Source organism: Vanessa cardui, chromosome 2, assembly GCF_905220365.1.
Source record: "Vanessa cardui chromosome 2, ilVanCard2.1, whole genome shotgun sequence".
Taxonomy (NCBI): Eukaryota; Metazoa; Arthropoda; class Insecta; order Lepidoptera; family Nymphalidae; genus Vanessa; species Vanessa cardui.
This window is the reverse complement of record NC_061124.1, coordinates 3,366,906-3,655,263: the sequence shown is the minus strand read 5'-3', so window position 1 is coordinate 3,655,263 and position 288,358 is coordinate 3,366,906. Positions and strand designations below refer to the sequence as shown.

General features: G+C 32.8%; 13 protein-coding genes across 20 annotated transcripts in view; 6 read left to right on the top strand and 7 right to left on the bottom strand.

The window, feature by feature from the left end:
• The window catches only part of LOC124537057 (protein obstructor-E), a 10,329-nt gene extending 2,152 nt beyond the window's left edge, over positions 1 to 8,177 (bottom strand). For both annotated transcript variants that reach the window (XM_047113781.1, XM_047113773.1), the window contains exons 1-4: positions 8,019 to 8,177; positions 1,694 to 1,903; positions 786 to 974; positions 490 to 700 (exon numbers count right to left, since the gene is read on the bottom strand). In XM_047113781.1, the coding sequence (XP_046969737.1) occupies positions 490 to 700; positions 786 to 974; positions 1,694 to 1,903; positions 8,019 to 8,064 (656 nt within the window). In that variant the 5' untranslated portion in view covers positions 8,065 to 8,177. The remainder of the gene's footprint in view (positions 1 to 489; positions 701 to 785; positions 975 to 1,693; positions 1,904 to 8,018) is intronic.
• A 12,448-nt stretch (positions 8,178 to 20,625) lies between these two features.
• LOC124541406 (lipase 1-like) lies at positions 20,626 to 22,141 on the top strand. Its single transcript, XM_047119263.1, has one exon. It carries the CDS (start codon positions 20,663 to 20,665, stop codon positions 21,845 to 21,847), a length of 1,185 nt encoding a protein of 394 aa, XP_046975219.1. The 5' UTR covers positions 20,626 to 20,662; the 3' UTR covers positions 21,848 to 22,141.
• A 31,196-nt stretch (positions 22,142 to 53,337) lies between these two features.
• LOC124540452 lies at positions 53,338 to 56,324 on the bottom strand. The gene is made up of 6 exons (XM_047118040.1): positions 56,033 to 56,324; positions 55,467 to 55,622; positions 54,590 to 54,763; positions 54,379 to 54,508; positions 54,021 to 54,181; positions 53,338 to 53,736 (listed from the first exon to the last, which is right to left on the bottom strand). Exons 1-6 carry the CDS (start codon positions 56,271 to 56,273, stop codon positions 53,474 to 53,476), a joined length of 1,125 nt encoding a protein of 374 aa, XP_046973996.1. The 5' UTR covers positions 56,274 to 56,324; the 3' UTR covers positions 53,338 to 53,473.
• Positions 56,325 to 59,907: 3,583 nt separating this feature from the next.
• LOC124537659 (thioredoxin-like protein 1) lies at positions 59,908 to 62,248 on the top strand. The gene is made up of 6 exons (XM_047114569.1): positions 59,908 to 60,101; positions 60,175 to 60,331; positions 60,451 to 60,561; positions 60,859 to 61,008; positions 61,163 to 61,296; positions 61,613 to 62,248. The coding sequence occupies exons 1-6, from the start codon at positions 60,004 to 60,006 to the stop codon at positions 61,821 to 61,823; spliced, it is 861 nt and encodes a 286-aa protein (XP_046970525.1). The 5' UTR covers positions 59,908 to 60,003; the 3' UTR covers positions 61,824 to 62,248.
• LOC124537654 (U4/U6.U5 tri-snRNP-associated protein 2) lies at positions 62,241 to 65,782 on the bottom strand. Its single transcript, XM_047114555.1, has 10 exons — positions 65,578 to 65,782; positions 65,341 to 65,495; positions 64,850 to 64,964; positions 64,330 to 64,505; positions 63,955 to 64,180; positions 63,604 to 63,727; positions 63,299 to 63,458; positions 63,028 to 63,218; positions 62,781 to 62,933; positions 62,241 to 62,367 (listed from the first exon to the last, which is right to left on the bottom strand). Exons 1-10 carry the CDS (start codon positions 65,642 to 65,644, stop codon positions 62,271 to 62,273), a joined length of 1,464 nt encoding a protein of 487 aa, XP_046970511.1. The 5' UTR covers positions 65,645 to 65,782; the 3' UTR covers positions 62,241 to 62,270.
• A 1,342-nt stretch (positions 65,783 to 67,124) lies between these two features.
• LOC124536374 (E3 ubiquitin-protein ligase UBR4) lies at positions 67,125 to 111,610 on the top strand. The gene is made up of 97 exons (XM_047112907.1): positions 67,125 to 67,302; positions 67,566 to 67,663; positions 68,325 to 68,461; positions 68,708 to 68,828; positions 68,908 to 69,173; positions 69,329 to 69,492; positions 69,729 to 69,867; positions 69,976 to 70,098; positions 70,176 to 70,312; positions 70,758 to 70,962; positions 71,412 to 71,571; positions 72,200 to 72,366; positions 73,047 to 73,212; positions 73,339 to 73,490; positions 73,818 to 73,974; positions 74,418 to 74,521; positions 74,608 to 74,751; positions 75,065 to 75,280; positions 75,465 to 75,652; positions 75,812 to 75,992; positions 76,078 to 76,183; positions 76,377 to 76,530; positions 77,057 to 77,285; positions 77,539 to 77,757; positions 77,876 to 78,046; positions 78,200 to 78,345; positions 78,615 to 78,754; positions 79,223 to 79,424; positions 79,603 to 79,655; positions 79,764 to 79,902; positions 80,575 to 80,736; positions 80,859 to 81,007; positions 81,125 to 81,231; positions 81,370 to 81,584; positions 81,694 to 81,863; positions 81,949 to 82,161; positions 82,522 to 82,686; positions 82,779 to 82,973; positions 83,417 to 83,601; positions 83,909 to 84,070; positions 84,206 to 84,338; positions 84,829 to 85,025; positions 85,138 to 85,371; positions 85,470 to 85,620; positions 85,702 to 85,835; positions 85,916 to 86,071; positions 86,155 to 86,241; positions 86,352 to 86,591; positions 86,886 to 87,066; positions 87,812 to 88,035; positions 88,168 to 88,315; positions 88,461 to 88,622; positions 88,858 to 89,047; positions 89,262 to 89,407; positions 89,792 to 89,857; positions 90,023 to 90,192; positions 90,339 to 90,615; positions 90,777 to 90,971; positions 91,318 to 91,416; positions 91,567 to 91,726; positions 91,875 to 92,037; positions 92,414 to 92,641; positions 94,453 to 94,569; positions 94,689 to 94,792; positions 94,881 to 95,025; positions 95,514 to 95,705; positions 96,261 to 96,435; positions 97,341 to 97,475; positions 97,562 to 97,661; positions 97,748 to 97,967; positions 98,159 to 98,349; positions 98,434 to 98,540; positions 98,854 to 99,017; positions 99,448 to 99,588; positions 99,674 to 99,774; positions 99,850 to 99,959; positions 100,190 to 100,317; positions 100,873 to 101,085; positions 101,589 to 101,738; positions 102,145 to 102,226; positions 102,313 to 102,450; positions 102,791 to 102,988; positions 103,512 to 103,702; positions 103,903 to 104,091; positions 104,489 to 104,657; positions 105,187 to 105,422; positions 105,540 to 105,660; positions 105,743 to 106,017; positions 106,307 to 106,441; positions 106,578 to 106,736; positions 106,967 to 107,149; positions 108,682 to 108,830; positions 108,956 to 109,085; positions 109,402 to 109,577; positions 109,724 to 109,864; positions 110,536 to 110,725; positions 111,139 to 111,610. The coding sequence occupies exons 1-97, from the start codon at positions 67,181 to 67,183 to the stop codon at positions 111,361 to 111,363; spliced, it is 15,750 nt and encodes a 5,249-aa protein (XP_046968863.1). The 5' UTR covers positions 67,125 to 67,180; the 3' UTR covers positions 111,364 to 111,610.
• Positions 111,611 to 116,272: 4,662 nt separating this feature from the next.
• On the bottom strand, positions 116,273 to 116,766 carry LOC124539394. Its single transcript, XM_047116787.1, has one exon. The coding sequence runs from the start codon at positions 116,764 to 116,766 to the stop codon at positions 116,275 to 116,277; it is 492 nt and encodes a 163-aa protein (XP_046972743.1). The 3' UTR covers positions 116,273 to 116,274.
• Positions 116,767 to 122,907: 6,141 nt separating this feature from the next.
• On the bottom strand, positions 122,908 to 198,861 carry LOC124536302 (aquaporin AQPAe.a-like). Of its 3 annotated transcripts, XM_047112823.1 has the most exons (8): positions 198,558 to 198,861; positions 190,699 to 190,773; positions 167,223 to 167,419; positions 130,199 to 130,342; positions 128,451 to 128,522; positions 128,078 to 128,215; positions 127,029 to 127,109; positions 122,908 to 123,752 (listed from the first exon to the last, which is right to left on the bottom strand). In XM_047112823.1, exons 1-8 carry the CDS (start codon positions 198,577 to 198,579, stop codon positions 123,648 to 123,650), a joined length of 834 nt encoding a protein of 277 aa, XP_046968779.1. In that variant the 5' UTR covers positions 198,580 to 198,861; the 3' UTR covers positions 122,908 to 123,647. The 3 variants fall into 3 exon arrangements, with proteins under 3 accessions (XP_046968779.1, XP_046968795.1, XP_046968787.1); XM_047112839.1 differs by lacking the exon at positions 190,699 to 190,773 and having other exon boundaries at positions 198,558 to 198,809; XM_047112831.1 differs by lacking the exons at positions 190,699 to 190,773; positions 198,558 to 198,861 and adding an exon at positions 169,915 to 170,170.
• A 26,461-nt stretch (positions 198,862 to 225,322) lies between these two features.
• LOC124536393 (SET and MYND domain-containing protein 4) lies at positions 225,323 to 233,606 on the top strand. Its single transcript, XM_047112926.1, has 7 exons — positions 225,323 to 225,804; positions 225,997 to 226,192; positions 226,263 to 226,622; positions 226,703 to 227,344; positions 227,424 to 227,639; positions 227,723 to 227,846; positions 233,323 to 233,606. The coding sequence occupies exons 1-7, from the start codon at positions 225,480 to 225,482 to the stop codon at positions 233,512 to 233,514; spliced, it is 2,055 nt and encodes a 684-aa protein (XP_046968882.1). The 5' UTR covers positions 225,323 to 225,479; the 3' UTR covers positions 233,515 to 233,606.
• Positions 229,809 to 234,135, bottom strand: LOC124536416 (dynein light chain Tctex-type protein 2B-like). The gene is made up of 5 exons (XM_047112959.1): positions 233,987 to 234,135; positions 233,059 to 233,114; positions 232,839 to 232,965; positions 232,171 to 232,320; positions 229,809 to 230,612 (listed from the first exon to the last, which is right to left on the bottom strand). The coding sequence occupies exons 2-5, from the start codon at positions 233,075 to 233,077 to the stop codon at positions 230,447 to 230,449; spliced, it is 462 nt and encodes a 153-aa protein (XP_046968915.1). The 5' UTR covers positions 233,078 to 233,114; positions 233,987 to 234,135; the 3' UTR covers positions 229,809 to 230,446.
• A 179-nt stretch (positions 234,136 to 234,314) lies between these two features.
• On the top strand, positions 234,315 to 238,368 carry LOC124536400 (stress-activated map kinase-interacting protein 1). The gene is made up of 6 exons (XM_047112935.1): positions 234,315 to 234,764; positions 235,040 to 235,429; positions 235,538 to 235,863; positions 236,161 to 236,324; positions 236,476 to 236,614; positions 236,933 to 238,368. The coding sequence occupies exons 1-6, from the start codon at positions 234,439 to 234,441 to the stop codon at positions 237,127 to 237,129; spliced, it is 1,542 nt and encodes a 513-aa protein (XP_046968891.1). The 5' UTR covers positions 234,315 to 234,438; the 3' UTR covers positions 237,130 to 238,368.
• A 244-nt stretch (positions 238,369 to 238,612) lies between these two features.
• LOC124536408 lies at positions 238,613 to 240,594 on the bottom strand. Its single transcript, XM_047112947.1, has 4 exons — positions 240,321 to 240,594; positions 240,117 to 240,204; positions 239,945 to 240,028; positions 238,613 to 239,858 (listed from the first exon to the last, which is right to left on the bottom strand). The coding sequence occupies exons 1-4, from the start codon at positions 240,415 to 240,417 to the stop codon at positions 239,588 to 239,590; spliced, it is 540 nt and encodes a 179-aa protein (XP_046968903.1). The 5' UTR covers positions 240,418 to 240,594; the 3' UTR covers positions 238,613 to 239,587.
• Positions 240,595 to 241,458: 864 nt separating this feature from the next.
• Positions 241,459 to 275,072, top strand: LOC124538160 (rab GTPase-activating protein 1-like). Of its 5 annotated transcripts, XM_047115142.1 has the most exons (26): positions 241,468 to 241,637; positions 241,731 to 241,880; positions 242,335 to 242,544; positions 250,453 to 250,579; positions 251,664 to 251,850; positions 254,520 to 254,719; positions 260,384 to 260,565; positions 261,224 to 261,349; positions 261,822 to 261,920; positions 262,741 to 262,901; positions 263,475 to 263,577; positions 263,900 to 264,062; positions 264,716 to 264,806; positions 265,266 to 265,410; positions 266,078 to 266,266; positions 266,573 to 266,698; positions 267,081 to 267,191; positions 267,375 to 267,505; positions 267,965 to 268,086; positions 268,201 to 268,304; positions 268,684 to 268,794; positions 269,561 to 269,621; positions 270,043 to 270,176; positions 270,751 to 270,844; positions 272,414 to 272,444; positions 273,465 to 273,710. In XM_047115142.1, exons 2-25 carry the CDS (start codon positions 241,740 to 241,742, stop codon positions 272,419 to 272,421), a joined length of 3,126 nt encoding a protein of 1,041 aa, XP_046971098.1. In that variant the 5' UTR covers positions 241,468 to 241,637; positions 241,731 to 241,739; the 3' UTR covers positions 272,422 to 272,444; positions 273,465 to 273,710. The 5 variants fall into 5 exon arrangements, with proteins under 5 accessions (XP_046971079.1, XP_046971098.1, XP_046971089.1 ...); XM_047115123.1 differs by lacking the exon at positions 272,414 to 272,444 and having other exon boundaries at positions 241,459 to 241,517; positions 273,465 to 275,071; XM_047115133.1 differs by lacking the exon at positions 272,414 to 272,444 and having other exon boundaries at positions 251,670 to 251,850; positions 273,465 to 275,071.
• The last annotated feature ends 13,286 nt before the right edge of the window (positions 275,073 to 288,358 follow it).

Below are 288,358 nucleotides of genomic sequence, written 5' to 3'. Positions count from 1 at the left end.
AGCTTAGTTTCAGACGTCATCATAAATGTTACGTTAGATTAAATAAGCCCTCTTTATCATTCTCCGTTACATACAAGTCGGCATTGACCACGAGCTCTACGTGACTAAACCATAATTTTTCAGTCTTCTTCATCCCTGTAAACTTCACACATGACCTAAATATTTTACGTCATCTAACAAAGGCGTATCGCATATTCATACTCCTGTATTCAGATGGGCGTGCTTTTATTTTACTTAACATTATCATTTTTCTTCAGACGCTTAATATGTACCGACCGCAGTAGAGAGTGCAGATGTATGGTTAGTCACAGGGAAGACAATGGGTTACAGGGACAAAATTAAAGTTGTTATTTGACTTTTAAAACACGACCAGTGGAATCCAACTAGTGAGTTTAGAAGTAAATAGAGTTCAAGTTTGTTTAGTCAAAACTGTTTTACTTGAACGAGAAGGTAAGTTCACGAGATTAGTTTAAGTGTTATAAAGCTTACCATCCGGGAACATCTTCGGGGTCTTCGCAGTTACCAGTGCCATCAGCATCACCGATTTTGAAGACGGTTCCGATCGGGCAACCGTATTCACGGGCTACTCCCTCAAGACAGATGTAATATTTACGGCAATCTTCGGGGTGGGCATGACGACTGAAAGATCCAGCGTTGGAAACCTCACCAGGGGCGGGGCAATTGAAACCGTTTGCTACTTCTGAGAAACATGAAGATGTAACGTTATTATTTGGTCAAGAAGATAACCAAATCACGTCGTGATCGATAGCTGTCCTGTAGCTTACCTTCGTTCTTGCACTCAGGGACCTGGTCAGCCCACATGCACACACGGGCTTCTCTGTCGTAAGCGAGTCCAGGACTGCACTGGTAGCGGGAAGCTTCACCGTTCCAGCAGTTCCAGAAGACGTCACATTTGGCGTTGTCAGCGAAGATACCGTACAACCGCGTGCAGTGGGGAGTTGAGATTGGGGGCTCTGTAGACACAAGGCAAAGTTAAACCTTTGTTAGTAACAATATAATACATGCTAACCAATAATCAATATTATTGGGCCTAACATAAGTATCTAAATAATAAACTTGGAAGCATTTTCGACTCAATAAAATACCTTAGTCACCTATTGATTCAAATCATAATATTTAAATGACACATAATTGTTAATATTTAAAGATGTTTTTCTAATTCGTTTTTAAATACAGTTACGTAGATCAATTTGAATAAATTTCACCAGTTCAAGGCTATTAATATAGAACGTATTATGGAATTTATGCAAACGTAAATGTCAAATCTTCGTATTCACCTGTAGGCATTAACCAAGTGACCTTCAGTTACATCCTGGTAGGACTTGTTACACATTATTATCATATATTCTCTAACCTTGACCATTCATCGCTATTAGTATTATTTTAATGTATGATTAATAAATATATTGATCCTTAAAATGAAATTGTTTCGGTGTATTTCCGCATTGCTTACAAGGTCAGAATAATATTTTACCTTAATTTTTCAAGTAATTGTCGTTGAGTCACAAAATTATTGTGAAAAACCTTGTCGTATAGTTTTCTTTTGAAAAGTTCGAAACTAATTTTACAAAACTTTATATGTAAGCCTTTTTCACGCTTATTTTTTGTATGAATATTATCGTTTGTATCTTCGTAATGTAGGTAAATAATGCATGAACTTTTTATAACTCACCAAGTTGTGTCCTCTCGCCGCACTCAACGTTGTGGAGGTAGTCACAGTTTTCAGTCAAATATTTGGAGTCGGTAGCATCGAAGGCGAGTCCGTTACCGCAGGTCTTCAGTTCAGCGACGCCGTTGTCACACTTCCAGTATTTGTCGCAAGAGATGTGATGAGGGTAGAAGCCGAAGTCATCGGGACATTTGAAGGATTCTTGGGCAACAGCTAAACAAAAGAAAATAACATTAAATATATTTCTACACTAAAAAAACTACTTTGTTAATCATTGATATTTAAAATAAATGAGTATTTTATTAACTATATAAATAGACCCAGATAATCTTATATCGTCTTCTTAAATTTATAATGTAGTTTCGAAACAAGTCACCTCCAGGCTTTACTCAGCTGTGATTAAAGCACGCAACAGATTTTGCAACATACCGGTCGCGGGCAGGGCCGCTCTTTCTCCGCGGAATGCAACACGACAAACTCGTGTTGAGCAATGTACTAGTCACTAACCTACTCATTGTTACTCATACCAATTTTCGATTTATCAGAAAACCGCCACGGGATGTAAGTTATTAACATCCTAAAATAAATCTCAAACTAATAATCTAAGTTTCACCAACACAAAGAGCCCAATTATTATATGATCATTTAGTCACGTTTTATAATAATTATATTTAATTACATAGCATGTTTGTACCTAAAAATGTAATGTAATTTAACTGGAAACAATTATACTTCGGCTCCTTCTAGATTTCTTTTAGATATTTCCAAGTATTTAATTTGTAAGAAATCTGTTAAATATCAAATAGTATCGTTAAAGTAATTACGTATTCCTGTGTATCTTATGTCATGCTTCACCGGTTATGTACAAGTTGACATTTGCGATGAAGAAGAACGTCTAAGGTATTTCGAAATACAATATGACATTTATAACTACAAACATGACATTATGTAATGTAAAAATAAGTAATTCAATGATGAATATATTTTTGACGTTTGAAATTTTAATATTCAATAAATTAACATTCTTAATAAATTAGATGTAAACATTTTCGAACGAAACGATAATATATCACTATTTAATATTGTTTTAGAATAGACGAGGAATACTTAAAATAATTATGGACGTTCTCTTTATTTGATGCATACATTAACAAGTATTGGTAAATTTTCTCATGTAAAATTAATTTTCTATTCAAAAGTTGCCATAAGCTCATCTACATAAGCGAAGGCAGCCGGTCTCGTTTATTGAAATTTAACGGAAGCGAGGTTAACAACTAACACATTCCACAAGATTAAAACTTAATAACTCTGTGCAGTTTGAAATAAATCAATTACGAATTCCGGTCAATGTATAAAATTGTCACTTATAAGCAGCGCTTATAAAAATATAACATTACAATCTTATCATTGAATACGATATAAAATACTGCGAATGAATTGTCTTGAGACAATTCAAAATTATTTATCACACTGTTTCATCCTATCAAAACGTTGTATAATTGAATATTTCGTTTTAAGAGAAAGCATGTCATAACCTATATTTTCAAGGCAATATATGATGTGTGTAATTAGCACTGCGTATGCACAGTGGAGCTTTACGCAAGCGACACCCGAGCCCTGTGGGTCGAGCGCACGCGCAGTTTGCGGAATGACATAATTACTGATCTATGTCGAGTACATTGTATAACAGTGGCAGGTTGTATTATTTGCATGTTTCCGTGACACAAATAGCTTAGCTTTGATGTGGTTTGACGATTGTCTATAATATTCTTGCTGTTCGTAATTAATTCGACCTTTGAAATGAGCTGGGTATAAACGCCATTACGATTTCGGAAATTCGAATCGAACACAATTTTTTAAGTTAAAAAATAAATATGCACACAATTTTGTATTTTAGCTCAAGGCAACATATTACCAAATATATAAATACGAATTACATAAAACCGATCATGATTATGTAAATATTTATCGTAAAGGTCATAAAGTGTTAAGTGGTACAGTGAAAGTCGAACAATTGACGCGAAACCAGCTTAATGTGGGTGTAACTTTCGATTTCCTTAACATCTCGGCTCATCTCGACACGACTACGATTGACCTTTAGCCGAATTTTTAACAAACTCGATTGATTACATAAAATGTCATCTATTTACATATATTTATGTTAATTTCTTTTTATTTGCATAATTAATTTTGTTCGATATTTTAAAACTTTGAATATATTTGTCTAACTATGTCAGTTACGAAACAAATGAATAGTATTTATATATCAGAGCAGCCTCTCTCTTGGTAATTGAATGATTGAATCATTAAATTGTATATTTTATAAACCGTTAGAATTTTTTATGCAACTTCTATAGATATTTATTTGATCGCATTGTAAAAAGATGTCTGTCTGAAGTTAAACAAAATATATAAGTAATATAAAACCAGACCTGAATCTTATGGCTTTATGTAACATTTAAAATATGATTAGATAACAGTTATTGTCGAGTATGTAGTGAAAGGAGTTGGATTTCTCTCAGCACAATTACATTGAATTTTAAATTAAATTAAAACATAATTAGAACACACTCAAAATTCTTTATTTATAATAAAAATTTTCCTCGTTGAAATTTTTTATGATAAGTTATTGTAAGATAAAAACTAAGATGCCATAGCAGTTATTTTAACCGATGATTACGAGTTAAAATTCGGGTCAGACGTTCTTATGAATTTAACATTTAATCTTTGTTTTTTATCTCAAATGTTTCTAAAATGCATGAATCCGATGATAATCTATCATATCACATATTATCTACTATGTATGTATATCCACTATCACTCTCTTTAAACGAGGATTGTCATATTTAAAAGCTAGTTAGTTTACTAATACATTTCAAAAAATATATTATTACAAATATTTTGTTTCAAGTTCCAAATTCGAAATAGATTACATGTTTTTTTTTTGAATAAACACGAAAACAAATAAACAGTACTGAGTATTTGCGGTAATCATTTAACACGTCTTAGTTGTCTCGTAACGGTTACATCATTTTAAATTTAATTTTTCGCACGACTTGCTCACTGAGACCACACTATAAACTTTTTATTCAACTACAAATAATGATATAAACGTGCTCTGTGAAAAGTCGCGTTTATACATAATAATTTTGAATACGATACGATACGACGTGGTCAATTTATAATGATAACATGTTTTATTTATTAAATACATATTAAATGAAGTATTTAAATAAATACTTGTTTAATTTCCATGATGAATTTCATTGATTCGCATGGATTTCCATACAAAAGATTGCAATGTGTGTACCTCAAGAATAAAAACAATACAATACAAGGGCCGCGTGAGTCTATTTATATCATCGGTTCGAAGGACAGACAATCTCCGACGAATATTACCAGTATAAGCTCGAGATGCTTTGCGATTGAATGTAACACTATTTATAAAACGTGACATATACTATTTACACGGTAATGTGTCCGCTTCATGTATCTGAAGCCTTGCATTATTATCGTTAATAGGCATCGCGAATTCTTTAAATTCCCGATATCACATTAGTATCCTTAGAACTTCATCAATATATACAACAACAACAACAACCTGTGAATTTCCCACAATTAGTTAAAACCTCTTCTCCCTTTGAGGAGAAGGTTTGGAATATATTCCACCATGTTGATGAACCCGTATTGGGGTTGGTGGTACACATGCAGGTTTCCTCACGATGTTTTCCTTCACCGACGAGCACGAGATGAATTATAACACACAAATTAAACACAATACTCTTGTGTTCAGTGGTGCTTGCCTGGGTTTGAACCCGCAATCATTGGTAAGATGTACGCGTTCTAACCACTATATTTTCAAAGTATTTTAATATAAATTAAAATGAGCACCGGATATGCATGCCATTGAAGGACGTACTGAGTTGGAATGATTGTCGCTCGGCCTCAATGTCCTATTTGACAAATCATAACTGTAAAGTCACTTACGGAAATGCACAGCTACAGTATCGTTTCATTACGTATAGTGTCTAACTCACAACCTTCATACTAGAATGAACAGAATTACAGTGCATTGTTAGCTATGGGTATCATTGTTGAAAAAAAAGAATTTTTGTGCACAAAACAATTAAACTTCCGTTGCATTGTTTCGTTTAGAATCACTAATTAATCATTATAGTTTTTTTTTAATTCACATTCGGCAAACCTCTTGATAATAAGGTCGTAACCGCCAATATACATGCATGGAACAAAATATAAATATTTCGTATACCGTTAATGCATCGCCAATAATGAGAACTAAAATGTTTCTTTCCTGTTCTAATAAGACTGGCTCTCTCGCCTATTAATGACTGTATAATTTTAATAGCAAGATTATGTTCGAAATCTAATAATAGATCTAAGATAAATATATCGTTTAAACGATGGCCTCGTGCGTCTGCGCAGTCAACCAGCATGATCATTTTCACCGAGTTTTCTTTATTCTTGAGAAATTCAAACACGCACAGCGAGACTGGATAATTGAATACCTTCACGCAATAATAACTTTATGAATATTTAATTTTAATGACCATAAAATTTCGCGATCGATTATTTTGTGAACGTAAAACCGTAATTATCTTTACATGTCTTTAAAATATACTTTTCAACGTATTTGTTGCGAATTCGCCACGTAAAATTATTTCGATACGATCTATTTACGAACTATTTAAGAACTTTAGCAATGATTGCTTTATAAAATATAACTTAAAAAGTATCTTACGCAAATCATACGTAGCAATTTCGTGAGAACTGGGTACGTGCCAGAAATAACGAGCGATTGTAAAACTCCATAATCGAATCAATGAAAGGAACAACGTCCTGCTAGGATGAGTAACAATTTAAATTCTATTACTGTGTCGTAATAACTTTTGCATAATAAATGTACACTTCAATGATACAACTTATGCACATTGTGCCATATTCAGTAACAAAAAGTAATAAAACAATGATATTGACAAATATATTAAACTGTTTCAAAAATATTTATGAAATATGTCATTGAACTATTATACGGTATGTAGCAATTTCAAAACGAATAAAATATTCAAATATTAATTAATATATATTTTTTTAAATATATGATAATATAAGCACTCATTTTTAAATGAAATAATTTAAAAATAACGTTTTTACAATTGAAATATTAAGAACTGTATATTTCTAATGTGTCAACTGTTCACTAATTTTAATATATGTAAGAAAAATAATTTCATAAAATAAACAAATATTTTTTTTGTATCGATAACGATATATTTTTATTTGTGATCGATCTAATTATTATAATTATTATTAGTTAATAGACTCGAAAGTGTTCAGTATTGCTTTACGTTACTTAACGATTTGTGTTGCAAATTATATAAAATATGAATATAAATATATTTGCATAATTTACTATTAATTATTATTACAAATGCCACGATATTTTCTTTATACATTGATTTATTTATTATCTTAAATTTAAAGTATATCTTTTTTAACTCGATTAAAGATTTTATGATGTATGTATGACATGTGTGTTTTATATTTGTATTTTGGTACTCAGCATTATGCAATTAAATGCGTTAGTTAGAAAGTTAATGGGGCCGTTAGCATTAATTGCTCAGATTACGTCGCTTTAAGATAAATTATGTTTTAGTATAAATAATAAACGTAGTGACTATTTTATAAATTATCTGGACTATTATTATAGTATGAAAAAATACTCTCAATGAATACATATGAATTTAATAATCTAAATTTTGAGATTAAAGGAATATATCATTCAATCTCAGATTTGCTCAAATGATATAAAATAAAGTTGTTTTTTTTACTTTATAAACTATTGGAATATATTTTCATCAAAAGTTTCATAATTAAAAGCTACTGAAGAAGCGGAAAAGCGGCAGAGAATGTGGATAGTTCATTTTTGTTTACAAAGATTTTCTCAATTTTATTGTTTTTTTTAATTGTTCACGTCAATATGATTACGAAAACTCATCTTCAAAGTATTGAATATTTATTTTCTATTTGAATGAACGAAGAAAGTTTTTTCATGTGATGTTATCTCCACAGCAACATTGACCACCCAAAGGGACACGTAATGTCTGTCCATAGAGCGAAATGACAGCAAATTCTATTCCCAGCACTTTCTGCTGCAACGCAAGCAGTGTGGAAACCAATATCGATAACACTAACAGCTTTCGCGTTCGCAATTATAGGCTGCGATCGCATATTGACACAATATCGATCCTTCTTAACACACACTATCCGCTCGCTTCGCCGCACCCTAAATATTTCAAATTCTACGTACCCACGCCGAGGGCGGCTGCTAGCACTAATAAACACCGTGAATTCATGGTTAAACAATAAGTCCTTGCACGGGAGTAGTGGTCACTGTAACGTTCTAGCACACACTGCGGGCGGGTGAATGGGCGGTGGAGGCTTTTATATCGGGAAGCCGAACGCCGCGTACGCGCCGCCGCCGCGTCGTAGAAAAGCGACGTCACACTCCGGGCGCCCGCGCCGGCCCCGCGTTCCCTACACCATCGGACTCTAACGCTCCTGTAGACTAAGCTACACTTCCATTTTTGACGCTTAACTTGTGACATTTGTCTAATATCCATACACTATCATTCAAAATTATGCATGCTATGATGATATGCATTTTCATTATTATTTAACATTTTTGATTATGCTTGTACAAAAAAAAAATTAAAATAAACCCGGTAGTTATTTGATTATTAAAATCATGTTTCAACAAATATTGCATTTACTTTAACAAATACATTTTTATAGGTTTGCTTATATGAAGTTTATTTTAAAGTTTAATACCTATGCGTAATATAAAATTCTCAGCTTTAAAATAATACGTATTATATGTAAACATTTACTTTTTCATATTCATGAATTGTTTGATTTTGAAAGAACGTCGTCAATATTATACAGCGTGTTTCATAAAGGGCATCACTTGATCAGTGAAGGTGAAAGTTTTTATATCATCGAGATTAATCTCGTACGCCGTAAGTACAATCATTGACCCTCAGATAATAAGCCTTGAATAAAATATGGTAACTTGGTCTTAAAAGGAAGAACTTCTAGGGTTGAATACGATCAACATTCTTAATAAGCATACGTTCTCGCTTTTTTTTCTAAGCAGAGCAATCAATTATCAGTCGTTGTTAAAGAAACCTTTTGTAATAAAAACTTTAATTTAATCTTTGTACCAAAATGAATACATTCGAAATGAAAAAAATAATAATTTTGTGTAGTTATTTTATTGTCACTGTTCCAAAGGTATGTAAAAAATCAAGCGCAAGATGTTACCCACCCTTTAACATTAATAAGTGAAATTAAATAAAAGCTTATAAAAATAATTATTATTGCAATTATATTTTTAGTGGTATCTGTATATTATTGTTATATTCCTCTCAAAATGATTGACGGCATTTTCTCTTGGTATTAAAGCTCTATGCAAGATTGGGTATGGTGTGCCTGGTTACCCATCATCATACATTCCACCGCAAAACAACAATAGTTACCTACTATAGTCGTATTTCGATTCAAAGTGTGAACGAGAAAAAAAGGGTCATGAAATCTTAGTCCTAAATTTGGTGGCGCATTGGTGATATGATAACTGAAGAAGATTTCTTACACCACCAATGTCAATGAGTAGTGATGACCAGTCATCATCAGGCGGCTCATTTTAATACGCATTCCACATAAAAGTAATAAAAATCAGGAATACAGTAAAACCCTGGTGAGTTATTATTCATCATCATATCATTTTATGTTTAGGATGTAATTATATTAATTTAAATTATTATAATAAAATTGAAATAAGGATATTTTCTAAAATAATCCCATATCAGCCAAAATAAAAAGGAAGATCATTTGTTACATTTAAATAAATTTAAGAATTAAAATATATTTATAATTCAAAAATGATAATCTTATCCGACAATAAAGTTTCACAAGTTACTAAAATGCCAAATTATTACGGATCGCAAGACACGCGTGTGTTCATCTAAATTGCAAAGTTCATGACCTCGATTACGGATTCTCCGACTGTTAAAAAGTGCATTATGCATACGTTTGTGAGACAAGAAGTGCCGACAAGTGTATTTATAAGCTGTTGATAATTTTGGACAGTCACTTTTCAGACTATAAATTTTATTGAAAAAGCAACAATAATTGAACTATTGATAAAATCAATTACATTTTAATCATATTTATTATGTTTACTATATTTAAATTGTATGCATAATTAACATCTAAATAAATACATATACTTATAATAAAGATTATTAATATAGCAACCTTTACTACCCATCCTAAGCTATATTTAAAATTTTCAGACTCTAACTTACCAAAAAGTTCATTAAATATCAAGTATCAAAGTTGTACACATTTAATTTTTTAAGTAAGGAAGTCAGTTCTAGACGCACATATATAAACTTTAAATAAAAACATAATATTTTAACACATTCTAAAATATATGCATTTTATTATTTTGTCATATTGCAAAAACAAAACAAATATAAAAGATTTGTGAAATAGACATATCATTGTTATTTTTATATAACAGATAAACTAAGCCCACTGTCTTATGTAACAATGTTTACCTCTTAAACTTTGTCTCTTTATACATATTCTATTATAATAATACAAGATCTCACACGGATAGGTTACACAATCGGAACAAAAGCCTCACAAAATACGGAAGAAGATGATAAAATAAAGATTTATTATCAATGTGAGATGGAAGGCTATAAACATTTTGACACAAAATTGTAGTTGTTACTATATAGTAACAACTACAATTTGTTTCTACTCATTATAATCATCTTAATATCATCTAAGAAAGTCTTATAAATTAAACACACGTACAAAAATTACCTAAATATTAAAATGTAGGACCACAGTAGGTTGGGTGTTTACTCTGTATGCTTTTACGTGAACTTCGAGGCATAGACGCGTAAACAATTATAAAATATTCGAAGAGATCTCTAGACAGAAACCTAACTCTTTACTGACCCTACAAAATAATTGAACACAGAACCTTGAGTACCTTCAGTCGGCTATTATGCGAGTAAACAAATCTACATTACTATTTTTTAAAACAGCTCACAGCTCTCAGCATAAAGCTATTTTTTAAAGAATAAATATTTCTTTAATCAAAGCATTGTCCTATAATTATCTAAGAAATAATACTAGTGTTTCTACATGACGTGCTGTTTTAGAGAAATCTGTCACTTACTGAATGACTTAATAATTAAAGTAATCACGACACTCAACGATTCATTCAAGGAATGCGATAATTTCATAATCATACTACGGACGATAAAGATTAATATATTTTTTAAATATAGTAGGTACAATAAAATAATAGTATTTTTTTCTATGACTTCCGATAATAGCAGCCAACGAAAAAATCTATAACTTTACAAACACATTATATTTACTGCATTCTAAATAAATTCCATCATTGGGGCATATTTTAAGCATTTTTTCACAACTAATCAGTTGCGTACTGGAAAGTTGTCGGCTTACTTGCTATATCGATTGTTTTTATATTTAAGAAGTTATCACTCGATATCTCCGTTTATACAATGTAAAACAGTATTTGTTTAGAAACAATGAGAATGTTTCACGAAAGTGAGAAATGAAAATCATCTCTAATGAATAATTCAGATTTGTTAACAAATACCAATCTTTCATTTGTAACAAAACATTATGTTCTAGTAAATTCATAAAAGGAGCAAATAATCTTTAAGGTAATTAGTAACAAGTTCTTGAATAATTCTATCGAAGGTATTTGGGACAGGGTCCGAATGAATCGGAGTCGTCAAACGTCCGCGCCCGGCCTGAAGGCCTGCAGGTTTCACGGTAGAAGCAAAGAATATTCGCGCAGATGTAACTGTTTGCTTTTAAATAATTCATAATAAATGAACGTACACATAAAACTCATTTCATTTCAAATATCGTACTATATACTTTGTATAGATATCATTAATCCAGAGTAGAATATTCGAAATCAAATTACAAAGCAATTACGTTTAAATCGATAAAAAATATTACTATTAGAAAGAGAATTTTTAATACATTCGAAAGACAATAAAATAGATATATCGTCACGAACTAAAAGGAAAAGGCGCACGTTTTATATTGTATATATTACGGTTTTTAGGATGTATGCAATATGTATAAATATGAAATTGCATGAACTTAAATTATTGTTACATATGCTTGCAATTACATATGCTATGTAAATAATGTTTTCTAATTTTTTTTTATGGAATACGTTGGCGGACGAGCATATGGGCCACCTGATGGTAAGTGGTCACCATCACCCATAGACAATGACGCTGTAAGAAATATTAACTATTCCTTACATCGTCAATGTGCCACCAACCTTGGGAACTTAGATGTTATTTCCCTTGTGCCTGTAGTTACACTGGCTCACTCACCCTTCCAACCAGAATACAACAATACTAAGTATTGTTATTTGGCGGTAGAATAACTGATGAGTGGTGGTACCTACCCAGACAGGCTTGCACAAAGCCCTACCACCAATCTAATTTATTAATGAAACAGTACAAGCACTAGCAGTGCTTGTAAAGTGTTTTATTTAGCAACAAAGTTATTCTTTCAAAATAACTAAAAGTAATCTCAGACAGTTTTAAATAGTCTATGAGAATATTGTCACCGCGAAGTTTGCCTCAATGCGGCGACACAGGTATTCGCAGTATGCGGAAGACCGGCTACAACTCGCAATGTTTAACTATTAAATATATTTATCAACCGTCGACCTGAAAAGAGAAGGGTTATGCGTTTGACCTGCAAAGTCTCTTTGTTGATAGTAAGTAGAAATCTATTACTGCGCAATTCGGAAGCGAGCTGTTCTAAATAAACAAGAAAAAATATAAAACAGGTATCTGTAATCTTTTTTTGATTAGGAATCACTTATACGTGTAATGAATCGAAAGACTTGAATGATATAGAACTAATAGAAAATGTAATTAAATAAATCTAGATTTGTTAGGTTCTATTAATGCAATGCTGCAATGTTATCACAATGCAAAGTTATCTTGAGCAATGAAAACAACAATCTGAATTTCACTTAGAGCTATACTTTAAGGAAATTACAGCATCTTTTTTTTCAACACGCTGATAAATTAATTGTCTAGTCCGCATGTTGAAAATGGAAATCGTATTGCACTCTGACAGGAAAATGTTATGAGGACGGTGACTTTAATATCGTTCAGATCTAAAATTTATAAAGTTGATTAGACACTTTTGGTATTCATATAAACCAGATTTTAATTAAAAGGTTGCAACCTTACTTATAGCTTTATTTTTTACAATATAAACCAAATATAAAACCTTTTATTTTTTCAGATTAAAAATATTACATTTTTAGGGCAAGTAACACATTACTTTATAAGATTCAAAAATATATATTATATACCACAAACATACATACATTTACATGCATATAGTATGTTAATTTTTTTCAGACAGCGTCCAATCACAACCTTTATTGCTATAAATGTTAATTCTTAGACAACCTTGCAACTATTTAATTCTACTTCTTATATATGAGTATGTTCAGGTCATATAGATATGTCTTGTCTAAGTTATATTTATAATTTAATCTATATAAAAAATAAAATTAAAATGAAATAAAACCTAATATGAATCAAGATGTATTTTTTGTATTATATTATAAGATTATAATAAAAAATATAAATGCTATGCAGTCAACCCACACATGACTTGGTCAAATATTTAGCCATTCTTCAGTAAAAACGACGAAATAAATTGAGTTGTTAATATAATTTGTTGCTTTTAGGGCTTCGTGTAGGCACGTTTATTTAAAAATTCATAATAAGTCTATGTAACAGAATGTGTTTTATATTATATTTCTCCAGTATCAATTTCCATTAATTTATCATTTATGTTAAAAAATACAGCCTTATTTTTTTGCTAAACTTATTATTACCCCAAACTTTATTCCCATTCCTGACATGATAAAATTTGAGATTAATAATGAATTTAACTAATAGCTAATCGATTTGATTCATTACTTAAATTAGTAGCAAATCAAAATACAATAAATATATTTTTACCGGTTTCATCTATTTTGTATATACTAAACTAAATAAGCAATCAATAAGCTAACAAACTGTATCAACAATACCAAACGGTACTTAATATTTAGTATGCAAGAAGTTATCGACTCGGGCGCATGTATCGCCTCTTACTTCCTATCGACACGGTGTGAGTTGGTTTGAACTTTGTGCTTTGAAACTTTGAATATAAGTAACACAGTTCAATTTATTATGAAAATAATGAATTTAGTTACAATATTTTTTAATTAAGTGAAGTATTGTATTCAATAATAATAATCTTTATTGAAAAGTTTATTAATACTGTCCACAAATATCATATTGGTATTTGTGGTTGTATGTGTTGTATTGGTTTATTGCTCACCATTATATGTACAAAATAAGAAATATATTAGAGATAAATGTTACATATGTAATTTACATAAATGTTTAACAAAATGTGGTCTGATCGCTTACATAGCAATAGCGTTCAGATTACCTTTGGGAAAGGAGAGGATTTGAAATTAAAGTTGCAGTGAAAATGTATAAGAACAGCCTGTTAATTTCCCTCTGCTGTGTTAAGGCTTCCTTTCCCTTTGAGGAGAAGGTTTGGAACAAATTCCACCACGTTGTTCCAATGCGGGTTGGTGGAATACAAATGTGGCAGAATTTTTATGAAATAAGCCGCATGCAGGTTCATGATGTTTTCCTTCACCGCCGAGTACGAAATGAATTATAAACAGAAATTAAGCACATGAATGTGGTGCTTGCCTGGGTTTGAACCCGCTCAAAAATGTACACAAGAGATTAATTAAAATAAATATATCACTATAATTTTACCTATACATACACTACTGGCATAAATATTTAAAAAATAGTGATATAATTTAGTTAGAATAAAATACATAGGAGATAAATACATAATCAATGACATGCTTAGTAAAAAATCAGGTTAATTTAAGGAGTTACACATTGTATAAAGTATCTATGATATACATTACATATAATTAGTATATACGTTTTTAGAAATATTAGCAAACAGTGGTGAAACAGCTAAATGCTTACGCTAAAATAATTACTTAATTATCACGCTGACATTTTCTGAAGACGAACTCAAAAGGTCATGCGGTGTCAAACGAGTATGTGTGTAAGCAGCCACTGACCATAACGTGATCTCAAAATTATCTAGAAATGATATAAGAACCGATGTCTTAAAAATGTTTGCTGGGATAACAAATTTGCAAACATAATAATAATATCGTTTTTTTTTCGTCTAACTAATAATATTCTTGACTTACTTTGTAATCTATCAGCGGGTTCATTGCCATCTTATTTGTTTTTTTAAAGCTATTTATTCGAGCCATAGTAAAGCTCAATATTGATAAATGTAAATCCTCGGGTATCTTAATTGGAAAATTTATATTGGAAGTATTGGCACAACTAACAGCGGTTAAAGAATAAAAGGCCAATATTTTTTTAATAAGAGAATTATTTCGTCGTTTTGCAAAGTTTTTTTTTGTTAAAAACTAAAGCGACATCTTGAAATGTATCGTATTATTTACTGATATGATAAATATTTGTTTATTAGTAATACAAAATATTTAGAGAGATATAGAATGTTAAATTAAATTATATAATAAATAATAATATGAGTATAATAAGTTAAGAGTTTAACTTTATAACGGCGTACGCGAACGAATACATTAATTCTCATACAATACAGAGGGACGAATGCGTTTGTATTTTAAGATGAATTATCTACTTACAGCAATAGCTTAAAATGGACCTAGATCTCTTTTTTTTGAGTTTTTTTCAACACTTTTATTCAATTAAAATAGAAATGAATTAAGGATTTTATAATTTGATAACACTTGTCCCATTTTGAACCCGCCACTGTCGATCATGATTATACTTTAAACAAAATCAAAAAATCAAAATAAACTCTACTCAAGTGAGCTTTTACAAGCACTTTTGAATCGACATTTAACAATTAAGTGAAACTACCACCGGTTCGGAAAGTAGATTCTACCGAGAAGAACCGGCAAGAAACTCAGTAGTTACTCTTTTTCAACATTTAAAAAAATACCGTCATGTTAGTTTAATATAATTATTTAAATTAATATATCCTGCCTGGAAGTCAACAGGTAACACTAGGTAGCCTTGACTCTTACTGAGTTTGCCTAATCATTTGCATATCTAAAAACTTTAAATAATATATTTTTATAATCTTTGTGTAATTTTTAGGTTTGTGTCATTTTCACAAAAGTCTCAATTCAAAGGTTAGATATACTGGTATTATTAAATTACCTATATATATTTTTAGTAATATTAATTATATAAAATGAACAGTTGTATAAATTCCATAAAATTTTCATATAAAACTAACAGTCCGTAATATTATTGGAACTTTTATTGACAAGGTATCCTTGTAATTATTGAACTACTGACCTTTATTTTTTTAGACAGGTAAAGTCTGTCAAAGATTCTGGTTTTTTATGTATAATAAACATTATATTTAAATAAATGGCTTCACACGCGTTGATGTCTTTAACAGTTACATAATTACACTATAGCGATGATCTCATTAATTATAGTAAAATTATATTTAATATTATTATTAACGTTCCTTTTTATATCAATTCTCGTACTGGATTTCATACAAATTAAACAAATGCTTCATATAATTTGTACATAATTTTTTTAAACGTAACTAGTATGGCGCTGTTTTGGTTTGAAGGGCAAATACGTTAGTGTAATTATATGCACATTAGAACTGATCTAAGAGAAACATTTTTAGTAGTAATATGATTGTAGAAGACGATTAAGATCAGGGCTAAGATGACTACTTTCACTGACACTACAAGCCTATTCGCATCTCATAATACATTTAAAAAATTGAATAATACACTAATTATATCTGACGAACAATGACATAGTACATTCATAGAGCTCACGACCATACTAGAAATACTTTTTTCTACAACAATATAAAATAGCTTTTAAACATTCAACGCATAATACCATTATTATCGATAAAAATCAAGCTAGGTGTACTTTTTTATTAAATTGATATCCACACGCAATTTTTGAAATATTAGGATTACCAACGATGCTGTCATTAGTTAGACAATTTTTATAAGAACATTTTATTCTCTTATAGATATGTAGGATATGTACGAGTGGGCACAATAATAACCCGATAATAAATAATAAGTCCGAGCTGTGAGCTGTGTTATCACATCGCTGAAAGGCTCTATACCGTTACCGTTTGCCGTTATAAAAGACTTGATGGTCCAGTAGATAGAACACGTAATCTCAATAGAAATTGGCGATTACAAATCTGAGCACCTATATACTCAATTTACATTTTCATTGATTTTGTAATTTCACGATCAAAATCCTGCCACATAGACGATCCGTTCTGAAATCAAAATCCAGGTTAAGTTTTTTATGTGATTTTCATTCGAAATTTAACGTAAGTTTTAGAATCCCAAACTCAGAATGCTAGTCATCGCATTTACGGGCTGTTATTAGCACTTTCTTCTTCTTCTATGCTTCACGCTTCTTCGGCTATGATATTATGTACTCTCTGCTACACTCCACTAGATTAAACTAATATTAATTTTCTTATTCGATATATTTTTTTAATAAATTTGATAAAAAAATGACCCGTTTCTTGCCGGTTTTTCTCAAGTCGGGATGTTCCCTTTTCCGAACAGGTGGTAGTGTTTAATTTGACTATCAACAGCAAGTTTAATGCTTCCATATTGAAAAAAGGAATTTGAGTTTGAGTTTAAATTAGAAGAATTTAAATATATAATGTCCAACTTCAGTATCTTTAGTAAGCTAAGTGCCAAATGTACTCGTTACTCGTAATTTAATCATATCACTTGATGACGTCATGGGGAGCCTCAAGTGCAATACAGTGTCTCCAATTCATAAAACATCTTGTATGCAATTAAGATATCTGATAACTATCAACAAAATGCTCTTCAGAATGTATTCCAGGTATCAATTAATTACCAAATTGAAATTGACTCGGATTATTAATGGGCTTAGAATTACAGAGCTGAGACTAATTTGAGTTAAAGGTTTTTGTTACTTGAGCATCATTATGTTTTTATGACAGTTACTATGTATTTTACGGCATATTATGTAGCGTATGGATTATTATGTTTCTGTTACTATATTGTAACAAAATTATATACCTTGATAGAGGATACGATAATGTTAATCGCTGACCCCATTAATTCACCTTGAAAGGTGTCTCTTAGGTATTTGGTATTCTAGCAGTCGTTTTGAAAATTATGCTCATATAACCGTTAGTAAATATCGTCATATATAATTAATTGAAAAATGGTTTTGCAAAGATCGATCATTGATCTGCAAATTAATGTACGCAGACACGACATTGACGTGTTCAGCTTAAGTTATTCGAAGTGACCGTGGGCGGGTCGATCTGAACACATATAATTATAAATAAATAAATTTGAGACAACATCACATACATTACTCTGATCCCAATGTAAGTAGCTAAAGCACTTGTGTTATGGAAAATCAGAAGTAACGAAGGTACCACAAACACCCAGACCCAAGACAATATAAAAAACTAATGGTAATCTATATCGACTCGGCCGGGAATCAAACCCGGGACCTCGGAGTGGCGTACCCTTGAAAACCGGTGTACACACCACTCGACCACGGAGGTCGTCCTACAATTACGAAAACACGTTGTTGACTAGAAAGTCCTGCTTGATAATTGAACAGGTCGATACATATATTTTTAACTATCCTGAAACTCGGAAACATTTTACATACAGGAACTAAAATATGTATATGAATCTATGTATTTTTATACCTTAATCTACTTTTTTACACCTTTTCTTATTGGCATTAACAACTTTGTTTATTTAATAGCTCATTAAGCTGCAGACTACGAGTTCTTGGGTTCAAAGCCAGGGTCGAGTCGATAAAAGTATTGGATTTCAAGGTATAAGATATTGTTGCTGATAAAGTTTTACGCTGTAAGTAGAAAATAACCCGTGAACAATGTTGAAAAATTCATAGATGCCTACTATAAACAGCGCGTAACGACCCAGAAATATTGATTATATTGTTTAAATAGAAAATAAACGTGAATTAATGTATGATATTACTTATAGGATGAAATATTCTATTTTATATAAGTATGTATATTCTATATAGAAGGTCTATTAAAATTATTTTAATACATGCAAAAATTATACCGGTTTGGATTGCGGTGCAAATTATACTGAGTTTGTGCAGGGTCAGAATTTGTCGTCAGTCGAGTTGTTTTCGTTTATTCGTAGCATTGATTTGAAACTGATATCATTTTAAATATGAATCTGCTAATATAAAACCTTTGTCTTAATTTAAAACTATATGAAACATTTAATATGTAATTTGATATAGTTATATTTAAAACATTTATGTATTTATCGAGTAAGAGTCGAGATGGCCCAGTGGTTAGAACGCGTGCGTCTCAACCGATGATTGCGGGTTCAAACCCAGGCAAGCACCGCTGATTCATGTGCTTAATTTGTCTTAATAATTCATCTCGTGCTCAGCGGTGAAGGAAAACATCGTAAGGAAACCTGCATGTAAAAAAATTCATAGAAATTCTGCCATATGTGTATTCCGTCCACCCGCATTGGAACAGCGTGGTGGAATATGTTCCAAAACCTTCTCCTCAAAGGGAGAGGAGGCCTTTGGGCCAGCTATGGGAATTTTCAGGCTGTTGTTGTTGTTGTATGTATTTATCACACCCTTAACTCTGTATATCAATGTTCGGCATAGTATGAAAGCGGCGTTAATAAAAGAGAACAAGCACAAGTAGGAGTGACCAATCTCTAAGGAGATCAGCAAACGACGCAGGACTAACTATAGGGTATAAGTGACTTACTTATTTTTGTTAAATGAAATTGAATAGTTTTATATATGGATCTGTAGTTTTCTAGCCACTAGACCAATGAGACGGTCAAGTAGGAGTAACAGTATGTTGAGCTCCTTATTATACCTACAAATTGAGATGCGGTGTTAAAATCAATGAAATATCTACTTCTTAATGACCTCTTGTTTTCAAGTTTATTTATAAACTGTTATATAACAAAAGAGGATTTTATGATAATTTCAATAAACCGATTGATACTAACATACAAAACAATATTATAATGAATCATAACCTTTAAATCTGGCTTCGGCATTGAATCCATTTATTTATTAACACATGTAAACTGTTTTAAACAACAATATACGTAGAATAATTCTAACTAGAAGTGGTACGTGCTTGTTTGGATAAGAATTACAATTTTATAAATATTAGGATATATATTTACTAACCAAATTATTTTTTACATTTTTATTTTTTTTTTTTTTTCGTGAGTCATACACCACACTTGGTAGTTTTCTATATAGTATTTTTAAATATGTTTCAGTTTGATAAGTGTCTGTAAGTGATAGATTTGACTAAGGTCACGAAGGTCACACATGCAGGTGGCTCGTAAGCATTTTTACAATGTTTTTGTTTTACATATGTAGCTGTTATGCTAACTGTTACAATGTATGATCTAAAATGATGATAGCACCTTTAACAAAATAACAAAATTAATATTATTTAATTAGCATTTATTAAGGAAATATGAGTATATTTACCGTGAATTCATTAAGACCTTAACACTGAGGTCACGTAAATATTATAAAGCTGAGTAACAATATACAAATAAAACATAAGTTACTCGAACTTTATTGTGTTAAGAATAAGTGTATTAAAATGTTTAAGTATATAGTGATTATAATATGTTTCCAACGATTTACAGTCTCAGCTGGAATGCAACCAAACAAGCTGATTTCCTACGCTCTCCCCGACAACAGACAATTGAAGATAGCGTTGGGATTTTATGAAGACACTTACTTAAATTTCACTGAACTAGCTAATAAATACGGATACAGGTCAGAGGAACACACAGTGGTCACAGAAGACGGCTATCTGTTGACCGTTTTCAGGATACTCCCGCAATGTAATCAAAGACAAAGATTTCCTGTTATTCTTGCACATGGCGTATATGATAGTTCTGATGCGTGGATAGTCACCGGTCCAAAAACAGGACTTGGTTATATTTTGTCAAACAATTGTTACGACGTTTGGGCTGCTAATCTCAGGGGTAACGTTTACTCTCGTAAGCACGTACGACTAGACCCAAATAAGGATTCAGACTATTGGGAATTTTCATTCGATGAAATTGGCCGTTTCGATTTACCAGCTATAATTGACTACGTATTAGGTGTAACAGAGCAATCGAAGACCTACTACATCGGCCACTCTCAAGGTACGACTGACTTTTTCGTGATGGGATCTCTGAGACCTGAATATAATAACAAAATAAGACTCTCTGTTCAATTAGCTCCGGTCGCATGGATGAAAAACTTGAGGAGTGTGTTACCAAAAATAATCGCTCGCCAAACCAAGAACATTAAAGATTTTCTTTATGCTGTAGGATTCAGAGAGGTGTTTGCCAAACAACAGCTGATACATGCCGTGTCAGAAATACTATGTCAATATTTTCCCCAAGAAGTCTGCGGTACGGCATTAGCTTTGACAACGGGATATGTTCGAGGAAGCATCACTTCGAAGAATTTGGCAGTCGTTATTGGTCATCTTCTAGTCGGTGTGTCAGTTAAAACGCTAGCTCATTTCGGACAACTGATTTTTTCCGAAAAATTCCAACGTTTCGATGAAGGTAAAGATATCAATATTAAAACGTATGGCACAATAACACCTCCGCTATATAACGTATCTCTAATCACATCTCCTGTTGTACTGGTTTGTGCTAAAAATGATTGGTTATCGAGTCTAAAAGATATCAATATTTTGAGTTCAAGATTGCCCAACTTGGTTGAGAAATATATAGTTCCTGAACCTACATGGAGTCATAATAATCATGTGTGGGGCATTAATGCGACGGAATACGTGTTTAACAGGATATTAAATTACTTTGAAAAATTTAACACCTGATGTGTATGTGTAGCTATCATTTTTTCAAATAAAATTTTAGTAAGATACACAGAGAGAGAGAGAAAGAGAGACATAGTTTCGTTACTGACGAACGAGCACTAAAGCTTAGAAAATAAAATTTTCTATGAAAACCGGGTGAAAAAGCACGGGAAGAACGATTTTAGTTCATTAATATTTAAGAAATACTATTAGTTACTGTGAAAAAGTTAAACTACAAGACCGTATGCTTTCCAATGCATAGGGATTTGAAGCAAGGACATTGGGATTAACGACCTCAAATCTATTTAATAGACCTAAAAGGCAGTCATGAAAAAAACAGTTAAGTAAATTAACTAAGTAATCAAATTAAATAGTAATAGAAAAATTAATAAATAATGTTTTATAAATATCATAGGAAATGTATACGAAAAAAAAACATTTATATAAACTATATTCCGTAATCTGCACCTAATGCAAGCTAAGCTGTATACCCACCGGATGTGCCATGTGTTACATGTTTATGACCTATTATATACACTATATATATAATTATAAAATTACCCTTCATATAAACAGACGTTTTATTTTATTTTATAGTTGTCCAAATAAGGCTTCTAAAAAAGAGTACTAAAAAGATTTATTTAGTTCAATAATTCGATTCTCTTATGTTTCTTAAAATTGACATTATAAAAGATGGTTTTAATATGACGTTATACGTCTTAAGCTAAAAAAATATTTGATACTAACTAAAATTAAAAAAAATGACAATGCAAGATGATGTTTGCCTTGTGAAGAGAATTACAAACATTTAAATTAATAATCTAACAACAGGTGCAAATATATTACTTATATCATTTTGCATACCGAAAAATAATAATTGAGCATGTCCTCGAATATTTTATTTTTAAACCTATTAATATTTTAGATTGCGTAACTTGATTATATGTATATTATTTAAAGCATTTTAAGAAGGCTTAATTTCCGCTTATATAATCTTAAGATTACGCATCGAAAGATACACTTAAAAGTTATAACTATCAAAATATAAATTAACTTAGAACGAATATAATTGGATTTACGAACGTCTTACTGATTCTTCTGCATTTAATTTGTATAATAATCTATAAAACGATAAAAGAAAATCATTTACTTTCAATGCATTAAGAAACATAAATGGGTAACACTTTCCTTTAAGATATTAATTGACCTTAAAATAAAATAAAGTTTATATTCGTTATCTGCATTTTATTTTTTACTTCATTTCCGTTAAAAAAATCAAAGAGTCAAGGAGAATTATATAACAAAGGTTATCAAGTAATATTTAATTTTCAATGATTCGTTTTATCATAGAAAACAGACGTACTCGTAATATGTCGGTCATCGGGTTGCGGTCGGTCATTAAAACCACAGTACTAAAACCGAGAGACGTGACCTTCACGGTACTAATGTGTCCAAATGATAAACACGAACGCATATAATATTACGATTATAAATCAGAGTATTTCAAATGCTCTAACCTATTCTTTATATATAGCCATTAATATTGTTAATGCGATAGTAGCTTTGCTTGTCCCTTTGCCAAACTATTGAAACATCAACAACAACAACGGCCTATAAATTTTCTTAAAGCTCTTAATTTGAGGAGAAGGTTTGGAACATATTCAAACACGCTGCTCCAATGCACGTTGATGGATTCACATGTTGCAGAATTATGTTGAAGAAGACAATGCAAGTTTCCTCGTGCCCATCGAGCATGAGATGAATAACAAACATAAACAAGAAGCATATGAAAATCTGTGGTGCTTTCCTGGGTTTGAACCCGCAATTATCGGTTAAGATGTGAGCGTTATGTGTTCAACAATTACTATATAACGCTGCAAAATCAGCTCTGATTTGAAAAAGCTTTCAATCCATATTCTATTATACCATATGTGTATATTATTGATTATTTTATCGTATTTTTTCTTATTAAAATATCAAATATATAAGATCTTAATATATTTTATGACGTGTAAGATACTTTTTTCAAACGATATTAAATATATCTCTTTAAATTATCTGACCTTCTATAAATCCTCGACAGCAACCGTGGCCAACAAATTATTTTTATAATTATTTTTAAATTTTTGATTATCAGATTAAAATCGGTAGTAATGCCTTTTTATGCATCGCCATACGGAAAACTCTTTAAACATCAACATAATTCGAGGAACTAAGATTCCTTTGAGATTAATCTTAAATTTAGCACAGAACAATAAATAATCGGTTATTTCCGGCTTATGATATGTACTTTATATAAAGGTAAAATATAAGTAAAAAATAAAATAAAAAAGTAAATATCCCAGTAGTTATACCTACTTTCTTATGGAGCAAAACGCTTGGAGATCATACCAACAAGCTACTTCACTACGGTTTGGTAGGTCCTTGAAATTATAATCTAATACTGAACATGTAAATACTTCATAATGGTTGCCCAGAGTCGACCCCGCGGTCTAAACAAATAGTACTTATATGTAAGCTACATCATTGTACATTACGTATCGTTTCATTTATAATCAATATTTGCCTTTTGATAAATATGATTTCAATAAAGCACCAATAAAATATGTTATTTATCATAAAATGTTGCAAACGGATGTCTGCGTAAATTCATCATTAACAAACCAGAGTTGACTTCGCAACTTATTAAATGCCATCAGAATATTTTCGATGAGCTAACGGCGTCGAGTAGCACATATTGAATCAAATTACCGTGGCACCTTTGTGAAATTCGAAGCGGGTTCTTAAATATTTATGCACCGTTCAAGGTCCCATAAATTTGTTCTACATTCAGCCAATGAAAAAATTTATATGGACGGCGGACACTTTTGATGTTACCGATTTTACCTACATATATTTTTGTATAGGACATTCATTAAGTCGCCTAGTTTTTATTGAACATTGACATTGAAAGTAGTAATTTTGTCATGTCATGTTTATGTGTGTTATGCCTTCTCATATCACTTACTAACAAGCCTTCACTACCTATGTATTTATTGCTCATAAATATATGAATCAAATTATATTCTAAATCCTGTACACTTTGCAAATACTGACCTCAATATTAATTGCTATTAAATATGTAATTGGAAAAGTCCAAGGCTCATAATTTCGACTAGGTAAGACTACTTCGGTATGTTTCTGGACCTATTCCGATTTTACCGTTTACATTATACAATTATTTTCACCAACAAGCGTGATGATAACTTGACACTCGGTAACATTGTACACTCAGAAATGCAACTTTTGAAGCAAATAGTGAAATGGCTCATTTTGGTGAACTTAATCTTTCATGTTTACCGAAATGTGCGATTCACATGAGTTGATTTAACCTGACCAGCTCTTACCTTGTCTTGTGATTTGGCTTGTAATTTTAATAAAAATTAAGAAAGAAATATAGAAATTAATTTGTCGATTCAATTTTATGTTTGAATATTTTATTTCAACAACTACAAATAAAAAAAACCATTGGCAGTTGACTCAATACTTATAATTTTACAACATTCGTAATATTATTTGTTTACTTTCTGCAAAGCCTGTATCTTTCTAGTCGATAAACTTGTATCTAGCCCACTTACTAGAACTTGAAATAACGGTATAAACAACTAATATCAGTAAATGCGTTTGATATTCTGTTCTATATATAGATCTAAGAATCATGGTTATAGAATCAGATTTGTTTTCCTATTTTGTAATAGCTAATGATAACGTTAATATACACAAAAAAAGGATAATTAAATAGGCATTTTAATTACTAACTCCAGGAAAAATCACCAGAGAAGGCAAATACATATATTAAAAATAAATTGCACTTAAATTAGAACTAAAACAAACTATTCACATTTATTATCTTTGTGTTTTACAGCTACATACTACTTTAACAGTAGATATTCTAGAATAATAGTCTAGTCCAATTATTTTGTAACTAATTTTGAATACGAAAATCATTAATTTATTGACTAAACGGATATTTTCAAAATTATTTAAAGTTATATTTGGTAATCTGACTAAATATTTAACGCTTATTGGTCGTTGGTCGCTGTTATTGCGTCATTGGATGTCAACGACAAATGAGAATTCAATGAAAGTTTAATTAATCGGACTTTGATTAGCGTTTCAAGAAATAAACAGAAATTATAAAGAATTACATATATGTATATTAAATGTATTTAGACACATTTATATTGGCCAAGTACGTTGGATTTTTTCGGTAGTTCAAGACTAATTTTCAAAAGACGTCAAATATAAAACCGTCGACTTAATATTTTTCAAATGTTTTCAATTTATGACGCCCATTGTCTATCCATAGTTATCGTGTCCGTGTTAGCTGTCCCACTTTATATCCCGATGGGCAAAATGTCACACATATCAGACCAGTGTAACGGAAGCACGCGCGTGCTCTGCTAGCCTGATTACTTCAGACCGCGTTTGACCCGCAACTCAATAATTAACCCTATTCGATTTGTGGATTTTTTATGATACATAACAGTGATAATAAATACTTTACTATACAATAAAAATATAAAATATAAAAGATTTTATTTAATGGAAAAACAATATATTTTATCCTTATAAAGTAATCTTTGACGATTTACGCAAGACAGCAGACAGGAGCTGGATGCGAGTAGCCGGAGTTTGTCCAGCAGTGGACAAAATCAGGCTGATGATGAGAGTAATCTATTCCTGATCACCTGTGGATGTTAACAATAACAATATGTGCATAGAAGGTATTGCATATAAACACAACTCCCTTTCTTCTTTCCGTTCTTTCTTCTACTCATCTGAGACAAAAGATTCTTAATACTTTAGCAGTTATATTAAACATATGCAAACCACAGTTAATAAATCATTTTTATTCAAATATAATAATAAGCTATTAGAAATGTAAAAAAGCTATGACATTTATTATTAATCAAGTAAAAAGTGATGTTAAAAGTCGTGTATTAATTACATAAATTTTCAGTAAAATAAAATTTATTCAAGTACTAATAAATACATTTACATAAACAAACATACAAATGACTGTGTGGCTCTCTAGCTATCTACAAAAATTGCAACTACGCGTAATGTATATTACATCAAAATCTTGTGATATTAATGGATAAACAAACGCACTTTCACTCCATGTAATAATAATTCAGAACTGACGAGAAAGTTCAAATACTGTTACTTAATCCGCTCATTAGAGGCGTGGCTCTTATTCAATGAAACATTTTTTATGATACACTTTTTTTTGTAATAATAACTACTGCATGGCAAAAGTTACCCGATCACCCACCTAACAGCATACAGCATATATTACACCTAAAAAATTATCTGTATAAAGAAAACGTTTAAAGATTTTTTCACAACGCACTTGAAATTGATTGAACAAAAAAGCAACTATTATAATCTTAATATTGGTGACTAATATTTTATCATTCATAAAAAATGAATCATGATCACCATTGTAACATAAAACATCAATAGTTTTATTACTTAAACTTTAATGACCACATTATATTTTTTGTTTTATACATGTATATAAAAATAATGATAGTAAATAGAAGTGAACTGCCCTTTACAGTATCTCCACATCGAAAAAGGCACTTCCTGAGACTGCACAATAGAACTACAGAATATTTCTTGCGGGGTGTCTCGTCTCCCTGGAATAATGCTCTGAGACAGAAATCGGTTAGAAGAACTATGATAGGGTAACTACATCCTTAATAACTATTCCAATCATATAATTTGATATTTTAGTAACATTTTTATTAAAATTTATGTCATCAAATGAGATCGTTTATCTTGTCTCGTCTCGACCGAATTCACTATGTCTCTATTAAATGAATATTTATATAATATACAAATTGAGACACGCCCACAACAAAATTACTCGATATTTAAATAAATAAGAATAAAATTATATCGTTTATTTTTATATATGTTACGACATATTCAGGAGAGCCTTTTTAAGTTATAAAGTAAACATGTGTTAAGAGTACTCCTTCACATATAAAGTCTTCAAACACACTTTACGATATCACTCATGCTGTTAACAGTTAAATACTTAACTTGATATAAATCTCTTAATCGATACAATATATACGCTCTATAATCTTCTGAAGTGTGCTGATAGAAAATATTATAAATAAAATGTATAATACCGAGTTGTCTGTGAGATAATTTGCTACGCTCAATGTCAAACTCAAAACATTTACTGAATAATCTCTAAGTAAAGTAAAGTAAAGTATCAGCCTGTACATTCCCACTGCTGCGATAAGGCTTCCTCTTCCATTAAGGAAAGGGTTTGGAACATATTCCACCACGCTGTTCCAATGCGGATTGGTGGAATGCACATGTGGGATAATTTCGATGAAATTAGACACATGCAGGTTTCCTCACGATGTTTTCCTTCACCGACGAGCACGAGATGAATTATTAACACACATATATATGTAGTCATGCTTGCCTGGGTTTGAACCCGCAATCATAGGTTAAGATGCACGCGTTTTAATCACTAGGCCATCTCAGCTCTATCTGGGCTATCTCTGTGTAGCGAGATATATTTTATCTGTGAATATATGTTTTAAAAAAGTCTTACACGAATGTTCGAAAATAAGATTTTAAATTAAGAACATTATTCGAAATCCTGTTACTGTTGTATTATTATCAACCAATATTACTTTACATTACTTGGAACTGGCGTTATCATCGCTTAAATGGTAATATACAACATGTTATGAATCACAAAATTTTGTGATTGCCAACTATTAACTATGCTAGTAGTAAGCATTGGTATCTTGTGTCACCGATTCTTGGAACTAGTTGTAATACTTTTCCATACTAGTTACGGCCAGCGGAATCATCTATTGCAATGGATAGGTATTGCATTACTGATATAAACAGCAATACGAGTGTTTACAATATTTTATTAAGTAAATATAAAAGAAGATTTATCATAACCTTATCTTAATAGTACTTTTCATATCAAGAAATAGCAATTTAAGAAGATTTTGATCTAAATATTAAGGAAATATTAGAGATTAATAAATAATTATCATTGTATTATAATCAAACAGTAAAGATGATAATCAAAGTCTCAATTCTATAAATTTACATACGTCGAAAAAAGCTGAGTCGGCCCAGTGGGTAAAAGACATGAATACGTGATTAGGAGTTCAAACCCCACTGTATTTATCTGTTTTATTTGCTTTTATATATCATCTTATGTTTGATTGTGAGAGAAAACATCGTGAGGAAGTCTATAAGTGGTGGATAATAATCTGGCGCGTGTATCCACTGATCCGAAATGGAACAGTGCGGTGAAGTACGTTCCAATTCTATAGAAGAGAAGAAGCTTTTGCTTAGCATTATAACTTAACGTTTAAGTTGAATACCATATTGTATGTTAATTGTATTTGCTTGTTATTAATAAAAAGTTATTATTAATATTATTTGCAACAACACATTTTCACATTATTGAATTCCTAATTTATTTCTAATTAATTTTTTACTCTTTAATATCTTTTTTATTACAGAAACATATCATAATAACGAAGTTTCTAACATATCATTTTATTATGCTACATTTTAAGATTTTATTTTATTACATTACAGTTCGGCGTAATGCATTTATTACATTTTTGCGCGTATCTTGAAGCGGATATTAGATAAAATTCACTTTCTCGTTTCTTTGTAATTTAAATAAAAATCTCGTAAAAATTCTCTGGGCGTCTAAATTTAGTACGACTCTTGGTTGTCTAAATGTTATCTGCTCAATATATCAGTCAGATTTCATTCCATTCTAATAGAAAAACAATTTCCAGAGAAATCATACTTAGAGGTTTCATCCATTCAAATACCAATGTCAGAGTGCAACGGTTCTAAAAATTAATTAAAATAACTGAGTAAATAATTATATTTATTATACACTTAATTTGGAATAAATATAACTGCAGGCTGCGACTACTCAATAGTATGCATGTTAGTTTAATATTTATAGTGTTTAGGTAATTTATGTATTTCTAGCGATATGCCCCTTTCATCGCAAAGGTGCATGTGCAGGATTTATACTCTGTAACACTCAAAAACAATACGGATTTTTTCCAGTAAAATAAATACTTAAAATTGATTATTAGTGCCGGGGATAACCCCCCTACATACAAAGAAACAAACAACATCTCTTTAAAATATTTGTAAACATAACTAAAGCGAGTCTGTATTTTTAGGCGATTGTTAACATCAACACGAAAATATAAATACACATAAAGATAAATATGATAATGTTCATTTGTGACCTATGTATATTTGGTATATACTTAAATTTCTCTATTTATATATTTTTTAAACTATTTTCGCTGTACATTCCCTTGAAAAACAAATATTAAAACCTCTTATAAAACTGGTAACCAATTGGCACACGCAAAATTGTATAATCATTTACCTGTTTGGGATTCCACAATCCGAAGAAGCATCGTTATGCAATAGAGGTCGTATTTAGATTCAGGGGACAGGCGAATTGGCATCGTATCGAACATAAGCAATGTGATGGAGTGGATACCATCTCGCCCACGGAAACTATAATCGTATACAACATTGTGTTTTTTATATTACTGAGACGAATTCGACACGATATCGCTGATTGACTTTCATCTCCTCATTTAAACACAAAGATTACAAACTTCACTTGATTTATACAAATTTTAATTAGGTATATATTATATTAAATAGAGTATTCTCTTCTGGCTTTTTCGAGTCTAATTCCATTGGATTTAACTATGTTATGAGATATCAGAACTTATGTATAAAAACGGTCTCTCTAATAACAAAATTTGAGTGCAATTTAATTAAAAGTATACTTCTAACTGAAAAAAAAACAGATAAAATTAAAAAAAGGATAAACCTGACTCTGCACGAGTCATCCACTTCCCTACATCAACCTTTATTGTATAAAAATAAAAACTATTTTTATATAGAACAACAAAATTCCAGAAAATTTGATATTATAATCTAGTACCGTATCTGAAACCATATTATCAATTAGTCACTATTATTTACTATTTCTATGCATAGGCATGGTCAATCTGCCACAAGTGTTAGATACGCGCATTGGAGCAACACGATGGATTGATGTCCACAACCTCTCCTCAAAAGAAGTGTCTAGGTTCTCCATCTATCTTAAAATAGCTGATCACATTTACAATTTTAATTAATGTTTAAATATTGTCCTAAGAATAATATTAAAGATATACCTGGCGAACATTAACTGTTCTAACTTATTTATAACTTATTATACTTATTTATATAAGTCGCAATAATAAGTCGTACTTAGTAAACGAGACCCATTGAAATCGCCAAAATGCGAGGTCGGCGACCGCTCGGACTCCGCGTCCCCGTAACACCACACTTACATAACACTGTATGTTGGCATACATTCATGCTATCGCGTTTAAGAGTTTTGTTAGACATATATTTTAATGTATTAGCGTAATTTTATCAACTAATATAAATTATATATTTACAACAACCTTAAAATATATACCGGAAATATTGCTATAAAACCTAATTATAAAAAATAAAAATCAATTTATTGGATCTTATGTCATTAAGATATGCTTATTTTTTTAATTATCTTAGGGAGGCAGTTAAAGGAAGTAATTGTTGACCTAGGCATATTAATTACTGGCACTCCATGAAATAAAAAAAAATAAACTATTAATATGATGAATGCGGTATCAGCTATTTAATCTAGGATGTTCCTTTGCAGTGGTTATTTATTGACTGCGTACTTGATCTATTGGCTAGATTTAAGGTCTCAGATTACGACATCCTAGGTTCAAACTCCAACGTTATATATTACATCGAATAAGTAAGCCCAACGAGGTATCAATAAACTCAATATGGCAGTTGGAAGAGTGTACACTCCTGTACTTCTGAATTCGTGAAAAGCCGTTTGTTTTACGCCTGATCTCTTTCCGGACGTGTATTATTTGTTGTCATTGAAATTACAATTAATAATTGTTATACTTATTAACAAAGAGAACTACTACGTCACTATAGAATTCAAATTAAATTTGACCTCATTGATAGGATATCAAAGTATGGAACTGTATTCAATACATGTATGTATTTAATTTTCAGAAACATAAACTGATCAGAAACATGAAACATCGATGTGATATCGAATGAGCACACTTTGATTGCAAATGATTAGATGATTACCCTGTTCACCTTAATTTACGACTCTATTTAAAATTAAATAACTTGACATTAAGAAGGTCTAATATAAGGTAGAGCAGCATATTTATGTAATAGACATTATTGCTTCCGCTTTAAAACAACCTACTATAATAATCAAGTTACAAGCTCATATTAAGTAAGTACATTGACCTACATACATAATTTTTTTTTGAGTAACGACCTTATTGATATACTTTCTGTAATCAATAAATTTAAATTAAAAAAAATGATCGTAAATATATTTCATTTTCTTATTAAATCCAATTAGTACAATATAAAATTTTAACAAAAAGAAAAACCGACTTCAAACAAAACACTATTTTAAAACAAATGAATATGCACGAAAAAGTAATAAAAATAATTGCGTATTCAACATATTTTTTAGAGTCTTCCTAAGTTAAATGAAATGAAAAATATTAGACTACTTAAAAGTCGATTAACGATTATATCATGTAGTTATAGTTATTGGTATATTTGGAGCCGGTGTCAGCCACGGTGCCCTTGCCCCAACAATCAAAAGAAAGAAGCGATACGAGCCCCTTGATTGATCCAGTATATTATTGTGTAAAAGGTAATTTGTAAAAAACATATTTGTTAAAGTATTCTCGTATTGTTTTTTTGATAGATATACTGTAGGGTTTTATTGGCTGACACCGACTCCAAATATAACAATAATTATAACTACATGATATAATCGTTAATCGACTTTTAAGTAGTCTAATATTTTTCATTTCATTTAACTTAGGAAGACTCTAAAAATATGTTGAATACGCAATTATTTTTATTACTTTTTCGTGCATATTCATTTGTTTTAAAATAGTGTTTTGTTTGAAGTCGGTTTTTCTTTTTGTTAAAATTTTATTTATTTTTTGATTTTAAGTGAAGCTGATGTTGACTAATTTTTTTTTAATATGGATAGATTAAGCGTTCCGTTTATATGAGTCAGAAACTACTTCGAGGACAATTTCAAAGGAAACTTGCGAATAAAGCAAAAATAGACTTTCGAAAATGCGGATTTAATACGTCACGCGGCGTAAACTACAAGGATCCCTCGAAAGAGCTGTAATCGAACTCAGCAAAAAAACTTTGAAAAAGACCAACTACATTTCGTACATCATATGACATCACATCATATACACAAAATTTGATTAAAGATAGTAAGAAATTCTGCCCCATATCGCACCCTAACTGCGAGCCGTATAGGAGTTCCATCACTACATAGTACATAGTATAAAACAAAGTCGCTTTCTCTGTCCCTATATCTTTAAATCTACGCAACGGATTTTGATGCGGTTTTTTTTAAAAGACAGTGTGATTCAAGGGGAAGGTTTGTGTATATAATACATGAACAATATAGTAAAGAAACACTGATAATTTTAGAAGTTTGCGATGTGATGTCGTATATAAACAAATTCTGTAGTATATTTAGTATCAGTATTGCACCCGTGCGAAGCCGGGGTGGGTAGCTAGTTGATTATAATATTCGACTATGATAATTACATAAACATAACCACATTACGGAAGGTGACTCAAATATCCAAATAACCTATAAATAAAAGATTCGACCGAGTATCGCTAACGTGCTCCTCAGAATTGTTCCGTTCCCTTCCGTTCCGTCACTTTGTCATGGATCCTGTGCTCAGAACCTTACCAAACATTCACCAAATTACCCTTGAAGTATATATTTTATAATAAAAAAAGAATCATCAACATTGGTTAACGTGATTTTCAGTTATTCACCTATTTGTCGCGCATATACATAATGCAAATTTAAGACTTATGTCGTTTTCACATGGATACCATCGTCGGAAAAAAAAATAAAAAAAATGGGACCCCACGGGAAGCACTACCTTGCAAACAAAAAAAAAATTATCAAAATCGGTCCACCCAGTGAAAAGTTATGAGGTAACAAACATTAAAAAAAAAAAAAAAAAAAAAAATACAGACGAATTGATAACCTCCTCCTTTTGGAAGTCGGTTGAAAAGAATCGCGCTCAAGAATCCCTCTTTCTTTTTGGACGAATACAAGTAATTTTAATTTTATGCACATATCGCCAACTTTACGTATGGTTTAAATAGTTTTTAACTATTTCTTTGTGTTTACAACTATACTGGGAGGGTAATTTTTGTATTGAATAACGTACCTACATTAATTTCGCAAAAGAATACAACTTCTATCTTAAATAGATTTTATATAATATAGATAAAAAAAAAATCATACTTATTTGGTCCCACAACATTTAGAACTATTTTATAATTAGATTGTATTCGAATTTCGAAGATAATATGTCAAACAGTTTTCAATTGACAATATGATTTTAAAATTGGTTTCATTTTTGTGTTTCATCAAAATTTATACTTATGTATGTTTTCTGATCCCACGAATATTAATCCTTTGAATATTACGGACTTTGCTTCACGAAATAAACGGCAATTAAAAATAATAATATTTTATAAAGCAACAAAAGTAAAACTGTTAAAAGGTACATTCAAAATTAGTAAAAACAATTTAAGCCTCAAAACCGTTACAAAGCAACCGAATTGTAGGAAACAAACTCAAACGGTATCAAAACTCGGTTACGTCTTTTTCGATTCGTCACCCGCGTTACGGTGATGTGACAAACAGAGGCGGATTTCACGGCCCTCTTCGCTTGGCAAGAAACAAATGCATGCGGGTGCTTCTTCGAATACGTTCGAACGAGAAAGCTCTGACAGCATGCTAAAATGCCTTTACGCAACGCATCTGCACGTTGCGTCACCGCAGGCAGCGCAGACAAGCTAGTTGTATAGGCGGTGAATTATAATATTATATTTAAACATTTGCTATGTATATTATGATTTTTGTGTATAACATATGTTTGAAAAATTTTTAAGCGTCTCAGAGAACTTTTGATTGATTGGAGTCGTACCTATTATGAATTTAATTTTGAAATTTACAAATTTTGGTGCTACCCTGGTATTGATTAAATATTTCAAAGATAATAATATAAAATAGTGTTCCTTAGTAACATTTATGTATATATAGCATAGTTTGAAGTAAAAGAAAGTTCAAATAATGATTAAGCAAATAGCAAGTTATTTATATTTAAAATTATAATTTAATTGTATATTTAAAAAATGTTACAGCCGAAAGTATAGATTATTTGAAAGCTTTGTATCAACCGTATTTTTCTATCACTGTATATGAAGCCCTACAGTAAGGCTTGAACCAATGAATTGGTTGCATCAATAATAAGAATAAGATGGATAAAATATTAATCGAATAAATAATTAACACAAATTGTAAACAGTTGCACTAATTTCCTTCCTCTCCCAACCCTACCCAAGTTGGCAACAGACAATGATTATTTTTCCTGGTATTTAGGTTCATCATGACATCTGTAATAAAGCGGTAACTTTAACAATTGCTGTACATCAACTCCTGCACGACGCAGGGATTTCGTCAAACGCTTAAAACAAATTGTTAACGTAATTGCGGAATATTTTAATAGTCCTCAAAATTAACAAATACCTTTCTATTTCAACTTTCATATACATATATATTTTTCATGAAATATTTCACTGATTTTTTTTTCGACAATAAAGATACAAAAATGTTTTAATGATTTGGTTTTACAAGAACTGACCTTGCCTAAACAAATTAGTTATAACTTGGAAACTAAAAGTATCCAGTTTGAAAATAACTTGAATTAATATTAAAACAGTAATCTAAATAAAATTGTAAACGCTATGTTATAAATATTTATTGAAAATGAACTTAAACTAAATCTAAAAGTATTTTAAAGTAAGTATTTAAAATGTTATTAAATGACCTCTTACATAAAAACATTTCCACAGAGACCGTGGCTTTCATTAATTATCATACAAATATAAAACAAAGAAAACATCAAACAATAGAAAATATTTAGGCAACAGATGTGGGATCTGTAACCCAATAGTTATGCTGTCAACACCTAAACAGATGACTAAGGAATCCTTGAATTGGATGCAAGTCTAGCATACATTAAGTTGTATTCGATCTTGCGACATGAAATCCTAGCAATTACTCTTTATGTGCAAGTAATTCTCCCCTCTACGCTTGAGTAATAGAAATCAAATTCACGTGCACAATTTTTGCTATTTTTATGCACAGCTATGTTTCTCGTTACAGTGATATTGCATAGATGGCACCATTGTTGTATCGAACAATGCATTTGGACACCCACAGACACTCTCTGTAAGCTAAGCGATCGGTACGCCCTTGTGAACTCCTCTACGCGATTTCGTGACTGATGACGTTCCTTTCTTACTATAAAGTATTAAACAAAATGAATATTGCATTATCCTTATAAAAAAAAACAATAAAAATAATATAGATTAATTTCGTTGATAACAAATGAAAACATTTAGCGTGTAATTTCGTTTTTTTAGTTTTATTTGTTTAAATTTATAATAATAAAAAAAAATACATTTAAGCAGTCACAAATTATCTAGACCAAAAAGTAACGACTAATGTATAATATTGTTTGATTTTAAGGTGGGATATGTAATAATAATAAATACATAATACGTAAAATGTAGTAAATATACAAATCCGTATTATAGTAACTAATGAATTTGTCATTGATTTTTTTCGGTTGAATCTACATTCAGAAGTGATGGTATGGTTGATTTTAATTGGTATGTAATATATAAGCTTCTTAACAATTTTATTTTATTTTATTATAATTAATAGGGATCTAAAACATGCTCTTTGTTTATCTCTGTAGAGTCTAGACTCTCTCACTCAGAGATAGTGTACAAATTGTGGTAATAATAACGAGGAATTAAATTTGATTTTTTTAAAACTAATATTATTGATCAAGATTAATAATTTCAGCCAATGTTAAATATGTTATGTTCAAAAAATTTTATGTGTAAAGGTTACTAAAATGTAATTAAACAACTTATTTTTCAACCGACTTCCAAAAGGAGGAGGTTATCAATTCGTCTGTATTTTTTTTTTCTTTTTTTTTCATGTTTGTTACCTCATAACTTTTCACTGGGTGGACCGATTTTGATAATTTTTTTTTGTTTGAAAGGTAGTGCTTCCCGTGGGGTCCCATTTTTTTTTTATTTTTTTTCCGATGATGGTATCCATATGAAAACGACATAAGTCTTAAATTTGCATTATGTATATGCGCGACAAATAGGTGAATAACTGAAAATCACGTTAACCAATTTTGATAATTCTTTTTTTATTATAAAATATATACTTCAAGGGTAATTTGGTGCAAGTTTGGTAAGGTTCTGAGCACAGGATCCATGACAAAGTAACGGAACGGAAGGGAACGGAACAATTCTGAGGAGCACGTTAGCGATACTCAGTCGAATCTTTTATTTATAGGTTATTTGGATATTTGAGTCACCTTCCGTAATGTGGTTATGTTTATGTAATTATCATAGTCGAATATTATAATTAACTAGCTACCCACCCCGGCTTCGCACGGGTGCAATACTGATACTAAATATACTACAGAATTTGTTTATTTACGACATCACATCGCAAACTTCTAAAATTATCAGTGTTTCTTTACTATATTGTTCATGTATTATATACACAAACCTTCCCCTTGAATCACACTATCTTTTAAAAAAAACCGCATCAAAATCCTTTGCGTAGATTTAAAGATATAGGGACAGAGAAAGCGACTTTGTTTTATACTATGTAGTGATGGAACTCCTATACGGCTCGCAGTTAGGGTGCGATATGAGGCAGAATTTCTTACTATCTTTAATCAAATTTTGTGTATGTGATGTGATGTCATATGATGTACGACATATATTAGCTCTTTTTCAAATATTTTTTGCTGAGGTCGATTACAGCTCTTTCGAGGGATCCTTGTAATTTACGCCACATGACATATTAAAGTCGCATTTTCGAAAGTCTATTTTTGCTTTATTCGCAAGTTTCCTTTGAAATTGTCCTCGAAGTAGTTTCTGACTCATATAAACGGAACGCTTAATCTATCCATATTAAGAAAAATTAGTTAGTCAAATTCACAAGCTTCACTTAAAATCAAAAAATAAATAAAAATTTTAACAAAAAGAAAAACCGACTTCAAACAAAACATTTTTTTAAAACAAATGAATATGCACGAAAAAATAATAAAAATAATTGCGTATTCAACATATTTTTAGAGTCTTCCTAAGTTAAATGAAATGAAAAATATTAGACTACTTAAAAGTCGATTAACGATTATATCATGTAGTTATAATTATTGTTATATTTGGAGTCGGTGTCAGCCAATAAAACCCTACAGTATATCTATCAAAAAACAATACGAGAATACTTTAACAAATATGTTTTTTACAAATTACCTTTTACACAATAATATACTGGATCAATCAAGGGGCTCGTATCGCTTTTTTCTTTTGATTGTTGGGGCAAGGGCACCGTGGCTGACACCGGCTCCAAATATACCAATAACTATAAATACATGATATAATCGTTAATCGACTTTTAAGTAGTCTAATATTTTTCATTTCATTTAACTTAGGAAGACTCTAAAAAATATGTTGAATACGCAATTATTTTTATTACTTCTTCGTGCATATTCATTTGTTTTAAAAAAATGTTTTGTTTGAAGTCGGTTTTTCTTTTTGTTAAAATTTTTATTAAAGTTTTAAGTAAATATATTTTATTTTCTATGTAAGCAGTTAATTGTATGTATTTTTTGTAGTTATGCCTTAAAAATCACCAGTTCATCAAAACCGTGAAAAAAGACCGTTAATACGTTTATTCTTTTTTCGAATTGAATTGTATTCACCTGTCACTAGATTCTTATAGTACAACAGAATTTGTATTGTAATTAGATGAAATTGTTATGCATTAGTAACAGCTATAGTGTTTTATTGGTAAGGACAGTCGTAAATAATTTGGTTCGAATAAGGCACGTCTAGACATCAAACTGAAATCTGTGTCAGTGCGGAGTCATTGCACCTGAACACTACTGGAATATTGACAAGGTTGTTGATTATTGACACAACTTATAAAAACAGAACGGCTGTATCACTTTTTATTTAAATTTTATTTTTTTTCATTTTACAATCTCATAGAGGGTTTTCGAATCCATTATCACTTATTCTTTATACACGTTATTAATCGGCTGCTTTCGATTTATAACTAATAAAATCAATTAATCTGACTTTAATCAAAGTTAAAGAAACTAGGAGTAAATCATTGTTAAACGATAGCTATAATTCAGACAGCAAAAATTGTTGGCTTGAATTTATATTTTCGAATAAAATTGTACCAACTTTGAGAAGGCTGTTATGAGACTGTATAATTCACAAATAATCCGTGATCACATTTATGATGGATTATTCATATATATTATAGGTTATTTCAAATACTAAAAGAAAACCGGTAAAATTTTTGTTCAGTTTAAAAATTGTTACTTTTTATTTAATATTTATTGACCAGCTTTATTGTTATCAATAAAAAATTAAATAACATTTAATATGTCGGAGCCTCCAAATTTATAAATATTTTTCTCAAATTTTCAATAACGACAATTAATGTTCAAATTATGACCATTTGTCGAACTCAAGTTATTATTTGTTTATATTGGGTTTGTACGGGATAAAAATCAATGATGTTACAACAAATCTAGCCATTATAACCAGTATACATATGAAAAAGAAAATCTTATAAATGAAGATTGAATGAATGAATTTTTCATTCATTTCATTCTATTCGATTTCGTTTCTCCTGAAAAGTCTCTAAGAGACCACCCTGGTTAGTTTTCTAAGAATACTGCAAATAAAAATACATGAAATTTGAATTTCAAACAAAAAACAATATTATTTATCACATAAAAAAATATCTAAAATCACTATGATAGCAACTAGTATTTATTCAAATTTTCACCTAATCGTATTCAAAAACTTACATTAATTCGCAACAATCCAACCTGGTACTTGATATTTGCTACACCGTCATTTCTACCCTTATAGATGATCATTTCTACTGACAAGAATACCAATAACGTACTTACTTCAAAAGTATAATTAACATAACGGTAACAATGAAAAACCAGGAATGGAATATGTTAATCTTAGTCTTGAGACCGTAACCTTGCAACTATCTCTGAACTGGTAGATTTATTTACAATATACATATCTTCTAGTTGAACACATTATTAACACAGCCCATATATGTACGTCGGTTCTCATTGGAGCTGCAGTATATAAGCAACGAATACCTTAATCAGGAGAGGTATTTGTCACTTGAATATTAATCGGCTACTTACCGTGAATCTTTATACTATATAACAAAAAATGCTGTTTTATAATTAGACGCGCTTATCTATAAATATAATTAAAATTGGATTGTCTGTTTGTAATATTAAAATAATCGCTTTTTATTAAATGCATATTTATGTATATACGGTACATACAGCAATGTATATTTTTTTACTAATTTTGTCCGTCTGTCTGTTTATACTGGCTAATCTCTGGAACGGCTGGACCGATTATGACGGGACTTTTACAGGCGGAAAACTAGTGCAATAAGGAGTAACTTAGTTACAACGATAACTTTTTTGTTAAATTCAAACGCGCACGATGTCGCGGATACTGCTAGTTATAAAATATAGTTAGTTTCATTAACAATGTTAATGTCATACAATAAGAATTATTTTCTCTATAATATTGTACATATATATTTTTATATGTTATAACTGTATAAATGGTATTAATAGAGACATAAAAACCTTATGAGACATAAAAGTAATAAATTATTAAAAACTAAAAAAAATATTAAGTACTAAATAATTAGAAAAATATACAAGTCCGTAGATACATAACAACACCAAAAAGATATTGTCATTACATACACGAACAATGTAATAAAGAACTACATGTATTGCAACTAACTATTTTGGTTGTATGATGCTTTAAAGTCTAGATTTCTCTCGTAAAGTAATAAGGAAGATAATAAAAACGTTTCAGCGTCTGTTTTTAACTCATCATCGTTACCGGGAAAATATGGCACAGAGTAAAAAAGTCAGCATTCACGGATGTAGATAAATAATGGTTTAAGATAGCTTACCTTCGTTTGTAAAAAACATTAAACTTATAAATTGAACATATTTCTTTATTGCTGATGTCAGATAAACTGGTAAATTGCTATTGCATTATGGATGGATAAAAAAAGGAATGCATGATCGATCGTGCACAATTTAATTAATTGTGTAATTTTAATTGCATATCGTTTTGAGAGTCAGAACAGAGTCTAAAAGTAATTATTTCAAAACAAACTAAAAATACTCGATTTATGTTATTTTGTATGTTTAAAAAAAAGTCCAAACTTTCTTGATAAACTACTCATTACGAATAATTAAATAAATTTAGTACAATGTTAACAGTTTAAGTACCATAATTATTTATTTGAAACATTTTTTAATCATGGCAATAAATCCATATTGTTATATATAATTTCAAGGTGACTCCACTTCGTTGTACAGGACCTTCGTAAGACTAAATTACATGTACGCCATGAAAAAAGACCCATCGTTATAATTGCGATGAAATATAAGTACGAAATGCTATACATCGTATCGAATTCCCATTAAAAGGTCGACTGGTCAGAGGCGCCGGCGTGATTTATCATTTTCAATTGGTACCCAGGTATACAGCCTCCTTGGTACCTACATACTTTGTAGTAACCAAAAATATACATAAAAACTTTAGAAAATAATAATAATAAAGAAAAATCATTATCATAGTAATCAGTGAGAATCTTCTGTAATTAATAGGTTCTTGATGTTTAACGAATCATTTTTCCGATGACATAAACATATATGTCATTTTTTTAAATCGTATACTATCCCATAAATGAGTGTAATAAGCAATAAAAAACTTATGGCATTCCGTCTTATTGCATTTAATGAAGCCATACTAACAGACTATTTCACTATAAAAAATCCTAGTTCTAATAATTATATTTCTGAATAGTATTCCATGAAGAATTTATAATATTTATTGAGTCGTTTGTTTTAAAACTTGAAAAACAAAATGTATTTTTAATTATATGTAACATGATGGATGCCTTGTCTCGGAAAACAATGAACAATCCAAAGATGTACTTGTAAACAACGCTGTCTTCCGGGATGTTATCTTTATTAAAACCTCAAAAACAAATTGTTTCTTGTATGAGATTGACCATCAAAATAATTTTATAAAAACATTAGTGGAATTAAGATTTATTAACTTGAATTAATAGTGACCGCGGTGAGAGTTTTCCACGATCATCATTAATTAATGAGAAAGTATTTGTAACAAACAACTATCATTAAATTCTATTAACACAGGTTGTGTTATGTATTTCTTATATGTCGTTTGTTCTAATTTTGGAACGCAGAATAGTATTCCAAGCAGGTTGCGTTTATTTTGGGTTAATCATATTGCATCCAATGGCGTATTAATAAATCTAAATATTGATATATTTTTTAAATACTAACGGACCTGGCGGTTGAAAAAATACAAAATATTAAAATAATACAAAACTGCGGCGCTAAGATTAATTGTTTTTTTTTTTTCGTAACTTAAAAAACATCTTAAGTGCTACCTACCGGTGATTCTTAAACATTTAACCTTAATACATCTCTACAAATACATGATAATGAAATATTAAAATAATACTAAACTGCGGCGCTAACATTAAATATTTATTTGTTAACCTTCTGCAGGTACTGTTTTAGATTTAAAATGCTAGTTGATTTTAAACAATTGTTTCAACGAAATTGGGCTTACTTCGGCTCATTAGACAGTGGTTGTGGTAATGGGAATATTATAATTCGTGACAGTTTGCCACGAGTGGTGGTACCGTTACCTGGACAATGAGGATCCTAAGGGACTCAAACCGAATTTTAATTCGACTGACAAATTAGACTCTACGTGGTCAGTGGCTCATAGACTGGTATGTCATAGTCGTGGTATTGTTACACTTTGTTCTTAATTATTGATTTTTCTTATCATTATATAAATATTGTAACAAAAACCGACCATAATGAGTTTCTATCAGTGTCCCTATTGATAATTTTAAAATTTAAAAATATTTGTAAACTAACAGTTTGGAAAGATTAAATATTTCATATAAATTATTTTTTAACATTAATAATGTAATATATTTAGATGAATAATTAATATGAATGCCATAATAACCTATTAAGAACGCAATGTGCTTGAATTGCAAAAACATTTTTAAAAATATATACTGTAAGCTTTGCACAAGCCACTTATTCATATTAACATTATTCTGCTTAAACTTCAACAAAAGACTATTTTTACATTCTGCCATCGATACCGAAACAATGGCATTGTATTACAGACATTACATTATTTTAATATTGATTAAAATCAGAACAAAAACCGGAGCTTTAAATCTTTAAAAGTACACGCACCTTCGTGTTCTTACATACGTAAGTTTTACGTTATTTTTTATATCATTTATTCGTAGCTCAAGTATGATGGTCAACTAAAAATTACTTATATTCAATATATTACACTGTAATAAGTAAAAATACGTTTAATTATTCTTAACAATATACCCACCGAATAAGTTAATTCCTTGTGGCGTAGTATAAAAAAAAAAAAACCCGCGATGGTCAGAGGTTGTCTCATTTTTGGTGCGAAATTTGCGTATTCGATCACATAATTACTGTGTCATAGACTATTTATCGTTTTATTTGGTTTTTGTTAAATTTATAATTCATTTAACGTATTTAATAGTTTTCTTTATATAAATACTACAGTATTTGATAATGTAAAGCTAATTTGAAAACATCTGGCTTACTAGTTCAAAGACTTTAAGATGGTGCTGCTGGAAATATACAAGACGCAGAGACTATGACAGTATTTTTCAAAGTACAAAATATCTATTTTCATTTATTTGACCCTATAAGTAACATCTATCTTGTCATATAATTTGTAATTATCCCCTTTTAAAGTGTTATTGAACTCGAAATCACGTGCACACACACGAAGTATTGCGTGTTATTTGTATTAATGACTAAATTAGTCTCATCACGTAATCAGATTTCGATCAGCATTAAGTGAAGTAATTTTATGTATATTAACGATAGACTGTTGGATTTTATATTTAATGGGAATTTAACAATAATAAATGTTATACACGAACAACGTCACGTGAGTGCGCTTGGTCGCTCTCCCTATCATTATCATCATTATTATTTCATTACATAGTAGAAAACAAAGTCACATACCGATGTTTGTCCCTATGTATGCTTACCTATATATTTATTACCTATATTTTGGTACAGTTTTTTTAATAGATAGAATGATACGACAGAAAGGTTTTTTATATAACATGGACTATAAAATTAGGAAACACTGGTAATTGTAGAAGTTTCTGATGTGATGTCATAAATAAACAAATTTTGTCGTATATTTAGTATCAGTATTGCACCCGTGCGAAGCTGGGCGGGTCGCTTGTTCTCCTATATAACTCGATGTCATTATTAATACTAAGCTAATTGTTATTGTATCATTATTTTTATTCTAAAAATTTGCATGGAAATTATCACCAAATAAAAACCCAATAAAACAAACGATTTTGCTTCCTTTCTCAAATTGTTTTATAATGCTATTTTGTTTTTGCTCAGCTTCAATCAACTTGGTCGTACGTCAGTCATATTAAGAAGTTTACTTTGACCTGCTATACATAAATGCTGTAATTAACCTTCCCACCATAAGACGACATACAACTTTTTTCACTACTATGAATATTTATTCATTGTTCATTCGAAACTTAAAAACATCTTAAGTGCTACCGGTGATTCTTAAACATTTAACCTTAAAAACACTTTACAAGATAATAATATTTAAAAAAAAAAAAGAATTATTTATAGTATTGCAAAAAAGAAAGATTTATTTTATATGTAGTACCTATGTAAGTAATCACTGCCACTACTAACCTTGGGAGCTACGATCATATGTAACTTGTGCCTGTAGTTACACTGGCTTCCTAACCCTTCAAACCGGGTCTTAACACAATATTGATGCGTAGCAGTTATATATATATATATTACGGGGATGGTACCTACCACGGGGGACTTGCATAAAATCCTACTGCTAAGTACCAGTGTTAACTATCTTAACATTTGTTTATAACATAATATTTGTTACTTTTATACAGATATTATTCCATAGACAAATATATATATATATATATATATATATATATATATATATATATATATATATATATTTACAATTTATGTCTCTTTGTCTATGGAATAATATCTGGAATAACTAATAGACCGGTGTTCACAAGACTTACTTTTATTTTTGAATTATATGTAAAATAATAATAGAAAACGCTGTTATGTCCAAATATTGTCCAAACCCGCGCACAACCCTCGCATTTGCCACCACTCCTTTCAATTCGAATTCCTCCCACCAACGACTTAATACCACAAAATCTACCTAATACAGAATTACAAAGTTATAGTAAAATTTGCGAACTGTACAACATTTTGTTTTTAATTCAAACGCGCACGAAGTCGGGCTATGTGACGAGTCTTACCAATACAAACAACTAGTGATTCTAATAAGTTATACTTTTTACATTAGAATTAATACTTGGTAAAGGTTTTTGTGATTCTTCACACAACACAGCTTTCGCAAAGTGCTAAACATTAGCAGTTAAGTATGGAGAGGCTTTCCCGCTTACAACGGATGCTCATAATTCTATTCCATAATAAAATACATTCTTTCCGTAACATAATAAATCTTTCCTAAAATGATTTAGCTATTTAACATTAAACAATACGCTCTGAATAGGTTATATATACGTACATACTGTGTCCATATTGATTAGGTTGTTTAAATATAAATTAGTCACTTAATTCAAAAAATAATCAGAATAAGAATATTCAAATACTGTCATTGAAAAAAAGCAATCGAATCGAAGTGTTAAAAAAATGATATATAATGTGATTTTCCAATTTCTCAATTTAATTAAAATCATTAAAGAGAAAGTCTTTGCCAGCATACATCAAACTATATAAATAAACGCAAATTTAATATTTAAAAAGATTTTTTCTTAATAATTAATCTTTAAAACAATTGAATAACGTAAAAAGAATGATTGTGCTCTATCATAATATAAATCAAATACGTTAAAATGACGTTTTTAAAAGGCAGTATTATAATATAAAGCATGTCACTTCACTTCCAAACCCCCGATATGTCCAAGCATCACTTCAGGATTCCAAGACCCTCGGACATAGGAAGTGCGTGATGCAATCATACAATTTCCGGTCGGCATTGGCTCCACACTTCATTTATAGCGAGGTCGATCAGACGGGTTGTCACTTTCAACGTTCACCGTGAAATAGGCCTTACACAAGGAACATACATGGCGTCCGTGTATCTTAATTGACTGACTTAATCAGCGATCATTAATAAAACATCCTGTGTATTATAAAAAGTCACTTATGTAGAAATTTCAAGTATTCCAACTTCATATCGTTAATACTATCACTATTTCTAAGTAGAATTTTATTATTATCTGTGGAATGGAATGTTGTTTTTAAACTGTCTGCAAAAAATATTCTCTTTATATTTTACGTATGTGTATGTTCATAATTATTTTAATTGTATTTTTGTTGGTAACGAATTACGAGATTGTCAAATACGAGAAACATATAACTGAAAAGGTTAAAATCGACGTTTTATATCTAAACTAAGAGATTTATTGAAATCCATTTAAATTTCAGTAACGTACAAAACAGGATACTACATTTAAGACGAGGAAGTGGTCTTGTACAAATTGCGATACAGTTGCATCTCGCTGTACTGAATATTAATGCAAAATAACGCTTTTTGCAAACGTGAAAGTACGTGTAGATATTGTTATGAAAGCCAAGTCTTCTTTCGTATAAATTTCGTAGATGGACGAGAAAATTGGTCACCCAATGGTAAGTGACCACCAAAGACATTGGCGCCTTAAGAAACATTATCTATTTCCTACAATACTAATGCACCACCAACCTTGGGAACCAAGATTTTATCTACCAAATGCCTGTTGTTACACTGGCGCACTCGAATCGAAATAATAGAGTATTTGGAAGCAGAATATGTGATGAGTTGGAGGACTAACCTAAAGCCCTACCGTCATATAATTTACTTACATAATATGTCTACTCTGGTATTACCAACATACACTACAATAAAAATTTATAGTTAAAATTGTTAATATCGTCATTTTTTTTTTATTTTCATGTAATTCTTTGCTGTATGTAAAAGATATATCATGTACTCTTAAATCAGGAAATTAGTTATAAATCAAGTACAAAATTTTACCTTCAGTGACATTGCCCAAAGCGAGTTCATAAAATCATATTGTAATTAATATTAAAATGCTTGAGACTTATTCTATTTGAGACTTCAACGATGTTTGTCTGATCTCCTATTGGATACCTGTTGACTTCCAGGCAGGATATATTAATTTAAATAATTGTATTAACTAACATGACTCTATTTTTTTAAATGTTGAAAAAGAGTAACTACTGAGTTTCTTGCCGGTTCTTCTCGGTAAAATCTACTTTCCGAACTGGTGGTAGCTTCACTTAATTGTTTAAATGACGATTCAAAAGTGCTTGTAAAAGCCCACTTGAATAAAGTTTATTTTGATTTAGATTTTTGATTTTTTTGGAGAGTCCGCAGTTACTATAAAACTTTTGGTATGAATAGCATTTTCGTTGATGTCCAAACGTCGTTTTTTTGCAAATCCATACCGAATATCTTACAATCATTAAACTGTCGATCAATTATATCGCGTCAATTTTCTGTCTAATATTGTATATATGACTTTTTTCTTTGTGCACGTCACCTGAAAACTACTAAAAGGTATGAAATTGACTAATCGACGCAAAATCGTCCGTAGGCGGTTGTTGGCTATTATTTTTTATATTCCCTTGAACCTTACCCCTTTTTTATTTCATGGCCATGAAACGTCAAGTAAGTCAGATAAGATGACACCTTTATAATATACTAGCTGTGCACGAGACCTTGTACGCGTTTGAATTTAACCAAAAAAATATTATTGTAACCTAAGTTACACCTTATTACATCAGTTATCTGCCAGTGAAAGTCCGGTCAAAATGGTCCAGCCGTTCCAGAGATTAGCCGGAACAAACAGACAAACAGACAAAAATTGTTATTTTGGTATATGTACCGTGTACATACATATGCATTGAGAAAAAAAGGGATATTACAAACAGACACTCCAATTTTATTATATGTATAGATAAATGTTATAGTCCATAAATTTTCTCTTTATTTATATATTTAGGAAAATTTACATTCGATTTACGAAAGTAAAAACTGTTTTATTGTCCTAATTTGATACAAATTATTGTACATATTGTAATACTTCTGAGTAAATATTTATTATTTATTAGTCACGATGACTATTGCAAAGATATTGGGAAACACTCCAAATGTTTGGTGCAATAAATTATAAAATACATTTAAGCGATGCATATTTTTTACATGCATTTTTTATATGAAGTTATTATTATTTAGCAACTCAATCTTCGATTAATTAATAATCTACTTGTTATATTTTTTATACTAACAACTAGATAGGTACATTTGTACATCTGCGGTTACGGTACGAACCTTAGAGGAAAATTGCCTTCCAGCCGTTACCCTAAGCCTTATATTTGAATATATCAACTTTGTCGTTTTTTAAACTCACCTCATCATATATTATACAGTGATACAACAATAATTAGTATTGTTTTATTCTGGTTTAAAGAATTAGAGATCCAACACTACTACATGCACAAGAGATGTAATATCTTTTGTCCCAACGTTGGTAGAGCTTTGGCGATGTAATTAATGTTTAGTTATTCTTACAGTGAAAATGTCTATGTTCGGTGGTGACATATTTGACAAGTTGTTTGCCTAATTTGAACAAAGAAAATATTAAGCGTATTATAGCTTAAAGCTTGATTTATGGAACTACAATGTTTCAAATTATTTCCTCGATAATTTTATCATTTGGACATATCCATGATTCACTTCCAGAACAGCGCAACATTAGACAAGGACAATAAAATCTTACTTCATTACATATAATTGCCATTTGTATACCTAGCCATTACTCATAGGTACATTAGTCACTATATAGTCCAAAGATTTACTTTAATATCAAGATTTTTTTTTAAATTTATGTAATAAGATCATATTTAAGAACAAGTTCTCGATTACATTAATAAATTAAATTTATGGCTGTAATAACTAAACACATTATAAACTTAATGTAACGACAGTAACAATACGTCATACCTACTTACATTAAGAGTTTCTATTTTTAAAATAATGTATTATTTTAACTTTCACATTATATAAATAGTATATGTACCTACACATGTTGCGTTTTTAATACAGATACATAATTAAAAGAAAATATCCACAGAAAGGAAAGAAGTTACGAATGTGGTTCCACCATTTGCAAGATGACCCAACATGCAAGGTCATCTGAATACCAAATTAAATCAATTATCAAAGAAAATAAGACAAGAACATCTCATCTATGGACATTTATAAGTTACAGCATTACAAAAATATAGGTCCATCTCTCGAGTATCGCTTACCTTCCCTTTTTGGCCCGTAACTACTGGGATTAATCTAATATGAATAAAGTAAAAAGTAAGTAAAGTAACAGCCTGTACATCTCCCACTGTTGAGATAAGGCCTCCTCTCCCATTAAGGAGAGGGTTTGGAACATATTCCACCAAACTGTTCCAATGCGGGTTGTTGGAATGCACATGTGGCATTCAATTTCGATGAAATTAGACACATGCAGGTTTCCACACGATGTTTTCCTTCACCGTCGTGCATGAGATGAATTATATAAACAAATTAAGCACATATATATATAGTGGTGCTTGCCTGGGTTTGAACCCGCAATCATCTCAGCTCTCAATATGAATAATTAAAAGTTACCCTTAGTCCTATTTCACGACATCTCGCGTCACTTCAACCACTATTAAACAACATCCAAAGATATTCTGTAAAGGCTTTCTTTAATTAATTAATGTTCGTTTATTATATTTTGAAATTATGAAAAAAATCTGGGGTGATTAATTTGTTCTTAAATAATTTTAGTTGCGAGTTAGAAATCAGTAGAAAACTTTATGTTGACAAAATTGAAAGCTAATTCATTCGGATATTGGATCCAATAGGTATCCAATGATATTAACATTGGGCACAAATATACACAAAGTAACTGATTATACTTTGCCAATAATTTGTCCCGTATCTGAAATAGACTTAAATAGAAGTTATCTGAAGTGTGCTTACTACAGACCGTGGTATAATAATCGTCCATATAATAAAGCAAAGTTGTTATGAACTTGTCAAAAACAAGTGACATAAAGAATTAATGCGTGGAATTAATACTTATTGATTTCAGGCTAGATATATTACATACAAATATAATTGTATTTAACTAACATGACTGCATTTTTAAACGTTTAAAAATAGTAACTACTGAGTTTCTTGCCGGTAGTTCTTCTCGGTAGAAACTACTTCCCGAACCGGTGCGGTGATAGCTTCGTTTAATATAGTTGTTAAATAAAGATTCAAAATGCTCGTAAAAGCCTACTTTAATTAAGTACATATATTGAGTATGATTTAAATTTTTATTTTTATTTATGTAAATTATATGTAAGAAACTGATGTTTCATAGAGGATACCATGTAAATTTTGATATGAAACAATGATTTAAGCTCCGATCATAATGATTACTCTAACTTATATTACGAATACGTCGACAATTACTTAAAATATTAAAAAGTCAGCGCCACCTAGAGAATAATATAAGCAACATAATAAAATAACTTAAGAGTGTCATCTAGTGTCTAGATTAAAAACTATTTGAACTAAAGTTAATTTCATTGACATTTTAAAATACGTTTAAAATCTATTTAATATCAAGCAAAGCATAAAATTAATATTTAGAAGAACCTTCTTTGTATTTATAAAAACTCTATTCACCCCAAGCTGGATGCAAATGATGATGCATCTAGGCGTTATCTGGTAGCCTTTATGCTAAAGAATCGTTCATAATGGCGGCGTTTTGTTTGTCATTTTGTCTATTTTAATTTGGTATCTTATATTTGGATTTTCCTGTTATCTTAGTATTTTGAAGATACTTTATTCCCTAAGATACTTTTACTAAAACAAACTTTGCAGTTTTTATTTCCGTACGAACTTTAAAAAACATTGAAGGTGATAAAAAAAAACAAAAGATGAATCTTATTATATGTTTCTAGAGGACTCAGATTCCTCTATTGCTAGTGGCGAAAATAGAAGCAGTACCAATGATTTGGAGACATTACAGTACCTCGTCAATAAAGATGCAAACTTCAAGAGCTTGAATGCTTATCTAACAATAAAAAAAATATTTCTAAAATATAACACCTGTTTGCCTAGCTCTGCCTCTGTGGAGCGACTCTTCTCCTTCGGGGGAGACGAAGATGAGCGACAGTATGTTTGAGGAATTAGTTTTACTCAAATCTCAACTAAAACATAATGATTAAGTCTCAATTTTAATACCTTATTAAAATTGAGACTGAATCATTATCCTTTATCCATATTTTGTCTAATAATTGTTTTCTCGAATAAATAAACTGAATTTTGTTTCCTTATAAAAGTATTTTAGCATTAAAAAGTATTTTAAAGATAGGTTTTTTTTTAAATCTTGTATTTCAAATACCTTTCAATATTTATTTTCAAAATAATTTTCCATTTTAACAAAAAGCTTTTAAAACGCATTTGAACAAGATTACTGTGCTATTTTGTAAGTACTTATTGGGCGTTTTCGTCCATAAAGTGGTTGTGCAAGCCAACTTATGCAAGCCGATAAATGATTTGTGAAACCTCAAGAGCCTACGCATTCCTTAAATGAAGCATCTTCAAAATCGGGGGTTTGGAGGTGCCAAATCCCCCGGTTTTGAAGGTGTCCATGGGCGGAGGTAGTTACTGTCCAAAAGGTAGCCCGTTTGCTACGAATAACGTAAAAAATAATAATTGAAAAGTTATTTCAGGATATTTAGTGGGTTGTATTTATTGGTTTTACTCGCCGGATACATATTTATAAAACATAACAATTGTCAAAATAATAAAGCATTTTTAAATAATTCTAAGCATCTAGTTGTTGGGACAAGTATTATTTAGGAATAGCTAATCCATTGGTTAAAGTGTATGAAAATTCGTCCGACAGTTTATTAATTTATCGCGTTAAAATAGACAAACGGAACTTTGCTTTATTATGTTACATTTGTTACATTATGACTTGATTAAACTCAGAAAGAATTTGTGCATTATATTCTCATTAAAAGCATTTTCTGCTGAGACCAATTTGAGTTTTACGATAATATCGATTTAAATACCAAAAACATAATTTTACACTATTAATCGATTAATTTCAGATTATTCTTATCTTTCATTTACAATTGTCGTTTTTAAGCTTGAATATACGTATATAAGTGTTCATAGAACTAGTAAGAATACTCAAGTGTTAAAAACAGTTGCTAATTTACATTACATTATAATCGTGTTGGTAGATGAACATAGAATATTACACAAGAATCAAGAATTCGGCAAGCAAAAAGCCAAGATGACTTAGTGAATAGAATATGTATATTTCAATCGAAGATTACTGGTTTATCGTCATCTTAAACTCAATTTGTGTTTACAAGTGATATCGTGCTTTGTGTGTTGGTTCTTAAACATCGGGAATATGGAACGCGAAAATACAACATATGCTACAGTTCGTTTTCGATATTAATTAAATTTTCACTTATACCTAACTTCATTTTCACAAAATGATTTTCGAAAGAATAAACGTCTATTCATGCTGAGAATGAGAGCTTCGTTTAAAAAATGAACCCGGATAATTTCGTTATGGTTTTAAAAATCGTTTTGTAAGAGTCTAAGTATTGTTGATAATTATAATAATTAATCATAATACACTAGTAGCTAAACATTTTTTATGTAATTTAAAAAAATATATATCCTAAAATTGAAATCCATAGCAATAATAAGAATTTCTTAACATTTCAATTAAATTTTGTTGAAAGAAAAATCGATACTCATTACGGGAATAAGGGATCAAAAGCAATAACACATTTTATTGTTAACATTTATTTACGTACGATTAAACATTATTTTAAACATATCGTCAAAGTTATTTTAAAAATTCTTACATAGTGAAATGAAGCTTACTCTACTTTTAATACTTTTATACAAATTGTAATATGTAATGTAATGCGAACAGTACCAAATTAACTAAGCATTTTTCATTAAATATACTTTTATTTTGTTTTAATAGTATTCTTGAATAATATACCTAATAGCAACCGAAAAGACTCCGGAAGCGACAGCTGTTGTGTGAATATTACATTCTTCTTGCAATGCATTCTGATATTTTGTATTAAAACCAAATTTCCGCCCGTCAAATGAATTCACTACTTCTGGACTATTGAGTTTAGTACCAAAGCATCCTATAGGTTTTTGGAAGTATAACAAATGTCGAAGCCAGTTACGGCGTAGGAATTGAGCGTGCCCTTCCATCGAGCAAAGACACACTGAAATTTAATTTTAGTAGTTAGTACTCAGTACTCATTAGATTATAATGCTACAGATCTAGCGGTTAAGATAAAATAATTGCTAGCCCGTCTGTGTAGGAACCAATGACTCTTAAGATATTCTAATGCAAAACAGGACACTAGGTACCAATGTAACTATAGGCATAAGGTACATAATATCTCGGCTCCCAGGATTAGTGGCACATTGGTCATATAAGGAATGGATAATATATCCTACAAAGCCGCTGTCTATGGGTGGTGGTGAAAACATTAAGAATACTCACTACTTTCCATCATCAAATCGGCGATTTCATATTTATTCATCGCGATATATTCGACTTCAGCGTATGCCATTGAACAGTATTTGTACTTCAGAGCTCTATCCTGTTTTGGAGAGAATATAGAACAGCCACGACCTAAGTCAGCCACAAGTAATAACAACAACCTGAAATCAAAATGAGATAAATATTTCAGATTATACTTATCTAGTTATATTTTTCACGTTTAAAATCCGTGTTTCATATAATCTGTTTTATTGAACTCAAAATAATTTTATATTATGTTAATATTAATACATGAACTATCTAGCATTGTATAACTAAGTTTAGTATAATTAGTGTACTTGCAATGAAAATTGCTTACCTATGAGTTAAAGCGTAACCGAAATTGTCTCCTTCAGTCAACATTTCGTAGCAAGAATCTCTTAAGGAACACCATGATTGAGAGCCTTTTTTAACGACGTCACTTGAAAACAGCGCCACCAAACATGAGTCTAATAAACATAAATAAGACATATAATACAGACATGTTTTCTGCCATACACGTCTGATATATCTGTTAACTTATCAATTACCTGAAAGTTTTGGGTTTGGAGTCCATTTTTCTTTATTCTTGACATCTTGTAAATAATACTTCCATGATGGGTATATATCTTTTAATTCATCGAAATTATAAGATTTTAGATTAGTTATTACCAAATTATTTAAACGATCAACCCAATGGGAAGTATTTGTAAGTAGTTTAAGTACTAAAAGAAAAAAGACACAAATTATAACGACATTAATATTCCATATAAACATTTATGCAATGCAAAAAAAAATCTAAACTTATGTTTTATGATGAAACATCTATATGCGCAAATATCTACGTAAATGCATAATAAAACATCAAATCTCTCAAACCCTTCACCAGAAACAAGAAATTTAGGTAAAAAGGACCTTTTTGTTTTATTTTTTCAAAATATATCAAGGTTTAAACTGTTTTCTACTAATAAAGTGTTTTTAAAATATAATATATAAATTTGAAAAGATGATGCATTAAATACTAGCGCTACGGCCTACGCTACCAAAATCTTGGTATCAAATTTGAATATCACATTACGTTCGAATGGAAGTTTAATCACACTTAAGTTTATATTTTTTATTTAACTATATGGACATATAATAAAATTGGAGTGTCTGTTTGTAATATTAAAAGGAGCACTTTTTACTAAATACATGTACATACACATACATGCATACACATACACGGTATACATAACAAATTAACGTTTTTTAAAAGTTTTATCTGTCTATCTGTTTATTCTGACTAATCTCTATTACGCCTGAACTAATTTTGTCACTGGCAGAAAGCTGATGTACTAAAGAATAACTTACGCTACAACGATAACTTTTTTGTTAAATTTAAACGCGTATGATGTCGCGGACACAGCTTTTATTTTATATATTTACCTTTCTGAAATTCCTCCGTCTTATATGTAGTATTATACTTCGTTGATTTCTGAAATTCTTTAAAATTTTTATCATTTATCCTTATAATCTTTTTTAGCTTTGTTTTTATAATGTATGGGAGATCTCCTTTTTCCCTGAGAATACTTTTGAAATTCACTGAAAATATACGAAAATTAAAAATCAATTTTTGTAAATACTGTTTTATCGTTAAAACGTTTAGAACCTTAAAATTTGAATGGAAGTTTTGGTGTGTACAGCAATACACCAAAGAATTTTTATTTTGTATATGGAATTAAAAAAAAAATATTCCGTTAACAAAATTACCTACCTACATAACTTGCTGTACCATGCTACGCATTCGTAGCAAATCAAACCAAGTTTTTTTCGTAATATTAAAATAGTTATGCCTTTAAAAATGTATATAAAATATAAACCATTCACTTACTATCAATTGGCTTATTACGTTTCTTTTTGTTTAAAAAATAAATTGGATGTACTGCGAATTTAAAGCTATTGTAATCAGTTATTTTTTTCACTACTTAGTTTTATTTTAAAGAAATTCTTACCGTTGACCAAAAATATACCAAAAGCGTAATTAATATCGATTTTGTTTACATTTTCAGAAGAATAAATAGTCATAAATTCTATTGTTTTTAAGTATTTCAATAAGTCTTTTCCTACAGGTAATTCATAAGACCTCAAACTTAATACATCATCATTTACTTTATGATATTTGGCAATTGAATAAAATAAATTTTGATAAGTAAACAGACACAAAAATATTTGAATACACTGAAAACGTAACATTATACTTTATAATCAAGCAAGGCTTATAGATAAGACGACAACTGGTCGTACGAAGAGCAAATGTCGACTGGCTATTTTTACAAATTGTCTGGGCTTTTATTTATCAACAGCGAGAAAATACTTAATGCGATTTGATACAGGTTAAATTAGTACAGCGATTGAAATGCACTTAATTTTACAAGTCCATAACTATTCCAAAAAGAAAAACTTTACCTGTTAACTACCAATACTGCATAATATTATAATTTAAGACCTTTCCTTCCAAGTTCTGTTTGAAATCAGTTTAAATACTACAAAAACTACGAATGTTTTACAAAAATAAAGTAAATTAAATCGATTGTTGTTGTAGTTAAAAGTACTAACATTTGAAGTTCAATCATAGGTTAACATTAATAAATAAAGCATATTAATCAAGATATATATCATATATATGATTAAAAAGAAGTTAGCAATATGTGGTTTCCACACAGAATATATTAGGAGAAACCAGTTGCACTTTTGACAGTTTTTCCTATTTCCTAAATTTTGTAATGGATAATAAACAGGTCATTCTTAGTTGCAACTAGGCATATTCAAATATCTTTTACCATATCTACTATAATTTATTGACATAATGTTACCATTACTTTTTTAAATGACTATGTTTAATGTTGTAATCTGTCTCAGGCACAATAGGTTTCTTTATATCTTATTTTAAATTCACTTAGGTATATAGTTTAAAAAGAGTATAACATACAGGCGACTGAGTAACTAATCTGCTTTTTTGGTAGAGTCTACATTTCTAGGAGATTTTGTTTACTGTAATATGAAGCTCCACATTTCTTGCAAGAACCTGAAAAAGACATAAATCCCAAACATAATCATATCATCATCATACATGGAATATTACTATTATATAGATTTATCGTGTTAATTGTAGTATTTGTAATTATTACATGTATAGTATAATAATATATAATTTTTTAGAAAACTATAAAATCAACCTAGTCAAAAACGGCAGTCTTTTTGCATAGGTCCTATAAATACAAAAGGACCTTATGTCCCAGAGCTCATCAATTATAAAAGTGTTCCTGAGATGTTTCGAAAATATTTCTTAACGGCTTGCTTGGAAGCTTATGATGTTATGACATGGTGGAGTTTCTTAATGTATATCTATATCATTAAAAAACCCTACTAGGCAGACGAGCAAATGTCAAATGTGCCACCTGATGATGAGTGGTCACAACTGTTCTCCATGGGCGGGGTGTGATATTAACCATTCTTTACGTTTTCAATTTGCCACCAACCGTCGGAACTAAGATATTACGTCCCTTGTGCCTGAAATTTTATTGAGATAATTATGAATGATCAACGATTGATGCATTGGAGGTGTGCAACAGGAAGCCGAGCTGATATTTGAATTGACCAAAAGAACTGGTTCTATTTCAGTTTTGTAAAATTTGACCTACACAAACTTATTTACTCTAGTACTACTACTAGAGTATCAAAATTAAAAAAGCTTACGTGAATTTATGCAATGAAATTGATTAACTGGGAATATTACAGTAAAGAAATGCTGGTATAAAAAATATTTAAAAAAAAACTGACGTAAATCGAAAACAAATCATAGCCTAGGAATTGTTTCGAATAAAAATAGTAAGTAATACTGTAAATCAAGCTTATGTAGAAAAATAGACGTAATTTGCGTGGCTCAACATAAATAATTGCGGGCTTATACTTCGCCACAGGCGCTTTGCGATTGCCTACGTAGGTTTCAATTCGAAAATTTCTTCGAATTGTAATGGATGAAGTGGTTTTATAACAACAAAATAGTTTATAATTTATTTATTTCTATACATTTACTAATCATGTAATAAATACAACGAAAAATAAAAACTAGGTATATTTTAATAAACCAATAAGAAAATAGGTATCTATCCACAACTATTTTCGGTACGTATTTATATTGTTTCAAAACAATATTATTTTGTGTACATATGTTTACGAAGTAACTAAGAGTCGAGATGGCCCAGTGGTTAGAACGCGTGCATCTTAACCGATGATTGCGGGTTCAAACCCGGGCAAGCACCGCTGATTCATGTGCTTAATTTGTCTTTATAATTCATCTCGTGCTCAGCGGTGAAGGAAAACATCGTGAGGAAACCTGCATGTGACAAATTTCATAGAAATTCTGCCACATGTGTATTCCACCAACCCGCATTGGAACAGCGTGGTGGAATATGTTCCAAACCTTCTCCTCAAAGGGAAAGGAGGCCTTTAGCCCAGCAGTGGGAATTTACAGGCTGTTGCTGCATGTTTACACAAATATTGCATTATCTTTTCGTGTGGACACTTTGATATAAGTGGTGGAAGCAAATCTGGAATTCATTCCGATTACGATCACGACCGACCACTAATGTCAAGGGAAAACAGACAAGCAAAATATATTTCAGTGAACAGTCGTGCAATAAAACAGGTGCACTCTCTCATTCCTCATTCTCATAATCTGACGGGACGGCAACAGGATCGGAAAGAGTTCAGGCGCAGGACGGCTTATTGTGTTTTCCGAAGCAGACTTGGTTGGTACACTCAACTTTCATACTTTGTGTTGTAACCAAGTTATTTCAACGAAATACCCAGTAATTTTAAATCGACTGATTTGGGACTTAAACTCATAACCTTAAGATATGTGGTATCAGGTCAAGCTATTAGGTTAACGAGACAGTCATCACTAATTCTACCGCCAATCAGCTGTATTCAGTATTGTTGTGTTCTGCTTATAAAATATGCGTGAACCAGTGTTACTGCAGGCTCAAGGGACATAACATTTTAATTTCCAAGGTACATAGCGAATTGGCGATGTGAGGAATAGTTAATATTTCTTATTTCCATTAGCAGTTTTCACGCTTCTCTATTATATTCTATTACCATCAGGTAACCCATATGCTCGTCCACATTCTTATACCATAAAAAAATGGTTGTCAACAAAAGCTCTCTTATCTAACATCATATAGAGAGTAGCTAAAGTAGAAATAAAATCGTTCACCATTAGGAAAAAAAAACAAGAAACACCTTTCTTGTATGTACTTTTGTCTTACTTATGGTAACCCATAGGTCACTAATTTGGTGAAGCTAAAGTGACGCTGATTAAGCATGGCGAATGTTTAATGCCCGTTGGAGCAAATGAGCCCTAGAAGTCCTCAATTCTAAAACGAAGTGTAGTGTGCTCTTCGGCTAAATCGATGTTTGACCTGAAGAATGTGATGAAATTAATAACCTGAATGTGAAAGCAAACGAAGGAGGCGGTGGAGCTTTGACTCACATGGGCAAGGGCCTATAATATTAATGTATTCCTTGCACGCTCATTTGTAAAAATAATTAAGTCCAATGTTAATTTATCGGGTGCTAAAACTATTCAATTTTTATTTTCTTGTTACCTACCACTAATACCAGTGACTACCAGTTATATTTTTAATTAAAGTTAAAACTGCAGTAATATTATAACTTTAATATCGTTATTAAAAATATATATTATTCTTACTGCCACAAGCATAATTAATATTTACTTTAGCGATAGTTCTGTCAATTGTCTATTAATCATCGAAGTCGAAGTTTTGTTTGCTCTTTGGTTAACAGTCTTATAATTATTGTTTATTATCTATGGTCAATGTTCGGGTTGACAACCATTTTGAAGTATCATCGTCTGATTGTTGTCGTTACTTTCATATTTTATTATCTAGTGTAAATAATAATGGGTTTAGCTACTGTAATAGAGAATGAAGCGCATTTTCAATCCGAAATGGCTAATGCCGGAACTAAGCTGGTTGTTGTAGATTTCACAGCGACTTGGTAAGTATAACCTGACTTTACAAAATTCTTCTAGTCATTGTTCAAAGTATATTTTATGTTCAAACTGTTTCAGGTGTCCACCATGTCAAAGAATTGCGCCATTTTTCGAACAGCTTCCAGCTAAATTTCCCAGAGCAGTCTTTCTGAAAGTGGACGTAGATAGGTGCGCTGAAACAGCGAGTGCACAGGGTATCAGTGCAATGCCTACCTTCATATTTTACAGAAACCGAGTGAGTTTATCTTTTGTAGCGACATTAAAGTATAATTTTTAAATTATAAAACTTAAAATTTATTGTTAATTTTATACATGCATTACTGTAACATATTTTTAAAATTTTGTTTTTTACAGACACGGATTGATAGACTGCAAGGTGCGGATGTTGCAAGCTTAGAGAATAAAGTGAGACAGTACTACGGCACTGAAGACTCTGGAGATGATGACAATGCTGTTGCAGGACATGTTAGTTTCTTAGCAATCTTACAAAACTAAAACAAAAACAAATATTCACTGATTCAAGATAGATTACTTTCATTCACAATAAAAATTCTTCTTTAATTTTTTCTTTGCTATCGAAATTAGCCAGAACATGATGAAAAAATTTGAAATTACTGTGTCAATTTTCATGGTATATACCATCTATCATATTAATATGACAAATGCAAATTTTAGATGTTAGTTATTCAATCTTGACTTAATAGATTAGTAGTCTGAACCATTGTTTAAAAGTTTACACTTTAAAATAATTTGTTTTTTTAGATGGACTTAGGAACATTCATCGTCAAAAATGAATGTGAATGTCTGAATGAAGCTGATGACCACCCCTTGGCACATTGTCTGACCAGTGGGGGAGGATACCTGGCTAGTGACTGTGATGAACAACTTATCATTAACATCTCATTTAATCAGGTAATTTTATTTAACTAAATGTTACAAATAATCATTGAATCTATTTTTGCCTATTAGTTTCATATGAATTATAAGTAAATTATAGTCATGATATATTTTTAATATAAATACATTTAAATAATACAAATATTATAATTTTGGTTACATATTTAAGGTGGTGAAACTTCATTCACTAAAAATGAAAGGTCCCAGTGACAAAGGTCCAAAGTTTGTGAAAATCTTTATTAATCAGCCAAGGACACTTGATTTTGATCAAGCAGCTGGAAATGCATCAATACAAGATTTGGAGTGAGTAATAAAATGTTTTTATGTTTATTGTTTTTCATATTACTATTAGTTACTATTGGTAACAGTTGGAGAGCTGGTAGATATTTATTGGAGGTATTTGAGGGATTTTATCTTTCAACTTTTATACTATAAACTCATAATACTACTAACTTACATGAAACATATTTGCTCATTTGGCATTCTGGAATATAATTTTTTAGTTCCTCAATTACCTACCGAATGATATCTACTTCTTAGATTTTTCTTCATTAAATCTTAGAAAAATGTAAGGTATAATTTGGCTACTAATGTAATACTCAACTGTAATTTTTTGCAGATTAACTCCAAGTGATTTAGAGGGAAATCCGATTCCTCTAAAATTCGTGAAATTCCAGAGTGTTCAAAACATTCAATTATTCATAAAAGATAACCAGTCAGGTGGGGAAGTAACTCAGATTGATCATCTCGCTTTCTATGGATCACCCATTTCAACAACTAACATGGGCGAATTTAAACGAGTTGCGGGGAAGAAGGGAGAAAGTCACTAGCCCAGACTTTTGCAGTGTTGTCGTTAGTTTATTTCCTTGAAGCAAAAGATGCATTTTATTTAATTAAAAATATGTATTTAGAAAAATATTATTTCTAATCTATTAATTTTTGCTTTACTCTTATTATGGCTTCAGAGGGAAAAAACTAAGATGACATATTGCAAGTTATGTGAAAGACTACTTCAAGTGTGGTAGTTATATTTAAGGCTAAGTGGACAAATAATAATGTGTTTAGATTTAAAAATATTCTTGGTAATATAATTATTGTTCGTACTGTGTCAAATATATAGCAGTCCTAATATATTGTCATATATTTATCTGGTAGTTGTGGTACATTCTAATATAATAATGGTTACACTAAATTTGAATGAACTCTGAAATACAACAATTTGTATATTCAATAAATAAAACATATAATGTCTTAATACTATTTTATTTATTTATACATTAGTCCTGCTTTAATTCATATATTTGTATATAAGCTTCAGTGAGAGTGATCATTTGTGGTAAAATACTTGTTACATGAAGATCTTGCATTTCATACCTGTAACAGAATTCACACTTATAATGACATTAGAAAACATTTTTTTTTTTTCGGATTTTAATCATATTCATCACTTTTCTACTACAATTTTAACAGAGTTTGTCGTAGAAAATAAAAATGATTTTATTATGGAAAACAATGTGCTATGTGATAAATTTAAAGTGAATATAAATAAAGAGTAAAAAATTATTATTTGGTTTAAATAAACTGTTATCCCCTAAATATCCATTAATAACCTTTTATTGCATCACATAAATGTAGTTCATACATCTCATTATTAACTTTTTTTTTCATTCATTATTTTACCATAAACAACTATAATCATATGTTGTGTAATTTGTTTATAGTCAGTCTGAAGCTGTCAGATAATTTTTAACATTAATATCCATTACAAAATTAAGACAATAACATACCATTGTTGTGTAGGCGTGTGTAGAACGTGAGCCCTATATGTTCCTTTTTCTGGAGTACCATCATGCACTATGTTGCCAACTAACTCATATGTTGTTTTTCCATTATGCTTCTCCTTTATTTCTGGTGTTAGAATATCACCAAAATCAACATTTCTGGGAATATGATAAATATTAGAAAATACATTTTTATGAAAGCAGATTTTACTTCTACTAGGAGGTAATTACAGTTCATATAGTAGGTACTTACTTGACAGGAAAATTCACAACAGTTGGATTCTTTTCAACAAAAAATGTATTCTTAGTAAACCGCTTGATATACAGTATCAAATAGGGTGGAAGTTGAGTAATTTCAAATCTCTTCAAAAAGTTTTCTTTATAAGTTTTATACTCCTTGGATGTTTGTCCATTAAACTTGGACAGAAGTTGATACAAATTAACCTGTTGTGAAAAACAATAAAACAACTGTATTATCAATGAACAAAAAAAAAAAATATTTTATCTAAATTTTTATTACATACCTGAGGAATAATATTTTCTCTGAATTCATCAGTAAACAGTGGAGTTGGTGGTAAGTCACAAGTCAAATAAAGGAATGGAGATTCAGTTATCATCTCTGAGTACTCTTCACTATTAAGATCTACCTTAGCTGCATCATCTGCATCTGGAGGTGGCAACTTCCTAAAAATTAAAAATAATATAATATTCAGTTCTGTAATGCTTCAATTACCTTCTTTTTAAATTATAATATCGCTTAATAGCAATGTGCATCGCTCATAGCATTTAAAAATTATTAAAATTATATTGTAATTTTTGTATTTCTTACCTTGTATATATTCTCATATGACCAAGAAATGACTTGTATATTATTGAACTATTTGGTTTCTTCGTTCCATTAAGAGCAATGTGTAAGGAATTGAGAAACCATGAAAGAAAATCGATTGGATCACCTGTAAATTTAAGTACAATATATTTCTATCCATTGTTTAATTTATTTATAAAGGATTTCATTTCCATAAACAGTCTAAGCAATGGTTACTAGTAAAAAATGGAAAAGTTATTCCGATTGTTATCCTTTAAAAACTGAAATCAACCAATCAAGGGTACAGAATAGCATAAAATATGCTTTAAACATGTTCAGTCCTCACATATGGGCCAAGAAAAAAAGTGAACTTACTTTGTTTAATAAACTGAAATTTTTTCTTGGACCAAAGCACTACAGCTTGTAACATTTCATGAGGAGAAACATGTGCTTTGAATGCTCTAGGATTCCAAAGTTTTCGTAAGAGCTCCCCAAATCTCTGCACTAACAAAAATGATGAATCTCCTGGTGGTCTCTTTACACCAGCATAGTTCTCTTCTCGCAAAAAATAATTACGAAGCGGCCGGACTTGTGACAAACACTAAAATATAAAATTCATTTATTTTTATTGTATTTATAAAACATATGTTTATCAATCAATGCTATACTCATTTATAACTACTTGTTTTCCAAATATGGTGTAAAAATTTTACTTACTTAATAAAATCAAGACTAATATTCTATAAATACCTGTAATATAACATTGCAGTAATCATTAGCCTTGATATTGTTTAGACCAACAATACCTGGCATGTACATTGTACCATCTATTGCTCTAGACATTTTTGTGCTCTGATCCAACTGCTTTATCTGGTCTGGTGTGAAAATTGGATTCAACACATACTTGATATCATTTAGAGAAGAATCTGTAATAATTATTTTGTTATTTTTACTAAAATAATAAATTTATATATTTTTGTAGACTAATTAAGTGATATATTTTAATTTAGTTTTTATTAAAATGACTACTTTTTGCATACCACACTATTGCCAATAAATAAGTAAAAAAAAAGCAATACTAAATCTTGGATATAAAATGGTCATACGGGCTTGGGCCAAGAACCTACTATCAAACTCATATATACATATGCATATGCATAAGCTTCCGTCTAAAGAGCAAAAATAAGTTGTGTCAAATTTGAAACTCCCAATTTGCTTCCAGCAAAGGAAAGGAAACATAAAAATTTTGCACTATGGCATTTATAATTACCTATAACTTCATAATTGTCTGGCAAGCAGTAAAATTTTAAAGTATGCAAATTAAGAAAGACATGATGACTTTCGGCCACTGAATGTGTATATGCATGTGTGTTTGTACCTCTACCCTGAAATGTTAAACAATCAATATTATATGCCTCATTTTAGATATAAAAATAATATTTGATTGGAATTATATTGTGTTTCGCATCCATAGAGTGGTTAATACCACTCTCTGCTCTTTGATCATAGTAATACTATGATCACAGACCAAACCCATACCATAATTGATACTAGGTTTTCTCAAATCTGCAGTTGAACATTGAAGTTTTTGGGGTATGTTTTAGGTTTATGAAAATTTGAAATAAAATTTTATTTTCCCGAACAATAAAAACCAACTAAATCCACAAAAACTTTTTATATATTCATTTCTGCAATATCTAATTAAAATTCATTAAATTAAATTTGGCCATCTTGGCCAGCAATATCATGTTTAAGACATACCTGGAAGTATTTACCACACACCAGACACGCATACACATTTATTCTGGTAAGAGATACTGAACATAGTTTCTCAAAATCAAAGTCCAATACATGCCGGTTTATTGTATCCAAATACGGGCATTGAATAGATGTTATTGAGTTTTTAATGGGCAGCTCTGAAAAAAAAGTATGTTCAAGGGTTTTAAAATCAATTTATTATTGTATTAACTTTAAAAATTTAAAGGTTAGTTTGTTTACCTGAAGAGTCTATACCATTTTCATCATCGCTCAATTTCCGTTTTTTTGCTCTCTCTTCATTCATCATAAAGAAAAAACAATATTATTTGTTTCAGTTAAGTAGATGTGATATTTAAAATGGCGAAATTAAACTTATAAGTCTTATAACAATAAATCGCTACTTTTTAAATGTTCAAATTCGACTAGACTGTCACTTTGTCAAAATAAAATGTCATTTGTCACATAGAATAGCCATTTTGGCAATTGGCTTGCTATGATATTAGTCACAGATATAATATTGGGCTACACGGTCAATAACCACAGACCAACTACCAAACCCCACAGGGCCTACCGGTAACTACCATACTGAGGTAAAACGGATAGTCGGCGCTCTTTACCGAATAGTCGCCGACGTCGAAAGCAGCCGAACTCTTGGCAGGCTACTTTGGTACATCCCATCCCAACCGCCCAGACCCGTCCAATTATAGTCCAATAGGCATCACTTCCTTGTTTCGTTTCGACTGGCTTCCCGGCAAATTATGCAATTGGATCAACAACTTTTTGGCAGATTTAAAATGCGTTAATGCTGGTGTTGCACAAGGCTGCGTTCTATGACCCAGTTTGTTTCTTTTGCATATCAATGACTTGTTGCAAACCTGTAACATTCACTGCTATGCAGACGACATTACTGTAGACACCTTATACACCGGCTGGGTTAATATTTCTCGGGAAAACATCGGAGAAAACCGGAACAAACTTGTGTCTGAAATCTAGTCTTCATTAAACAAAGTCTCGAACTGGGGCCAGCTAAAGTTAGTCCATATATAATTGCTATTTTGCTATTAAAATATCTGATGGCGGGGAAGTACTCCTTTAGTAGTCCCTTAGGTTAACTTTTAGCTTGGGACCCCCCGCCTAAAATTACTTCAACCCCAAAAACGGGCAAGTAAGTAGGCTAAAAAAATTACCCATTTCTCGTATCTCCACTATTTTATAAGATAACCAATAGCCGCCACAGCTAGTGTAGAAATACTTGGCGTGGATATTAAAACCTCGTTCAGTTCCGATATCAATTTGAACGCAAAGCCAAATTGGCATTAAAAAAGTTCGGTGTGCTCAGCAAGCCAAGCCAGTATTTCATGGCGGCCCATCGCATATAACTATACAGTAACAGAAGCTTACTTTCTTTTCCATATATTATCAATCAGGAGATTGCTCTCTATCAATTTGTAATGTTTATTTAAGCGATTTTGAAAGTTCGCACTTTTTTGGCAAATTTACAATTATTTTGCCAATGACCCATAAAAAAATTAAACGTGATCATCGTGACACGACTTTTAGCTGTCGAGAAATTCATGGACCAACATATACTTACGAAATTAAGCACACGTGCTTAGAAGACTAAATGGATCATCATGACCAAATATTATTAAATTCTAACAATATTACATACACACATGTCGCATTGACAATCTCTCTTTTTTTAAGTTGGTTAAAAATACGGTAACCTGCACTGTCTTTTATAGTCTCCACCTTGGTAGTCTTTGGACTGTGGTCTCTAGTCTGTGATCGACACAGTGACAACAGAAAATTTGTGACATTTCGCGAATGGTCATTCTCAAAAATGGCTGCTTCGGGAGGAAATATAGAATGGTCTACAGCAGTTAAACCGATTTTAACAGCACTTTACGGCCCATTTTTCGATAAAAATGATGCCGTAGAAATAATTCAAGCTATTATTAAAAGGTCGGTAAACGATTTTCAATTGTTTAGATCGTAACGTCGTTACAGTTAGTCATCTTTCATTATTCAGCAATCAGCATTTATTTATTTATATTTCATTGATTGTATGATATGTTTGAAAATAAGCATTTGTTTTATATACGAATATTAAAATAGGTCACATATTTTTTTTTAATTATATGCAGTTATAAATCTAAGTTTATTTTTCGAATACGAAGGTAAAATCATAATAATTATTATACTTTTTCAATTTGTTTTTCTTTTAGCGAAAACGAATTTGAAAATCATGAGGACGTCTACGATCTCTTCTACACCTGCTTTGCTTGTCTTTCAGCGCATTTTATCAGCATCAATGCAAATAACTGTAAGTTCAATTATTGTTATAAATAATTTTTCAAGGAATTTCAAATGTTGATGATTTATTCAAATAAAAAAAAATCGCCCGTGATATAGTTGGTCAAGATAGGTTTCTTGTAGTTATATAAAAGTAGCATGCAATGCCCATCTTTTGGGTTCAAGTTTGCTTTGTACCAAATTTTATCATGCTCAACTATTAAAATTGGTTCTGTGACAGTGTAACAAACAGTTACTTTAGCATTTATAATTTTAGTATAGAAATCTATACAAAATATTTCTCAAATTTTATCATAACTGAAACAAAAATTGTACACTAAATGTTATAAAAAATATAAAAATAATAATTATCAAGTGTGAAGTATATAACTTCACAATGTAATGGATTAATTATTGATATAACACTTGAAATAAACCATAGATATAAGTCAGAGATAGATTGTTATGTACTTCAGAGTATGACACATAGGGTATTAACAGACATAAATGTATTGATATATATATTATTTAAAATAGCAAAAACATACTTCAGTATATAAATTTTATAAGTTTACAAGCTAAAATAATGTATTTTTAAGCTTTCTCGTAAATCTTTCATAATCTTATGCAATTGTACCACCAAACTATATTTTAAAGTAAATAATGCATCTTGCATGTGTTTACTCAAATAGTACCAGCTGATCAGCTCAGCACAGCTCATGATGCCTTCAGAATTATGCTACGACATATTCTCAAGAAGATTTCTCAAGCCGTCTTGACTTATGATGACTCCATTAACATGGCTGCACCCAAAGTGACATTTAAACAGGTAATGGTTTAATGTAAACATATATGCTGCAAAAAAAATTATATGAATTATTATGTGACATTACTTTTCTTAATTATTATTATTTCTTTATACAAGAATTGAGTTGAATAAATCCAAGTATTTAAAATAAAGTAAAAATATATATTTATTCTTATTAGAATCCATCCATCATTGAGTTAACTAAGTTTTAGTTTATAATGTTTTTATTAAAAGCTTCCTATTAGAATTTTTATTGCCTTATTACAGCTGCTTCTGCCAATTCTTGGTCTGTGCGGCATTGATGGCGGGGGTCTCCCACAATCAGAACTTGCGATATTGACTTCTCTTCTCAAGTCATCCAAGCTTCCTGCACATGTTAATGCACCAGGTAATGAGGATTATTATTGTGCATATTTTGATGCTATCAACTTGGTATATAAACTAAAACATATACATATTTATTTCAGAAACTCAAACAACAAAGTCATCAGTAATACCAAGCCCTATCACATCTCTTGCGTCTCAATCAGCAACAACAGAGAAGCAGCCTCCATCCAATGCTCAACGTAGGTCAGATGCATTGCTGGAGCAACTGACCCTGCCATTAAGAAATACAATGACTTGTCTAACCCAAAATCAGCCAGCAACAGGGGTTGTGTCACCCGGAAGTAAAGATAGTTTGGAAAGCACCAAAGATGGGAATGCTTCTCAGCAGGCATCAGTAGATATAAAGGTAGAGTTATATTTTATTTGTCGAAGTCGGCAAATTCTGGGTCATATGAGTTTAATTTAATCGATTGTTACAAAAGAGTATTTTTAGAGCAATTAATATTTGAATGAGAAGAATTAATTAACATAATAGAAATTATTTGTTTTACTACTTTGTAGAAGTGGATGTATGCAACTTGTGCATCCCTTTTAATGGAGCTCCGAGCTGGGCCCATGTTACTGAAGGTTTGCTCGTCGCTGCCCTGTCTTTACCGCTACTTGACTCGTTGGCGAGACGCTAAGGAAAGCGCCGTACCACCACAATTTAACTCCGAAGTCAAACTGTAAGTACAATAATAGCTTCATTAATTGTACAGAGAGCATGAAAAACATTGTTTGTTTTTCATTCGGTAGTAACAAAGAAACTGCAAAGTAGGTTAATGTAATTTGTAATGTAAACATAAAACTGAATTTGATCTGAATAAATAATTGTAAATTTTTTACTTTGCTATTCAAAAATTGCCAATAATTGTATATATATTATTATTGTAACATCAATTTAATGATATATTTTCGATAGCCTCAACTTCTTGATGAATGAAGCTTACGTGTGTCGAATGGCATTATCTCTGCCATGCCTCGAGCCTTTGACGCCAGAGCGCATTGCTCTGCTCAGCGACCTCGCCACAGCCTGGCTCGTGTGCGCAGTTACCGCTCAGGTATTTAATGTGTCCATATTATAACTAACTGTACATATGATTTAATGACTAGAGTGAAAAGTATAAACTGTGACCTTAGTTTTTCATTTATTTTTTATTTTCCCTAAGGCAACTCTTCATCCAAGAGATGATGAAAACGAGGAAATGACAGCCACTTTAGTTGAGAGAGCCCTTGGTCTCTACAACACAATTGGTGAAACTTTCAAGCAGTCCACTCGGGCCGGTGGCTATGTAAGTAATATAAAGTTTTTGTACAATTAACGATATCAATAAAAAATTAAATTGTTAATCAATTATTCTTACACTAGGTTTATCAAAACCATCTGATGATCGGCGCTTGGGTTCTGCTGTGCGGCTTTCACCACGCGCTTGGTGGAGCACCTGGAACAACTGCGCCGCGAAGTCCTGCGAAGGCACCCTCGCGACCCTACAATCTCACTAAAATGTATGTGAAATGAAACATCATCTGTATTATGTTTTATGTTATAATCAATTTGTAGAAATTTTTTTTTTTGTATTATTCAAGGATTTTGAACTATTAAGTGATTTAATTTTTTAAGTCGAGATGGCCCAGTGTTTAGAACACGTGCATCTTAACCGATGATTGCGGGTTCAAACCCAGGCAAGCACTGCTGATTCATGTGCTTAATTTGTCTTTATAATTCATCTCGTGCTCAGCGGTGAAGGAAAACATCGTGAGGAAACCTGCATGTGACAAATTTCATTGAAATTCTGCCACATGTGTATTCCACCGACCCGCATTGGAACAGCGTGGTGGAATATGTTCCAAACCTTCTCCTCAAAAGGAGAGGAGGCCTTTAGCCCAGCAGTGGGAATTTACAGGCTGTTACTTTACTTTTTTTTTTATGTTTTTTATTTTTTACAAACAGGCAACAAAGCCTCAGCGTGGTGTGGGTGGCGCTGGGGGACCGCTGCCTGGCGTGGACGGGCGCGCTGCTGTCGGACGCGCGGCTGGAGGCGCTGAGCGCGGCCAGCGCGCCCGCCGCCGACACGCCCGCGCCGCTGCAGATCCTGGCGCACCACACGGCGCACCAGAGAGAGCTGCGGCTCGCTTCCGCTGCACCCTTGCACCAGGTACGTTTTATTTTTCATTTTTTAAAAAGAACTTGGTTTGGTGTCATGTCGGTGACATCTAAAGAACCATCTTATTTTAAAAATAAGAAATTGTAGGCACTCTCTACTAAAAGAATTTTTGATCTTGTATAAGTATTAGTTTCATGTAAACAATCAACTTTACTTACTAGCAAAATGTCCTGTCACAATATTATGTCTTGTATTTTATATATTTATATAAATGATCAAAAATTTGAATTGATCACTCTTTTGCTTATATACTAGCAGCTACCCTAAACACTAATTTCCAAATTCCAGCTTCTTTCATTCAATGTTTTATGCTTTAAATTTTAAAATACATATATAGACCCAAGCATACCTGCATCTTTAATTAAAGGAGTAATAAACCTCTATAAATTTGCTTTTTCCATTTATTTCATAATCAAATTAAAGGAATGTTTTTTATTCAGTTGCTGGTATCGCTGGCAGTGGTTTGTTATCGCAAAGCGACGAACTTGAAGCGAGCGGTTGTACAGAAACAGAACCAAGACGCCGATCCCGACAGATCCGATTCTACTGTTTACTTCCAGGACATGATACTCTGCTCTGAAGACTCTGAGACTGACGATGGTAAGATTTGCAAAAAATCAACAAGTATAAAATTGTAATGCCCTTAGTCTTTTCTTTCAATCCCGGTAAATTTAGCCACTTACTGCTATTAATAAAATGATAATAGAAATAATAACAGTAAAGAGTTTAACCATTTTTTTATATAAAGGAACAATGCAAGATGCAATGGCATATGATGATGATATTGTGCCGTATATGCACACATGTATTAAAGTAAACAGTTAGTAAAGTTACATATTCTATGACTAAAATATTTCACATCTGTGTATCTGATATTCTTTGGCATATATCATGTATAAAAGTCGAAGCATTGCATATGTAAAACCGAGTGTCTATCAAGTGCGTCACAGTCCGTATAATTGTACCGTCTCGTTAATAAATCGTGAACCATTTAGTGACTTTCATTATCCTCAACATCAGCCCAGCAACAATATTATTCAATATTGTTTCTGTGGATATTTACACATTATTTTTAAAGTTTTTGAATGTTATAAAGATAGTAGATTTTTGAGACTTGATAGTTAAATGCTATTTTATAAAATATAATTATGTTGATTACAAGACGCAGCTTTATCGTAATGACTGTTATAATGAACCCTGGCACTGTTAACTGTATCCTGGCTCCCAGAAGACAGCGAGCCGCTGTTCGGGCTGTGGTTCGAGTCGACGCTGGTGGCGCCCGACGCGCTGGAGAGCGGCCTCACGCGCGCCGGCGCGCCCGACAGCGACGACGTGCCCGACGACAACGCCGCCGCGCAGCAGGCCTTCATGCTCGACAAGGCCGAGCCCTACTCGGTGACTCCTTATATATTACTCATTAATAGTATAAACAACTTAATTAGGTAACTTGAGTTAACGAAGTTAGTTAGCAAAAACTAAATCTAGATATAGTAAGACACAAATTAGATGTAGCATCGGAAAATGCAATGGAATGAAAATAAAACCGATTACTGCCGATTTACACAACCAATAGAAATAGCTCCCTATCGCGCCATTCGACGCTATTCGTCGCTATAGATTCACGCGTTAGACAAAGCAAGTGCATGTAAATCGACGCGTCAAATTGACGAATATATTAGGTCATATGATATTATAAGTTATTACGTTTGTGCAAAGATCATATTCGCATGAGCAATAAATATTGATAATTTGGGATAGCGTACTTAATTCGGATTTAATCGGTTTTACGAATTTTGCCGATGCGTCATCTAAGTTGTGTCGTACTATACATTTCTATAGAAGCAGTAACAATCAGCAGTAACCGAATATTTTGTAGTTTGTTTATTTACGCATCATAAGAAGCGGGGTGCAATTTTAAATGCTTGCATGCGTATAACCGACCATTATCCGTAAATTCTATTGACCAGCAATCGATCGCAAAAAATTCTTTTTGACATACTTGAATAATAACTGATCAAAGGGACATAGCGCAACCATAAAAAACTAAAAAACTAATTACTTTAAATTTTTTACAGTACATAACACTGGCAACAGAAATATTCAATCTATTAACTGAAGAAATAATCGGCGAAGGAGTAGAACGACTGGGAGCTTCATCGCAGCAATTGCACGAAGCACACCAGGCATTGTTGGCTGCACTTGCAAAGGATCTCGACAGAGAAACTGCTAGGACTGACACTGGTATAACATCTTTTTACTATTGATTATTGAAACTGACATGTACAATTTGTTTGACTTTCTAAATAATGAGCTTAATTTAAATGTATTGTGGGGACTTAATATTTAAATATAATTGTTATACCACAGGGACGATATCGCCATGTTTCGGAGCACGTCTCGGGGCGCTGTACGCCTCGTTCAGCTCCGCGCTCGTGCGTTACTTGCACAACTTACAGCCGCTGTTGCAGCAACAACTCATCTCCACGGGCTCCGATAGGAACAATATGACCCCACTTCAGGTAAAAAGATATCTGTGTTTAATGTAACCCATTTATTAATGAAGGTTATGATAAAATGTAAAAGGAGTATTCGCAGGTTGCACAGCTAGTTGTAATATATAGAGTAGTTATATTAAACATTAAATAATAAATCCAATGTCTATACAGCCATTCTTTAGTACATAGTAGTATGTAGGACTAGTGTGCATAGCAAGTTTTGTAATTACTTACATAAATTTAAATAAATATAATGAAATCTTCAAAAGGGCTAATAATTGCAATGCAATGACAGTGATTTTTGACGTTTATAAAGATAGTCAAATGAATGAAATATCTTTTTCACTTTAGGTGGGTCCCAGAGTAGCGAAGCTGCTCGGTGGTATGGTCCTGAGTAAAGTAGCAGCGGACCGTGAGAACAGCATTCTTGTCATATGGCACAAGATCATCAACACTCTTCAGGAGTGTGCTTTACAAAGCCAACCCAGCCAAGACCACGATTATGAAGGTAATTAGTTGCCTGTGAAGGCATTTGTTAATATGAAATTGTCATAGTTGGGCAGTTACAAATTGTAACAAATATATCAATTAACAAAAAAAATATTGTAATTACTGAATATCTGGGTTGTTCTTGGTAGAATTTATTCCGAATGACGAACTGTAGTACACTGGTAACTTTATATCTAGTACAGTTCTGTAAAATAAAGATTCAAAAGTGCTTGTAAAAGTCTACTTGACTAAATTACTTATTTAGAATTAGTGTAAGTGAAGATAGATTCTTTAGACAAATTAACTAAAATAATTTTTTTTCAACAGAATTTTGTCCGTACATAATGTACCTCTACATCTCTTAAATGAATAGAAGCTTTTAATAAATTAATTGTGAATATTTTTTTTCGAAACGAAATAATTAATGGTGACTTGATTTTAAATTACAAAAACTTGTTTCAGATTTGAATGTTGAACATGCACAGCTCCTCGTGTACTTATTCCATTCTTTGACACTGATGCAGAAGAAATCTGTTTTGCTAATGACGTCAAATGCGATTATTAAAGTAAATATTATATTACAATAAGAAAAATAATTTTTGTTTATTATTAAAACGAAGAATATTATTGAATTTGTATTTTTTCCATTTAGGTCGTCGAAACTCTCGGTATAAGTGATAGAAAACGAGCTATGAATCTGGCGCCTCATCAGCTTATGCTGACAACTAGACTGATGCTTCTATTGGAATATCTAATGAAACACCTCTATGATGCACCCCAGACCTTGTTACAGCAGGTAAATTAACTACTTACTACAAAACTGAATTTTGGTATTGGCTCAACTACAGTTTTGGTAGTCTTTTATCTTTTTTTTATATTCTATTTTATCTTTTTTTATATTTCTTTGTTTTTAATAAATTTTCGTGACTATATTACATTCGAAATCTTATATACTTAATACAAACAATGCGTTTGTATTTTATAAGCTTAAAAAAATAAATATACTGATTATATGAGATTCTTAATCACAATTGAATCATATGATTCGATTAAAGTGTAATTCAATTTTGAACTGAGCATATGAATGAATATATAAAAATTGTTTTTAGATCGAATGGAATCTCGTAATAGCGCCCGGCCTAGCTCAGCGTTCGTCAGATACGACTACTACGGGCGTGAAGACTACCACAGATAACGGCCAGCTTAAAACTCGCATATACTGCGAAGTTCCATTCATTGAACTCGCTTATAGGACACCGACGCAAGACGATACTTCCATGAGACCTAGGTTCTACGCACTCACTAACGCGGAGATTAATAACCAGGTATTTCATTTATTGTATGAAGTAACAATAGACTTAAGTGATCATAAGTGTGTTATAATTACTTTTATATTTAAGACCCTTACTATATTGCTTAGGAAACTCTTAAAATATACGTTTCATAAAACAAAAGTTTGCAAAATAGTTTGAGGATTAATATTATTACTATAATTCATTATTTTTGCAGGAAAATCCGAAATTAGACGGTCTGGCGTGCAACTTCGTCTTGGGAACTCCCCACAAATTGAAATATCCATTGTTGTTAGACGCATTGTTGTCCTTGTTGAACTCTGCCTGTCTCTGTGACAACCCGCAGTACCACAACTCGCCGGCTGCGCTCGCCGCGGCGCATTACTGCTTCCAAACTGCTTGGAGGTATGTTCAATAAACCAAGAGCTTTAAAAAAATAAAATTCTAAATTCAAATTGAAAATTACGAATTAAACTGTTATTTATAAATTTATTGTATACACTCAGCGGTTATATTTATCAAATCAAATCAAACAAATACTGACTTCACTATCTGGTACCCCAGACTGGTGATCAGCATGCCGCCGGCCACGCCGCACATGGACAAGCTGCAGGCCGGCATCGCGGCCGAGCTGCCGTCGCCGCTGCCGCTGCACGCGCTGGTGTGGGCGCCGCGCGCGGACAACAAGAAGGTCTTCAACCCCTGGCTCAAGGACGCGCTCGTCAAGCAGGGCATGTACACGCAGGTGCGAACGTCAATAAAATAACAGATTATGCTGCTTCGAAATTAATGTCATGTACATATGTTTTACATTTATTTTAATGTTGCAGTATGCGGAAAATTTACTGGCCGGTGTGAGTGCGTCGTGTGACAATATCAAATACACAGCGTGGCTCGCTTCTGAGACTATGAAACACCTGAAACAAAACCTAACATGTAAGTTATCTTCGCTAAGCCTCAGGTTAAAATATATTTAATTTAGTGTTTTGTTATTTAAATGTAAACTATAAATATTGCTTTTTTGACTTAAACGAAATTATTCATACTTCACAAATATAAGTTCAAATGAAGATTTTATTAGTCAGTGGCGATTTTTGGGTGTGCTCTAATTTAACTTTTTTATTTGTAGCTGATGGTCTGCCCTCACTCCTTGATGTAATATCATGCGACGCAGCTCTAATGAGATTGAAGGTCTGTCTCGTCGATTCTGCAACTGCGTCGGAGGCACATCAGTTCATGCCTGACTTGCTGGATTTGCTCGAGACTATTCTTGAGTGCTGCCGGTCAGTCAAGTTTTCTCTATACGTCACTTAAATACAACATATATAGTAAATAGACAACGTGAAAAATAAATTGTAAATTATTGTAATCAGTGTATATTATGAGTTTAAAAATGGTTATTTACTAACGAAAGTTGAAAATATTACTTAATTTTTATTCAAAAATCAAAAAATAAAAATGCATTTTTTCAAACAATTGTCACGTGACATAAAACGCTCCTGATTGGCCGGGCTTATAATGAAGTCACTTTTTTGTAAACTTTGCTTTTCTACTATATGTACCACAGATTAAAATACAGCAAAGTGACATCACCGACCCCATTGCAGCGCCATATTGTCCAAGTAGCGTTTTCGCGCGTTATCTAAATATGGAATTTTTAATGTGATATTTTTCGACAAATATGTACTAGAAATAAAAAAAAAACTTTTAAAGGGTTTCTTAACCTCTACTAAATAATATAAAATGGATTTTAAAAACCAGCCAAATAGTCAATTAAATGACATGCTAATCTGCCAACCGCTTCTGTAGACTGAGCGTGGGTATCGAGATCGAAGGCTCGTCGGAGAGCGCGAGCAACGCGTCGGACGCGGCCGTGTCGTCCGTGCGCCTGCAGGTGTGCGGCGCGGCGGGCGTGGCGCGCGCGGCGGGCGCGGCCGGCCCGCCCGCGCTCGGCACGTGGCTCAAGGCGCAGCTGCCGCCCAACGTGGCCGCGGCCGTCGAGGCCTGCGCCGTGCCGCCGCCGCTGGCCGTCAACGCTGTTAGTGTCATATGATCTGTGTCATTATAACCATGTTATGTTTAAAATTTTCAAATATTTAAAGAAATAGCCAAACAAAACACCAAAAGTAAAGGAAAAGAACAAAAGCAATGTACATTGCTTTTGTTCTTTTCCTTCCTTTTTTCAGTCATAAACTAGCACTTAATTAAGGTATACCTTATTGTATAATCTATGCCATATGATATATGCTATATTCAATTGAAATTTGAATTATTTTTTCATCTTTGTCTAGACCTTGTATGAGTCCCACATCATACCATCCGAAAGCGCCGTTCTACAACTTGTGTCGTCACACAGCGAGCTAATGATTGTCGGTGGGAAATACTCCATCGGGGCGTCGTTGACGATGCTGGCCTATTCCGCGGCAAAGCTTCTAGAAATCGGATCTAGCAAGCTAGCTGAGAATACAAATCTTACTAAAAAGACCTTGGAATTAATTGTTCCTGCCTTGGTGAGTAGATATTCTAATATAAAAAAACATATTTAAAGTAAAAATAAATATAAAAAAGGTTTTAAATTTAAAGTGCAATTTTTATGATAGTAATTATTGTATTTTTTTTCTTATACAGACTGATGGCAGACTTCAATTCTTAGCAGAACCATTAGCAGCAACATTGAATGCATTAGTCCCACAAGTCAATAAAGCGGAGCAGCTCATTCACGAGCATATTTTGAAGACGACATACTCTGTGCTTGTTGATCACTTACAGCCTTCCACAGAGAATACTTTAAGGCACATGGTGAGAACACTTAATTAATCAACTTAAAATTTGTATCTTTATCCGAATATCAAAATTATTTGTAATTTATAGAAATTAACTATTGCTTTTTTTTCATTAATATTTTAGTTAGTTTATGTAATAGCTAAATTTTTTCCAATTTCATTTATGCAGGTCATATACTGGGAGAAGATTCTAGACCGACCAGCAGGTAGAGTCGCTTACGAGAATGTATTCGCGGATAACTCTGGTTACTCCCTCGGTAAAATACTCCTAGCTGCACCAAATGGAAAGAGTGCATTTACTGAAAGGGTCATAAAGTAAGTTTAAATAATTTTTTTAAATAATTTATTTATTGTTTATGTATTGTTGTGTCCTTTTATGTATTGTTTTAACTTTGAATTAAAACAACACTCAGTAAAAAAAACTGTGTGTTCTACAAAATATAAATAATAGTGATAATTTTATTTTAAATTACTTAGAAGTAATATTTTTATTACACAGTTAACCCAGGCTTCTACTTATATATATTTCAAGTAGGCTGAAAGTACCTACTTTTTACTTTTACTTAACGTTAAATATTTTTCAGACTTTTCATCAAGATATTTAATGGTTGTGACAACTCTGAACTGAACAGCGCTTTATGCGTATCAGTTTGCAAGTTCATCGGTGTCGCGGATCAACAAAAACTCCTCAGCCTGCTCTCTCACATATGCTTAGTCACACCAGGTAAGTACATTTTATAAAGTTAAGTTGACTCAATATTTTTTTTTATTTCATACACTAGTTCTTAGGAATAATGGTCTGCGTCTTATACGTTGACGAAGCAAACATATCCACAAAGTATAAGTACATTACAAGAGCTGAGATGGCCCAGTGGTTAGAACGCGTGCATCTTAACTGATGATTGCGGGTTCAAAACCAGGCAAGCACCGCTGATTCATGTGCTTAATTTGTCTTAATAATTCTTCTCTTGCTCATCGGTGAAGGAAAACATCGTGAGGAAACCTGCATGTGACAAATTTCATAGAAGTTCTGTCACATGTGTATTCCACCAACCCGCATTGGAACAGCGTGGTGGAATATGTTCCAAACCCTTTCCTTAATGGAAGAGGAGGCCTTATCTCAGCAGTGGGAAATGTACAGGCTGTTACTTTACTTTTTTTACTTTAACATAAGTACATGTCGAACGCGCAGCCCCCACGAACGGCAACGCGGGCACCGCGAACGCGTCACCGACGGAGACGGAGCTGCCCACACCCACGTCGTCGGCGCCCGACGGCAACCCCGCGTCCGTGGCGCTGCGCAACGCGCTGCGCTCCGTGTTCCGCACCGACGACGCGCCGCGCAGCGACAACGCCAACCGCAACGACCAGGACCTGCCCGTCTTTGACGCCCCGTTAGTGTGCCAGAATATCGATATCGATAAACTATTCAAATCCGTTGTTCATAGTTTTTTGAATTAGCCTCATCTATTAAAGTTTTAAAGACCTTACTTGTTTAATATGAGGAAAAGCTATTTATTATTTGATAACTATTTTAACAATATTTTTATTTATTGTGTCAATTTTCTACAGTATACCTGCGCCTCGACCTCCGCTAGAGACTGTACAACAATCTAGTAACTCAGGTGAGGGCAATATCTATTTACTTATAAAATATGTTTGTTTATACCCTACTACTATTACTTGTCAAAATAATGAAAATATAACAATAATGAATTTTTATTTGTATATAGAAAATGGAAGCTGGCCTGAAGGTAGCAAGGAGAATTCAAACGCTGTAGTCGTCAGCAGCGAAGCCGGCAACCCCTTTGATTCCTCTAATGATAATGCTACATTACTTTCTTTGCTTTGTAAACACATCGTCCATCACGGGTAAGTATCGATTTCTTAAGAAGTTCTATGTAATGTATTCAATCTCTTGAAATTTGCGATCATATCACAAGACAACTCCAATATCTAATATCGTGTTTGTATTACGTATAAAATGACCTTTTTGACTTAAATATTCAATAGGCTATTTGACAATGCGAAAAATAAATTGTGAATTTACTGTAATCAGTGTATATTATGAATTTAAAAATGGTTATTTACTAATGAAAGTTGAAAATAATACTTAATTTATTCAAAAATCCATCAATAAAAATGCATTATTTCAAACGTTCACGTCACGTGACACAAAACGTTCCTGATTGGTCGGGCTCATGATGAAGTCACTTTCTTGTAAACCTTGCTTTTCTACTATATGTACCACGGATTAAAATACAAGAAAGTGACGTCACCGCCCCATTGCAGCTCCATATTGTCCAAGTAGCGTTTTTGCGTGCTATTTAAATATGGAATTTTTAATATGATATTTTTCGGCAAATATGTACTAGAAATGGTTCCTTAACTTCTAGTAAATAATTTTAAAAACTAGTCATATAGCCTATTACTTGATACGCTAGTCTCGGAATCAAGACATTAATCTCAAACCCATTTTTATATATTATCATAAATATAAATGCAACAGTGGTGTGGATTTTATTGAACGACCTTTGTCCGTAGCGGCGAGAAGGTGTGCGAGCGCATGGTGGGCGCGCTCATCAGCGTGAGCGGCACGACGTGCGCGCCGGTGCTGCTGCGCGAGCTGTGCCGCCTGGCCGACGCGCACGCGGGCGCCGACCACCGACACCTGTTCCCCGCCGCACTCGGCTGGCTATCCACCTGGTATACCATACAATCACAGACAATTACGATTTTAATTGTTTTTGTTTTTAAATAATCATCTTAAGTCTTTCCAATACGATAGAATTTAACAAATATTAATAATAATTTGAATTCTGCAATAGTGTGGAGAACCTCAGCAGTTCTGAGGTGTTAGAGAAGTTGGAAGAAGGCCAAACAGACGCTAATATAACGTCGCAGATAGAATCAGCTTGTGTCCTCCTATCTTATCTGACCGACGCATTGCATACTATTGGTTCCTCTCAGCCTCATAGTAAGTATATGGTCTTTCCTAATTAATCTTTCTTTAAGTGTTATATATACAAAGTGTATAGTGTAAGTGTATCAACTAACAAGTAAAATGTATTTATAAAAATAAATATTATTGCAGCTTGGCGATCTGTTAGTCCCACGTGGGAATCTCCATCAGATCTTGGATTTGACTTAGATTACGCAGACGAACAACAAGACGAAGATGATACGAGTGCTGATGATTCCGTATGTACCTTTGAAATTCATAATACTTAAATTAGCGATTAAATCCTACTGATTTAATGCTGAATAGATTTTAAATAAAAAAAAATCAGTATATATTTGAGAGAAAAACACTTTAATTTACTTACCCTTTTCTCGTAGGATGAAGATGCCATGCTGCAGTACAAACTATGCACGTTCACGGTGACGCAGCGCGAGTTTATGAACCAGCATTGGTATCATTGCCACACGTGCAAGATGGTGGACGGCGTGGGAGTGTGCACGGTGTGCGCGCGCGTGTGCCATCGCGGACATGACGTTTCCTACGCCAAGTTCGGAAACTTTTTCTGCGACTGTGGTGCTAAACCCGATTCTAGGTACATAACTTTTAATATATACGTCGAATTATTTGTTTTTATATTTTACGTCTATGACTAGTTATTCGAACATTATATAATCTATTTAAACTGAAAAACATCTTTTTAGCTGCCAAGCTCTAGTAAAGCGGTCGGTGACGCTTGGTGGAGCCCGCGGAGCTACCACCGGGATGGAAGAAACCCCACCTGCGCCTTCTATTAGACGTCGGCCTTCTAGCCCTACTCCCCCTGCGCTGCTCGCACCTCCACGTCGACCAGTCCTCGCCCACAACATTCAAGGTAGAATAAATATAATAAGAAATTTAACACTCTCTTACTTGTGTTATAAGATTGAAAATGAATGAACAATGGTACGGTGGTGCAGGTTGCCGCTCGTTCCTGCTGTCGTACAACGGCTGGCCCGGGTGCCTGGAGCGCGTGCGGCGGCTGCTGGGCGCGCTGGCGGGCCCCGTGCGCGCGGCGTGCGAGCGCGGCGCCGCGGTGGGCGCGCACGGCCGCGCGCAGCGTGCGCTCGCGCAGCTGCACCTCGGCGAGAAGCGGTTCACGCACACCGACACGCTCATGCTGCCCACGCTGGGTACGGGTTCACTTTTACTACGATATCTTAAAACAATCTCGATTAACACAAATATATGCAATAAACCTGATGATGATAAATGAATGTTAATAATAACCATTCAAGTATGTGTTCAAGTTAAATACTTCTGAGGTAATATATGAAATGCGTTTAAAATGACCTGTGTATCTCTTTTTTTTATGGTGTAGGTTGGCGGACGAGCATATAGGCCACCTGATGGTAAGTGGTCACCATCGCCCATAGACAATGACGCTGTAAGAAATATTAAGTATTCCTTAAATCGTCAATGCGCCACCAACCTTAGAAACTAAGATGTTATGTCCCTTGTGGCTGTAGTTACACTGGCTTCTTTCGGTGTAGGTTCGCAAGAAGGCGCATTCGAGAACGTGCGCATGTCGTACACGGGTGAGAACGGACAAACGATCCGACAGCTGATGTCGGCGCACAAGCTTCGCCGCGTCGCAATGTGCTGCCTCGCCTCGCCTCATGGACGTCGACAGCATCTCGCTGTATCTCACGAGAAAGGTATATTATAACAGTTGTTTTTTTTTTTTTTTTTAATAATTCCTATTTTGTGACATATCATTCTAAATTGTGTTCGTTAATTCTGTTAATAGGAAAGATTACAGTTCTACAACTGTCAGCTTTATTGAAACAAGCCGACTCATCTAAACACAAGCTGACTCTGACTCGTCTCTCTTCTGCGCCTATACCGTTTACCGTGCTCAGTCTCAGTGGAAACCCTTGGAATGAAGACCTGTTAGCTGTGTGTGGCTTAAAAGAATGCCATGTTCTTACGTTTAACAGTGGGGGTAAGTAATAGTCCTGATTCGTAAAATAATACCTAAACTCATCAAAAGTTTAAACTTATATGCTAATCTAATTACATGTGAGCTACACGTTTGATTTTCAAGGCTCTTATATATTTTCGATAGCCGAAATGGCTTATCCGCAATGATGAAACGATGATTCCGCAATTCAAAACCGGGCAAGCACTACCGAGTGAATGTAAATGAGATTTTTACTAAGTATTGGCTCGACATTGAAGTGAACATCTTGAGGACGTCTGCTTGACGTGTCAAATTATTTTTATGTATCGTTGATATCCATCAAAGAGCATTTGGGCAGTGTGATGGAATTAGGTTTAAAACGTATCCCTAAAGAGGAATCCCTCTTTATGGAGACACTTTGACATTAATCTATTAGTGGGACTGGTACTAATACTTTTCTTCTGATTCTGAATTTATATTCCCAGGTGCTGTAGCTGATCACTTTGTTTTGAATACGGGATTGGAAGCAAACAACTACGTGATCAAAGCGATCTGGTTGCCGGGATCGCAAACGCAGCTGGCGCTCGTCACCTCTGACTTCGTCAAGATATTTGACCTGAGCAAGGATTTAAATAATCCGATGCATCATTTCCTTGTACCGAGCGGAAAGGTGAGCTTTTTATCTATAAACAAACCATTATAGGCCATTATTATTATATATAATTTATTTACCATTAGCGACCCGCCCCAGTGTCGCAAGGGTGTAATACTGATTCTAAAACTATCAGTGTTTCTTTACTATATTGTCTATGTATTATATATAGAAACCTTACTCTTGAATCACGCCATCTATTAAAAAAACCGCATCAAAGTCCGTTGCGTAGTTTTAAAGATTTAAAGCATATAGGTAATAGGGACAGAGAATGCGACTTTGTTTTATACTATGTAGTGTGTTTTAATAATAATATCTATTGTAGGTCCGCGACGTTACCTTTGTCAATCAAGAAGACATTATGCACATGTTGTGTATGAGCTCTGCTGGCCACATTTACTGGCAGCCCATGAGCGAAGAGTCTCGGGCCACTCTGGGAACATTCTATGTTACTAACACCCTTGAAGTATTACATCCTGAAATTCAGGTGAGTTTTAAAAACGTAATTAATATCTTATAACTATAAATTAAAAGGTCGAAATATTTTTTGAAACCTACTGAAAATTACTGAAATATTATTGAACTCAGAGGATATTGATATTTGTACCATTTTTTGATATAGGATGTTGCCGGATTGGTTGGAGGTGGTGGTGTGTCGATATACTACTCGCACATACTGAAGATGCTTTTCTTCTCATACGCTCAAGGAAAGAGCTTCCTTGCACCACTAAACACCGTCGAAGACAGCGTTAAAGGTATAATTGTCTCCTTTTTTTTCGGTTTAAAAATCACTTTATTTCTCAAGATTACAATCACTTCGAGGAGAAATAAATAAACTTAACAAATTAGTTACAATTAATATACAGAGTGCGCAAATAAATAGACGGTATTACAAATTGATTAACAAAAACATTTGTGAATATGTAGGTACATTTCAATAATTGTCTTGTTATTGAGAATAGCATAAAGGCCGGTTTACATGTTGTTAGAAATTTTTAAAAACATTATTTTTGAAATATGATTATTTAATAGCATTACCTTTGAAAATGTGATCTTTAAGTATTTTTTTTATAAATATACATACATATATTGTTTTTGCGTTTTTTGCGTTCACTTATATTTATAAGTTTGTAAAGAAAAGGAAGCTGTTGTGTTACAAATCTTATTTTGAGTATTAATCCAGGTGCTCAATTTTTTTGCCTTTTGGCTTTTAACTGACGAATATATTGTTCGCCGGCGATATAGGAACGGCGATGATAACGCTGTCGTCGTCGTCGGCGCAGAAGGAGGGCGGGCGCGGCAAGCAGGGCGGCGTGCAGTCGCTGTGCCAGTGGGCCGAGGTGCCCGGACACCCCGGCCTCGTGTCCGCCGTCATGCAGGCCTCCAACAACCCCGTCGTGCTCATGCTCACTCCTTCCAACATATACGTCCAGGAGATCAAGGTGAGTACACCACATCCACAATATTTTTTCCTATATTCGTTTAAAGTTTTTATTAAATACCCAGCTTGTATACAGCATACAGCATCTACTTAATTGGCCATTTTCTCCATAGGTGGTACCGGCAAAAGCAAAGATAACAGATATGGTAGCCGTCCGCCATTGGTGCGGAGGCGGTGGAGAACAAAAGAGCACGCTTATATTGCTGTGCGAGGACGGTAGTTTGCGGATGTACGCGGCAAACAACGAACAAACTGGTTATTGGTTGTCACCTGCTATACAACCCGTGCACGCACCCAGACGAAGACCGAGACTGCTTACGCATCACACCAAGGGAAAAACGCAACAGGTAATAACATAAAAAATATATTATTTTACTTACAAGATAGAATATATAAATTGCTTAAGCAGTTTATAACGTTGTGACCTCTGACTATTTACTTCCAGGTTGTGACAAAATCGAACATAAATGGAAGTCCACAATTTCCGATTGACTTTTTCGAGCATTGTGTCGCTATGAGCGACATCGAATTCGGCGGCAATGATCTGCTTCAGGTGTACAACACAGCTCAAATTAAACATCGTCTAAACACTACAGGTAAGAAATGCACCATGACAAATATACATATGTTTCAACATTATTAAAAAAACGTTTATTTCAATATTTTCTTTTGTATAGGTCTATATGTAGTATCAACAAAAATGAGCGGCTTCGTAATGGAAGTTGTCAATTCTGATCCCAACATGGTCATTTGTGGAATACGAGTGTTGCTTGGCAATCAAGACGTTGCCAGGACCCCCGCATATGTCGAGGTATCGAAAATGAATTCTTTGCTTTTACATTTAACAAGTAATATTTAGAACTGCATTAATAATGACGATTGTTTTTTCAGATACATGGGAGGTCGATACAAACAATAGTAGTCAGAAACCGTTGGTTTGATATTCCTTTGACTCGTGAGGAGTCTTTGCAGTCTGATAAGAAACTTGTCATAAACTTTGGTCCCTCTCAAGACCCTGATGGTGTTACAATGGTCGATTCTGTAAAGGTATGTTTTAAATAGTATTTACTTTATAATTATATTCTTTTTTTTAAAGATCTGGTTAAATTAACGTTATGTTTTTACTGTAGGTCTACGGCAAAAATAAAGAACAATTTGGTTGGCCAGAGGAAAACGAAGACCCATCTACTTGTGCTTCGTCAAGTAAGGTTGCACAGGTAAAATTAATTTATTTACTAATAATATTCATAAATTTTCATATAAGTGGTTTTTTAATAATTTTAAGTCGTCATACGACTAATTAACTGTTTCATGTAATTTTATCTAGGAATCAGAAAGCAATAGCGGCTCATGGAAGCCGAGTTCCTTGGAGCGCTTAGCGTGCGCGGCTCTCGAAGCGCTGGAGCTCGGCGCCGGCGCGCCCGCCAGCAGCGGAGCAGCCGCAGGGGCGGAGGCCGGCGCTGAAGCTGCTCGCAAGCTGCTGTGTGCTCCGGCCTCTGCCCATTTACACGCAAGAGCGCAATGCCTGCTGCGAGCCGTTCATCAGTCGCAGTATCATCAATTCAAGGCTAGTGACCAATTCTCTACATTATTAATTTATTTCTTATAAGTATTATTAATGTATTTACGCGCTAGCGAGAAGTCAGACTCTCCCAAACGTTTGCACATCAATAGTATGAAAATAGCGATTATATGTAATCCTTTAATAACATGAGAATAACCTAGCAATATTCGTTTTGAATTTTTGACCTAAACTACCGTTCCTGACTAAATCTCTGATGGGAAAATTACATAGCCTTTTAAAACGAATGCGCATAAATTAATGTAAAAATATATATAATGAAATGTCTATTATTCGCAGGACCAAGCCATACTCAAGTACATATCGGTGTCGCTGCGGGAGCTGCGCGACACGGCGGACGCGCGCAACATCGACCCCGAGGCGTACTTCCGCCTCGTGCTGCTGGCGCGCGGCGTGGCCGTGGCGCGCCCGCAGCACCTCGTCAAGTACAGCGCGCCCACGCCGCCCAAGCCCCAAGACGGTATGCCATGCTTATTCATATTTATTACACAGTCTTGCTCATGTAAATCAGTAATCGCCTCATGTAACGGTTCGTTTGCTAAGTGAAAGTGAAAAGGGTTTGTATAGATCAACTTACTACTTCAGTGTTAAATTTCATTGTCATGTCAATTGACTAGAGTAGGGAGGGAAGTTATACGGAGTTTGACTGGGGCAAGATAGTTATTCAACTCATAGACTGGTACTGTGAGTATGAATAGGCTATTTGACAATGCGAAAAATAAATTGTGAATTACTGTAATCAGTGTATATTATTAATTTAATAGTGGTTATTTACTAACGAAAGTTGAAAATAATACTTAATTTATTCAAAAATCCATAAATAAAAATGCAAATTTTCAAACGTTTGTCACGTGACACAAAACGCTTCTGATTGGCCAGGCTAATGATGAAGTCACTTTCTTGTAAACTTTGCTTTTCTGCTATATTTATCACAGATTAAAATACAGCTAAGTGACGTCACCGACCCCATTACAGCACCATATTGTCCAAGTAGCGTTTTTGCGCGCTATTTAAATATGGAATATTTCATATGATATTTTTCGGCAAATATGTACTAGAAATAAAAAACACAACTTTTACTGGGTTCCTTAACTTCTACACAATAATATAAAATTGATTTTAAAAACCAGTCATATAGCCTATTGTGTATAAATCATGTTATTTTGTCTATATTGCTATTCAACTTAAGTTGTGCTTTGTTTTAGGTGACTGGTCAGTGCTCTGGAAATCCGAAGCGCAAGATGAACCGGATCGAGAGCCGCATCTATGCGCACTTCTGAGTAGTGTGCTGTGGAAGCTAACTGCTTGTCGCAGCCAGACCACGGGCCCGCCCGGCATCCTGTCGTACGGCCTGCGGCACGCCGAGCACACGCTACACGCGCTCGCTGACACCATACACGCATTCCAGCTGCATGGCGATTCTGATTGCGTAAGTATTTTAATATTAATGAAATGTTATTTTTTCTTTAAGATGTGTTTAGAATAAATCATAACAAACTCATAGTTACTGGATATTTATAAATGTCATATCATGTACTCAAGTATTGTGTTTTTTCAACAGATTGACTTCGGAAATCAAATCTACTTATCTTTGCTGTTAGCCGAAGATCAAAGTATAAGCTTCGGTGCCAAGGCTGCTCTCATGCGGGTGCTTCGTCCACGTGTTAAAAGACGTAGAGTCTATATACCGTCACCTCCAAATACTCCAGGTAATTTAAAAAGACATTTATTTGTATACAATTGCAAAACAAAGTCACTACTATGCTAGAAATTATAATTAAAATTATAGGTAAAATCAAAGATATTTAATACACAAAGGGGTTTTTCACACGGTTTTGACGTTATTCACTATAGGTGCTGGTTCTTCGGTCACAACAGCTCAGCCAGCCAGCTCAATTACTGAAGCGGCGGTGTCCGAGTCAGAATTGAGCGCAAACCGCGATGATCAACAGGAAAATCAATATATGGATGTAGATGACTCACTGGAACCCATGGTGCTGCTCGCACCTGATGGAGGTTAGTTAAAATATTTATATATAAATCATTTTGAATTGATAAGTATTTTCGTAGAGGCGTTGATGTTATTATTTTTCTACCACAAAATGGTACACAATGATTTATTTAATGTGTTAATGTATGTAATCATTTTATGTGATGAGTTCTTCCACGTTTTCGTTGAGCTTTCTTTTATAGCATTATTAGTAGAATCGTGATGTACAAAATTAAAATTATTGAATATTTACACACACAGGTCTCGAGGCATTGCTGGATATCCCCACGGACGCGGACGACGAGACGATGGTGGAGCTCGCCATCGCTCTGTCGCTGCAGGAGCAGGGCCGGCGCGCGCCGCCGCCCGCGCCCGCGCAGCCGCCCGCCGCCTCCGCGTCCGCCGCGCCGCACGCGCCCGCCTACAGCGACGCCACCGCGTCTCCCAACGGGTACGGTTCGACTCTTCACTCTCTCTCGGGCCGATAGCGTAACTTCACAATTTCTGTATGTTTTGTGATAACCATATAAGTTTCAATTTTTTATGATGGCCATATAGGTTTCAAGATTGTTCCATCACGCTACATAACTAGCAATTGATCAAAGTGGCAGTTTCAACACATCATCGCTACTTCTGAGTTTGTTTTATGGTCTTAAATTTTTCAGATCTGACGACGAGGGCAGTACGGCCGCAACAGATGGCAGTACATTACGTACATCGCCAGCTGAAGCTGGCGGTTCCGCTGCTTCTGATAGCGGTGGTTCCGCAGCTGATAGCATCGGTGGCGTCTCCGGTCGAAGCAGCGCATATGGTAAAATTAACTTAACAGACTTCATATATAATAAATACATAAAAATGAAACAACGAAAAGTATGCTTAAATTGCATTGCGCCTAGTAGTAATAGTTAAGTCGTGTTTGTCTGTAAATAAAATAATCAAAGCGTAACATAATATGCATTGATTTAATTTAGTTGGAAAGCGCTGAGTAATACTGGGCATGGCTTATGAAGATATGTTGACCATGCCACAATACCTAGTCAAAGTAGTTAATTATTTTTTGTAGGAAATGTCTATAGTTAACGTAATGTTTGTAATATATATAATTTCAAATATAGAATAATGTAGCTATAGCGAATTGCACTTAGCGTGAATGTGATGTGCTTGATATTGTTTGTGAGCGTACCTCGTTTTGTAGGCGAAATGTCGGCGCCCTCCGGACAGCCGTGCTCTACTGTCGTTGAAGTGCCGGCGGCGGTCGCAGGCTAGTAGTAGTTTCCTTAATGCCTACATATTTTTTTTAATTCTAAAATATTAATTTAAGTGTTATTAGCTTTCCTTGGTGACATTGTAAAGCAAGATTAAATGTAACAATAATATAAGACAATAAATAATACGTAAAATTAACCAATAGAATGTATGGTAACAGCAGGTCCATCGAGTTCGTCTCAACCAATGGCTTCAACGTCCCGCGCGGTAGAAGTTGAGAACGAAACGAGAAAATTGCACGCACTACGTCTGTCGCTGCTGTCTGCTGCTTTAGATGCTTTACCAACCCTCAGAACTCTACCTGGAGTGCGCGCCATACCTTTTGTACAGGTACGGGCTGTAATATACGACTTAATATTAATTAATAATCAGCGCTGGAAGTTTATGTAACATAAACCAGCATTATAGAAATATAAAAACTTTACTTTTAAAAGTAATCAGTGTCAATTTAAAAAAAAAAATCAATATTTTTGTAGGTGGTTTTAATGCTGGCTGGTGACTTAGACTCGAGCGCGGAAGGTGACCGAGTAGTCCTTGAACGTTTACTCGAGGTGCTCGTTGGTGAACTTGATATTCAACCCGAAGAGCCCACAAGTGGGGAAGATCGCACGGAGAAACGGGAGCTCCAACTAGCTATCATGAGGCTCGAGTTGCTCGTCTCAGAGTTGGACGCACAGGCGATCGAACATTCACCACCTGTACACGAGCGTACTAATAGGAGGGAACTGCAGCTCATCATAATGAGACTGCTCAGTGAGTAGTTTTTAATAGCACTTTATCCGACACAATTTTTTGCTAACTCTTCTCGATAGGAACTACATCTGGAACCTGTTTGAGTTCTGCATTTAACATAAATCGTAAAATGACAATTCAAATGATCAATAGACATCTCAAGGGACTGAATGTTGTCGTAGGTGTGCTAATGGCTCGCTGGAAGACGTGCGGCGCGGGCGGCGGCGGCAGCGTGTCGCGCGGCGAGGTGTCGGGCGCCGCGTGCGCCGCGCACGTGTCGCGCCTGGCCGCCGCGGCGCTGGTGCGCGCGGGCGCGCCCAAGCACTGCTACAACGTGCTCGCCGCGCTGCTGCCCTACTGGAAGGAAAAGACGTCCGGTGAGTTATTACCTAGTGCCTATATGTTTATAACTTGTTTGATAGGAAATGTATTAAAATTACCCTTGTTCTATCTTATATGAAACATCTAAGTAAAGAGCAAGTGATAGACCAAAAATGTAATATTACAATAATCCATAATAGTGGGTACCACACTACCCACTTCTGTAGATTATTTATAAGCAATATTTACAAATTGCATATATTTTGGATTAAAAAGGACAGTTTTCGAAGATTTTATCTTATTAATATTATAAACTAATAATATTAATTAATTTTCTTTAGTTTATAAAAATATTATAAACTAATCAGATGAATTGTATTTTAGATGTAATTTTTGTTTTAGCTTCTGGCACGACTACTACTGTTCAACAGTTACTCAAACCACAACCACCACAACCTCTACCGGACATGCAACCATTTTTTGTCAAAGAGTATGTTAAGAGTGAGTATCCATATTTATTTCATAACATCGTGATTCCGTTCCATAAAAGTTAGAAATGTATATAATTAATATTAATTGGAGATTATTATCACACACTAAGTACCTTTTATGATTAGTGCATATAATAAATTTGTAAATTAATATTCATAGGCCACGCATTGGAGGTGTTTGACAACTATCCTCAACTGGTGATGGAGATGGCTCTGCGGCTCCCGTGCCAAATTCATAAGCATTGTGATCCGAAGCACTTCGATGCACGTTGGCGCACATTACTCTGCGAGTATATGATGAACCAGCAGACACCGCTTAGGTAAATAAATAATTTAATTATAAAAGATCTATGACGTTTTTTTTTGTTTTTCGGTTTTAATGTTATTTATAAATAAGAAAAAAGTGAGATAAAGCTAGAATATTTTATACTGAATAGATGTAAAACTGTATAATTAATGTTTTAATAGAAAACAAGTCCGTAAGCTGCTGCTCTTGCTGTGCGGAACACGCGAGCGTTACCGGCAGCTTCGCGACGTACACGCGCTCGACACGCACCTTAATGCGGCGCGTGCTCTGCTCGCCACTGATGCGGCCTACGATAAGCTAGTGCGGTTGATGGATCACTTGAAGGTAATATATTTAGGTTCAGAAATGAAAATAAAGAAAAAATAAAAAAAATATTCGAATACCCTACGTAATTACATTTATTTATTCTTACTTGAAACAAAAATAACTTACTCTTATCACTTAATTTACACTTCAAATCACATATATTCATATAAAGACTAATTACAACAATAAAGCACTTTTACGAACAATGAATCAACGCACTTCCTATTTGCCATAACGACCACCGAAATCACAATGCCTCGATGGCGGTAGTGCAGCACATTTTATAGTTAATTAAAACATATATCTTATAATATATTATTTTTCTGTGCACTAAAAGTAGTTGTAAATCTGTTTATAACTAGATAATTTAATTTTTAATCCATCATCGCATCAGGCCTGTGCGGAAATCGTGTCGGCGCGCACGGGCAACTGGCAGCACACGTGCTCGACGGAGAGGCGCGAGACGCTGGGCTGGCTGGTGGGGATCGCGCGGCGCCTGCACCCGCACGTGGCGCCCACCGTGCTGCAGCTGCTGCAGGCGGCGCTGTGCGCGCCCGCGCCGCCCGCGCCCGCCACGCCGCCCGGCCCGCCGCCCACCGCGCCGCGCCCTGGACAAGACAAGGTCTGTTTGTTCATTTAATATATTAATTTTATTTTAGTTCCTTAAGTCAATAATAGATGTCGCTGTATGCCAGTTAAATCGCGCTGTCAAGTTATTTTTCTTAGATCTTATACTCGGAAGCGATTTGTATCAGTGTGTAGTTTCCAAACAGATCACGATACACGAGCAATTCGGCTTCAGAGCCGGACACTCGTGCGTCAACCAGGTCCACCGCTTAACGGAAGACATATTAAAAGGCTTCGCCTACAGTAAAGCTACCTCCACAGGAGCTCTATTCTTCGACGTAGCGAAAGCATTCGACAAAGTCTGGCACAATGGTTTATTATATAAACTACACTTACTAGGGCTGCCAGACAGACTCGTGCTCACCATACGAGACTACTTGACGAATCGCACCTTCCGCTACCGAGTTGAAGGAACCCTGTCCTCACCTCGCCCTATCAGGGCAGGAGTCCCTCAGGGCTCCGCGCTATCTCCCATTCTTTACTGTTTATTCACCAACGACATTCCGAAGGCCACTCCAATGGTCAACCTAGCCCTCTTCGCGGACGACACCGCACTCTATACGACCTCAACCTCGACTAAGGTCATCACAAAGAGACTCCAATCCGCAGCCAACGCACTAGGCAACTGGTTTAGGAAATGGAGAATCGAAGTTAATCCGGAAAAAAGTGTAGCAGTACACTTTAGTAGAAACCCCAGTTACATAAAATGGAATCAGGGCCAACCGGGAGACATTAAAATATTCAATAAACCGATACCGTGGAAACCGGAAGCGAAATACCTGGGGGTCACCCTAGACAGTAGACTAACTTTCAAATCTCACGTAACTAGAGTCCGAAACAAAGCAGCGTTCGTACTAGGAAGACTGTATATGATGTTATGCGGGCGGAGTAAAATGTCCCTTAGAAATAAGACGACACTATACAAAGCCTGCATTCGTCCTATCATGACCTACGCGAGCCCTGTCTTTGCTCATATCAAGGCGACGCAAATCAAAAGATTGCAGACCATTCAAAATAGATTTCTCCGCATTGCCACGGACTCGCCGTGGTACATCCGAAATGTAGATCTCCATAAGGACTTCGACATCGATTCGATCGCGAAGCATCTCAAAATACTATCGACGGCGTATTTTGAGAGAGCTAAAGAACACAGCAATCCGCTGATTGCTCAATCGTGCCAATACACCTCTCGAAGAGGTAATATTCCGAATAGACTCAGGCGACCTATGCACGTCCTGAACGACACAGACGATAGCCTCACTATCGCAAACAAACCATTTGTAGGGAATAACACACTACACACCACACACCCACAGCGTTTCCGCCGGCGGAAACGAGGACCCAGTTATGCGACGTCTCGGAGGCGGCCGAGACGTCAGTAAATTCACTCAGTGCTAGAATCACTCCCCACCGATTTCGTTCTGAGCCGAGGTGCGATCTCATAGGAGACACCCTCAGGACGAACTTTAGTTTTAATTTAGTTTTAATTTAGAGCCCCGCGCTCAACCTCAGGGCAGGGGACATTAGTTCTCGCCCGAAAGTCAGGTGACGCTGTGAAGGCCAGTAGGGCCAACAGCAATACACAACACACAAAAAAAAAAAAGTATCAGTGTGAATAAAATTGAGGAGGATAAAAGGAGTTTACATCAAGTGGTGTTGTGTTCCTTACTTTTTGAGTTCCAAAACAAGGTCCATATTATCATTTCATTTCTTATACAATATACATAACACGTTAAAAGGTTCATACTTCATAGTACATTTTTAAATTCTATTATATCTAATTTATTCCCTTCATTATACATTTAGAATGCATCCGAGTGGCCGGATCGCGAGCGAAGCACCGAGAGTGATGCCTTTGTGTCTGACGGATCTAAATTCCAGGAACAGAGAGTTCCACAACTAGTGCAGCAAATATTGAAACAGGTAAAATATGTTACAAAATTAATTGACGATATTTCAATCGTGTTTTAACTTTAATTTCATTTTACAATTATATTTATGCAAATGTAAAGTCTAACAAACATATTGTTTAATTGTTTCAGGTTAATCAAGACGAACTCAAACTCTTTGTAAAAGCATTCCTTTTGGAAACTAATTCGACAGCGGTCCGTTGGCAAGCTCACGCTTTACTTCTCGCTATTTACAAGTAAGTGAATTGTTATCGATAGTTATTTTCAAAAATAAGTTTAAGTTTTGAAGACATGTTTTATAACATTTCTCATGTGTTTCTTCAGCAATTGCTCGCCAACTGAACAAGCTTCGCTTGTTTCTTTGCTGTGGGGCTTGTGGCCGACATTACCCCAATACGGACGAAAAGCTGTCCAATTCGTCGATCTACTTGGTTACTTCACACTGAAAACTCCCAACGTGGATAATGAGGTGAGTTTCTTACGTTTCTTAGTCTTTTAAATTAACAGCTACCAATATATATGTATGTATAAATATATTTGTTCAATCAAAATCAAAATATACTTTATTCAAGTGGGCTTTTTCAAGCACTTTTGAATCGTCATATAACAATTAAGTTAGCTACCACCGGTTCGGAAAGTAGATTCTACCGAGAAGAACCGGCAAGAAACTCAGTAGTTACTCTTTTTCAACATTTAAAAAAAAGTACAGTCATGTGAGTTAATACATTTTTTTAAATTAATATATCCTGCCTGGAAGTCAACAGGTATTAATTCCACGCTTTTTTATCATCTACAAAATCTTGTGTCGAATAATACTCCTTTTTTTGTTGTAAATACATATGTGTTTTCTTATTACATATTATTATACTAATTACAAATAAACAGTTAATTAAGCTGAATCAAGATTATAAGGAATTTTACGCAAAGTAAACGAATAACAATCATGCTCTCGTACAGAAATACATCGGTAGTGCCGTAGAACTACTCCGCAACCAGAACCAGCTGCTGTCGTCCCACGGCAACTCGGCTCTGTACGCGGCGCTGGGCGCGTACGTGGAGCTCGACGGGTACTACCTGGAGTCCGAGCCTTGCCTCGTCTGCAACAACCCGGAGGTGCCTATGGCGACCATCAAACTGCCAACCATTAAGGTTTGTAAACGATTGCCTTCTTTATCACGATTAATGTACTCAGTTCTCTGATCATGAACTGGTATGTTAATATTAATTTATTCTGGACACTTCTATTTGAATATTCTTTCATCAATAATAAAGATTGTTTAAAGTAATAGGATTATAAATCTGGTTGTACAATAAAACACAAGTATTTAAAAAACTAAATAAATATGTATTTAGAGACCGTTAGAATTGGCTAAATTATTTTTAATTATGTTTGTGAATTAATCAAAATTTTATTTTATTATCTTAATATACGCAATATATTATTATAGTATACTATATTAGTATATCTAATTGGTTGCATGTAATAAATATGCTTATAAATATAAAACAAACATTAGTTCGATTTCTAAATTATGTCACAAAATTTATTGTAATCGTAAATGGTGTAGTTAAAAGTGTATTTTGCGAGCACGCTTAGTGTTGTTTATTTTGCATGATCGATGTCAAGTAGAAGTCGCACGTTACCGCTGTCCTTTGAGTCCTTGCTTCTACCAAATAAGAGCTAATCGCATATAACTGGCGCAGATCGACTCGAAGTTCACGACAACGACGCAGATCGTGAAGCTGGTCAACAGCCACATGATAAGTCGCATCAGCCTGCGCATCGGCGACATCAAACGCAGCAAGATGGTGCGCGTCATCAACTTCTACTACAACAACCGCACCGTGCAGGCCGTGCAGGAGCTCAAGAACAAGCCCAGTAAGTACCTGCTGCGAAATAATCGTCAGTAATAGTAGCTGCATGTAACTTTCCCACAGCTGGGCTCCGCTGCCTTTGAAGAGGTTAGGTCTATTTTCCATCGCGTCCGTTCCATTCCACCAGACAGCATTGGTGATCCAATGCTGTCTGGTGAATTCACATGTGGCAGAATTTCGTTGAAATAAGACACATACAGTACGACACAACTTAGATGTCGCATCGGCAAAATTCGTAAAACCGATCACATCCGAATTGAGTACGCTCTCCCAAATTATCAGTATTTATTTCTCACGCGAATATGATCTTTGCACAAACGTAATAACTTGTAATATGATATGACCTAATATATTCGTCAATTTGACGCGTCGATTTACATGCACTTGTTTCCTCTGCCGCGTGAATCTATAGCGACGAATAGCGTCGAATGGCGCGAGAGGGAGCTATTTCTATTGGTTGTGTAAATCGGCAGTAATCGGTTAATTTCATTCCATTGCACTTTCCGATGCTACATCTAATTTGTGTCCTACTATACATTAATTACTCTCAACCGTATAGGTATTTTTTTAATCCACGATATATAGCGAAAAATCTTTATTCCCACCAGGTACCCCACGATACCTCTCTTTTAGTATAGTTATACTATAATTATAATATAAAAACAGTGAATATTTAATATATTCTTCAAGTGTGTATAGTCGAAGCTTCAGTTGTTTGTGAATGCAGCTTAACAGTACTCCCTACAGTACAGTGCTCCTGTCATTGTTACGAACACTTAGTATCTGTCGGTCAAATTGATTGGACGCTAGTGATTATTCTTGACGATTTTAAATTAAGTATTATAACGTCATTACACGATTTAAAAAAAAATGTAAAAAGTGTTCACAATTTTCTTAATTGATCCGCAGGCATGTGGCACAAAGCGAAGCGTGTTCAGCTTCAGTCTGGTCAGTCGGAAGTGCGTGTTGACTTCCCCCTGCCGATCGTGGCCTGTAATCTCATGATGGAGTATGCTGACTTCTATGAAAATCAACAAGCGACTGGTATGTTATATTTGTTCAAAATATTTTACTTATATAATTTAGATTTTGGATTTGTTATTATAATAATTTTCAATTTTCTATAAAAGGCGAATCCCTGCAATGCCCGCGTTGTTCTCAATCGGTACCGGCGAATCCCGGAGTATGTGCTAATTGCGGTGAAAATGTATTCCAGTGTCACAAATGCCGGTAAGCGTAACAATTAAATAGACTGTCGGTCAATGTTTTAGTGATAGTTGCTAGGATAGGCATTATTAATGAAATGTTATTTTTAGTGCCATAAATTACGACGAGAAAGATCCGTTCCTCTGCCATGCCTGTGGGTTCTGCAAGTACGCAAAGTTCGACTACACACTGACAGCGCGCCCCTGCTGTGCCGTGGACACCATAGAGAATGACGAGGAACGCAAGAAAATGGTACAGACCATTGGCGCTCTGCTCGACAAGGCTGACAGAGTATACCGACAACTTATTGCGAACAAACCCATACTAGAGGTATTTATTTAAATTTGTAAATATTATTAGAATTTTCGTCAATCAAGTAAATTTGTCACAGTACAATTTGTCACAGATCTAATACTTTCTGGTTTATTTGTATACTGATTTATTTTTATCTGTCTATATTTGTGGTAATGAGAAAAATAGTTCCCAACGATTGACTCTGAATTATTGTTTTGCTTCAACAGTCACTGGTTCATAAAATAAGCGAGCACCGCGTGGAGGGCCGCGCCGACGAGAACTGCAACGGCGGCGGCGGCTCCTTCGGCGGCGCGCAGATCAACCGCGTCATCCAGACGCTGGCGCACAAGTACTGCGTCGAGAGCAAGGGACACTTCGAGGACCTCTCCAAGATCATACAGAAAGTGCTCGCCTGCAGGTGCGTGTGCTCATGTCTCTGTTACATAAAATTTAACTCTAAACTGTGGTAATCGGTATGTTAATGAATATTATACATTTGTAGAAAAGAATTGGTAGCCTACGACAGATCACAAAGTGAACAACTTGAAGGAGATACTCTGCCAGTGTACGCCGGTTTGGTACAAAACTACGACGGTGATGTCACAAAAGGTATGATAGTCGAACATAACGATACTACATTTACAACTACTTCTGATCATTTCTCATTATTTTTTATTAATATAAAAACTACCATAAGGCCGTAATCACAGAACAATAAAAAAAATTTCATGACCAATCATTTATAGCACATGTGCGAGTAGCTAAAATATTTTAGTTACATTTTCGAATTTTGAGACAGATATATTATTTTGTAAGTCGTTGGGCTACATAAACGCGATCGCCCATTAAACTGAACACAGACTTATAAGTTCCGAGTAAATATTTGGTTCAAAGCTATATAAGAGTGTATTTGCGGCGGCAGAGTGCGGCGGCGGCGGCTGCTACGGCTGCTCGCTGGCGTGCGCCGAGCAGTGCCTCACGCTGCTGCGCGCGCTGGCCTCGCAGCGCGAGCACCGCGCGCGCCTCGTGCGCTTCGGCCTCGTGCACGAGCTCGTGCACCACAACCTGCACCGCGGCACGCCGCAGGTACCAGCCCCTTCATAATAATTCATAAAGATTTTTGACTTTGACTTGACTTGGTGTTGGAATAATACAAAAACTCTCCTCACAATCAATACTTTATCTCTCCTGAAGTGGTTCACGATCCTTCCAATTCGACGATTAAAGTAAGAATGACCATTTCTAGACTTACTCCTAGTATTTAATGTTTAGACGCCCCTCCTTCGACTGTAGCAACATCCGGTTTCGATCCATTTTAAAAACAATTTAGTTTAGTCAAAACCGGATGTTGACAATCAACGCAAATTGTAACAACTATTTAAATCGAATTATTTATGCTGATAATACTTTAATACATTAAAACAATAAAATATGATCATATTAAAATAAATATGCTAACATTGGAGCTATATGAAGTTTTGACTTTTTAAATAACTGAACATTATCTCTGTTTTAGTGTCAAGACGAAGTTCGCTCGCTCATCTGTCTAGTGACTCGGGATAATCTCCCTGCCACGAAGCAGTTATGCTATTTGCTTTCGCAAAGAATTACTCTGTCATTGATGGGTCATGCTGCCTCGCAAGATCACAACAATTCCGTAAGATAATTATGTTTTAATTTTATATGGATACAATGCTCACCTTGTGTAAAGCTATAACTCATATAAATATTTATTACTTTAGGTACGGCCTTTGGTACTATTGCTGGGTGCATTGGTTAAAGTTCAAGACTCTGTGGAGTGTTGGGAAGTAAGATTGCGTTGTATAGTCAAGCTATGGGTTTGGTAAGTATATATTTATTATATAATATATTATATGTTAACTAAATATCAAAAATATATCCTATATTTTTCGTAAAGGTGCTGTCCTCAACTGACGGAAGTTGTAGGCATCCCACCGGCAGCTACAGCCATATTAAAATCTGAGGCACTATCTGGAATACCAGGAATTAACACGTCTTCACCTAACTGTAAGTATGAGTAGAAGATTTTAGTTGAATATACAGATGAAAGAAGTAAAAAAACAATTTATAGCAGTTGGTACTGCATATTATGCTGAGCTACTAGCAAATCGCACAAAATATGTAAATCTAAGGTTTGTTTATCTTTATTCCTACTTCGATTGGAATAGACTATAGAATGATCATGTGAAGCTAGCTCTGGCACCAGCACGCGTTCTGACCTATTGTTTCGTGCGCAGCGCACCAGTTCGCGCTGCAGCAGGTGGCGCTGCCGTGCCTGCGCTACATGCAGGAGCTCATGGTGCCCGCCGCGCCCGCGCCGCCCGCGCCCGCGCCGCCCGCCGACGACCAGCCCAAGGACGATAAGGTACTCATCACACTAGCCACTACCTCATCACTAGAGGACGGCTCTGTGCAAGCACGTCTGGATAGGATAGTGTGGTATTATATCGCCAAACCGGAATATTTAGTGTTCTTGTTGCCGGAATTGCAAAACAATAACAATATTTTTGGTTCACTAATCTATCTTAAGAGTCAAGATGGCCCAGTGGTTAGAACGGGTGCATCTTAACCTATGATTGCGGTTTCAGACCCAGGCAACCACCGCTGATTCATGTGCTTAATTTGTCTTTATAATTCATCTCGTGCTCAGCGGTGAAGGAAAATATCGTGAGGAAACCTGCATGTGACAAATTTCATAGAAATTCTGCCACATGTGAATTCCACCAAACCCGCATTGGAACAGCGTGGTGGAATATGTTCCAAAACTTCTCCTCAAAGGGAGAGGAGGAGGAGGAGGAGGCCTTTAGCCCAGCAGTGGGAATTTACAGGCTGTTTCGATTCGATTCGAATCTATCTTAACATCTTAGATCACAAAGTTATCAGGAATATATTAAAAGCATTGCTACTATTATTGTAACAGGAATCAAGCCAGCCAACAGCGCCTCCACCTATAGTCCTCCAGGCGAATACTGGCAACTTAGTCGTAGATTTATCTGCATGGCTGGCTGGAAGAGTGCCGCACAACCAATGGAGGAAACTGGTTGCTAAGAACGAAATACCGCCCGCCGATACCACTCTACCGACGCGCGACCTACACCTCGCTCACAAGTATCTCGGCAAATGGAAAGAAAAGGTAATCTGAGCTTTATATAATCTACTAAAAATATGTAATGTTTATAATCATTTTAAAATACAACCGTTAAATTTGTGAATGAATTAGTTGTAACAATTAACTTAATTTCGGAGTTGAAAGATTTTTTTACAAATAATTTATTATTCAGTATTTACATGTAAAGTTGGCAGCAATTGATTTTATTTTCGTTTTAAATTACGACCACAAAATGGCGCATATTGATTTTTCAAACCTCTCTTTTTACATTTGATGCACTCACTCATATCCATTAAGCGTGAGTGAGTGAGTGACGCTCGTGGTGCAAGTTTTAGTGTGCGTGAAACGACAATGAGTAAAACAGCACAAAAATGAATATGGAGCCAACGTATATCGTAAATAAAGTTTAAGAATAAGGGCTTGATATCCAAAGTATTATATAGGTGGTGTTTGCATTGTCTAATGATACTCACTCACTGGTTGTTTCGCGTATAATCTATTACACATTATTTACTGGGTATTTGCAGATGCTGTTGTCGCATGGCATGCGTACCATATCGCTGGATGAGGGCGGCTGGCTGAGACCAGTCATGTTCGACCCCAGTTCACGTATCGCACGTGACACTGCTTGCCAGATGGTCAAGTCGCTGTGTGACTCTTACGACAGGACGAAGGCGGTATGAACATACCTTTATTCAACTTTTAATTATTCTTATATCATAATATCTACATATATAAAGCCCAAAATGAATAGTTAGTGCTTAGTTAACATATGACGACCTCCATGATCGAGTGGTGTGTACACCGGTTTTCACGGGTACGCCACTCTGAGGTCTCGGGTTCGATTCCCGGCCGAGTCGATGTAGATTACCATTAGTTTTCTATGTTGTCTTGGGTCTGGGTGTTTGTGGTACCGTCGTTACTTCTGATTTCCATAACACAAGAAACAAGCTGCAGCTACTTACATTGGGTTCAGAGTAATGTATGTTATGTTGTCTATAAAAAAAACAAAAACAAAAACAAGCTTCGTCATTGTAATTGTTCGAATTTATGGTTTTATTAACTATCTTTAAATATTCACAGGTGCTTATATTATTGACGAGCTTCTTACCAGAAGTAGGATCAGCTGGTGAAGCGAGCGAACAATTTCTGCTTCTATACCAAAGTAAGTATATCACTAATGTGAAGTGGATAAATATAAAATTTTAAACAAGTATAACTCATTGCTTAATATTCGGATTTCGTTTAAAGGCCTAGCGTCGGAAGCTCCGTGGAAACAGTTCCTGGCACTGCGGGGTGTGCTGCAACAGATAGCCGATCTGATGACCAAAGAGATCGAACAATTACACCGTCTCGAAGAAACAACTCTTACATCTGATCTGGCTCAAGGTAATGATACACTTTGCTATTACTATAAGTTTTATTGAATTACACTTAGTATGTATTGTTATGTCATACATGAGGGTCATACCTGTTGACTTCCAAGCAGGATATATTAATTTAAATAATTGTATTTAACATGACTCTGTATTTTTTAAATGTTAAAAAGAGTAACTACTGAGTTTCTTGCCGGTTCTTCTCGGTAGAATCTACTTTCCGAACCGGTGGTAGCTTCACTTAATTGTAAAATGACGATTAAAAGTGCTTGTAAAAGGATACTTAAATAAAGTTTATTTTGATTGTTTGATTGAATTGTAACAGAAATAAATGATGTGCGTCAATAATCCAGGCTACGCGCTGAAGCGGCTGACGGAGCTGCTGGCCATGTTCCTGGAGGAGGCGGGCGCGCGGCGCGCCTACAAGACGCGGCTGGTGGGCGCCGTGCTGGGCGGCTACCTGTCGCTGCGGCGCCTCGTCGTGCAGCGCACGCGCCTCACCGACGACACGCAGGAGAAGCTGCTCGAGCTGCTGGAGGAGATGACCACTGGTAACGCGGAACGCCGACACGTCTGTATATAAATAGGCTATTTGACAATGCGAAGAATAAATTGTGAATTATTGTAATCAGTGTTTAAAAATGGTTATTTACTAACGAAACTTGAAAATAATACTTAATTTATTCAAAAATCAGTAAATAAAAATGCATTTTTTCAAACGTTTGTCACGTGACACAAAACGCTCCTGGATTGGCCGGGCTTATGATGAAGTCACTTTCTTGTAAACCTTGCTTTTCTACTATATGTACCACAGATTAAAATACAGCAAAGTGACGTCACCGACCACATTGCAGCGCCATATTGTCCAAGTAGCGTTTTCGCGCGTTATTTAAATATGGAATTTTTAATATGATATTTTTCGGCAAATATGTACTAGAAATAAAAAAAATCAACTTGTACTGGGTTCCTTAACATCTACTAAATAATATAAAATGGATTTTAAAACCAGTCAAATAGCCTATTGTACTTGCCCGTTGACTACTTGTGAACAAAATTGAATTTGATGTATTCTAGGCACGGAAGCGGAGACGGCAGAGTTCATGACTGTTTGTATTGAGACGGTGCAGAAGTACCCGCTACACGATTACCGAACACCCGTCTTCATATTCGAGCGACTCTGTTCTATCATCTACCCCGAAGAGAACGACGTCGGAGAATTCTTCCTCACGTTAGAGAAAGATCCACAGCAGGAAGACTTTTTGCAGGTTAATTAATACGTGATTATGTTGTTAAACCATTGATACCAAAACTATATTAAGTAACTCATAACAATACTCTGTTAAGTATAGTCTATTCAGAACAGGATATATAACTTTTTTTACCATTTAAGTAGAAATATTCTTAAGATAAATTTAATATATAAAATTCGTTCTCACTGTCCTAATAATATTCGTTTACAATCTAGGGCCGAATGTTAGGCAATCCATACTCATCTCTGGAACCAGGCATGGGCCCACTTATGCGAGATGTAAAGAACAAGATCTGTACGGATTGTGAGCTGGTTGCGTTGCTGGAGGACGACAATGGTATGGAGCTGCTCGTGTGTAACAAGATCATGTCGCTCGATTTGCCGGTTAAGGAAGTATATAAAAAGGTAAGTCCGTTGATTACAGATTTACTATTGTTAAATAAAAACGTGCCGTCAAATAAAAAAGTTATGTTCTTGGAGATTTACTAATGGTTCCAGGTCATTAGTACATATATCAGCCTTTTGGTTGTCGATAAATTATTTAGACATAATTTTCTTTCTCATTTAAAACCAATTTTAAACGCTCATAAAGTATCGTCATTATTATTACGATTTTACTTTGGGTGTATAAATAAATATCAAAAAAGACGAATTACTTATAAAATACAAATAGTATTTCTGCGCCTGAAAGAGAACTTGTGACACAGTCAACATTTTACTGTGAATTTAAGTGGTAAGATTACCGAATAGAGTGACGGCTTTCGACGGCAACTTGTATTTAAATTGTGTTTAAATGCTCTAGGTGTGGTGCACTTCGGGAGAGGGCGTTGACGCGATGCGTGTAGTTTACCGGATGCGCGGTTTGCTCGGAGATGCGACCGAAGAGTTCGTGGAGACCCTCAGCCAAACCAACGCGGAAACAGTCGACGACGAGCAGGTCTATCGCATGGCGAACGTACTCGCCGACTGCGGTAAGCTATGACATGTTGGAAGTATTTAAATTTTATTGATAAATTCTGGTATGTTTATGCCTTTCAGCCAGGATAAAAGTATTTTATTTCTAATAAGTTGACCTATTTACAACAACAACAACAACAACAGCCTGTAAATTCCCACTGCTGGGCTAAAGGCCTCCTCTCCCTTTGAGGAGAAGGTTTTGGAACATATTCCACCACGCTGTTCCAATGCGAGTTGGTGGAATGCACATGTGGCAGAATTTCTATGAAATTTGTCACATGCAGGTTTCCTCACGAGCACGAGATGAATTATAAAGACAAATTAAGCACATGAAACAGCGGTGCTTGCCTGGATTTGTACCCGCAATCATCGGTTAAGATGCACGCGTTCTAAAAACTGGGCCATCTCGACTTATATAGAGTCAAGTCAGGTCGAGTCGATATTTAATAATCATACTATGTTTAGTTCTTAGCTACAAATAAATATAATAATTTTTATTATAGGACAGTGTGGTAATAAATAAGCAATCGTTAATATCCGCAGGAGGGCTGGAAGTGATGCTGCAGCGGCTGGCGGCCATCGGGCGCGTGGGCTGCGCGCGCTCGCTGGTGGGCACGCTGCTGCGGCTGCTGGCGCTGTGCGCGCGCGTGCGGCGCTGCGTGCGCGTGCTGACGCGGCCCGAGGCGCGCGCGCTGCCCGTGCTGCTGCACGCGCTCAGCCTGGCCGCCGCCGACGAGCGCGAGATGCAGCGCGCGCCCCTCGTCTACCAGCTGCTCGAGGTCATTTCTCGTACTACTTTACGAATTATTACTATTTTTAAGGAAACATGAAATTGCTTGCTGTGCCACCTAGAAGTTAAACTATATATACTTTAGCAATATTTTATATTTTTACAGATAATGGAACGCATTCTCTCCGTCGCAGCTAGCGAAAGTCTCGAATCGTTTTTGCAATTCTCACTCACTTTCGGTGGACCGGAGCACGTCCAAGCTCTACTCAATTGCACTGAATGTCCAGGTGAGATATCAGAATATTACCGTAATAGATGTACATAGGTACTTATAAAAACACTATAATTGTAAATATATTTTTTTAACAGGAATTCGAAACAATTCAGTTGCACTCGGACATCTCACACGGGTACTCGCCGCCCTCGTTTACGGCAACGATCTCAAGATGGCAATGTTAGTGGATCACTTCAAACCTGTGCTGGACTTTAACCGACTTGATTCTGAGCAATGGAGCGATGAAGAGTTCCGCATGGAGTTGTTCTGTGTTCTGTGCGCGAATATAGAACGCAATTCCATCGGTGGCACTCTCAAAGATTACTTGATTTCGCTGGGCATAGTTCGTGATGCCTTGGAGTATATTGTGGTTAGTACAATTTTTGCTTTTAACCTGTTAAATGGGCAAACTCAAGATAAAATGTTTACATGTTCATGAATATTTCCTTTCCCCAGCCTTTCCCCTGTCATATCATGTCCAGTACCTAAAACTGAACACAATGTGTTCTGGTTGATATGAAGCTAAGACTTCTTTAGAGAACAAATATTTATTTTATACAAATAACTTTAATTTACTTGATACTAATAATGTTGACTACTATTTTTATTACTGTGGAACCTGTGATTGTTTACATTATACATTCAATGCTTTTATATAGAAACATGCGCCGTGTGTGAAACCGACTCTCGTGTGCACGGACTCGGATGAGCTGAAAGAGTTCATCAGTCGGCCAGCACTGAAATACATCCTGCGCTTCCTCACCGGGCTCGCCGCGGATCATGAACCTACCCAGGTAGCGTCAACTTATTATATCATCGATTACTATTTAACAACTTAATTGAGTAACCTTCTTACGACGTAAAGCAATTAAATGGATTTTACACAGTTCTGAAGATTACAATCAAAATAACATTACAATTTGTTAATAGATGCTAGTGTGCGAGAAAGTTATTCCAATCGTGCATCGCCTAGAGCAAGTCTCGTCCGGAGAACACGTGGGTTCTCTCGCAGAGAACTTACTGGAAGCGCTACGTTCTCAGCCGCAATGCGCCGCCAAAGTCCAACAAGTCCGAGACTTCACTAGACAGGTGAGTTAAATAAATTTGAATAGAGCTCAGTGATCGTATTCCGCCGAGTCAGTTTGAGGTATCATTATTGCTACCATGTTAAATCTCATAATTTTTTTATATAGTTTGGCGGACGAGCTTATTGACCACCTGATGGTAAGTGGTCACCATCACCCATAGACAATGACTGTAAGAAATATTAAGTATTCCTTACATCGTCAATTAATTAATAATTTCCTTTCATCGATCAGGAGAAGAAACGTCTAGCGATGGCGGTGCGCGAGCGGCAGCTGGGCGCGCTGGGCATGCGCAGTAACGAGCGCGGCCAGGTCACGGCGCAGTGCAGCCTCACGCAGCAGGTGGCCGACCTGGCCGAGGAGGCGGGCGCCGTGTGCTGCATCTGCCGCGAGGGCTACAAGTACCAGCCCACCAAGGTTCGTCAACCTTCACTCTATCGTGTTCTATACAAACCTTTTTTCGATTTTCACGTTGTCATAATTACAAGTTATCTTGACAGAGCATTGCTTTTTTTTTAAAAAAAAAACAATGTCTACACACTTTTTATGACGTATTTATATCTGATCTTTCTTTGTGATAAAATTTTTTGAATAGGCTATTTGACAATGTGAATAAATTTTTATAAATTAAAAAAAACCGCCTTCAAAAATGAACTAAAAAGAAAAAAATAATCAGTTACATCCATATCCAATTTACGATTTTTTAATCACCTCTCAAAGTCGGTGCCAACATTGCTATATATGCATATAGGTACATAATACATACATACAAAAACTAAATCTATTTATTGTATAGATGACACCATTAGACAAACCTTACTATCGATACAAATTAAATGATTTCAATATAGTAATTTATTTACTTTGTTGGCACCGCCTTCAAAAGGTGATTAAAAAATCGTAAATTGGATATGGATGTAACTGATTATTTTTTTCTTTTTAGTTCATTTTTGAAGGCGGTTTTTTTTAATTTATAAAAATTTATTTACTGCTTTTCAGTGTTGTTTTGTTATTTATAATTACAATTGGTAGTGTTTGTCATTCACTTTAATGCCGTTAATCATTGAGGAGTTCTCCTGGTAGTCCACCATCAGCTAGACTTCATCATAGGCATGTTTACTAACATCAATTGCTTGACGACTATCTTAAAGAAATAGAACTAAGCCCGTAAAATAGTTACTTACTAATAGGTTCTGATTACTAGTTGTGGTCTTCATCATCACTTCCACCTCATCAAATGTCACTTTTCGTGAGCATATGACCAAGGCACTTTGAATAAAACCGAAATCACTATAGGTGTGCCTATAAAATTTGAGGAGTTCCCTCGATTTCTCTAGGATCACATCATCAGATCCTGATCTCCTGACAATGGGACCACCTGTAAAACATGCCCTTTCAAACAAAAAAAGAATTGTCAAAATCGGCCCAGCCATCTTCGAGTAATTCGGTAACATACATAAAAAATAAAAAAATAAAAAAAAAGGCCCCGACGAATTGAGAACCTCCTCCTTTTTTGAAGTCGGTTAAAAATAAATTGTGAATTATTGTAATCAGTGTAAATAATGAGTTTAAAAATGGTTATTTACTAACGAAACTTGAAAATAATACTTAATTTTTTTTATAAAGTTTGTCACGTGACACAAAACGCTCCTGATTGGCCGGGCTTATGATTAAGTCACTTGCTTTTCTACTATATGTACCACAGATTATAATACAGCAAAGTGACGTCACCGACCCCATTGCAGCGCCATATTGTCCAAGTAGCGTTTTCGCGCGATGTACTAGAATTAAAAAAATTAACTTTTAGTGGGTTCCTTAACCTCTACTAAATAATATAAAATAGATTTTAAAAACCAGTCAAATAGCCTATTAGTAAAAAATCTTAGTAAACATAATATGATAGATTTAAATTTGAGATGTTGTTAATAAAATGCAATTCGTCATCGCAGGTGCTCGGTATCTACACGTTCACGAAGCGCTGCCCGGTGGAGGAGTACGAGGCGCGCGCGCGGAAGACGCTCGGCTACACCACGGTCTCGCACTACAACATCGTGCACGTCGAGTGCCACATGGCCGCCGTCAGGCTTGCACGTGCTAGGTAAGAAACAAGGCAAAGCGCTATGAGGAATCCTTAATATTGATTAAATTTGTAAAGCCAATCAGATCAGCTGATTAATAAACTCATTAAATAATCTTTTAATTTTTTTTTTTTTATTTCTTTAGAGATGAGTGGGAGAGCGCGGCGTTGCAAAACGCTTCGACGAGATGCAACGGCCTCCTGCCTCTATGGGGGCCGTACGTACCCGAGTCGGCGTTTGCCTCTTGCCTCGCTAGACATACTACATATTTACAGGTATTTGTTCAGTTCAGTGTTATATGTTTATTTTTGTACGCGCGAGAGGTTAGTGGACTATATTATGATGACTACAACAGGGAGCTGTTATCTCAACATATGGGCTCTTACTTTAGAAGACCCTTTCTTTTTAGAAACGCTCGAAATTTAGAACACGGCACTCAAGAGTCTAAATAACAGCCTTGCTTCATATCAGATTTTATTAAATTTGGTTTAGTGGGTTGGCCGTACTTACTTTTTTTATTTATAATATTTTTAAAAGTAATGAATATGTTATACGCTTGCATAAGATAATTTATTTTAAATTATTTCATAGGAGTGCACCGGACATCGCGACATTGGACACAGCTGCACAGTTCACGACTTGAAGTTGCTCCTGCTGCGTTTCGCGCGCGGCCTCAGCTTCCACAACGACACAGGAGGCGGCGGCCCGCTCTCCAACATGCAGCTGGTGCCGGCGCTCATGCACATGGCACTCTACGTCATCAACACGTGAGTTGTTACCATTCATTTTATCTCGTTGCTAAAAGAAATAGCCCATACAAAACAATTAAGTGTGCTACTCTGGGTCCAACGCTGTACCAAATTGCAAGTTGTTTTCCCGTCATTTGCGACTTTCTAAAATAAATTGCACTCAGGACCCGCGTGGCCGCTCGTGAGGTGTCCGCGTTGGAGGCGAGCCTGGCGTGGCCGCCGGCGCGCGTGCTGGAGTCGGCGCAGGACGCAGACGGCCCGCTGTACTTCCTCACACTCATGCTGCTGCTGTATCCGCATGCCAAGTATGCCTAATTTAAAACCTATTATCGATGATACCATAATGAATTTACGTCCTTTTATTTAAATCATCATTGTCTACGACTATCTATTCGCTGGGTGCGAAGTATAAGGTGGGGGAACCTCGAAACGATCGCAGCGCGCGTCATGGCCAAAAAAGGAACTTTCTGTGGCGGACGGTGTCATTTTTAGCGAGATTTACGTTTTTAGTAAATAAACATGAGTCACGAAACTTGCATTTCTGATTGTACACACAATCACATTTGGCACTCGTAATATGACGGCTAGAATCAATTTGTAAAAAAAAAATAATTATTTCTTTAACACCTACCATTAGTAGGTGTTAAAGAAATAATTATTTTTTTTTTAGAAATGGTGTAGTACGTAATATATTACACCTACTAATGGTGTAATATATTACGTACTACATGACAGCGCCAACTAGCGCTGTCATCGCGCACCCAGCGAATACAAGTATATATTTGGGCTATGGGGTAAATATTTTTCTTTTCTCAAACAGTTGGTTACCTTTATGACTCACAATATAGAGTTATGAAGTCGAGTTTACCTCGTTTTAACACGAAATTTAATTTAACATACGTCAAATGTATCGCTATTAAATTAAATACAAAGTCAAATGTGTCGGAGCCCGTTGTAAGCGTCCCCGCGTGTGCAGATGGCGCGCGCTGCGGCTGGACATGATCAAGCGCATGCTGCTGCTGGGCCACGTGCGCGACGTGACGCGCGGCGGGCCGGCCGTGCGCGCGCTGGCGCCCGAGCAGCGCGCGCCGTGCGCGTGGCCCGAGTACAAGCCCTACGTCGTGTTCGTCGCGCTCATTGACCAGCTCTACAACGTCATGTTCAAGGTCGGTGGACAAACAGGCGGAATCGGCGACGCGTCGTTTACTTTTAACAATTTTCTATTGTTATTTTTTTATCTATATCTGTTATTTCCACTACAGTAGGTGGTCTAATACTTTCTTATTTTTTATGTATTTTCAAATGTATTTCAAATAACGCTAATATCAGTCTCGTACAAAAGAGTTGACTAGTCTTTCATTAATTTTATTTTGAGGGGTCAACGGTCAACATTGACGCTAACAAATACTGTAGTACAAGTTTTAACCTACTCGTATTTTTAAACCCAAAAATTAGTAAGGGTATTTGTATAGTGATAGTATATCATTTTCAAGGCTAAAAAGGTCATTTATATTAGAGATTATCGACAGCAAAATCAATGACACATTTATGTTGCTAACTACAAATGATGTAACCGTAGAACGTGAACGCGACGACGGTGGAGCAGTGGCCGATAAAGCTGGCCGAGTACATCCGGCACAACGACGAGGCCAACGCCAAGGCGGCGGAGCGCGTGGTGACGACGCTGACGGACGAGCTGCTGCCGTGCGACTCGCTCGCCGAGTTCTGCGACGCGGCCGGCCTGCTCGAGGACATCCCCGACCCGGACGCCTTCCTGCGCGCGCTGCTGGACGAGCAGCCGTGAGGAAGGCCCTTCGCGCCCTACTGCCTCAGCTACAACGGGTGCATGGCCTGTTGAACATAGACGGCGCCGAATTAACACGTGAAACGCGTACACAATTGTTGGACTTTTGACTTATAACAGTATCCGCATATTAAATTTTAGTAATCACTCCCCGTATATTAACCCGTATATTCCTGTTTATCACGATTCTGGCGCTTGAAATGTATTTGCTTGTTTGGCTTCAATAAATAAATAGTTTTCGCTTCTATAATGTTGTTTTATTCATATTTGAAACACCATCATGGTATCAAGGAAATAAACAAAATAAAATGTCTTTAAAAGCAGTGTAACATACAAATACACCCATTTACGTGAGTCCAACTCGCCTCCACGCTAAATGGCAGCCATTTCATTTTTTTTAATAAAATTTCTCTACGTCTGTACATGTACAGGGTATAGGACTTGCTTTAATCATCAAAGAAGTTTGAAAAAAATCATGGATTCTAAACAAACATTATAATGTCACATATACCGTTGCATTTTATTAATATTACTCATAGTAATAGGTATTACGATAAATTATACATGAGTATAACGGTATACTGTATCAGTATGACCCTATACCCTGTTTTTGTTACAAACTCTAATTTTTTTCTTTACTAAACGATTCTATTATTATCTTTCATACCAAGCTATACACATTAAAGTTTCCGAATAAAATCTATAGTAATCTATAGTATATAAAAAGCTTTTAGTATCTGCTGAATAAAACATACCTATATAACGAAACATGAATTAGCCTAGCTAAAATACTGGTTGTACCTGATATTTATTTTGTTTGACAGCTGTGTATATTATGCACATTGACAAAAATTAACTTCTTTTTTTATGTGGCAAACGAAAAGGTCGCTCTCCTGATAGAAAGTGACTACCAGCGCCCACAAACATCTATAACACCGGGGGCTAACGAGTGTGCGTGTGGCCTTTAAGAAATATGTAGACTTCTTAAAGCTTCCCAAATCGTAGTGGTTCGGAAAACAAAGTGTTCGTAAATACTTTAATTAGTAATATTTTATTATATTGTGAATTAACAATATTAATATGAATGGACGAATATAATACTTAGGTATTTCCAATTATATTAGAACGTCAGTTTACACGTGACCATTGAAAATCAGAAATGGTCACTAATATTATTACTGCGAAAGTTTTTAATTATTTGTTTGATACGCATTCATTTTTTACTACTACAAATCCGACCTTCATTTAATTTTGCATACGAAATATAGGTGTATGCGAACGAGAACACCTAGGGGTATATACAGGATAAAATAGATCCGCCTGCCTCCTAACACACACGCACACGTGGACGAAGCTGCGGCTAGAAAGTAGTATATAATATATATTGATTTTATTTCGCCATAACTTTTAGCTAAATTACTTAATGGTAACGATATCATTTTTTTGTTTTTGTACACACTCAAATACGACGTATTGGAGCTAGAGACTGACTTCTGACAGTTTTTAATAAAGCTGGAATCTGCTGCCGGAAACTATTGTTACGAGAGTTACCTTAGTCTTCAATACGATGTTATGACATTTGATTCTATATCATAATTTATATCATATTATTATTGCATATTATGAATATAGCGGCTATTGAATTTACTTTATTATATACAATTATTATTGTATTTAATTGATCAATAATTTGAAAAACTGTAATTAATATTATTTTATATGGCATAGCATTTTATACTGGCAAATAACACTATTTCTTATTTTAAAATATAATTGAGCATTGAGTCATTGGAAAAAAATCATTGAAAAACGATAATATATTGGGTTGGGGAAAAAGTCTTTTCGCATATAGTATGTATGAACTTGTAATAAAATCTCTTTGGCTATACCATTTGTATCTGGCTGGTTTTGGTATAATTAAAAAGTTTTAATTTTAAAGAAGGCACTTCCAAATTCAAATTAGGAATTTGTGTGATTTTCATTTGTTTTTGTTGTTGTTAAAATGAGTGAATCTAAAGAAGAAATTCGATACATTTTAAAATTTTACTATAAAAAAAGTAAAAATGCAACTCAAGCCGCAAAAAAAATTTGTGATGTTTATGGACCTAATGCAGTATCTGTGAGAGTAGCGCAAGTTTGGTTTGAGCGTTTTCAAGCCGGAAATTTTGATATCAAAGATGCATCTCGCTCTGGTCGCCCTGTTACGGACAAAATTGATGCCATTTTTGAAAAAGTGGAGCAAGATCGGCATATTAGTAGTTACGATGTAGCTAAAAAACTGGCAATTGACCACAAAACGGTTTTGACTCATTTGAATAAAGCTGGGTACACAAAAAAGCTCGATATATGGGTGCCTCATGAACTCACTGAAAGAAACCTAATGAAAAACCTAACCTAAACCGTGTACTCATTTGTGATTCTTTATTACGACGTAATGAAACCGAACCATTTTTGAAGAAGCTGATAACTGGTGATGAAAAGTGGATCACATACGACAAGAACGTGTGAAAAAGATCGTGGTCAAAGGCCGGTCAAGCTTCACAGACTGTGACAAAACCCGGATTAACTCGCAACAAGGTTATGCTCTGTGTATGGTGGGATTGGAAGGGCATCATTCATTATGAGCTGTTACCGCCCGGCAGGACCATCGATTCAGAACTGTATTGCGAACAATTGATGAGATTGAAGCAAGAAATTGAGAGAAAGCGGCCAGAATTGATAAACAGAAGGGGTGTGGTTTTTCACCATGACAACGCTAGACCTCACACATCTTTAGCTCAACAAAAATTACGAGAGTTTGGCTGGGAGGTATTAATGCATCCGCCGTATAGTCCTGACCTTGCACCTTCAGATTTTCATCTGTTTCGGTCTCTGCAGTATTCCTTAGGCAGTGTCAGGTTAACATCACGAGAGGACTGCCAAAACCACTTGTCGCAGTTTTTCGATCAGAAGCCCCAAAATTTTTACAGCAATGGGATCATGTCACTACCAACAAGATGGCAAAAAGTTATGGAACAAAATGGCACCTACATACTTTAGTCAAATGTAAATAAACTATAAAAAAAACTTTTTGAATTTTCATATAAAATACGAAGAAACTTTTTCCCCAACCTATTACAAATTTTACCTAAAAAATAAAATTTTTATTATGTTTCCTGGGACGTCTGAAGTCCATTATGAGAGAGTACATTGTACTTGTTCCGCCGTTAGCCGCCAGATGTCTCCGTTTTCCCTCCAAAAATGACTGCTCAGTGGCGCCCTCAACTTTCTTAGCGATGTTTCGTTCCACAAGCCGCCATATTTTTTCGTCATTGGGAGTTCATAATGAGGATGGCTCACCAGGAAGACATCACCTGGACTTCAGACGTCCCAGGAAACATAATAAAAATTTTATTTTTTAGGTAAAATTTGTATATTATGTGTTCCGTTTGACGTCTGAAGTCCATTATGAGAGACTTGTTTGTTATCTCCTGGTGGCTCGTGGATGAAATTTTATTAAAAAATAAACAACGCAACAATGTGATAATGGTTGCTTATATTAAAAATAAATTGTATGATTACAAAGAAAAATTAAATTTACACTCAATTGAACAAAATTAAAGAATTAAGTTAATAATAATCAGTGAATTAGTAAGTGATTAATTAGAAGAGAAAAATCGGGATAAGGATTTTTCTGAATCTACAATCATGGCGGATTGAATTGGTTTACAATAGAATTTTCTAAATGTACTTTCGTGTTGCCAATTAGCTTTATTTAGAATATCATTAATATTATACTTTTCCAGCCAGTTCAAGGATGAAAACGCCGATCTGAAGCTACCTGGTGAAGCTTGGATGCCAGCTTCAGATAAAACTTTCTTTACCCAGCCACCAATTATAGTCGGTGTGGCTGGCTTCACGACGCCTCTAGTAGTAATAAAAAGATTTGATATAGACCCTCTCGAGCTTCCTGATATTTCCTTTAGAGTTCTTACCCAAAATACCGGATCAATATTTCTTTCAGGTGCAGCTAAGAGTATCCAGTCTGATTGACAATGTGATCTGGAATCTGTTTTCGACCCAAACGAAGGTGTTAGAGTGATTGAGTCTGAATTGTCCACGAAATGATTTGCATTACAATGTAAAAGGGTCAGATCGTGCACCCTACGCCCCGATGCTAACAACAAAAGCGTGGCGGTGTGTTTCGAAACCTCGTAAAGGCTAGTAGGATCTGGGTTAACGAGTTTTAGATGCCTGATGACTATTCTTGCATCCCAAATAGGGATCTTGGGCGCAGGAGGTTTTGCTATGGAGATAGCTTTTAGCACGTGCTTGACTATGTGGCTGGAGGAAATCTTCGCGGTGGAGATAGTCTCACAGATTGTTGATATTGCGCTCTTATGCACTAATATGGTACGATAAGCTAAATTATCTTTTATGTGTAGGTGGGCTAAGTAGCGTGCGACCTCGGCTGGCGTGGGCATACGCAGATCGATGCCACTGCTTTTACACCAGCGCGACCACTTCGTCCATATCGGGATGTAAGTTTTAAATGTGGAACCGCGCCAGCAGGATGACAAAAGCTGTCTCTCTTCAACAGACCAGTTGTGGGTCAACGAATCCCACCCAAAATGAGCCAAGCTTCCAGGTTCAGTCTGTCCACTTGAGCCGGTGGACGCCCCGTGGATGTGTCTATGAGATTTGTTTCCAAGTCCTGAATCTTCCTCGGTCGAGTCAGTGATCTGTTTTTGAGGTCTGGGCGCCAAAATGGTTTCTTCCACTTGGGCGTTATTATTATAAATCTGCCTGATGCTGAGTTGAGATGATGGAGCACTCGAGGCAGGAGGCTGGGTGGGCAGAAAATCCAGGCCAGATCGTAATGCCAGTGCCTGCTGAAAGCCTCGTGAAAGCAAGCGTTCGAGTCTGCCAAGTCTAATGAGACATATGTTGGAACAACATGTGCGAGATTTGACGCAAATAGGTCGTTACGAGTGTTCCCCAAACGCCGAAAATCTTTTCTGTAGCCTCGGGCAATAGATGCCACTCGGGAGCGACGCGCTTGCGCGAGAGGTGGTCGGCTTCCGTATTGTAAACTCCCGGGAGGTGGTGTGGGAGGAGTATAATGTTGAGGCTGTCCACTAACCTCAGCAGAACTTTGGTCAGCTCTAAGAGAGGCCCTGACCTGGTTCCGCCTTCGTTTCTTATGAAGGCTATCACAGTCCGGTTGTCGCTCTGCAGGATCACAGTCGAGTCTTTCAAATCCTTTGTTTCGGCTGATATTGCAGCGATAACTGCATACATTTCTTTCATGTTGCAATGCCAACTTTGCTGTTGGCGAGTCCAAGCACCCTGTAATCTCTTGCTGTTGACTAGAGCTCCCCATTGTATATCGGATGCGTCCGTAACGATGTAATTCGTTGTCATCATCTCGGATGATGATGGATTGGAGTCACTTGATGTATGTTGTCCAACCACCTTTCCAAATCTTGATAGACTTCCTCCGAGAACTTCATTGGGGCTCGAGGGTTCAGACGAAGCTTGTTGCTGTGGCGTTGCAGAGTTCGGCAATGCAACCTTCCCCGGTGGGTGATGAAGGTTGCAAAGTTGAGATACCCTAAGAGGCGTTGAGCCTGCTTGAGGGTCCAATTGCCAGTTGCAAGCCGAGCTTGAATGTACTGACCCACTTTTGAGACCTTTTCTTGGGGAAGGGACTTGGTGTTGATTTGTGTGTCCCAATTTATACCCAGAAATTCTATTGACCTCGTCGGAGTGAGGATGGATTTTTCCAAGTTGACATACCATCCGAGACTGGTTAGGAATTTGATAGCAATTTTTACTTGGGCTTCCAGCTGTTCTCTGGACTGATGAGCTAGGAGGTAGTCGTCCAGGTAGACAATTAGACGGAGTCCTTGCTTTCGAAGCATTTCTGCAGTCCAGTTCGTCAGGGATGCGAACATTTTTGGTGCCGCCGCTAAGCCGAACGGGAGGCAGGTCATCTGCCACAATTTGCCTTCGTAGCTGACGCGTAGGTAGCGCCTGTGCTGTACTTTGATAGGCAAGTGGTAATAGGCTTGGCTGAGATCTTGCTTGGCCATCCAGTCTCCTGATTGAAGGAAGTTGGGGGTCTGATGGTGATTTATCAAGTTGAAATGTTTTGGTGTCAGGTATCGATTTAGGGCTTTCAGATTGAAAATTACTCGATTTTTTCCATTGCTCTTTGTTATGATGAACAACGGGGAAATGAAACTTGGGGTAGGGGGTGCAGGCTCTAGAACACGAATTTGAATCATCTTCTGTAACTCGATTGACATTAACGGCGATTTTGGAGTCTGGTATTCCTTCAAAACTTCTTTTGTTGGAAGAATTAATGGTGGCGCTTGGTTGAAAGGAATGCGGGCACCAGATACCATTTTTAATATAGCCTGTGGAGGATTCAAGGCGGCCCACTTCTTTTGAGCCTTAGACACCCCCCCGTAAAACCACTCGAGTCATTTACTTTTAAAGTTTTGTTTACTTTGCTTGTGGCTTTTATGTCCTCCCTTTCGGCTTGAGCTAGAATTGATTTGGTTGCGATGAGCACTGAAGTCTTTTCTATCTTTTTTAAAGGTTGTATTGGTTCCCGGCTTTGCAGGGCGAATACAAAAATTCAAATTGTCTTTAGACGTTGACGGGCTAGGGGACACAGGTCGAGAAACCGTAGAAGTTTTTGATGCGGCATATTGTTTGTGTAGTTTGTCCACCCCCCCCCCCCCTATTTTTTGCACATACGCAGATAAAGCCTGAGGGTTGAACATATATTCGGCCGAGGGAGGTATTTTCTCTATGTCTTCTCGAACGTACGTACCTTTAATAGCCTTGACAATAGCACGACGACGAAGTTCCAACACCTCTGCACGTTTTCCGCAAATTATTTGAAAAATATCGTGTGTTACGCTTTTATAGGGCGAATCGGTTCCGAAAAGTTCTTTCAGTTTCTCATAAATGGATGACGGAGAGAGCTGAGATTGGTTTACCCAATCAATGAGAGATTGTAAAGCTTGATTTACGGACTCATTTTGAGCCATAACAGCATTGGACAACGCTGCAAAACTCCGCTCCATTTGAAACCATCGCAATGGAGCCTTAGGATCATCAAACTTTCGCAATTCCTCGTTCACTTTTAGTTCCATGAAGCCCGGGAACGCGACGTACTTCTTTTGAGTTTCGGTATAGCGCACAGAGTTCCAGTCTTCAGAATCCAAACGTTGTACCGACATCATTTTAGCAACGCGTTCGTTATTGGCTCTTGCAATTGTGGGTTCTTTAATAGTAAGATCCAACTTCGCTATATCACCTACCACTAACTTATTAATATTTGCGGGTAGGTCACCGTCGCGACTGTCAGGAATAGATTTAACGAGAAAAGGTGTCGATCTTTCCTCTAATGCAGGTTGTGAGGGTATTACTGCCCTAGGTGTTTGCGCAGCACCCGGTTGCATAATATTTTGGATGTAACTTACCAGATGTTGCGAGAGGGCCTCAAACCTTTGATGCAATTCGTCGTCTTTCACCGTAGAGCCCGAAACGCAGCTGCGGGAGCCGCGCGAGCAGCGCGAGCGGCGCGTGCGGCGCGAGCGGCGCACGCGCTTCGGTGTAGGCTGTGACTCCTTACTCACAACACTTTTGTCACTATCACTGTCACTAGGGCTCGATGAACGTCTAGAACGAACAGTCAAACGCGTGGTGCCCAGAGCACCTTCCGACATTGTATCGTTAACGATACCGGCGCGAGAATCCGAAATCGAGCTAAGACGACGCTTTTGCGAATTTGCAGACACGTTTTCTTGGTCGTTAGTTTCCATAATAATCACGACCACGAAATAGGAAAAACGAAAACAGAACTTTTTACTTCACTTCTCAAAAGTTCAAAATAATTTTATAGACAAATTTCGATAAGCAGCTTTAGCACGCGGTTCGAAGAACAACGCAACAATGACGAAAAAATATGGCGGCTTGTGGAACGAAACATCGCTAAGAAAGTTGAGGGCGCCACTGAGCAGTCATTTTTGGAGGGAAAACGGAGACATCTGGCGGCTAGCGGCGGAACAAGTACAATGTACTCTCTCATAATGGACTTCAGACGTCAAACGGAACACATAATATTATTTTGGCCATCCCGGACTACTGAAATTACACTATAGTTGCGTTATAATATTTTTACCGATAACTCTATTTATATTCACAATACAGTGATAGAATCAGTGATAATCATTGTAAAGAGATGTTGATTACTTCTTGAGTTCATAATGATATGAAGGGAGGCAAGGCTTACAACGCTTAGATACCGACACCGCAAAGTCAATAACATCTTAGGGCGCGGCATTAGCTTCGATAGTAAAATTCTGCAATTATTTTTAGCTTTGTCGATTCACAAATTATAGCCGTTTGTTTAAAAAAACATTAATAAATAAAGCATATTATTTAAACACCAGATCAAATTGGTGACAAAAGCTTGGACCTGATCTAAAACTTTCTGAAAGAATAATTTTATAAAATATTATCCTATTTAACTGACATAACTTTGGTATTTCAAATATTGGAAACTATTGAGTTGTTTGCTGGTTCTTCTCCATAGAATCTAAAATCCAAACCGGTGTTACCCTTTAATTCAAATCTGTAAATCGTCGATTGAAAAGTCTTAGTAATAGCCTATTTGAATAGGTTAGATTTTGATATGACTTATTAACTAGTTAAAAAAAGTATAAGTATTACAAAAACCCTTTCAAAGATTGCTTGTCGTAACTCTATCTTAGAATTACTTCTCAAACACAAGTGCCACTTCACGTCTCTCTATTTGGATGACATCGTAACCTTGAATTACTCTTTTAATATGTAAGAAGAACATTACAATCGTCATCCCACTTTGCTTGGCGTACACAATGCTTGCCGAGGAAACTGACCTTGACATGAGAACGACACATTTTTAATAGGATCGGTATTGCGCAGGCGCGAGTGATATGTCACGGGTGATTAGAGCGCGGGACTCACGACTCTTGCACAATATATCCAGTGAAGATTGTGAGACGTCGTGATGAGAGATAATAGCCGATAGCTATTCTTATATTAAATAAAATGAATTAGGTCTAGGTAATTGTGTTTGATACTAGTTCTTGATAATGAAGTTATATTCTGACATTAAGACATTTTGGTTTATGAGCGCTTGAGTTTTATTAAGCACTAACTACCAACGCCGGCGCTGCACGCGTTGATAAGGGTCAATCTACATAAAATATTTACAGGGATAAATACAGACTAATAAATCTTTTAAGTTTTGGGGCAGAGCCTTCGCTGGTGTACGAAGAACCCCTAATCAAAGTTCCACTACGGATTATTAACTTAAATTAATATTTAATAATTAATTTAAAGTAAAAATTATTAGGTATTCAATTTAACTTTACGAAATATAAATAAGTAGGTACTTATATTTTATTTATAAGATATATACTTTTAATGAGAAGTTTTAAAAAACGTATGCGTAGAATTAATTTATGTATTTTAATATCATATGTATCAATACGAGTATGCTAAAAAAATTAAAACATGCAGCGACCTTGCGACATACAACCTACTCGCTAAACTCGCCCACGACTGGTATTGTTTTAGAAAAGTTTTTGCAATACAATGTATTTATTGTTTATGTTTATAATACAATTAATCTATATGATTACATACATAAGTTTAAAGCAATGAATAAATAACACCTTATCCCAATTTGAATAATTAAAAGCAATATTTATTTAATACATAACTAATAACATACTAACTAACATCATATTTATTTTCTTGGTCAGAAGAATTATAAGACCAAGATCCACTTCCCTACGGTAGCCTATTTTTTGGTGTGTAGATTGCGCAAAAATTAAAACAATATAGTAATTTAAAAATAACAAAAATAATATAATAATAATTTTTTTATATATCGTAGTTTTACAAACAAAAAGCTCTTAAGTGGTAGCAAAGCCCTGAATTGTATATTTTTTGAAATACGCTTTATTGGAAAAAAATATAGTGTCTCATATAACTATGTAAAAAAAAATTACTAGCATAATCACTAATAGGTTTCATCGGAAATGTTGCAATCAATAACATAAAAAATGCAATACATACGTTAATAAAACATCATAGCGAGCAGATATACCTACGGACACAATAGCGCAAACTGATACTACGTAGTTAATGATTTCTGAATAAATATACATTCTTGATAATAATAATTGTTTATACCCATGCGTTCCTAAGATATCAGATTAAATTAAATGCCGAGAACATTACATGAGTGAACTTTGAGAAATAGTTTAGTACAATAGTAGGCAGTTGCGTACAGACTACGGACTTTAGTCTACATTGACACAAAATAATAGAGACAGTTCATTGAACCTAATGCAATCAAACACGATTACACTTGTAAATGAGACTCGCATTAATTATGGACTTAAATATTTAGGTTAATATTATGTGGGTTGAATGTTATACCGTACATTGCATTATTCGTTGTCATATGTAGCTATTTTTTTTAATTTAAATCAAAAATCTAAATATTCTTTATATTCAACTAGGCTCATAATGCTTTTATGAGCCTAGTTGAATATTCAATTTGTTATTGTTGAATATTATTTTTTCCGAGTAGATCAGGAAAGAAATTCAGTAGTTAATCAACATTAAAATTGTGATAGGTAAGTGATGCTTAGAGTTTAATAGCAAATTTGATTATCTGGCGTAAAATATGAATCAGTCATGTCATCAGAGGTGGCATTAATAGGACGTATTAGTAAAAGATAACATTTTGTTCTCACAACATGTCTTAATATTAAAAGCTTTATAGTACAAGGCTAATTAATGGAAACGACATTTTCAAAGCCTTATTTCTTCAGCGTTTCCTTCTTGTCCTTGAAATTGTCTCTGACTTATAACGGGGGTAGTTGTGTCAACGCATGTGGCGTTGCACTAATGATCCCAGCTCGTTCCTGTTCCCACGAAAGTAGACATTTTTCCATCGTCATGACTAAAGCCTTTAGATTTTTTGTATTCAATGGATTTTATATTTCGGAAGGAGCAAAACCATTACTATTATTTTTTATATGACAGTAATTTCCCTTTTATTTTTTGCACACATTAAAACATCGACAACGAAAACTTATCTCGTTATATTATATAAGTATAACATATGTCTAGTGGCTAGCTTATAAGCTTCTAGAACCTGACCCTTCTGTTTGGTGTTTGACCCCTAAGGCAATGGAGTTATTGAGTTTACGTGTCAATGTTTGCACAACTTGGAAAGTACGTAAAGCCCATCTTCAATATGAGAAGGAGTAGAGTGCAACTGTATTTAGAACACACTTGAGAACTATATATATCTTCTTCGCAGGTGTATCAAACATTATCAAAATCCTATAAAAATAGTCCTATAAAAATTATAAAAATATAATAAATAAAACCTTCTCCTTTTTTGTGACATAACCTCAAATTCTAATAATAAATAATATTAAAAATAACACACTAAAATGGGTTTAGGAAAGAAAATGAAAATACATTTCAGGCATAGTATATATTTCGCAAATAACATTTAGTGAGTGATGTCTGACATATGACATATTGTCCTCACGTCACAAACCACAGACGTTCGAATACAAACACGTTGTATTATACTTAACTTAAATATTCACATAAATAGACTTAATACTTTTGTAATCCCTATCTTATATAAATCTAAATAATATAATTTATCTTATATACGACCGTTGAAGTCTTTGTATTGTATTTGTGTTAACGGAGAATAAGAGGCGCTAAATATATTTAGGAATATGTATGAAATTAAACTGATACTGTTTAAACAAAATCGTTAAACAATATTTCCTTGTACTTGCACCAAAATATTCACCATTCAAATATAATTATAAATTTCGACATTTCGTTTCAATATTGACTTTGGAATTATTATTAATATAGAAAGTAAAGAAAATATAAGCTCATCAATAACACATGACTTGATACTATGATTATATATAACAGTGTATTCAAAAAGTTTCTATTAATGAGCTTATAAAGTAGAAATCTCTCGCATAAATTCCCCAAATAATATCAAGAGTTTATATAAATAAATTGATATTGTGTGTTTATATAATGATTGTAGCTTTATCAGATCTTTTTTGTTATTGATAATTTATTTTAATACAATAAATTATATGAAAAAAAGTTCGCTACCGTAGTGCATGTTTTACGCGAGAGATAGCTAAGGCACAAAGTGTGGATGCGCGTGCGCATATAACTTATAAATCGTATGAACCGCTGTCGCCTGCCTTGCCGATACGTAGGACGTATTTGTAAATGAAGCCTGCGATCACACCCCCGACGATAGGACCCACCCAATATACCTGAAACAAAAACAAAAAATTAGTACATATAATTAAATCTCCGGGAAATGTGAAATCCCTTAAATTCCTGACTTACTAAAATATTTTAATAGCAATATATTGGAAATTAAAATCGTTACTAGAAGAAATAGAGATTAGTTAATTTTAAAGTGATCTTTTTATCATTTACTTAAGAAATTAAAGTACTGATTCATATAATATCATTAAAATGTTTGAAAGCATTAAATTTATACAAAAAAGTTACTTAATACTATATCAATCGTAATACGATAATTCGTGAAATTTTTATTCTTGGACACTGAATAAGCTAAGAAAATGTAATTACGCCTTTCCTTGTACGCAATATGTGTATTGTCGCCAAAGGGATTAAGAAGAAAACCTAGTCTAATGAATACATAAAAAACTTAAGTGTGTGTAACCTATTTTATAGAGCGACGCCAAATATTTAATTTCCGTGGACAATAATTGGTAACATACATGGACGCTAACAAATTTGACCTTTAAAATTATTTGCTAACAAACTAAACTTAATGGGATAAACTAACACACATCTATCAATATATTTGTTAACATCTAACGCTTTATACAAATATTTATTTTGTGGAAAATTCCTGACCTTGCACTAATTTACACTGTGGTGGTATTTACATTTTACACAGCCATAAGGGTACAGGAAAGCAGGTCTTTGCCCAACAGTGGTATACTGGCTGTTACTTTATTCTATGCAAGTAACATTTTATTGAAATCTTATGGTGATTTATGAAATTAAATAAATTTATGTGTTTAATTCTTTTGTAATAAACGCAAAAGGAAATTATCTTTTGAATTAAAAACCGCAAATACTTATCGTTGCAATTTGCAATATATATTTTAAATTGTCTAATTAATTTTGAAATTCTGATGCCGCAACTATAATATATAGGTATTATAAAAACAAATAATATGCCTTTGTATGGAATCTTTATTAAGTAATAACTATACTAGATATTGCGTATTAATTTTCTTAATATTTGATTAGCCGTTTCAAGTTCTAAAACTATCTATTAATCGTAGAATATAAATAAAAGTGTTAAGACATCAATTTATTTTATTCGATATGCGCCTCATTAAAGTCAGTTATTGACCAATTATTTTATAAAATATTTAATTTCTACAATTTTATGCGTATAAATGTATTATTTACGCAATATGCCAATCTATAGCATTAATACTATTAAATATCATTAAAAAGGTTTCACCTCTATAGCACAACGTGTGAGATTATACGATTGAGTCGAGATAGCCCAGTGGTTAGAACGCGTGCATCTTAACCGATGAGTGCGGGTACAAACCCAGGCAAGCACCGCTGATTCATGTGCTTAATTTGTCTTTATAATTCATCTCGTGCTCAGCGGTGAAGGAAATCATCGTGAGGAAACCTGCATGTGACAAATTTCATAGAAATTCTGCCACATGTGTATTCCACCAACCCGCATTGGAACAGCGTGGTGGAATATGTTCTAAACTTTCTCCTCAATGGGAGAGGAGGCCTTTAGCCCAGTGGGAATTTACAGGCTGTTGTTGTTGTGAGATTATGGCTACCATACATTTGATAGTTAGCTAATCATTAATTCGAAGCTAATTATTTATTAGAACGCGGAATATTCTACCGGAGAAAGGTAAGGAGATTACACATTACATAAGATGTTTTATGATGTCATGTGTGTTCATCGGAAACACAGTTTGTACATAGATATCAACATAATGTGGTCGTTTGTTTCACGTGATGCAGTGAAAGTGATGGTCAGTAACAGGATTAGCTAGACCTCTCACGATGCAACTGGGCTTTCATATACTAACTTTTATATCAGATGTAACATGTATCAACAATGATACGTGTAATTCATGTAAATTTGATCCACGGCTTCACACACAATAATAGTGCGTGAAGATAATTTGATTTAATTAAAGATGATGAATGCTTTCACTACGATTTTTGAAGCGGGTAACATTTAAAAAAAAAATCTTTGACGGGAATTTTAAGACTCTTCTGAATACGCCGGAACCGGCAGCATTGTTATAAATGTATCTACGGTTTTATAAATACAATTTGTATTAATTGGTCAATAAACTGGCAACAATTAATTAACAAATATTTTTTTATTCAGATATTTTATTAAAAATCAATATAGAATTCAGTAACGTAACTAATACGGTAAATTAAATTAAAGCTCCAAAAGTATGGAACGCGAAACAAAGTTCTACCGTAAATATATTTAAAATGAGAACCTTACGTAATGATTTTAAATTACACAGATACAGTACATAACGGATCCACTATAAAAAGATAAAATATTACTATAAAACCTTTTATGTATTTAATTTAAAAAAAAAACTTGTTTTAATCTAAGCAACTGATAACTGTGTCGGGAATACAGATATATTAAGAGCAACGGTTAACTGCGCTTTCTTTACTACTTACATAAATGAGCGGAAACGAGTGAAAGGCTTAACAAGCGTAGTAATCGCTGTTCTATAAGCTTTTACGTTTCCTTTTAAAAGTAGCTTCTTTGTGAGTATCTTAAAATGTATGAGACAACATCACATACGTTATTCTGAACCCAATGTAAATAGCTAAAGCACTTGTGTTATGGTAATCAGAAGTAACGACGGTACCACAAACACCCAGACCCAAGACAACATAGAAAACTAATGATTATTTACATTGACTCGGCTGGGAATCGAACCCGGGACCTCGGAGTGGCGTACCCATGAAAACCGGTGTGAACACCACTCAATGTTTAACGCTGCGTTCAATTTGTGTCATTATAATTTTTATTCTGTAATTGAATGATTCCAATATATATCTGATAAACATCTGTGAGTTTCGCAGTTTAGTCCTTGCTAAATATTCTAAAGGCTTCAATAATTGCATTATTAATAATGGCAATGATTGGCAGGCTAACAGACTACCGAGGCTAACACTTACAGTCACAATTAGTATTCATTCGGAAAGCTGAAGCCAATGATCAGTTAAGTAATGATACAAATTGTAAACAACGTCATACTTTCAGTGTTGTCGTAATTAGTTATTCAATTTGAAGACGTGTTTGTGTAAGACAATTGTGTTTGTGTGTGTGTCCTATAAATAGCCTGCGGCTAATTTGCATACAGCCTAATTCAGGTTATTCAAATGTAAATTATAATTTAGTCAAAGTTTTTCTAAGAAATTGATATACAAATATAAATCAGAGATTATTTCTGTATATATTTTTTGTCTTTGTGTAAAATACATACCCAGTGAGAAGTCCAGTTGCCCATGACGAGAGCGGGGCCGAATGAACGCGCTGGGTTCATGCTGGAGCCGGAGAAAGGTATCTGTTGAATAAAACACGCATTGGTAATTACATAGAACAATTGGTAGTAGGGGTTCGTGTAAGTTCGTCTCCTAAGTACATCCACTCATCATATATTCTATCGGCAAGCAGCAATGTTTAGTAGGTATTATTTAGTAGTTTATGTTCTGTTCTGATAAGTGACTCAAACTACAGGCACAAGGGAATGTAACATAACATCTCAATTCGCAAAGATGTCGTATTGGTTATGTACGAAACGGTTAAAATTTTCCTACGGCAACAATGTCTATGGACTGTGGTGATCGCTTACCATCATGTGAACCATTTCATTGCCGACCTGCCTAGAGCATAATCTATAACAATAATTAAAACAAGGAGTTATCTGTATCTGAGCTATTAAGCAATCGGATATTTTATAATTTAAATATTAATAACATTTAAGTATATATTAAGCTCACAACTTCTCTTAATGAGACATTTATTATATTGATAGCTTTTTGAGGTTTCGTATTGACAGACAAAGGAATGGTTAATATTGCTTAAGGTGGTACATTTGCGCGGTGTCAGCGACTTATTATCAGCTATCATATTTAGTCTACTTTTCTGATATGAGTTGAGATGGCCCAGTGGTTAGAACGCGTGCATCTTAACCGATGAATGCGGGTTCAAACCCAGGCAAGCACCGCTGATTCATGTGCTTAATTTGTCTTTATAATTAATCTCGTGCTCGGCGGTGAAGGAAAACATCGTGAGGAAAACTGCATGTGACAAATTTCATAGAAGTTCTGCCATGTGTATTCCACCAAGTCCACCAACCCGCATCGGAACACCGTGGTGGAATATGTTCCAAACCTTCTCCTCAAAGGGATAGGAGGCCTTTAGCCCAGCAATGGGAATTTACAGGCTGTTGTTGTTGTTGTTTCTGATATAACTTTTTTTAAATCCCATAGTATTCAAGAATATAGATATGATATATGTGCTTTAACTCACGCAAGCAGCATGGCAGGCGGTGATGCTGAGTCCAATAGCAAGAGGCGCGGATCCTTTGAGGTCGTTGCGGCGCGCGTCGCACACGCCGTGCACCACAAGCACCAGTACGAAGGTTATCAGAGCTTCTATAAGTAGAGCCTGGACACAAAAAGTAAGTAAGGCATGACATAGACTAAAAAGAAAGAAGTACAATACCATATAGTAAATATAAATGGTATTTAAAACTTTAGTAATATCTTTAAAATTTTCATGTTGCTAAATGTAATTTTTTAATTTAATTAGACTTTAATTTCAATTAAGATTAAAACGTTCGAAGATCTAAGGTCTTAAAGATTTAAAATAAAAGTGAAATTTTATACATAATTTATATTACCTGTGCGTCAGTGACGTTCGTTCCGGGTAGAGTCATTCCGAAAGACATAACTCTATCTTCTGGAACAGCCAACTGTGACAAAATAAAAAAAAAACATTATAGTATATTATTTATTTATTTTAGTTCATCGTTATATCATTGTGTTACATCTAGTGTTTTTATATATGTGTACATGAATGCACCGCCTAAGCATATTGTACACAGTTAATTTGAGCATAAGTTAATTCTTCGTAATAAATGAGATAAATTATATTTAATACGAGTCGTGATCTATTAAGTTGATGGTCTTTACTTGCTCTTTGCGAGTAAAATGTCGCATCTTAAACATTGACGCGAGGTCGGGCTGATATTGCAAATATTAATTGCATCTTGACAATAATTAATGAAACGGCGCAATCGAAACATTGAAAATTAAAATACCTTTCAGTACTGTTAAATGATTAAATGTATTTAAACATTACATTTTACATACAAGCATTTATTATTAATACGTATATCGGTAAGGTTTTTTTTTCAGGTAATTACAAAATTCGTCGCAATTAAAGCTGTGTAATCGATATGAAGGCATAACGATCGTCTTAATTGCTTGCTGTCCATCAATTTTTTTTCATCGGTTTCATATTTATATAGTAAGGCGTGATGACTTATAAATTTGAGGAAAATCATGCTACATAATTGTTAAAAACATTCTTTGTGTATTATATTCAAATTATTATCGAAATTAATAAAGCTCGGTGTTATTTATAGCTTAACAAGCAGAGACCAATTATTGAACTTCAGTTTGAGTTTCATCTTTGCCTATTTATGAGTGTATATTAAATGTGGATTTAATTTTGATATTTGCAATTCCTTTAGGTATGATATTTGATTGTGTTTTAAGTCTTGCTGTTGTAATTTTGTATTCCTAAGCGATTCTAATCAGAGTGGCCACTCTCAAAGGGGTCTAGAAAACAGCGAAGAAAATTATTATTAATTTATGTTGCCCAATTATTTGTGCGGAAATATAACACATGTATGTATTCTTGCAGTATTCATTCAAACAATCAGTTATGCTAGTCGCTAGAGTGCTGTGAATAAATAATAAAAATAATTAAGCCGCTTAAAAGCTACAATTCAATTTAAATTTCGTTTGTCACTTTTCGATCAATTAATTTGTACATAATTTATTCTGCTATCATAAATTTGATTAATCGAAATATTGCAAAGGAAAAAAAAAATAGATCGCCTTAAGTCCATCTTAATATGAATACATCAGGTATATTTTTTCTCACGCGGATTTTTTTGTTAACGATAAGCTAGCGAAGGCCGTTACCGACGTTTCTTTATTCTGAGACCATCAGTGTCACGGCGAGCAGCACTTTTTCACTTTAATACACGATTATGATGCTTTAGAAGGAGATTAGAATGTCGACGAGCGCTTTTGACTGTATTCGGAAAGGTAATTCATAATTGCCTTCTCCAAAAAATTATAATAAAAACGCTATAACTGTAACAATCGCGTCTTGAATCGTAAATTTAAAGTACTTTAGCTATTATTTTGTATTTTTTTCTATTATTGCACATGCACGGTTTTTAATCATAAAAATACAAATCTATACGTTTATTTTCAGTGTGTGCAATTAAATATAACTTTGTATAATAACGCTTTCTTAAAAATATACAAAAATCAACAAAACAAATCTCAAAAATATCTAAACCATGTGTAACCAGTATATGATGAATCTGTATGTTTTAAATTAAATTCTTACCCTGATGAATGCAGCTCCGGCCGTCGCCCCGAGACATTGCACTACGATGTAGAATAACGCTTTCAACAGTTTGATGTCGCCCGCTGCGAACAGGCCGAGTGTCACTGCCGGATTGATGTGCCCACCAGACACGTGTCCTATACCCTGGAACAAGAGAAAATTTAAATTAGACGTGATTACAAGCTATTAAGATATCTTTCATAAATGCGATCTGAAAGACGAAAACGTTCGAACGATGCTACGAGCTAACAGGGATACAGAGGTCTGTGTTTCTAATTCGAAGCCATTACAAACATTTTAAGATGAAAAAAATGCATTTTATAGCAAAGAATAATCCAAAATTAAAAATCAGCGAAATGAGAACCTCATTTTTTAAAGTGATTAAATAAAAAATAGATCTCCAAATTCATAAGCGAAGCCAACCTAAGGAAACGTTAAAAAAACGAATTAATAGTAAAAATCAGAAGCATTAAAACGGGTGGGTTATTGTTTTTTAGATAGTATTTACGAATAAATTAATTTGTCACCTATGTTCGTAATATACCTGATAATTATTTGTGTCCTTTTAATATTGGTAAGCATAACAAACTAAAGATGCAAAAAATATATAATATTGTTTAGATTATGATGTATTTATAATCGTATGAATGAGACTAAGAAAACATCATCAGTGCCCATTTATATTTATTTAAATGCTTTAATAATTGGTCGATTATAATATCGTTTAACATTTCTATAGGTTTTAATTTAAATATTGAGTCAATTGTTAATCGTTATCTTATAAAACCGTCATAAATCACTACATCGACATTTAACCAGCTCTCAGAACCGATTAAATGTCCTGTCAGTTACGAGTTCACATATATATATGATTGCTCGTGTATTGAATCCGTAATGGTGCAGCCAAGTTTGATTGTTATCGAATATTGTAAGCTGTTGCAACATGTATTTATAGTATGTGCATATTTTATAATCAATCATTTATCTATTATAAATAAAAGAGATTCTGTCTTTCTTTAAGTACAAATATTACTAACTAGAACAATGCCAGCAACACTGAAATTCGATGTACTTAATTTGGGTTTATAACTAATCTCGTGCTCGGTGTAGGAAAAAATAATTGGGAAACCTGCACGTGTTTCATTTCAATGAAAATTCTGCTACATGGATATCTACCAATCCGCATTGCGCCTGGTGAAATAAGCTTCAAAAAATCTCATCGAAGAAAAAGGTACTCTGGCCCAGGTTTTTTCAAATCACATAATGTAGGTACAGTCAATACAAAGTAATAATATTATAGTCAAACTTTTAATATAATATTATTCTTATTTAATTGCGTATTCATATGTTAACCTAAAATTTAAATTTTACCGACATAGATTGTTTAAGATTAAAACATAACGTTAATCAAAACGATAGAAAAGCTACACCATAGGTACTGAACCACAAGGAATGATAATTAAAAAAAATAGATACATATGCATATGACTCTTGAAAGTAAGCAACCTTTACGGTTTGTTTATTTTGGTAGTCACGAACTTATATAAAGGGCATAGACGCCCTTAGTGTTCAATTTTACTCGAATTGTTAAAGTCTAGAAATCTATTTACGATGCAATATAAGTATCATTTCATATAACGCAACTACTTTACGATTACGGTGTATGTTATGTACGGAGTATGTAATTTAGCGAGATTATAATGTAGATAAAATCACAGGGAATCTACTACTTACTCGTGACTAACAGTGACCGTATATTAGCTTTAGAAGCACTTATGACTTGTTCCTTAGTCTTAGGTCATGCCGCAATGAACTGTTAACACACGTAAGTAAAGTTTATTGACTTGTTACTTAAATGTATGCCAAATATTTACAAATAATAAATTATTTATGTATAGATGGTTGTGGCTAAAACGCGTGCATCTTAACCGATGATACCGAGTTCAAATCCAGGCTAGCACCACTGCACATTCATATGATTAATTTGTGTTTATAACTCATTTCGTGCTTTTCGGTGAAGGAAGACAATTTCATCGAAATTCTGCCACATGTGCATTCCACCCACCCGCATTGGAACAGCGTGGTGGAATATCTTCCAAATCTTAGCACAGCAGTGGGAATTTATAGGTTGTTAGTGTTACTGTTACTAAAGACGTTTTTTGTCTTGTTCGTGAGAGCTACGTTTGACGACAAAGGTCATACTACTTTACTAATTATTAATAATCTCGAAATTATAAATTAACAAAAATTGGATTTTTTATATGATATGTCTAAAAACTTGTAACTATGTGAATGTTTTGCTCTGGTTACTCCAACTTTGAATTTATTATACAATTTATTTATCTTTTTCATATAATATATATTGACAGCCGATGATTTATTAAAAATATAGGAATTTTACTTTAAATTTACGTTTTCGCTTTTAAAGTAAGTAATATGTTGCATAAAAACAAATTATGTGTCAAAATTATTTATATTTATTATTTTTTTGACATTTAAACATTTTGATACAAATTAAATTAAGCAACTTAATTCTGTTAATGGTATATTTATCGTGCGCTTAATTGCAATCGGAAATAATAAAGAATTTCATATTAGGCAAAATCATCTTGATACAATCATTGAGCTGTCACAAGTAGCAATCGATTAATAAATAATATTATCGTATTACAATAAAAATGAAATAAATCATAGCGTTAATATCGGAAAATGCAGTTTGTGAATAGACTTTGAAAATTGAGCTAATTTTATGGATGATAAGAATTACGGATAACAATGTATAATTTTGACAAATCATTTTTTATAGTACGACTAGCTGGAACTGACGCCTTTATCGTGAGAAATTTATGAAACAAAAACATCCGTTTTACCCCCTTTGGGTGGAATTATGTGTATTATTTGTAATAATGGAATTATATGTATTACTTACTACTTATATTACCTTTAGGTAAATAATAACCTAAATTCAAATTTATAGGTGTTATAATTTCTGAGATTTCGTGATTAATCAGTAAGTGTTATTTCACTTTTATCTTTATAGAATATTGAAAGCTATTGTTAGTTAGTCTAGTCTAGTTTGACCTCAAGATGTAAACCTCTAAACTATACAAGCAAAGTCGCAACAGATGACTAGTTAATAATAAAAGTATTAACGTAATTTGCCCAACGTGAATACATTAAAGATCAATGACATTTCCGAGGTGAACAGTTAGTCTAGCCGTGACACTGTAACGTAGGTTATATAATTTTTTGAATAAATTAACCATTAAGCGAGTTATATTGCTATTTGAATCGTTAGCGATCGTTCAATGAGGTTTTTTTTTAAAGTAAAAAATCTCGTACAGCCTGAGCATCGTCATAATTTATTGGCAAAGGTTAGCCAGTCGATCTCCTCGAGTTTAGAACGACAATTTAATTAATTGTAATACACTTTATACGGTCTAATTATTTGTAAATTAGTAACAAACTGGTAATTACTTATGTTAATCAATAACATTTACAGATATAATAATAGATTTCGTTTTAAAAGGGTTTCAAACGGATGGTTTTCTAGATAAAAAAAAATTTACAACATCCCTTTTGTGTTTAAGGCACAGGTATTGAGATAAGTTTATTTATATATAATTTCATGAAGTTTCTGCAAAAACGCCCCTTAAAGTTGACTTTTACCGTCTAACGTTACAATGCAAGTACAATATTAAAAATATAGTAGTACAGTACAGCCTAGCAGAAACGATTAGTTTTGTTGTGTTCCGCTTACAAGATTTAAGAAGGCAGTAAGTGCCTGCAGGCACAACTGACCAATTCATTCATTCATTCATTCATTCGGTCATCTTATGGCGATGTAAGGAAAGATCACAATTACTTAGAGCGCTAATTACTATGGGTGTGTTCGTCTTTCCCTACCGATGGTATAATAAAAAAATCTGTTCAAATAGATTTCATACATTTGTTTACAGACTGACTTTGTTTTTAAGTAAGTACAATTGAAACATATATTTATTTAACGTTATGAAAATAATGCAATCTAAGCAAAATCTCCACAGCTTAACAGCAAATAAGTTACATATTTTATCAACAATATTTTATTTATAAATTGAAAAAGAAACCATAAATCTCTTTAAACTTAACTACTTATGACTTTTTAATACTGACCTAAATGCATCGATTCATTCGTTTTATTTAATTCCAATATTATTTATGCACTAAGTTGTTATCATATGTTATGTTGCGTGTATCGTAACGGTTCACCCATGTGCCATGCGTACAGCCTGCGGTCACCGTACGATCAAGGGCGCCTACAATCCCTAAGGTGACAGTGGTACAAGTAAAAAGAAATGAAAACAATGATTACAACCTTATCTTAATAACTATGACAGTATTAAAGTATCGTTTACGTATTCTGACACTAACATAATATCCGTGATTGTTGATTTTTTAAGTGTAGTTTAATCGCAAAGTATTGCCACATTGAAAATATTAATATTGAATTAAGATTAATTTAATTCTTAATCTTAAAACACTTTCGTAGTTTTATTTTATTTGATACATATCAGATCATTTTCATGATTTTCTTTAGTTGTAATATCTTTTTTTAAATTTGAAACCAAAGTTTATTATATATTTTTTTAAATGGTCATATTAACTAAACTACATTCAATTAAAATTTAATTTTAAAAAACGCTATAAGTCGATAACTTTCATCAAAAACAACGGTAACACACATTACACACACGATTCGCTCGCTGTATCCGACTGCGCTCGCGCCGGATATATTAATCAGTTTCCAGTAATCTAATAACCATTTAATTCATAATGTTTTGAGAGGGCATTGATTTACGCGGCAATTAAACAAATCGTGCTTCACCTTTGTAATCGATGTTCGTATGATGTCATTCAATTAAAAATCAAATTTCTTATGACATTCAATTGAATAAAATCATAATTATATAAATACTGTAATTGAAAACAAAAAAAGGTGTAATCGTTTCGAACTTAATTTTCGTAGTACACTATACTGTTATAAACCGCATTTTTTTTTTTAAAAGCAAGTTTAATAAAAACAAATGTTGGTAAGTTTGTATAATAATTACTGTTCTTTAAATGGCTCCCATATTGGTCCGGATAATGCTATTATTCTTTATAGCAATTACATGTACCTACAAACTATTAAGTTGACTAATATACTTCCATATAATTAATCAATATTAAAAAGGTAATAATGACATTTCAATCTCAAAGATTAATTAATTCTAGCGAGAAAGCAATCCTGTTGAATCTTAACAAGCTTGTTAAGTTGATTTGTAAGTTTAAAGAAACAAAATATAGCAACACTATACATATATAAAAGAAATGCACAGTAGTGTTTACATATTTAAATATTAGGATTTTGTACTTGCAACCCGAAACAACTTCAAAGATTAAAAAAAATAGCCTTGTATGGTAACCTAGAAGAGTAAATTGTTTTTGCAATTTAAATCTATATTTTTATACTAATAATATACACGTGAAACTCTGTCTGTATGTCGTTCTTTCACTACCAAACCAATGAACCAAATTTGTTGAAATTTAGTATACAGAAAACTTGAACTTCAAGAATAAACATAGGCTACTTTTTTGCTTAACACATGACAATCAAGCCCTAAAACGAGAACGAAGCCGCGGGCGACAGCTAGTATTCTATATTATGTTTTTATATTTATAACGACCTCCGTGGTCGAGTGGTGTGTACACCGGTTTTCATGGGTACGCCACTGCGAGGTCCTGGGTTCGATTCCCGGCCGAGTCAATGTAGATTATCATTAGTTTTCTGTTGTCTTGGGACTGGGTGTTTGTGGTACCGTGGTTATTTCTGATTATCCATAACACAAGTGCTTTAGCTACTTACATTGGGATCAGAGTAATGTATGTGATTTTGTGTCATATATTTAATTGCCGTTGAATAATCTTTGTCATAACAAAATATATTTATAGAGATAAGTTATAAATCCATACAAGGAAAAACATTAAACGTACTACAGTTGTCAGTGTATATATATGTGATAATTCTAGGCATAAGATTTAGGTCACACAAGCCCACATGTCGCGGAGAACGCAATTATCAACTACAAACAGGCGTACGCTACACGGTACGTTAATGATAACAATGCAATCAATTCAATTACCGTTTGACATTCAAGATAATGAACTGATCGGAATCAGTTGTTTTGAACGTAATTTCGCTCATTTGAATTATCTCGTTTACGAAAACCGTAACTTACAATTGATAGATACAATTTTGTGATGGAGTTGCACCAGCTTTGTTAGCTTATTTTGATCAATGTTGATACGACCCTACTGCTACGTACTTAATATAAATAATTCTGCACTGATTTCGAGAAAAAATCATCAATGAGTCTTTATTAAGGCGTTAATGTGCGTGGTTCATTTGAGTATTGATTTCTGAAAAATACCTTTATGTTCTGTCTTCTCCAAACCTAAGTAATGAAAGAAAAATGTAAAAAACCTCTTGAATTTATTTTATTGATATTGTAATATTAAGTAACAGAACACTGAAGCAACCTTATTCTTGAAAAATAATGTTTCTGATTTTTTTTTTCTACGTAATCGATTCACAATATTTTCGATGTAATGCCATGCCCCCCTGCATATGTTATATGACGTTGAAATAATATATGAAGTTGTGAACGGACGCAGGGCACAGGGTATTTACCAGTGACGCCCAATCGAGCTAGGTCAACGACGCATATCGACCTCTTAATATAAAGAATGAAAACTGCCAGCTGGTTTGATTAATTCATGCCGCGTGTGTTTGCGTTAAATACTTATTAAACGGGTGTAACCTGTTTTAGGACACTTTCATACATGCAGTTAATTGCATGTAACTTGACTTCAAAATTGTGATTGATTGATATAACATTTACTCTCGATATTTATATGTATTTTAGATATTAATATATTTTAAATAAAATGTGCCTAAATTATATAAATTTAACGCAATGACTATTTGTATTTTAAATTAACGCTAACCTACATTTTTAAGAATCCGTTGCCTGTCCCCGCTTTTAAAACCAATTGTGTCTAAATTGTAAATACACTTGATGAAATGCTCGCGCATGCGCCCACTGCCAAATTGCATTAAGATACAGTTATATTAAACGTTCTAGATGTTGAACTCTGTGTGGAATAATAAATATTTGTCAGATAACGGGTATTTTTCTAGAGTAAAACGTCTCGATACAAAACATCCATTTTATTACTTCCAAGAAATTTTGAATAGAAAGTGAGGTCAAGCTTAAATAGCCGTTTAAACGTTTTAATAGAATATTCGATTTTATATATAATTAGAATTAGATAGTGTCTAAAAATCTTTTAATATGAAAGCTTCGAATTATAATAAATTTATAAAACCAGGCAACACTTGCTTAAAACAGATAATAGTATCAGCAGGAATAATTAATAACAATCCACAGTCACATTAATTTCATTTTATTATTAGGGGAAAAGAACATTTTAAATGGGAGTTTGATATTATTCTTCGAAATAAACATTAGTTATAAAAATTGTTATTATTTTTTTTGAACATTAAACTATTTTATTAAATATAAACCGATATCATTTGGATTATCAAATACACATAGCAGTTATCTTTGAAAGACATTAAAAAACACTGTTACAGAACAGAAAGAAAACAACAAATCATTATAAGGTATTAGAATTTTACTAATGGCGTGTATTGCTTTAGATTTATTTATTTCAGTGTTAATTCCGTAGTTAATCCTCATCGTAAATTAAAAGCAATTACTGGCCATAAAGTGTGTGCCCTTTAAAAGTGTACAGCCGTCGCCAGGGGATCTTCTACAAACATACTATGATCGTAACTAATGGTTTAAGGTTATCGCGCGCTGTCTGTGCATCGTAAATTCAAAGCTGATTGCTGTTACATCTAACCAAGCGCGTTTACATATTCATCGTAGCCATTTAAAGTCTATGGTAACCCTTATAAACACTTTTTAACAAGCATCAAGACTTAACGATAAATTTAAATTTTATGTGTTGTTTTAAATCTAGTAGCAATTTATGAGACATACTTTTATTATTTATTAAAATAGTTGTATCTAATCTTCTTGTCTATGCCGTTAAGGTAACTTTTTTTTGTTGTTCGCGGCTGTATTTTTTACATCCAGTGTAACAAACCAAATTAAAAAATTACAGATATACTACTTATTACAGTATGAGTGGGTTTTAAATCTTTTTACATTTTGTCGATCTTAGTTCTTAGTGATCTTTATTTAAGCTCGCAATCAAATTAGTTTTTTTTAAATGTAAAATCACAGAAGAGTTTTAATGACCTGACATTTTTTTAATAAACTCATTCACATGATGTTAGTGTAACTTAAAATTTGTAACGGATCTCTTATTATGTAATTGTAATATTTCACTCACGTAATGTATTACCGAGCTTATAAATGTTTAAGTTAACAGTTGTAAAACGATCTTTTTGTGCCTTTCTCGTCTCAAATTTATAAAAAGTTATAAAATAAATATATCCGATGATAAGGAATAAAACGAGTTTATCAAGTTAAGGAAATACATTTCTCTGAACTTGCAATAATAAATGGCCGAAGTGTACTTATTTCTGCAGTTATCGCTATCGTTAAATTAATTTAAGTAAGTCAATGGACACATACTGATTAAACAAGTATATAAAGTTAATAATTGGAATCCAAGACGCTGAAAACAATTTATAACGGTTTTTAACGCCATTTTTAATTCTATCTTAATTATTTGTCGAATGACTCGTTTTATTTTTTATTTTATAAAACATTTTTTATTCAATGTCAGCAATTGGTATCGTACAGCCCAATATTCAATATTTTATTATAAAGAAATTTACGTTTTGTGTATTCACTTTGAAATATTAAAATTATATTAAAACTTATCATATGGATTTTAGAATCTAATTCTTTATTTTGTAATGTTTTAGTCCGTAAGCTTTCTTTACGTACAACATTTTACGACCATTTACACGACTGCCTATTTGTATCCCTTTAAAACGCCTCAGCCGCTGCGAGCCCGTTGAACTCCAATTATGAAGTCCTTAAAAACTCCCTTTTTTGTCATTATATTTAATTATATTAATTCACATAAATACTACAAACAACGGTAATAAAAACATAAACGATAACACCGATATATTATCTTGTAATTAGCATAATTCAAAAATGTTAACCATAATTTACTAGTGATTCTGTAATTTAATATATGATATGCTTAAATTGAACGCAGTTAAAATAATATTAATAACGAAACCGCATAAATATTAAATATATGACGTTCAGACGCCCTCAGCCAGATTGACGCCGTTGAGAAGCAATTTGTATTGAGCAATTATTACTAAGGCTTAATACACATTGTATATTTACTGTTCAAGCGTTTATTAAACAATACGATAAAACTTTAACACTGGCTTCATTTATCTAAAAATCTGTTTTACTTGGTGAATGTATTTTTTAAATATCGAACGAAACAAGAATCGTAGAATTAAAGGTGGTTGGTTTTGTAACTCCAACAATGACTTCCTAATACTTGAGATGCCGCACTCTTACGTAAGACTAGCTCGGAGAATGGAATGTTATAAAAAAATAAGCAATGGTTAATACTTCCAAAGTAAAAGTAAAGTAAAAGCCTACTGTCCTACTATTGGGCCACGGCGTTGCTTCAATGATTGATTGCATTCAACACATGCCTTTCCCTAGGATGATTTGTTACTTAGGGCACGTGATAGTTACACAAATTACTTACACGTGATTTTAAATCTACATCGATCTCTCGAACAGATATACTAATTCTTACATAAATCTATTGTCGAAATCTACAATATTACCGAGTGCAATAGGGTGCAAATCAGTGATTCCCGAAGTGGTCCAGGTGGACCCCCAGGGGTCCACGGGAGACATGATGGGGGTCTACGTAGGCGTGAATAAAAAAATGGAGGTCCATAAGATGTTAAGGGGGGTCCACGAAAATTTATCTGCTTTTGATAGTAAAGAGAAAAATTTTAGGCATAGTTATATTACCTTATTAATTTTTTCTTGTAATTCTATTCTTTTAATAAGTAAAGTGTTAGAAAATGTACTATTCTTCGTTTTTGTTTTACCTATTATAATATTTTTATTTTTTAGCGACAGCGAAATGTAGCAGGAGGGGGGTCCACCGAAACCAATAAAAAAGATGAAAGTGGTCCAAGAGAAAAATAAGTTTGGCAACTACTAGTGTAAATTATATCCATATTATGCGCATCAGTCGAGATCTGACAAGTCTGAAAGAAGTGACCTCAAACAGAATATATCTATACAAAATTACCGATTCCAAATTATGTGTAGAGAAAAAAATCGTTCACTTCGAAATGATTAACAATAAGTAAATAGAGTCGCTAGTAATTTATACTATACAATACATATAAACATAGCATGTCCAAGATCAACTTTATTTATCTAGTTATCTCGTTATGAAGGTAAGTACGTAATATGTATTAAAAGTAGCAATGTATTTTACATAAACAAACCACTAACAAGTGTCTATGCCTTATTAGGGGTAATATATGCTGGTATGAAAATTTAAACTAAATCGACTTAGTGAGTAACATTGCAACGCTTTTGGATATAACGAAGTATTGTGTCGCTTTGTAATACTTTATCAATGTAATTATTTAAAATAAGCAAGCAGTCGATTTACATGTAAACGAAAATGGTAACACTTATCGAACAACAATACTTAGTTTAACTGCGTTCTGGTATTAAGGGTGAGTTAGCCAGTGTACTCTGTTTCAACAGTAACAGGAGAAAAGCCAAATAAACAATATTTGACGGGAATACGACGCGATACCATTGGTCGAAAGCTTGATTAATCTTGATTAAGCTTGATAAAAATGATATTCGCTATGGATATGCGAAATAATTGAGTTTTGAACGTCGACGAAACTGTTATTGCAGTTTATAAGTAAAATTAAAGTGTATATGAGTTGTTCTCTTAGTAGTGCTCAATACATCTGAGTTATTGGCGAATAGCATGAAATACGTATATCTAAGATTTGTTTAACTTTATTCCTTCGATTGCAATAGGTTAAACAGCTTGACAATTGAATGCTTAACTTTTCCCACAACGCCAAAATCTATGTGCGGTGATGACCTCGTACTAACAGATTAATCTGACTGTTCACTTACGTTAAAAAAAAAAACAAGTAAATGCAAAAATAAAGAGCATTGTTTTTCTTTCTACTGAATTTTAAAGTTACGTTTCGTTTATCTGATCGTGCTAGCGGTACGCGACGCCGTTTGCTTATCAATGTCTTTATATTTAAAGGAACCGGTATTAGTACTAAGTATCACACTGACATACAATGTTACTCGATCTGAGTAGATCTTTAGATAGTATCTTTTTATAGTTGACTGACGTTTAATTTTTCTATAATACTAATTGATATTTTGTCTTAATCATTATAGGATCGTAAACCGAAAAGAAAATATAGTGTTACAAGCAAAAGCCAGTTTAAGAGATGTAAAACCTATTTGTAGAAGAAATGGTTTAGATGAGATGGTAAACATAAATTAATTATTTTTTATTGCACTAGTTATTATATAATTTGATGTTTATTTAGTATGTAAATGATAAGCTCAGAAAATAACCGCCAAGCCATTAAATAAAAAAAAATCTTGTTTAAATTAATTATTAAGAATGTTTATATCATCGCCATGACATACCTTACAAGATGTCGGAGAGAGATCGACATTTTTATATTTCAAATAAGTTACACAAAAATATTTAATTTATATTTGCATATATTTAAGGACTTAATTTTTATAATACTTATGTAAAGAAAGCCCTTAATTTAGAGAAAATCTTATTGATTTATTCAACTTCTGCTTTATTCTTTAATTACTGAAAACTGTATGAAATTCCATTAAACCTCTTTTTACGTCTTCTCTGAATGGTTAAAAGTCTTTGCTTAAAATGTTTTTAAACTTATTGTGTTACTTTTCGAACTAATATATACGTAGTATGCAATTACTATCGCCATTATTTAATTCACTTGAAATTTCATCTCGTGCTCCGCGGTGAAGGAAAACATCGTGAGGAAACCTGCATGTGACAAATTTCATTGAAGTTCTGCCACATGTGTCATGTGTATTCCACCAACCCGCATTGGAACAGCGTGGTGGAATATGTTCCAAAACCTTCTCCTCAAAGGGAGAGGAGGCCTTTAGCCCAGCAGTGGGAATTTACAGGCTGTTGTTGTTGTTGTTATAAAATAGGTTGTATATTACTAATTCTTATTAATGAAAAAGCAATTGTTGCATGTCGTGTAGAAATCGAGGAAGCATCTTATAACTTACATTAAATGATAGTTTTTAAAGAGTTTTTATATAACTTTACCTCGATAAAATAGATATTGTGAGCCAGCAAGGCTTGACGATTAGATAGTAGCTGCTGGTAAATATGTGTTTCTTTTTCTATTTAAATTATAATTAACCATGTAGGCACAAATAGACCTTGGAATATATTTCATTTAAACACGATTACTTAGTTTATCGAAATAATCTACAATATAATCGACACATTAATATTAAAATATAAAGGATTATCGTTTATACGATTTAGATTCCGACCTTCACATTCCAGGCCAAATAAATGACAGCTAATATGACAAACGAGATACAATAAAATGTTTAATGTGAGTAGCTGGTAGACAATGGTGTGTGGAGCGATTGTCGATTAATAATAATATTATCATATTAATCTATCGATTGTTTCGACTGCGCTACGAGAGCTGTTATATAATTCGCGGTGACTTGCGGTTTCAACCGCGTTCAGTTTACATTATGCACAGCTGTTTCATCCACATGATGAGTACGTGCATTTCAACCGTCTTTATCTTCAACTAGTTTTCGCTTGCGTCTTCGTTCGCATGTTAGGGAGTATAAAGAGTCTTTACTTTCATATTATTATTCCTCTGCTCGTGAGGGTCGTAATATAAAATGATGTTACCTGTTATCTATCACGACATTTTCTCAATAAACGAGCTATCAAATATTAAGAGAAATTTTCAAAGTAGTCTGAAAGCGACTGAGTTTTGCATTTTCATCCATATAGACTTGGAGAGCTCTTTAATATAAAAATAAGTTTAAATATCGTGAGTATTCATGTTGTATGTGAATAAAATAGGTTCTTATTAACATATTTATGTTAGTTTACGAGTAATGAAGCTTTTTACGAGTTTCAATATGGGCTCGGCCGGGATGCTTTTATCCTTTAATTTATACTGTGTTGTTTATTGTCAATACGTTGATTATTCTTAATTACGAACTACCAATTATTAACTTCTGTATATTTTGATATCTTAGAAATTAAGACAATTTAACAATTAGAAAATGACTAATATTTAAATTTAATATTCAATTACTATTTCAGTGGCGATTATCTGTTCTTTAAGATTAAATATTTAGTTTTAGAAAGGCTGAATTAAGTATATTTCAGGAAAGTCATGAACTTGAAAAACTCCAACTTTCAAATAAAAGCCATAGATAAAAAAGATAAAACGAAATGGACCTGTTTGACGTCAAGAGAAAGTGCATCATATCCTACTATAACATTACTTTCACTGTAATAAAAGTTAAGCGTCTGTCGGGTTTTTGTCTATCGGTAAAAAGTAGGGTCATTTGATGTTTCGAATAGGAAGAGTTCCGTTCGGTTGAATCGTAGACCGGTCGCATGTGGGTCAAGTGTACGCGGTGGTCCGTAATTACATCATACACACACCGCTTTAAATTGATCTATGTACCGTTATAATCAAAATATACTTTATATATATGTCAGCCTGCATCAGGTACGAATATCACAGAAATTCAACGACGGTAAATTCGTATTCAATTCCGGTTATATCTGGATTTTACCGGATTTTTAGGAGATTGAAAAAGCAAGTTACATTCCACAGACTATATCTTACTTTTCGATGAACACGAATATAATTTTGAATTTTAATGTTTTCATTTTTCGAGTTATCTAAATCGGTGTTGCGAATATTAGACTTCAATGAATGATATTTTATGGAAACGAAAAAAACGATCAAAAAAATATATTAATAAAATTGAAATTACTATACCTACTTTCTAAATCATTATATCAAGCACGTAATGAGGTTAGTTTTAATATTTTCTCGCATTTGAGACATGTTATTAATTCTGGTTTTATTTAATAAACTTGTGACTCGATCCGACTTCGCAGAGGTGCAATTTATCTCATATAGCGCTCGGGAATAGTCTTGGTCTCTACTAGCGAAAGATACATATCAATATATTTATTATATATAGACTGTTATATATCTGTATCTTCATATCTCTTTCGTTAACACTAAGTATATACTATTTTACAATTATCTACTTATAAGTCGATTTAATTTTGATGAAAATGTTTTTTCTATTCATCGTTAAGCTTTTCGGTTGCGTCTTAACTTTCAATATCTTCGAAAATGACGAGTATAAATGCTATGTATTAAGGTAAGCAAAGTTAGAATAGAGAAATAATTTAATTTTCTTATTTAAGCTAATAAAATAAGATATTTCCGTATTAATTTCATAACGCTATTTTGTAGTACCTATTATTTTATTGGGGGGCTCTATAAAATGTACAAAAAAAATATATAAACATTAAACTACGAACATGATAGACTAGCAAAACAAATTTGGCAACAGGTTTCACAGACCATTGTCGAACGAGCCCCGAGGCAACTTATAAAGTATATTTCAATATTGCTATTTTTATTAAAATAAACAGTTCAGACAAGGTTACGTCTAATTGCCGAATGTAGTTAATTCATCATTAATTAAACTAGACATTTTCGAGTAATACGAAGATCCTTAGACGTTGCAAGGTATAATGAGTTATGAAATTAATTTTTTTGATCGATTGATCGAGCCTTCACCTATTTTTAATTAAATAAATATGCTTAAATATATAAACCGATGTTAAAATATAACTCTAATAATAATAATTTTATTTCATTATTATATTATATATTGGCTTTAAATATGTTTTTATTTATGATAAAAATAGATTAAAAGAGAGGTAATTGTTTTAAAGGACCAGTGAATACAGCTTCACAGTTACCCCAACTGTACCACACAAGGCTGCGTTCTATCACCCACTCTGTTTCTTCTGCATATCAATGATTTGATGCAAATCGGGAATAATATGCAGACGACAGTACCGTTGACACCTTATACACCGGCCGCGCTAATATTACTCGGGAAAACGTCGAAGAGAACCGGAACAAACTTGTGTCTGAAATCGAGTCTTCGTTAAACGAAATCTAGTACATTTCAACCCTAAAAAGACGCAGGTTTGCGTGTTAACCGCTAAAAAAAAACACCATTTGTCACATAAACGAGGCACATAGACGATTTTTTCAATGTAGTCTTTTAAGAAAATTCTGCAAATGCAAAATATAAATACATGTGAAAAAGCTATTTAGTTACAATAAAATTAAATATACAATTAACTGAAAAAAAAATGGTGTCAAATTTAATTCAGTAAAAAGGTTCGTTTTTTTTATCGTATCTCCGGAACTAATTTTCCAATTCTTTTTTTTCCTGTTATATTGTGGCTTTAAATTAGACGTTTGATTTTTCTAGGAAAGCGTCAATTTAAATCTGTCGGATAAATAAGCGTTTATTTGAGCGACTGAAAATACAATGTCTAGTAATCCTTCTTTTTGATACGCGCGAATTGAAAGTCAGGGTTGTCTCCGACATTCACATAAAGCGAGCTAGCAATTAGCTATAGAGAGCCAACAAAGCGTATAATGTTGATTGATAGCCATTTCGGCATAAACATTTCTGTATATTGATGTTATAGACAGAGCCGAGATGGCCCAGTAGTTAGAACGCGTTCATCTTAATCGATGATTGTGGATTCAAATTTAGGCAAACATCACTAAATATTCATGTGCTTCAATTGTGTTTATAATACATCTAGTTAGACATTCAGGTAAACATCGTGAGGAAACCTGCATGTGTCTAATTTCATAGAAATTCTGCCACATGGGTATTCCACCAACCCGCATTGGAACCGCGTGGTGGAATATGTTTCAAAACATTCTCCTCAATGGGAGAGAAGACCTTACCCCAATAGTGGGAAATTTATAAGCTGTTGTTGATGTCACAGATATAACAATTTTCTTCATTAAAATATCGATTGGAAGGACTCAAACATTATGCATCTACAAGTACAGTAACATTAACGCTACCTACGAATTAAAATAATAATAATAATTCTATTGTATTCTTATGAAACAACAATTCACCTACATTCGATTTCGAATTTTCAATTACAGTAACTTCTAATTTATGCAATGTTCTCCCAACCGACTTTCGGCAACAACTGCCAATCTCAAAGGCGAGACAGGATACATACATATAATGCACTATAATGCATTATATTAGTTATTCTATTTAAACAAAAGGAAATATTATTATTATGTATATCTTGGCTAATTTCAGTAGAAAATGCTTACAAAAACTTCGCTGTATATTAATTACTATTTATTGGCCTGCGGCTTCCTTCGCGTATTAGGGATTGGTTGTCACGTGTGAGACCATAAAAGCCTATGTCCGTCTTTGGAATTCATCATAACAAATTTCATCAAATTCAGTTCATTGGTTAGTGAAAGATCGCCAGACAGACAGACAAACAGAGTTACAAATGTATAATATGAGAATACATTATAGTTGTTTTAGAGGCACTGGAGTGTAAATATAGCCATACTCTCAATTCCAGGCTGAGAATTTCTCGTCAAGAAAAACCCAGTAACTTTTACTTAGACGACTTGATTCAAACTCCATCTCCGGTTTTTCTGTCGTGTGATCTTATTACTAGATCAATAAAACAAAGACCAAACTTAATAAACCCGCTAATATATTATCATAATTGTTACACAACTTAATTTATGTAACTCTTTTCTCCATTGGTCCGAATTCTATATTTATTTAGTATTATTGAATGGATGGCTAGTTTAGGTTAGTTTAGTCAGACGTTACAGGCGTTTGGGAAGTAAATACAATTCTTATTAAGAAGAAGACGTAACGCGACGAAGTATTATGAAAAATGTTATGTTATGTTATATTTAGACTGACATAAATAATTACGAGATTAGCAATTCAATTAAAAAAATTGTTATGGCTCTAGACACTCAAAACTAATATCCATATTATATTACTAGGTTAAGAAAGGCGTAGTCATCTAAAATGTTAATTTTCAAATGTCACTAGGTCACTTACTCCAACCTGAAATCATATGACTAAAAGCAGAATCGTCAAATTAATTCTAATCACACGCGGAAGTACAGTTGCATAAAGAAATAGCGAGATTATAAATATTCAACATCGTTTTGTTATGTTCAATTAAATAAAACATTTTATTAACGTAATACGTTCCATAAAATTATATTCACATAAAAAAGCAATGAAAAAAACCGACTAAAGTGTCAGTTTTGAAATTAATGTACATATTACAAGTATTACAATGTATAAATATATATTTTTATTGAAACCAAGAAATATGGTGAAATAATTGTTAATAATACTTTAACTGCTTTTTAAATAAATAAATTTATATTATATTACATATATATATTTAAATATTTAAATAAATAAATTTATTTAAAAAGCGTTTTCAAGTCTGAGAACAAATGATAGTATATTGACAAACCTATTAATGCAATTTCCACGTCAGACGGGATAAGGATAAAAAAAAAGCCCCGACGAATTGAGAACCTCCTCCTTTTTTTGAAGTCGGTTAAAAAAAATCAGAATTCGAAACACTTCGAACGTCTTCTAATTTTTTACAGCTTTTACGCAAAGGAACCGATTCCAAGCTGTGTGTGATCATAAGTTATTTGTTTTTTATTTGCCGCGAACTAGGTTGCAAAATAAATTGATTAGTTAAGTTAAAGTTCGGAAACGACAATGACTTACCGATCTGGGTTACTCACTCTCGTACAAGCTCGCAAAAAATATCTGTTGTTGCTTTTTATTTAACGTGTTGTATATTGAAAATACGATACTGTAATTGAGTTGCAATGACAAGACGAAAATGAATTAAGGTTTTTTAACTCGATTTACGACACTGTTTTTTAAAGGTCTTATTATTACTAATACCAAATTCAAGAGGAAAATGTCTTAACTAGTTTTCGCGTGTATTTGCCAGCGTACGATTGTATCATGGCTTTTTCAGGAATAACATATAATAAATATCAGGTATAACAGGGGTTATACCGAGACTTCAAAATTCATCGTTTACTTTTTATTCCAAACGTCAATACCGCAACAGTTTTCTGGCCATCTGGCGATGTAAAAAGTCATAGAATCGATCCTGAAGCATTGAGGTACTGTCATAACGACTGCTAAAACAAGTGATAAACAATAATGGTGAAATAATTAGGAATATCATTAATTCCTTACTAATTTTGTGGTATGTCTACTATTCATTAAAAAGTATAATTATGATCGTAGTGGACTATCAAAAAACTATAATATAGATATGTATGCTCTTAATTGCTATTGATATATAATACTACTATACGTATGCTTAATCACTAAGCTGTCATTATAACAGTCCAAGAGGCCAGTTTTTTATTTGTACGAACTCATTACTAGACGATCCTGGCAAACGTATATAAGACTGACATAACGGTATTAGTGCGAATTGCAAATTGCTTACTTTAAGCACGCGGTGATTCTTACCATAATTATGTTTATAACTATTATTTCAATTTTAATTTTTTTATTTCTAAAATATTTTCTATTGAGTTGATATATAAGTAATTATTATTATATATGATATTTTTTCAATTGTAATTTAGTTATTTTATATAAATATAAGTTGTTCATTTATGTACTCGTATGTATAAAACACGGCAAAATTAAGTTACATGATTCAATATTTGAATGCTATGGAAAGACTATTGTCATAAGAATTAAGCGTGTTATTTTAGTAATGTGAAATATATATTTGTAACGATACAAATAAATAAACATATTACACTTTATAAAAGTATAAATTGTCACTGTCATATGAGTTTGTGTTGAATTAATATGGATATGACTTTTAGGACATCTTTACTGACTGCCAACCGGTCTATAGATCAGTCGAGCGGAGCGGACACGTGCGCAACTTTATACTTCATTACCCTTGAATTGACAAATCAAGACATTACCACGAACAAGCTATACTTATTTTCCTCTGCGCTTGTGTTCAATGATTGTGTACGTATATATATACATATAAAAGTCAAAGAATCTATAATTAATACCAATAAGTCCTATATAATTTTTTATTATATTTTAATTGCGATTTGTGTAGGTTTGAATCCCACTAGCTTTGGAACTTGATTATGTGGTATGAATATATTAGAGACTTTTTATTTTTTAAGAAAACGATGGTTGAATTTGTGTTGATATGTATTTGTATATATTGTTCTGATAAAAGAAGCGCATGGGGTAAGCTAATTAATGCCAACAATATTATTTATAATCTTTGAAATATGGATTATAGAGGAAAACAATTCAGACATTTTAAGATAGTTAATGGGCCCGCAGCGATGTCGCAAACATTGATTATTTATCTGAACACGTCAAAAACATTAATTTAAAGAACGCCGGTGAAAAGAGGCCCTGATTTGCAAGTAAGCAATCATTAAGAGGGTGACGAAATCGGAGCGCTATAGGGTTTGTAATAATGCACACCTGATTTTATAAGCTTTACAAGTTTTCGAAGGAATATTGCGAAATAAAAATGTCACGGTCGGGTATCAAAATTATTCGTACGGTACAAAAGGGCATTTAGTATGTACCATGTTAATATGCAAAAATATCTTATCTCAGTTATTACATGAAAGATTTATTATACAAAGTCTGGTTTGAAATACTAATTAATTTCGTATTTAATGGAGTCGCGGTGCGTTCAACGTTGTTCTTTTCTCAATGACGTATGAGGTAAATGATTATTAAATACTCTATATATATAACAAGAAATATAATTTACCTTTTATTTTAAAAATCATTCTTATTTTTTCCATATGGTATCACTGTCGAAATACTGCTTTTACAATGAACTTACAAAAGAGGTCTTTATCCTGTTAATGATAATATTAAGTATGGTAACTTTATATATTAAAGTGTTAATTTTATAAATGTATTGTTTGCAAGTAAAAAATATTGTAGTTATCCGTTTTAAATGTTGAGGTAATCTAATAATATAGGTGCTTAATTGTAATGGTAGGCAGTTTGTTAATGAATAATTAATGGATATTGATTAATGTATTTATTAATGATGTTATGATTATACAAATAACTTTCGAATCCTACTATTAATTGATAAAAACCTTATGACATTATTTTAACCATAGAACTTTTAATCAAAAGGTTGTCTAGTTTGGAATTAAAATAATATTTGACTTTTGTATAATTAAGTCATCATCATTTGTCTTTTATTTGCTAGATATTTCTTCTTATATATTTTAGATTTACTGTTGAACTTTGCTATCAGATTGTCACGCGATTTAATAAATGTATTAAATTTATTTTTAGCGTCTCTATATGCTAAAATGAAAACGTGTAAAGGCTTTAATGGACAGTGATTCATCCGTTTTAAAAAAGTTGTATATAAAAATAATTTTCGATTATAAAATAAAATTATTTGAAAATAATAGTTTAAATAAGTCTCCTTACGAAAATAACAATTGCATATACTTATTTTCATAAGAAACTGTGTCACAATTTAGTAAATTGCAATCGAGAATCCTTTTTATTTGTCTGGGCATCTACGGCTAGTTGTGTTAACCGATGTTTTTAGTGCAACTCGTCGATTATCAGATACGCACTTACGCTATACTTATATTTTATAATATATAAGATTATTTTATAATCTGTGATCGTAAGTGTTTTAGGTACACAATCTACTGTCACGAAATTACATCGTGCTGGGAGTTGTTAAAGACAATAAGAGTCAAGGTCACCATGATCTGTTGTCTTATCTGTTTATCGGTTATAATAATTATGTGTAACAATATTACGAGATGTAAAAAATAACAGTATTTCCACAGACTAAAAATATTTAATTACAATGCCAACTTTTTTTTAAATACACTTAATTCGACTGTGGGTTTTCCTATGGGTATTATTTTTTTGTGTTATTGATTCGTTTTTTTTTTTATAAAAATATTAAGCCTTATTGTTAAAGTTTTCGATTTATTTTTTATTAGATAATCTAAATCAATGAGAATCGTTAAGATTATAGCGCTCGCTTCCTAGTTACACCGCTAACGATGTATTGTGTAAATACAATATAATAAATATAGATTGTTTTTTTGTCCGGGTACATGACCTCTGGTTTATTACGCATGCACTAGTTTAAGAAACTGTTGTATGATTTTTTGTTACGACGAAGATGTAAATAAAACTTTGTTATTCTTAGAATATAGAGAATGTTACAAATTGTACGAATGTCGCAATACTGCCCTAAGTTTGTCCATATTGTGGGAAATATTTGGAACTTACTTCAGCTATAGGATATTGCTGCATCTGCTGTTGGTACTACGTCATGTAGAGTTTCCTCACGATGTTTAGTTCATAACCGAACACAAGAGTTATAAAGACAAATTAAGCACTTGGAATTTTAGTTCCCTGGTTCGAACATAGAGTCATCTAATTAAGATTCACGTCTTCCAATCACCTAGCCATTATGATTACCGGAAATCATAGTTAGTCATATGAAATTCGCAGAGCACTTTTTCTAGTAATAATTTTTTAGCGAAATATTCGTACAGCATTGAAATACGGTTGATGAATATGATTTATGGTATTCGTAGGTGTATATTTAAATGTGATTACAGTCGTGCAACGATATTCCAAATTAAATTTTGTTCTTAAAATTCGATAGGCCAATTTTATAACAGGAAAATTTGAGCGCGACAAAAAAACTTGATAATACACTTTGATGATAACTGTAACCGTCGCCATATACTGCTTATTAACTAACTACTACTAAATAACTTATCTATCAGGCTGCCTACCACTGGTTTAGTATCTGTATTGCTGCTGATCAATCATAGATCCAAACTGGAAGGTCAGAAATAGAGCTTTTTATAGTTTAGGAATTTTTATGCCACGTGCTCTAAAAACCGCGTAAATATTTTTAATCTGCTACTAATGTTCTCCTTTCAAACAAACAGATTTACAATTATTAGTTTTCCTACTACTACTACTACTTGGAACCCAATGGAAAAGTATTCTTTTAATGAATTATAACATTAATTTATTAATTTGGAATTAATATACTTTTGAAATTTTGTAAATGGTAAATTGATTATATTTTAATAGATGGATAGGCCAACAGATGACAAGCGGTCACTTATGACTTTATAATGTCGTCAGATTAAAGGGTTAATGAGTCTGAATAATGCAGGTTCAAGATGTTATAGACTACTACTAAAGTATTGTCAGAATTTTACACTTAACACAGATACCATAATCTTGTTACCATAACAAAAAATGTAATAACGAATATTCGACAATATTTAAAAATAAAAAAAAATGATTAGAAACTTTGATTATTTTATTGACTGATAATTAAATCTTAGCTATGTATATTATTAATAACACAACTATTTTGGAATATATTTGAATATAACACATGAATAATTGTCACTTCCTTTTCAACCAGAGATAAGAGAAATAAATTAGAAAGTTAAGTATATTAATCTCGTGAATTATGAAATCCAGGCTTTAATAGTTTTTATTTACAAATTAATTGACTTTGGACTACATTTTACTTGTCCAAGATTTACTCTAAGGTCATATAAAGATTTAAAATGATAAACTAACATCCAATTACGAAATTATTCCAGTTTTTATTTGACATTAGCGTTTTGCGCATTTTCTTAAGTAAATAATTCATGATATAATTTGCAGTCATGACCACAAATACAAATAGACAAATCCTTTGTATGTTAGTGAAGGGACTTATTACTTTATTAAACCGAATTGATAATATGAATGATTTGTTTTATAACTCCAAATTAATAAATGCTTATCCTTACCTACAATAATAAAGATAAAAGTTTGTATATGTAAATGTTTGTTACTTTTTCATGCAAAGCTAATAAATTTTAATATATCTACAATATAAATAGCTGATATATAAGCTACAATTGATAGTTAAAGACATTTTGTGAATACCTGACAGAGGCAACTAAAATGCGAGCAAAGTTGCGAGTAACTACTAGTACAAAATAAATGTTGTATGTTTAATGTATGTAATAAACCAGACGTTTTTGTATATTGATTTGATCTCACATATTTTACCAACTAGGCCGCAACACAAAGGTTGCATACTATTTATCAATAGGTACATACTTTATATAAAACCGCATTATACCTAGTACAGCATTGTACATTTTGGAATTTCTTATATATTTTACAATCATAATCATAGGGCATCATAGGGCTTTGTGCAAGCCCGTCTGGGTAGCCACCCACTCATCAGTTATTCTACCGCCAAATAACAGTACTCAGTATTGTTGTGTTCCGGTTTGAGGGGTGAGTGAGCCAGTGTAACTACAGGCACAAGGGACATGACATCTTAGTTCCCAAGGTTGGTGGCACATTGACGATGTAAAGAATTGTAACATTTCTTACAGCGTCATTGTCTATGGGCGATGGTGACCACTTACCATCAGGTGGCCTATATGCTCGTCCGCCAAACTATGTCATAAAAAAAAACAATCATAATATATTAATTTTATTGTAGATATAACGATTGTTTGTTGAACGATATGTTAACCTTACGATATCTTTACCTTTAAATATACAAAATATCGTAAATACATTAGTGCGTTGAGCAAATAGTTATTTTTTTAAATATTTGCAAAAGGAAATCGTTTTTCCGTTGTTGACTTTATATTTAAACTAGTATTCCTTAAATGTTTTGTCTTAAGAAAAGAATTACATTAAACTTCAGCACTAAGTGAATCTTATGACATCTATATATAATATCTAATATTATAAATGGGAATGTTTATCCGTCTGTAACCGATTTTAATGAAATTCCGTATGCAGTAAATATATTGCATTTAATGTTATGACATGATACTTACTCAAACGAACCATATTTTTATATAAGCAAAAGTAAAAATAGTTATTACATTTCAAACACATATTTTAAAAGTAATATATTAGCTACGTTAATTAATAAAAAAATATTTAAGATACAAATTTAATGAAAATATATTATAAAATATCAAGTCTTAATATTAAGACATATTTTAGCATTTTGTACTATTTAAAATGAAACCTATATAATTAAAATGTCTTTTCATGTTGCTTACATAAAAAAACAACATATTTTAATTTAAGAACAAGTTGTAAAAACCTAATGGTGAAGTATTCGTTACAGGATGTATGTATGTATATATGAAAATCGAAACTGACGTTTATACATACATCCTGTAGCATCTTGATTGGACTATTGTTATATCTCCTATAGTGTTAGCGGTTAAAGCCTAGACAGTGGTTATTTTTTTTTTACTTAAGTAATTAACTTCAATAAGAATGTACCATTTTGAGATGTATCCGGTTATTTTTTTGCAATTTCTCTAAAAATTGTTTTAAAATACATGTAAGACTATTGGTCTATAATTATTCAAGTAGAATCGGCAAATTAAAAAACGTGTTGCTCTGTAAAAACAAAGAAACGACATTTACAGTTAATTTGTCGATCTGTTTCGAATTTAATAAAATTAATATTTTTCTACATTAATAAAATTAATATTCTGACAAGTCACCATCTTATTCATATTTTAAATACCTCACTTATACATCAATACTGCTTTACCGATCTTCTCTAGATAGCGCCATCTTTAGAGTCAGCGAAGACAACAGTTACCGACCCACTGACGCGCCGCAATTTAAACTCATAAAGGAATCTTAAGTATTCCTTTACATCTCCCCCCCTAGGTGAGAAAATTTCCTCTGAAATTTTCGCTTGAATCTCTACTTGCTTCTTGAGTAGGAACAGGAATAAGTTTAGTAATATGGAATAGATTTGACTCCGATTTTCTATGACCTGTATTTATCCTATATATAGACTGTGATAGCTTTTCCTCGATTTTATAAGGACCAATCCTTAATTCATCTAATTTTCTTCTATTTAGTTTGTGCCCATTTTCAACATATACCATATCACCTGTATTAAAATTATAATGTGTTCTATTTTTATCAAATATCATTTTATTATATTCATGTGATTTAATTGATCTTTCTAGCGCTATTTTTCTATCTTTAATCCAGTCGTCTGCTTCTTTTCCTATTTTAAGTTCATCTGGTATGAATGAAATGTCTGTACCATCTAACAGGTATCTTGGTGTAAAGCCAGTGATTGTATGTTCAGTATTATTATATCTATCTACACAGTTATGAGCAATAGTTGTCCATGCTATTTTATTTGGTTTTTCATTTATTTTGCACCTAATTTTGTTCACAAGTGTTTGGTTTAATCTTTCGTTAAGACCATTTGAGAACGGCGAATTTCCTGCAGTAAATATCAATATAATAGATTTTTCATTCAAAAAAGTTTTAAATTCTTTTGAGTTAATCCCAGGATATTGGTCAGTGAGAACCATGCCAATTTCGTTACAATTTGGTATATTATTTATGAGTTTTATAAAATCCTTTGCATTTTGTGTTTTAGACGTAACTATATATGCATATCGAGTAAAATGATCCACTAACAGATGTAAATATTTTTTTGTTGAACGGGAACTGCCAAAACCTCCAATAGTGTCTATTGAAACAATTTCAAATGGTTTTGAGGCAGGACCTAAGTACGACATTAAACCATATTTTACCTGTCCTCTTGTCTTATTCTTCATACATATTTCACACTTTTTACATAAATCAGCAATATTCTTTGTTAAATTCTTTGCTGTATAAAATTTTCCTATTTTCTTTTGCATTTGTTTTATACCTATATGACACATATTTTCATGTATTTGTTTTATAAATTTTATACTTAATTCTTCTGATAATATAATTTTTTCTTGTTTTTTTACTCTTTTGTAATATACTTTATGTTTGTGTATTAAATTTTTCTTACATTTTTGAATATCCTCATTTTTCTCTTGGTCTTTTAATATGTCATCCAATGTTATTAAATTTATTACTTTTAACTGTTCATCTACATCTGTGTTCGCTTCTAATACCGGATTTCTACTTAAACAATCGGCCTCTAAATTTTCTTTTCCTGGAGCATATTTAATGTTAAAGTCATATTGTGATAGATAATAAGATAATTCTCCCAACTCTTCATCTGTTCTAGATTTAATATTTAAATTTTCCAGTGGTTTATGATCCGAATATACTGTAAAATGTTTACCAATTAGCCAGTACTGCCAGTATTTTATTGCCTCTTTAATAGCTAAGCATTCCAAATATATAGCCTTCTTTTTCTTCTGGACCTCATTTAATTTTTTTGAAAAATATGCTACAGGTTTTTCCTTTCCGTTCGGCTGAATTTGCTTTAATACTGCCCCAATGCCTTCTAATGATGCATCTGTGTATATGTTTATTGGCAATTCTTGATCAAAAATTTCTAAGACAGGTTGTGAGCATAGTAGTTGTTTTATCTTCTCAAAAGCTTCTTGACAGTCCGTTGACCAAATGAATTTTTGGTTTTTCCGTAATAAATTATGAAGTGGTTCTAAAATTGTTGAGCTGTTAGGTATGTATTCACGGTAAAAATTTATTTTGCCTAGAAGTTGTCTAATATGTTTCTGAGTCTTTGGTGTTGGGAAATTCCTTATTGAAATTAAATTATCTGTCACTGGTCTAACTGTATTATCTTGTATTATATGCCCGAGATATTTTACTGAATTTCTGGCAAATTTACATTTTGTGAACTTCAGCCTAAAACCTTCTTTTTCAATCGCTTCTAAAAGTTGTGATAAATGTTTTATATGTTCAGTGTAAGATTTTGAGAAAATCAAGATATCGTCTATAAAATTTACTGTAAAATCTGTTAATTTGTACTTTCTTAATATGTTGCTCAATATTCTTTGAAATATAGCCGGAGAAGTTTTCAAACCAAAAGGTAAACATGTCCATTGGTAATGGCCCTCCTGTGTAATAAAAGCAGTTTTCTTTCTATCTTCGATTCTCAAGGGAATAGACCAGAATGCAGAGTTAATATCTAATGTTGAAAAGTACTTACAATTTCTGGTCTTAGTGACTAAGTCCTCAATCAAAGGAAACGGTTGAGCCTGAGGTACGACTATTTTATTTAAATCTCTAAAATCAATACACAATCTGGTTTTCCTATTATCTTCTTTTTTGAAAGCTAAGGTTACCGGTGCTGCAAATGGACTGTATGACTCTTCTATAAGATTTCGTTCAAGCAATTTTCCTACTTGTTCTTCTATCTCTAACTTGTCCTCTGTTGAACATCTATATGGTCTTTTACTACAGTACTTATCCACAACAAGATCGATACGTGCTTCATAGTTCTTTACTGTCCCAATATCATATTTATCCTTTGCGAAGCTCGATTTATATTTATCGATCAGTTTATTTATTTCAGATTTTTGCTGACAATTTAAATGACTCAGATCCATTGTAAATTTTTCTTCTTTTACATGTTCATTAAAATTTATAAAACTCGTGTTCTTTTTATCATCTATTTTTTGTGTGACTTTCAAATTTTCATCCTGAATCAAATTAAACTCTTTTATTATATCTAGGCCAATTAAGAAATCATATTTAAAGTCTTTTCCATCTACAATATAAACATCAACTTTCTTCTCTATATCAATAATCTTAATCTTTATTGTTGTCAAACCTTTTGTCTTTTTAACACCGTTAATTGTTATTAAATTTGCATTGTTATATTCATAACTACCTTCATTCTTTATTTTTAATAATTTAGAATTGATCAAAGAAACATTAGAACCTGAATCGTATATACCAAATATGTCTAAGTTTTCTTCTAATGTTAGTTTGAGTTTAATTAACGGTGTTATTATTCGTTTTTTTGCTCATCATCACTCAATTCAACTTCTAATAAAGTATTGTTTACTTTCTTACTATAGTGTCTCTTATTCTCATTACCATCATCCTGTTTAAACCAGCATTTTCCTTCTTCATGGTAACGGCTACCTTTATTTAATTTTTCGCATATTTGGCAAGGTTTAGTTTTATCAACTTTTGTTTTATTATAAAATGTGTTTTGCTTGAATTTATAATAACTATTTTTATTTGTCGTTTGCTCATGTTTACCAATTTCATTGTAAAGATTAGCAGTGGATGTTATTAACCCCTTATCCATTTTGTACATTATATAATCTGGTAAACCCATTACTATAAGGTTTATCATTGTCTGTGTGTCAATTTCTTTATTTACCTCCAGTAACAGTCTTTCCTTTTTTGTAGCATATTCCAGTAATGAACCTCCTTGGAATTTAAATTTAAATGCATATTTAACTTGTGACCAACCTTTATTTTCGTATGTCTCACAAAAATTAGCTTTCCATGTTGCCCATCCTGCATTTACTGAACATTTTATTAACATGCTGGTGTACCAATCTAAGCACTGTTTTTCGAGTAAATGTTTTAAAGTTTCAATTTTTTCAGCATCCTTTAGTATCTCGAAACGAATACACTCATTCTCAAATTCATTAATCCATTGGTTAACATTTGATGTTTTCCCCGAAAATTTCTCTACTAAAAATCTCTCTGCTATTTTTCCTAAATTTTTATTCCCAGCTTCCATATTTGTACTATTATTATCCGGCAACTTTGTTTCCTGTGTAATTTCATCGAGATATTGGTCACCAAATTGTACATTTTCGCCTTCATCCAAGTAGATTTTTCTCAATTCTTTGGTTAATGGGATCCATAATTTTCGTGTTTGATGTCTTTTTTTTAGCGAATTCTTGATTTTTGTAAAAACGTCTGTCGCCGTTATACCAGTATGTTTACAAGCAGGTTTTAAATCGTCTGGAATATCAAATACACGTCCATCCGGTGTCTCGATTGAGGTTATGGCAATCACATTAGATTTGCCATCAGAAGCTGCTAATACAGCGAACGTGAATCGTAATTTTTCCATCTTCTTAACCAAAAATGTCGTTTTGTAAGACTATTGGTCTATAATTATTCAAGTAGAATCGGCAAATTAAAAAACGTGTTGCTCTGTAAAAACAAAGAAACGACATTTACAGTTAATTTGTCGATCTGTTTCGAATTTAATAAAATTAATATTTTTCTACATTAATAAAATTAATATTCTGACAAGTCACCATCTTATTCATATTTTAAATACCTCACTTATACATCAATACTGCTTTACCGATCTTCTCTAGATAGCGCCATCTTTAGAGTCAGCGAAGACAACAGTTACCGACCCACTGACGCGCCGCAATTTAAACTCATAAAGGAATCTTAAGTATTCCTTTACATACATATAAATATACAGATTAAATTATATTTTTATCTAGTAGTGTTTCGAACGCTTTAAAACAACAGCCTATCATGAGGCGAGAATAAATTTAACTCAATTGTGTTATGATATTATAATATTAAAACTGTGCCTAATATTATTGTGTGGCACAATAAACTCGTACGAGTGACATTGGCTGCGAGGGCGCAACACGCGCGACAATCGGCATTTGTCCGCACCATTGTGATGTTAATATGTGATTGACAGATCGCCTTACGCAACACTAGAACTGACGCAATTTGATTCGTCTCGGAAATGTATATTAATAAAGTAAAGCGAATTGATAAATGCTTGAAGGTAAGACGGTGACAGTTTCAGAGTCCATCGCGACCCGTTTCCTTGTTTTCCACAATTATTATATAAGTTAACGGTAACACTTACGACGTACGGTATGTAGTGTTAGACTGATTACGGACTTGATAGCGTTGCAACGTATTATTATGTAATAACGTAACAATATTAAATGTTTCGTTTTTGTTATGGTACGAAAACTTTGAAGTTTTATTTATTCATTACACAGTGACAACGTTATTAACGCAAACTTAAAAAGAAAAATAGTCGAAATTACCCTTATGACAAACGCGTTGGAATACTATCCGATAATCTAGGTATATCCTAGGAATCAAATTAGAAATAACAAATATTAACATGATAATTCAGTAGTTGTTTATCGTCGCCAGTTGCTTTTCTTGCGTTTGTCATCCGGTTTTAGGTATAAAAAGCCTTCCTTTGAGTCAGTTTACTTTGTACATGGAAAAGCAACATATAGAGAGACATACAAATGGATAAAAATAATTTCTTGTTATTATTTTTAAACTGAAAAATATTGTTATACATTTTAATTTCTGTACATTTATTTTTAAGAATATAAAAGGAGCCTTTAACAGTGTTTATATATTCTCTAATAGATTTCCTTTAACAATTGCGAGCGATAGTTTCTCAATCGTTCGCTGTCAATCACGATACAAAATCTCCGTAATTAAGCAATAAGTGTTATTAATGATCAAACAAATACAAAGTGACAATCAATATCTCACTATTATCGGCACGGCTCAATGGACCGTAGTCCAATTAATCGTTTCGATCTTATTCTTATCTCTTATCAATGGAACTTATAGCTACTGGACAGTTAAGACACTGCATATTAAATCACATTTAAAACTCGATGGTGATTTGCAAACTAACACGTTTCATTGTTACTACTAATGTGTAAATATTTTTCTTTAATAGAACTTCTTTTAAATCGGCAACGTTCACACTTCCAGCAAACGGTTTGACTACAATTCTCCTTGAAAGTACTCTGGTTCACAAATGAATGTGAGCTGGAGTCATGTGTTGCTTGCAGTTTGTAAAGACACGAATTGAAATAGTATTAATGGGTTAACATTCACATTGCTCGATTCATGATATTATATGTATGTTACATACGTCGAAATTCTGGGTTCAAAATCGGATCGAAAAAGTAACAACATTGGATTATTTTATCAAGGAAATCTCAGTAGGAGCTCAAGGTTTGATATTTTGCAGCTTTGATGTTCAGCACTTGAAGTTAGACAGTTCGCCGCGAACACTTCCGATTGTAACATTAAGTAAGGGAATAGAAAATTAAAAAAGGGAATGTAGTAGACTAGAGCATCAATCTCATATACCAGCTATGTATCTGCATAGATGACTCATGTGAGTGCAGACATTGGTGTGATAGTATCAACAGCTTCACGTGCTTTCCGAGCCTTGAGAATCAATATCGAAATACTCCAAAGCTATCGAAACCAAGGATTCGGCAACGTAATTTGTTATAATGAATTTAACGACACTGAACGCCATTTCCAAAAATTTGTTTTTCTTTATTATTAACAAGCCATTAATGCGACATCTCGCGAAAATAGCTTAAAATCCAGAAGATATAAATTTACATAAAATACGATGGCGATTTGCAAACTAACACGTTTGATTGTTTGTCAACAAATAAAAATTTAAAAAAGATATTTATGTTTAATAGAACTTCTCATTTTAAATCGGCAACGTTCACACTTCCAACAAATAATTTCCAAAAACCCACAAGATATCAATCTACATATAAGCTAGTCGATTGATCAATGAGATATATAATAATATTAAAAGGATAAAAATCGCAACAACACGACACAGGCGGGCGCTAATATCAAGCATTGGCTACGGCTCGTTGATTCATCGCCGGCTTTAAGTAAACTGTTCAATTGCTCCTTTTTAGGCTTGTTGCTTCAATTTAATTCTTTGAAATACGTCAATTCATTAATCTGTTGCTATAAAAACGATTAACTAAAAGCATTTATGTCTGGTTTAAATTTGGCCTTCGAGTATTTTTAGCATTGTTAGTTTTTTCAGTTGCTTAAAAAACTTTGCTAGACTCACCATCAATACACACACAGTTACAGTTTATTTTATAAACGAATGTAAGGAATGAATTGCTAATTTTATTAACCCCTCAAAAATATTATTTCTAAAATGTTAAAAATTTTGCAAGGCTCGGAACTAAAATATTTCTGTGCAGAACAAAAACTTGACTTTGCTAGCTCTTCCAACAAAGTTTTAAAACAGTGCTTTTAAAATACTGCGTCGGATTTTTTGTGTTAAATTTTTTTTAAACTTTTAAGTTGCAGTTTTTCCTATCAATTTTAGTGGGTGTTAATATTATATTTTCAATACATAAATGTGTTTTAGGCACCTAATAAAAATGTCGCTTGATTATGACTTCTGCCGCGCTTATATCTGTGTCTTATTAATAGTATGACTTAACAACTAGCTAAAAGGCTGTTGTTTAATTTATTTCAAGATTTCTATAAAATAAGGTAGCCTACAAAAGTCCCATTGCTGGGCATATTCCATATTCCAAGGTGCTCTAATGCAAGTTGGTAGAGATAAACATCATTTGTCATCGCCAAGCACGAGATGAATTAAGCACATGAAAATTCAGTATTGCTTACCTAGATTTACTTAAGTCATCGAGATTACTATTAAATAGATGTTTTCCATGCAATACGTATTCAATGTTATTTATAAGTAACATTTCTAATCCCTATCATATAAAATATAAATGAATTTTGTAAGCCGACCTTAAATATAATAACATCGTGATAAATATGGAAATGAGTTACGAGATATTACAAAACATTACTTAATTTATCAAAGGTTTATAAATTGTCATCGAACCCTTCATTAAAAGCTCTTGGTCAAGCTCTTGGCCCAATTAAGTATTACTAGTTAGGAAAGTATTCTCCGCGAAGGTCGATTACAGTAAGTTCATAGTCACTGGTCACGAATATACAAAATTACTTTAATAAACAAATACCAAATTAATATTTTAGCGGTAACTTCACCGTTGTCACCTTTTTTATCATTAAACAACTTATTATATGAATGTTAAGGCCATGGAAAACTTACCAAAAACCTTTTTTGTATAGTAGCTAGTAGATATACCACAAAACAAAGTCTAATACGTAAATTGAAATAACTACGTCTATAAAATTAATGATCATATTAATGATAGCGTCGTCGCGGAAACCTGCTGACTTTCCCTTGGGCTCTGCGGACTACAACTTAATGATGGCGATCCATAATAGAAAAACCGTGATTACCTAGTCGTTATAAAACATGAATATTAACCAACGATTCTGGGTTCAAAATCGAACAACATTGTGAATAATAATAAAAACTTGTTAAAAACAGAATACTGATTCAATTTTGAAATTAAATTACGTATGTAAGATTTTCATTCAAATATATAATTATATTCGAATCATTCAATTAAGTAATAAAATTATATGAATTTTTGCACTCGTTGCGCAGTTAGAATACAATTTCGTTGCACTTTAAGGAGGAAAATTACAATCTAAATTATAGAAAATTGTGATGCATAATTCTGCACTTGCAATTCTCAGAACGAAAGGATCGGCAAGCGGCATATGAGATGTCAGATGTCGATTACCTGTATTGAATATGATTAATGCGATTACAAGCGAACGGTCTAATCAAATAGTTAACATTTGCTGTTTAATTTTCACAGACAACTTATGTGTATTGGAGATCACGAGACTGTATTTATTAAACTGCCCTTGTTAGATATAATTACATTTAGTACATTTTTTATCTGTGACGAGTTTTTCTTTCGACTAAAAATTTAAAATAATAAAAAAAAGTATATCTCTAATAAAAGATTAAGAGAAAAAAATTATTGTCTGTTATTAAAAATGAAATTTCCAGTTACTATTTAATTACACATGTTATTTTTTTGGTTTAATTTTGAAGAATGAACTTCACAAATACATTCATCTTTAAAGTTCGACACGGTTAATTTTAGGTTATAAAACAACTAAGTGTAAAAATATCTGTATAACAATTAAATGAAATAACAATTCATCTATAATCTAACAAAATAATTGTTATTCATATTTTGATCGCATAAAATGTCGCAACAACACCTGTCACTGTTGGGAATACATACGCGCTACGAGTTATTTATTTCCCTTGACTTTTAAAAAAAACTACAAACACAGCGGGATCGAAAGTGGAACATGGTGACGCCTTTTATTGCCAAACCGAAGTACATACGAAGATGAAGTACTAAACCATTTGTATATTATGTTATTGTTGATCCACACTCTCGCTTTTAAATATTCAGGGTCAATTATTGTGATTACACGTGCAATCTTAAATCTCGATGTGTGGTCTTTAATTTTAAACGATAAAACGAAAACATATGAATTATTTTGATTCAATATAATTAAAAAAGAAGGCCAGCATTTACTTTAAATTAAAGTATAAAGATTCGATTTATATTCTGTTAAAAATAATCCTTAATATGTTATCCAGAATAAGGATACTTGTTATTGTCTAAAGATGTGATTATTAATTTTGAAAAGATAAAATGTTAAATTTTTTATTAAAGCTCATAATATAATAGTTCACGTATGTAATAGGTATTATCAAAAATTAGATCAGATTGCGCAACGTCCAGGGCTGCACGCGTGACATACAGATGCATTATTCGTGACCATTCAACCCTGACAACATGCTTCGGACCATTTCGTTTTTTTTTTAATATACGTGAAATATGAGAACAATTGTTTAAAAAGCCCCCATGTATAAATAGTGAAATATTTAAAAAATATCCGTATCTTTAATTAAACATACGTTAGCCGTACTAGTTTCCCCCCCGTGTTCGACATATTGGGGGGAGGGGGAGGTTTGGTGTTATCATATATAAACAAATTCATATTCGCGTATATAATAGGATTTATTAATCAATATTTTGTATCTCAAGTTCACCTTCATCTATTCCTTATATAAATAAAATGATAATAGTACCGAATAATTTATATTTTTAATGGCAACATTATTCTGACACGTATAATTACAATGTCAATAAACTTACCATGCCTGTCGATTCTATTCACCTCCATTAGTGAAAAGTGGTACGGAGCTACGATCGTATGTCAAGGTTTACTAATTCATCTATTTTGCATATTGGCCTTTTAATGATATTGAACGGAACATGTGTAATACATTTAACACATGAGCGATTACGGGTCCGCGACCGCGTGGGAAAGGCCGGCCATTGGCCAAATTGTCCTTTTCTACGGTATTGATAGCTGCATTTAACGATGTTCATAATTTATTCTATAATACTTATTATATAGGTCATGTATTACGTAACAGAGGTTACGAATAATGATGATCGAATTAACGAAATAATCTTTAGACAATTTAACCTCGATCAATACTATCTAAATTTTATTAAATATAGTTATAAATTTGCGACTCTAATATAGAAATATGATCATAATAAATATGTACGATAATGACGATAAAAGCCGAGATGGTCAAATGATTAGAACGCGTGCGTCTTAGCCGATGATTACATTTTCAAACCCAAACATGCACCACTGTATTTTTATGACTTTAATTTGTGGTTAAATAATTCATCTCTTACCCGGCGTTGAAGGAAAACATCTTTAGTGAGTCGTGAATATGTCTTATTTTAATGCTACTACAGTCTTGAATATGCCAATCCGGATTAGAGCAGAAAAACCTTAAATATTCTCTTTATATCTATAGAAGCCTTAGACCAGCAGTGGGATACAATTTTACATGGAAAATAAAAACTTACAAGGAAAGACGGATCGATTGTAAATAAATAGTTATGGCCAATAAAATCGTTAACGTTCGTTGACACTGAGAAAAACCTTTCACGCTAGAGAATTACTTGGTCGCTTTCAATGCTTTGTCAAATTATTCTTTTGTCACGTATACTTATATTATAAAAAGGTAAAATTTTGTTTACTGGTATATACGAAGAAATCGCTAGAACTAATGATCCAAGTATACTATTCTATTTTAAGGGGTCTATTAATTTTTTTATTAATATATTACCCGAGTGAAGTCGTTAACAAAAGAAGGAACTCGTATGTAAATTCTGAACAGTGTTATTAAAAAAAGACCTTTTATAAATTCGATCTATGTAAATTTTTATAAATCGGTAATAGTCGAACCGAATGACCCGAAATAAACTAAAATTCTTATAATATCTTAACTTGATAATAATAATATATTACATTATACGTTCGTTCTTAATTTCCTTAAATTTATATATTTCATTTCATTTGCTTCATAAAACAAAATTGTTTATAACGTTTTATGTAATAACGCGCCATTTAACAAGTTAAGCAATGGTATCCATCGACTTAATTCGTATTACAGCTCTTCTTTTTAATTTGTATATAAAAATTCATAACGCATGTCTTCTGTATAAGATTACATCTTAGTTTATTATGAAATACTTTATGCATTCAACTATTTCAATAAATCATGTAACATAAGCTTTTAATATATTTATATTTTAATATACGATTACTAAAAGAAATTCGAAAAGATGTACTTATAAATGAAATGGAATTCGAGTGTACAATTTCAGGTAACAAATTAACGGAGCTAAGAAAAAAATTAAATTAAGTTTAAATTAAGTAAGAAAGAGAAGGTGATATGATTTTAGGGTTTCCTTAATTGTAAATTTTATTGTTTTTTTTTTATATTGTTGATGTGCTTACTACTTTTTATTTCCAGAATCATTACATTCGAATTTTCTGGTTTTTGGTTTTATTTTCGCTACCAACCATACATTGATTATCTAATATTTGTAGTTTATGTATTCACGATTGTCTAAAGAAATTATTTTAGTCACGAATTAATATAATTGCATTTAGATATAAAACCTTAAAAAAATAATATGAACTCTGAATTGAATTGATATTAAAACTATGAATTGATTCACTAGATCAATTCAATCGCTTTAAAATACAATCCTTACGAAATACATATATTTACATCATATAATTTAGCACTCGCGCGAAGCTGGGCGGCTATTACTATATTTATATGTATAACATACCTGAACAATAGATCCGACGAGTAGACCGAAGCAAAGGGCAATACTAGTGACGATTGGCGCATTTGATTCAGTGATCGCGATGCAGGAGGCGACACCGATAGATGTCAGCAGGAACGTGCCCACCAATTCCGCGACCAGCTGTCGCCAGATCAGCTTGTTGTCTGTGATATCGGATAAACCGATTATAGAGCTGGTTCCTGTGAAAACAAATGAATACATTTAAAAAAGGAACATTGGCGCAAACTTTACCATAACGTAGATTGTGTTCGACCAGTAAGTACAATATTTTCAGCTATTTCGATATCATTACGATTTTCTAATCTATCTCGCCTGTTTACTATTAAAGTAAAGTAACAGCCTGTAAATTTCCCACTGCTGAGATAATGCCTCTTCTTTCACTAAGGAGAAGGTTTGGAACATATTCCAGATTTCCTCACGATGTTTTCCTTCACCGCCGAGCACGAGATGAATTATAAACACAAATTGAGCACACATATATAGTTATGCTTGCCTGGGCTTGTTAAAATGCACGCGCTATAACCACTGGGCCATCTCAGCTCACTACTATTGGTAATGTGTAATAATTTAAGGTATATGAAATATATTAACTATATATAAATATTAATTAAGAAAATATATTGCCTTATATCTAGATCTTATCTAACCCAAATTAAGAGAAATATCCAAGTTTACTTATATTATCTATCGGATAATGGATCACATGTTTCGGAAAGACTACAACTACCAGCATCATGAAGCAACGGCCTCGTAAGATATCGCAAATCACAAAACGTAATATAATAAATAACAAAAAAAAATTATATATGTTTGGACACTTTTATAACGTAATCGTTATAACTATTAAATAATTATCCTAATATTATTTTTAAATATTATTTCTTTATATTTTCGCAATATTTTTTCTTTCAATTATTATATCTCAGGGTTGTAAAGCATTGTAAAAATAAATAAGGCTCCTTTTTATGGTCTTAATCATGTTATATGTAACTACGTACATTATAATTATTGTAGTTTATTATTACTTTATATGTAAGTATGTTAAAAAACTCGTATAAAGTGTATGAGAAGTATTTATTATATTGTGAAATTCTTGAAGAAGGCTTACTAAAGTGTACACTTTTATTTCGAAATTAAGATAATAATATTATTTTAACTGTTCAAATATGATACCTAGTTCTGAAACAATGTCAAGCGTTTTATGTAAATAATAAAATATGTTTGTACCGCATTTATATCACGCTAATATACACTTTGAACAATGTTTACATATTTTTTTTATTTTCCACATTTATGTATAAATTTATGAATTTAAAATGTATTTTTCGTTTTCCATATATTTTATATATGTATAACTTTTTAAAGTGGTATTTACTGCAAAATACTTTAATAATAATAATTATTTATAATAATTCTTTTTTTATATTCTTTAAAACTAGAATGATTAAAGTGCTTGACTGATATGTCTCACAAAATAAATTAGTTACACTTCATGTTTAATATAATAAAATTATTATTATTATGCGGTACATAATGCTCTTTGATCTTAATAACATTGTTAATTAAATTTAATATAATAATAACAGGTTATTACATATGCACATATAATTATTACGATAGTCCGTCATAATTAAATGCAAAAACTATTAATAAACACGGTTATCATACAATTAACTCGATTTTATAATAGAATTATAAAATATTTATTAAAGGAGGCAATATTTAAAACAATTGATAAGTTTTTAACGCAGATATTTTTTGTCGATATTAAAAATTCACGTCGATAACCACTGAAAATTAATTTGTAATTATATTAACTATAATGTGATATATCGTTATATTAACTATAACGTAAAATTACTTATAAACATGTTTATTACACAATTAACTCGATATTGTAATTTATTTATGTTATCATTTGAAATTAAAAGTGTATTAAAAGGTTTCTTAGACGGATAATTTCCAACAATTTTACCAAATACTTTTAATTTGGATGATATTTTGTATGCTTATTATTTTTCGTATTTTTTTAATATATATAATATTAATTATTGTTATATATTTCTATGGCTTAACTTTTATAAAATAAATGAATTTATTTATAATACCTACAAGTTCAACTTTGGTTAACTTCCGAATTCGAAATTTGATTTATCTTAATATATAACAAGTCTTCTTGTTATTAAATATTCTAAAAGGACAACGACCAACGAATAAACTTCTAATTTATTAAAAGTTACATAATACCTTATTATATAAACGACTTTATGTAAAACGTATACGATGAGGCGTTTACTCATCTATAGATTTATGATATTAAAAAACTATTATTTTAATGGTAATTTCCGCTATTATAAAAACATTAACAGATAATAAAACATCGATAGCAGCAATTTAAGTGAAGAAAAAAGAAACAATAAATATAATTGAGGATTGTTTAGTCACATATGAAATTAGTATTATGATATGCGCATAATTTACAATAAATTGTGATAATATTAAATAAAACCGCTAAATATAATTGCATGTTTATGTTGCATTTATTCCAATGCGTTATTACTGAATCTTCCTAATATATACGTATATGCGCTTTACTAAGATACAACACGTAATCACGATTATAACAAAAATGCCCTCAACCCTCAGCGGAATTTCCATTAAGCTTAAAACTTACTCTTCTGCATTTCATCCATCGGATAATCCGTCTTCATTTTAAATAATATCACTTTCTAGTCCGATTAGCTAACAAACAGCACCTCACTGTTGCGACAGATAGAAAATACCGCAATTTATATTATTTGTAATTGAAAATTCCTTATAGTTCGGAGGAAATCGTTCGTGAAGAATGTGTACGCTGTGCCGCACTACCTTTCTGTAACGCTTCATACACCTGAGTGTGGCGTGACAGCGGACCAGTCGAATGCAACTGACTTTTTATTCCGAGTGTGTTTCTTGAACGATGTTTATAAATTAATCGGCTATTTGATATTCATCACTATCTCCCATTGCGAGGAAATCTCAAATATTTTGAGGGGATCGCTAAGAAGTTCTCATAATTTGTTGAAATCAAATTACCTGCGCGCTGTTTACGAAAACATTGAATAATTGTCCATCTTTATTAGCATGCCTTTTCATATATATAATTGGTTATACTACAATATATTTCCTTTTTTATTACAATTGTTCCTTGCCAAATTTTGTCCTTTCGGTAAATAAAAAAAAAACAAAAATTAATTAAACCAGTTTATAAATAAAGTCGAGAGAATTATTTTACGACGAAAAAGAGAAAATACGTCGTCGATAACTAGTATTTTAATGACTCTAACTTCGATATAAAGTGACTAATAAAGTCGCGTTCAGGTTAAAAATAACCAAGATAGAAGGGAATTCTATTTGTGGTGGAAATGAATACTATCCTCGGGTTAAAACCCAATGCAATAAAAACTTGACAGGGATTCTTACTACGTAACTGGTTCTAACTGGTTTGTAAAGGACCTGACTATATTGAACTGCTTTTTATTTACATTTTTTCTTACAGAATAATATTAAAACGTAATAGTATTACCTATGTGTATCGGACTTATCAACCATTTAATCGATTATTTAAGATTGTTGAACTGCAGGTACGAATTAGTTATTGTAGTATTTATGTAGCAACTTTAACTTAGTGCACAAGTTTAACACTTTTACATAAATGAAACAAGTTATTTATTATTTAATGATTGACAAAATCTTTCAATTTGCGATTTTGGATTACCTGTATTTTGTAATGTTCATTACAAAATAAATTATAATGTTTTAATGATTTTTTCTTAACGTAAAAATATGATTAATGCTACTATAAAAGAGTTAATAAAGTGTTAAGAAGAAAGTTCCTTCATAATAATATTCGAATTATCTGTAATTTGGCAAATTTTATACTATGTAAATGTTGACAAATACACATATATTAAATAAAAATCGTGATAAAGAACGGATAGTGACTTATTCCTCGGGTATTTCCTATAGGAAACGTAAGTCCATAGAAACAATTAATTACCATATATTGCAAAATGAAAATATTCCATTAAAACTTCGTGGTATATTTAAATTAATATGCAGTTCTTAGGTTGAGTTATTAAACTGACGTCACTGTTTTTATACGTGTTTTTTTTTACTCATAAATGTGTGGATTAAATCTTGCAGCTGAATTTTAAACAGGTTTCATCCGAACGTTTGCGATGAAATTGTACACAATTTTGATGCTTCTCATAATATAATATGTTCAAAATTTTATTTGTTAATTCATTTTGGTAATATTAATAACTAGCGACGTGCCCCGACTTCGCACAGCTGCGATGCTGATACTAAATGTACTACAGAATGTCTTACAATGTTCACAGTATTTCAGTAATTCTCTACAATATTGTGCATATATTTATAAACCTTCCTCTTTAATCAATCTATCAAATTAAAGAGATCGCATCGAAATCCGTTGTGTAATTTTTAAGATCTAAGCATACATTGGGACAGACAGCAGTAAACGATTTTGTTTTATACTATGTAATGATAATGATATACTTGAATTAAAGTTTTGTTATGTACAGAACAATTCAACTTCATACAGATTAAATAATAATGTTATACTTTTGATTTAAAAAGTCTAACTACCCGTTGTCACTTACTGAGTCCGATTCTAGCCACTCATTCAAGCATACACAAAAAAGCAATCAAATCCGTTAAGTCTAAGTCTGTCTAGCAGTTCAGTGACATACACACACATAGAAGAATTATTAGATATATATAAAGATAAGTGTGGAGATAAGCAAAACCTTATAATATGATGTACATATACAAATGTAACCCCATTGGCAAAGTCTCAAATTGTTCTTGCAATGCCAAATGGTTTTCCGGCTTTAAGCCTCAATAACGCGTTGTTAAGTAAACGAGCTTGTTCAAAGAATTTAAAGCAGAGAAAAAGTATAAATGTCACTTTATTTTATTAGAAAGATAATTCCGATTATGCGAAAGTACACAGTATTGCATTTTAACAATAAAAAAAGTCGAAATAAAGTATATAATGAAAGAATTTTAATAAACATTAAACGTGTGATTTTTTATATATATCTTATATATTTTCGTATTGTATTTAGGTATATATGTAGATGTAAAATTATCTTCTAACTGTTCAATATATTTATTATTCATTTTTTCACTTCTTAAGGCTAGTGGAGTATTATTTTAGCATTAAGTTCGACTTTTGTACGGCATAATATGAAATAAAATATTTCAAATGAGTATTCTTTACAATAGCACATTCATTTCTTTCAATAGTATAAATCAATATTTGAACATGACGTAGTAAAACAAACGGCGAGCTCTAACCATACGGTTATCAAGAGAGGTTTTGGTTTGATTACGGACACAGCGAAGGCGTATAAATATTATTCAGGCATGAAGGTTTTATGCATATTTTATGAGCGAGTCGTAAAGCAGTGATATTTATACTGCTGTTATCGGGTGTAAAAATTCAGTAGTTGTGTTAACAAGATAAGCCTCGGGGTATTGTCTCAGCCTCGAGTTAATACTGTTTGTTCGCCACACTTACGGCTCTACGAGGCGTACGAGTGCCTTGCGCTTGGTTAAAATAATAATTTTCTCATCACAAATGTTGCTTAAAGATCAACAAACCATAAAATGGCTTACTAATGGCACGTCCGGTCTCACCTCGGTTTTAATTTAGAAATATCATAAAGGTTATTTGTACAAATAAAATAATAATGTTTCAATGTTTGTTCTCTTTACAATCCTCAATGATGAAAATGTTTGGGGATTGTTCAGCGTACGCATATAAAATCTTCATATATTCGTCCTTCAATAAAAAGAATTATACCCTTTATCCGTCTCATACCGTCCATCGAAGTCGGGACGAGTTACTAGCAGTAAATAAATACTTGATTACTTTTTATAGGCTGTGGAGCTTAAGTGTTAAAAGTTATTGTTTATCAATTTGATTGGATTAACATTCGATGTTTATTATTATTTTTATGATAACAGGATCAGCGGTTATAATATAATAAACAATTTTAATTAAGTCCGGGTGGCGATATTTTGTCGAAAACAAGAGATATTTGCTCTGAAGTGTAAATCTAGTTCATGTTACTATTTATATAATCATCTAGACTTTTTTTAACTAACACTGTTAAGTAAACGTTGGTAAATTGTCTATACCAAGACAAGTTAGAGAACATTTGTATGCTAAAGGGTAAAGTTAAGGACTTCGTAGAAGATAGTAAGTCTAGGCAATGAAACACTTGCCAAACCCTTTCAAAATTTTATAATTCATCATTATTAAAACAAATTCCTGCCAAAAAAATCCTATTGATTGATGATTGTCTTTTGCAAGTACTTCTCAGGTATAAATAGTTCCTATCCAAATTATTTCGGTACAATTTTGACAGTTCAATTTTAAAATAAGAAAGTGCCATACGTCTATGTTGAATCAGAATATTTCAATTATAAAATTTTAAATAAAATACAGAAAGTCTGTAATAATGCGATAACGCTCATTGGAAGAGACGCAAGCGATACTGTTACAGTTACAAGAACAGGTTTCGAATATTCCCGATTCAAACAAGTATCGCAAAAAAATAATCAACAGCGATTATTTTCTTGTTATACGAGTTCCATCACTTACACGAAATCCGTTTTACTTTCTACGTCAAGAGCATTTAATACGCGACTATTTAATAGACTATATACATACATTAAAAATAATATTACGGAGACGCTGTTAGTCTCACCCATGCTTCAAATATAAAACCTTTTTTTACTCGCTGGAATAACGCATTACGCGTTTCCCCTACATGATGTGGGTGGTACGTGGGGTCCGACAGTGCTGAAGGTGTCGGAATACCATCTAAAAAAACAGGTACCCACTAATTCTTTACGGGGGGGATTGAAAAAATAACCTTATATAACTACATGGCAAATTACAGTTAACACTTTTGAGTGGACGGTTTGGCATATTTCACCAAACTGCTCCAATGAGTCTTAGTGAATGGACAATCAGACGTATACAATCACTATATACAGAAACACATTGTTCCGCATTGAACCCGTAATCTTTGGTTACGATGCACGTGTTTGTATTACTGGACCACGTCGATCTATTTATTTAAATATTTTATAGGATTATGTTTATTTAACAATGTAATATATTTCATTTAATGTGGTATAGAAAATGTTCAACTGCAAATGCCACTGAGCTAATCATATGTTGATGTCGTATTTCGAATTAATCTCACGCTCAGTAGTGAAGGTACAAACGTCGAGAAGCCTAGATCATCGGGAGAAATTCAGACTTATATATACAGCAACTCGAGAGCATAATAAAACACTTTCCAAGTAATCTTCATCCAGCAGTTATATTTACGAGCTGCTAATCTATACTTATATTATAAAGAGGTATTATTTGTTTGCATTTAGGGAGCAATATCGTTAGCTATAAAATAAATTAATAATAAAATTTCCTTTGTTCAACACCCGTGTGAAGCTTGGAAGGAGGGTGTCGGTACACCTTATTCGCATAAAATAGCGTTATTATAATCATTTTAATTGTAAATCTACAACAATAAAAACAAACAATAACTATACCAGCCTGTACACTGCTGGGCTAAGACCTCTCCCCTTGAGGAGAAGTTTTGGAACACATTCCACTACGCTGTTCAAATGCAGTTTGGTGGGATATACATGAGGCAAAATTTCTATGAAATTAGACACATGCAGGTTTCCTCACGATGTTTCTTTCACCGCAGAGTTCGAGATGAATTATAAATAAATTAAGCACACGAATATTCAGCGGTGCTTTTCTGGGCTTGAACTCGCAATCATCCGTTAAGATGCACGCTCTCTAACCATTGGGCCATCTCGGCTTCGGCTTCGGCTAGCCATTGTAAAACAATCAGTGGCAATTTAATAACAAATTTAGATTAATTTTATAAACCTCTAGTTTTTGTTCTGTTATTGTTGTTTGTTGTTTTAAAGCACAAAACATAAAGGCTTTATCAATAAATGTATACGTAGTTAACGCTGTATTTTTTTCTCTCGAATATAAAAAGAATAATGGTTGAAAGAGAGACACTGATTGTATTTAGCGTAGGTACATACCGTAAATTTTTTTTATGGCATATGTTGGCGGAAGAGTATAAGGGCCACCTGTTGGTAGGTGGTCACCATCACCCATTGAATTTGACATTGAAAAATATTAACTAATCCTTACATTGTCAATGCTCCACCAACCTTGGGAACTAAGTTGTTATGCCTCTTGTGCCTGTAGTTACACTGGCTCACTCAACCTTTAAACCGGACCAAAACAATACTGAGCTTATTGTTTGGCAGTAGAATAACTGATGAGTGGGTGGTACCAGACGGGCTTGCACTAAGCCCTACCAACAAGTAATGCTATATTACAATTATTACAGCCACACACACATGTCAGTATATTAAATGTGCCCATTATTGACAGCATCCGACTATCGATCCTGCATCATAAAAGCTAGCCCAAAAACCATATAATACCGATACGACTATATTGTAACGGAAACTAACATTGAGAAAACGATATATGTTATGGGATTTTACCATCTGCCTATGTGTGCACGTGCTTAATCTCTCAGAAGTAATAAATGCTAACAATATACAATTTTAAGCTCGTATGATGCACAACTTATCTTAATACCAGTAGTTTATGTGAGTGGTTTTTTTTTAAAATGATGTTTGAGGAAGTCTATTGTTTTTTTTTTTATTCTCACGGCAGTTATTGGCAATTTGAATTGTAAACGAATTAGATTCAATTAAAACCTTTTATCTTTGACTTCCTTGAAATGGTTTCATGATTATTCACGAGTTCTGGTTGATGGTAATCTTTTACACGATTTTCGTTTTTTTACCTTATACACACTTTACCATTAAGAGCTCAAATTGTTTAAACCAATTTTATCAAGTTTTCTGAATGTAATTTTACGCGTTGACTGTTGTACTTTCATGGTACAATACCGGAAACCTAAAAGCGAGTAATAGCAACACCTGTGTCATCTTTAAACTCAATCTACAAAAGGACAAGACAAAGACAATCAATATAATATGTACAAGAGAATCAACTAGTAATTTTTTTTAAAATTAATTATTTTTGTATAACATATAATGAAATTAGTACATCAAGACTACTTATTACCTTAGACGAATCATTTGATTCCTTGGCTAAAATAAAACGGATTGTATCTGTTTTTCACAAACCTTCCGGAGTATCAAGTATACGATTCAACGCGTAAAGAGTCCTATTATGCATTATTGTTTTTACATTCGAAAGAAGATACAGCATTACCTTAATCACGGGGTAATTTATTCATTTATAGATAAAGCTGGTGGTTTATTAAATTCATCAAATTCTATTTTTGAATTACGAATGATTTTGTTGTTTAATGAATGCTACCATGCTACTAGCTCTTTTTAATTTTTATTTAACAATATATATAATTTTATACTTAAGTCCACAACGTAAATATAATGCAAATAAATGTTATGTACATTTATATAAAATAGAATAGCAAAACATAAATATAGCAATATGTTAGGCTGTATTAAAGTGACATTGTTTAAAGCCCATTTCCTAATCTCGAATACCGCCGAAATTGCGTAGGTGTTATCTAAGCCTGTAAAAGGTTGATTGTGATATCAAGTTGAATTTACTACCATTATCGTTAGGCGTTATGGATCGGGTAAACAAGTGTGCCAAGTTTATGAACACATTGTCCCGCATAATGTTCAAACACAAATTAATTATCTCATTGTAGGTAGCGTAAAGCTGTCGACGGCGCACTGGCAACACTAATTAATGCTAATGTTTTTTTTTAATGGCAATAAACCTTATTTGAGAGACCTTTGTTCTAATATCCATATTAAAATGAGTAGTTTTTTTTTCGAATGAGCATTTGCAACTATTAAATCAATAAACATAAAATTTATATGAACACATGCATTGTGTTTTAAAGGTTTTAATATAAGTGTAATATTATATTATTTTTTTAACAGTTGTTGCGCTTTTGACGCGACAAGTGTGAATTTCATGTTCTTGTTTTACAAATTGTTAGGTATATATTGATTTCATTGTTGTTTTTTTAATCGTATTGTTTGTTATTTAATATAACGAATATGTTCTTTTTTCAAATTTGTGTTTCGATCTTGAAAATTTAAATATGGAACGTATTTATCGTATTTTTTTTAATGTAATAATAGGCATTATTATTTTTAATTATAAATTTCATAGTTAGCAGCGCAATGGCAAAGCATGATATAACCAAAGGTTGCCATACCTTGTTGACTTCTAATTGATCGTTGTCAATCTATAAGAGTTGCGCGTTTTGGGATCATTACACGTAAGGACAAACATTAAAAAAAATGTAATAATACTAAAAGTTTTATTACCCTTGTTCGATTAGACCTGGCATCACGTAATATACTTATATAACGTATGTTAGCTTATAAAAGTTTATAGAAAATGTTGCTGGCCATTATGTCTGTTTATGTCTGTCTGTCTGTATGTATTTTTATTGTTCTGTCAAACAATAAAAAGAAAAACGAAGAAAATTCCTATTTTTTTTTAATTTACACGCTTGTCAACAATTCGCAAAAACATCCCAAGGATCCGTCAATTAAAAAAAAAAATTTTACTCTAGAAACGTACAATTACATGTCATAATGTTGTCATGTTTTTCAACGAAATACTAAAAACGAACGTATCGTATGTCCATCTTAACTTCTTCGCAGAAACTTGACATTGCGCGCACCTTGGCCGTGACGACTGACGAGCACAAGAGGTAATAGAACAAATTGCTACCTTTATAAATGCGTCACACGATTGTTTACATGCGAAAATTAACTCGTATTCGACTACGTCTTTACGCATTATAAATAATTTAAGAAAGCTCACGTCCTTTGTTTGTTTAATGTATTCGATGACAGCTGTAATAAATAACACCTTAGGCTTATAAATGATATGTTAATTACTATTAACAAAATATACGAGACACTTTAATTTAATTGAATTATATAAAAACTCGGAACGTTACTGAACCTTATAGCACGTGAACCTTCATCCCAATTTTAACTCCTCGAGGGGTAAAATAAAAAAAAATACCTTAATTCCCCAGAATTCAAACTATCAACATACTTATATAATAACAATAATAAATAAATTTATTTATTTACAACATACTTATATAATAACAATAAATTTATTATTGTTATTATATAAGTATGTTGTATATTTCATACATTATACAACTAAAATATTTACTTAATAAAGCAATAAGATCTTAGTCAAATACGTCTAAAATAAAACTCGTTAATAATTATAACATTTCGTCTGAAAATAAATTGTGTAAAACATATCAGCAAATAAAACGCGGAAAATTATCACCGGCCGTGACAATGGCGTCGCGGGCGAGCGCTAAACAACAAAATTAATATAACATCTTGCCAATTGGAACTGCTCACTATATTTATGATTATATAGCGTAGCTGATTTATTCTAAATTCAAAATTATTTTTTAAATTAACCACAGATATGTATGAAATATTTAATCTGTTGAAATACAAAAAAAATACCCACATGAAACATATTTTTAGGGATATTTAATAGTAGCGACCCGACCCGTCTTCGCACGGGTATCGTTATATTATGACCAAATTACAAAAAATCATTATACATTGTACCCTATGTTACATTCTGATGTGTAACCTATATTTCTGTAAAATTTCATCCAAATACGTTCAATAGTTTTTTCGCGAAAGAGTAACAAACATAAATACATCCTCAGAAGCTTTCGCATTTTCAATATCAATCGGATACGTCCATGTATAATAAATACTCTTTTAAATTTGTATGTGAAAAACACTTACATTTTCTTATTTAGCCTTATCAATGTAATTATATCACACCACATAATGTAAAATCATTACGGCAAAAATAATTGTTTTATAGTATGTAACATTTAGATCAAGTATCAAGGGAAAGGCTCAAGTCTTTTAATAAAACTGTAATGACAAAAGAGTATATATAATAAATGTAACCAAAACCTTCACGGTTAGAGATGGATGTATGAAACACCATTATACGAATGCAGCCTTGAATCGTGCGTCTTTGTACGGTCACAAGATACAAGCACAAACGATTAATTGACGAATTAACCCTTACGACAATCACTGTATAATCTATAGTCTATTTCAACCGCGAAAGGACAAAAGTCAAATAAACATTTGACAGCAAATTGACGCGATACGTTTGACCGAGAGCTTGATTAATGTATGATATTCACTGCGGACTAACGGAGTGGTTTTCTTGCTGGTAGGGCTTTGTGCAAGCCCGTCTGAGTAGGTACCACCCACTCATCAGATATTCTGCCGCCAAACAATAGCACTCAGTATTGTTGTGTTCTGGTTTGAAGGGTGAGTGAGCCAGTGTAACTACAGGCACAAGGGACAAAACATCTTAGTTCCCAAGGTTGGTGGCGCATTGACGATGTAAGGAATAGTTAATATTTACAGCGTCATTGTCTATGCGTGATGGTAAGTCGTCGTAACTCGTCTCGGTAACTCGTCCGCCACCCTATTCTATAAAAAAAGAAGGATAAATGGCGTTTTAAAGTCGATGTAACTATCATCGGAACTTTGAAAGTTAGTAGTGAATATAAGTAGTTAATAATAATAGCGTTAAATTATAAATAAATATATTTTGATCGAATACGCTTAGTAGCGCAAAATATAGATGAATTATTATAAATTCGCGTGAATTTCTACGTCGATTTGTATAGACGATAACGAATGTACTCATATATACATTTCAGTGCTTTTATAGTTATTAAATAAGATATATTAATGTGTTTTTATAATGCATGTAATACTTTTTTTTTTAAATTGTAAACAAAGACTTTCGAAGAAAATTAAGTTTTTTTTTTTTTTAATTTAACATATATTTGTATATCTTTATTCACACTCCTTTCAGCATTATTGCTATAAATAAATTTTATTATATATATATTGTATGATTCAGAGTTATGCCACTGTTACGCAAAGGCATTTTGTCCTTTTCAGGTAATTGTTTTGAACTAATTTTATCACATTGCTGAAATTTTAATTTATAGTTATTTAGAAAATATAAAATAAATTGTTTATTTTATATTTTGAAATCTGGCACCGTTTTAAACTTTGAAATTAAATTTATCTTATTCCCTTTAAAGGTTGCTTTTGTTTGAAATGTGTTCCCGCTATTGCTTAACACTTAGGTCTTTTATATTAATATGCAAATTGTCCGTCAGTGCATGACGTTAGTGAGAAATGCCACAAAATGCGTGAAGACACGTACATTACTTTACAACGTATTTCCTATATGTTTTTAGTTAATAATGTAAAATATACTCAACAAATTTTGCTCGCTCTGAACTCTGTAAAAAGAAGAAGAATATTTAGCAGCCATTATTTTTTTTTTAATTCAGTAAAATTTTGATAAATCTATTAAAATTAGCGAATTATCTTAGTACATTCTGTATCCTGCACTACTTTGATACTGGGTCTATTACTGCTACTAAATTTGCTATACATATATGTGGCTTATCCCCCACAAAATTCAATTTTAATTGGCCGATTTTGTGATTTAGTTTACATCTTGAAAGATATGAAACTTATCTTATAATAAGCTTGTAAGTGTAACATTTGGAATCGTCTACTAAATAAATAATTATACGATATTTTTATTTACAATGTTTTTCCTCATTACTTTTGTATACTTATAATTTAATGAGTGTGAATAATATTTATTACATATAATTAAAATGTAATGCTGTAATTTTACATTTAAACAACTATTAATACCAACACTTCAATGCCGGGTGTCACCGCACAGCGCCGCGCCGCGTTCAACAATTTATTTCGAATAAAAATGGATGTTGGATTAAATTAGTTTCTTAGGCTTGCAGTAACAATGAAGGCTAACTCATAAAGCTATTTTTATATAACGCTAGTAATTTAGTACACAATACAACATCAAATTATAAAGCCGGTGGTCATTTGCATGTGATTACTATTCTTCGCTGCATGTTATCAAACAATGGAACATCGTAACATCTCCCGTGAAAAATAAAACAATGACTTATTCCGGTTGGTAATGATCTTTTGATGGAATGACTTTTAATATTCTGATAAAGAAAATATTTTCTCGATAAGATTTTCATCTAGTATTAGTTTGTACATAGATTATGTAACGCATATACGCAATTTACCTATTCTGTAAGTTAAGAAATCCCGTCTAAATGGTACCGATAAGTACATCCTACATAATATGACCAAGACGAGTTAAACTACGAAGTGACATCAAAGGAAATGCTGCTAAGGATCTGACTAATATTAATCATTTAACAAAATGGCTCAAGCGTTTATTTTGTAAATGGTAATGTATGTAATTACATAAGGTAAGTAGTATATACTGCTACTATAGTATAGGTATCTAAAACATTTGTTAACCCAATCTTTTGCTGTGAGGTAATTTTGTATATAGTTCCATTTGATTATCTTGGTGTGTGTGACGTCTATGTTTCAGACTTGCTATACTATTCTACTGGTATGCGTGTACCAGTATTAGTGACCACATTTGGCTACTATTTTTTTCGAAAAAAATGTCGAGAAACCTACCTGTATCAGATTTAGTCACACGTATCCCGCAAGGGATCGTGGTGAAATAGGCTCCAAGACGAGACATAAGGCTATGTGCACAGATATACTTTATTTATACTTATCATGTCTTTGCTTTTTGATTTGTTAAAGAGTATAAGAACCTACATCAATGTATATAAAACTGTTCCGTTACTGAGTGACTGAGTGACTGACAGGCAACGCACAGCCTCGTAAACCACTGCACCTAGAAACTTGAAATATGGCACACGTGTGTCTTGAGTGTCCTAGAGGTGCACTAAGAACAGATTTTTCAAAATTCCCACGGGATAGGGAATAAATTGGATTTATATTTTCGAACCAATGTAGCTCTATCTCCGTAACTATAATCATTAGAGGCTTCAAATTAAGCATGTAAGTAGGTTATAACAACAACTAAAAACTGTTTGTAGGATATTTCAGAATTCCTAAGGGATAGGGAATAAACGGGACTTGTTTAGTATAAGCATTGTACCTGTGCGAAGCCGGGGCGGATCGCTAGTTCATATATATAGGGAAAAAGGCATATCTGATTCCGAGTACTAATTTATAAAAGCAATTTGACACGCGAGATTTAAAGAATAAGTCCTACAAACGCACAGCAAGTTGCCAATAGAAGGTACTTCTGAGAAGACGATTGACGTCTACCCACGTAAATTAAAAACTTTTGAAAAGCAATAGGTTTTGACGTATGTTATTATGTGAGGCATAAGGTTCAAATTGCAACGAAATATATTTTAATATTCACGTATTTCTTAATGATTTGAACTCGAGATAAATCTTGGCACGAATTTGTGGCCGTCCATTAAACATATGTGAGTCATAGGAAAGGCCATACAAAATGGAAAGCTTAACTAATAGTATAGAAAATAATAAGGATATTTTTGTTATTTGTACGAAAATCTGTTTACGAGGAACTATGAACACACATCGGAGCCTAACGCATAAATAACAAATAAGGTTATATGACTATATTACAATGATAACGTTACGAAATACCATAGAAGTAGATATGGTCTTATAATTTGCTACTATTGGACAAGACGTACTACGCATTGGCCTTAGTCAAAAGGCCGTGAAGAGCCGAGAGGGCCCAATGGTTAGAATGCATTTCAATTGCGGGTTCAAACCCAGGCAAACACCACTGAATATTCATGTGCTTAATTTGTGTTTGTAATTCATCTCGTGCTCGGCGGTGAAGGACAAAGTCGTGGAAAGACCTGCAATTTACTAATTACAACGCCATATTGTCACACGCGTATCCACCAATCCGCATTGGAGCAGCGTGGTGGAATATGTTCCAAATCTTTCATCGACGGGAGAGGAGGCCTTAATTGCTTGAGAAGACTTCCTTTCCCGATCTAGTTCGGATCTTATTCGACAACATTGGTCTTTTGTGGAATGGTGGATATATACACGTGGTAATCACATTAAAAAACATCATAGCACACACTGTCTTAATTCGCCAGTAAGCACAGTTACAAAAATAACTTAAGGACGTAATTTAATAATTCAGAAATCTCAATCAAAATAAAAAAAGCCCGATCAAATCAAATATACGCTCACAGACCTCAATACACACACGCAACGTACCTATAATTAAATAAATAATTTGCCTAAAATATCATTTATTGTTTTTAAGTGTAGTTGTAGTTGTAGGTATAAGTTTTTTAAATAAATAAATAAAATCTAACCTGACCTAAATTGGCCAATTCACAGATATTTTTTGTTACTGTGGCGTTAATACTTAAGTATCGCTATTTGAATAACTATTAAATTAAAACGATTAATGTAACTCCTTGTAAATATCAAATTGAAGAAACGTCAAGATAAAACCGTACCGTGTAACCGTTAATATAACATTCACGTTTAATCTAATACGTTATTATCTCGAAGTCAATAAATAGAATCGCGTAAAAGGATCGCTCAAATAGATTCTGAATGGGATGCGAGTCATACACCCACGTGAGGGCATTGCCACAGTTTTTGCACTACATAAGTAATGGTGGGTATGACTTGCGCTTGCTTTACAAACGCCGACCCATCTCTTGACGGCCATTTTAATAAATTGCGGTTCTTAAGGTTATTGACATGATTGAAACTTATGCAACGAATGTAATCATACGATTATTTTTTGCTATTTAATAAATAAGTACATTTGTACATTATACCGATGAATAGTTATGTTATTAATATTTAAAAATGAATCATATTATATAAGAACTCTTTTCTTTATTTAGCGTAATATTTAATAATTAATTGTTTTTACCTACATAGAATAAAATTACTATCCGCTACATAATCCGAGTCATTGTGCAATTTGCACAGATAGAATTTGCCACTTGACACAGAGGATGTTGATAAAATAAACACACACAAGTAGGTCACAATTGGTCAGAATTGTTTTCAACTCGCGTGGGTAACTCTTCTGTCCAGCGCTTCCTCTATTTCGAGAGACATGATCTAACTGGACAATTTGACTGATTGTGGTTGACTAAAATAGCCGGTTATTTTCATAACAAGTCTAAAACTGAGCTGAATTATATCAATTTAGTTAAGCGATCGTCTGAAAGCCATTGAACGTAGTCTGAGATACTCAAGAGATATATATTATAAAGGCTCATTAAGGGTTATTGAGCATGTACAATATAATACGTTGGCAATCTATACTGTAACGTCTTACATACTTACTTTATTTATATCGAGTGGATATTTTCGAAAGGCTAATCAAATTGTCGATCACCCATTGCTAATCAAAGTTTAATTATTCGATTTTCAATAGTTGAAATTAAAGTTATACAATATACCTTCTTTTTTTAGAACATCATTGTGAGTTTATGTACCGTAATCCGATTGTGACATAACAATAATTAACCGACGGTATATTTGACAACACTTTATAGTCTAAGATTAATCATCTGTTGGTCAATTTGCTATCAGGTTATATATATTAACTGGTTGGATTTTGATTTCATTAGTTATTTAATTGGTTGATTGCAATTCGTTTCTTTATAAATTGAATAAACAGCCTTTAAAAACTGTCGGATATCATTTTGACTATTCGAGATAAGCTGAACACATGTGTTCTTCATATTAATGTTGATTCCGTTAAAACATCTGGTTTTTATAATTCTCTTAATTTTCCGGGTCATTGCGCATTCTAAATACGTGCGTGCTCCACAAATTACATTTGAAAAAATCTGTTATTCTTTTTGTTGAAAATAATGTCGGCAACAATTGTTTTATTTTATATAAAAAATAATGATGTATAATTTTGAATAATTTAAGAACATTTCAAAATAAAATACTTAAACGTCAAGTTTTACTCGTCTTTTTTTATTCCAGTTACAAAATTTTGGTACAGACTAATAATTATAGTTTAGGATGGCATACCCAAGTCACTATCTCGTGTATGACATCATAAGGCTACTTATTTTGAAGTAAAAAAATGAGGCAGTTTCGAGTTTGGAATTGGACATCATTAATGGTTACATTTTCGTGTGTCGATAATCTCGTACTTCCGAAATCAAGTCTTACTGTCTTTTCAAGCTATGTGGTCGAAGATTAAAGTATTTACTTGTATAAAACTATTCAATGTCTTGTGGAAAGTGTACCTATTAAAAATGGTAACAGTGATATTAAAAATATATATTTAATTATATTTTATATGAAATAAGGTGGACGCGTAAATTATTTATCTGGTTATAAGTGGTCACCATCACCAAAACATTTGCACTATAAGCAATATTACTTTTTTCTATATTATAGAAGAAAATAAATAAATAACTAAGATGTTATGTTCCTTGTAACGTATAAGTGAAAAATAGGTGGTACCTTTACCCTTATGCCATCGCAAAAAGCTTTTCAGTTGCATAATTGACTTTATAAAACGACATATAGAAGCATATTAGTTTTGCTTGATAAATCATGTAAAATTAAGTATTTGTAGTGGCGGACTTGAATATCTTTTAATTGATTGATGAACTTTACGAACAATAGGTATATATTTATTATCGATACAGATATCTATTATTTTTATAAATATTATACTGTCACATGTAATGTGTATCAAAACTCCACACAGTTAAAACATTTTTGCCCTGCGCAATGGCACTGGTACGGCGCTCGCGCTGGTGAGGCATCAACGCGGCTCCGGATTTTGATACCTTGCGGTACCGGGTCAGTGCGTTTGCGGCGCCATGTAGAAGAAGTTTAAGGCTCACGTGACATTAATGGTACTTTCATGAAGATTTACATGTTTTAAGCGTGACAGACCGTGATGTCTGAGAATTAATTAATCATAAAGATAATTAGGCAGTTGTAGTAAGATAAAAGTTCACTCGACCACATAAATCATTTTTAAAATTATTACCGTGCGTCTTAATTAACGCATTCTCAAATAAAGTATAATAAACTTTAATAATGAGACGTAACTAACTAATGGTGTTTATTTTGAGACGTGGATGCATTTGTGAAATTGTTCATTTGAGTTATATTTCTTTCTTTGTAATCATTAACCAAAAACTTCATACAAACTTTTTTATGTTACTTTATTTACTTTATGTTATATAATATACAGAATTTTTTCTTTTTCTTCAAAAAATAAAAATACTTAGCTTTTATCAATAACGTCCAATCAAAAAAGTCAATAACATATAAACTACCTCAAACAGGAACTCAATTAAACTGTTCACGACCCACATGTGGTAGTGCACTTATTTTAAATAATATAAAAAATTTTAATCATCCAAACGCTGAATGGTAATATCTACAAGTGACTTATATTTTTCTATTACTATCTCTTAAGTTTTATTTATTGTAAAAGAAATCAAAAATAGAATGTCCAATTTAAAAAACGATTCAGCATTTTTAAAATATTGACATCTCTAAAAAGCGATGACCAACTCTTTTGCAATGATTTTGTTTATAGTAAATAAATTACACGCAAATATATTAGAATTAAATACGCATTGTTCTAAATTCCCAAGTGAAATCAACATCCTTTATTCTCAATTCCCATTTCACAAGACCTTGGCATTGGCTCGGCCGCTGATCATACTAACTTGTGGGACGTGCAGAAGATTTTACGATAACGCTTTTACCGTGTGCGATCTTAAGAACAATTTACAAGTTGTACTCCTTAAGACTTGCGTGTAGCGTACGTTTGACATAAACGGTTTTCTATGTAAAATAAGAAAGTAGTCCTAACAGTGCTTTTCTACAAAAACTCTTCAACACAACACTAACGTTGATGTGATGTTTTGATGTGTAGGTAATGTTATAAGTATTGTTATCTTAATAGCTGATTTTCGTTATGGGATAGCTGCACATAGAAAATCGGCTATCGTCTCGTCTTAAGGAGCTCCAGCCATAGCTGTGCAGAAAAATAGAGAAGATTCTTGATCGCATTTAACTTAATTGTTGCGATTTAATAAAGATTTAATATTAGAGGGCGGATTTTTTTGTGTTGCGGTAAGTTAAGTACCGGCTAGAGAGTGGCATTATGCCTGTACAAAATTAAAGAAAATTGGTATCTACAAACTCTAATTCTTTTGAATAAACGTGTAGTTTTACTGGAGATCCACTAGTATTTAAATATTGTTGATATTTAGCAATTAGAAACATAAATTATTATTATTTAAAGTCACCAATCTTTTCGCACATCACGATCGTGTTCTGATGAAAGTGCAAATTTATTGGTACGGAATAACTCTTCAGCGCAAATAGTTTTTAAATTATAAATAATGAAGTCATTCTCTTTAGTGCTCAATGCAATTTTTAAATTATGAATAATAAAGTAATTCAAATCGAGATGGCTAGTGATGTCTCCATGATGGTTCCTAAGATTTAGCCGAGCTATTAATAATGTAAATGGCTAGTAAATAATGCACAAGATATTTTGATAGATGTATACGTCAATCTTAGGTGATGGAGCATGATAAACGAAACTTTATTAAATCTTAACTACACACATAATATTAATTTAAGGATAAACAATCATTAATAATCGGTGCTATTAAACTACGCCATACTGTAATAACTTAATCGATGAACAATAGTTGCAACTTTATTACACTATATTTACTGCAATTAACGCCACAGTGATTATTTACAAGATTTTACGTGTAATTTTGCTTACTCGAAGAGCTATAACTTTTTTTATGCATAATTCAAATATAATGCAATAATGTAAACAAAAGGATGCGTTCATTTTTGCGTTTTTATTTTTATCGATTATCATTTCAAAAATCGATTTATAATTTTCATATAAACGCATACATATTAAATGAAATAAAATCAATTATTCTTATTTTCGTTCTCAATGCGTTTCTAAACCATTAATCCTTTTTGATTGTTATTATAACTTTGGTGATCTATTCTACATCAACATGTTTGTTGCCTTTAAAAAACTAGATATATATATAGGTACTCTTATAATATTCTAATTGTTGTATAATATACATATACATTTGATACATCGTCATCAGGTCGGTAGGTGTCTTATTGTACATTAGATAATAATCTAGTTTTCCACGTGTACGTCTTGATTATTTCCTTCCAATGAATTGTTATTTTATGTAATAACTATTAAATATAACATAATGATGATAAATTAGTGTTTTACGTGATTGGATCACTTCAAAGCCTTTGAATTATATTAATGTGTAATTTCTAATGTTTTTTAAGGATACTTCGATGTTCCACAGATGTCCACCATATCAAATAAATATCAACGTTTTTTTGATTAGTTAGTATTATGTTAGTAACTGAACTGTAATTACACCATTTTCTACTTTTACGTACACGCGTATTCACTTCGTATAAGACGTATTCTGTTTTGAGGATTGCGAAGCTGTAATAGTTACTCCTAAAAACTGATATATACCATGGACTGCAAACATTAAATATGATATGTACTTGCTATTTTTGTTTGAATTTAACATAAAAGTTTTTGGTGTAGACTAAGTTACTCCTTAGCTATGTGAAAGTCCCGTCAAATTCTGTCCAGCCGTTCCAGAGATAAGCCGGAGCAAACAGACAGACATACAAAAATTGAAAATGTTAATATTACAAACATACAGTAAGAAGCTGATATAATTCTATTATAAGAATTAAATATTTTATTGCCATAAAACCTTTATGGTATTCTAAATCCGTAGTCTATCAAATAAAGACAATGTACAAACGCACATGCTTATTATTTATTCGCAGCGTACATGCATAAATGATTAAACACGTCATACATTATTGTAATTTGATGTAAATTCGACTATTTGCAAATCTCATGAAGACGTACAAGAATTGATTGAATGTTGTGAAAATGTATTTAAGATTTATAATTCGAAGCTTTTAGACGCGGATTTGGAATGATACAGCATATTAATGCATGTGCAATGTATACGCTAAACCTCTCATTGATAAATCTTCGTTTTGTTAATAATTTATGATTATAAGCCATGCTATTTGTCTGTACGATAAATGGTCTAGCAAACGCTATAACGTTTATAGGAAAACAAAGGAATACTTATAATTAACGACTGTAATTATCAAATTAAATGAATAATTTATTATTAATAGACTCATTTTTTTTAAGAAATATTGTAAACTATTTTTAGATTATTACTAATATGTGTGTGTGCGGCTGTTATGTCCATTGTTTTGTTTTTTTTTAATACACATTTGAACCTGTACAATTTAGGTCATCTAAGTTCGTCTATAATTTGGGTTTATGTGGAGTATTAAGAAGAAAGGGCGATAAAATGTTTTCATATGCAGTCGTTAGTTTTCTGCAAAGTACTTTACTTCCTAAATACAGCTTCTGACTACAATCGTAAATATTTTTGTTAGTGCAGGCTTCTCAGCTTGTATCTCCGTCAGGGCTAAATAGTCTATTAGACGTTGTACGGCCATGTACATACTTATAAGTAACAATTTTTGTGGTATTAAAAATATTTTGAATAAGTTAAAAAAGCTACTTAAAGACATGCACTGCCGAGACGCCCGAGACGTAATGTTGTCTTAAATTTTCGCGATTATTACACATTGAAATAAAACTAGTTATAACGGATTCGAGTCGCGTATATTAATAATCTTTAACATCCCGACGTTTTGAGCACTTTACAGCGTTCGTGGTCACGGGGACTGTCTACCCGAGACGGTTAATCTAGCCCTGTGATCTCCTAGACGTATCATATTATGCCTCTATTCTTAAAGTTCCATCTGCTTATCCTAAATAAAACCCAATTACCTACATTGACAGTACCATACTCGTGATCCACTTAACATAACAAGACAAAAAAAAACGAGCGGCGGTATGATGAAAACATTAAATCAAAACCAGTGCATTTGATGAATAAATATTATATCAATAAAAAATAAATACAATAAAACCTCTTTTGTATTTTAATAAATTATTCGAAAAGTGAAATTATTTATGTTTTTAAATATGCATGCCACACTAATGAGTGCATTCTATGACATCATTTCATACGAGCATAGTTTTGTAACATCACAATGAAATACTGAACAATAATGAAAATGTAAACAAAAATGTACAGTGCGTTATGAGACATGATTACTAGTTTTGTTTGCGTCAACCCAATGTGATAATTCTTATAATAAAGTGCGTCTGTTTCTGTGATATAACATGCCACGCAAGCTTAACCCGTATTCTGATACAAATAAACGTCACATTCCCGTGCCCATGCAGGCTTACCGAGAGGTAGGCGTGCAGCCTTTGTAGCTTGCGCCTCGGGTTCTGGCGCGGGATTCGCATTGCCGCTTTCTACATCTGTAACCATATTTACTGCTGAAACTATTCATACAATCCATCTTTAAATTAAAATGTAAGTACCTATTCTTCAAACAAATTTACATTACAAAGTTGAAAAAAACCATTTTTAACATTTAAACGCGCTTATCTTAGGATCTTTTGGAATTATTCTAATTGCGTTGCTCCTTTTATTGAGAAATATTTAATGATATATAATTTCATTTAACTTCATGCTATGATTCGAATGAGTGGAGCAGGAAATTATAAACGTCACGCAAAACGACAAATTATGTATGTATGAAACAGGCATACATATATTATTCATCTTCAACGCTAATAAATCAATCAATAATCAAAACTTTTTCTCTACAAGTAGACTTCTTATAAACACTTTTGAATACTACAAGATTAAATTTAAAGCTGCCATAGATTCGAAATGTAGTATCTACCCGAATTGACATCAGTGACTATATATAGGTACATACATATATATAGAATCAATTAAATTTATATTCCTTGTTTTGAAATTGGCAAAAACAAATTCCTCATTTATTTACCTATAATGGTACAATAATTATACCATTGTAGAGTATGTTCTATTAAACTTTTATCAATTTACAATTGTTACGACATTCGACTAAGTGTAGTCATTTGTTAAACTCCAAACTTTAAGGAAATATTTATTATTTCCTGCAGCTATGCGGTGAATTATGATAATGGGTCCGATGAACGTTTTTAATTAGAACTTGTTTACAAAATGCAAACATACTACAGGATAAATTAATAACCGCAAAAATACACTGAATAGTACGAATGAAATTATTGAAAATGAAACATTTTTTTATTATTCAAATAAACTTTTCAATCTTTAACTTATTATCTACATTAACATATAGAAAGGAAAATTTGTATGTTGGAAGTAATATCCAGAACTAATGATCAGTAATAAAAGAATACAGATACAATATTGCTCACACATTATTCGTGATTACATTTTCTTTATTAATACATAGCACCCGTGTGAAGACCAGGTGAGTTGCTAGTGTCCTAACCAATCGGAATATGCCTTGTATATATTTATTCGGTGCTCAGGATAAATAATTATTAAAGGAACTATATAAATTAGTCTCCATATTATCAAAGTGTTGAAGTTCAGTGTAGGTTCAATTATTATTTGAAAGCAAAGCTACGCGATCCACTGAGTCCACTACATGACTACAATGCTTTTTTATTAAGCAAATGCGTATTAAATTATGTGCCTGTATCGTTATATTGTGTAACCACAACTTCCTTACTTCTAGAACATTTAAATAAAAAACAATAAGTGACCAATTGACTCTCAGTTTTACAGGGTCACGGTGACTAGGGAGAACGTTATTCAGTCAAAATATATTAATATACATAAAATCAATATTTATATTTCATATATTTTTATCCACCTATGATCTCTGTTTTCTGCACATAAATAAGTAATATCAATTTTATTTTAATACGACAAATAAAATATATATTAATTGCATAACAATATAATTTTAATTTTAGCAATAAAACCTTCTTAGACTGGTAACGACAAACCGACAAGAAGTAAAATATATTTGATGATCACATTAAGTTCACAACATTTTATCTTTATAGATCTTTTAGAAACCATGTTTCCTTATTTTTACCGACGGTTTTAATCGTAAAATAAACAATCTCATATAAAACGAACAAAAGAAAAGGCGTTTATTTAAAAAAACATATTTTTGCGTCGAAGCTTATCCGGCTGATGCGTAGTTTGGACAAATCACCCGGATTTGATCGGAATACAGATGAACCTATTTACGTACAACTCGTATCATGCATTATTTACTATTGCACTTAATACATTTACATTTTAATTGTATGCTTGTGTAAATTTCGCACGTTGTCTTAATGATTCTAGTAAACACGATTTCAATGTAGTTTTATTCTCATCATTCAAGATATCTTGTAGAAAAAAAAGTCGTGACTGCGTTCGAAATTTGAATAATTTTTTCGAATAGAAGTATTGAAGAGTAGTGTAACTACAGGCACAAGGGATATATCATCTTAGTTCCCAAGGTTGGTGGCACTTTGACGATGTAAGGAATAGTTAATATTTCTTACTGCGTCATTGTTTATGGGTGACCACTTTCCATCAGGTGGCCCATATGCTCGTCCGCCAACCTATACAATAAAAAAGAAAGTAGAATAATTTAATGATTCCGACTATCATTTGTTTTACATACATTGTTCGTATGTATACGAATTTGGATATTTTATTATAATTCAATTAAAAGCTTAATTAATCTATTACATGTAATAAAGATTATCGTATAGCGCAACTAATAAAGACTTGCTGACAATATATGTTATCAAAATTGATTCTTATTACGTGGCCACGGTTCGTTAGCATGTCATAGCATTAAAACGACAGTGGAATGTTAAATCACAGCCAAATAGCTGGGCAACGCTCTCCTCCGATATATATAAGGCAGGATTTACACATATGATTATAAAAAATATATTAAAAAGTTTTTTTTTTCTTTTATACTAATTTATTTGTACTAATATTATAAAAGCGACAATAACTCTGTTGCCTCTTTGCTTAAATCTCGCTTATCTGATTTAGATGAAATTAGCTATGAAGATAGCAAATAGATTTGAATCTCGGCAAGGATAAAGATTATTTTTTTAATTCACTCCTCAAGGGAGTAAAACTGTGGCTGACTGTTGATATACTATAAGTGAAGTTCACTATTATAGGTAATATTATATATAAACATATAATTGGTTTGTATCCATAGCAATCCACGCAATATCAATATCGTATACAGTCATAATATTTATCGTAATTTTATTTAAATTCAAAATAAAACACTACAATAATACGGATACATTCCATAATTACGAATTTGATAGAATACATTAAATAAAAGTTACATAAAAAAAAAACGAATTGAAGTTCCTTATTGCATACAAAAACTACACTATCAATAACTAATATTTCGATAGGTTATTTCCTATAGCATATAATTATAATAATGTTCACAACGCAATGCGTTTTAGTGTTTACAATGTACATTTAGCATTATGCCAATGTACGAATATCATTCGGCCGCAATTTAAATGTAAGTTGTATTTTTAGACAATTAAAGTTCATTCGAAGTTTTTATAACGTTTACCCATTTTTTTTGTTTACTAATGTGATCGTAATGATTGTTTACATAAAGATTTATAATATAATGTAGTTTTACGACGGTATATTAATCGCAGTAGTATATTAATAACAATACAAGTACGATCGATACATGACATTTGGCGCTTATGTAGTTGTTTTTTCGAATCTTATCTATTTAAGATGAACGTAGCAATATTTTTAATTCATACTTTTTTTTAGTGTTAAATATTTTTCTGTCTATAACCCGCCTCTGTTATATGATATTGAGATATAGTTTGAAAATTGCTTTATTTAAAACACAGGTGGCGAATTTTTAAATTTTATATTAAAATATTTTTAGTCAGCTTGAAAAATTTTTACAGATGCAATGTTTTTTATTATTGTAAAAATTATGATTAGTTAGATATAAATAAATGGTTGTTATTATTTTTTATATTGTATCTGTTATATTTTTTCGTACTAAAACTGATAAAAAGTGCTCTCAGTAAATGAATAACAATCGTATTGGAATAAAGACTCTTTAATCAAAAGCTATATTTGAAACGGATGAAAAAACTTCGATACTATTTGACCGGTCACCATGAAATTTATATAACACTAACACTACAATTTTATGTGACGCACCGCCAAACGGCGCCGCAACAATTTATTGTCTATTCCAACCTCAGGAAGACAGGACCTAATAAACAATACATCGATTTAACGCGATATAATTGGTCGAGGGCTTGAATAATGTTAAATACTCAATATAGATTTGCAAAAAAAAAAACGATATTATATTGAAACATTAGAACTTTAATTTCCACTTATATAAGTAGCTTAGTAGAATAGTTTTTATCATATATAAAAATATATTAATCAAGAAATGTCACTAGTGCACAATATAACCGAGGTATTTGATATTTTTTTTTTGTTTTACATATATTTTATGTGTTGTTTCTGTAATATATTGTTTTTATGTATGTGATACAACTAAATTAGTATTTGTAACTTAGAGTAGTACTGTGGAATAAATAAAGCTATTTTATTATTATTATTATTTGATAATCGCGTGGCACACGTAAATATATGGTTTGTTTATCTCTATTCCTTCTCGATTGGAGTAGACTAACCGTTTATCCGATCACCATCACATTTGGTATGCATCTTGAGCTTGGGGAATATTTTAGCGAGACGTGTGGAGTTAGCTTACAAGAATATATAAAGGCGTAGCTCATACATTAAAATGGCACGATTTGTATATTAAGAAATCGTGTCTACGTGTAATAATAGTTCTACCAAATATAGATATAATTTCTCACTGAATCGTAATTTCGATTATTTGGATATCAAAATTTTGAACAACATTTTTCAATATTATCTGTTTAAAACATAACACCGGTAAATGAAATTATAATCGATAATTATTTATTATTAAAGTTGAAATACATGAGATAGCAATTGTAACACGATACTACATGATAACGAATTTTCTGGGATTAAGATAAAAACTAAAGTATTACAGTTATTATTAGAAAGACAAGAATGATACGATAATTCACATCACTTATAAATACAAAGGAAATAATTTTAGGACCTTTTAAAAAGTATATAATTTACACACACATTTTGTATAATCGGATTTTTTTATAGATTCGTTAGACGGTCTGCTAAATGGAACCCTGGATCGTAGTCTCCACTGCCAGCAGAGCCTTAAGAACGAAGATGTTTTGACCCTTGTGCCTTTAGTTAACTCTCTGTCTAACCCATTATATCAGAATACGACTATATTTAGTATAACAATTTGACGTTACTAGGTAATGTAGAATGTGGGTGATATATGCATTAAATTTAGAACTGTGATCAATTAACACAAGAGATGCAGAAGTATATTACTTGTAGTATTTTATTTGAAATAATAATTATAAAATATTACTTATCGTATTTGTGAAGCATTTATGTATGTTTTTATATTACAAGAACGATCTTCTTTAGACTACATAATCAAAGTGAAATTTTATAAATTATAAGTTTGAGATTAAAACTGCGACAATAATTGTACATAATTTGTGAGTTGTTACAGTATAAAATGATATGACTAAACGAAAAAGCGCGGGTACTACCAAAATATCATAGATATGAATAAATAATCATTGCTAATTTAATTAAATAAAGAATTCTTCGATCCCATGCGTTTATTCTTTGCGAAATGCGCGTTAATACATTGTTAAATAATAAGTGGGTACATCGTAATGGTTTCCGTAACACCTAACCTAATTTCACATAACTATACACATATCTCAAAATGGTATATTGTAAATATGCATTTATGGGCATTATTAACCGTTTATTTGAGAAGCTTATGAATACATAATTAAATAGTATTATCTCATAGTAATATACAAATTTTTCCTTTAATTACTTTACTTACAAAGTACTTTATTCCGTTATCCCAAAGTTACTTTTATGATACAGTAATGTCTATAAATTATGAACTTATGAAACGATAAATAAAAAATTAAATAACTTTTTTTTTCTGACAGTGAACTAAACTTATTTTCATCTTTCATCAAAAATTAGAAGTAGTATTGTACTTTAGTCTTCTATATCTGAACCAATGATCCGAATGTGAAGGAAACTTGATCAGTCGTTATCGTGTGTATTTCCGTGAAGGAAAGGAGCGCAAAATACTTTCCTGTAAATGTGTTTGTGTATGATACCGTTATATATAAGTATATTCTAAATATTCTCATGTGCAGCCGGGAGGATTATTTAATCTTCTATGAAGGTATCACTAAATTAGAAAAAAGAATTCTTGTAATTTTATATAAAGCTTATATTATAATTGCTAGTATTTAATATTACTTGTATGTTATTAATTTAATATGTAAATATAATTAAGTATTTCGTAAAATTTCGAAGTCTACTTAGTACCTACTGTTATTAATATTGACAGAACAATCGGAACAGTGAAAACTCGAAAATGCTGCTCTCTTTATACATTATTGTCTTTACTTCAACCGTATTTTGTCACATTTTGTAATTTATATTCTGCTGTGACAATATAATATTATATGATATTCTAAATGATATGTTAAAGTAAAATAACATAGATTCGATTATATCGTAAATATTTCACAATTTTTTTTTGTTGATATGTTTGACATTCAGATATCTCGGATTGAATCTCATGATAATAATCTTGGGTTAACGATTTATATAAAATTTAAGTATTCGCAAAATACGTGAATGATAATTGTAAACATAAGTATGATAACTCGGTCACAAAAAGAATGCAACGAATCGATGTTTGATAAACAAAGTGACGTTGACAAATTACTTAAATACCTTTACGGCGATTTGGGTAATTATCTTTTGGATTTCGTACATTTAATTGGCTTTGTTCCGACGAAACGTGTTTTGAAATATTTTACTTTAATATATTCGCAATATGCTTTATTATTTGAATGTACCTTTAATGATTGCGTCATATTTTATTTAGTTACAAATATGGCAATGACAAAAATCAATAAAATATGTAACTAGATATCGTTTAATTCTTTGGCCTTATTTTCAGTTTGTATGTATATCACTTTTACCAATGGTAGGGATTAGTTCTGGTATGGTCCTTCTTGGTAGATAAGAAAAGTCAACAGTTTTATTTGACTACCTAACAGTGATACTTTATAGTGTATTTTTATAATTTCAATTTTGAGTCAGTGTATTTGCTGTTACAGGGAACATAATATCTTAATGAGGTTTCCGATATTTACAGTGTAAGAAATTATTGATAGTAAATAAAGTTCCATTAAATTTTTCTATTTTAAAATTAACAGGCAGGCTAGCAACACGATCACCTGTAGTTAAGAGTCAACCGTCCATTGACACTAAGAAATGGTAACTTTTACAATTTTGGGAACTAAGATTTTATTTTCGTTGTAGCTGTAGTAACACTGGCTTATACATCCTTCAAACTGGGACACAGTATTACTGTTTGGTGAGAGAATAAATTATTCTTATATGGAACCCAGGCAAAAAACCTAACACCAAGAGCAATTACTATGAATGAAAAAGTCTTGCCTTCATACATGCCATTCTTTTCTAATGTATCTTTATAAAGTGAAACAAAAAATTATTGAATCTCAAAAGTGCTGAGGGTAGTTTTACTATATCGTGTTATTAAATGTGTGTACAATTATAATTTGTAATAATATGCGACGATTCCTTATATTTTATGTAGTGTAAGTCAGTCTATTTTGTAAATATATTAGACAGTTTACTTATGGTTACTGAAAATAAATATTTATTGTAGCGGAAATTACAATTGATAAAAATAATATTTCGTTAAATGAGATTTTAATCTAGGATAATTTTAATTAAAATTTAAACGTGTGTATTGTATGTCAGAATAGTGAATATATACAACAATATCAATAATATTTTATTATTTTTCTTAGATTTCTTTTTTTAGACTAGAAATAAAGAAAATCATTTTTCATTATCAAATTTATATGGCTAACATAGAAACACGTTAGGATACATATATTTTATTTAAATAACGCGGGAAAGTGTCTATGAAAAAATTGTTTGGCATGAATTTTAATTACAAATTATTATTTTTCCTATACTAAAAAATACTTACTTTGTACGTTTTTGGTTGCCATCTTCGCGTATCTCGATTCGAACACAAATGATCTACTCGCACTGCGTACGCGCACAAAACTCGTAGACTGCCGCTACGTTGTGGTGCTACGAGATGCCTATTATTAGTTGATTATATCGGATTAATGGCACTGTAATAATAATAATGATGTTTTTAAAACGCGACCGGAGCGGGCAATGTTCAAACTGTGAATGACATCCCGCCCTGTTTTCGCTTAGCTCGTGATAAAGTGGTAAATTGTAGAACAAATAACGTCGCGAATGGACCGATTCGCTTACTTCACTGCCTGGAATAAGTTTAAAGAGTTTATTTAATCCTATTAATCTGAACTGCCTATCTGTCATTGTGTAAGTAGGGTAATATCTTTTCTGAAAATTTTCAAGTCAGAATTTTGAAAATTCAATTAAAATCACTTATAAATATAGAACTTATGATTTTTGATGATAATTGAAAATTACTTATTTATATAAAACGGTTTACGTCGCTGAAATTTTTGTACATAAAAGTACATATATATTTTTATTATGTTCATACAAAATATCTATCAATATTAATGTTAGGATTGAAAATTGAGATGTTACTTTAATTTTCGCGTTTAACAATTGAAAAAATAATTATTATTAAAGCAGACATATTGCTGTTATGTTATTCTTGCTATCGCAAGTTTCAACGAATTCTTGCTAAAATTATTTTTTATACGTACTCAGAACTTTGGCGCGGGATACAAAAACAAGGATAAGGATAATATTTGTTTCAAATAATTACACCGAGAATGTATAACATATTATAAGGTTTAAAAATAAACCTCAATCTCTTTCTTAATAATAATTAATTATTCTTTCCTTAAACAAAACGACCCACTAATATAAATATTAAAAAATATATAAGTAAATGTAAAGTAATAAAGTTTCAATTTACATAAAAATATTGAACGTATATTTTTCTTGTTCTATGCATGTTGTTCATGAGTAATCGTTCGTAAAAAACAGACAGTTTTTATCTGTTACGTACAAGGGTTTCCCAAATAATTAAAAGTTAAGTCGCAATTACATACCCCTTCTATAATTAAAAACATAATCAAATTAAATAAAAAATCTATCTATTTTTAAAACTTCATACCAAGAAGTTAATTTTTTTTTATTCTATCATCCATACCAATCAACGCTGTACATCAATTGGATAATTACACAAAACACAGCGTTTTATCTTCTTCTTTCGAATGTCAAATAACTAATGATCGAAAGAGAAAATCGATGTTACAGTTCATCATTCGAATCACGAAAAATTTATAAAAGATATAAATTGTGATTAAAATTTCAATAAATGACTTTCGTTACTTTAATATGTTTCTTATGGTGATTTTGTTTTTTTTTTCGTCCAGCAACATTAGACTAGCTCGAGGTCGAAACACAAATAAAGGACGGAAGTAATAATTATATAAAGTAGCCGGCTCGTATAAATACGTAATATCAAGTACTTAGATGAGTCTAGAACTTGAATACTAAGTCATATCTTTACATATACATATATATAATCATCGTGTATGTGTGTAAACTTCAAATTTTATTTTTGTATCCTTGTAAGGATTAGGCTGCACTCAATAGATACCGCTGCGATCAGGTAATTAAAAAAAAACAAATCATAATTATTATTGACCCGTAAAAAGTCAGAATGGGCAGCTAGTTAATATTTATTTGAAGAAAAAAACAGTTTGTCTAGACATAACACTAACGCGGCAAGTGTTGTTGGTTTGCAATTGTTTTTTTTTTTTATTTTGTTTGTGCCAAATAGGGAACAAAGATTATTTCCCGAATGTCACTGTCAATGTTAGTTTGATATTCCGAATTCATTTACCTAAAAATCTCATTGATATTTAACGTGATGTTATTTAATTATATAGTTTCAAAACAGACACAGGCAATTTGTTAATTGTTGGGTGTTTACATGCTACTTATATCTCGAATATTATACATCATACATACGTCATGTGTTTGTAGAATTAATTCGCCAGTCAATATAATAGACCCATGAAAGTAAGCGATAATACTTTTTTCTGCATATTGCTAATAGTCCGGACATAATATGTAATTAAAAAAGTAAAGGAATAAATATACAATAGCTTTAATTCAATTTCATAAATAAAATAAATTTTAAGCTAATCCTGTAAAAAAAAAACAATATATAATTACCAGTTTAATTACACGATGAATACATGAGAAAAAATATGTGAAGACGTACGATAAATTACATATATTACAATATGTACGGTACGGTCCGGTAATTCGCTTAGTATAGCACTGCTTGTGTTATAAGAATTGTTTTTTTATGTGATATGATATTTTTCATGAATGAAATAAAAGACGGTAGTTTTATATTACTGACGAAATTTATAAATGTTCAATTATATTTTTATTGTTTACATAACTTATAATGTCATGGTTTTATAATCAACATTTTTTGATTTTGATAAATTTTGTTACATTACATATTACGTGTGAATATAAAAAAGTTTTTTATGTACAGATGTTATCACGTCTGTTTGTTTATTCTTTAAAAATACTACTAATCAGATAGACATAGAACGACCACTATAGATAATATTGTCATAGTTTATTGTTTCATATTTAATCAGTAAAGATAAAATCAACCAATCGGACACATTAGTAAGATTATAAATAAAAATATCCGCTATATCTAATTTACTTTTAAGACGCCACAGATAGGTGAGAAAATTTCCTTCCAGTTTTGCTTAAAAACACTGGCGCTATATAAAACATAACTAGGAAACTAGTTTGAAACCGTACCATTGAGTCCGGAGGTATATTCTTCAAAATGATAAAACATTCCTTGTCGGGTTTACCTAATTAAATAAACTATATTGAATAAAGTTTGATAAGGTATAATGAAATTTTTAATCATCGGTCTTATAAACGGGATCGGTAAGGCAGATGGAGCACACGCAACGTCGAAGTTGAAGCAAGAGAAGCAAATACGAAACTAAAAATACATTTCAATTACCAGTAGCGTGTAGGTTTGTGCCTTTTATTTTAAAATGTCATGATTTTTTTAAATATTTTACTTTAATTTTTAAATATGTTTTTATTTTAAATAACATTTAGTATAATTATGGATTCGGTTATCGACACCGTATTGTGGGACTCCCGCCACTTCCTCTCGTGGCGTGGTGCGGCGAGCTGGTACTGCCTGGCACGAGAAAAACAAAAGGCGGTGGATTTTGAACGGGCAGTGGGGGAAGAAAGCTAGATTCGTGGATGGGCAAATGGCAATGGCTAAAGGATATAATTATTAGAATAAGCGGATAAATAATATATGTATCGATTGGAAGATTAATATAGTGACTTAAATTAATGTTGTGTTAGTAGTTTTATTACAAAAATCAGTATCTTTAGTACATAATGTTCAATGTAATTATTATTGTAACTAAAATGTTGAACCAAAATTTTAAATATTAGTTTACAATTTTTCGTCTTGACTTCCTATAGCTATTTTCGTAATTTTACTCATTAGCAAAAGACACAGTTATTCCGAATGAATAGAAGCGTTGTGCGTACTAGTATTAGGAGGTAAATAATATATTAAAATACAAAATGAAATTCATGCTTGTCACGTCAATGGGCTAAATTTAAAACGACATCATATTTACTAAAATCTATTTCGTAACGCGTTGCTTTTTCAGTTGGCAGTCCGATGGTAAGTGGTCACCACCGCCCATAGACAATGACGCTGTAAGAAACATGAACAGTTTCTTACATCGCCCATGAGCCATCAACCTTGAGAACTAAGACGAAAAATCCCTTGTGCCTGTAGTTACATTTATTGATTTGTTAGTTTTCAGTAAGGTATTAAAAAACATCTTGATAATACATATTTTTAATAAATATTTATAAAAGTGAGTAAGTATAAAAAAGTTCGATCCAATGAGGTGTATGAATTCTACTGAAATCTGTACTACAATCTAGATTATAAAATACATCTTTTAAAGTTACAAATATAGATGTTTAAAATTAATTAATTGCAAGGAAAGTACAATATTAACATTAAAAAATACACAATGATTAAAAAATACTCTTTTTTTAAAAAGAGGTACTCATAATTATATTGAGAAGTTATTATACGTATAGGCGTGAAACTGGGGCCACTCATAATATTTAATATAACATATTTATGAAACATTAATATATGATTTTTACTACTAAAATGTTTTTGTCGCTGAGTCGCAATGGTACAAGGCATTCAGAGACATTCCCTGGTGGCGATAATCGGCGTTGACTTTTCGCTGCCGAACGTTATAACCGCCATGATAGGCAGCGACAGGTGCTGAAACGGGATGGCCTCTTTCTGCGAAATGTTGCAGAAAGAGGCTGCGGAGCGAGCGCGTGAGGAGAGTGCCTCCGCGGATACGCTTCGATGAAGAAGACCGGGGAGAGGATAGCAGCGCTATGCGCAGCTTCTCCTCCAGCTGTAAACGTCGCTGGGAGTAGAAGGGTTCTCTGTACCCCGGGAACTCCTTAGACGAACCCGCAATCATCTGTTAAGATGCATGTCATACCACTGAATCATCTCTGTTCTACAAATACATCTTCATAGAATAACTCTGATGGAATAGTTCCAATGGTAGGATTTTAGAGCGGAATTTTATCATACAGGAATGAAGTCGAAAAAATTAATTAATGTTTAATTAAATTCCTTCGTTATCTGCAATATCGGCTCCACGCACCACGAGTAACAACCCATTGTTTACGCATACTAGCTTTAAACCATACTAGGAATGTCAGAAATACATATCAATATCAAACGAAGAGATAATTACTCATAACTACATATATACTATATTATTAATAAACTATCGATCCTAAAGATTGTCCTACAGAAGAAGTTTTTAACAATTATACAGGATACATTATGTCTAATGATTTTATCTTTTGTTAGTGTAATGTCCATCGATAAGTTTGACATAGTTATAAAATTATTGCTATTTTAACAATATCTGTCACGATGTTCTGGGCAATAATTATTTTTTTAAGTAAAAGGTTACTTGCGAATTAAGTGGTTCCGGGATAAAACCCGCAATCTTCATTTGAAGTTCTCGTGTTTTATACAATGGACCATCGCGGCTATTTTATGATGCTTTAAGTTAAACATTAACAAGTTATCTGATATTCTTCTTATTAGACAGAGTCCACGTTAAATGTAACAATAATACGTAGCTATTTAAAGTCATATAATCCGATCAAATTAGTCCAGAAAACAAGAGTCAAGATACATAAACTAAAGATACATAACATACACCGGAATTGTGGGTAACTTCAACATTTTATTTATGACTAGTTTTCGCCCGCGGCCTCGCTCGTGTTTTAGGGGATTGGCTGTCATATGTTAAGCAAAAAACGTAGCCATTTTTTTTCCTTGAAATTTAAGTTTGCTTCATACATAATTTCATCAAATTCGGTCCATCGATTTGATCCTGAAAGAGCACCAGAATACAAAGTTACTTTCACATTCATAATATTAATATACATTATATTTTTAACAATTTTACCAATTTCCAGCTTGTTGTAACTTTGTGTATCAGCGATTGTCTAGATTGACCGGACTTATATTAAACAAATTACCTAATGGTCTTGTTACGTGTTTAATTGCTTTTTCTCATCGATATCAAGTTTGTCAAGGTACGAATCTTATGATATAAATATCGCTCATTTTCGTTTTAATCGAGCGGATGTTATTATTAGAACTGATAAAATTGTGTAAATTTCGTAAGGGATTTATTAAAAGATTGTCATCTTTAGATTTCACTAAAAACTGTGATAGCGTGTTATACTGGAACTCCTAATAATTCGGTATCAAAATTACTAAGTATAGAGATTTTGATCTTTGCGGGGCATTGCTGCAAGAATTTTGCCACCATTTCACGCGTTTAGATTTACACAGTAACTACTTCAAATTAATATTTTAAATGATTAATAACTAAACAATGAACTACTTTATTGAAATGTGATCGAATAGATTAAGTCTTACTATTGGGTCGTAATAATATCTTTAAATATCGTTTTTCATGAATCACTTGCAAAAATTAAAAAAGTATTTGAAAAAAGATCATTTTCTAATACCTCGGAAATACCTTCAATTTTAGAACTCCTTATTAACGGTTTTACCTTATTATGTTTAAATGTACCTTATTTAAATATGGTACTATTATCATATCATATCATATAATTCCATCTAATTTAATTCAATTTATACAACAAAGTGTACATCGTGGGAGTTCTAAGAATATTTATATCCGCAGAACAGCAAATTATACGCCCACATCACATTCATAACAATAGCTTCAATCTACACTTACTGACTACCATTAGACAATCCTGCGTATCAAAAACGAGAGAGCGAAAGTCACCTCGGAGGTATGTATGCATAGTACGACACAACTAAGATGTCGCATCGGCAAAATTCGTAAAACCGATCACATCCGAATTGAGTACGCTCAAAATCAAAATCAAAATAAACTTTATTCAAGTAGGCTTTTATAAGCACTTTTGAATCGTCATTTTACAATTAAGTGAAGCTACCACCGGTTCGGAAAGTAGATTCTACCGAGAAGAACCGGCAAGAAACTCAGTAGTTACTCTTTTTTAACATTTAAAAAATACAACGTCATGTTAATTAAATACAATTATTTCAATTAATGTATCCTGCTTGGAAGTCAACAGGTATTAACTCCACGCTTTTTTATCATCTACAAAATCTTGTATCGAATAATATGCTTTTTCTACCAATGTATTTTTTACAAACGATTTGAATTTACTAAACGGCAAAGTTAAAAATTTCTGCGGAATTTTATTATAGAAACGGATACCTTGCCCCAAGAGGGATTTATTGACTTTGCGGAGTCGGAAACTTGGCGTTACAAGTTTTAAATCCTTACTTCTAGTGCATATACAATGATTATCACTGATTTTATCAAAGTGATCAATGTTACTGTGAATATACATGATATTGTTGTAAATATATTGCGACGCAACAGTAAGTATTCCTACTCTGTTAAAAACATCCCGAAGAGAGTCTCTGGCTCCAAGATTATAAATAAACCGAATTGCTCTCTTTTGTAAAATAAAGACAGATTCAATATCTGCAGTGTTACCCCAAAGTAATATGCCATATGACATAATACTGTGAAAATAACCAAAATAAACTAAACGAGCGGTATCAATATCAGTTAGTTGTCTAACTTTTCTAACCGCGTATGTTGCGGAGCTGAGTCTTCCTGTTAGGGATGATAAATGAGAAGTCCACTGAAGTCTGGAATCCAATTCTATTCCTAAAAACACCGTAGTATCAGCTACTTCAAGACGGTCACCATTTAAAGATATATTATAATTTTGCTTGCTAACATTAGGTAGGGTAAAAACTACACATTTTGTTTTTTGAGCATTCAAAACTAAATTATTTACTGTAAACCAATTGTGTATCTGTGATAATGCACCGTTCACATCGTCATAGTCATTTTTTTTTCCTGTCAACCTTAAAAATCAGCGAAGTATCGTCAGCAAACAACACTATTTCACAAATACCCTTAACATAGAAAGGAAGATCATTTATATATACTAGGAATAGAAAGGGACCCAAAATTGAACCTTGTGGAACTCCCATTTTTAACGTAGATCCAGAAGACTTTATTCCATTAATGAAAACTTGCTGGATTCTTTGACTTAAATATGAAGCGATGAGATCAAGAGCTTTACCTCTAACACCGTAATATTTGAGCTTATAAAGAAGCGTTTCGTGTTCTACACAATCGAATGCTTTAGATAAATCACAGAATACTCCAATAGCGTTCTGTGATTTCTCCCAAGCATCGTAAATATGTTTGAGAAGCGCAATCCCCGCATCAGTTGTCGAGCGACCTCTTCTAAAACCGAATTGCTCACCATGAAATATAGCATTGGTACCGAAATGGACGAGAAGTTGATTTAAAATAATTTTTTCGAAAATTTTACTTAAGGGCTATCCCAAATATTCAATATTTATTACATGCGAATATGATCTTTGCAAATTATCTTGTAATATCATATGACCTAATATATTCGTCAATTTGACACGTCGATTTACATGCACTTGCTTTCTCTGATGCGATAATCTATAGCGAAGAATAGCGTCGAATGGCGCGATAGGGAGCTATTTCTATTGGTTGTGTAAATCAGTAGTAATCAGTTTTATTTTCATTTCATCCGATGCTACATCTTATTTGTGTTGTACTATAACTCCTATGTTTAAAAGTAACCCAATGTTAATCGATAATTAATATCCATAAGTCGTATTTATTCAATATTTGCTAAGTACTATGTGAGTATTATTTTTTAGTTTTTCACTTTCTTTTGTAAATTTTCATCTCATTCTAACACGCACAGATTCAAGACTAAAGAGCTGAGTTAGCTAAGCGAGTTCTGTTCCTATATAATTATATAGATATAATATGTATATGTAGTAAATATTTTTTTAAATATCGAACTGTATATGTCCGCGCTTGCGCTAAGCGCTTTATTAATCTCATTTCCTTTACCGAAACGTTATCCTTACCTACTTATTTTTTATGTTTAACTTGTCTTTCCATAATCACTGGGACAAATATCTACTTACGCTATTAATTATTTTTTAGTTTTATTTTTATGATGTTGGTAGGCGTTCGAGCAAATGGGTCACCACATATTAAGTGGTCACTACCGCCCATAGACAGTTGCGTTGGACAAAATATTAACCGTTCCTTACATCTGATCTTGGGAAATAAAATTTTATGACCCCTGTGTCCGTAGTTGACTGGCTACTTATCATCTAAACTGGTACACAACTTAAATAAGTATTACTATGGCGGTAAAATATTAGACGAGGCCGGCAAAAATATGTAAAGACTATATTTGAAAATATATGTTAATCCGCCACTTCGTATTAATCATTACACTAAAACAATAAAGTTATTACGAAGTTATCGATAATTATCTTACAGTAGTAATATTTATAATTGACTATATTGTTATATCTTATCGACGAATATACAAAAAACAGTCCCCTTTGTTATATTTTTAGAAATGATTATTGAATAATTTTACATTTATCAGTTCTATTAAATTTATAATTCGTAGTAATATTTAATAGTGCGTTTAGGAAAAATGGTATTTAAATTATTCGTATGATGTCCAATTGAGCTGGTAATGTCAGCTTTTGATAAATATATTGTAAGCAATCAATGAGGAAGTTTAAATACGTGCTATTTTAAACCTTCCTGATTAAATTTAGAATGAAAATTCAGATATACACAACACAATATTTAGTTTTGAAGTTCGTAGTTAAGGATAAATTCTTAATGTTTTTTATGTGAGCGGTTCAAGAAACTAATCCATTGGATATGCAAATTTCACGCTGTTACAAATCATAATGTAGACGGTCATAGTCTTTATAGTTTGTTTGTACGATCTTTTATTTTTATAGAAAAGTAACAAGGTTTGTTATGTCAATTATGTCTGAGATAGTCGAGTCTTTCCAACCTTTTATATAAAAACTATAACAGATACACGAACACTCTGGGAATAGTAATCATATATCTCTAAAATTTCTACAGAAGATTATCATTAATTAGAAGTCCATATTAAATCTGGCTGAAGCACCCTTTAAATCGAAACAAAACAATGCTAAGAAATACTGATTGCCGGTAGAATAGAAACTTAGTAAAACTGTAACCTAAATAATTAAAAAATATATTATACGTAACGCATTTGTGAACATGACCAATTCTAAACATTACCCGTGTAAAGCGAGTTATAAAAGTTAATCGTAATTCTTTACAATCATTACGTCTTATCATAAGAATAACATTGTTCTCGAATAAGATCATCTTTATAACATATAAACGAGGCTGTAACATCGAGCTCCCTGAAGTGAAAGTGATTGTGATAAGAAGACTACTGATAAAACGTTCCGCAAGATACCGTCGGCGCCATTGTAGTCGCTATCATGTTCGGAATGTAAATATTTCTCTTGGCGCTAACTGAAGGTTAGATAAGCCTTTGTTTGGTTACTATGGTCAGGGCATTTTAATAAGACGTAAAGGTTAATTGTAATGGTTTTTAGCAACGTTTTACTGTCAGGTTACCGGGACTCAATTTTGATTATACTTACTATTTATTGCAATTAGTTGGCGCCTGAGGCAAATATTATACAAAAAGTAGCCTATGTGGTCTCCTTAGATTCGGTACAGTGGTCTGGCCAAAATAGCAACTTTTAGGATGGTCACGAGTTTAAACAACGATATTCTTCAAGATTCATTTATTAGCACTATTTTCACATTCATTGTATCCACTAATTCGTGTTTTAAATTACATCCCGTATTTTATATCTAAATTTAGCCTCTCATTCTCTCCCAATTAATAATATAAATATCACCAAACACCATTCGATTTCTTGACATTCTCTTTCTTACCGGCCAGTAACAAAAAATCGGCCAGTATTAATCGTGAACAATTAAAATGTTACATTAGAACATATTCTAAAAATCGACATATTATTAACTAAATTATTCTAATAATTTATAGTTATACAATGTGTAACAAAAATAACTCTAACACAACAGACAAACAAACAGACGAAGTTACTTTCGCATTTATAATATTAGTACAGATATTGAAAGTAGGTAAGCTATGCGTCCGGCCCTGACAACGTTTTAGGGAACCTTGGTGTTGGCTTCCTTTAAGAGTTTGATGTTCGATGTCACACTGACACGATCCTCAATACCTAGGAGGAGGCAAATTTTGTGACTACAAAAACGATAGCAGAGCTGCGTGTCTGGTACATGAAGCGAAGCTGTAAAACAATTTGTCTCTTCTCATACGGCTCTTCTTCTTCTCACCTAATAATGTTGAGGTGGTTAAATCAAATACAATCCCGGTACTATTTAATAATATTACTTCGATTATAAATAATTGTTATGTTAATGTTGTCATATTTGCGGTCGTTACTCGTAAAATGATATAACTTACCGCAGCCCTTACGGTAAAGGTTTTCCTTATTGTTCCAAGAAATTCTGATAGAGAAAAACATCGCAGCATGTCAATGTATCGTTATTGTTCACACGATGCCAATTTCCCACAAATATCTTAAATGCAATGTTTTTACTTAATACTATGAATCATTTGGATATACCCAGTGGAGTTATCAAGAACGAATGGTAACTTTATAATCGACTTGACTTTGAAATTCGTGGACAATGGAAGATTGTAAAAATGCTACTTGCTTGTCATCAACATACCGATCTTCAGAAATACACGATGATCTTTAAATACGACGATGACACGAAATGCATCATTAATAATTATTTTTCTGACACGGAGTGTATGTCCGAATCTTGTTTCCAACAAGGATTAGCCAGGTAATCGTTCTGAGATAATACAATCAAGTTCCGAAGGTTTAAAGATAAACATTATCTTTAAATTTAATTATGATAACATATATTTTAATAATCATGCTTTCGCTCACGTTTCAGGGGTTTTTAGGGATTGGGGATCAGCTACTGGGTATGAAAAGTCTTAGAAAAATAAAATAGTTCAAACATAAAATTCGAAACAGACAGAGTTACTTTTGCATTTATAATATCAGTATTGAATATTTATCATGCACTTTTGTTTCAACATTAAAATGAAATTGAAAGTATTACATTCATATGAAGATTAAATTATTTAATCATCATCATCCTCCCACCTAAACCCAATTTACTAGGGGTCGGCGCAGCATGTCTTCTTCTTCCATATTTCCCTATCTGGCGTCATCTCACAAGTAACATTCTTTTTAGCCATATTATTTTTCACACAATCCATCCTTCGTTTCTTAGGTCGTCACTCAAGACCTTCCTCCATGCTGGTAAGGTTTTGGCTCAAGTTTTGCAATCGTCTGCCGGCCTGACGCCAACCCTCCTAGGGAATGCTATTGTAGTGGCTTAAATGAAGTTTAAAAAATTATTGTATACTAATTATTCAAAGTACGTGGTCTACCAATAATCTATATTATTTATTAATATTATAAATCTGAAAGTAACTCTATCTGTCTGTCTGTCTGTCTGTCTGTCTGTCGCTCTTTAGCGACCAAACCGCTGAAACGAGTTTGATGAAATTTGGTATGAAGCACACTTAAACTCCAAGAAAGGACATAGGTTTTTTTTTAACAATTTTTTTTTTATAAAATATATCCTTGTTCACATGATTACGTAAATATGTATGTCGTCTCGGTGCACAAAAAAGTGACATATCATATTTAAACTATCATCGAGGATTAACTTTTATCACAACGTCGGTGTATTATTAATATAAACACAAAACTGATAAACTCCTATAATACGAGTATGTATGTACTTGTGATCAAAATTATTTGTAATTTACCTACATAAATAGAAAATTAACTGTTACCTTTTACTCTCCATAGTTAAGTTAATTATTCGAATTATATTAGTTTAAAAAATTAAGAAACTTATTGAGACTTATTTTAAAGGAGTTAAATAGACAATAGTAAAAAAAAATTGTTATTTTTGCTTAATCACCATTTTTAATATAATAAAAAATATTTCGATGATATTTTTTTGATATTCCTGACGGTCCAGTTACATAATATATAGTTTTTTTACAGTAAATTTAAAGAGTTATTATAAGAAAAAAAAGCCGTCTGGTTCATAGATACATTTATGCACAATATTAATATCTACACGTTTGGATATAGTACTTAAGATTAGCCGCTGTGGTAATCAGCTTACAATTTATTTAATTTTATCACCAATTAGTTAATATATAACATAAAAAACACTAATAAAACGATAATTAAATTATAATTAATGCTTTTGCGTGTAACGGGAAACGGGAAAATAATGTAACAAACTATTTAAAGGAAACATGCCGTCCTGGACAATGAATTCTAAAAATATACGACGATACAGATGAATATTGATTTAGTACACAACAAGGAAGGTAAAGGGAATCGAAATTAATTTGTAGATTTCAACAATGACATAGAGACAAAACAGTCTTGACCGCGTCTACACTATACCCTAAGAATAAATAAAAAAAATACGTAAATATATAAAAATATGTTTTACACTCCACGCAAAATGGATTGATTTAAGAAACGAATTTATAATGACATTGTTAGTTATTAGATACCAATTAAATAGCTTCAATAGTAAACTAAATTATTATTTGAAACAAACTTTATAATACGATCATATTATATTTATTGTATGCACCTATTCCCAATAAGCGACATTCAGTATTAATGTTGTGTTATGTTATATTAATCATGACTAAAATTCATACTGACTCCAGACTAAGGAACTCCTCAATATTTAACACGAAAATTTATATATGTATTACTATTTTGTTTAATATTATCTAATTTCTTTAATCTTCATAAAAAATACATTAAAGTTTATGTAACAGAAGGGTCCTGAGTCTCTAAATAAGTCAAGTAGATATGACGCCAAAACGTGCAAATTTAAAAGTCATTAATCAATATTAATTTTGGTTTTTATATGTAGATACATTATTAGCTTACGTGATACTAGTTACGTGCAATATATGTATATTAAAGTAGGTACAAATCTAGATGAAACACGACAAAGCTGTTTTTCATGGAAAAAGATACAAATATGAATTTGATACGAATATTTATGATGTTTTTTTTCGATTGATTACACAAAAACTATACTAAAATTGTTTCTACGCAGCATAATAAAAATTGTAGTGAGTTTTAAAATTAATTTTTTTTTTTTTTTTTATGGTATAGGTTGGTGGACGAGCAGATGGGCCACCTGATGGTAAGTGGTCACCATCACCCATAGACAATGATGCTGTAAGAAATATTAACTATTCCATACATCATCAATGTGCCACCAACTTTGGGAACTAAGATGTTATGTCCTCTGTGCCTGCAGTTACACTGACTCACTCACCCTTCAAACCGGAACACAACAATACTGAGTACTGTTATTTGGCGGTAGAATAACTGATGAGTGGGTGGTACCTACCCAGACGGGCTTGCACAAAGCCTTACCACCAAGTAAATTAGTTAATTCGGTCTTCCTTGCATTAGAGAATCATTGAGATTTATTAATTACAATATTTTAAATTGGCAAAATACTTGTACTTAAATATTCACATATTAACAATGTTATTATATCATTAGATTGTTGTTACGTTGTGTTAAATTAATAAATATAAATGGAAGTTAAAACACGCAAAGGCATACTTTCTGATCTTATGTACATAGTTTAATCAAGAGATGCTCTAATCTCATGTCGTTTACTGAAACATGAACTGAGTCAGTTTAACACAAGTAAAACGTCTAAAACGTCTTTTTACACAGTGAATATATACAAATTTTGCACTAATATAGCTCTTAGTCAAAAGCATTTCCAATATAATACATAAATCAATTAACAACATTCAACAATTTTAATGAGGCATCTTAGTGTCAAATTGTCCAATCACTATTTTCTTGGTTTCATTTTATTTTTTCTTTTAAACATATTTAAGAATTTTTTTTCCTACTCCTAAAATACGAAATTCATAAATTTGTTTCAAATATTATTTTTAGAATATAGTTTAATTTATTTGCCCAAAAATCAACAACAATCAACATATATTTTTGAGTAGTTTGAACAATTATACAGTATAGGGTTTTATTACAGAACATTATAAGATTCCTAAGATTCAAAGGATAACAAAATAACGTGTGGCAACATTTTCAAGAAGCGGTAAGCTGGCGTTTATGTCAAGGTGTTTATTATAATGAATGTACTGTCTCCTTCACTTCCCAATGCATTTATTTAAAGCCACTTGTTTATCAACCATGATATTAGGACATCCTCATAATCTTTTCCCGTTGACCTTTCCGAGGAACCTCAAGCCACACTTCCGTCTACAATGGACATATTATAATAATAAAAATAATATCATACAATAAACGACGCGGCATGTTGCATATTAACCCTGGCCTGTAACCCCAAAATAAAATGCAGCAAAATTTTGTAAAGTAAATTACTAAACAAAAATAATTTTACTGATATGACCAAAAATGAAAATTAATTAGGTTCAATTTTTTTTTCAAATTTAACTACACGTAGCGTGCATGAATCCAGATGATTTCGTTTACAAATTTTTCGCTATTTATTTATCAATATTTTTTCTCCCCTTCGATTATAATTATGTTATATTGTAATACCTACAGCGAGTGGACGAAATTCTACGATGTTAATGAACTCAAAGGGTCCGAAGCGATTCGTCTTACAGTTTTTTATCGCTACATAATTATTATAAAACAAAGTCCCTCGTCCGCGTCTGTCTATCAGCATGTTCGCGATAAAAACAAAACTACTGGACGGATTTTCATATGGTTTTCACTAATAGACATAGGGATTCATAGGTTTAGGTATCTAATTTATTGAGGTTTTTGTGTAAATAAGTTGAAATAGATTTTCGGTTAAAGATGTCGAAAAAAAAGCAATAATATAATATAAATAAACACTAAAAATATTTAAAAAAAACTTATGTCCACCCGTGCGGAGCCGGGACAGGCCGCTAGTAAGTTTTATGAAAAAAAAACACTAATTACTGAGTTCATATAAATCATCCCAGTATAAAAATTTGGTTTCGGAAGTATAGCTGTTACTTGATAACAAAGATTATTAATGCTTGATGCGTACGCGCATCTTCGGGGACATCACTTAGCGAAACGCCGGATGAATACCGACACGCTCACCTTGCTTATGACATTGTTTATGACATTTCATTGCATGATTAAGAGACATTAAACTTTTAAATAATTATTATACTCATAATGTTAAAGTACAATAACTTTTGCCATATTTAGATGACGGCGTTCGTGTTAGGATAGTGGATTTGATATTAACAATGCCAATTACAATAGATTCCATAGGCACAGTCGCAGGAATGCTGGTAGAACCTGGGTGAGGGAAGCAGAGGAACGAGCAACGTGGTGCGCGAGGCCTATGTCTAACAGTGGATAGCTGTTGGATTAAAAAAAAATGAAATGATCCCATAGGCACATGGCGGAGTTAAACCGGCCTTATCGTGAACACATAAGCCAACGACTTTCTTATTCAATAAGATTTTTATTGATCTTTAATCATAACTTCTGTTTAAGGACGAAGTGTAAACCTTAGTTTCAAAAATGTGTTTTGTGTGTACCTTCTTCTAAACTTTGGCACTTGGATTTAGTACCGACAAGCAGACATGTTTGTCAATTTTTATGGTCCGAATTTTATACTTGTATATTATTTTGACAAGTTCTTGTCTTATCAACTATTTCCATGTAACATACAAATTATCCGTAAAGTAAATGTCAAAAGTGTCTTTTATTATTGAAATATATTTTTAATTTGTTTTATTTGTATAATATTATGTGAAGTTTATTATGTTGCGAAACTTAGGGATATAAATAGCTAATTTAAAAAAATGTACAAGATGGATCAGCTTAACACATGAAAATAAAAGTATAAAATTACTTAAATATATATTTCATCATGTGAAATAATAAAGTATTTTTTTGAATATATATATTATTCATTAAATATATAGAAGAATTCACCGAGAAACATTACTATAAACGTAATTCTTAGAGATGCGTGTTTTATTGCAATTACGAAGTGTTAGTTTCTATGATTCATAAGATTTATCACATTGCTCTATAAGGTAATATAATAACCCCGGAACATTAAACTATTTGTAAGTTATAAAATGTAAAATTACTCAGAAATATATACAATATTTTTTCTTACTATTATAATTATTAATGCTGTTGAAATGTAGCATAATTAAATTGTTTTGTAATGAATGAGAAATACTGTTCATGGTTGTAGCTCGTTTGTCGAAAGGGTATCTTATCAAGGTTTATATCCTAGGTGTACCAAAGTACTACAGCTAGCTACTATACTTTTACATCAAAAAAATCTCAGCAGTATATCGGAAGTTAATGGAATATAGTGATTATTAACACTCTCATCGTATCGAAATAAGATGCCATCTGATTATAAGAATATGGGAATGACATTTCCTGTGCAGTAAGCTAGGTTTCCAGCATTTAAAAAAGAAGAATTCGTCCAAAGATGCTCTCATCTCATTCAACAACAACAACAACCTGTAAATTCCCACAGCTGGGCTAAAGACCTCCTCTCCCTTTGAGGAGAAGGTTTGGAACATATTCCACCACGCTGTTCCAATGCGGGTTGGTGGAATACACATGTGGCAGAATTTCTATGAAATTTGTCACATGCAGGTTTCCTCACGATGTTTTCCTTCACCGCTGAGCACGAGATGAATTATAAAGACAAATTAAGCACATGAATCAGCGGTGCTTGCTGGGGTTTGAACCCGCAATCATCGGTTAAGATGCACGCGTTCTAACCACTGGGCCATCTCGACTCTTCTCATTCAGTTTTCTGAAATGTAAACTTAATAAACGTATCAATAGTAAAACGTCTTAATAGTATTTTCACACACTGTTACATAAAAAAAAATCACGAATAATGCTGTTTAAAATTTTACTCTAATTGTACCAAAAGAATTTCCACTATACATAAATCATTTAACAACGCTTAACAATTTTAATTGCGATTTCAATGTTAAATTTCATTTTTACGACTTTCTTGGTTTCATTTTACTTTCCTAATACAATTAGTATCAATTAGATGGCAATGCATTTGACAATACGATTCCTCGCTGAGATAATTAATTATCTCTGCAGCCTACACCTCTTAATGGAAATGCACTGTACTAATTAATCTGATACGCAAAGTTAGTTTAGAAACTGCCACAAAATTTGCATGATTTACTTATTTATTTCTAATATATTCGTATTATTTTTATCACGTGGAGTTTGTATTATTTTTAGTCGCAGTTATCTTATAACAACGTCAATACAAACAAATGCTTACATAATAATACTACTAAGGATTACCTACAATATATTCACAAAATGAGCTATTACAATCAATTTAATCACTTAATCTCGAACACACAATGAGTAACACTTCAATCATAGCCCTACTTAATAAGTTGTAAAATAAACCAGATAATCATACAAGCCATTATATAAGTTATGCCTTGAATATATAATCTAAATTTGATTGCAGTGTTATTAAATTGTATGTTATACTGGCTGTATTTTCTTTGTCACGACTTTAAGAAAACTCTAGTCATAATAGTATTTGTTATGCATATCACAGATGGACATAATGAGTATTAAATCCATTCCGGAATACTAGCATGGTGGATAGTCGTGAATCGATTCAATCTATTGATTCATTGCTATTCCAAGTCCGGTAGCGCCGATGTACATAGTTAATTCATTAATTAAAAAGCGAGAAATACCCAGCTATGATTAATGTATCGATTGGCTGACAGCACGGCTAATTTTAAATATGACAGTAATTAAAATAAAAAGTTGTTATGATTTCGAAAATTAATTAAATCTCAAATGTCGTATTGATTAATGGTTACAGATGAAATAAGTCGAGGAAGCCGACGCGACGGCCGTAAGATTGTGTTCGGAGAAATTCCACGCACGCATGAATGGAACAGACGCAACACGCGGCGCGGAAGAGCAACATACGACACCAATGATCGATCATTGAAACGGTATAGTTACATATGCATTATGTAAAATGTGTCTGCATGTAGGGCAAAAAGAAACGTGAATCCTCATCGTGTTACACTTCAGGTAATATAACGAGTGCACTATTTATTACCATTATATACTAATAAATCTCATTGGGCTATATGTAATGTATGTAAACAGAGGTCAAGATACCTTGGCGAAAAACTTTTACAGGAGTATTGATTATTATAGTAGAAATCGTAACATCCATTGTCTAAGCAAGAGACTTAAAAAAACATATAACCTCCAGTTTCCAATAGGCTATTTGACTGGTTTTTAAAATCAATTTTATACTATTAAGTAGAAGTTAGGGAACCCAGTAAAAGTTGATTTTTTTAATTCTAGTACATATCATATCATATTAAAAATTCCATATTTAAATAACGCGCGAAAACGCTACTTGGACAATATGGCGCTGCAACGGGGTCGGTGACGTGACTTTGCTGTATTTTAATCTGTGGTACAGATATTAGAAACGCAAGGTTTACAAGAAAGTGACTTCATCATAAGCCCGACCAATGTGTTTGCGTTTGCGACCAAACGTTTTGTGTCACGTGACAAACGTTTGAAAAAATGCAATAGTAAATAACCATTTTTAAACTCATAATCTACACTGATTACAAAAATTTACAATTTATTTTTCGTATTCTCAAATAGCCTATTGCGCAATAATATATTTTGTATTTTTCTGTTCACGCAGAAGCAATCCGAAGATTCCTGTAATTTTTTGTATTAGGTTATGCCCTAAAGTCCTGGAAGATTTTTTTTTTTATGGCATAGGTGGCAAACGAGCAGGAGGCTCACCTGATGGAAAGTGACTACCACCGCCCATGGACATCTGCAACACCAGGGGGCTTGCAGGTGCGTTGCCGGCCTTTAAGAAAGGAGTACGCTCTTTTCTTGAAGGTTCCCATGTCGTATCGGTTCGGAAAAACCGCCGGCGAAAGCTGGTTCCACAAAGTAGTTGTGCGAGGCAGAAAATGTCTGAGAAATCGCGCTGTTGTGGATTTTCGGACATCAAGGTGGTGCGGGTGAAACTTAGAATTTTGACGAGATGTCCGAAGGTGAAATTCAGCAGCCGGGATTAATCCGAACAATTCCTCGGAACATTCCCCGTGAAAAATTCGGTAGAAGATGCAGAGTGATCCAACATCTCTACGCAAAGCCAAAGGATCAAGGAGATCGGAAAGGACTTGATCGTCGATAACTCGGGCCGCTCTACGTTGAATGCGGTCAAATGGAAGGAGCTGGTACTGGGGAGCACCCGCCCAGAGGTGAGAGCAGTACTCCATGTGAGGCCGAATTTGCGCCTTGTAAAGTTTTAGGCGATGGGCCGACGTGAAATACTGTCTCGCCTTGCTGAGCACACCCAGCTTTTTTGAAGCCAATTTGGCTTTGCCTTCCAATTGACCGCGGAACTGAACGAGGCTCGAAATATCAACGCCAAGTATTCCGATACTACCTGTAGCGGCTATCGGAATGTTCTCAAATTGTGGAGATACGACAAATGGTGTTTTTTTAGCGGTTAACGCGCAAACTTGCGTCTTTTTGGGGTTGAAATGGACTAGATTTAGTCGGCCCGAATTCGAGGCTTCGTTTAACGAAGATTCGATTTCAGACACAAGTTTGTTCCGGTTCTCTTCGACGTTTTCCCGAGAAATATTAGCGCGGCCGGTGTATAAGGTGTCAACGGTACTGTCGTCTGCATAGCAATGAATGTTCCCGATTTGCAACAAATCATTGATATGCAGAAGAAACAGAGTGGGTGATAGAACGCAGCCTTGTGGAACACCAGCATTGACGAATTTTAAGTCGGAGCATGCACCGTCGACAACGACCTTGATGCTGCGATCTGCCAAAAAGCTGGTAATCCAATTGCATAATTTCCCGGGAAGCCCATAGGAAGGAAGCTTCGAAAGAAGCGCTTTGTGCCAGACGCGATCGAAGGCCTTCGCTATGTCCAAGCTGGCTGCTAATGCCTCCCCCTTACTCTCAACTGCTTCAGCCCATCTATGAGTAAGGTAAACTAGAAGATCACCGGCCGACCGACCCCGACGGAAACCGTACTGGCGGTCGCTAATCAGCTGGTTCTCCTCTAGATACCGCAGGAGCTGGCAGTTAATAAGGGACTCCATTACCTTGGAGAGCAAGGAGGTGATGGCTATAGGCCTATAATTGGACGGATCTGAGCGGTTGCCTTTTTTAGGGATCGGGTGCACCAAAGCTGTCTTCCAGGAGTTCGGGACGACGCCTAATGTATAGGATTGCCGGAAAAGACGCGTTAAGACCGGTGCCAACTCGGGAGCACATGTCCGTAGCACGATTGGAGGGATGCCATCAGGTCCACTCGACTTATGAATATCCAAGGAAAGAAGTGCTTTGCGAACTGCACTTTGCCGGAATTTAACCTCCGGCATCGTGGTATCACACCGCGGAATTGTCGGTGGAGACTTTCCTTGGTCATCCAGATTCGAGCTCGACGCGAAGAGAGAGCCTAAAAGATCAGCTTTCTCTTTCGCGGTATGACTCACCGTCCCTGTGCAGAGATGGAAACGAAGGCTGACAAAAATTCCCTAAGACAGCCTTAGCGAGAGACCAGAACGCACGTGTTCCTGAAGGGAGGCGCACCAGTCTTTCGCCAATTCTGGCAATGTACTCCGTCTTCGCCCTAGCAATCACGTTTTTGAGGGACCTAGAGGCAGAGTTATATTCCTTTTTGAATGCGCTGGTATTTACATCACGAGACGCAGATGCATTAGCCCAGGTTTGATAGCGTTCCCACTTTCGGCGTGATGCCGTTTTGCAGAAGCGACCAAACCAAGGCTGGGACTTGCCACCGATGGGTACTGCAGAGTAAGGAATGAATAGTTCCATACCCTGAAGCACCACATCGACAACAGAGTCAGCAGCAGCGTTCGGATCATCCGGCGGGAAACAAATCTGCCCCCATGGGTAAGATGCAAAAAAAGACCGCATCCCATCCCAATCTGCTGACTTGTAGTGCCATACTCGGCGGCACCCAACAAAGCGAGGCCGTGAGTACCGCATAACCGGCACTGTACTCCGGACGAGACAGTGGTCCGACGAGCCCAGAGGGGGATCGACGGTAACCTGATAGCCATCCGGATGCGAAGTCAGCAGAAGGTCCAACAGGGAAGGTGTATGATCCTCCACATCCGGTATTCGCGTTGGCGAGTTGACCAGTTGTGTCAGATCATATACTAGAGCGAAGTCCAGAACAGATCTACCCGCATGATCGGTGGTGCGTGAGCCGAGTCATTCAGCGTGGTGGGCATTAAAGTCGCTAAGAATAATGATCTCTGCGGATGGAATCTGCTGCAGCACGGAATCTGTAGCCAACTGGACGTGCTCAACCAGTCGGTCGGTTTCGGCATTACTGCTATGGGACCTATAAAGGCACGCATAAATTCGCGGATGGTCATCGCAGTCTACACGCAGCCAGATAATCGATAGGTCCTGTCCTTCAAGGCTGCCGAGGCGTCGAGAACAGATATCATCTCTGACGTAAACGCATACCCCAGCTCGTGGTACAAAGGAATGTTCCAATTTGTACCCAGGGTACGAAAGAAAAGTCGTATCGGCAGGAGAAGATATCTGGGTCTCGGTTAGAAAGAGCAAGGCCGGCTTCGCCGTTTCCAGATGGTAGTGAACGGCGTTGAGTTGAGTCCCCTTATGTTGCAGAAGTCCACAGCGAGGGTGGTAGGGGTTGCCTTATGATGCCTGCTCCGATTGCCTCGAACAGTGGCGAGCGCAAAATTGCCCCCCCCCCCAGAATTCGGAGTACAGCCTGGGCATCCCTGCTCAAGTGGTGTATGTCCTGAGCATGGATGCCCAGAGAGGGATTCTCCACCGCTGTCGCTGATGGTACCCTCCTGGGGTAATTTAACCATATTCTGCACAACCATCAAGTTTTGGGGGGGAGGGGGATTGGGCCTCCGGAACTCTCACTTACCGGACGAAACGCGGTAGCATAGCTACCACTTTACGCCGATTTTAAGTGAGAGAGTGGTACTTCCCCGGGCGTGCCGGCCCATTCGGCTGTAACCCGAAGGTATACAGCGTGGCACTGTTTTTTCTTGCGAATGAAATTTAACTGTAAATATATCATGAATTCACTTTTTACTCGGCTTGGAGCAACGTGGTGTTATAAACTCTAAAACTTTTCATATTGGGAGCAGAAGGTTAGCAGTGTCATATAAACAGGCTGTTTAGTACTTTTATTTGGTAGTAATTTATCGTTTATTTATTTATTTAAAAGACACACCATCGGCATACACACAATAAAATAGTAGTTAAGAAAAGAACATCAGACTTATTCTGTATGGTACACCATTGCAGGCGTGTACGACACTTGCTACAATAAGAATACAAAAATGAAAACAAACATAAATTAAACACAAATTTTAACGAAAATTACAGCTAACTAATCACACTAAAACAAACTTAAGAAAATATAAAAAAAAACATACAATTGAATTAAAAAAACTAAATGAGATAAAATTTAAATTAGACTAAGACTAAATAACAGAAATAATTTTTTTCTTAAACTTAGGTAATGTATCGTGGAAGATTTCAACATCATTTGTAGTACCAATTTCATTGTAGGTATTTACTATACGGTTTATAGGTGAACATTTGCCAACATTTGTTCTAACTCTTCTCATTGAAAATGGTTTGGAAATAGGGAAACGGGGGTTAGTACGCGGCACAGATAGGCAAACTTCTGACAATATATCCGGTGCATCTAAAGATCCATGTAAGAGTTTATAAAGTAGCAATAAATCTAAATAATGACGACGACTTTCCAGTGATTTTAATTTAAAGTGAGATAGGCATATTTCATAGCTAGCACGATATGGACATTCCCTATCTTTAAACGCTAGAAAATGACAAAATTTGCGCTGTATTTTTTCCAATCTATTGATGTTTACTTTGTAACTGGGATTCCAAGCTGGGGTAGAATATTCAAGAAGACTCCGTATTAAAAAATTATAAACTTTTAAAATAGTTTGAGTATTTTTAAACTGTTTACAATGGCGTTTTACGAAACCGAGCATTTTCCAGGATTTCTCAGAGATACTATTTATATGTTTATTAAACGTTAGTTTACTGTCCATAATAACTCCTAAATCTCGGACTTCGGAAACTTCGGTTAAAGATACACTATTTATTAAATAAATGGAAGAAATATGATTTCTTTTCTTGGTAAATTTTATATGGATACATTTATTCACATTTAAAATCATTTTATTATCTTTACACCAACTATTTACAGCGTCTAAATCACTTTGGAGTAGTTTAACATCATCAACACTTAATTTTTTGGGGGAGTTTTGCGCTTCAAATCTTCAAAATCCCTTGCATGGATAAAGTATGTTTAAATTTTTGATTATGCAATTCCACAGCGTCGCTATAGAAGCTTGTAGCTAATAAATACTTTTTTTTATAATCTTTTAAAACTTTCACATCAATGCAAATTCGTATCAAGTGTTTGACCGTCTGAATTTGACCATTATAAAGTTCAACGAACTTAAGACTGGAAGCAAAACTTAAAACACACGTGAGAATATCACATACTAAATATTATGTAAGTACTAACAAGACGGCAACTTATATATATCACTTTGTATAAATTTGCCTAAATGCCCTATTTGTGCGAATATTCATTAAATAATATACATATTAGATAAATTTTTTCTTTTACTTTAACTCTCTGTGAATGAATTAAAAAAAAATCATATATTATCATATATCTTCAAGTACATTAATATTATTTTAATAACATTAGTTATATTCATTATTAGTTCGCCAAAATAATTTCTTAAATTAAATAACAACCAACAATAGCGTGACGAAATAAAAACTTTATTACATATTACATTGAATATATTAAAAAGTAAATACTAACCTAATGTACAGAAATCCTTAATTATCCATATTATCTTACTTGTGTTACAATTGCCATAAGATGGTTGAATGGATATTTATTAATTTTAACCTAAACATAGAGTATAATCTGGGATAGCACATATAGCATATGTGTCATAAAAAATACAAACGTTAGATTATATTGAACATACACATAAGCAATATTCTAGCAGAGTATTTCTGAGTCTGCCCGTGACCACGAACACTGCAAAGTGCTCGAAACGTCGGGATGTTTAAATATAATTAATATACGCGATTCATCCGTTATAAATAGTTTTATTTAAAAGAGTATTTCTACTTTACTTTTTGTATTCTTAAATAATAGGTAATTAATTGTTGAATTGTAAACAAGTATAATATATCTTCGTGTTTGGGCTTTTCCGCAACGAAAAAAACGGGCCATTGTTGATATGAGTCAACGCTCTCAGAAAATTCTAGAAAGATCGTACCAAAAAATTGATTGTTCGTATAAGAATGCAGCGTGCCAGTCCAGGGGCGGTTAACTACCTAAACAAGATGGTGCGTAAAGCATTTTTTGCGCGATGGCCGCTCAATTTTTTTTTTGGGTAACGATAATTTTAAGCTACACATGGATATGTGTCCTGTTTGAATTAATAAAATAGGTTTAATCACAGAGTTGAATCTCATTACACCCTCTTTAATTTATTATTAATTATTGTTATTACACAAAATAAAATATATAATTTAATAAATATAAATTAAAAAAATTAAACAAGTGTAAGTCGACTTTACTTATTTATTTCAAATATCTATCGACGTATGCACACATGTATTGCATAGATGGCGCCAAATTTAAAATACAAACAATAAAACTTACAGAACACAAACAAATACATAACAATGAACGTATCTATATTTAATAACGATGATATTCTAATTTATTAGGAAATTTATAATTAATGACAGTAAAACTTTGTCTATTTATCACATGATTGCACTTTTTTAAATTGAAATGCATGTGTATTTTGCATGAAACCTGATTTGATAGTATAAACATAATGAGGAAAAACCTCCAAATGCCTACTTTTATGGTGTACCTATAGCTTTATTCGATGATCCGCAGGATTCATGGATGGATGAACGTGACCTTCACGAAATTCTTCGTATCCGAGGAGCTCGCCTTTAGATAACTATGTTGTAGAACTTGTAGACAATAAAAGTGCACTAAAATTTAAAAAAAAATACTACATTCCAAAGACTTTTGAATTACATGTCAACTATAGGTACTTTTTAAACCATGATGAAAAACGTATAGGCCTCAGAGCCAAAATCCTATAATTTTATAGAAAATTGAACATCGTTTCAAAAATATTATCTATCATTTTAACGTCATATTTTAGGCATATTTTGTAAATGTAATTAACTTCAAATGTAAAGAATTTATTTAAATTGTCAAAATAATCAATAATTTCTCTACTTTTTCTGTCTAATTTGTTTATATTACAAGGTACTTATGTTAACCGACTTAAAAAATAAAAAAATCTTCAATGTAAAGTAAGTAAATAAGCCGATAGTTCCAGTGTTATGCTCATCCAGATATAAATTAAGTACAAAAAAGAACAATAGGTATACGTTTTTAATATATAAAAATTATATCCTCGCAGTACTTTTATGATACTTCGAAATCATTATCTTTATAATTATAAAACCGCAATTTGAAGGCACTTTATGTTAATACAGTCATATAAAAACATACCATTACTGTTAAGTATATATTCTTATTTTCGAGAACAACTAAGATGACTTTATGACACATAATTTTTCCACCGATTGACGTAAAATGAAATAATCTAGTAAATAACTACTACTTATATGTTATTATTATTGGGTATTTACTAAAATTATCCAAAAAAAATACAAATGTTCTAGAATGTTCCAGTACATAAATCAATAATATTAAAGTATACTTCGCATTTAATAATACTACTGTAGACTATAATTTCTTTCACTAGAAAATACTAGAAATAGTATTATGTAATTTTAATTAACGATGTAAACGTGAAATGATCCGAACATCGTTCTGAAGCGATCAGCAGGCGAGTGCTCCAAATATAAAAATAGAAACACAGAACAGTCGTCGACACGTTGAGCCGGCTTTCTTAAAACAGTGATTAACCTTAAAATCAAATGTATTATTGTCAAAAATCGCTATAACAGGCTTTAAATAATAGTTAATCAAAACAAAATAACGAGCCTTAACACTGAACCATGGCGCAAAACATTGAAGGTTTCTTCAAGAAGTTTCATGATAACATAAACAACGCAATAGACGATGTGACAAGAAATAATTTCGCTAATTTAGAATCAAATTCAAAACGAGTTTCATACTTGAGCTCTCTACCGTTAATTAAGAATTACGACCTTTCAACTGACGTTAGTGAAATTCAAGTCGGGGGTGATTTTCCAGTTAAAAAGGAATTCGAAAAAGCTCGAGCGCTCAAAGATGAAGGAAATAAAGCTGTTCAAAAGGGCGATTGGGTCAAATCTTTACAATTATACAATCAAAGTTTATTATTTATGCCACAGAAAGAGAGTAAGTACCGAAATGAACAAATATATCAAATAACACATGGAAACTAAATATTATAAAATATTGACACAAATGACAAGAAATTTTTAGTTTCTATTTTTGGCAATCACAGAAAAAATCATTTGAATAACTCTAAAAATATAGTAAATCAGAAAATACGTAAATGACGAGTAATTGTGTTTTTTCGTGTTTCAGGTGAGGAGCTGTCAATTGTATATGCGAATCGGTCAGCAGCTTTAAATCATTTGGAACAGTTTGAAGATGCTCTCTCAGATATACAACGTTGTATATCTTTGGGCTATCCACGTCACTTACGTTATAAAGTTTATGAGCGAAGAGCCCGATGCCTACTCGTTTTAAAAAGAAATCAAGAAGCAATTAAGGCTTTCCAGTAAGTTCATGATACCTTAATGATATCAAATAACGTTAACAGAACATATATTTCTAAATAAATATTACAGGGACACGATCAGTGCCTTGGATGAAGCTAACAATTTAAATAAAGAAAAAAGACAAAAATTAAGAACAGATGCAAAACTCATGTTGGAAGTTTTAAATAAAGGTCTAGTACTAGCAGGAAATCCAAAAGACCCTGAACCACTGAAGAAAACTCCACCGAAACCCAAGCTCCCTGGAAAACAAAATTCGCAATACCCAGCTGCTTCCGACGCTATTCAAATTGATTATGATAATGATAAGGGCAGATTTGCTACAGCAAGTAAAGACATACAGGCTGGCGAAATTTTACTGGTTGAAAAACCTCATAGCGGCGTTTTATTGGGTGAATTTTGTAAAACGCACTGTCAAAACTGTTTTATGAAGTTAGTACACTTTCTCAGTTATTTCATTTTATATTATTGTTCATCTTTAAACGACTTTTACCACATTTTAATATTTTCAGATGTCCGATTCCGATACCTTGTCCGAAATGTCCGAATGTAATATTTTGTAGTGACAAATGCTTAAAAACCGCCATCCAATCTTATCACGGATACGAGTGTCATATTTTGCCACTGTTGTGGAAATCAGGTTGCTCTATAACATGTCATATTGCTTTAAGAATGATCACTCAAAAACCGAAAGAGTATTTTACGCAAATATACAACGATTTAGAAAGTAAGCCATCAGGGATATATAAAACTGATGATTACAAAAATATATATCATTTAGTTGCACACGAAGAAAAAAGGACAAAGCAAGATTTACTGCATAGGAGTCAAATGACGATATTTCTACTCAAAGTTTTAGAATTAAGTGGCTATTTCGAGGGCAAACATAGAGAAAAAGAAATAGGGCTTAACGAAATTAAGGCCTTGGAAATCGGAGAAACATACAGCGAGGATATCGCTTTATTTGGCAGCCTTATTTTAAAGAATCTGCAAATACTTCAGTTCAATGCGCACGAGGTATTTGAGTTGCATTGCCCCAAACCGAAAGTGGGTCAATATATCATAAAACACGATGGAAAATCTACATTTTTAGCAGGTGCAGTCTTTCCGACTCTGGCACTGTTTAACCACTCGTGTGACCCAGGAGTTGTAAGGTAAAGAATAACAGTATCAAGAACTAATTAAATGTGATCCTATATATTCTGATCCCAAGTACTTTGACTTGTGTTGCAGATATTTTTGCGGTCCCTATGTCGTTGTACGTGCTGTGAAAAATATAAAGAAAGGCCAAGAAGTCGCTGAAAATTATGGACCAATATTTACAACTGTTCCAAAACAGAAACGTCAAGCTGAGCTCAAAGAACAGTATTGGTTCGATTGTAACTGTGTACCTTGTGAACAAAATTGGCCCATGTACTCAGAGATGACTGAAAATTACATGCGATTCAAGTAAGAATTCCAATAAAAAAAAATCAAATATATATTAGAGCAAAAAAATGTGGATTCTCTTAATTATATATAACCTCTTTCAGATGCGACTCTGATCGCCCTTGTCCCAATGTGATACCAGTGCCTTATGATTGCAAAGAATTCATGGTGCAATGTGGTCTATGTCAACAATATACCAACATTTTAAGAGGATTAAAATCGTTACAAGTAAGTTTATGACAATTATTACCTAAGCAAATCTTTCCTTAGAAACAGGTTTCAGGAAAAAAATAATACCAATTAAACACTTAGCGCACACACATTACAAGCATAATTGATACAAAATACATAATAATTAGAGCATAACAACTCTGTTTCATAATAATAGTCATAGTAAAAACGGTTTTATTGTCAAGCAAAATGCAATAGGAAAATGCTTATGATACAAGTTTCATACTGCCTATATGATATCATTTATGTATAATGTATGTAATAGTTATATATAACAATAATATCCGCATACGAAAACTAAATTACGAAACCGTTGAAAATTAGAGGACAAATATTGGCGCGTATCACCGATATGTCTGAAGCATGGGAGTTTAAATTGATATATTATTAGCAAGAACATTCAAATTAAGCGTTAAATTTTTAGTCACACGTTATCGAGATATACAAATTTTCCGCAAATTAAATTAATTCTTTAAACCAAAATAGCTCTGGATATTTTTTATGCGCTTATAAATTATTATTTAGAATGTACCATTCTAGACGGGAAAATATAGATATTTTTTACTTCACGGTAATAACCGTTTAAAATTTCGTCAGTGTAATCTATAGAACGTGTCAAAATGAAACAAATGAGCATAAATTAGTGAGTCACCAGGTTTTCATTAGGGATTTTATATCTCTACCATAAAATCAGCTTAATAAGATGAATTTATTGTATTGTCATCAGAAACAGATATTTATAAAAACTATAAATATAACAATTAATCAAAATCAATATATATTTCATTCAAGTAGACCTTTACAAGCATCACCACCACCGCCAGTGAAGCTACCACCTGGGCGGAATACAGAGTCCAAGAAAAATCGGCAAGAAACTAAGTAGCTCTTTTGCAACATTTAAAAATAGAAAGTCATGTTAGTTGAATACAATTAGATATATAATAAGTAAGATTGAGTCTTCATTCAAAAATTTCGAAATATATTTATAAGTACTGATATGCTAAATCAACAAGTATCAAAAAATAAATTAAAATTTGTTTATAAATACCAAAATTGCTCGGGAAATCATAACCATTCGTAATTTCAACGACATCACTTGTAATACGGATTTATACAACTCTACAGAAACAACACATGAAATAGTTTCGTGCTTGGTTGTTAAAGAAATTACAAGATGGTGCTAAATCTATAAAAAATCTGCCATATAGGTATATATTTACTAGCCCATATTAAAGAAGAATGTTGGAATAGGCTTTTATATCTTCTCGTTATGTATAGAGGAAGCTAGCCTTATCCAGAAGTGTGACATTCACTAGATTTGAACTTAAATACCTACTTTATGAAAATTAACGTGGATTAAAAAAGCAAATATGTTAGTTTAATTCAATCTTATCCGCTTAAAGTAAAATTAACTCAATTTGGCGTGAAAATAACAACTATATAGTGAACTAGCCGTCGGAAATATCAAAAACTTAATCAGCTTCATAATATGACCGGACTACCTTTGTTAAAATCATTAGGTCAACATTTTCCTTTAGATTTACAACACTGACACTATAAGAGGAGAAACAACGCCTTATACCGTCAATGGAACCTCGGGCCTAAGATGGACTTAATATATATCATTACTCTAGTTTATCCAGCATTTAAACGGAATACTCCTAAAATATACACATTTAATGGAAACGAAAAATAAATATAAATCCTATATAACTTGTATTATATGGTCACAATTTATTTCTCCAAACTGAATGATGACGTACTGTCGAAATATCTGAAAAACTTCCATTGAGACTAAAAAACCGGTTCCCAGTTGAACATTTTATAATATTTGAATGCACTACAAATAAACTAGATATTTGTACATGTTACGCTAGACAAAATAATTTACTCCTTGATAAATAAAATAGCAATATGTATCGTACAACGATAATCTTTATTTTATAAATTAAAAGACGATTTAAAGTATCGATTAGTTTATTACTACATAAAGTATCTGTTGTAGATACTAAATAAAACATTAAGACTAGAATACAAAAATCATAACGCAAGATCACTTGCTAGATGTTCCTAACGCTATAAATAATCGAAAACAGATGAAATAGTTAACGAAAACCGACTACGGGCTAATTCATTGCATAGAAGCAAGAAGTCACCAAACATATATCACCAGCCAACAATCAAAACACACTTAGCACATTACGGTTCCAAGCCTCACGCGGCGTTAAAACTGGCCATTTTGTCTATATAATAATATTATATACAATTATAATAAATAAAAGCTTGTAAAAAGAGATTTATCATAATTACATTACATTTATTTAAAAAAAAATTTACAAAAAAAAAATCAATTCTTTAGATACAGGAAACAATATTCGATTTTTAAAAAATATTTTACCGCACCAACATTCGCAGACTTGAGATATAGCCCAATCAACATCAGGCAAGTCTGACACAATTACACACACACACACACACACACACACATAAATGCATTATCTTCCTTCGCTGCGCCGTAGTCGGTTTAAAGGACTAATTACTTATTAATACTTCATTTAATTTTTATTTTAATAATTATCTCTTGTAATATACACACATCAATACATATAAACGCCGTACACGACTGTGTGGCAGAATATGGTATCGTTACGAAACAATTCATCCGCGTAGTAATCTGTCTCGGGATCCCAGATGCATCTCTGTCCGCATTTGAAGCCAGCGCCTTTCATCTCCAATAAGGTTGTCTGAACGAGGATTTTATATCTGAAATTATTTACAGAAAACTGTTACACGTTATTGCGACAACTACTTTAAAAAACTACTTCTAGATTACAGGTTAAACAATTAAGTTAAAAAAAATTGCTCAATTCAATTCTACTGTGGTAGAATCAGTCGTGAAAATACATGTGTGTAAATTTCACTTTTCATTTGGTAGTACAATTATGTATTTCAATAAGTGTGCTTTTATGCCAGCCTTTATATATACCAACAAAGGCTAAAAAAATATCGAGAAAAAAAAATGCGTTAAATGAGTTCTTGTCTCGCTTGATCTCGAGGATTACAGAGCCTTATACAGCTTAAAAAGGTCTTGAAATATTGGACTCAAATTCTGGTTAGAAGCCCGGGGTCTATTGGACTTTTGAAATAAATCATGCGTAAAGCGATCGTCATGTACCTTCATCAAAATCTTTTCTATCGATTTGGATTCGTTCTGCCTGGGATTGTGAGGTCAGTACATGATAAAATGTACTGCGCATTTACCTCGTGAAAACGGACATCGGTCAGGCAGATATAATTTACTTTTAACGTTTCAATTTAATTAACTAATGCAATGGGTACAACGGCGTGAGTTTCAATGACGCTGACTCGAGCGCCACTTATTGTACGTTGATGATAAATGATTATTACTTCGCCAGTAGCCTTCAAGTTAAAAACAACTACCATACAGAATGTAAATTCATCGATGCGTAAAAGAATACGTACAATACATACATACGTATCTGAGAACTGAACTTATTTATTATGCTATGGTATTTACCTGTAGGTACCCAATTTATTTTCCAAATAATTGAACATTTTTTATAAGCCGCATTATATTATACACATAATTAAAGTAGTATTTCACTATATCTACATATACAATATGTATATATTATATTAAAACTTGCTTACTCGACGATCTAAAAACGAAAAACGAGCTAAAAATTTTATTTAAAAATATGTATGTGCTTCACACTTGCACACTTGTATCAAATAAATGCAACATGTCAACAAATGTATTTAATGACGTCTTCTAAATTAAAAAGCCCAATGAAAATAAAAGGTATTATTCCCAGGAGTGATATATTATCACTATATGTAGAAGTAACTGAGCCCTTTGCTCACATGCATACTGAGTGTACATTAACCTCTTTAAAAAGCCAGGCTCTTATTGAGTATTTGTCTACAAAACATTCCACAAATGTTTTATCGGATTTGAACTCAGCAGATTCAAATTTCTGGTCGAAACAATCGTGATCTGTGGTCCAGCACGATCTACGACCTCACATCAAGCAACTAACATTTCCTACCTTTTACCCATGTGTTTTAAAAATATAAACAGTCCACATCCTCTCTCACTATCTGGGGTATATTAGAAACAATTGCATTGCAGCATTGTTGGACATTTATACACATGTAACATTCAACATTACTAATACATAATTACAAATAATTCGCTCTCGACATACCTATGCACACACAACTCACATGTCAAAGTGTAAACAGAATAATATATACAAAATAACAAAGAATTAAGAAATAGCTGATACAGCTTAGTTACCTTTTCATATCGAGATCTTGAACTCTTTGCCTGACAGCGTTTGAAATAATCTTAGCCCAGCGCGGTGCTTGATCCGCTCGGTACTGGCGATCTGTCAATTGCTCCTTCATTGTTGACAGTATTATCGCCTTCACATTCCGAGCCTGAAACCTATAATTTAATTGGACATAAATTCTACTATCATTGACAATATATCATTTACAAGGCCTCAGGCCTCCAAATGGGCGATCTCTATAAACTGTACCAAATTTTATTCACTTTGCATTTTTTCTACTGAAACACATATTGTTATCATGTCTATTTTATAGAATGCAGCACAGAAATATTAGAGGGCATTAGAAACAGAATTTTTAATATTGATATTACAAAAAAGAATCTTTTTTTTGTCTCGAGGGGGCTTAGATTATTTCGCCAATGCCTCCTTCCTACATCAAAAGAGAGCGAATAGGCAATGGAATTATAGCTTATTTGTAGTCTTCGCAAGTTAATGTGAGATTTAAAAAAAACATTCAACCATTAAAACCTATTTACTTTTCATGTCATATATTTTTCTTTTCAATATTATTCTGCATATTTAAAATATTGATATAGATAAAGGAATCTGCAATTGTTAAGTTACAGTTAATTTTATTATGTTAATATCTTAAGAATATAAAAAAAAATCATACTTATGCCCCAGTTGTGGTCGCACTTCATATTTTGGCGGGGCAAGAGGTTTCTCTGCTTCCACAGGACTAAGTCCCGCTTCACTATCACCACTACCAACTTGGGCTACTTCTGGCTCCTCATCTACAACTAAAAATATTAATAATATTATTAATAAAAAAAATAATGCATTTATTAACGTTATATTAGTATTAAATGTATTTTGTTATATCTATTACAAACCTTCTTCTTCATCAGCCATTTTTGAAATTGCTTAGTTACTGGTCTTATACAAAGAACTGAAAAAAAAAAACAATCAAATTGTAACAACTTAAAAAATTAGCTCAAATTAACCTAAAGATATATTTCATTAGTCAAGATAGAATTGAATTAAGTAATGCATTAGACGTAATTTTCAGACAGATTGATTACAATATACAATAATTATATACATGTAAAAATATGTTATGGTAAATGTAACTGGAATTTTATTTGCTTTGTGCCCAGGACACAGAGATTATGTACAAACTCGGTCGTGCAGCTATGACAGAAGGAAAATATGGAGAAGCCATGAAGAAATTCATTGAGATGTTAAAGCTCTACGATGCTACCTTATCTCCACCCTACCAGTCCTATTATGACTGTGTTCAAGACCTCAGACGCTGTATGCTAGCTTTAGGCAATTATAGTATTGTTTAAAATTTAATCTTGTTTATGTGTGCATAACAATAAAATTACTTTATATGTTACTAATTAAACTTAGTTTATAATGTGTTAGTTTAAACATTAAAGCAATCATGAAAAAAATTTAATCTTTCATTTACAAAATAAAAATTCAACCATTAATATAATTTATGAAAACTTCTATAATTTATAAAAATAGGTATTCATAATATAGGAAGAACAATAACTTAACCATAATATTTTGATTATTTTAAACATAAATATTTAACTAATATTTTTATACAAACAAAGTAAAACCAAATCATGGATAACATTACTTAGTAAATAAATACATAACAAAGATATGTATATGTCAGTGTGTAATTGTATATTGATCGAACGCGCAGATACTTATAGTTACTACATACTACATGTATATTAAAGAGATACAAAAAATATAATATCAAATAATGTTATTATGAATATATAAGCTAAATTATATACAAACCTAAATATAAAAACGTTTCTATGGCAACAAGTGGCAACAAGTAAAGTACACGACAGTGTTGTGTACGGAGTACTGACAGGCGCCAGGCGGAATATGGATCACTGAGACGTCGGACAACAAGTACTTTTAACTTTGTTAACAGTCTATGGCAAATAACAATAGGAGAATTCTAAAAAAAATCATCCTAAAGTAGATAGGTCTACAACTCTGGATAAAAAGATAAAACCTTATTATTGGATTAAAAGTTGATAAAAATGTAGTGTACAGTACACATATAAGTTGTTCCAAAATTTAAGCATAATCTGTGTCCGACAGATTAAGTATTTTTGTTTAGAAGTTCTAGGTAGTCGATTTGACGTATGTCATGGGTATCACGCTAAATTTTTGGATAGAAAAGCATAAACTTAAGTGAAATTAATTTAATTAATATAAAAAAACCTCTGCAAAATATAATGGCTACTTACGACAATAAAGCCTGGCTACTTAAAAATGTACGTGATGCGTTTATTGCTACCGACGACACTGGTCTATGTGAAATTGTCATGGCAGGTGAGGATTTCTCCAAAATATTTCAAAATAAAGCAATGGAAGAGAGGAAACGTGAGCGTGATAAGATATTTTATGAACCAAGTACTAGTAAAGGGAAAGAAACAGGCACAGATGATGATGAGGATAGAGACTTAGTGACTCGATTTGATCCTTATCCCGATATGGAAGACAGTGATGAAGATGAACCATGCCCCAGCTATCCACGTTTTACAGACGAAATGGCTCACAGGTGAAAATAATAACAATAATTTTAATTAAATGAGATAATGACGACATAGTTTTTTTTAAAATAAAGAGTCATGTTTTTTTGTAGACCAACTTTTCTAGCTCTCAATATATTTTAAACGAGCGCTCTTCTATAAATATCAATATTTCCATATATTAGATATAAATATACTATTTCTTTCCACTTTTGTTTTGACATAATTTTGATGTTTTGCATACTATCAAAATGTGTCATAAATACTCCTTGTTCTAACATTTTTATTATGTATTATAAACTAGACAAAGATCTAACACAGCACAATGGTTGGATAAAAAGGAACTAGCTTTAAAAAAGGCAGCTAAAATTAAAGTTGTGAAATGGGAAGATCCAGTATCACCACTCACTGCTGAACAAATGGCAGAAGTTTTTGCAAAAATTGAAGTGAAAAAACCAGAAAAAAAGAAATCTTTGTTAGCAGAGCAACTAGAAAACTGCCCTGATCTTCCACATCGTCAATATCTGGAGTATGCAAAGTTTGATGGCACAGCACAATTAGGACTACCTATTAAATCATTCAAGATATTTATGACAGTCATTCCAGAGAAACATCAGAACTACCCTTTAATTGTATGTGTCATAGCTAATGCTAAGATTAAAGATCTAATTGGTTTCACTTGCTACAAATACAGGTATATCCTTTTATTGGCCAATTCCCATTTGCTTAAACAAATATATTTATTGATCAATGAAAAAATTTAAATATTCTAGCAACTTGTATACAATACATTTTTTTTCAGCATAGACCATCCAGAAGTAACACTTGGATCTGTGCATGACTATGGGCTTTGTATAGCAGAGGATGATGGAGAGGTTGACTGGGCATTTCCTTGCCTCGACAACAATGAACCTTGCTCGAAATTTGGTTTCACATGTCTTGGGCTAATAGATGTCAAACGGAAGGAGAATATAGTACATTGTCCTATACCCTATGATTTAAATTCAGCATTCCAATGTTTTCCTAAAGCTTCAGTATCTGGACAAAGTCATGTAAATACTTCAAGACAAAATACAGGGGGCAGTGACACATCTGAAATTATAAAGGCTATGAACACTGTTAGTGAAGGTAATATTCACATTTACAAATACCATCAGTTCAATGTTTGTAATTATTAGTATTTTGAACAGTTTTCCTATGTGTTTTACATTGGAAATCTGTTCAAAATCAATTCACACAAATTATAGCATTATATTTTACAAGTGGTTTTACTTGTTTTATATATTATGTTTTAATTACTTCTAAACATAATAAAGCCAGCCAGTCATTTAAAATAAAGCCTTTTCATAAGTTTTAGAGCAATATATACACATTAGAGAAAATATATAATAACCATATAAATAACCTTCAGCCTTTTTCTTACAGGTAATAAAGGTATTGGACATCAACTGAGCATAGATGCCTCACAGGACAAACTTTACAGAGTTCAGTTATTACATAAAGTGCGTGCAAACACACCCGTCCAACTTGGAATCACTCTAGATACAGTAGAAGTGGTGCCACTTGTAACAAATAAACATGCTTTCTGGGTAAAGTTTTTGTGTTTGATTTTGATATTTTTATTAAAAGTATTTTTTTTATACAACATGTATGCTCTGCCTTAATTACCATTTAATATAAAATATGTTTTGCTTTTAAAAGTAAACACAGGAATACAATGTTTTAATAAATTATTTACAGGCACGGCCAAAGTACTTCCTACACAGCATTAATTCAGTAGCATGGTGTCAAATATTAGAGGCGAAAAGCAACAAGACTATATTTAGAATAGTCTATTCACCTACACATGATACAGCATTCAGTGATAGAAATGCTACAGGTAATTAACTGCTCTACTTTTTATAAGAAAAAAAAAACATGTTCGATATCCAAATTCATTTTTCATTTCAATCACCTGCATAAATATCTATGTTTTAGATTTAGTATTAAATAATAGGCATGAGTTTTCTTTCATTTAAGCAGCAATGTCTTCATACATTAATTGTATTGATATCTATCATGTTTCCTACATAATGTAACCATTGATATCTGAGGGCACCCTTGGTAATGGATTGCAATATATAGTATAATCATAAATTATCATTAAACTTAAGTAAAAATTTATAAAATGTGTACAAAAATTTGTTTATTCTTCTAGTCAATGTGAGTCCATATACAAACACAATTTACAAGAAACATGATTTTGAGACTGAACATGATACTGCTAGAAAAATTGTGGAGAAAGTGAATACAATTCTTGATCTACGAAATAGTCCATGTCGTCGAGAATACAAGATGGTGAAAGAGAAAAAACTACAGACCAGAAGAAGTTTTCACACAAAGCACCTAAGTTGAGTGACGGTGTCCTTATTGTTATTAAGCTGAAAGTTCCTGAACATTTTCTTTTTATGACTGAAAATATGAGGTACATTTAAAATTTCTATCAAACCCCATTAAGTCCTAGACAAGCACAATAAGCTTAATGTTTATAAAACAATTCAATTCTTTAATAATGTATTAGTTATCAGTAAACATATAAAATTATCATTATTCATATTAAAATAACTAGTCAAAATTATTGTTAAGAAAAATATATGTAATTAAATTTCTCATTTCAAACATAAGCTGTACCTCTAATTAGCGATATTAAATAGTTGTAATTATTGCTGCCAGAAGAAATTAGTAACTGCCATAAATTTGGGTGCATTTCAATATTCCTTTTAATTGAATTATTACACTTCAGTTTAATATTTAATTTGCATTGACATAAACCATCTTAATAATATAATACTAATAAACACTTGTAATATTCAGATGACTGTTGCGAAAGGTCTGAAGTATGTACAAATACAATTTTTTTTTAATATTTTGTATTTGTATATTATTATCTATATGCATATAACATATTGGACCATTAAAAGGAATATTCAATGCACCCAATCTAGTGTCCAAATATAAGAAATGGTCCATATTGGTGCCTCAACTAGGAAACAATGCATTTTAGCAAGGGTGGAGCCCTTTGCTGGTGTCGAGTACACATGTAAACATTAACTGATTTAAATGCTATGATATTTTACTATGAGTTTTACGGAGACAACTATTAATGTGTTCATAAATAGTGATAAATTAAACTTCTAACAGAATACTTAATTTTAATGATTATATTTTTTTAATATGACTCAATTTCTATTCCTATATTATACAGAACTACAATGTTAAATTCAAAGCAATTAATTATTATTAATCTCCTTAAAACTTAGCGTAGAATAGATTGAGAATTGTAAGTAATTAAACATAATTCTGTTGATGTTGTAAAATTATACATTTTTATAATTTTGTAATATTTGATGTGTAATGTAAATAATCGTGTGGGTTATGTTGTTGCTTAAGTTGTCATAACTTATTTTTTATTATTAAGTTTATTTTTCCTTTATTTTTTTAAACAAAGTTCAACACTATTAGTCTTAAGATTCTCTGTACTAAAACTAAAATTTCTTTCTTGCAGGTAATTAATTCATTGACATTTATATTCAGTTTCAATAAAATTTCTTAAATATTTTTAACAATGATGCAATTATAATTGGAAATCTAATGAAATATAATACAAATCTAATTATTCAAATATCCTGTAATAATTATAATCTTAAAATGTAACTTTTAAATGTCATTTTGTCTAGTGTTGTCCATATTTAAATATATAATTTTATTATTATGTTCAATGTGAATCAACTTGTATGAATCTAATTATATATAAATGAATTATTGAAATAAAATTGTTATGAATGATTATTGCTAGGTTTTATTTAATTCACCTAATATGTAGGTAGTAGTATAAATCTTACAACAAATTTTAAAATTTCACACAAATATTATTATTTTTTACATTCTTGTGGCAATAAATACAGCAGTTTTAACACATATTATTTTAAAATATTAAAATTAAGCCTGTGTTAAAAATGATAACTACAATATTTATAAGTTTGAATGAATGTTGCTTGTCTGTTTTAATCCTCATCATATGTCTACAAAATTCACAAGTAATATGTATTTAATTAACTACATAATATATTTTATGAATACTCAGTGGATGTGGTACAAAAACAACTTAATTGTTAGTAATTTTATATATTTACACCATTACAAAGTACTATGTACAATATTTGTACATCTACCTATATACAAGTTAAAATAATTTTATTTTTAAATTCTCATCTTCACTAAACCCATGTTTATCAGTTCTAGAAGTTCACTGATTTATTATTGTATAAATATTAAGAAATACATTTGACATTACAAAAGTACAAAAATTTCCATTACATCTTTTTTCAAATCTCTTAGAACCATATCCAAATCATCTATGACAGTTACTATACACATTATAATAAATATTTCCAGAACAGACACAAAAATATCGGAACACCTGGATAATTAGAGAATGTTTGCATTTTTAAAGACTGTTTATTAGTCAACAAGAGCTATTAATATGATATATATACAGACTTAATATTTGAGCTCAGCAGGCAGCATGTTGAATATGGCTATTCTATTTATCAAGTAATATGTATAATTACAGTAAATTTTAGATAATTCAGGGTGGAATGAAGACTTTAATCATTTTTTAAACCCACACCTTTTGAATCACACACCAATAAACAAGCAAATAATTGTCTCTGGTTTGGTGATGCAATACATTTATACAAAGATGGAAATGATTATTTTTTGCAATCACATCTATTAAGACATATGCTCAAGTCATGAATAGTTTTAAATATTTTGAAAAACATTAGTTATTTTCTTTAAATTACAATATAGGTCATTCTTTTGGTTCAATTGTACTATTTTCTAGAATATAATCAGTAACTTCGTTTACTTTCTCCTCACAGTGATTCAACAAAACATTATCGAGTTCCATTGCTCTTCTGTACAGTGCCTGTGTCTCTTTCACACTTTGGTGTAACTTCAGCTGACTGTCGACAATTTTGGTTACATTTACTTTCGCTTTTAAAAAATCTATATCTTCTGTGGATAATGATGAATATGAAATTCTCGTTCTACTTGGAGCTTTTGTTGCCATTTGATACTGTCTGAAAATAAAATTGTTGATTTAAAAAAATTTAATTAGACAAAAAATATTGGTTAAGTAGCTTTCTTAAAATTAATAAACACTCACTGTCTTAGATCGTGATATTTGTTACGTCTGTTATTGACTTCCATCTTCCACTGTTCCTTTTCAGCCAACAGATTATCGTGATACCTATTTATATCATATAATGTTTTTATGTAAGAAATTAAATTGCTAATTAGTCATAACTCAAAATATCTTAGAAATATATTAGAAATACCTTAAGAGGTCCTGAGTATGTTTGTCATCCATTTCACTTAACTTTTTGCAAACATTCGGGTCAATATTTTCGGCAAACGCCTGTGGTACTGAAAAAATCAATAAATATTAATTTATTGTTTGATAAATTTAATGGTATATCTTAGTTTTGCCTTACTAAAAATAAGAATAACAAAAACCAATTGAACACTTTGGAAGTACAAACCAAAAGAATCGCGTCTTTCGAAGAATGTCGAACGTCTCCGTCGAGGCGGCGATCGAAAAGATTTTTGTTCGTCGTTTTCAGTAACAGAATTTTCCATTTTAATATACGTTTGTACTCACTAAAACTTATAACAAACAAAACTAAAACTATTCGTAAAATTCAAAATCATAAATACAAACTGACGTATTTAAACGGACGCCGTTTTTGACATAACTCATTTCACGTTCGAAAATATGAAATCATGTATACGACATTGTTTGGTTAAAGCACAAAGGAAATTATTAAATAAAAGATTTAAAAATAAAGTAATTTACAATCTTATAAAAACACTACGTTTAAAATAAATTACTACGTTTATAAAAAATATAAGACTACGTTGACATATACTATAATGATACACACTTAAGACGAACGGACCACTTTAGCTTTGTAAATTGTATAGATGTGTTCAAGGCCAGACTTCGGGACTCCTAGGATATGCAATCTTGGGGCTCCTTTAGTCTTCTCTAAATGCCGAAAAAATATTTTAGTATACTATAGATGTGCCAGAATATTTTTTAAATAGGAAAAGTATTAATCTTAACAATTTTATCAATAGTGAAATATACAACTATATATACCAATTCAGTTTTTTTAAAGAAGCAATCATGTTTTTTCAAGCAAATAGAACATTTTAAAAACCTCATGCAATTCTATATGCTTATTTAATGTTTGTATAACTGATGAAAATATGAATATTAAAGTTTACAAAAGTTAGGGCATGGTAAATCCCAGTAAAATAAAGTTTTTTTTTATTATAAATTGAGTAGGTACATAAAAGCCAAAGTTAAATACAATAGAGCAAGATAAGAATACATATTATGAATGGATACTCATTGTATAAAATAGCGATAAGGTCTTTTCTTTTAAAAACAATGAAGTGGGGAGAACGTAGTACGGTTGTCTGGAACTTCAATATCTACCTGAATATTTAGTCCTTACAAATATTGTCTGAGATTAGAATGTACTCTAGTAAGGCGGCCTATTACGTAAGTAAAATAATATTTTATTATTTGTTTTAATAATTAATATTTAATAAACATTTACAATTGAAAAAAAAAACGGATAATTCTTCGTGGAACGGATTTTTATAGCCTGACAATTTTTGACGTTTCTTTGCTTCGAGTGTAAAATACAACAGTGATCGCTATTTCTTCGGTAAATATAAGTACATCTATCTACCGCATTGAGTTTTAATCGTGTTTTTTTCTTTGCTTTTGATAAAATATTTGGTTGTTAAAATGTCTTGTTCTCGTAGGAGAACCTAAACATCGATGGGTAAGGAATAAACGTTTTAGTTTGTATAGGTTTTTTATTTAGTTATACATAATGCATCGATGTTTGTAATTTGCCCGTGGTGTTTTTCAACAGAATACAGTGATGGAGTTCAATGAATGTCGTATAAATGAGGTATCGGATCTGGTAGGCATTGAAATATATTCTGATCGATCTCAGACGCCAAGCCCGACTCCTGTTCTAACAACAAATGTATGCTGCGATCTAGAAGACATATTGAGCGACGTACGTAAAAGAACAAACATATCTGATTCATTACAATAATTTTGCTTCAAGAATTCTAAGGACCTTGATTACAAAGTTTTAATGAATAAACTTGATTGTAAATCAATAAGTACTTCTTTTTAATTTCTGTAGTTATAAAAGTATTTTTCGGCTTACATTTTTTTGTTAAGCTTTATAACATGTAGGTATAATTTTATTTTTAAGATTTCTCAATGATAAGATAGTTTTCCTATTTGAGTGTAAAAATAATATGATTTAATATTTAATAAATAAATATATCTTATTAGTATTAATGAATTAATATGAATATAAATTATTATGTATGAAAAAATCTTAAAATATAGGTGTATAAAGTAAAAGAAAAAAAAAGATTGTTTTGATCTAGGACTAATAAGGAAAAAAAAACTAAATAATTATTGTCCTTAAAAACAAATTTATTTTATATAATTTTCAGGCAATATCGGAGTCTCTTCAAAGCTCCCTCAGAGTGAGCCGCAGTCAGCTGATAAATCAAGAGTTGACAATCCGTCCAGAGGCTAATATTGAATCAAACATTCCAGAAGGTCTAGATCTATACAAGGTTATATTTGAAGTGGAAAGTGATTCAGATTTCAAAATGAGTGAATTAGAGGGGACGAGTCAGACAAACACAGTTAAGAATCCGGTAAGTTAAAATTTTAATATTTATTTAATATAAATATAGTTTCATAGTTCTGTTCCCATAACATAACAATTAAATAATTGTTTATTACTTTTATTGCTCAAACTTTTAAGCCTTTATGCTTTTAGTGTTTTTTATTCAAGCCTAATATTAAAATGATGTAAACTGTAGAAACTTTGACTATATAAGCTTAAAAATAAAATTATCTTAATGACAAAAAAACATGTAAAGCATATAATAAATTTAAATATGCATCTACAGTTGGGCTATGCCATTGTTTCTCCTTTCTTAACAGAATTATGTATATTTGTTTATATGAAAAGAGCAATTATGCAAGTTTCTTGCTCTTTCTTCTCACTAGAAGCTGCTTTCTGAAATGGTAGTATTTAATTATTGACGATCCAAAAATGCTTCATTGTGAAGTTAACTTGAATAAAATTGTATGGATTTTAACCATCAATTTCAGGTTCTGAAGAAGTTTAATTGTTATTGTTATAATAAATTAAAATCAATTATAATAAATAATTGTTTAGAAAAACTTCTATTAGCATAATATAAAAGAATGAATCATATATAAAGTTTTCTACAATTAGTTTTATCTATAAAAAGAAATTTTATGTTTTCACAACTTAATAACATATCCCAATATCCTTTTTGTTTTCTTATTCTCTTTATAATTTTACATATAAATATTTATGATATGATTTTGTAATAATACATTAAAAAAATTTAAACTTTTTTTTTCTACACTTTTGGCCGCGTGTTAACGACGAGATAATGTATACACTTTCTGTATTCCAATTTTAATCCTAATTGATCCTGTTGTTTTTCCGTGATTGAGTAATGTTTGTCTAAAAAGTACAATTAAGTGTATTTAGACAAGAAACTTGCGATTCAGTAGATGAATAATGATGAGAAGACGTTTCTACTTTGCTTACTAAAATAATTCAATTAGTCCAATATACCAGAAAATAGCAGCGTATTTTGGAGAAGTGTTTATGGTATATTATATGATATAATTTAAGTAAAATCGCGATAACTTAACATAATGTAACATTATAACAATATATAAATGAAATTTTGTAATGAATAGGTGACATTTAAGTCCATACATGGACACAATATGAGTTTATTTGACCGTAAACTGTGGAACTGGGTCGCCAATTCCCGCGCCAAATTGGCTGAATCGAGGTGACAAACAATACATAGGCTTCAACAAAGTACATATAATAAGCATAAAACTTCGTAGTCAAACTTATATAACAGATTCAATCTGAGTATACTATTGTTTGACATGTTTGGCAAAATTATTTGGATAAGATTGTTTTGTTACGTAGAAGGTTTGGAGTGTATTCCATGACGCTACTCTAAAGCGTGTTGGGTAGAAACGTAAATAAACATGGTGGTTAGAATGTGATACAACATGCTAATACAAATATACGACATGAAAATTCAGTTGTGCTTTGCTGGGTATGAACCCGCAAGTTCTAGCAAATCGACTATTTGAAGTTTATTTATATACTAGCGACCCGCCCTGGCTTCGCACGGGTGCAATACTGATACTAAATATACTACAGAACTTGTTTACGGCATTACATTAGAAACTTTCAAATTTATTAGTGTTTCTTTACTATATTTTCAATGTATTATAAACAAAGACTTCTTCTCAAAACCGAATAAAAATCCGTTGCGTAATTTGAAAGATCTAAGCGTACAGTTCAAGCCCAGGCAAGCACCACTCAACTGTCATGTGTTTAATTTGTGTTTATAATTCATCTCGTTCTTCACCGAAATACATCATCATCATAATCCTGCCACATGTGCATTCCACCAATCCGCATTGGAACGGCGTGGTGGAATATGTTCCAAACCCTCTCCTTAATGGAAGAGGAGGCCTTATCCCAGCAGTGGGAAATTTACAGGCTATATAAATATACTTTAAGCATACAGACAGCGGTGGGCGACTTGGTTTTATACTATGTATGTTAATATATTGTTATTAATTCGTCAACAAACCACTAATTGATATCGTATTAGCTCGTTATTTAATTTTCTACATACAATATAAGCGTTAATGTGGTGCGTAATAGGTTGTATTTACATTGTAAAATGTTCGTTAGGTTTTCCTAATAGTGACAGTATCTCTCTCTTAATTATAGCACTTTTGTGATAACGAGATGACAGACAAGATGACCCACCATATCATAAGTGGTCAATTATATAGCATTGTGAGAGTAATTTGTTATTGTATATTTACATCGCTTCACTAGAGTCCTGCCAAATGTACTACGTTGTTATATATGATTATGACAGTTGTATAGGAATACTTATGGGGTATTTTACTAGCCAACTTCAATTAGGGTTATCGTCCTAAGTTATTTATAAGCGAGCTGGCTTATATTGATTGAAAGATTGCTTATATCTATATTATAAATCAAGGTATTGGTTACAAAGGTAAAGGAATCGTGAAGAAATCTGTATTGATCGGAATGAAAGCCTGCCTATTCTATATATATTCTGACAGTATAAGAGCTGCGTTTCGGATTAAACTCGAGAAAGCTTCTCAAGAGTACAAGAGGTTACTGTCATAGGGCGGGATATTTACAGGCGATTAACATTTAAAAATATAAAAACAAATTTTGAATTTCATTTCTAATCTCATGTTCCGTAAAATGTCTTAATTGACCTACTTGCCTACATACTTTTATTTGGTGCAAGGGCTTTGTATAAGACGTCTTTGTAAGTACCGTTGGTACTTGTTATATCTTCGCAATACTTGGAATCGTTGTGTCCTAGTATAAAGGTTGAGTGAGCTATTATTTGCATAGTGAGATAACATCGTGGACCCCAAGATTGCTGGCGCATTGACATTGTCAGGACTGGTTCTTAGGGTGTAAATCTATATGTGCGTAATTGATTTACAATCGGATGACCAGTACTTGCCCGTCTGGTTATTTATTAAGAAAAAAAGAAATTATCAAATACTTGATATTTATCGTAACTTTGCTCGAGTAAAAATATATGTAGTTGGTCATATGACTTTTCTCAATGTACGCAAATGCAATAATTTTTTTGAATCTACGCGGTAGTTACTGAGATGAGCGATTTTTACAATACAAATATATATATAGATGTATAAATTATCTATACATTTCTCGATCGATGATTTTAACAGAAAAAGAAGTATCTATAGCTCGTATGTACTATGTTCAATATGATTCAAAAGTGCTGTCGTCAGTAGCTACGTACGTTTATTGGTTAATAGTTTGTTACCGCGACGTTTAGATTGATAAAAGTAACTTAACACAAATGCAATAAAACTTGCTCGTAATCTGGTCGAATAACAACAAAACAAATATCCTATAAAATTTGATAAACCTTTTGTGACTAAGTAAGTCTATTCTACAGACTTCAACAAAAAACAACAACTAACATATCATAATATTAGTATTTCCTTAGACTGACAATATAAATATTGAAAATTAGTATATAAATGTGGTTTTTTTTAATTGAAATAATTACGTGTGTTATAAATCTAATATCAGACATGATGTTTAATTTATTGTATGTATAGTACATATTATAAATAGCGGTGGTATATAAAAAGGCCTATCAGCTCCTTTCGAATGGGTAGCACCATTTTGCCGCCGAACAGTCCGAACAATTTATAGATATTGCCAAAACTAAACTAAACATTAAAATAAAATAAAAATAAAAAGTCATTTTCTTTAGAACCGTAATAGCCCAGGTAATAATTCGTGAATCTATATGTTAGTTAGTGGTTACAGGCCCGACCAAGCGCTACGGAATTTTCATGTGCTTAATATGTTTATCTATCTATGTTTATATCCGCGGTGAAGGAAAACACTGTGTGAAACAAATATCGCATGGATATTTAAGCAATATGTGTAATGTATATGCAATGTCTGCAAGTCTCCTCTTCAGAGAGAGGAGAAGCAGTATCAGTCCAACTGTGGGATTTTTATCAGGCTGTTTCTTTGTTTTTACTATTATTTGATGACTGTTTAGTCCTTGAACAGCTGAAAATGTTACGCATTGTTGAGTAAATTGTGTAATGCGTTATCACGTCTGAACACTTGAGGTCGTATGACTAAGCTAACATGCTTTGAATTTTTGTTATGATAGAAATCTGACTGTTTCTTAGTATTGAAATAAATCCTAATTAAAGTTTTACTGTGCCACTTGATAAGAAAACATTTTTAAGTTGGTTGAACGATTTCGAATGTTTAAATATTTGTATTCAAATACTTCAAAGAAAATGTCTGAAAAATTATGTAAGAAAAACTATTTATAATAACGAATTTTTATTTCTTCTAGTGAAAAGTTTTATTAACACAGTTATTTATTGAGTAATTGAACCAATATATTTTTTTTAATTTGAAATGAATTCATTAACAACAGCGCGTGGAACGATAAAGTATTTTTTATTGCTCATAAATATTGTAAGAGCAATAAAATTACGAGAATGTAAGTTTTCAATCAGTAACAGTTTATAAATCGGCAAACACGTGCTGTATATTTATAGCCTTCACTTATTTTAGTTCAATTTTATATGAAAACACTTCGGTGCGTCCATAAGAATTCAGATTATGGTATAGGAAATACACCACAGACACAGCCTATTAAGTTCAGTATTCTGGTTTGCCCTGTAAGTAAGACCAGGAGAATTGATGAATATTTTCACTCTTATTCATTAGAAAAAATTACTATTGCTATTGGTACTATTTTATCTATCTACTCAATATAATTATAAAATGACTCACAAAATCCACAGGCTTGTCAGTGTCCTAAAGCGCTTGGTCGAATTGGATGAATAATGATAGTTATTTTTTTTGTCAGAATTCATCTTCTAAATTAAATAGGGGATGAAAGTTTGTATTGAAATTGTCATATGAAGTGGATCCCAAACGTAGCTTGAATGATTATGCGTTAGAGTAATATCAAAATATCAGAGAAATTTACATTAGTAACTTCGATTGTACCTACACATTTCTATGACATTTACGATGTATCGGACCATTACAGCTGTTTTGTTCTTTATAATTGTATATGAGGAATAGTAACAATAGAATAGTATAACAAGTTTGTTACAAATTTACGATTGTCATGCCCATAGTCTTGATTTAAACCTGTATATGTAGGTACTAATTTTATATACTAAAACCTACAAAACGCTCTGTATATTCTGCTATAAATAATCAGATCAGATCAGTACACAAATCTCCGAATATTAATATTTACATATATATATCTTAATACCTATATTTGTAGTAAATTACTTTTAAATTGTCCATAGCTCTGACCAGCAAACGTATATGACAAATTGAAAGCTCGTTAATTTCATAAAAATCTTCATAAGAATTTCGTCACGACATACCGAAGTTCGGTCATCCAATCCGTGCTTATGAACGCTAATTGTCAGTTGTTTTGGTTCCGTCCATTGTGAACGCATTCAGCGCGTTACTGAGGCGTCTGCGCGGTCACTTTAGACGCTACGATATAAATCTTTGTGATAACATTTCTTTGGAACACATTGAGAAAGCAAAATCCAATTAAAAGAAGGTTTTATGTACTTAAAAAATACCCAATTGGGATAATTTGATTTTAGATCACATGTATTATATTTATTTAATCAAAAGTAAATAGTGAAGCGGGTTGGGTAGTGTTTAATATTTTATCTGCTTTCATATGACTTAAAATTTGGGCGAGGAATGTTAACTATGTAGGAAGTGATAAGCATTATGTCAGTAAAGGTGAGACGTTTTGTCATGTTTCTCGTAATTTTAAATAACATACAACTATTACAATAATATTAACTCGTGACCTTTTTTTCAAATAAATTACAAGCACAAAATGTTACTGAGACTGAATTATTCGCATTTTGATCGATCTTTATTAGATAACTAACAGTTTAACGTTAGTTTTTTGTGTGACATTTAAGAAGTCTCGGACTATTTCAGCTGACATTTCTTAGTAATTGTCCTTAATTCAATGAGGTCTTACAGAGTAGTACCATACTTTATACTTTTATTTTTGCTTTATAAATGTTTGAAGATCCTCTAAGCTATCTAGCTAGCTATCACCCAATAAAGACTATTTATTTTCGTATATTTCGTCTCTTGTATCAAAGTAATAAGATAAAGAGAAGATTATCGTTAAATGACTTCGATTATTTTGTTTGTATAAAAGTTAAAGTAGATTTAAAGTCTTTGCAAACGAAGTCGTGTATTGCTACAATTAAATAATTGAAGAATAACTAAAAGTAAACAATAAATATGTTATTTTATCTCTTATCGATTCAATAATAAATAATGTTAAGTAATTGTTGTATTTATCTTCATAGCGCTTCGGGTAGCTTATAAATATATGAGTGACGTATGCCTACTCGAATGATATCTCGATGTCGCCAGTGGGCAGAGTGAATCATGAAACCTGCTCACTGTTTAGTATTCAATCGCTGTCCTCCGAGCAGGACGAATATTTTAATATTTTATAATAAAATTGTATCTTTTTTTATTTATCATTCGGTGGTGCGTTCGAACTACAATGACATATGGGAAAACATCGCACGTTATATACAAGGTGCTCTGTTTGTGTATAGATTTGTAAAATTGATTGCTATATTAACAACAAGCTGAGACTAAGACTTCGTATGGTAAAATTTAAACCCCTCCCAAAAATATTTCGATAGTCAGCTCCTACGTACGTCCAAAACTAGAGGTCCCATTGACCTATTATTACAATGATCTCGCAATATTCGTTTCATATATAAAACTAAGTTTATATAAGTATAAGAGTGAATAAATTTGGTGACAATATGTACGTCAGACATGGGTGCAGCTAAATAAGAAGGTAGCATTCATACATAAAATTTAAATATTTTGTTTTGTGGACGAGATTTTACGAATTAGTTGTGGCAGTGTCGCACATCCTTAAAGTTTTGCAAATTAAATAGAGCCAGTTCCATTGAAACGATTGGACTTAAACTGTACACAATATTAACGCTGCTGACAATATCATTACCTGAAACTTTTATATAAAGTATATGGATTAATTAAATAGTTCTTTTTTATATAAATACATTTTGTTTACGCTTCATAAAATGACACATTTAACTACATAATATAAACAAACTCTTTGTTATGTCTTAAAAGTTTTCCTCGTTATTATTGCTGTGTGTAATGTATTATGTAATATATGTGAATCATTTAAATAATATTATTAAAATCGATAAAATGCTTATTTATATAAAGTTAAATAACTTAAAAACTGAAATAAACTTTAATAGTTATGTAAGAAAAAATAGTCTGTACAAGTAATTAATTTTATTGTACGTAATTTGCTGAATGTTAGTAAATTTATATTGTAATTATAAGAGTAAGATTACCTCGCGCTAAATATTTCGCTTTTTATTCATAATTATTTAATTAATTGTTACAATATTAGATATTCGTTCGAAATATGTTTCAAGATTTTTAATGTAGTTTGTTTTGGATGTTGAGAGTTATATCTGTGGTTTTAAAATGTAGCTGATGATCGTACTGAAATCGCTTTAAGCGCAAGCAAGCGCTATTGAATTTTCATACATCGCTTTTTCTCGTATTCGGAGTTTAAGTTAAACATAGTAAGGAAATTTGCATCTGTCGATGGAAAATCTATTTAATTTCATAGAGCAGCGTAGTGGGAGTCCTAAACCTTCTTAATAGTTATATAAAGAAAAACCCAACTCTGATACACTTATATGTTACTTTAATTTTTAATCTATTATTTGTGCGTTTGTGCAAAAGCGAAAGGTCTACGTAATTTTGATTTCAAGCTCTTGGTAATAAAAAGTGCAACTCGAAATGTGCTTTATTATAATATACTTAAAGATCATTTTCTTTCGTGCAGGAGTCGTGCCGGCACGTCGGCGGCTCGAAGTTCTACGAAGTTGTAGACGGGTCGTCGGCGGTCACATCCACACCGTCTCCGACAGAGAAACAGGATCACATGAAACCTATTGAGAGTGATGATGAAGGTGATTGAGAATTCTCCGTAACTTATTGACTACGAGTCGAGATGGCCCAGTGGTTAGAACGCGTGCATCTTAACCGATGATTGCGGGTTCAAACCCAGGCAAGCAACGTTGATTCATGTGCTTAATTTGTCTTTATAATTCATCTCGTGCTCAGCGGTGAAGGAAAATATCGCGAGGAAACCTGCATGTGATAAATTTCATATAAATTCTGCCACATGTGTATTCCACCAAAAAGCATTGGAACAGCGTGGTGGAATATGTTCCAAGCTTTCTCCTCAAAGGGAGAGGAGGCCTTGAATCCAGTGGGAATTTACAGGCTGTTTTTATAGTTGTTGTTTGTATTGACTACGTTGTCGAACCTGACTTTGCTCGCGTTTAAAAAGTGGTCGTCTTGTGTAAGGTATATAAAAGCCTCTGCCCTCACTTGGAGTTTCTTCTGCCTCAAACTGTGTTCCGCGGTTTTACCGTGAAAGCTTATAGACAGACAGAGTTACTTTCGCAGATATAATATTACTGGGTATTACGCCATTAAGTTACTTATGTCTAAATGGTCTATTTTACCCTTAATTGGTCATCTTACATCAAAGATATTGGAACTTGGGCTACTTGGTTAAGAACTTCATTAAGGAGGTTTTACTGTACTAATTTGTTGATAACACCACTAGATGGCGCTGAAACATATTAAGTATACAGTTCAGCTTATAGCCATGATTGCCTATGATATAATATACAGACAGAAAATTTGAATGCGACAAGTTTGTGATACTGAATATCATAAATTATTTTAATTGACCAATGATATCCGGCAATTTTCTTGGTGGTAGGGTTTTGTGCACACAGGCACAAGGGACATAACATCTTAGTTCCCAAGGTTGGTGGCGCATTGACGATGTAAGGAATAGTTAATATTTCTTACAGCGTCATTGTCTATGGGCGATGGTGACCACTTACCATCAGGTGGCCCATATGCTCGTCCGCCAACATATACCATAAAAAAAAAAATTTAATGTATTTTTTTTATCCTCTTTGTTGGAAAAGATCATAATATCTGTTTATTATTCTTACTAATGAAGTATATTTTCAGTATCAGATGTCGACCAAGAGTGCACAGTGTTCTGCGGAGTCAGTTACCTCGGCGCTCAGAACATAGCCGATCCAAAATCGGAGACCGACATACAGCGTATCATGAAGGAGCTGAGTTCGATGCCCGAGAACCGGGACGGTATCGCCGTCTCGATTTCAATACCAGTCTGCTCCCAGGGACTAGTCGTGTGAGTACTTATCAAGTTGGTTTATTATACTTAATGTATTTATGTATAGCTTATGAAAAATTAACAGCCTGTAAATTTCCCACTGCTGGGTTAAGCTTCCTCTTCCATTGAGAAGAAGGTTTGGAACATATTCCACCACGCTGATCCAATGCGGGTTGGGGGAATGCACATGTGGCAGAATTTCGATGAAATTAGACACATGCAGGTTTCCTCGCGATGTTTTCCTTCACCGTCGATCACGAGATGAATTATAAACAAAAATTAAGCACATATATGTAGTGGTGCTTGCCTGGATTTGAACCCGCCATCATCGGTTAATATGCACGCGTTCTAACCACTGGGTCATCTTAGCTCATGAAAATGCTTAAATAGCTTATGAAAATGCTCAACTTATTATATAACAGACAATATCAGTAGGTTGGATTTTGTGGAAGCCTGTTAGGGAAAGTACCACTCATATATTGTGTACTGGATGGATCCAGAGGTGTGTGAATCAGTGTAGCTATAGGCACTAGGGACATCTTAGTTCCCAAGGTTGGTTGCGCATTGGCCATGTAAATGTTGATTAATAATTCTTAAAGCGTCAATGTATGTTGGTTTTAGTGATCCATTGCTATCAGATGGCCTATTTGCCCGCTCCCCTTCATATAGCAGTAAAATAGTGTGTGTTTGAAATGCTTATGTGATTTGATAAAAACAAATGACTAATTTTCATTTAACAAACAAGTTTTAACGAAATAATGAATCATATTTTATAAATAAGATTAGAGTAGATTTTATTAATGATTCATTTGACAATTAATTACCAGACTCACTTTGTGGAATACTCGTGAAACGGCTTTACAAATTTATCAATGAAGAAAGTAATTTGGTGTCATTATAACACTCAGGATGTATATAGCACTCATTTCCATTTGATCATCGTTCAGTCAAAACATTGTTAGAATTGGATCATTGCCCTAAGGCAGACTTTCTTTTAAATTTATAATACTAGTATAGAACTATTCATTATTTAACAAACTGATTTAATAATTATATTGGTTAAGGTAGACAATTTTTTTAAGTGAAAAGTTAATGATAGGTACTACCCACTCATCAGTTATTCTACCGCCAAATAACAGTACTCAGTTGTTCATTGTTGTGTTCCGGTTTGAAGGGTGAGTGAGCTAGTGTAACTATAGGCACAAGGGACATAACATCTTAGTTCCCAAGGTTGGTGGCACATTGACGGTGTAAGGAATAGTTAATATTTCTTACAGCGGCTTTGCCTCTGGGTGATGGGGTAACCACTTACCATCAGGTGGCCCATATGCTCGTCCGCCTACCTATAACATAAAAAAGGTCATTACCGCAAAGGGCATGATGATCTCGTATGCTGGCTCTGCCGCGCTCTTTCCTCCCTTGTGTGTGCGTAGCGCGTATATGACAATGTCAATATTATGAAATAAGTCGTTGCGGTCATAATTGATATAACAATGGCCACAGCGAGTATTGTTCTAGAATTATTCAAAAGATATGAGAAATCGCTTGACCTGAATTCGTTTAAGGATTTGATGTTTCATTAAATACTTACAGTACTTCAGAATAAATATTTTGAATCGGCTAACACAGTATTCTACTATAGAAAATATTCTACTATAGAAAATACGCACGGCTTATAATATAGAATTGGTCATACCAAATTGTAATTACGGTTAATAACAAATGATAATTTTACCTTGAAAAACTTGGCAGTAGGACTAAATATCTAACCTAATGAGAGCGACAGATGTAAAATGAAACTGAAAAAGGGGTTTTTTTAATGATATATTTAGGTGAAGGATATATTAAGGTGGTGGTGGACAGATGAGCCACCTGAAAAAAGCTATCACGGCTTATAAACATTGGCGTTGCATGAACCATCCATTTCATCGCTAATGCACCACCAGCCTTTGAAACGATGTGATATTCCTTGTACACTTGTTTATCCACCTTAAAATCGGAACACAATAATGCTAAGAATTGCTATATGGCTATAGAATATAATATCACGAGTCGGCTACCCAGACGAACCAAGTTCGACCATCCAGAAACTTAAACAGTATTTAATAAACTTCAATAACGTTTTAATGGTACGATTCGGCTTTTGAATGGAAGCATAAAATTTACTCGTTGTATTATTTAATTTAATAGTTTGATTTCGATGTCAAGAAGCATCAACTAACAACCATATCAAAACAAATAGATACACTTTAATCATGGACAAAACGAGAAGATTTTTACTTAAAAATTGGTACCAAAACCAACATGCCATGTATAATAAAGTTATGTGTTCTGTGTAATATGGTTAAGATACCAATTGAGAAATCGTTGGCGGTAGTTGTAAATAATATTTCTTTTGTTCCTCAAATAGACAAATGCCACCTTAGTCCACCCGTGACCACGAACGCTGTAAAGTGCTCGAAACGTCGGGATGCCAAAAATAATTAATATACGCGATTCAAATCCGTTATAACTAGTTTTATTTAAATGTGTAATAATCGCGAAAATTTAAGACAACACACACTTAAATCATGGACAAAACGAGAAGATTTTTACTTAAAAATTGTTACCAAAACCAACATGCCTTATGTATAATAAAGTTATGTGTTCTGTGTAATATATAGTGATGCGTGTGTCGTTGTCGACAGTTTGTACCAAGCGGACACGAACAGCGTGATGACGAGGTACGCGGTGAACAGGATATCGTTCTACGCGCGCGGCGCGGCGGGCTCGCCCGTGGCGTCGTGCTTCGCGTTCACGTGGTCGCACGGCGAGACCAAGGAGTCGGCCGTGTACCGCTGCCACGTGTTCCGCTGCCACATCGCCGAGGCCGTCAGCCAGGTGTCGAGTGAGTGCCCATTACTATTACCCTGATGCCTACTTGAGGGTTCCCCCCAATTTAGCAGGAATCAAGGGTGTTTTATGGGAAATATTAACAAAATAAAAACATATGTATGAATAGACTACGAGGTATATACAAATAAAAGTTTTAAAAAACGTAAATTTGAGTAAAGAAATGTTTATACTTAAGTTTGTGTAATTTCAAATTGATTGATTGACGCGAATATTTGAATTTTCCTCTCAAACTTCTTAAAGTGCACTCTGCACATTAAAATGTTTAGGGGTTTTGTATTGATATTTAGCTTTATTTAGGGGAATGTTAAGTTGTTTCTTTGGGAAACAATCCATATGAAATGGAATCATTTAAATTGGATTGGATTTAAATTGCTTGCGACAACTGTGTGAAATCAAGACAAATAGCCTCTGACAGGCGTAGAGATTCAAAATCCAGTCAAAATATTCTTTATTCAATTAGGTTCTAATATTTTTGATTAACAAGATTTAACGAAATGTATAAATAATTTTCAGATTATTCACGAAGTAATTACTCGGTAATTACTCTTGTCTGAAATTAAAAACATAGTCGAGTATAGTATTACGAAACGTCTCATTGCCGAATCAAATCGACAAATCTAGTCAGTTGATCAAAATCTATTCCAATCAACGAAGAACAAACTTTAAATGTACTTATTGTATTCGGCCATGCTGTGCACTAGTAGTCACTACTACTAGTGCACAGTATGGTATTTTGATGAATACATCATTATTTGTAATACAAAACTTTTCTACTTATATCCACTTCAATTTTAATTCCATTCATATAACGTCGCTCGTCGTTCAAAAAGCCATGTTTATGAAAATCCACTGTTAATATAAATATAATTTATTATTCACGTTCTCCAACTAAGTTTTAGTGTCAAATGTTGTTTAATTAGATTTTGCCTTTTTGTGGTTGAAATAGACTAAAAAATCTACAAATTAACAGTTCAATATATATTAATATTTTATTTCAATTAATATAAATAAACCGAGGTGGAAATCACGCTTGCAATATATTCGTAAATCTCTAAATTTTTAACGTATTTAAAAATATATCTTAACACGTTTATATAGGTTCCATTTTCGGTTGATTTCGGTAACAAACTGAGAGCAGCTGTTTGCACAATCATTTATTACAAATGATTGAAATCATTTCAATATTCATGTTACAGTTCACGGGCTGTCCAAATAATTAGGAACAGTTATCGTTGGTGCGTCCAATTCTGTACACGGTTTTTAGTGTTTTGTGTTATGTGGCCAATATTAAGGTGAGATTAGTTTGTAGTGATTTCATTTAATCGGTTAATACTTATGACCACTTGGTTCTAGTATATGTTTAGTATGAGAAGCGTTAAATGCAATTATTTCCTCCTAAAAATAGTCGTGGTAATCTATCGTGAAATATTGACAAGATGATGTGATGTGTGGAGGTGATGTGCTATTTGAATGCTTATCTTTGAAATGTTTCGGATTTAGGAGTCTAATTTCAAGGGAGACTAGCCAAGTGTATGCGCAAGCGCAGGTGCACGTTTTTTCCCGAACAAAGTAAACATAATTCCAATTTCGAGACTACGGGTTTACAGATTTTTTCGACAAAAAAGTCCAATCATTTTTATAGGCCCGATTTGTGACCTAAACCCAGAAGATTTGGGATCAACCACAAAACCAACAAGGCAGTGTTATCTACGCTATCTATAATGAAGCTGAAGAGTTATTTTTGTTTTGTTATGGCGCGTTAATTTTTAAGGTATTTTATAGACTATTTAATTATATTAAATACCTACGGCCCTCGAGGAGTGACAATGCTTAGTGCAGGAGAAACCGCGGAAATGCTGGCGATCGTGTTGTGTTTTCAGCATAAATATTTTCTTGACATATTGCCTAGTAATCTCAAATGTTCTTTATCACCTCAATAAACAACTGTTATAGTAAAAAATATGCAAACGTAATAACAGATAGTACACATATAGTAAAAAAGTTGCAGCCTGTAAATGTCTGTTTTTCATTATCGCCGAGTACGAGAACACTGTATACGTCGTACAGGTCTTTTTTTTTAAAATCTTTATGTGAAAAGAGTCCTTAGTCGCTGAGCGACTATGTCTGCCCCATCGTTCTAATTTACAAATCACTAATTTCTTACCTTAATTAATTTGATTATCATAGAGTACACACTAATGGCCAATTTGGAAGAAGGTTTAGACAAAATCAAATTACATAACCCAACATCATTTAAATAAATATCAAATTCTAATTCTAATGTATCAGGTTCAGCTCCAATCCGAGCACATCAATGCGTGGAAAACATCTTCTTTTTTACAGGTCTTAAAATATCGATTAAGATTCACGTTATCTAACTACCGTTCTGCTCATAACTCACACGACAAATTTATTGATTAAATGATTTCATGTTTCGTAAAGCAAACGCAAACAAATGTAATAAACAAGTAATGTGGATTTAAATGATACATTTCTTTTTAGTAAAGTTTCGCACAGACGAGTACAAATATTTAGTTGCCTTTTTTGTCGCAACTAATCCTCAATTCCGTCGTGACCCAACATGGCATGACATTGGACTATTATCGTTTCCACTAATAGCTCTAGCAAAACATTTTTAAAAGCATTTCGAACTATAGTTATGGATTATGTAGACAAAAAACCAGAGCTTAAGTGTACTTTTTTAAATATGAGACATTAGTGAAGCGTTCGATAGTGTTGTTGTTCTATTTCAGGCGCGCCATAGTTATGTTGATAACGTGACATTATGTTACAACGCGTCCGTATTCTGTAGTGCTTCGATGTTTTATTAAAATGATAACGTACCTGTATTCATATTTAATGACGATTTCATGTTTTTAATATGAAAATGTTTTATATTCATTTGTTTCAATTGGTTTTGACAAATACTGACTAATGGTAAGTGGTCAATAACAGCTGCTAAAGCAGATTGGCGTTGTAAGAAATATACTTTACCTTTAGGTCACCATAATTCAAGAACTTTAGATACTAACATTTTGTTTCCTTTGCGTCTGTATTTGTAAATAAATTATTCCATATTGATCTTTAGCCACACGAATTTCTTTGAACTACTTTCAGTTCAAGCTGGAATTTTCATAAAATCAAATCAATCAATATATACTCCATTCAAGTAGGCTTTTACAAGCACTTTTGAATCGTCATTTAGCAACTATATTAAGTGAAGCTACCACCGGTTCGGAAATTCGACTCTACCGAGGAGAACCGGCAAAATACTCAGATTTTTTTTTCAACTTAAAAAAAGAGTTATTATATTATATTCTGCGTCTCATCGAAATGAAGGAAAAAATCAACAATGTTTAACAATTCGTTTGTATTGTTTATAAATACAAGAGTTCTTAAACTAATCTTAAAACGTCATTCTTAAGTAGTAATAAAATTTACACAATTCAACATCATTTTACTAATAATAAAATCTTCGTAACGTCAAATTAATTCTATTTTTAAATATAATTTTATGAAAATATAACAAAAATAATTACAATGTAGCGATCTAGAAATGAAAACTCCGTTTGATTGATCATGTACCAGAATAAGGTCGATACACTCTTATCTAGATATTGGATTGTTCGTTTCATAAACTCGCTGGCTTTAGTTTTATACGGCTGTCTGTATTTTTATAATCAAGTTTTTACGCATATTTTGTATAATGTGAATTCTTTTATTTTGTTTATAAGAATTTTCGTATATAATGTGTTTTTATGTCCCTGTTTGAAAGTGAAGTGAATATATACGCGAAAAAGAACAGGTACTAATAATAATAATTTAAATGTATTATTATATTCTAAAGTAATTTCACACTGGTGTTTTTAATGGTATGTTTACAAAGCGATTAATTATACGGCGTTATTTATATACGTCCTTTACATGTGTTCATTTAAAAACTGATTTCTCCCTTTCTGACATCATGGATTTGTCAATCGAATGAAAGAGGCAGGGCTTTGTTTATCTAAACAAACCCTAAACTTTACTCGGCAAAAGAAAAAAATTTTTTTTTTTAAATTATATTGTGTTGTTATGTTTATATGAGCTTATTAAATGTATCTGTTGAGCGTTAAATACTTCGTTGTAGTTTACGCCCACATCGCTGCTCATAATTATTCGTATTAAGAGGATGTGTCAGTTAAGATAATGTGTCTGGGAATTAAATCACTTCACGTTATTAACGTATGTTTGTGTAATTTAGTTAATCAATTGTTTTTTTTTTAATTTTAAATCTCATTTAACCTTTTTGGTCTAGCAAATTGTTTGTTAATTAAATAAAAATAATTCTGATGAGTCAATTGTTCATGGGTTCAATCCCTGTATTGGTACATCAAATTGCTGTTACTTTCCTGTACTTCGTATTATTATTTATAAGGAGCTGACGATGTTTAAATTAAATAGGTGTGCTGTCATCTATGATGTCATTATTAATAGATATACATATGCAATAGAACCAGTGACAATCGTTGTATAAACACGAGAAATAAATATAGAAAGATAATCTTTAAACGCCTAATTTTCGACTGCACTCATGAAATGAGGGCAAGGTAATCGTTTCTATAGTATTTATATAAAATTTCAATATTTTTTATTTAAAAACACACTTTGTTATTGATAAATGTTGATGATAAAAATGCACCGAATTATTAAACTATAACAAGTATTGTTATTTATAATATTTCGGGATTTATAAATGTGAATTTTAATTAATTAACATACCTAGTTAGCTGAGATTGCGCAATGGTTAGAACGCGCGATTTCGGGTTCAAACCCAGGCAAGCACCACTATATAATATCTATATATTCTTAATTTATGTTTATAATTCATCTCGTTTCGGTGGTGAAAGAAAACATCGTGAGGAAACCTGCATGTGCCTAATTTCATCGAAATTCTGCCACATGTGCATTCCACCAACCCGCATTGGAACAGCGTGGTGGAATATGTTCCAAACCCTCTTCTTAATGAGAGAGGAGACCTTAGCACAGCAGTGGGTAATTTACAGGCTGTTACTATACTTTACTTTAACATACTTAGTGCAATCGAAGCAGTAAAGTTAAACAATTGAAACAAACAATTAAGTGACGTACTCCATCGGTTAACAGCTCTGCATATATTGTTTAACTACTAACAGTTGTTGATTAATACATTGTTATTTATAATGAATTATATTACATTAATCCACTTCACTCAATATAATCTTACTTCCTAAGTTCCGATGTCAACTTTGCCTACAATAAAATAAAATGTTTGCGTATCGAATATGAATATCATAGATTATTTAAGACTTCGGCAAATGGTATCGCGTCATTTCGATGTATATGTTGTATTAAGTCTGCCTATGTCGCTTTAGGGGTCACGGTAGCATGCGTAAGCTATCCCGTGACGCCCGCTGAAAGACGGAGTGGGTACCTACCGCTGGTTTTTAGTGGGTAAACCCAGTGGAGCTGGGTGCACTAGGCGTCCAGGAAACCGGGGAGTTCCACAACCCCCCCCCCACTTTCCATCACGTGGGGGAAGCGCGTAAAGCGTTTTTCCAGCGATAAAAAAAGTCGCTTTAGGTAATAGAACATAGGATGTTTTGATGTTTGAAATAATGATAATACTTTTCTTCAGGTTGCTTTGCCAAGGCGTTTGAGCGTATACCGCGTTCGATGGCGTCGTCTCTGGTGGGAGACTTGAGTGCAGCGCCATCTATGACGGGCTCCCTGACCGAGGGTCTCGGGCCCGCGGCGCCGCCCATGCAGCTGATGCACGTTCTCGAGTGCACTGTGGACATCAAGGAGACTGATGCTAAGGTTGGAAATATTTATTTTTAATAAATATTAGTTATAACGTCTTAGTCATTAAAAGCCAATGATTCCCAATAGCAAATTAAACTAAAATGAATCGTGATAGGATTTTCTTGCAAGACTATCTACGTAGACGTAGGTCACTTACCCTATTCTACTGCCGAAGAGCAATACTTAGGTACATTACATCTGAATTTCCAATGTGGTCGAATAGTTGGGTCATTGACAAAGTAGACAGTCTTCAATATTTATTTTATTATCCCTTTTCAAGTGTGCTAATCTATTTTAAATCATTTTAAAAATGGAAATTTGTTTATGTTAGAAATGTATCAACTATATTTATTATTAGCTAAGAAAGCTTGTAGTGATATATATATACGATTTGTTATTTAATATTTATTATATATGTTTTACAATAACATCTATTCATTTGCAATTGCTATTTTCAGACAAACTCCTCCGTTTATTTGTCGCTCGCGGCTTCGCGGTTTTTAGGTTTTGCTTGTCCGGACTTGCACATAAAACAATTGTCTTTCATTGGAGTTCCAGCTTACTTTATATAAAATTTCATCAAACTAGAATCGTGAGTTTTGGCTGTGAAACGGACAGATACAAAATATTTCAATGACTAAAATTGCTCATTCAATGATAACATTTTTCACAGGGTACATTCAGTCATGTGCCGAAAGAACGTCTCGGCTACAAGTTGCGCGGCGGCATCGACAAACAAGTGACCATTAATGTGACGCAGGTCACTAATAACGTGCAAGCAGAACCGGATGATCCGCAGGTGAATACTGAAATTAAAACTAAAGAATATCGATACATATCAACTTACTTTCAAATAAGCGAACACTTAATTTTTTTTTATTATAATTGAAGTGTTCTATAACACCAGGTTTGAACGAAGGCGTCTTTACTACTAAAAAATGAAAATAATGCAGTGACAAGTAATACATTGGATATTAATAATACCGTGTGAATAATTATCGTAATAAAAATAAGTTTATATAATATTGTTTGAAATCCTGTATAAAAGAAAGAGATAGATAGACAGCGAAAGAGAGGGAACTATTTCTGTCAGTTCACTCTCCAGTAAACCATGTAAAACTTCGTTCCTATAAAAAAAATAATATGTCTTTGTTGGTATGTCGACGCAACCTTGTCCAATAAAATAAGACTCTTATTCAAGCCGTGCTAAGTCGGTAAGCTAGTATTCTATAAATTAGAGCTGTATTTTATTTATTTGAATTTGTTTTCAGTCATCATACACGGGAGGTTTGTACATAGAGAGGTGTTTTGGCATCCTTCTCGCACCCGGGCGGAGTGTTAAACATTCGGACATGCAGTTGCTTGAAATGGTACGTACTGGTATCTTGTAAGAATTAATATAATATGGCGGTTCTCGAAAGCAAAGAATTTCTGAAAAAAATATTCCGATTGAAACAATGGTTCATGTAATATTTTGTATGTATGCACGTTTAACACAAGAAATTAATAATTTTAGGATAATATTAACTCACATTCTACTTATTAATTATATCACTGCATAGAAATAATTTAACAAATATAAATCTTGCAAGTCTAAATAATGCAGTAACTAATGACGACCAAAATCCACTAACAAACTGACAATAAATAACGTCCCGTGAGCATCCGAGTTTGCCGAAGCAACTACGCCTGCCTCATTTCCAAACATAATTTACATATTTTATCTCCAGCCACTAGACCAACATCTCTAGCTCATATGACATACCATATTTATGATACGCGAAACATTTCAAAATTTCAATAAAACATCGGCAAATTTACATTTGACACGTATAGTACGACACAAATTAGATTTAACATCGGAAAATGCAATGGAATGAAAATAAAACCGATTACTGCCGATTTACACAACCAATAGAAATAGATCCCTATCGCGCCATTCGACGCTATTCGTCGCTATAGATTCTCGCGTCAGAGAAAGCAAGTGCATGTAAATCGACGCGTCAAATTGACGAATATATTACGTCATATCATATTATAAGCTATTACGTTTGTGTAAAGATCATATTCGCATGAGAAATAAATATTGATAATTTGGTATGGCGTACTCAATTCGGATGTGATCGGTTTTACGAATTTTGTCGATGCGACATCTAATTTGTGTCGTACTATACGTACATGTTCGCGCAGGTGAGCGGCTCGTCGGGCGGCTCGGGCTGCTCGGTGTGCGCGCTGTGGAACGCGGGCGAGTCGGCGCTGGCCGCCTTCAACTTGGCCAGCGGCGACGGCGCGCCCGCATACATGTCGCTCGCGCTCGACCTCGTCATCCGCGGCATCCGCGACCCGCTGCGGTAAGTGCCCTGACCACAACCCCCCACCCACCACAACCAACTTACTTGACGACCATGATCGACGAAGATGTAGCACTGGCTTGTCTAGAAGTTCTGGTGCATTTTCAATCAGCCGTATTTGTAATTATTCTTAACGATCCGTAATCCGCATGTGTAATTATTTGTTACGATAGTGGATAAATGAAATTGATATAGATGATGTTGGTTGTATGTTAAAAGTTTGACTACTGGGTCTGTTCTTTCTTTGAGCAGAAGTTTTGGAGCTTATTTCACCAAGCTGCTTAATGTGCGGTTTCGTCTATACACATGTGGCGTAATTTCGTTTAAACAAAACAAATGCAGGTGGTTTTCCTGCATCACCGAGCATGAGAGGACTTTTAACCACAAATTCAGCACATTAAAGTTCAGTGGAGCTTAAGCGACTTTGACGACGCAATCTTTTTAACATGTCAATGTCTAACGACATGGCCATACAGACCAATAATTCGACATCGATTAGGATTTTTCGTTATTAATAATCACACAATAATATCCAAAAAGTTACAGATACAAATTTATAATTTTCATTTACAGGTTAGTAATCGAAACACCAGTCAAAGTGTATCCACCAGCGGAGCGATTTTGGTACTACTCCAAACGACCACTCGTACAACAGTTCTATATTAACCTGAGAGAGGTAAATCTACAACACCTTTATTAATTGATATTTTCTTATATAACATTAACAGATACAATTAGGAAAGAAAGGTCGTAACTTTAGTTAATCTTTGCCTTATGTTCGACTTTCTCAAAAGAATCCAAAATTTCATATTACTATTGTACAGTTTGACGTGTAACAGAAAAATACATCTCTAACTTCAGGTAGTAGTTCAAATCTCACATCAAACATTTTAGTTAAATCTTATGTGTCAAAAAGTCCAAACGTGTTTCTTTTTCGGATATTACCATTGTGTACTTCTATTTCAAGTTAAGATAGTCCATGAATGTTTTATTTCCAGTCGGTAGACTCTCTGGGGCAGCTGCAGTACGAAGTGTCGAGCGTGGAGACGTCGGGGGAGCTGGACCGGTCCCGGCTCAACCTGCCGCTGTCGCTGTCCAGTCTGCTGCCGTCGCCGCTCTCCGCCGCGCCTGCGCCGCCCTCACCCTCGGAGCCCGACTCCGGTACACATTAAATTATTACATACAATATCTGGATTACAATTTTTTTTTTTTTTTTTATTTAAAATACAACATCCACAGGCTCGCAGATGCCCGTGCCTTTTTTTACATTTTATATTCAATTACATTTTGGCGTTTTATATTTATACTAAACATCAGATCTTCGCTGGAAATCATTTTTGTCGTCTTCTTGGGAGACGTGGCCCACACTGATTTTTTTTTTTTATTTATTATTAAATAATATATACTAATGTATAATAAATAATATATAAACTATAATAAATAATATATAGCAGTATATGTGTTCGAATTAATACAATCCAGCGGGTCCTGGTCCGCGTTTGATCAGAGAGAGCACGGCCTCGGCGACTCTGATGTCGCGTTTATGGATGTTAATTTAAGATAGATGCTTTTAATCCGGTCAATGACCATTGGCGATTCCATTCATAATTAGTGCTTATAAATTTGAGCTTGTGCAGGAATTCCGTACTACGCTACTGAATACGAGCTCTTAAACTTATATCGACTTTTGGTCAGTTGTAAATATATTAAAGGGATTATAGTTGTCTCATTGGATTTGTCATCTACGATTTTGTCATTTTTATTTAAAAGCCAAATTATTTCGATCATAACCAAATTTTGATTCTCCTTCACAGATGGCGATGAACCGCTTTTAAGTGGAACCGGCGAAGTGTCTAAAGATTGTGGCGTAGACGTACTTGAGAATTGGGCACAAGTACTCAGAAAGTAAGTGGTTTATCACACACATATATTATTTGTATTTGCAGTCATTATTTATTAATCAAAAATTAATTTAAGCCTGCCTGGGTAGGTACCATCCACTCATCAGATATTCTACCGCTAAACAACAGTACGCAGTATTGTTGTGTTCCGCTTTGAAGGGTGAGTGAGCCAGTGTAACTACAGGCACAAGGGACATAGCATCTTAGTTCCCAAGGTAGGTGGCGCATTGACGATGCAAGGAATAGTTAATATTTCTTACAGCGTCATTGTCTATGGGTGATGGTGACCACTTACCATCAGGTGGCCCATATGCTCGTCCGCCAACCGATACCATAAAAAAGTCATTATTTATTGGTAATACATAATTTACAGTAACAAAATGATTGTTTGTGTTGTTTTTACCTTGTTTTTCACCTATATTGACTAAATAGGATTGTTTAACGTTTTACCAATATTCCGCAGTTGGATCGGACCCCGTCCCCGCGCTCTCAGTCAGCTCGTACGTGTGGGAGTGCCAGAAGCGCTTCGAGGCGAGGTCTGGCTGAGACTGGCCGGCGTCGACCAGAACGATAAGCTCATGGAGACATACCGTACGCTCATCAGCAAGGTACGATTATACACGGATATTTGTTAACCGGATAAAAGTATAAATGTATCCTATTAATGATTTCCCGATACCAAATTCTATTCGATAGATAAAAGTTGGAGCCAATATGGCTCAGTGGTTAGAGCGCGTGCATCTTAACCGATGGTTGCGGGTTCAAGCCCAGGCAAACGAACACACACTGAATTCATGTCGTGCTCGGCGGTGAAGGAAAATATCGTGAGGAAACCTGCATATGTCTAATTTTACAGAAATTTGGACACATGTGCATTCCACCAACCCGCATTGGAACATCGTGGTGGAATATGTTCTAAACCTTCTCTTTAAAGAGAGAGGAGGCCTTAGCCCAGCAGTGGAAAATTTGCAGACTGCTGTTGCTGTCGTTGTTTTTGTTGTTGTTGTTATTGTTGTTATTGTTGTTGTTGTTATTGTTGTTGTTATTGTTGTTGTTGTTGTTATTGTTGTTGTTGTTGTTGCAAATATAAGTTTATCTATGAAGACACTATCACGATTAAAAAAATCACGAAATTTAAACACAAAATTGGGTTTCGAATTAAGAGGAACAAACATATTCAACCATACAGGGTTATCCCATTGGTGAATATTGTGTCTTTAATGGAGCGTATTATGGTTATGGTTATTATAATGGTTAGTGTGGTTGGGTTAACAGGACTGCCCGTTCGAGGCGGTGATCCAGCGCGACATCGCGCGCACGTTCCCGGCACACGACTTCTTCCGCGAGGCCGGCGGGCTGGGTCAGGACTCGCTGCTTCGCATGGCGCGCGCCTACGCCGTGTACGACGTGGAGGTGGGCTACTGCCAGGGGCTCAGCTTCCTCGCCGCCACGCTGCTGCTGCACGTAAGTCGAACTGACAGCGTTGTATTGCTAAATAGTTTTGTTGTAATTTTCATCATTAATGTGGAATTTTGGGTGTAAATTATGTAAAATTTCAAGGTCAAATTCATGAAATCGCATATGTATCGCATTGCTCGTATAAATACGTAGATTGCAAGTAAAAATGATCAATAACTGACTTTATTTGGTTAAATAAGCATTTGAACATGGGCGGGTTAAAAAATTTGACAAATATTAATATAGAAATTTTGAAATTGTGAAAATATCTTGTTTAATCCAAATTATTCAAAAGAATCATTTATATTACAGATGCCAGAAGAGCAAGCGTTTTGTCTACTGGTTCGTTTGATGTATGGATACGGATTACGAGAGCTGTATAAGGATGGTTTCGAAGCACTCTATATGAGGTTGCACCAGTTGGATAGATTGATGGAGGTAAGTTTATTGATATTACAAATAATAATATGGGTCGTAAAGAGGAGTATATTTTCATGATTTTCTAAACTACATAACATGCAAACATTTCTTATAATAATTTGGCAAAGTTGTGTAATACCTGTAGATTTTACATAATATTATTTTCAGCCAACAGATACAAACCATGATGAAAATATTATATACAAAAATCTTTCTCTCAAATAACTCTATCTATAAAACAATCGCACCAAAATACATTGGGTAATTTTAAAGATCTAAGCATCATTAGGGACAGCGGAAAGCGGCTTTGTTTTATATAATGTAAATGTAATGATAAGAAATGTATGATTGGTCCTTCGAGCCGGATTTGTATAATAATGAGACGCTCTTTTTCTTAAAGGAACAACTAAACGACTTACGCGCACACTTCCAAGAATTGGGCGTCGAACCACACATGTTCGCGTCGCAGTGGTTCCTTACAGTATTCACTGCTCGGTTTCCACTACCATTGGTAAGTTATAAAAAAAAATGCTTAGAATAAATAAATAAAACATTGTTAACTATAATTGAACAAAACACATCTGCTTAGTTATTTTTATAAAGCGTTTCTTTTTCATATATTTTGCATGATATTTTATAATTACTTTAAGTCAATCATCTATTACATAGCGTTCATAATATAATTCATTCGTAGGTCTATCACATCCTGGACGTATTTCTGCTACAAGGAATGGACACCCTCTTCCAAGTTTCGCTGGCTCTGCTCAGTCGTGCTCGAAAGGATCTCTTGCAACACGATTTTGAAGGCGTACTCAAATATTTCAGGTATTTTAAATAATATTATACCTCTGACTCTCAACGATTGAAATAATGATTCCGAAAAAACTTTTCCTATTTTAAACATTTATGTAAGTACTATGTACTTATTCTTCGGACTATGTATATGTTTTTTTGACAACTATTTTCTGATTTAAAACACTTTATATTATCTTTGAAATAGTGATAAGTAGTATGTACATATATAAGTATATATATACATACTAATTACCACTATGTTATTATATTATTTTATAAGTATATATGTATACAATGTAAGTACGATGTACTAAGACGTTAAGTTTATATTCCATGAATTATCTAACTTTACTTTATTTACAAGTTTTGGACCAACGATTTGGATTTTAATAAACTTAAAACCACTAAGTTCTTGGGTCAATTTTATCAAAATAAACTCATAGCTTGAGAAGATGAAACTTATTTTTTTTTTACTTTTTTGGATTATAGAGTAACGTTACCGAAGAAATGTCGCGCCGAGGAAGCTTCGCGGCAGATAGTGAAACTGGCTTGCAGTATTAAAGTCAAAAGGCTACAGAAGTATCAATTGGAATACGAAAAGTTCATCAAAGGTAAGTAATACATACACATAATACCACAGTCCGTTTATATACTAAAATAAAGCCTTCATAATGTTGTACGTTGCCTTTTTATAATTGTCAAAAACGCGATTACATTTATTACAGAATCGGCGGAAAAAGAAAAGATCAATGTGGAATTGGAACGATTAAAAGTTATAAATACACAACTCCAACAAGAAAAGGATATGTTCGAAAGTCAACTTAAACAGGTAACTTTATTAAGAATTAATTATTTTGAACGATTATTGTAATACTATAACTGTAAATATAATGAAGGAAAAACAAATTTTCTTTGGGGATCAAGCTCACTTCAAACAATAGATATATTATATTCGGTCCGTTCGTTTAGACTATTAGACGGGTGAATAGACAGAATCTTTATCATTTATCATATCAGTGTATATATGATTATAAATTTTTATTTTGATTATTTTTAAAGTAAAATAATAGGTGTAAATTTAAATAGTCTGCGATTTATTCACTTTGTTTTTTGCTGGAATCATATAATGTTGAATATTAGTTAAATATTATAAGATAGAGTTAATTAACACACAGACAAACCATAATAAGATGAATTCTTTGTTCAAGACTCGGAGTAACTTGGAGGAGTCGCAGCGTGAGTCGGTGCACTACGCGGCCGTGGCGCGCGACTACCGGGAGATATGCGCGCGCCTCGACAAGCAGCTACACCAAATGCAGGCGAGTTTATATTTAATTGACTGCTACAACTCATATCAACCTTAAGTACTAGGTAATAAGACTTTGTTTTCTTTAACAAAGATTTTTTTTTTATTTATGTAAAAATATTTTAATAATGTGACACTCAACTATTAAATATAAGCCTGTTGTAAATAAGTAAATTTATAGCATTATTGTATTGTTGTCTTAAATTTTCGCGATTATTACACATTGAAATAAAACTAGTTATAACGGATTTGAATCGCGTATATTAATTATTTTTGACATCCCGACGTTTCGAGCACTTTACAGCGTGCGACTACAGTCTACCCGTGACCACGATTCAAATCCGTTATAAACTAGTTTTATTTCAATTATTGTATTGGTTTGTACAAGTGGCGCCATCTATTTGTTTTCTGGATGCAAAGTTCTATAATATTTTGTTTGGTTTTTTACTCTCTGTTTGTTAAAAATCTAGTGCGTCACAGCAAGAATGGAAAATGTATCACTCAAGCAAATAAAATTAAAGCTCAGTAAAATGCGCTCTTTTTTATTTTGATCAATCATCTCAACAAAGTCCTATAAAATGATATAGTTTAGTACTTACAAGGTAGCAGTAGTAATACTACGACCTATTAGAAGGATCGACATAATAGCTTACCGTATTATAATTACTTGAAAAAAGCTCCCCAATTCTATTTTCTAATAGTAAAACGTGTACATTTAAGTGCGCGGTAAATTTTTCGCTATGTAGTTTCCTATGTTAATATATATTCTTCATTTTTAGGACTGTGTGAACAGCTGCGTCAGTTGCAGCGTGAAGTTAGCACAGAAAGACAACAAAGAGGGTATATATTTTATCTAGTACTAGTATTATTTATTTAAAATAAATATATGTAATAATATTTTTATAAAAAATAGGTACATTGCACACGACAAGATAGTACATAACAGGTCCAAATGTAATCGAAATGACATAATAGGTGCAGAAATCGTGTGAATGTGTGAGTGTGCGTGCGTGAACGTGTCAAAATTGTTTGTGTGTGCGAGTTGCTTGTATATGTAATATAATACATCCGTACACATCTCTTTTCACTTTTATACAAAAAAAAAGTACAATTTTGGAAGTTTTATCTTGTATGGATAATTACACTACCTCAAAAGAAACTACCTTTTTAAATATTTTTGGTTAGCAATGTATAACTCTGAGTAGACAATATAATATGATAATAGAGTAACTAACAATAGTTTACCCGTAACCGATTGCAGAGCTGGAGCCGAAGGGCGAGGAGAAGGAGAGCTCGAGCGACACGGAGGCGCGACTAAAGCAGCGCGTGCGCGACCTCGAGCTCGAACTCGCGCAGGTCAAGCTGGCGCACGTGCAGGCGCAGTGCAGCAACCAGGTGCGCACGCACGCACACACCCACACACGCACACACCCACACACGCACACACCCACACACGCACACACCCACACACGCACACACCCACACACGCACACACCCACACACGCACACACCCACACACGCACACACCTACGTACGCAGCCCGCTGTAAACGTGTAGACTGTGCACGTGGATGATAAGTGCTCACCAACGCTTATAGTGTGATAACATTCTTAATACTGTCAGTACGCTTCAGAAATGTTTCCCAAGCGATACAAATAATGGGTTGACGTTTTGAAGAACAATAAATAGTATCTATCCAGCCAGCCTTGCAGAAATTTCCCTTTCGAGAGTTCTTAGTCTTTGAAAAAACATTCGATATAATGTTGTCTTAAATTTTCGCGATTATTACACATTTAAATAAAACTAATTATAACGGATGAATCGCGTATATTACAGTGTTCGTGGTCACGGGTAGACTGCAAAGTGCTCGAAACGTCGGGATGTTTAAAAATAATTAACATACGCGATTCGTCCGTTATAATTAGTTTTATTTGAACATTCGATATGTTTGACCGGTACCGCCTCGCAGGAGCTGAGCCATCAGTTAAACGCGGCGCTGAGCGAGATGCAGGCGGCCATGACCCAGAAGCAGTCGGTGACGCCGTGGCTCGTGCGCACGCTGGGTAAGCGCTCCCCCCCGCCCCCCGCCCGCTACTCGCGCGCCGAGAGCGCCCTCATAGCCGTGGCGCTCTTCGCCTGCGACTATGCGGCCCTCGCTGCTTTCTTACTCTTCTTCCTTTTATCCATTCGACATACTTTTTAACACTATTACCACAAACATTTGATATTTGAATGATTACATAAAATCTTTTTGAGTGTGACACACGCACACATACAAAGTTTAGCTTGTATCGTTTTCAATTTAGAAAAAAATTAACTGCCTAGAACATTTGTCGCATGCATGTGATGACTGTTTCTGGTAATGTATCTTTAGCTGATTGGAAGAATTTGGCTTACATCGACATAGACTTAACATTATTACGTCATAAAGGTTTCAGTCGGATGTGGATTTTATAGTCGCATGATATAAACATGGATTATAAAAAAATGATAATTAATTCTCATTCAAATACTCATTTGACGAAAACATTTCCATTACACTTCACACAAAGTGCATATAAAAGTCGCATATATAAATAAAAATGTTGCACCTAACTAACTAATACGATTAACGCACTACACCTCCGCACCGAGTGAGTTTTCCTAACACGATAATTTTGTTTTTTTGACTACATACATGTGTACCATGACTTTTATTTTTATTATGACACTGATGACAGTTAATACCTAATTGAATAGTTCCAAATGTTTATAACACCTGCAAAATCATGCATTTGTAACAAAAATACTATACCTCGTCAATTACATTCCATTTCACGAATCGGATATTTAGGGAACAAAATCAGTGGTGTAGCTAGATGAGGAAGGGCTCCGGTGCATAGAAAAAGAATCGGGCCCTCACACCCTCTTTCTCATCCCTCTTTAACTAATAAATACCCTTTATAATTATGGATACCTAATAAGAAATCTTAGGTGAAGGGTCGTTTTTTTCTAGCTTCAGAAGCTTAAGGTTTAGTTTAGAGGGCCCCTGAACCGGGGCCCTGTTGTACTGCATCACCTGTCCTACGATAGCTATGCCACTGAACAAAACCCTCGTAGCTGATTGGTCGATGCGCTCGGCTAGACATAAGCGAACTGATTCTGACAAGTAAGACAATCGTAAGAAATGAATTTTCCATATAAGGTCACGCGCATTAACCAATCACACAAACGCAATATTCCTTTGGGAGCTCGTTTCGTGGAATGGACGTAAGATAACTCGCCATGCTTTGGTTTTTAATGTTTGTGCGCACTGTACATCATGAAGTTGCGTTTATGGCTTACAACGCTACTTTAAACGTTTGTACATTACAACATACCCCATAACATACACTTAAGGCATGTCACAGTTATGACCATTACAAAAAAACCTTTAATTTTCTCATTTTATTATTCGAATATATATTTTTTTAATTACATATACAGACATTAAAAAAAAAACAATAATTAGTTATTGAGATAACACGAACATATTTAATGTATTTTCTGTTGATATCGATTATTTGAATACATAATCGATTTTAATATACTGTTATCGATTGATACCGTTGACTTTCCCAGTAATAAGAATTGAACTTGTCTCTTTTTTGTAGGTCATTAAAACCCTGTTTAATGTTGATTCAGGTGAATACATATTAGTAAATTATTTTAAGCTTGTCCTGTATGTCTGTAATATAAAATCCAGTATTGTAGGCATGAGTATTCCGCCCTAGACGCCCGAATGATGATGAAAATTAGTTCGTTGTACAAATCATTATCTAATGACTAATCGTATCATTAAATTGTGACGTATCTCATTAATTGCCTGCACGGTTTCTGTATTTGTGTTTTTTTCTTTTCTTTTAATGATTAAAGACAAAATGTAAACAAAACTCGATAGGTATATTTTGTGTTACTCTGTAACAGTATTTTATTCTAATGATAGTGTTCTATTTTTAAAACAATAAGTCTTCGAAAATGTTAAATAAAAAAATAGTTTCATTTAATTTTTTTACCTATACACTACAGTATTCTTTTTAGGGAATATTTTAGTGAGTCAAAAAAGTTTTTAATATACAATTAGTAATAAATCTTTGGAAAATATTGGTGAAGGGATTTGTTAAATATTTTTGTGATAGTAATTTTATTATGTGCCATTTTATCATGTGATATTAATATATTATTAATAATAATCGTATATTTTGTAAATAAAACATTATATTCAATGCTAGAGAAATACCCTAAAGAGGAGAGCATCGGGTTATTAACTTCAAATTATAATAATAATAATATTATTTGATCAAAAAAGGAAGAAAAAAATTAAACAAATGACTACTTTGTTTACATTATGTCCCACTTCGCACGAATGTATTCGTTGACATTTTATAACGCATGCTTTTCATTATTTGTTACATTTTATTTTATTGAATAAATAAAAATCCGTAGTTCGATGTCGTGTGTTCATTATTTTCACCTTCGTATGTTTAACTTTCCTCTCATCTTAACTCTGGTATTTAGATTTAATACTTAGCTATACAATATAAATTATCATACAATGTTTTGACACTTTTACAATTATTACTCGACATTAATAATGTGCTATTGTTTTCGATGTAATTTTAAAATAGAAACAATATATTTATTTGTAACAATTTTGCCTCTAAGGTTCCATCATGGAAGCAGCGCAAAACCGACCATCGTTCCAAACGTACCTTCCAAATTTAAATCAAGAACAACAATCGCCGTCGCTCCATAGACAGGGTTCGTTTTCTAACACGCAGGCACAGAGTCACGCTAATCTCGACAGGCGTGTGTCCGAACCGTACAGTCCGGACGTCGTCAGAAGGAAGAAGGATCTTAACGCGAAAAGACACTCGATGCTCGTCGAATCGAATCTCAGCAAGGAGGCGAAAGATCTGAATCGAAGGAGTCACGACGTCACTATCGTAAAGAACCTGTCGATGGGTTGACAGAAACGTTCCATTTTTAAATACTGGTCGGTTTGAATTCGAGCGTTGCGTTCGCTGCTTTGTGTATAAATTATGTTCCCGTTGATATTATCTGTGGTCTTAATGTGTATGCAGTTGTAAGGAGATTGTATGATTAGATTTAATGTGCACATAACTATTACTAGTCAGTATGGTATATAATCAGAGTTTATCTATGAAAGTATTTTTTTTTTTGAAAATTAAAATAATCTTGCCATTTTCCCATTCCATATAATGTAAGCATGGTTGAAAAGTTTCGATTAAACATTTTAATTTTCGATGAAAATATATCGTAATAAAAATAACATATTTTATCTTTATGCTGTAAGAACTCTTTCGTTGCTTATGATTTTATTTTAGAAAATACTCTATTAAAAAAAACTAAAAAAATATATAATGAAAGTAGGCCTACGAAAATTAAAAACACGTTTAGCTTCGCTGCTGGTCGGCGTTTATATTTAAAAAAAATATATTATTATTATTAAGCAATATTTTAAAATCTCGAATACTCAAAAATTATAATTTCAGTATACCAAGTCGCCATACTTTGCGTTATAAAGCTTTATCGTAAGCCATAGTGCGAGTGCCTTTTGATTGGATAAGTTTATTATAATATAATCATAGGCATTTCAAAGGGTGGTATTATAAAAACACTTAAATCGAATGAAACTTTATATATTTCTAAACATAAGTTTCTAACACAAAATCGTTTAAACATATTACGTAAAGCAATATTTATCGTCGGCATTTCAAGGTCAAGTTCTCGAATTCTGATTGGTCAATCGAGTTGGCTATAACTCCTCCCCAATGCCTCTTCCCGGAAAAGTCAACCGTAAAGTTGCTCCTGCTATATTCGCACTTGAATATAATGGACCGTATACATTTATGCAGCAAGAAATCAGTAAAATTAACTACCCTCATAGCATTTTCGCTTAACAGTTTTGGTAAGAGAAGTGTAATGCATTGTCAGATCTGTAATATCGGATCTGTTAAGAGTGGAGAGTTAGAATTGTTTCTAATAAAATCATCTCGGCCCAGACCTTCGAACGAGACTAGGAGATACAAATTCCTATCCCGATACAAGCTTTATACAGTTTGCCATATTGATTGAGGTCCTCGTTAGGGCCGTAAATCGACACAATGTAGCGTTATTAAGCTCCTAAATACGGATTATCTAACATAAAAATAATGAGTCAAAATGAGAGATCCTGAGATGAGCACTTTCAATCAAGACAAGGCTATAATATTGAGATGTGTATTTGATTTTTTTAAACCTGTAAATAGCAGCGCCTATTTACACTAGCGGCTCCAAACATTCTCTACCCTCGTTAAAGGCAGTAGCATGGCCACATGCTTGTAAGTTACTGTTATATACTTTATCAATCAAAAGGCTATTTTAAAACAATATATTTTTAAATTGGACCAGAAGTAGATCAGATATGCACATTTAAATAAAAATGTTTTAATGCTTAATATAAGAGTATAATATCTACAGGCTTAAGTAAAATATTTTTTAAATTTTGAATAAAAGACATAATTTGACGCTTTTTAAGAAAGAAAAAATTATAAATTCATTTCTTAATATTTGCCTCTCTCCTCTCTTACTCTCTCTGTCTCTCTCTCTCTCTCTCTCTCTCTCTATCTTACTGCCATTCCCTCTCTTGTCGGGCATATTTTATAGGAGATTACAACAATATTCATTTGCTTTAAATTATTTTATCAGTGTAGCAATATATGTTCTGTTGAATTAGTCAATTTATCACTTAGATATAAACCCTAAATAAATATATCTTATTTACATAGGTAGTAATTTTCTTAATTGAATTCAAAATTCACCAAATGAAAATTTCAAATAATTCTGCAGTCATTTATTTAATAAGTATTTAACGGATAATATTTATTATTTATGTCATTTGTTTCTTTTCCATTAAAAATTTGTGCCATTCAAAAAAGTACTTCATTACCAAAATATTAATATATCGACCAAAAGTCATTGCAATATTTCAAATATATCTAATTAAATTAAAAATATATCATTTAACATATCTGTATATTTTTATCGGTAATTATTTATTTTATTATTATATAAATAATTATATCATTTAAAGATTAAATATAATTAGTATCTATCGGTCATTTAAACATTTAAAGAAATATATAAAATATTTGCCTCTTCAAAACTAAAATGTGTAATTAAGCTGATTAATAAGTCGTTTCTGGTATATATGTGTATATATATAGAATATGTAAACTAGCTGGTTACCGGGACTGCACTAAGTTTAGCCTATGACGAACTATCCTAGACAATCACCCATTTAAAGCAAAAAACACAGCCCTCAATGACTATACTCCAAAATTTCTTGTCGCTTAATGAACCAAACATACATATTTGCAATAATTATGTTAATTTATCTTGTGCTGTAATAGTTTATTATGTAAGTATAATATAAGAAATTACATCACTCGCTTGACAATAAAATGTTTAAATTGAGTGTCTAAATATTTGTTTCTATATTTTATATTAAAATTAACGGTAAAATTTTTGTTTATTATTTATTTGATTGTTTTATAAATCTTAATGTTCGTTTGAATTATGATAATGTAAATTGTATTTATTTTTGATCTCTTCTATATGAAAAAAAAGTATTATTTTATTATTAACTACTTAAAATTTTCAACATTCGATTGATTTGTATACCAATGTATGTCAGTGTTGCCACTTTATTTGTGAAATGGTTAATTTAACCTGTAATTGTATGTGATTTAATTATTATTTTGTATCGGAAATTGTGTGCACTATATATTTTTTAAAGTAATTTTTATAATTTAAGTATTCGACAGGTCTAAATATTCTCATTTAGTCCAATCCATCACGAGTATTTTGTTATATGCTCTAACTTTTCCTATTGATGTTTATTTCAAATAATTTTACAGTCTAACAACATTTTAATAAACACGAATGGCATTATAAATGTTTTAAGAAGGGCTGTCTTCTTCTTTCGTATGGCAAATAAATGATGAAAGAAAGAGACAAATCTGTTTTTAACCAAACACTTATAATGTCATTTAGAAGTAACGCCGTGTGTGGATAACAAAATATTATTAGTAATTGGGCTATAATAGTAATGCGTATTATAAGCTAAAAATAATTTCAAATTGTTATCGGTGTTAACATTACAAAGATTTCACATTTAATTAAAAGTTAAACTATTAGTTAATGTTAATTATACATAGATATAATAAAGACAAAATATAATACATTCTAATACCTAGTCCCTCTCCAGCCACCATAATCATTACTTGAAACTGTCTTTGCAATAACTCGCTTTTAGTTGTATTGTAGATTATATGTATTATAATTAATAGGCACATTATTAGCTTTATAAATAACGCGAGGAGCATCCGATTGTGATGTGAATAGAGTGAGCTATATGCGGAGATGTGTTGTTTTAGTCTTATCATTTATGGAAATAAACGTTTTATAAATTATTGACTTTTATTGTTAAAAACGTAATTTATCTTTCTTAGGAACATAATTAATAAATATATATTGAACATTCATCGAAGTAGTAAGCTAAAAATATAACGTTAGAATAACGCTATCTTGTGAGTAATAGTATCAACATTTTATTTACTAATGCCATCTAGTGAAGAATAGCGTTGCCAATATGTACGTATAGATGTCGCTACCTAAAATCTCATTTATTCACAATATAGAATTATTTATCTACAATATTAATAAAACTGTTGATACTAGATAGTGGCCGCGTTGTTGATATCGGCCAGGTGTCTATTCTCTAGGGAAACTAATCAACTGTGTGAAACATCATATTATAGTCTAATAGTGTGTCCACAAACAAAAGGTCTTGAGGCTTAATTTTTTAACTTGCGATTTATTTGCAGATGTACAAGCATGTAAACAAACACTGCTAAGTTTTAAAATCGAGTTTGCTAAGGAATTCTTTTCTGATAAATCTTGGATATTTTTATGAGTGGGAATCAGAACACAGGTCTTCTGGATCGCCAGTCATTAGGCTAGCCACAAGACCAAGGGGTACACAGAAGATACTTTAATAATTTAAGTAGGCATTTAATTCTATTTTCAAGACTTTCAAAGATTCTTTATACATTTAAATAATATACATTTTAAAGAAATTGTATGTAAAGAATAGGTATTTCAGTATTAGCTCATAATTGATATTATGCAAATAATAGGAACTTATATACACATAAAAAGTCAGGCAATTACTGTATAGTATAGTTACTCGGGTCTCGCACGAGTGGATATACATATTATGTTATGTTGTATGTCTCAACTTTCTGTTATTATACTGTCGTGTTCTTTACGTGCAATTACATAGTTTTTATTTAGAAAATGCAATCTCAACGCCAGAGAAAATTAAAAATGTAACAACTTAATTGTCTGTTAAATTAAGACATAGTTTTCCGCAAGAAGTTATTAAATTTATATTTATAAATGCGGAGACGGTTTTTGGGCTCCCCTGCTTAAAAAAATCACTAAAGAAATATCCAAAAAACAAACAGAAGCTGCAACAATTCTCAGAGGAGTTTTTTGTTGTTTATTTATGTTTATATTTTGTTTCGAGATTGTTGAATTTGAAACGTCGCTAATATGATTTAATATAATTACTCCCGTAATAGTTTTTATAACTACAACAACAAACGTAAGTCCCACGCATCAAGTTCACGACAGCCAGCGTGTCGTGACGCAAGCAGTTGATAATAAACAGGTGCAGACATATTTACAGACTAGCCATGATAAAATAATTCCTAAATAGATCTAGGAATATTTTATACACATTAAGTGGGACGTAAACTACCAAACAACTTTACGTTTTAGGTAGAATGTGTAGACTAGGCATGAGACTTCAAAGTTAAGCAGTATTTTGTAAATAGAAAATACATATATTCAGGCGTATAACCAACTGTACGAGCTTCCGAGGCACGGAAGTGTATCCACTGTCCACTTGAATCTTTGCCCGGAAATTTCTCTAATGAAAAAAATAAAATAAAAAACAAATGAAAATAGATCCGTGACGTGGGAATTTTGTATTTATTTTATTTAAGCCTTTTATATTCCTTAGTATAAATAATAAAGCTTCGTTTTTTTTTATAAATCTAATTTTAACTAAGAACCTCTTGACGAGTGTATAGGCTTGCTAATCCCACTCCATTTTTTTCTGTATTGAGTTATTCTCATCCAATTTGACATGGGAATACATATGTATAAATAAAACATATTAACTATTTTACCAACATATATTCATAAAAGTTAGCCAAGGAATCATTTAATGGTTTAAAAGCTTTTATTAGTTTAGTAAGCACGTCAGTCCAAAAGCGTGCGAGTACATTCATTAGATCTCTGTAGCTGGAAAATTCTTTGATCATGTGTAGCGAACCTAGTACTTAAATAGAAACTGATCTATGCATCAGTGTCTTTACTACAGTAAAGTCTTGCTCACATACATGTTAGCAATCGTTTCGTATAAAAGTAGTAAAATGTACTTCATCCGATTATCAAATTTCTTTTTAAGTTCAGTTTATTCGCCGGGACCAAGCTTTACGATCGATAGCACACCTTGGGAATGAAACGATCGTCTCCTGGCTATTTTATCTCATATTAAATTGTTGATATAATATATAAGACAAACGAAAAAAAAACCCGCTGAGTTTCTTTCGTCGGTTCTTCTCAGGTCCGGGTATTTTCTTTTCCGAACCGGTGGTAGTGTTTCCATTGACCATCAATAAGAAAGTGTAATGCTTCTATATGGAATAAAGTTATTTCAGTTTTTTCATATCTTCCGATTTCGTTTGCGTTGTTGTTAGATGTAGTAATCATTTTATATTGTTAAAATTGTGCACATAAGGCACATTTTAAACCATTAAGTATTCTTCGAAGTAAGTTTTAAATATCTTAAAGAATAAAAGCAGCTTAAAAGCTTAAAAGCTGCTTTTATTCTTTAAGATATTTGAAATTAAAACAAATTGAAACAAATTAGTAAAATTGTTAATACAAGTTTGACTACAAACATTAATTAATGAGACTGCAAAAAATAAGATTTTAATCAGTTATTGTTCAAGATACAGACACACACTAACTAGTTAAGTTAAATAGAAGCCTGTAATAAAATACATTAAAGATTATATTTATGTTAAAACGACGCTATTACTTGTTACTAATTTGGTTCAAGAGACATAAACATGGCTGAATAGGACAACGCTTTGGTATTCTATGAGATAATAATTTATCTGCGATGCCGGAACACAATGGTTTCGAAATTACTTCGGAATGCCGGAGGATCTTACGAATTTCACCGTTGGAACATGAGACTTCAGTAAATATACTTTCTAGATAAGACTTTAACTGTCTAATTATTTTTAATTATAAAATGAACATTTCAATATTAATATTTTTCTTGCAATAATAATTGTAATCTAGTCTTGACCATATTGTTTATGCAATTTCAATGTTTTAATAGTTTTCTAAAACCTTTTATTGTGTACATAGAATAATGAACGTAATAATATGAATTTTGTATTATTAAAAACAAAATTTTTAAATTCAATCAAATATGTTTGAACGAATTATTTATGCATGTAATTAATTGTAAGACTACTCGCTAACTAGAGAATGGCTGTTTACTAGCAGGGTGAACGATGCAGTTGTGAATATCCATCGAAGATTTCATGTGCGGAAATGTCAAGAGAAATAATAGATTATTATATTAAATTATCAACATAACTGTAGCTTAACGCACAAGGGTCTTCGGCGGCAGTCTCTGGGTAGTGGTGACCACGTATGTACCATCAGGTGGCCCCATACGACATTTATATACAAAGTTGTATTAAAATCGTCCTCTTATGTTTTATACCTACATATTGTAATTCTTAATAACAAAAAAAATTTAAATGTTTTATTTCTTCTTACATAAAAATATAGAAAGTTATATATTATTCTAATTTTATGAATAAACTAGCTGACCCGGCAAACTTCGTACTGCCACAATCGAAATACTTAAATAATCCAAATGTGATGAGCATAGAAACCATTGCACGCAGCGACACTGGTGATCTAACAGTAACAATAAATAACTGATACTTAAATTAAAAGCGACACTATCAATATTTTTTTTCTATATTTTCAATGACACAGGAATCATAAGGTTGTGTAATAAATTCCCATGTCGCTATAATTAAGTCCTTACAACATAAAGTTTGCAAAACCATTAATTGTAAACTGGCTATACCATAAGTTTTAATTTGAAACTCATTTGCAATACAAATCAATATAATTTCACTAAATACAACATAGATAAATAATATAAGTGGTCAAGTTTTATTATGGTGATGTTGCCTATAATATTATGAAAATATTGTCTGATTTATATTGCTCATAAATAGTCACGTTACAACAATTAGATACTTACATAAATTAAAATTTTAACAAAAAGAAAAACCGACTTCAAACAAAACAATATTTTAAAACAAACTAATATGCACTAAAAAGTAATAAAAATAATTGCGTATTCAAAATATTTATTAGAGTCCTCCTAAGTAAAATAAAATGAAAAGCATTAGAGTACTCAAAGGTCGATTTACGATTATATTAACGTAGTTACAATGATTGTTATTGTTGTTGTTGTTATCGATTATTGTATAAAACCAAGCCAGCCAAGAGCTGATACCGGGTCCATATAAGACGACCTCCGTGGTCGAGTGGCGTGTATACCGGTTTTCATGGGTATGGCTTGGATTTGTGGTACCGTATTTACTTCTGACTTTCCATAACACAGTGCTTTAGCTACTTAGATTGGGATCAGAGTAATGCATGTGATGTTGTCTCATATTTATTTATTTAATTGACCTTAGTAAAAAAACTTTGCAAAAGAGCTAATGTATGTCGTACATCATAAGGTCACACATCATGTTGAAATGCAGCAACGAACGTAAGCACATTAAAATTTACTAAGGACAATAACCCACCTACCGCACCCCCGCTGTAAGCTGTTTAGGAGTTGCATTGATTATCATATTCGACTATGACTTGTTGTTGTTGACTTGTATTACTTGAACACGTTACGAAAGGTAACTCAAATGTCCAAATAACCCATATAAGATTCCGCCGAGTATCGCTAACGTGTTCCTCAGAATTGAAGAGTTTCGTTACTTTAGATCCCATGCTCAGAATCACACCAAACTTTCACCCCTTAACAGATAACAGTACCCTTGAAGTATATCTTTTCTACTAAAAAAAGAATCATCAAAATTGCTTGCGTGATTTTGACTTATTTACCTATTTATTATCGCACATGCATAATGCAAATTTAAGACTTATGTGGTTTTCATATGGATACCATCATCAGTATTGGATAAAATTAAAATGGGACCACACGGGACCACAGTTTCACTGCGTGTGATGGTTTAACATCTGCGTTTTTTTGCGACTGGAATAAATTAGTAAATTCGAGAAATAGATGTAACGAACTCATATGTAGCTCACCGCATGGACTATGTACCATATTTTTAACGACAACGTGAAATAACTCTGGATCGAGAGTTTGATCTGGAGTTTCAGCTGATATAACGTTATTAATTTGATCCGGGGTTATTTTATGGAACTGGCAAATTAATACATTTGCATTAGGGAATCCCCTCTTTTGCTATTCAGTAGAGTACATATGGCACTTCTCCAAATATACATAATTTTACAGTTAAATCTATAAGTGCTTTCAATTTTTGCCGAAAAGCACGTTCTGTTATTTCATGACGATCAGTTGTCGACTATTCTTCAAATAAATTATTTTTAATATCATCCCACTGCGGATTACATGTAAATGTAATGAACAGATCCGGTCGACCATTATACGATTATGTCGACCACATAAGAATTTGCGTCTTGTGCATATTCGTTCATATGCCGTGGGCAACTAATGAACGAAGACGGCAATATAGTCAATCGCCCGATGTCATTTACATTAGCATCATTCGCTATCGCATCTTGCAAATGAATATATTCTTCGGATGTTAATTTTGCTTTGTTAGCGATTAAAATTAAGACGGTCAGTTTCTATTTTGGCATGCATGTCAACGATGTACTAATGATATATGTTAACATATCTCGAGATATAATTTTGTGCTAGTGAACGAACCATCAATCGATACGAATAAAAATTCATGGCACTAACCTTTTTCTGCATATTTAGACATGAAAATAAATGCACACACTGTACGTTTAAATGTATTTTTTTTATAATAATAAATTGAAATTATTCGTATTACCTATTGAAACTGGTGGATCAGTGTACTCATTTTTAATTAATACTTACTTTTATTTTGACAGTACAATTCCCCGTCTAAAAAATCTCCATTAACAAAATGACCCGTCATTTATTGAATTCATTTGTTACAAAAAATGTGATAAATGAAGAACCACTCGACCGATTTTGTGCAAACTTCACATAAACCATCTACTAAATAGTCCAAACAACCCCTGAAAATTTGGTTTGGATAGGTGAGCCCGTTCTTGAGTTATAAAGTGACATCGAAAATGCCACTTATTTTTATATATATAAATTAGAAAAATTGATGTAACGATGATGTAAATAATGCAAAATAAATTTTAAAACATCAATGTTTTATTGTCTAACATCGATAATTTTAAAAAAACAATGATAATCCTCTAATATATCTATTTCTAAGGAAAAACAATTTTTGTTGTTTTTTTTATATTCTTATCATTTTTATCACACTTACTCACCTTCTAAACCTTCCCTAGACTTCCACAATTAATTCAAGACCAAAATTAGCCAAATCGGTCCAGCCGTTCTCGAGTTTTAGCGAGACTAACGAACAGCAATTGATTTTTATATATATAGATTATATTATATTAATTATTTTGATATTCGTTATTTAACATTATTGTTAAGTAGTACACCATTGTATTTAGTAGAATGATTTGAAACGAAATAGTCCAGTTAATAAAATGGATTTAAATCCGACATCAATGTGTTTTAAAAGTTTTAATGTTATTTTATTTCATTTGTACAATTAGTAATTCGTGCGATAGACAAAATATTGCAAATAAAACAGCACGTGTACAAATTCTACACATGAGTATCAACCAAATTTGACTTACTGGTTTTAATTTAATTTCAAATGTGATGTTTGTTATATCTGATTTGTACATAGCTAAGGACTTTATAAAATACACACGTTTGTAGATATCACCATAAAATTGTAAATACTGTTAGATTAAAATCTATCTCACGAGATTGTGAGCTGTCGAGAGACTGTCAACCGTAACATGTTGCTCATAATTTGGTTGCATTATTTTTCAGTAGATTTATATCTATCGAAGTAAATTTCAGTTAAATTATGAAAAATCTAACCTAACCGAAATGTTATATAATATCGAAATTCACAGTTCACAATCTTTCGTCAGCTTAGATTATAATATATTTAATTTATATTTGATTATATAGATTATTACGGTATTTAGAATTCTACGGTGACATAGACATAGCTTCCTATGAATGTCATAGGTTATCAAAATAATGGCGGCGCTCCCATTCGGTTCACGGCGGCAGGTGATACCACGTGAACAGATGTTTCGCTACGATTCCCCTTTGAATTGTTGTGTGAACGGAAGTGCTCCGTTGGTAAAAACGTGAATGCTTAAGTAATGGACCGTAACTTTTCCAGGCGGTAAGTTCTGCGTAACTGTTAAATATATACAGGTTATTATATTTACATGAGCATATAAGCATAGTAGTAAATATACTTACATATATGTATGTGATGAAAAAAATATCTTCAATGTAGAGTTTTTTGCTTAAGAAAATATTTTTGAAGATAAAGTATGACCAATTTGGAATATACATACATATATTCTAATGAACATATTCTAATAAAAATATTGTTACAACAAAATAATATACTTGTATTGTTGCTCGTTCGATCTATTCCATCAACAGCGACCATTCTCAAAGGAGACTCTATACTAACCGACTAACCTCGTATTCCCGTCTTTCTTCGGCTATATAATGGAATGGTCATTCAAAACGTCCGTAATAGTAGATTGTAGTAAAGTTCGCAGAACCAAATAACTTCACTTGACTTTCGAGGCACGAGATGTAAACATTGTCAAATTTCAAATATAGAATTCCAAATTTCAACTGCCTCTGAGGATTTGAGAGGATATTACACCAGACTTTTGTTGGTTCAACTCGTAAATATATTTTTTCTCCTACTAAAATTGCTTTTGTCGAATAGTATAAGTCATTAACGAGATATAAGTGAGTTCCATTAGTAAACACTTGCATTCCAAAGTTAATTGGCTTACTTAGACTATTGAAAGTGCATTTTGAAATCAGACAAAAAGTTTGCTATTAAACTTACGTAAACGTGAACTATGAATCGCGTTGTACGCAATATCAGTTAATATTATATGATGTAAGTTAAGGAAGCCGGTCGTGTTTGAGATTGACGGAACATGCCCTAATTTCCTGTCATGAGAATTATCTATTATAAGTAAATGTCTTTAACGCAGATTCTTAATACATTCTAACTAAATTACATTCGAGAAGATTCTTGTGACCGAAGCTGTTACAAGAAGAGGTTATGTAGTCTTATGAAACGTATGCGTCTATACAATATCAAATATAGTCGTGTCAAATATACCTATATCTATAATGTTATTGATCATTTAAATATATCAGTAGAGATACATTAGAAGAAAAAAATGGTTTTATTAAGCTGATAAAAGTAAACTTTAATACAAAGTCCTTACTGGGCATTTCGGTTTGTTAATTCATATAAAATACAAAAACGTTACCATATGTGAAAATTCACGCAAGATTTCATAATAAAATTTACAAAATGATTGAGTTTATTTTCGGTTCATTAGAATATATATGCGTATATTCCATTTAACTTATTGACTAAGTTAGTCTAAATTATTTAAAAAATACAACATATTATTACGTAGTCATTCCAAACTTAAGTTTTAAACAAACTTATTAATATAACGATTTCAATAAATAATAATAATTCCTGTTACTATATCTTTCAGAAGGATAATTGCACAATATTAATACTAAAATGTTTTGTTATCAAATATCTGTAATTTCATTTATGAAACTATAACTAATTTCAATAAAGTTAGGTAATATTTATAGAAAGTACTCTTTCACGAAACTAATAGTAAATGTGAATGTAAGACCGTTTTAATATTGATTTATGATTTAACGTGTCTTTTATTGAAGAAAATAATGCCCTTCGTTACACTTAAAGTGACTTACAGATGAAGTGTTCACGATTTAGAGCTCTTACGCCATAGAAACCTGCATGCTTTTTAATTAAAATGCTTTGATGAAACTTATTTGAAAGAGCTGAGATGGCTCAGTGGTGAGAACGCGTGCATCTTAACCGACGATTACGGGTTCGAACCCAGGCAAGCACCAGTGAATATTAATGTGCTTAATTTGTGTTTCTAATTTATCTCGGGCTCGGTGCTGAAGGAAAACATCATGAGGAAATTCTGCTGTGGAATATGTTCCTTACCTTGCTCTTAAAGGGAGAGGAGGCCTTCCCATTTTAAGCTCATTTGGTTTGCTATGACAATTCTGTCTGTTGTTGCTACCATGCCGTTAAACCACAGTACAAAGTTTGATGAAATTTGGTAAGGAACAAATTATCTTGAACACCCTTGAAAGACTGAGACTACTTTTTATGCCGAACACCTCTCGACCAACCACTAAAACGCGAGCGACGCAGCGTTCGATAACTAGACCCACTAATATTATAAATACAAAAGTTTGTTAGGATTTATGAATGTTTTTTTACTCTTTCACGAAAAATATAATTACCTGAACTTGGTAGACACGCTACCGCGATACATATCTAGTACCCGTGCGAAGCCGCTAGTTATAAATAAATTAATATATTAAAATAATAAGGTTTAAATTTTGAAACTCTATCGTTATTTGTCTGCTCATAACATATACAGATATACACAAATACTATTGAAAATTAGTAAAAATAAATTGAAAATTGATAAAATAATAAAAATACACCTTTACAAATTTAATATAAGATGAAATGAAAATTTAAGAGATATATATTTTTTAATTAGTTAGAAACTCTTTAGTCTTTGACCTTTTTTAATGTAATTGTTCACGCTACTTTCTCATTCCGATGGACTTCATACAAATGCTGTTTGTAATTATAAATTAAAAAAAACAAATTACTTTTCTGAGCTTTGTTAAGATTTTAAATATTTTCATAAATAACTTTCTAAAGGCAAAAGGGAATATTAGTAAAATAGCATTCGACAAAAACAATAACAGCAACAGCCTGCAAATTCCCACTGCTGGGCTAAAGGCCTCCTCTCCGTTTGAGGAGAAGGTTTGGAACTTATTCCACCTCGCTGTTCCAATGCGGGTTGGTGGAATACACATGTGGCAGAATTTCTATGAAATTTGTCACATGCAGGTTTTCTCACGATGTTTTCCTACACCGCTGAGCACGAGATGAATTATAAAGACAAATTAAGCACATGAATCAGCGGTGCTTGCCTGGGTTTGAACCCGCAATCATCGGTTAAGATGCACGCGTTCTAACCACTGGGCCAACTCGACTCATATTATTAAATAGCATTCATATTCAATAATTTAATTAATACAATTTTTTCTTATAAGAGCAGCGTCTATATCTTGGGTCCGAGTTCAATAGAACTTTCATCTGAAGAACAATTACGAATAGATAAGATATCTACACCTCCGTGAGATACTACGTTTCCGAACAAAGATATCGAACGACTTAATTGCCTATTACTTTTTCTATTGACAATACTTAGCAGATTAATGGCGACTGTTTAGTATACGATGATATTGTTCCGACATGGATTTCCCTAGAGATTCGCACGGACGAACTAATGAGTGAAAATTATTGTCGTCGTCATAATTGTGAGTACTTTCTCACGTTCACGATCGAGAAGCGAGTGCGAGGCGATGTGGAGACTGGCGAGGCGATCTCTTCGTAAGATTAAATCGTTGCGACAGTACTGAATAAACTTGGTGATGTATTTAGACGAATACTGTTAGATTAGATTTAGAGATGATTTATTTCCCATTAAGAACAAAGTTCACTTACAAAGGAAACTTAAACTAGTAACATAATAATAAACATATATATAGTTAATGGTGACCTTATTTATACAAACATTCAAATATAATTATAAAGTTTGACAATATGTTTTTAATTTAGCCTTTAATTTCAAAAAGGATTTTTCGTTAAATATTTCTTTTGGTAGATTATTGTACATTAGCGCTCCCTCAAATTGTATAGTTTTGTTACCCATAATGTTTAGTTCTAGACTTAGGTATTTGTAATTTATGTATATTTCATGTATAGTATTTATGTGATTTAGTCTTAGAAGTAGGTTGTGTGTGTATAGATCCTGAGAGAATTTTTCTTATAAGTATGCATGTCTTGTATTTGTATAAGTGTGCTAAAGATAGTGTGTCAGTTTTGTTGTAATAGTTAAAGTCT

Excerpts from the sequence above, each read along its gene's own strand:
- LOC124541406 (XM_047119263.1), top strand. The coding sequence starts at position 20,663 with ATGCAACCAAACAAGCTGATTTCCTACGCTCTCCCCGACAACAGACAA.
- LOC124540452 (XM_047118040.1), bottom strand. The coding sequence starts at position 56,273 with ATGTTACGTTTTCAGTGTATTCAAATATTTTTGTGTCTGTTTACTTAT. Across the intron at positions 54,764-55,466 it reads GACGGAGGAATTTCAGAAAG|TACTTAAACTACTTACAAAT; the intron begins GTAAATATATAA and ends TTTTTCTTTTAG. Across the intron at positions 54,509-54,589 it reads TCCAAACCCAAAACTTTCAG|ACTCATGTTTGGTGGCGCTG; the intron begins GTAATTGATAAG and ends TATGTTTATTAG.
- LOC124537659 (XM_047114569.1), top strand. The coding sequence starts at position 60,004 with ATGGGTTTAGCTACTGTAATAGAGAATGAAGCGCATTTTCAATCCGAA. Across the intron at positions 60,332-60,450 it reads TCATATTTTACAGAAACCGA|ACACGGATTGATAGACTGCA; the intron begins GTGAGTTTATCT and ends TGTTTTTTACAG. Across the intron at positions 60,562-60,858 it reads ACAATGCTGTTGCAGGACAT|ATGGACTTAGGAACATTCAT; the intron begins GTTAGTTTCTTA and ends TTGTTTTTTTAG.
- LOC124537654 (XM_047114555.1), bottom strand. The coding sequence starts at position 65,644 with ATGATGAATGAAGAGAGAGCAAAAAAACGGAAATTGAGCGATGATGAA. Across the intron at positions 64,181-64,329 it reads ACTGCAATGTTATATTACAG|TGTTTGTCACAAGTCCGGCC; the intron begins GTATTTATAGAA and ends TTTATATTTTAG. Across the intron at positions 63,459-63,603 it reads CATATGAGAATATATACAAG|GAAGTTGCCACCTCCAGATG; the intron begins GTAAGAAATACA and ends TTTAATTTTTAG.
- LOC124536374 (XM_047112907.1), top strand. The coding sequence starts at position 67,181 with ATGGCTGCTTCGGGAGGAAATATAGAATGGTCTACAGCAGTTAAACCG. Across the intron at positions 88,036-88,167 it reads TGCATGGCGATTCTGATTGC|ATTGACTTCGGAAATCAAAT; the intron begins GTAAGTATTTTA and ends TTTTTTCAACAG. Across the intron at positions 91,727-91,874 it reads AACCAGCAGACACCGCTTAG|AAAACAAGTCCGTAAGCTGC; the intron begins GTAAATAAATAA and ends ATGTTTTAATAG.
- LOC124539394 (XM_047116787.1), bottom strand. The coding sequence starts at position 116,766 with ATGACAACGAATTACATCGTTACGGACGCATCCGATATACAATGGGGA.
- LOC124536302 (XM_047112823.1), bottom strand. The coding sequence starts at position 198,579 with ATGGCAACCAAAAACGTACAAA. Across the intron at positions 167,420-190,698 it reads GGCTGCACGCCTACCTCTCG|GAACCAGCTCTATAATCGGT; the intron begins GTAAGCCTGCAT and ends TTGTTTTCACAG. Across the intron at positions 127,110-128,077 it reads CCGCCTGCCATGCTGCTTGC|ATACCTTTCTCCGGCTCCAG; the intron begins GTGAGTTAAAGC and ends TTTATTCAACAG.
- LOC124536393 (XM_047112926.1), top strand. The coding sequence starts at position 225,480 with ATGGCGCAAAACATTGAAGGTTTCTTCAAGAAGTTTCATGATAACATA. Across the intron at positions 226,623-226,702 it reads TGTCAAAACTGTTTTATGAA|ATGTCCGATTCCGATACCTT; the intron begins GTTAGTACACTT and ends TAATATTTTCAG. Across the intron at positions 227,345-227,423 it reads TGTGACCCAGGAGTTGTAAG|ATATTTTTGCGGTCCCTATG; the intron begins GTAAAGAATAAC and ends CTTGTGTTGCAG.
- LOC124536416 (XM_047112959.1), bottom strand. Across the intron at positions 232,321-232,838 it reads CGACCACAACTGGGGCATAA|GTTTCAGGCTCGGAATGTGA; the intron begins GTATGATTTTTT and ends ATTAAATTATAG. Across the intron at positions 230,613-232,170 it reads CAAGATCTCGATATGAAAAG|ATATAAAATCCTCGTTCAGA; the intron begins GTAACTAAGCTG and ends AAATAATTTCAG.
- LOC124536400 (XM_047112935.1), top strand. The coding sequence starts at position 234,439 with ATGGCTACTTACGACAATAAAGCCTGGCTACTTAAAAATGTACGTGAT. Across the intron at positions 234,765-235,039 it reads ACAGACGAAATGGCTCACAG|ACAAAGATCTAACACAGCAC; the intron begins GTGAAAATAATA and ends ATTATAAACTAG. Across the intron at positions 235,864-236,160 it reads TATGAACACTGTTAGTGAAG|GTAATAAAGGTATTGGACAT; the intron begins GTAATATTCACA and ends TTTTTCTTACAG.
- LOC124536408 (XM_047112947.1), bottom strand. The coding sequence starts at position 240,417 with ATGGAAAATTCTGTTACTGAAAACGACGAACAAAAATCTTTTCGATCG. Across the intron at positions 240,029-240,116 it reads CATACTCAGGACCTCTTAAG|GTATCACGATAATCTGTTGG; the intron begins GTATTTCTAATA and ends TGATATAAATAG. Across the intron at positions 239,859-239,944 it reads AAATATCACGATCTAAGACA|ACAGTATCAAATGGCAACAA; the intron begins GTGAGTGTTTAT and ends TTTTATTTTCAG.
- LOC124538160 (XM_047115123.1), top strand. The coding sequence starts at position 241,740 with ATGGAGTTCAATGAATGTCGTATAAATGAGGTATCGGATCTGGTAGGC. Across the intron at positions 254,720-260,383 it reads GGCCGTCAGCCAGGTGTCGA|GTTGCTTTGCCAAGGCGTTT; the intron begins GTGAGTGCCCAT and ends ACTTTTCTTCAG. Across the intron at positions 261,350-261,821 it reads CAGAACCGGATGATCCGCAG|TCATCATACACGGGAGGTTT; the intron begins GTGAATACTGAA and ends ATTTGTTTTCAG.